The 239,086-nt window shown below is 48.4% G+C and overlaps 10 protein-coding genes across 13 annotated transcripts; 7 read left to right on the forward strand and 3 right to left on the reverse strand.

Annotated features, from left to right (window-relative positions):
* Positions 1-34,825: 34,825 nt before the first annotated feature.
* Positions 34,826-57,377, forward strand: DCHS1 (dachsous cadherin-related 1). Its single transcript, XM_068988255.1, has 20 exons — positions 34,826-36,616; positions 43,177-43,365; positions 43,457-43,688; positions 43,791-44,027; positions 44,353-45,378; positions 45,600-45,793; positions 45,999-46,095; positions 46,200-46,357; positions 46,567-47,431; positions 47,520-47,759; positions 47,856-47,981; positions 48,789-48,998; positions 50,730-51,608; positions 51,733-51,846; positions 52,015-52,226; positions 52,315-52,469; positions 52,668-52,798; positions 52,912-53,195; positions 53,542-53,680; positions 54,342-57,377. Exons 1-20 carry the CDS (start codon positions 34,826-34,828, stop codon positions 56,951-56,953), a joined length of 9,891 nt encoding a protein of 3,296 aa, XP_068844356.1. The 3' UTR covers positions 56,954-57,377.
* An 886-nt stretch (positions 57,378-58,263) lies between these two features.
* TPP1 (tripeptidyl peptidase 1) lies at positions 58,264-65,943 on the forward strand. The gene is made up of 13 exons (XM_068988407.1): positions 58,264-58,283; positions 58,395-58,466; positions 58,713-58,852; positions 60,118-60,268; positions 60,478-60,605; positions 60,763-60,941; positions 61,108-61,306; positions 61,454-61,642; positions 61,877-61,946; positions 62,410-62,530; positions 62,615-62,773; positions 62,942-63,067; positions 63,266-65,943. Exons 1-13 carry the CDS (start codon positions 58,267-58,269, stop codon positions 63,404-63,406), a joined length of 1,692 nt encoding a protein of 563 aa, XP_068844508.1. The 5' UTR covers positions 58,264-58,266; the 3' UTR covers positions 63,407-65,943.
* Positions 65,944-66,885: 942 nt separating this feature from the next.
* On the forward strand, positions 66,886-68,247 carry TAF10 (TATA-box binding protein associated factor 10). The gene is made up of 5 exons (XM_068988158.1): positions 66,886-67,117; positions 67,256-67,410; positions 67,647-67,711; positions 67,800-67,914; positions 68,098-68,247. The coding sequence occupies exons 1-5, from the start codon at positions 66,886-66,888 to the stop codon at positions 68,185-68,187; spliced, it is 657 nt and encodes a 218-aa protein (XP_068844259.1). The 3' UTR covers positions 68,188-68,247.
* A 27-nt stretch (positions 68,248-68,274) lies between these two features.
* Positions 68,275-75,441, reverse strand: ILK (integrin linked kinase). 4 transcript variants are annotated; one of them, XM_068988154.1, is made up of 13 exons: positions 75,388-75,441; positions 74,811-74,926; positions 70,837-71,002; positions 70,575-70,670; positions 70,295-70,391; positions 70,118-70,201; positions 69,933-70,018; positions 69,705-69,814; positions 69,468-69,595; positions 69,251-69,372; positions 69,056-69,155; positions 68,818-68,948; positions 68,275-68,648 (listed from the first exon to the last, which is right to left on the reverse strand). In XM_068988154.1, exons 2-13 carry the CDS (start codon positions 74,897-74,899, stop codon positions 68,499-68,501), a joined length of 1,359 nt encoding a protein of 452 aa, XP_068844255.1. In that variant the 5' UTR covers positions 74,900-74,926; positions 75,388-75,441; the 3' UTR covers positions 68,275-68,498. The 4 variants fall into 4 exon arrangements, with proteins under 4 accessions (XP_068844255.1, XP_068844257.1, XP_068844258.1 ...); XM_068988156.1 differs by having other exon boundaries at positions 74,811-74,921; positions 75,388-75,434; XM_068988157.1 differs by lacking the exon at positions 75,388-75,441 and adding an exon at positions 75,253-75,374 and having other exon boundaries at positions 74,811-74,921.
* A 266-nt stretch (positions 75,442-75,707) lies between these two features.
* Positions 75,708-79,083, forward strand: RRP8 (ribosomal RNA processing 8). The gene is made up of 7 exons (XM_068989327.1): positions 75,708-75,806; positions 76,962-77,331; positions 77,558-78,011; positions 78,098-78,227; positions 78,354-78,460; positions 78,545-78,641; positions 78,869-79,083. Exons 1-7 carry the CDS (start codon positions 75,708-75,710, stop codon positions 78,986-78,988), a joined length of 1,377 nt encoding a protein of 458 aa, XP_068845428.1. The 3' UTR covers positions 78,989-79,083.
* Positions 79,084-102,552: 23,469 nt separating this feature from the next.
* DNHD1 (dynein heavy chain domain 1) lies at positions 102,553-171,292 on the reverse strand. The gene is given in 43 exon segments (XM_068987996.1): positions 102,553-102,903; positions 103,097-103,884; positions 104,108-104,257; positions 104,419-104,510; positions 105,228-105,429; positions 105,518-105,640; positions 105,806-105,992; positions 106,179-107,141; positions 107,262-107,440; positions 107,618-107,770; positions 107,981-108,253; positions 113,106-113,577; positions 113,793-114,224; positions 114,356-114,538; positions 114,782-114,931; positions 118,736-118,838; positions 118,915-119,119; positions 119,319-119,527; positions 119,721-121,317; positions 125,196-125,484; positions 125,726-125,918; positions 126,092-126,278; positions 126,479-129,374; positions 129,478-129,575; positions 129,879-130,004; positions 131,785-131,992; positions 132,534-132,628; positions 132,997-133,195; positions 133,294-133,421; positions 135,362-135,711; positions 135,713-135,849; positions 136,339-136,496; positions 141,065-141,308; positions 141,393-141,658; positions 143,119-143,170; positions 143,316-143,453; positions 143,563-143,817; positions 151,399-151,555; positions 154,483-154,593; positions 154,674-154,877; positions 159,050-159,223; positions 165,452-166,265; positions 171,262-171,292. Coding segments are annotated over 43 exon segments (14,322 nt in total).
* A 5,854-nt stretch (positions 171,293-177,146) lies between these two features.
* On the reverse strand, positions 177,147-179,437 carry TIMM10B (translocase of inner mitochondrial membrane 10B). Its single transcript, XM_068988842.1, has 3 exons — positions 179,359-179,437; positions 179,064-179,159; positions 177,147-178,877 (listed from the first exon to the last, which is right to left on the reverse strand). The coding sequence occupies exons 1-3, from the start codon at positions 179,398-179,400 to the stop codon at positions 178,665-178,667; spliced, it is 351 nt and encodes a 116-aa protein (XP_068844943.1). The 5' UTR covers positions 179,401-179,437; the 3' UTR covers positions 177,147-178,664.
* Positions 179,438-179,605: 168 nt separating this feature from the next.
* ARFIP2 (ARF interacting protein 2) lies at positions 179,606-184,595 on the forward strand. The gene is made up of 8 exons (XM_068988303.1): positions 179,606-179,697; positions 180,500-180,640; positions 180,896-180,992; positions 181,964-182,082; positions 182,244-182,465; positions 182,992-183,149; positions 183,297-183,471; positions 183,918-184,595. Exons 2-8 carry the CDS (start codon positions 180,542-180,544, stop codon positions 184,071-184,073), a joined length of 1,026 nt encoding a protein of 341 aa, XP_068844404.1. The 5' UTR covers positions 179,606-179,697; positions 180,500-180,541; the 3' UTR covers positions 184,074-184,595.
* A 2,303-nt stretch (positions 184,596-186,898) lies between these two features.
* Positions 186,899-213,119, forward strand: TRIM3 (tripartite motif containing 3). The gene is made up of 12 exons (XM_068989409.1): positions 186,899-186,999; positions 196,407-196,572; positions 203,089-203,320; positions 203,548-203,699; positions 203,903-204,083; positions 204,355-205,087; positions 205,227-205,330; positions 210,476-210,643; positions 210,828-210,996; positions 211,249-211,319; positions 212,326-212,466; positions 212,590-213,119. The coding sequence occupies exons 2-12, from the start codon at positions 196,442-196,444 to the stop codon at positions 212,740-212,742; spliced, it is 2,235 nt and encodes a 744-aa protein (XP_068845510.1). The 5' UTR covers positions 186,899-186,999; positions 196,407-196,441; the 3' UTR covers positions 212,743-213,119.
* A 6,920-nt stretch (positions 213,120-220,039) lies between these two features.
* HPX (hemopexin) lies at positions 220,040-229,423 on the forward strand. The gene is made up of 10 exons (XM_068988128.1): positions 220,040-220,186; positions 220,584-220,654; positions 220,747-220,818; positions 220,988-221,109; positions 222,750-222,900; positions 223,600-223,812; positions 224,075-224,182; positions 228,591-228,721; positions 228,803-228,965; positions 229,086-229,423. The coding sequence occupies exons 1-10, from the start codon at positions 220,110-220,112 to the stop codon at positions 229,355-229,357; spliced, it is 1,380 nt and encodes a 459-aa protein (XP_068844229.1). The 5' UTR covers positions 220,040-220,109; the 3' UTR covers positions 229,358-229,423.
* The last annotated feature ends 9,663 nt before the right edge of the window (positions 229,424-239,086 follow it).

Genomic DNA, 239,086 nt, shown 5'->3' on the forward strand with positions numbered 1-239,086 from the left:
CTCCAGTATTCTTGCCTGGAGAATCCCCATGGACAGAGGAGCCTGGCAGGCTTCTGTCCATAGGATCACAAAGAGTCGGACACACTTAGCACTTCCCTGTGCATGGCTTTCCTTAATACATTTTGTTCATCTGCCACCCGGAGAACTCTCTGCCTTTTACCTACCTGACTTGTACACACACTTTTGGCATCTCTTGGGTGACTGCTCTAACCATCTCCAAACTTAAGTTTATTACTTAGTGACCTTAGGTGCCACTACAGTATTTCCATAATGCACTGAATTTACCACATTGCGTTAACAGTTCCTTGCAGTGGGTTGATTCCAAAACAAACGCCCCAGATTAGTCTAAAGTCAGTCATGGTACTTCCACCCCCTGGCTATTGATGGGTTCAAAGATAGACAAGTCTTAAATAATTTGAGGCAGTGAGAATCCAGGCTCTGTAACAGTAAGAATACATACTATTCTGATAAACAGGGAACTGGCTCAAGGCTAAAGATGATACTGAGAATGGTAGGTTAGAAAAGCTAAAAGATACTATATAATAAGAATCTTTAGTGATTATTCCCATTTGTGCCTGAGTTTTTTCTATGAATTGCTACCAAAAGTAATCCGATCTGTTGTTTTGTAGTATTGAATTTTTAGTGTTTCTCCAAATTTTTTTTTACCACAGATCAAAATACGTGTATATTAAACAATATTGATGTGTATATTTATATTGTTGAAACAAAAGCATCACAAAACATTATTTGTAAATGTCATGTGCACTGATATTGTCTAGTCTCTTCTAGTTTACTTTTTTAAAATGAGGGTCCCAACTCACCAAGTTGACTTTACAACTCAGTAATGTTTTACAACCTAGCTCTGAAAAACCTGATTTAAGCCAGCATTACAGTGATTCAGCATTAGCTTTGCTGGTTAAAATCCAAGCTTGTATTCTGGCACAAAGGCCTTCTATGACCTGGCCTCAGTCACCTCTCAGACGTGTCTCCTACCTTAATCCTATAGTTAACTTGTTATTCTCCAAATATATCATGCCTTTCTGCATGATGGTGCCTCTAGTGTAGTGCTTGCCCTCTTGCAGGCTACCTCCTACATGTCATTCAAATCTCTACTCAAAGTCAGTTTTTTGAGACCAACTTCACATCACCTTCCATATGGGAACAGGTCCATTCTTGGGTGCAGTAAGAGCCCTGAGGTATGGCTGTCAAAGCGTTCTCACGCTGTACTATAGTTGCCTGCTTGGCTGACTCCTTCACTCAGCTGAGCACCCAAAGCCAGGAGCTGGGATTCACCCTTCTGGATAACTCTGTTCCTACAATTGATCCTGAATTCAGTGTATGTTTTTTACATGAGGAGGCGTCAGCTACATGTTGTCGTAGTCATGATCAGCTCTCTGGCTCAGCTTTACAAAACCATAAATGTACTGTATGCAGGGACAGTGCTGAGCTACACTGCTGAAGATACCAAAGCTGAAGAAACGGGCTCCTTCCTCTCCAGGGACTTAGGTGTTCATAATGACAATCAAGAATGTAAACTTGTGTCTAACTCTGATTTCCCACACATTTCATATTTCAATTTCCTGAAATATTTCTAACCTACCTACAGACAGAAAATGCCTATACATTTTCCTAGATGTGGCCAGAAGCTGATCTGTTGCCTCCTCTAAGAAGTATTCACTGAATTCTGCAAGCTAAGTTAGGGGCTTTTCCAGTGGTCCAGTTTCTCATGGTACACCCTTCGTTGTAGCAAATTGTTCAACACCCATCACTAGCTGATGAATTCCTAGAGGGTAGGGGAGATGCCTGATCAACTCTTGGGCCACCCAATAGAGAACCTGGGAAAAATAGGCACCTATAAATGTCTCAACTGAGTCAACATATTGTACTAAGTTCTTCAGCCAAGTTCTGCATTTTAAGTTTCCTAACTCCTCCCTTCCCCAGTTTCCTCTTACTTCATCTGAAAATGAACTTCCTGCGATGCTGATTCCCCATTGTTCACTACTGGATAATGTCCGTACCCATGAAGTTTTCCTCTGTGCCCTTAAATGTGGGGGCATATTGTAGCTCTGACTCAGGAACATGAATTCAGTAGTTAAATTTTAGCTGTCCTAATAATAAAAAGGATTTCCCTGGTGGCTCAGATGGTAAAGAATCTGCCTGCAGTGTGGGAGATCTAGGTTTGATTCCTAAGTGGTCTGTGTATTTATTTTGAGGCAAGGAGTTTCAACTTTTGTGACATTTTGCATTCTGTTCCACAATATATATGTTTAATTTTAAAAAATGGTTTTAGTTCTTACAAGTAATATTGTACATTGCACACACATATACTAATTCTATCAAAATTGATGCTATAGGAAGATGAACTTTGTTTACACTGTGGCTTCACGTCTACTTTGGCACACCACTGTGTGGCCCAGCATGAAAAGCCAAAGCATTAAAGTTTTACTGCCCTTCACTTCAAGAAGATGAAAACACGAAAGCTGTACCTAGAGATGTAACTGAAAACTCAATCCCATTGCCCTGACTTAACTTCTAACTGCTCTTTCTTAAAACTGGTCTCAGAAGGTTTCCTACAATTAACCTTTCCTTTTATCTCACATGGAACAAAGGAAAAGAAAAATAGTTCAGTTTTGTATGTGCTGAGTTTGAGATGCCTGAGAGCGTGTGGAGTTTAGGAAAGAGTTCTTCCCTGGGAAAGAAGATTTCTTGGCAGTTAAAGCTAAGGAAATGGATGGGATGACTCAGGGTGTATATGTAGAGGGAAAGGAGACTGAGGTCAGACATTAGGGGACAGACAGGATACAGAATATGAAGGAGACTGAGAAATTGCCTTTCAGAGAGGAAAGAGAACCTGCAAAATTCATCACAGTACCCAGTACACTGTCTTCCTTGTGCATAGGAGAGACTCAAAAATTAATTACCAAATGAATTTAGCAAACATAGTCCTCCTTCATTCAAAGCACGGTGCTAGTATAGAGAATACAGGGATGACTCCTCCAGGGCCCAACAAGCCATTTGGAGGGACAAATCATGAATAAGCACAAGATAGTAAGATGGGTAGCTAATAACGTGGTGTGCACGAGGCATACTGGAGTACTGAGAAAGGAGGAGATCAGTAAGGAACTTTTCAGAGGAAACAGTGCTAGGGCTGAATGTTGAAGAACGAGTAGGCACTCATTAAGTGTTGGGTAGCAAAGTCCCCTGGGAGGGCACTCCAGGCAGCAAGATCTGCAGGTAGAAGTGTGTTGAATTATGAAACAGAATGGAGTGGTTGAGAAATTCCAAGTGAGTAATTTGGTACATCTGGGATTTAGTTTTAAGGATGAAGTGGAGGAAATGAAGCGAGAAAGCCAGGCAAGATCAGGTTACAAAGGGCCCTGTAAGACATGATAAAGTGCTTGGATTTTATCCTGAAGACAAGGGGAAGCCACTGAAGGATTTTTAAATGAAGAGAAAAGGGATCAGATTTAAAATTCAGAACGATCATTCTTGCATCAGACCGGAAGATGGGCTAGGGGACATGACTTGAAGCAAGGAAATTGAATAAGAGGCTAGTTAAGGAATCCAAGGGGAGTTGAGGGAAGACTAGACTAGGACAGAAGCAGAGGGAATGGAGAGAAGCCCCCAGATCAAACAGGTATAGAGGAGATACAATAGACTAGATATCACGTGTGTTTCATGAGGTAGAGGAAGAAGTTAAGGGTCAAGCACAATACCACATTACTGCTTGGACAGCCGGGTGAAATAATTCCATTGACAGAGAATGAAGACGGCAGAGGAGAAGCAGATCTGAGATGAGCTTCGTTGTAAACATACTCATGTTAAGAGCTATCTCATGAAGGGTTGTTCTGGAGTTCAGAGAATATATAAGATAGCAATACACATGTGAGAATCACACACATATGTAGAAACTGAAGCAACTGGACTGGATGAGATTCCCCTCAAAAAATATAGAGTAAAAGGAAAAGGACAGAGTCAACATTCAAAGGCCACACAGAAAAAGAAGCCCTCTGAGGAGGGTGAAAAGAACTGCAGCTAGAACACTGGTGTCTCAAAATCCAGGGGATGTGGGGTCAGAAATATCTTCAGATTCTGAGCTTCTGGGGACAGACACTAGATAATTTTTGTATTCTCAGAACCTAATGTTGGCCAGGCTCCAAATCATAGTTATTATAATGAGTATCTTTGGCCATCTGGCTTGAAAATTAGGATATTCGCTGTTGACCGCTAATGGACCAGTTTCTTGAGAGGGGCAAAAGCAGAAACCATAAAAACAGCTAGAAAAGTATAGTGACAGTGAAAAGGGAGGACAGGGACTTCCCTGGCAGTTCCATGGTTAAGACTTTGCCTTTCAATGCTGGGGGCAGGTGGGAGGGGAGTGCAGTTTCAATCCCTGGTCCTAGAGCTAAGATCCCATATGCCTTACAGTCAAAAACCAAAACATAAAACAAGCAGTATTGTAACAAATTCAGTAAAGATTTAAGAAAAGGAGTTGGGGAAGATAGAACAGAGATACAGCAGCAACTTGAGAGGAAAGGAGATTTAAAAAGTAAAATTTGAAGATCAGTGAATTGATCTTTTGCTGTGGTCTGAATGTGTCCGTGCCCCCCCACCTCACCCCAAATTCCTATGTTGAAATCCTAATGCCCAGGGACTTCCCTGGTGTCCAGGGACTAAGATTCCACACTCCCAGTGTAGGGGGCTCAGGTTTGATCAGGGAACTAGATCTCATATGCTGCAACTAAGAGCTCTCATGGCACAACTAAAAAAGATGCCCCAGCTAAAGATCCTGCATGACACAATGAAGATTTAAGACCCTCAATGTTGCAAAGACCAATGCAAATAAATAAGTAAAACAAGTTTCAGAAAGAACTCCTAAGCCCAATTGGATGGTATTGGGAGGTGGGGCCTTTGGAAGGTGCTTAAGTTTTGAGGGTGGAAGCCTCACAAATGGGAATATTGTTCTTACAAAGAGGGCACAGTGAGAAGATGTCAGCTATGAAACTGGATGAGGGTCCTTACTAGAATTCAGCCATGCCAGTACCTTGATCTTGGATTTCCCATCTTTCAAAATGATGAGAAATAAATTTCTATTGTTTATAAATAACCCAGTTTGTGGTATTTTTGTAATAATAGCCCAAATAGACTAAGACAATTTTATAATGAGTACTTTTGCCAGGCCTTAGTTATGGAGATAGATAGACACTTAAGGATTTAGACAAATTTAAGGGAAAAGTGCAAAATCTTGTGTTGAGGGCAAAGGGGCTGGAGGAGATCTTTCTCATTCCCTACTGCGGCTTCCACCACCTTTATGTAATGCCTCTTTTCTTAGAACTCAATACATTGGTTGTACCACCTCCTCCTGATGTTCTTGGCTTTAACTGCTAGCGGATGCCTAAAGCACCTGCTGGCCCACTTCCTGTGCACAGGGAGTCAATTGGCAAGGCTGCATGTTGAACATGTCTGCCTTTGAGGAGAAAACATGCAGTGTGTAGCCCAGAGCTAGTCACAAAATGAACCAAACTTAGCAGGATGGGCTAGAGCAGATAGACAGACTATCAGGAATTCCAAACATGACTGAGAAATCAACATGGAGCTAGCAGAGATAAGAGCAAGTACAGGACAGTCCAAACTCTGAAAGGGTTTTATAATACTAAGAAACATTTGCCCACATCCATCTTTTTTTATAACTGACTGGGCCATTCATTGCACAAGCCAACTGAGGGTGAAGGTGGGAGAAGATAGCTTCTGATCATTCACACATTGATTCAAGTCTTAGGCATAGAGTCTTACCATCCCAACCTGGGATGCTTCATTCAAGGTGCTGGCCCCATAGTTCTTTATTGTTCTCTCCTCCTGAAGCCCATCTCTCCAGCCCATTCTGTTTACCAGGCCTTTGACCCTTTTGTGACCAGATCTACTTTACCCCTAAAGCTTTGCGCTCCAGAATCTCATTCTCTAAACCCAGCTTCTGGCCTCTGGGTCTCTCACTCCCTTTGCACATATATCAAATTTTCAAACTCTAGAAACTCTGTAGTCTCCTGAACACTTTTCTGCCCATGTGTATGTACCAGGGCTTTCTTTCTTTAGTCTGGATATCATGATCCAACACCATCTGCTCTCATGGTAGCTCCTACTCAACCCCATGTCTTTCTTTCCCACCCACTTACGAATTACCAGGTTACTCCTGTGCAGTCATCACTAAGCTTCTAGGAACAAAAATGTATTACACAACCACTGACAATGGGATCAACAAAATTCTGTCCTGAACACAACTATGCAGTCGTAAATTGCTCAATCCTACCATCTCTTGACCCCTCCAAATGTTCTACACTTCTCTTAAACTGTTTTGTATCATCTTCATCTCTTGCTATAAGCACTTAACCTCACCTCCTACTTCTAAAAAAAAAAAAAAAAAAAAGAGGCTATAAGCATGGTCTTCTCAATTCTCTACCCTCCTGATCTTTATCTACATCCAGGAATTAGGCAATTAGCTGAAAATCTATTTACTGAAGACAGGTCACCCATTGACCAAGCTCCCAAAGGCTCAATTCATCAAGTTTTCCAAAGTTATCAAGTTTAAAAATTGTTGGTTTTGAGCACAAAAATCTAATCTGGTAAAGTGATCAATTCACCAAAAATTTGTTCCTGTCAGTAGTCTATAAAATTTATGGAAATTGTGTTGCATGGAAAGGTTTAATAACTTTGTAGGTTCACTTTTTTTTTAATTTTAGTTTTCAATTAATTTCAGGTTGACTTAGTTGAGTTTTACCAAAGTCTTCTCTTTAGGTCTATTGTGTACCACATTTCAATCAAATTGTATTGAATGTCACTATTATTAGTAATCCTAACATCAGAAACTTAGGATTCAGATGCCCCAAACAAATAGATAATACTCATTTGGTCAAGCTGATTTAAAAAAAACATAGGAATTTTCAAAAAGTTAAAAACGGCACTTTCTAACTCATTCTGTGAAGCCATTATTACCATGAACTAAATCCAGAAAAAGACATCACAAGAAAATATCAATACCCCTTATGAACATAGATGCAAACTTTTCAACAGAATACCAGCAAACTGTATCCAACAACACAAAGAATTATAAACCAGAACCAAGTCAGTTTTACCCTAGAAATACAAGGTCAGTTACCATTCTGAACTCAATCAGTAAATAAAAACCAATTTTATTTCTACACACTGCTGCTGCTGCTGCTAAGTCACTTCAGTCATGTCGGAGTCTGTGTGACCCCATAGATGGCAGCCCACCAGGCTCCCCCGGTCCCTGGGATTCTCCAGGCAAGAACACTGGAGTGGGTTGCCATTTCCTTCTCCAATGCGTGAAAGTGAAGTCACTCAGTCGTGTCCGACTCTTAGCAACCCCATGGACTGCAGCCCACCAGGCTCCTCTGTCCATGGGATTTTCCAGGCAAGAGTACTGGAGTGGGGTGCCATTGCCTTCTCTGACACACTAGCAAGGAGCAATCCAAAAAATAAATTTCATTTACAATAATATCAAAAAGAATAAAATGCTTAGGGATAAATTTAACAAAAGAACTTAACAAGTTTACACACTATAAACTATGAAAGATTATTGAGATAAAATGTAAAACGCCTAAATAATGTAAAGATAACACATGTTCATGGATGCAAAGACTTAATATTGTTAAGATACAAATACTCCCCAAATTGATTTAGAGATTCAACACCATCCCTATGAAAGTTATGCTGCCTTTTTTATTTGCAGAAATACTGAAATTCATATGGAAATTCAAGGGAGTCAGAATAGCCACACAAAATATTCTTGAAAAGAACAAAACGGGAGGACTCATACTTCCTCATTTTAAAACTTATACAAAGTAAGCAAGACTATATGGTACTGGCATAAGGATAGACATGTAGATGAGAATAGAATTAAGAGGTCAGAAATAAACCCTCACATTTATAGTCAATTTTTTTCTAACAAGGATGACAAAAAAAATCAAGTTTTTTCCACAAATAATGATAGGACTAGCTATCTACATGTAAAATAGTTGCCGCTCCCTCACCCACATACAAAAATTAATTCAAATGGATCGTAGACCTAAATGTAAAAGCTAAAATTATAAAGCTTTTTTAAAATAATAAATCTTGACCTTGGATTAGATGATGATGTCTTAGCTAGGATGCCAAAAACACAAGCAACAAAAGGAAAATAAGAGGGAGAAGAGGCAACAGAGGGGTGGAGAACAAAAGGGTTATATAATGTGATTATATGAAATCGTGTGTGAGACTGAAAACTGTAAAGCACTACAGAATTTAAAGACTCACTCGAAGTTTTTTAAAAAGGAAAGTTAGATAATTATTTAAGGAACAGAATATCCAAGAACTGTGGACTGTGGAAGACAAGAACTCTGGGACAGTAACAATATATGTAATGGGAATATGAAGGGGGAAAAAGAAAAACGAAGTATTTGAAGTAATAATCACTGAGAATTCTCTGAAATTAATGGAGGACACCAAACCACATAACCAGAAAGTTCAGAAGACATCAAAATGGACACTGAAAAAATCTACACCTAGGTGTACAAGACTGCAGAATATTTAAACTACAGAATATTCAAACCACAGGAAATCAAAGACAGAAAAAAATCCTGAAAGAAATCAGAGAAGAAAATATACAATGGCCAATAAGCATATAAAAAGAGGCTGAACATCATTAGTCATTCACTTCAGTTCAGTTACTCAGTGGTGTCCAACTCTTTGTGACCCCATGGACTGCAGCACACCAGGCTTCCCTGACACATCACCAACTCCTGGAGCTTGCTCAAACTAATGTCCATGAGTCAGTGATGACATCCAACCATCTCATCCTCTGTCGTCCCCTCCTCCTCCTGCTTCAATCTTTCCTAGCATCGGGGTCTTTTCAGATGAGTTAGCTCTTTGCATCAGGTGGACAAAGTATTGGAGTTTCAGCTTCAGCATCAGTCCTTCCAATGAGTATTCAGGATTGATTTCCTTCAGGATTAACTGGTTTGATCTCCTTGCAGTCCAAGGGACTCTCAAGAGTCTTCTCCAACACCACATTCAAAAGCATCAATTCTTTGGCACTCAGCTTTCTTTATAGTCCAACTCTCACATCCATACATGACTACTGGAAAAACCATAGCTTTGACTAGACAGACCTTTGTTGGCAAAGTAATGTCTCTGCTCTTTAATATGCTGACTAGGTTGATCTACTACTCTGTCCAGCTCCATTCTGCTCCATCCATCCCACCCTCTCCAGCTGAGAAAGCATTCCAGCCCTTTCTAAGCCTTTTCCCTCCTGGATAAGCCCAGAGGATGGATACCTAGGATGGAGCCAGAACAGCCACAGAGTTAACATCAGGATCACCCTGTGTGTCAGCCCTGCACTCAGGCCCCATCCCAGGGGCCTCTACTCCCTAGTGAGAGGAAGTGCGGGCATCTAGTCGAGGTCACGTGAGGAATCTCACCCAAGGTGTCTGAAGACACTTGTGGCCTGGAAACGCTGCTCTGGCTTGCCAGCCAGCAGGGTTTCCCTGAACCCATGCGGGCAGCAAGGGAACCCCTTCTTCTCTGGCAGGGGAGCCAGGCCGGTGGGAGATTTGGGACATCCAGACAGCATGGTGCAGGGTCCCCTGCTCCTGTCCTACCCCCAGCATCTTGGCCAGACAAAGTGTGTTGGCAAGGATGCAGATATCTTGGAACCAGCATACATTCCTGGAATAAAGGTAAAATGGCAGAGTTGCTATAGAAAAACTTGGCCCATTTCCTCCAATATTTCCTCAAAATGGTAAGCATAGTTTACAATATGCAGTTAACTACATATCATACCAGCAATTCCACTCCTAGGTATATACCCAAGGGAACTGAAAGGGTGTGTCTGCACAAAAACTTGTATGCAGATGTTCACAACAGCATTACTCATAACAGCCAAAAAGAACAAAAAATCCAAATGTCCATCAGCTAATGAATGAATAATCAGAATGTGATATATTCATAGGATGGAATATTACTCTGCCATAAAAGGGAATGAAATACTGATGCATGCTACAAAACATATGAAACTCAAAAATAAGCTAAGTGAAAGAAGCCAGACACAAAAGGCTACTTACTATATGTTTCCATTTAAATGAAATATCCAAAACAAGCAAATCTCCAGCAACAGAAAGAAATTATTCATTGTCAGGGGTTGAAGGGAGAAGGAAATGGGAAGTAATTGCTAGTGGATATAGGGTTTCTTTTGGAACAAAGAAAACATTCTGGAATTTGATTGTGGTTGATGGATATACAACTCTGAATATAATAAAAGCGACTGTACACTTTAAAAGGATGAACTTTATGAAATTGTATCCCAAAAACTGTTACTTTAAATTAAAAAATCTGAGTAAAAACTTTATTTATAAGAAGTAACTACATAATCAAGGATAGGGATAAGCAGAGATATTCCTAAAGTACAGTCTTCCTATAGTGACATGAATGGGACCAGCAGAAACTCTACAAATGTTTCTTCAGTGTCACTATGGCAGGAGGCCCATTTATTCATGGTCATCATGAGATCCTAGAATAATTATCTTGAACTAATAAATTTATATAATTAATTTTATCACTTACTGTAGTAACTATTAATACCATTTACCAATAAGTAAGGAAATATTATATGGCCATATTTCAGCCCATATCTACATACCTATTAAAATTATAAATGTACAAAAAAGTATTTTAAAAAAACAAATTATTAGTTTGAAAATGTTGAAAGACAGAAACCCCCCAAGATTGTTTATATTTGACATTTAAGTCATTTTACAATAGTTACAGAACAAAATACACAAGAAATTCTCACTCTCAAAAGTGGTAGATTCGAAGTAAGTAAAAATTTAGACTACACTGAACTTTGGCCAGGCCAGCCCTGGCAAAAATGACTTCAGGGAAACAGCTGCAAATGAAACTAAAACTGAGCTAAACTACACTTCAAATTACACTTTGTAATCTTCAAAACTAGTTAAAATCCATACAGCCATGCAAATGGTTGTAAACTTTACACATAATTAAACAAAATTTTGGTAAATTGGAAAAATTGGTGAATTTCAGCAAATCGATCGCTCTGTGAACTGAAATTTAGAGAACTGGCTCTCCTCACTTCCTATCCCAGAGGACAGGCGTCCTTCTTCTTCTCCACGTTTAATCCCTCCACCTGTGTTCTAGATTCCATCTGGTTCTGCCTTCTCTGGCTCCTGCTCTGTGGGAGAGAATCAAGAGTCTCCTTTTTTCTTCCCTAGAGTCTCTACAGGGAATTGAAATCCTTCAGAGCCTGAAAAACATATTCATTCTTGGAAGAGCCCAACTCAAGCAGTGCTGGACTCTGGCCATTTTTTAATACTCTTGCTCACTTTCTCCAGGGCTGGGCTCTACTGAAGAGCGCTAATAATTGTGGCTTTCTCATGAGCATTTGAGCGGGGGCTTAGTCTCAGAGCAGTCTAACAACTAAGCACTGATGCTACCCAGTGCCTCCTCCCTCACTAAGAAGGAACAAATGATTAATAGAGCCAGCAAGAATTGATAGCCTCCCATCCTGTCTTTCAGGATCATCATTTACAAGGCAGGCCTTTGGGGTCATCTTTCCTTCCCCATGTGGTCTTCCACACACTAATCTGTCCTTCCTTGCCCCTGGTTAATTTACCCTTTCACTGCTTCCCAGAGTTAGCCCTTTCTATCTTAGACTCTTCTCCCAATCTTTTCTGTTCTGAAATCCCAAAATTCTCAGCCCCATTATAAACCTCTGAGCATCCACTTCCTCTAAGAGAGAGCTGGCTTTGTTTAAGTACATCATTTCTTCACATTCTTCCACATGTCTATGGAGAGGGAAGTTGTCTCCATTCTCCAGGCTTCCAAAGGCCCAAACACGCACAAGCACTTCTCCATACCTCCTCCCAGTCTTTGAGAATCATATCATCTTGTTATTCAAACCTCTACCCTACTCAGTGTTGTCATGAAATGACCTCTCTTCTTCATCAGAGGCTTAAGTGTATCTGTCCTTGTATCTTGTGTTCTCTTGCTAGCATCCTCAACTCCTTGGTCCTTTGAGCCTATAAGGCCAACAGCCATCATTCCTCTTAACAGTGTCTCGCCTCCTTTAACGCTTTCCTCAAAATCCCTGACATTCTGCCTCCCTCGTGTTCCATTTTTCACAAACACCAACTCCTCTGCAGAGAGAATGGGATCACCAGGTACAATGGCCTGAAATTCCCATGTCAACCCTCCATCCCTACTGCCATCATAACCTTATACATGCACTTATCTGGGTCCTCACCCATCTTCCCTTTTAGTCTTGAAGGAAGAAGTACCTCTCAAGGTTAAAAACCAGTTCCTTCCAGTAACCATGGTTAATTCCTCACACCTGCCTCTCTTCTTTGGGACCTTTCTCCACTAGCCATTGCCCCTCCATTAGCTTCTTACCTGTGGTGTTAAATGTGATCCTGCTGCTTACTTCCCAGCAACTGTTCCTCAGTCCTTCTTTTCCCCATGCCTCCTCTCAGCCTCATGTTACTATCCCTTCTCGTTCGTTCCCTGCTGCACTCACTGAGCAGTAGTAGTTCTTCATCCTGCTGTCTCACTAGCATTCCTTCTTTATTCTGGAAGGAATCTTTATATTCTTCTAATAGTCAGCATATACTGTGCTTAGTTGCTCAGTCCTGTCCGACTCTTTGTGACCTCATAGGCTGTTGCATGCCAGGCAACATGGCGATTCTCCATGGGGATTCTCCAGGCAAGAATACTGGATGGGTTCCCATGCCCTCCTCCAGGAGATCTTTCCAACCCAAGGATCAAACCCGGGTCTTCTGCATTACAGTCAGATTCTTTACCATCTGAGCCACCAGGGAAACCCAAGAATACTGGAGTGGTAGCCTATCTCTTCTCCGGGGGATCTTTCCTACCCAAGAATTGAACCGGCGTCTCCTACATTGCAGGCAGATTCTTTACCAGCTGAGCTACCAAAGAAGCCCATATTCAGCATGAATGAATATTATTTATTAATTTGCCCATCAATGGAAACTTAGGTTGTTTCCACATGAAATTAATTAAATGTATGAGTTTACTTCTGGGTTGTCTATTCTGTTCCATTGATCTGTATGTCTGCTTTTATGCAGAAATACTGTTTTGATTACAGCTTTGTAATACAGTTTGATAAGGAGGTGTGATGCCTCTGGCTTCGTTCTTCCTCTGTCTTTGAATCATTAAGATCATCAGGTACATCTTAATTTCAAAATCTAACAGAGACCTATGAGACCTCATCTAAGTGTGGTAATTTTTCTCTGATGACAACTCTCAAAGCTGTTTCCTTCCTTGGCTTTTATGATAGCACATTGGACACTATTCTCTTGCTCAATTCTTATCCTGTTGGCCAGTTCTTCCCAATCCCCTTCATGGCTCTTCTTTTGTTATCCACCCTAATACTGCCCAAGCACTCTTTTCACTATATATTCTCTGCAGGTGACCACATCCATTCTCATGATTCCACTTAACCACTATATACTGACAGACTGGTGTCTCCAAAATATCTTTCCTCAACTTACCTGAATTCCAAATTTTATACTCAACCACCTCCTACATATCTTCACTGGGAAATCTCACATACATATTAAAGTCATCATGTCCAAAACCAAATTCATTACCATATCTCTCTCCTCTCAAACATGCTCATCCTTTTCTTCCCAAACATAGTGAGTAACATCACTAAGGTACAGACCAGGAAGATGTAAGTCATCTTACACTCTTCCTACACCAGCACTCCTCACTTCTGGTCAGCCATCAAGAATGTAGTCCCAGGGGACTTCACTAGTGGTCAAGTGGCTGAGACTCCGAGCTCCCAATGCAGGGTGCCTGGGTTTGACCCCTAGTCAGAGAACTACATCCCACATGCTGCAACAAAGATCCTGGGTGCCGCGACTAAGACTGGGTACAGCCAAATAAGTAAATAAAGATTTTCTCACAGACTTAAAAAGCTAATTTATGGTTGACAGGGAGAAGGAATAGTTAGGGAGTCTGAGATAGTCATGTACACACTACTATATTTAAAATGAATAACCAACAAGGACCTATTGTATAGCACATGGAATTCTGCTCAATGTTATGTGGCAGCTTGGATGGGAAGAGGGTTTGGGGGAGAATGTATACACATATATGTATAGCTGAGTCCCTTCATTGCTTACCTGAACTATCACAACATTGTTAATCGACTATACTGATTTTATATATGTATATATTTTATATATATGTATATCTTATATATATGTATATGTATATAATATATATGTATATTTTATATATGTGTATCTTTATACAAAATAAAAGATTTTAAAAAGTAAAAAGGAATTGTAGTCTCTAAAACTTCTCTCATTTCTCACTCTTCTTTTCTAATCCTACTACTAACTTAGTTTAGATCCTCACTACAAGCCAGGCTTTGCCAACAAAGGTCCATCTAGTCAAGGCTATGGTTTTTCCAGTAGTCATGTATGGATGTGAGAGTTGGACTATAAAGAAAGCTGAGCACCAAAGAATTGATGCTTTTGAACTGTGGTGTTGGAGAAGACTCTTGAGAGTCCCTTGGACTGCAACGAGACCAAACCAGTCAATCCTAAAGGAAATCAGTCCTGAATATTTATTGGAAGGACTGATGTTGAAGCCAAAACTCCAATACTTTGGCCACCTGATGCAAAGAACTGACTCATTGGAAAAGACCCTGATGCTGGGAAAGATTGAAGGTGGGAGGAGAAGGGGATGACAGAGGATGAGATGGTTGGATGGCATCACCGACTCAATGGACATTAGTTTGAGTAGACTCCAGGAGTTGGTGATGGACAGGGAGGCCTGGTGTCCATGGGGTCATAAAGAGTCGGACACAACTGAGTGACTGAACTAAACTGACAAGCCAGGCAATTGAAACTGACTCTTGTCCATTCTCTTTTGATCCTCAGTAGTGCAGCCAAAATGATGCTGATGTCTCATCACCTGATCATTTTTATTTTCCTTATTAAATAAACTTTATAATGGCTCAGAGCCTGTACTATATACATAAAATGTAGTATCCTCCATGATTTGGCTCCATTTACCTTTCTTGTTTTCTCCTTTCAAACTAGCCCATATGCCTTACACTCCAGCCAAGTCAATGTACTCAGGAACCATCAACACTTACCACCTGTATACCAACATCCTTAGCCAAAGGCCATTTTTGTTCATACCCTTCTGATTTGAACATGGTGCTATTTATTCTGCCTGAAAGTCCTTTCTCCAACTTCTCCCTCTGCTATGCTCCTATTCATCTTTCAAAATCCAGTTCCAGTGTCATCTTTGTGACACTATTTGCTGACATCCCAACCCTGGACTGGATTTAGAATCCCCTCTATGCCCACATTTTCCCCTCTATGTGGAAAATTCTGAAAGAGATGGGAATACCAGACCACCTGACCCATCTCTTGAGAAATCTGTATGCAGGTTAAGAAGCAACAGTTAGAACTGGACATGGAACAACAGACTGGTTCCAAATTGGGAAAGGAGTATGTCAAGGCTGTATATTGTTACCTTGCTTATTTAACTTATATGCAGAGTACATCATGAGAAATGCTGGGCTGGAGGAAGCACAAAGTGGAATCAAGATTGCTGGGAGAAATATCAATAACTTCAGATATGCAGATAACACCACCCTTATGGCAGAAAGTGAAGAAGAACTAAAGAGCCTCTTGATGAAAGTGAAGGAGGAGAGTGAAAAAGTTGGCTTAAAGCTCATCATTCAGAAAACTAAGATCATGGCAACTGGTCCCATTACTTCATTGCAAATAGATGGGGAAACAATGGAAACAGTGACAGACTTTATTTTTCTGGGCTCCAAAATGACTGCAGATGGTGACTGCAGCCATGAAATTAAAAGGCACTTACTCCTTGGAAGAAAAGTTATGACCAACCTAGACACCATATTAAAAAGTAGAGACATTACTTTGCCAACAAAGGTCCATCTAGTCAAGGCTATGGTTTTTCCAGTAGTCATGTACGGATGTGAGAGTTGGACTATAAAGAAAGCTAAGCACCAAAGAATTGATGCTTTTGAACTGTGGTGTTGGAGAAAACTCTTGAGAGTCCCTTGGACTGCAAGGAGATCCAACCAGTCCATCCCAAAGGAGATCAGTCCTGAATATTCATTGGAAGGACTGATGCTGAAGCTGAAACTCCAATACTTTGGCCACCTGATGCAAAGAGCTGACTTATTTGAAAAGATCCTGATGCTGGGAAAGATTGAAGGTGGGAGGAGAAGGGGATGACAGAGGATGAGATGGTTGGATGGCATCACCGACTCAATGAACATGAGTTTGAGTAATCTCCAGGAGTTGGTGATAGACAGGGAGGCCTGGCGTGTTGCAGTCCATGGGGTCGCAAAGAATTGGTCACAACAGAGCTACTGAACTGTGCTGAACTATGCCTGAAATCCCATGCTTTCCTCTGTCATTACACTATACAGTGCCAATGTACAGATCTGTCTTCACAGCTTCTGAATGCTCCTTATCATATCCTAACAATGTATCCTAAGCATGAAGCTGGCACATAGTGGCCATTAATATGTATCTTCAATAAAGAGAGGTAAGAAAATTTAGGTTCTCTTATTTGAAAAACTCTCTGGCCCCCTAAAACACCTGTCCCTTGCCCCTGCAATAGACTCCCTCCTCCCTGTAGTCTAGCGTTTTGAAAGAACAGGCTGCACGGCGCTTCTGCAGTTCCTCTTCCCTTACCCAGCTCCTTTCCTGAGTGCTGACTAGTTTCCACCCCTACTACTCCCCTACCCTGTTGTCCCCAAGGTCACCAGTGCTGTCCCTCTGGCAAATCCAATGGATGCTTTTCAGTCCTTGCCTCCCTGGCCTCCTCTGTGTCATCCAACCCTGATCAGCACTCCTTGCCTCGTGACTTCTTTCATAGCCTTTCACTTGGCCTCATTGGCACTGCCTCTTCCCTTTCTTCTCCCTCTCTGGCCACTTCTTCTCACTCTCCTTTGAAGACTGTGATTCTTCTCCTCAACCTTTAAGTGCTAGAACTTCCTAGGGTCTGTCTCAGGCCCCCTTCTCTTCGCAATATACATTCTGTCCCTGGGAAATCTTATTCACTCGCTTAGCTTCATTTACCACATTTCCCCTATAAGTCAACCCAAACCTAAGATGATTTCTCATTTTCCCAGTGAGAAAACCCAGAAAGCTTTTTGACCGAACTGAAAACGTGTACCTTCAGGGATGAGGCTGAAACAGCCAAAATTCTACTTCTATCAGTTAATGGACTTTATTATACATATGTTTAAATTCATATATCATCACAAAGGGCTTCCCAGGTGATGCTAAAGGTACAGAATACTGCCAGTGCAGGAGACACAAGAGATACAGGTTCAATCCTTGGGTAAGGAAGGTCTGCTGCAGTAAGAAATGGCACCCCACTCCAGTATTCTTGCCTGGAAAATTGCATGGGCAGAGGAGCCTGGCAGGCTACAGTCCATGGAGTCACAAAGAGTCAGACACAACTGAGCAACTGAGCACAGCACAGGATCATCATGAAATATAAATATTTATAATTAATACATTGATTTATAAGTATGCCTTTCTTTCCATATTCCTAGTTCAATAAACAATTTAATGCATCTTTTAACATGAATTAGCCAAAGCAGTATCTTCCTTATTATTAGGGTCACTTTTGCAGCCATTTTATCTATTTTCCAAAACAGATGACCTTCTCTTCAGTCTAAGTGCAGAATTTGGGCGAGGACACAGCACAATTTGAATCCACATGTAATGCAGTCATTGGAAACTTTATCCCAAGTTACAGGTCCCATCTGCATCACGCTAAGGCAGTTAGTGTTTGGCTTGCATCCTGCAAGAGTATATTCATGACCTCTAAAAATCATTTAATTTTTTGGCCTTTTAAAAATAACCTTTTAGATTTATTTTTTTACTGAAGTATAATATTCATACAGAAAATGGTCTAATCCATAAGTGTTTGTCTTAATGAATAGTCACAGAGTAAAACATCCATATAGCATCAATGAGGCCAAGAAAGAGAACATTTCCAGCAGCCTAGAACCCCTCCCAAATACTACAGTATTGCTTTTTAAAACACTGTTTATAAAACATCCTTAGAAACACCCAACACGTGCAGTTGTGAGGCTGTATTACCAGGAATAGTTATTAAAGCTGGGACTATCGATTCTGTGGCAAGTGACCTATACAGGCAACCATTATTGAGGACATTTCAGGTTAATGGGTCTTGGCCAAACAGTAAAAATAGATAGCATTTATGGACCACTTACTATGTGCCAAGTATATTTACATATATTAAATAATTTAACCCTAAGTCCTGCTTTGTAGATGAGAAAACTGAGTCAAAGACAGGTTAAGTGAATTTCTAAAAGCCACACAGCTTGTAAATGGCAGGGTCTGGACCCCAAGTCAGGCAGTCTGGCTCCAGAGTCCACAAGCTTAGTCACCATACCATACTGCCCTATCCAGTGGTTTGTTGTTCAAAATAAAGTAAATGAGAGCAAACCCTGTAATATGAGAGACTTTGTAAGGACTCAAGTATAAGGTTACTCCCTCTTTCCTTTGGTATGATTTTGGAAAAACAAAACAGCAAAAACCTCACCCTATATTCAAGCTTATATGGTATTTGCAGATGATTCCCAAATATTTATGTCCATCCCAGACCGCTCTTCTAAGCTGCAGACCTACCTAGCCAACAGGCACTTCAAAGTCAGCAGCCCAGATCAAAAGTCATCATCTTCCTAAATCAGCCTTCTGCAAGCTCCTCCTCCTCCTTTTGTCCAACGCAGTGAATGTCACCACCAAACCCAGCTGCCCAAACCAGAAACCTGGATGCTATCAAGGATTCCAGCGTCTTCTTCACTCCTCTTGAAAAAAATCACACTCCCTTCTGCTTTCATTGAAACTTATCTCTCTCCCCAGAAGCTCCTGATTTCTTCATACCACTTGCACAAGTCTCAAGTCCAGAATACCTTTAGACTAACAGCCTACACTCAGTCATAAGGAAAGACAGAGAAGAGGGATCAAAACTCTTCCACGCCTCCATCTGATGGACTTATTTTCATTTTCTCTCCCAGTTGGCCCCTCAAGACCCTTCCCACCTCCCTGCCCAGTTTCCATCTCGCTTTCCTTTTCTGAGAAGTATATACCCTGAGTGAGAACACCCATCCTAAATCCCCTCGTTCCAGTCCCTTCCATCTGGAGCCTCAACTTTGGGATAAAAGAGGAAGCGAGGAAGGGAGAAGTAGGCGACGAAAATGGGGAAAAGAATAAAGAGCATGGGATAAACAGAAGTGATCGGAGAGAATGGAGAGATTCACAAGGAAGAAGAGGATGGGGAAAGAGAGATGACAGAGGGATTGGGAGGTAAGGGGATGTGGGGAGGAAACACGGAGAAAGGGACAAGGAGAAGCGGTTGGGGAAAAAGAGGTGGGGAGACGGGAAAGGAGAAGGGCAGGCAGAGGACACGGGGAGAACTGGTGCGGTGAAGAGGTGAGGAGAGCGGATCCAGGAGAAGGGATGGAGGATAAGGGTCTGGAGAGGAAAGAACGGAGAGATGGGACGAGGAAGACGATGGAAGAAGGCAGAGGGGAACGGGGAGAAAAGGGTTCGGAGGGGAGGAGAATAGAACAGTGAGGGAGAAGAGGGGACGGTGGGGGAATAGGGGGCGGGAAAGAAGATGGAAGAGCAGGACGAGAAGGAGACGGGGACGCGGAGAGGGGAGGCGGAGAACCGGACGGGGAAGGGGGACCGGGCGCTTGGACCGGGAGAAGGGAAGGGAGCGGGGACGCGGGGACGGCGCGGCGCCGGGGCCGGATCCGGCCGGGGATGGGGCCGGGAAGTCGAGAGGCGGAGGGAGGACGGGCCGGGGGGGCCGCGGCGCGGAGCGCGGGTGGGGGCGGAGGCGGGGGCTCGCGGGCGGAGGGGCGGGGGTTCGGGTTACCGCGCGGAGGGCGGGGGAGGGGAGGGGAGGGGGCGCGGGGCCGCGGCGGCGAATCTCGCATCCTCCGCGGGGCGGCTGTGGAGGAGGCGGCGCCCCGGCGGCGGCGGCGGCGGACGGACCGATCGACGGGCGGGGGCGCGCGGACCGACGGCCGGTCGCCCGGAGCTGCTCGCGGACTGAGAGACAGCGGCGGCGGACGATGCGCAGCCCCAGGCCCCGCGCGGGCAGGCGCTGCCCCGGGGGCTGACCGCGCCGGACGGCGCCCCAGGACCGGGCGAGGGAGCCCGCGCCGCGCGGAGGTTAGTGCCCGCGGCTGCCCGGCCCGTCCGGGCGCGCCCGCCGGCCTCTCCCGGGCGGCGGTGGCGGCCACGGCGCCGGGGGCTTTGTTCTGAGCCGGAGACAATGGGGGAGGGGGGGGCCTGGGCCTGCGGGACGAGGGCTAGCGTGAACGTGGGGGCAGGGCTGGGGGTCTTTGTGCTGCGTGTGTTATTGCGTCGGGTGTGTGGCGGCGTGAGTGTGCTGGGGGTGTGGGCAGGGTGTGTGTGTGCTCCTCCGAGTGTGAGTGTGAGCGCGAGTGCATCGCCTAGTGTGAGTCAGTGCGTGTCACTGGGAAGTTGTGTGTCTGCGTGTATGTGTCTGGCCGTGTGTACGTGCGTGTCACTATGATGGGGTGTGGGTCAGAGTGAGTGTGTGTCTGGTGAGCGAGTCCTTGTGAGGGAGTGTGTGTGTGGGTGTGTGTAGTGTGTGTGTGTGTGTGTTGCCCGCCTCTGTGGGAGCCATGTGTCAGAAAGTGGAGGATGGGTGTGTGACAGACAAACTGAGACAAAGAAACTGAGGGGGGAGAAGTAAAGAGAAACAGAGGAGAGACAGGCCAAGCCCAGGCTGGAGGCCTGTCACCCAGACTGTGTTCAGTTTGGGTCCAGGCTGCCTAGATCAGAATCCCGCACAGGGGACAGAGGGAGGTCACCACCAGCCTCGGCCCACGTGGAGGGGGTGGGGAAGGGGAGGTCCAGAAGCACAATGAACTCAGTGTGGCGTGGGCTGGGCCTGCAGCCACGGGGTCACAGGCCAGAAAAATATTGTTGCTAATGTCAACTCCTCAAATACCCACAGGGGACACAGTCACAGGCAGCACACGTCCACAAGAGATGCCTTCACAGCCATCACATGCCCCCCCTCCCCCGAAGCACTGTCAGAGCCAACATACGTTTACAGAAGGTGCTCTGAGAATAGTGCACACACACAGCAGAAATGGTGCAGCCAACACATTCCCACAGGACCTCTGTCAAAGCCAGCGCACAGCATGGGAGACACGGTTGCTGCCAGCACCTTTCCTGAGACACTGCCGGAGCAACATGCATCCACTGGGAACCTGTCACAGCCCACCAACATCTAGGTTGTACTTCAGGGCTGTCTGTACATAGCAGGTGTCTCAGAGACCTGACACTAACAGGATGCTGTGTTGCAGTCACTCTTACCAACACCTTGTACATCCCATAAGAAACACTTTCAGGTGTCACGCACATGCCACAGACTGAGCGGTCCCAACTGCTGAATAAACTCCCATTAACTTATGATGCTCACACCAAGGGTTCTTCTCACCCATAGACCTCCCAGGGTTACCCTCTGGTTCCTTGAAAACTTGGGGACTTAGATCAGTTTTTCCCTCACCCTGTACCCTGCTGTGGTTCTAAGTGTCCCTCCAAGTGCAGCCTCACAGTCTTGAGTTCTTCAGCTCCTACTGCCGTCCCCTCTCCCAGGACCACTCAGGGCAACTGGTCTGTCTCTGAAATTCTGTACCCACATTCCACTCTGCCCACAGCCTCCTGAGTCCTTTGAGCTCCCTGATGCCCTCAATCCCATTCTACTTACCCTTCAGCCTCACAGTGATCCCTTGCCCTTGACCTTTTTGCTTTTTCCTAATCTTCTCTTTCTGGCTTTATACTCCTTCCAGTTTATATGTCCAAGACCATCACTTCACCCACTCTTTGACCACTCGGTTCCATTGTTATTGTCTTTAGCCCACCCATCCCACAAAGTCTCAACCCAGCTGGAATCATTTCCCAACCACACCAAGTGACGCTTCTATAAATTCACGCTTCTATAAATTGCACCCTCAACTGGGCCCTCCATAAATAAACAAATAGATGAAATATTTTCTAGCTTTTTACATCCCTTCACCTTACATCCCTCATTGTCTTCAGCAGATTAATTAGTCAACCCACTGGATCATTTATTCTGCGAACACCTATTAAGCACCTACTGTGTGCCAAGCAGTGTGCTAGGCACTAGCATTACAAGGGTGAACAAAATAGACATGGTCCTTGCCCTTACGGAGCTTACAGGCCATGAGGTGAGCACGCTGGCATGGCAGCACGTAGCAGGCCAACCCGAGCCCTTGAAGGGGAACTGGAAGAGGGTTTGGGGAGGAAGTGGCATTGAAGCTTATGCTTGATAGGTAAGTAGGAGGCTACCAAACAAAAGAGAGGTGGCAGTGAGATGGAGTGTGTGGAGAGTATGCCAAACCAAGGGGGCAGCCCTGGAAAACCCACATTAAGAAAGTATTGTATGTCTGAGGGGGAAAGCAATCCAATGAGCCTGGCACTGATAGCACGACGTGAGGGTAGGTCAGAGAGTCTGGGAGAGGTGAAGAAGGGTTAGTTAGGTCGTGTGCTTCTTGTAGGTCACATGAGTGCTTACTAAACCCAGGGATAATGGAAAGTCACTGAATCATTTGAAGCTGTGGTGTGATATGATCAGGTCCGTCTTACAGAGACCACTCTGACAGCAGTGTGGAGACTAGAGGGAGGCATCTGAAAGGAAGGGGATAGTTGGCTGTTGTAGGAACCCAGGAGGGGATAATGCTGGGCTGAACTGGAAGAATGGCAGTAGAGTTCGAGATAGTAGGTAGCTTCAAGAATTCTTTAAGCAGTGGGGTCAGAAGGACTCAGTGACAGAATGGATGTAGGGGCTGAAGGAGAGGGAGGAAGGAAGGAAGACCTGGTCTGCCGGCCACTCGGAAAGTTGAGGCCATCCAGTTTGAATTCCCTCGGCTGTTGCAGATCCCATCCACTTCGGCCTCAGGGGACACCTCACGCGACGAAGTACTCTTGAATGTTATCCATGTGTCTGGTTTCTCCCTGTGCACTTGTTCCTCCTGTGAGCACATGAAGAGCCTCCGGGCTCTCCTACTTTCCTACACTCTGAAATACCTGACTAGCTAAGACGCTCTCTCGCTTTGCTTCCCTGCCATGTTTTGTGAAAAGCTCTTCTGCACCGAACTGTTCGCACCTCCTGACCTCCCATGTATTCCTGCCCCATCTATGTAACTGTTCTCCCTAAGAGAACATGATTTCTCGTTTGCCAGATTTAGGGGCTTTTTTCAAAAGTCCTCAGCTGCTTGACCTCTTAGCAGGGTCCAACATTGTTGACTGTTATTTCCTCTTTGACTCATTCATGTCTTATGCCTTTTTAACCACTATTTTATTCTGTCAACATTTGATGAGCTCTCATGTCCCAACCACACTGCTAGGTGGTGGGAATATGAAGATGGAAGACACTGTTCCTGCCCTCGGCAAAGGAGACAGGCAAATAAACAGATGATGGTACAGTAGGGTGGGATCTGTGCATCCCTCTCTCAAAACACCTCCTGACTGTTCCTTCTCTGTCTACTTTGGGGGTTCCTTTCGGTGGCACCTAGGGCTTCCCAGGTGGCGCTAGTGGTAAAGAACTCACCTGCCAATACAGGAGACACAGAAGATACAGGTTTGATCCCTTAGTCAGGAAGATCCCCTGGAGGAGAAAATGGCAAACCGCTTCAGTATTCTTGGCTGGACGATCCCATGGACAGAGGAGCCTGGCAGGTGACAGTCCATGGGGTCGCAAATAGTTGGACACGACTGAGGGCCTGAGCATGCATGCACGCTATGTGTGATTGAGTGACCCCTAAGTGTTACGATTTATTAAAGTTCTGACTTGGACCTTCTTATCATCTCACTGTATACACCCCTCTGGGTGATCTATCGCATTCATTTCCAGGGCTTTAATTATCATCTGAATAAGCTGATGACTCCCAAATAACTCTTTCTTCCAGATGTCTCTTCAGACCCCCAGACCTGCAGACTTGCTTCCTTTTGGATTTTTACTATTGAGCCCATACTATAGAGTCCCCTAACATGTCCCAGACCTGATCTCATCATTCCTTCTTCCCCCAAACCACCGTCTGCACTCAGGTAACAAGCTACAAAGCCAGAAATTAACTGTAGCCACTCCCTTCTCTACATATCCTATAACCTAGAACCTGTTGGTTCTCCTTCCTTCCCAGCTTTCTCTGATGTGCCATCCCCTTTTATCCATGGGCTCAGCTACTGCCTTCATCTCACCATCTTTTCACATGAATTACAGCAAGAGCCTCCTAACTTGTCTCCCTAGACAAGTCTACTCCTAGTCTACTCTTCCCTCTTCCAATCCAATCTTTTCCTTAAAATGCAGATCCGGCCATAGCATTCCCTGCTTGCGGTTTTCAGTATCCTTACACTGTCTTGGGTGAGATTTCCACATTAAGGAGGCTTCAGAGATCTGTCACGATCTGACTCCCCCCTTCCTCCCCAGCCTCATAGCCTGTCCCGTTTCCATAGTTCCCTCACATTACAAGTCCCAGCCATACTGAATTCCTTGTCTTTCTCCAAAGACGCCGCATTCTTCCATGCTGCTGGCCCTTTAGACATACTGCTCTCTGCCGGAAAAGCCCTTTACTCCCTTGTCTCCTGGCTGACCCCTTCCCATCCTCAGCTCTCTTCTCAGACTCTCCCTCTCCTGACCACCAGACCAGCTTGGAATCCTCTTGTCTCACTGTTGTCGTTGCCTCTTTACTTTTTCTCTCTCTGCCTGGGCTGGGGCGTCCTTAATGGCAAGATTGCATGTTATTCATCTTCACATCCCCAGGTGCCTCTAGAGACGCTTGGCAATGAACAAATGAAGGAATGAGGCACCTCACAGCACCTCCCTCACGCTCATTCACTCTTCAGAAGGCTGACTGCTGGTCTCAGCTGCCCGCACAATAGAGTCACTTCCACACATGCCCACTTACCCAGGAGAGACGTTTCCAGTCCCCTCCCCGACAAGCTGTCCTGCCTGCCCCTATGCGCTCCTCTTCTCTCTTTCACCTGGGCTTCTCTTTTCCTGGACCCTCTTCCTCTCCCCTAGTCTGTACTTTATTTCTCTTTCATTCAGCTGCCAAATATCTAATAAACACCAGAAATTTGCAGATCCAAACCTACTGGACCATGTGGTTGTTGGGGTTCTTGGAGGGAGTGGAAGCCGAGGAGGCTGTGACATGCTCTCAGGCCACAGGACTACGGTGCTGCTCCATCTTTTCTCCTCCACCAGGCCCCCTTCCTAGGAGGTGTCACAGGCTGCCCCTTCTGCTAACAGCCGCCTCACACATACCACGCTGTGCCTTCCTGTTCCTGGCACCCAGACCCTTCCCCATATCAGGTTCCCAGATACTTGTGCCATCTTCCTCTTTTTTTCTGCCTGTCAGTAGTAACAGAAGTAAGATCAGACTTTCTGATGCCCTGGCACCTGCAAGCAAAAGCCCCCCTGATGGGTTCAAGCTATTGGATCCCCTCGCCTTCCTGGGTTCCTGCTGCCTGCCCCTCCCGTCAGCTCCGGTGTCTGTGTTTCCAAGTGATCCTCTTCCTTCTGGGCATTTCAGCCTCTGCCACTAAGGAGGGGCTTCTCAGTTCCTCTGTCCCCTGTTGAGAGGGCATCTCTTCCTGGCAGTCCACCTAGAACCCCCTGTTGTTTATGTTTTTCTGTCTAAGTTGCTCAATGGAGGGAGCTATTTCTTCTCAGAGCCTGGAACACACTCTCATATTCTGGGTGAGAAAGGAGGAAAGGGAGGAAAGGAAGCAGGAAAGGAGGGCTGTACTTCACACCTTCCAGTCACACCATTTATCACCTGGATCACCTTAGCTTCTCTGAGCTTCCCTTTCCTCAGTTGAATACGGAGGTAACAGTAGAGTTGTTGAGAATTGAGAAAGAAAATGGCTGTTAAATGTTCAACTCTTAATTTAGTTCATTTTACTTCCACAATCTCAGTCCCTCTGCTACTCTTCTTCTCAACGTCTCATTTCCCCAAACTCGTTCTTCCCTCTACATCTCCAACTTCTCTGCCTTCTCACTGGCCTCCTGTGTAGCCTGGACTCTCCTTGTGAGAGTTAGACCTTAAGACCAGGCTCTTGCTGCTCATCCCACCACCCCTAGCTCCCTCACCCTGCCCTGCCCATCCCTGCCCAAGCCTCCCAACCTGTGAACACTACGAAGGCAGGGATGTGATCTGTCCAGGTACTGCTGTCTCTACTGCTTGGTATGGTGTTTGGCACATTGTAGGTCTTCAATAGATACTAATTGAATAAATGTATCAATGAATTATTCCACATGCATGCCCTGGACCCATCCCTTCTATTTTTCCCTTTGTCTTCTAGAAACATCAAGCCTCCTCTGGTCATTTCCCCTCTCATCACCCCTCCCCTCTGAACTCACGCCTACCTGACCCTCAACCTGGTCTCGTAACTGCCTTGTCATTGATCACCTCTGATCCACCGTGTGCACACACTGGAATTACTCTCCTACCCAGAGTTCTCCTCAGGCACCTTCCCTGTTCGGTTGCCTGGCCACTTCCATGACCCTTTATCAGGCTGTTGCAGGTCCTCCAGCAGAGAAGCAATGTTGTAGATGAAAAAGCGCTAACTTCGGAGTCTGTCGGAGCTGTGTTCCAGATATTTCCCTGCTACCTGCTCTGAGTTTTTGTCTCCTCACCTGTAGAATAACGCTTATCCCAGGGCTATTGTGAATGTCTGGCACACAGTAGCAGCCAACGTTTATTGAGCCTTCACTGTGTGCCAGCCACCATGCTAAAGTTTTTGTGGCATTTTTTCATTTAACTCCCCTATCAACTATATACAGCAGGAACTTTGATCCCCATTTTACAAGAGAAAACTCAGGCCTAGAAAGATTAAACAATTTTCCCAGGATTGCACCATAGGCAGCAGAGTCTGAATCTGACTCAGCAGAGCCCATCTTCCTAACCACTGTAGTAATAGCTCATGCTTGTGGGGACGGGGGAGCCTGGTGGGCTGCCGTCTATGGGGTCACACAGAGTCGGACACGACTGAAGCGACTTAGCAGCAGCAGCAGTGCGCTTATAAAATGCCTACTTTATGCCACATACTATTCTAATGCAAATACACTGTAGTGTTATTATTGTTCTTATTTTATAAACGAGCAAACGGAAGCACTGAACATTTAAATGGTTCACCAAAGGTTACATAACTAGCAAGTGAGAAGCTGGGGAGAAATCCCAGAGTGGTTTGGCCCAAGTCCAGTCTTCGGCACTGTCCTCTCCTTCCTCACCATGACACATTGCCTCTTTTCTAGGTGTGCAGTAAGCACGTGTTGAAGGATGAATCTATGCTGACATCTTGTCTAGGGCTAGTTCATTCATTCCCTGTCGTTTCCCGTTGCAGGAGGCTTGCTCCCTTAGGAGTCTCCTGAAATGATTCTCCCCAAGGTCACTGTGACCTTGTTAGTGCTAAAACCAATGGTCATTTCTCAGTATTCATCTTACTTGGCCTCTCAGCAGCACTGGACACTTCCGACCCCTCCATCCTTGTTGAAATGCTGTCTCCTTAACGTCTGAGGTACGGCCTCCTCTTTCTTCTCCAAGAAGAATCAAGCTCTCTTTGGCTGCCCCTTGAACGTACTCTTCCCGAGGGTTCTGTGCTAGTCTCTTTTTTCTCTCCACACATCCTAGCTGATGGGTCTCTGCACCCATGGCTCTCAGTTACTCCTTGGTTGGTCCAAATCCATATCTCCAAACAGACCTCTCTCCTCAGCTCCAGACCTGCAAATCTAACTGTGTGAGGGACATCCCCATGACAAGACCCCAACAGGCACCCCCAAAATGGCTCTCCTCTGTGGTATCCTAATGGCCCCACATTAGTCATCAGACCAGCACTAACTGGAGTCAGTCTAGAGCTCTTCTATTCCCTCACCCTTCCTGAAGGGTCCGTGGCCAAGTCTTGTCAACCTCACCTCCTCACATTTTTCTTCTGTGTCTACTCTGTCCCAGGTCCTGCTGACCTGGGCTACAAACACCTTGTCCTTGGCGCCCCTCCTCCTGTGGGTCCTCTTCTCCAGGTCTCCATTGTCTTGCTAAGTCTCTCCCTTCAGTTCCCCTGTAATTTCTGCCTCACTCCATCTTTCTCTTCTCCGTGAATCTCAGGCAATGTGGAGTGCATACTCCTGGGATAAGAGCAAGGCTATGTCAGAAGGAGGACAAAAATAATCAATTCAGGTTTTGGTAAGCTAAGTCTAAATGCTAAAACTTTAAAGATAACCACAAGAAATAGAGAAATAAAATGGATAACTTTAAAGCCAGTGAAGTGATAAAGACATACTAGAAATGATAAAAACCTGATTCTGAAGAGTAACTTTTCAGGGGGAGGGGGAAGCCATGCAGCTGGAGTGGGTACAATCCGCAACTAGATTCGTAATCGTTAAATAAATAAATGTTTTATTTTAAAAAAAAGAAAAGGCTGTGTTAACTCAGGACAGTTCTTTCACTCCCAGCCCCAGTTTCCTCACTGAAAGGTGGGACGCCTCCCTGACCCGGGCTGTTAGGATGATTAAGATGATTAAATAAGGCACCATCTATGAATTGCCAGCACACTAACAGCTCAGAAAAGAAATTTTCCTTCTGCCTTCTCTGCTCACATCCGTCCCGGCCTCTCCCTGAGGTGCCTAATGGGAACCAGTCCTCGGGAGGGACAGAGCCAGGCCCGGGCACTGCCCAGCTGCCCATCCATGAGGTTGTCCAGGGGACATCCAGGGCAGCCAGCTTGTCAGCCTTCTCCTCTTCCTCCTGTCCTCACTCCTCCTTTCCTCTTTTCTGCTCCCCACACCCGCTCCCCAGCCCTAACTCCTTCCTTTATTTATGCCCCGCCTCACTCCAGCCCAGCTGTTCCCGTCTCTGACTTGCCTCTCCTTTCTGTGTGAACTCCTCACTCTTTCCTTTGCCGACACACACTCACTCTCCCCGAGTCTTGCTCCCAGTCATCCCCTGTGAGAACTCTCGCCTCTCTTCCTTTCTCCTTTTTGCCTGGCCCTATACCTCCACCTCCTTTTGCCAAGGCTGCCCTCTTCTTCCTCCACTTCTGGGCCAATCTGCCTTTTGCAGCCCCCTCCTCACCCTGTTGTCTTTCTGGTCCCTGCCCCTTCCTGGCCCTGGGACAGGAAGTTGAGGGAGGAGGCCTGCGAGGTGCCAGCTCCCCCAGCCTGCTTCCCCTCTGCACCTCGGGCCACTCCTCTTCCTCCTCCTGGAGCACCCTTCCCTTATGGTCCCCCTGCGACTCCCCCACAGCCCACCTCTTTCCTCTCCCATGTTCCCCCTGCTCCCAGGTCCTGTAGACACACAGGCTGTGTGTGTGTGTTGGGGAGGTGGGGTATGGATTGACATCACATTGCAGGCCCCAATGAACAGTCTTGCCCCTCCCCCTCCTAATGAGAACCAGCTGTGGTTCCAGAGGCCCAGATGTGGGGCTAGAGGGGGAGAGCAGGATGGAGCCAGAGGACAGAGTAACAGGCCCAGGACGGGGCGAGGGCATGTAGCAAGGAGATCTGGGCGGGGGAAGCACTGTGACCAGTTTAGGGGGAGAAAGAAGACAGATCTGGGTAGGAGGCAGGACAGACTGGGAAAACAGACAAGATGGATGGTTTAGACCAGATCTGGGGGAAGGGGTGGGACAGACCTGGAGAGGGAAAGAAACAGGAACAGGGAGGAGGAGCAAGTCTTGGGGAAGAAGCAGTGAAAAACCCTGGACAGATGGGGAGATGGTGCTGAGAAGAGAGTTGGAGAGAGGATGAGACAGTCTCGGGAGAGAGTCTGGAGTTCGAGTTTGGAGCTGGAAGCCCTGGAGCAGGAAGTGATGAGGCACAGTCCAGACAGGCCCCAGGGACCTCAAGGTCACAGCTGCAGCCGCAGAGCTGACCACGAGTGCCCCGGCAGCGTGTGTGAGAGCGTGCCGGCGTGTGGGTCGGTCTGCCAGCGGGAGTCTGCGAAGGGGTGAATGTGATCTGCCTGTGTCCATGAGAGGAAGGGTGTGTGTGTGTGTGCGCGCGTGTGCTTGTCTACATGAGGCCTGTGGGAAGGTGTCTTTCTGTGTGTATGTGTCTAGGTGGACAAAAGCATGCCTGTGTGTGCCTGCATGTGTGGATAGTGGAGGAAGGTTCCAGGTGAATGAACGCGTGTGTGTGTGATAACCTGCTTCTCTGTATGTGTGAGGAAGGGTATCTCTGTATATGTTAGAGTAGCCTGTCTATGTGAGTGTGAGTGTGTATGGAGTGTGCCGGTCTGCCCATACTCAAGTCTGTGCATCTGTGTGCCTGGCTATGTGTGGGGCTGTGACTTCATGAGGAGGCACCTTTGTGCGTCCACTGTGAGGGTGTATGCGGGAGTTTGCATTGGACAGGGACCCAGGAGGGCACCTGGAGGGCACCAAGGTCTGCACGACTTGGGAGAAGGGACATCTGCCTGGGGCTGGATGCCTCCTCACGCTGATCACTCACCTGAGAGTTACCTCACACCACTCATGCATCTTTTCATTCAGACAACGTGCTGATCATGTGCCATGTCCTGTGCTACACAAAACAGTGATTAAGATACAATCCTGGCCCTCAAACAGCTGACATTCTGTCTCTGGGTGCAGAGAACCCTAATGCAGAATGTAAGAAGTACATTGACCTCACTGTCTGTTATCATCTCTGCCCACCCTGCTTTCTCTGCACTGACTGATTAAATGAATAGGACCTGTTCCTAACCCTTGACCCTTACCCCAGTCTCGAGGCCTAGATCCCCGACCCTGGCCGCTGCACCACCTCTGTACACTGAGCCTCTCCCCTCTCTGGTCACTGTGATCATTCCGCCCTTCTTGTTCTCAGTTCCTCTGATCTGTTATTCCATGTGGCAGCTCCTTAGGCTTTGCAGACTTGAGCTCTGGGAAGTGGGGTCTTAGTGAACCCTCCAACTCTGAAGCCAGGATGAGGAGCCTCATCAGGGATGGTGCTGGGAACCCAGGCGAGAGCACCTACAAAGTGCCCAACTCTGGGCTCCCATTTCCATCACCTGTGATTTTCACAAAACTGCAGATACTAGGCATTACCATGGCGGTTATATGGATTAGGAAAATAACATTCAGACTGGACTCAAACTTCAGGGTCCCAGCTCTTTTCATTGCCTCACACAGATGGAAGAGATGGGGTTGGAAGTATAAGTAGAGGGTCAGAAGTTCTTATCCCTGGGGATGACAGGAAGTCCTAGAGCAGAGCAAATCTCGAAAGACCAAAGGACACACTTCAGTAGCCACTTCTGTGGCCACACTTCTGACCGTGGTGCCTCAGGGGCACAGGCTCACGCGCATCTGTGTGTGACAGAGTTGGCATGTCCAGGGACATTTCCCCTTCTGTCAGTAGGTGAAGGTGGTGGTGTACAGTTATGAGATTCTGGCCATTCATTCTGCACTGATTGTCTGCTCTCACGATACCTCTACCAAAGGCTGGAGAACCTGAGACTAAGACCCTCAAGCTGCTACCCTTAGGGATCTTCTGATTCAGCATGGAAGGAGAGGAGAATTGGGCAGACACATGAGCAAAACAGGGCTGCTATGCAGTTTGTTGTCAGTGTGCACCCAAAGCAGTGAGAGCCCAGAAGGCTACTCAGTAGGCACTGCAAGGAGGTCAAAGAGATAGCATAGAAACATCCACAGAAGACAGCATCTTGAAGTTCGAGCAGGAGATGGCCAGTTGGACAGGATCTTTAAAGGATATCTCAGGACGAGAGCATAGTTCATACAAGGCAAGAAGTTGTGGGGGGAACAGGTGAGGGGTTTAGTGTAGGAGCGCAGGCTGCAGTGGGGGAAAGTGAATGTGAGGCATAGTGGAGAGATGGCGGGGCTCAGGTCAGGAAGGTATATTAAGGGGGTTGGGCTTTGTCTTGTGAATAGACATTCTATACTTAGTGTCCATGAACCCTTAAAACTGCAGACACAATTTGGGTGTATGCATCTGCTTTCTTTTTATCCAGAGTGGGCAGCAGTTTTCTGCCATCAGTAATGGCAAACCAGTGGAAACCTTTTGTCAGGGGTGGTTTGGTGAGAGTTGTGAGGATAGCTCCAGTCAGGAGGACGCGGATTAAGGGGTCCAATCCAGGAGGCACAGGGAGGATAAAGGACCGTGGAAGGAATCAAAAGGAGGGATGACAGTGCTTGGACCTGGACAGCAGCAGTGTGAAAACGGGAAAGTGCAGGCTTGAGACGTGTCTCACTGAGATAGTCAGGTTTTGACTGAAGAAGAGCAAGGAAAGCAAGGAGAGTTTCTGAGTGATGATGCTGTTCGCAGGAAAGGGAAGGGAGGAAGAAAATCAGGTTGAGGTGAAGGTTAGGGATACCTTGTAAGGGAGTCTGTCTTCTGGGAGGTTATGTGTCTCCAGCACTCTCCAGGGCTGGAGATTGCAAAGTCATTAGCAAACAGATATAAAATGATCAATACTAAAGCTGAAGCTCCAATACTTTGACCATTTGATGCAAAGAACCAACTCATTGGAAAAGACCCTGATGCTGGGAAAGAATGAGGGCAGGAGGATAAGATGGTTAGATAGCATCACCAACTCAATGGACATGAGTTTGAGCAAACTCCAGGAGATAGTGAAGGACAGGGAAGCCTGAAGTGCTGCAGTCCATGGGGTCACAAAGAGTCAGACACAGCTGAGCAACTGAATAACAAAGAAAACAAAATGGCTGATAACATTTTTAACTGAAGGCGTGGGAGGGGATAAGACCACCAAGGCAGTGTGAAAAGTGGGAAAGCGTGTGGCCCTGGACTGAGTCCTGAGGGGCACCAGTTTTTAGGGCAGAGGAAGAACTTGCCCGGGAGACTGAAGAGTGGGCATAGAAGCACAATGGAAGCAAGAGGTGGGGTGTCACCGTGTGAAGCCAAGAGGGCTAGGCTTCAAGAAGCCAGTGATCAGTGACTCAGTATTTCAGGATGATGCAACAAGATGAAAAAGTGTCCACTGGATGCAGAGGGTAGCGATGGCTGGAACCTTAGTGAAAGCAGTGTCACGGGAGAGGAAGCCTCTCTGCGTAGATGGAGGAGGATGTGAGAAGTGAGAAACTGCGGGAAGTGAACAAACCTTTCTCCACTGATTCTGCTCTCAGTCACTAAAGGCCTTCCTGGGACGTTAGGCCTCCTTTTCCTTGAATATCAGCAGTATTTGAAACGCTGTCTCCTTTAGCATTGTTGGCACCACCCTTCCCTGGATTTCTTTCTCTCTCTTTGGCCAGTTAAGGATGCCTTTGTTCAGCTAATGGTTCGGGCCAGAAATTTGCCCATCATCCTTGACTCTTCCCACTCCCTCATCCTCTGCCTTCAAGCCGTCATCAAGCCCTGGCCATTCTACCTGCTAAACCTCCCACAGAGCTATCCACTTCTCCCCATGTTCATTGCTGACACTCATCCAAGTCTCCATCAGAGACATACCCTGGCCTGCTGTGTCCTGAGGCCTGTCCTAAGATAACTTCCCCATCTGTGTGATCCTGTGTTTACAAAGGGGCAGCAGTGGTGATTTTCACAAGATGTAAGTCATGTTGCAGTACCCTCTCTTAGAATCTTTCATGGCTTCCATTTGTCCTCAGCATAAAGTTCAAATCATCAGTATGGCCTCTGAGCCCCTGCCCCATTTCATCCCCTCTGCCTCAGCACTCTACACCTCACACACACGCCCTACCTACCCCCAGACACTGTCAGCCCTTTCTTGACAGTAGACCCTAAGCCTCCCTCTCTGTTCCTTCTTCTGAGTCTTCTCTCATTTCTCTGTTCCCCTTCTCTGCCCACCGTTGTCTAGCTAACACCTATATTAAGTAGATCCTGACTTGAATGCTGTTTCCTCGGAGAAGCACTCGCTGACTCCTGACTGTGATCAGCCCCTCCTTGCTCTCACAGCTCCCTGCACCTCAGGCGCACATCACACTGCTAATTACTTGTCCAGTTCCTGGACTGTTTTCTTTATTCACTGGTATGTCCTCAGTTTCTCTACATAGCAGGTACTCAATCTCTTGTTGAATAGAGTAGAGAGGGAAGTAGAGCCAAAGGGGTGTGTGTGTGTGTGTGTGTGTGTGTGTGTGTATGGGAGAGAGGGAAAAGGAGACAGAGAGAGAGACTTCAACATATTTAAATGTTAATAGAAGACTGGCAGAGAGGAAAAGGTTGAGGTTCAGATGACATTGCCAAGCACATGGTTATTGAGGTATTAGTCCTGAATGAGAAGAAAAATGAGAAAGAACTGGCCACATGTTTAAGTCTAGAGATGGAAAGAAGGGAATCTGAAGGCATTCAGACCTGAACAATAGGAATAAAACAATCTTCTGGGGGATGGTGGGGGGCAGGAATCAGGATGGATAGGACCTGTCAGCTAAAGGCTGTGGTGGATCCTGAGGAGTTTCCTGGGCCCAAGATGGTACGAGGTAGCATGAGGGCCCTACGGGGAGCTGAACACACTTCAGTCCTGGTGTGGCCTGGACCCCAGCCTCCCTGGACTGTTGATTCCTCCCCCATCATGACTTTTTTCCTTCTGATTTTCTCCCAGGTCAGAGAGTGTGAGCTGGAGCCAGGGTCCAAGTTGGGCCTGATCCAAAAGCTGAGATCAAGCTGCTCCTGGAGCCTGGCCTGGAGCTGGATCCCAAGGCACAGCTGGACTGGCCCTGCCATGCGGAAGGAGCGGGGCACTGCACCTTCGTGCCCGGGCATGCAGATCCCCAGGCCCCTCCCCCTGCTATCATTGCTGATGCTGCTGCTCCTGGGGGCGGGGGCGCCAGGTGCCTGGGGTCAGGCTGGGAGCTTGGACCTGCAGATTGATGAGGAGCAGCCAGCGGGCACGCTGATCGGGGACATCAGTGCAGGGCTTCCAGCGGGCACAGCAGCACCTCCCATGTACTTCATCTCTGCCCAGGAGGGCAGCGGGGTGGGCACGGACCTGGCCATCGATGAACACAGCGGGGTGGTCCGTACAGCCCGTGTCTTGGACCGCGAGCGGCGGGATCGCTACCGCTTCACTGCAGTCACTCCCGACGGCGCCACTGTGGAAGTTACTGTGCGAGTGGCTGACATCAATGACCATGCTCCGGCTTTCCCACAGGCTCGGGCTGTCCTGCAGATACCTGAGCATACAGCACTTGGCACCCGCTACCCACTGGAGCCTGCTCGTGATGCCGACGCTGGCCACCTGGGAACCCAGGGCTATGCCCTGTCTGGTGATGGCGCTGGAGAGACCTTCCGGCTGGAGACACGCCCTGGTCCGGATGGGGCCCCAGTGCCTGAGCTGGTAGTTACCGGAGAGCTGGACCGAGAGAACCGCTCACACTACATGCTGCAACTGGAGGCCTACGACGGTGGTTCACCCCCTCGGAGGGCCCAGGCCCTGCTGGACGTGACACTGCTAGACATCAATGACCACGCCCCAGCTTTCAATCAGAGCCGCTACCATGCTGCAGTGTCCGAGAGCCTGGCCCCCGGCAGTCCGGTCTTGCAGGTGTATGCCTCTGATGCCGATGCAGGTGCCAATGGGGCTGTAACTTATGAGATCAACCGGAGGCAGAGCGAGGGTGATGGACCCTTCTCCATTGATGCGCACACGGGGCTGCTGCGGCTGGAGCGGCCGCTGGACTTTGAGCAACGTCGGGTCCACGAACTGGTGGTGCAGGCTCGGGATGGAGGGGCTCACCCTGAGCTGGGCTCGGCCTTTGTGACCGTGCATGTGCGAGACGCCAATGACAATCAGCCCTCCATGACTGTCATCTTCCTGAGTGCAGATGGCTCCCCCCGTGTATCTGAGGCTGCCCCCCCAGGCCAGCTTGTTGCTCGAATCTCTGTGTCAGACCCAGATGACGGTGACTTTGCGCATGTCAATGTGTCCCTGGAGGGTGGAGAGGGCCACTTTGCTCTCAGCACCCAGGACAGCGTCATCTACCTGGTGTGTGTGGCTCGGCGGCTGGATCGGGAGGAGCGCGACGCCTACAACTTGCGAGTTACCGCCACGGACTCAGGCTCACCCCCACTGCGGGCCGAGGCTGCCTTTGTGCTACATGTCACTGATGTCAACGACAACGCGCCTGCCTTTGACCGCCAGCTCTACCGACCGGAGCCTCTGCCTGAAGTTGCCCTGCCTGGCAGCTTCGTGGTGCGGGTGACGGCCCGGGATCCTGACCAGGGCACCAACGGTCAGGTCACCTACAGCCTGGCCCCAGGCGCCCACACCCGCTGGTTCTCCATAGACCCCACCTCAGGCATTGTCACTACAGCTGCTTTGTTGGACTATGAGTTGGAACCTCAGCCACAGCTAATCGTGGTGGCCACGGATGGGGGCTTGCCCCCTCTCTCCTCCTCCGCCACAGTGAGCGTGGTCTTGCAAGATGTGAATGATAACGAGCCGCAGTTCCAGAGGACTTTCTACAACGCCTCGCTGCCTGAGGGCACTCAGCCGGGAACCTGCTTCCTGCAGGTGGGTAAGCCCCCCAACACACAGCGGAGTGGTGCTGTGGGCAGGAATGGATCAGAGGGTCGCAGGGGACCTCAGAGCAGGAACCAAGCTTTGGAGGTGCTAGCTGTTGATGGTGACATTTGCCAGAGGGTTCAGTCTTATTCAGTGAGCTGCACAGTCTGTGCAGAGGGTGAGGGTTACTGAGAAGATGAGAAAGCAGGGTGCAGGAGCTGGGCCAGGCAATCTTGGGGTTGAGAGAATTAAGATTGGATACAGAGAAATGTGTCTTGTGGTGTGAGGAAGTGAGAGGGGACTCTTTAAAGTTTCAGAGCTGTTCTGCAAGGGCAGAGATGGAGATTCTGCACACCCATGTGGCTCCTGTTCCCCAGGGCAGATGCCAGCATTTACAGAGCCCTCCAATCCTAGTCCAGTGCTTGACTGTCCTGGCAGATACACCCGTCCATGCCCTTGGAGCGAGCTCTAATGCGACTTGGGATCAGGCACAGGGATGAGAGATAACAGGAAGTATTCAGTGAGATCCCAATGTCCAGGAAGACCTCTCAGAGGACAAGGCAGGAACCCTGGACAGGCTGAGGGAGCCACAGACTTCCTGCAAGTCAGGCCTGGAAGAGATGGGTGGGGAGGCATGCAACTGGAAAGGCAGGCCAAAGCCAGATTGCAGAAGTCTTTGGACACCAAGCTGTGAGGAGTTAGGACTTTACTTGGAAGGCAGAGAGGGTCACTGAACTTCTTTGGTCCAGAAAAGGCAAGATCAGATGGTTTTTTCTTTGTTTAAGACTTTATGTTTGGGAGGCAGTTTTTGATTCATAGCACTATTAAGTGGAAGGTGTAGATTTTCCATATGCCCCTGCCCCGACTCACACTGTCAGCATCCCCCGCCAGAGTGATACATTTGCTGCAACAGGTGAATCTACATAACCATCATTATCACTCAAGTCCATAGCGTCCATTAGAGTTCACTCTCGGTGTTGTACTTTCTATGGGTTTGGATAAAAGTATATTGTATGTGTATAATGGACATATATAATGACATACAGTATAACACATAGAGAGTGGTTTCACTGCCCTAAAAATCCTGTTCCCCTCATCCTTCCCTCCTCACTACAGATTGTTTTGTTTTTATTTTTTTTTACTTTACAATATTATATTGGTTTTGCCATACATCAACATGAATCCACCACAGGCATACACGTGTTCCCAATCCTGAACCCCCCTCCTACTTCCCTCCCCAAACCATCCCTCTGGGTCATCCCAGTGCACCAGCCCCAAGCATCCTGTATCCTGCATCGAACCTAGACTGGCATTTCATTTCTTATATGATATTACACATGTTTCAGTGCCATTCTCCCAAATCATTCCACCCTCTCCCTCTCCCACAGAGTCCAAAAGACTGTTCTATACATCTGTGTCTCTTTTGCTGTCTCACATACAGGGTTATCATTACTATCTTTCTAAATTCCATATATATGTATAGTATACTGTATTGGTGTTTTTCTTTCTGGCTTACTTCACTCTGTATAATCAGCTCCAGTTTCGTCTACCTCATTCGAACTGATTCAAATGTATTCTTTTTAATGGCTGAGTAATACTCCATTGTGTATATGTACCACAGCTTTCTTATCCATTCATCTGCTGATGGACATCTAGGTTGCTTCCATGTCCTGGCTATTATAAACAGTGCTGCGATGAACACTGGGGTACACGTGTCTCTTTCTATTCTGGTTTCCTCAGTGTGTAAGCCCAGCAGTGGGATTGCTGGGTCATAAGGCAGTTCTATTTCCAGTTTTTTAAGGAATCTCCACACTGTTCTCCGTAGTGGCTGTACTAGTTTGCATGCCCACCAACAGTGTAAGAGGGTTCCCTTTTCTCCACACCCTCTCCAGCTTGTGTTTTTGTTTGGTTTTTTGTTTGTTTGTTTTTGTTGTTGTTATTGGGTTTTATTTGGCTGTACCACGTGGCATGTGGGCTCTTCGTTCCCCAACCAGGGATTGAACCCATGTCCCATGCAGTGGGAGCATGGAATCTTAACCACTGACCTGCCAGGGAAATCCCATGTAACTTGCTTTAAGGGTGAAAATAGATTAGATCAATGGTAAGTAATACACTGAAAACTTAACTTAGCACTGTAGGCCTGGCACTGTGCTGGGTCCTGAGAACAAAGAAAGGAGACAGTCTTGTTCCCAGGCAGGTCACAGTCTAGGCAAGGAGATACACCAGTAGCTAGTGATGTATCAGGTGGCATATGAAGCGCTATGAAAGCCTAGAGGCAGACCTTTGCAAAAGTGGTGATACTTTGCCAAGGGGATAATATGGGGTGTATGGACGGAAACTCCAAGCCCACAGAAAAAGCTGCAGGGCACCATGATATGTGTTCAAGGGCAGCGTTGTTCAGGTTGGCCTCAACTGTGCTGATGAGTTATGGGGAGACGAGAGTAGACAGGAGCCGGATCAGCAGCTTTGACTTTATTTTAAAAATCACAGGGAACCAACGAGAAGTTCTAGGTGGATCTGATATGTCTTCTGGAAAGATTGCTTTGGCTCTCCCACAGAATTATGGATGCAGGAGAGGAGACTGGAGGCAGGGAGATCTCTTAGGAGGAAATGTTTGTGTCTCAGAAGACCCCTGATCATCTTCTAGGAGCTGCTGTTTGCCTAGACTTTCAGGCCAGTGCCTGGACCTGGCTGACCTCCCGTTTGGCCAGACTCTGGGTGCTTGCCTGCCTACTGCTCTCCAGCTTCCACCCACTCTCCCATGTGTTTACTCTCCCTCTTGGCCCAAGACCAGTGGGCTGTGGCTTCTAACTTCCCTCCTCACTAGTGCCTGAAGCAAGAGGGCATCTCTCCAGGTGGTTTCCTGGAGTTTTTACTAGTAGTAATCATAGGGAAGCAGGGGTGAAAATGGCCACTGGGTGTTCATAACCTTTATAAGAAGGCTTAATATTTGACTCATTCAATATTCATTTGAATATCTGTCATTAGGGACACAGAATACAGTAATGATTGAGTAACTGCTACCTAATTCATGGAGTTTACAGTTTAGAGGGGAGATTCGTATGCAAAGAAACAGTTTTACTGCGATAAAAGAAACTTCCATATGGAGATATATACGAGTTACAGATGGGCAGTGTGAATGCTTTCCCAAAGAAAAGGACCTTTGAGCTGAGACAAAGGATAAGCAGGAGCTGACGAGGGAACCAGATAAGGGCAGGGTTCCATACAGAAGTGACATGCTTGTTCAAGGGCCTACAAGAGGCTCAGTGTCTCTGGAGTTTAAGGTGTGAGATGGAAGAGTGGGAGATGAGACTGCAGGAGGCCAGACAGTAAGGAATGAAGCCAAGACAAGGAGGGTGAGCATTTTTCTTTAAAGGACATTGAAGCTTTTTGAGTAGAGGAATAATTTGATCATATTTGTTCTCTCGAAAGATGCTTTTGTTAGTGCAGAGCAGTGGTTTACAACAGCTGGTGATTTTGCCCTCTGGAGGGGACATTTGTCAACATCTAAAGACATTTTTGGTCATCACAACTGGCGGGATCGATCAGTACCTAGTGGATTGCGTGCGTGCGAGCTCAGTCGCTCCGTTGTGTCTGACTTTTTGCGACCGCATGGACTGCAACTTGCCAGGCTCCTCTGTCCATGGGATTTTCTAGGCAAGATTACTGGAGTGGGTTGCATTTCCTCCTCCAAGGGATCTTCCTGACTCAGGGATCGAACCCACGTCTCCTGCATCTCCTGCATTAACAGGCAGATTCTTTACCACTGAGCCAACTGGGAAGCCCATTTAGTAGATAGAGATGCTGCCAAGCATCCTAAAATGCACATGACAGCACCACAACAAAGAAATGTTTGGTCCAAAATGTCAGTCATGCAGAGGTTGAGAAGTCCTGGTGCAGAGGACAAGACTGGAGGGTTAGACACCTATCAAAACGGAACTATAGTAGCCCAGGGGAGAGACGACTCAGGCCTGAGTCAGAACAGCGATAATGATAATGGAGAGGAATAGATAAATAAGAAGGATAATGAGGATTTACTTGGTCCCCCGTTGATTGATATGTCGGCAGAGGAAAAGGGAAGAACAGATTTCTGGCTCGAGCAGCTGCGTAGATGGAAGAATCATTAGAGAAAGGTTGGAATGATCATGAGTTTAGTTTAGGACGGGTTGGATTTAAGGTGCCTGTGGGACATCCAAGTGGAGATGTTGAGCAGGCATCTGGATGTACAGGTTGGGAGCACAGAGGAGTGGTCTGGGTCAAAGTACAGATCATCATCAGAGCCACAGCAGTGGAAGAGAAGGCACTCAGAGAATGTGTGGAAGAAGATGCCAAGGAAAGGTTCCAGGGAACAACAATGTATAACAGACAGAGTAAGGCAAGGTGGAGGAAGGCGGGCAGTGGGGAAGCAGTGGCAGGAGAAGCAGGAGAGACTCCTGGGAAGTCAGCATGGAGCAGAAGCAGTAAGTTTGTGGTCTAGAAGGAATTTTAGAGAGTTCACACATGAAGGTCTTTGTTTCCTCCTTGCGTTATTGCATTTGATGAGAGCTGGGGGTGGGGGAGGGGGCCGTGGAAACAAGAGGAGAGAGGTGAGGTTAGTTACAGCTTTCAGGCAGAGCTGGAGAGGGAGCTGACCAAGGTTGGACTGTGAAGAGGGGCTGAGAGCCTGCTGACAATGAAGGCTGTGCCTTTGTAGTGAAACCTCTGAGCAGAGGCTGCACAGGCCAGAAAACTCACTTCTGCCTTGGTCATTTCCAGTCACTGGCCCCTGTGCCTTTTGGGGTCACTTCCTGACAACCTCCTTGACCACTATTTATTGCTTTCTTCCTGCAGCGAGTCAGAGGGCAGAGGTCTTTAACAGCTTCTGGAGATGGTGCCGCAGCTGTGCTGCTGCCTACCAGATGGATGTCGGGGGAAGTTTGTCTCCTGGGATATCCGGGCCCATGGCCACAGTAAAGCGTTAGAGCAGGAGGTGTTTCCAGGGCTCAGCATGGCAAGGTCTTAGTGTCTCTCAGGAGGGTAAACAATGGCACAAATCACTTCTGTCAAAGGCCTGGGCAACAATCAGAAGTCCTTGGCTCGGCTTCTCTCTGAGCAACATTTTCTGGCTAAGAAAGGGGAACTCTCCAGCTTCCTTTCCATAGCATATCATGACCCTGAGGCCCTCATAGCCACAAAGAGTACTTTGTCACAGCTACAGCAGTCTGCACCAGCTAACCCACTGCTGAGGGCCTAATGTGCACCCAATTTATAAAACTTGCTTTGAAAGAAGTTTTTGTTGTAAGGCAGGGCAATCCAAATGTCTGTTTACTCAATGAACAAATTTACATAGAGTACCTACTGCGCACCTGGCCCTGTCTTAAGCTCTGAAGCTTTTGGAATGGCGTTTCCCGCTGATTTGACTCTGAAATGTTCAGAGGCTCCTGACTTTGGTGTCCAATCATAAACCTTACCTGAGCCAAACTGGGAGATGTCTGAGAAGACACCAAGAAAGGCTTTCCCTATTTCTTAGTTTGGGGGAGTCCCTGGAACTTAATGACCTGAATATTGTCCTATAGACCTGCAGTTCTCTGTCTCTCATTTCCAATGAGATTGGCTCGAGAGGTGAAGGGATGTGAAGGGTGCATAAGCCACATCCATAAATGCATAGAGCAGACCCTCATCAGTCCAGCGATCAATCAGATCCCACTTAATGACCAAACTCAATAAAGAGAAGGCCTATGACAGCAGTCTGAATAAGTCTGTAGGTCAGCCAGTTCTCTGCTTGGAGTGATTCTGAGACTTGGTGATGTTTATTAACTTGTTGTGACCCACCTGGAACTTGCTGTCACAGCCCTTAGCACTTTGCTTTCCTCATCCATTTGCAGATTCTGTATTTGTGAATTCGCCAACTGTCTAAAATTTCTCTGTAACCTCTGAATCCACACTCATGGAGTTTTCACTGTCATTCCCGGACATGTGCAGAAGGATGGAAAATTCAAGTCTCTTGATGAGCACATTCCGGCTGAGGTCGAACAAGGCAATGCCCTGCCTTCGTGTTTCAGCTCTTATGTTGTAAACAAGGGTCCTTTTCGTGGTCTATTTGGTGCCACATTTTTCACATTTTTGTGCTTTCTGTTTGGTGATTTTGCTGTTTAAAATGGTCCCCAACTGTAGTGCTGAAGTGCTGTCTGTGTTCTTAAAAGCAAGAGGGCTGTGCTGTGCCTTATAGAGAAAATACATGTCAGTTTCACTTAGATATGAATTGTGCCATTAGCCCTGAGTTCAGTGTTAGTCAGCCAACAATATATATTAAATAAGGTGCCTTTAAACAGAAACACACATAAAACAAAGTTATATATCGATCAGTTGACAAAAATGTTGTGATCAGAGGCTCATAGGAAGCTAACGCAAGTGGTGAGGTCTGAGCTGGGTTTAGAGTTTAGCCTGTAACCTACTAGTCCCTTCTGTGTATCCACCATCCAAAGACTCTGGGCACCAACTGGCCAAGGGTCTGCTCCTTCTAATTGCTACTTAACTATGGCTTTTCTGGCCAAAAAGATGGGGCAGCACTCACCCCAGCCTCTCCCCAGGTGACAGCCACAGATGCAGACAGTGGCCCATTTGGCCTCCTCTCCTATTCCTTGGGTGCCGGACTTGGGACCTCAGGGTCTCCCCCGTTCCGCATCGATGCCCACAGTGGCGACGTGTGCACGACCCGGACCCTGGACCGTGATCAGGGGCCCTCAAGCTTTGACTTCACAGTGACAGCTGTGGATGGGGTGAGTGGGCACACTGTGGGCAGGTTGCGGGGAGGGTACTCAGCAGGGCCAATCAAGACCCACCTGACTTAATGGCTGCGTGTCTCACTAGGGAGGCCTCAAGTCTATGGTATATGTGAAGGTGTTTGTGTCAGACGAGAATGACAACCCACCTCAGTTTTATCCACGGGAGTATGCTGCCAGTCTGAGCGCCCAGAGTGCACCAGGCACAGCTGTGCTGAGGGTACGTGCCCATGACCCTGATCAGGGACCCCATGGGCGACTCTCCTACCACATCCTGGCTGGCAACAGCCCCCCGCTCTTTGCCTTGGACGAGCACTCAGGTAAGGATCCTCCCATTCCCAGGGCCCCGCCTGCCCCCCACCCCAACCCTTCCAGTGATATTCTGTTTCCTTATGCATCTCCACTTCTGTCCCTCCTCCCAGGGCTATTGACGGTAGCCTGGCCCTTGGCCAGACGGGCCAGTTCCATGGTGCAGCTGGAGATCGGGGCTCGGGATGGAGGTGGCCTGCAGGCAGAGCCCAGTGCCCGAGTCAACATCAGCATTGTGCCTGGAACTCCTGTACCACCAGTATTTGAGCAGCTTCAGTATGTCTTTTCTGTGCCAGAGGATGTGGCACCAGGCACCAGTGTGGGCATAGTCCAGGCACACAATCCACCAGGTATCCCTTATCATTATATCCACGTGGTGCCATACCCAGACACCCCAATGTAACCCTCGGGTATCACACCACTGACAGTCCCAATACAAAACACTCTGGTTCTAGTCCCCGCCACCTCCTTGGGCATGGTACAGGCGCTCTGCTTCATCCCCAGGTACACGAATATCACCCTAGTGCCACCCAGCTTCTCTGCCAACACCTGCCTTTCCTCTAATACTTTGAAAGGCCCAGATATGGACACTACCTAGCCCTTTTGGGGATCAGAGTCTGGGCTCCAACTTAGAAGGTGTCCCCATCTCTTTTCTGACTGCTCTCTTTTCCCTAGGTCGCTTGGGACCTGTGACCCTCGCCCTATCGGGGGGCGATCCCCGAGGACTCTTCTCCCTAGATGGAGCCACTGGGCTGTTACAGACACTTCGCCCTCTGGACCGGGAGCTGCTGGGACCAGTGCTGGAGCTGGAGGTGCGGGCAGGCAGTGGAGTGCCGCCAGCGTTCGCTGTAGCTCGAGTGCGCGTGCTGCTGGACGATGTGAACGACAACTCCCCTGCCTTCCCTGCGCCTGAAGACACAGTGCTGCTTCCATCAAGCACTGCCCCAGGGACCCTCATCTATACACTGCGGGCTCTGGACCCCGACTCAGGAGTTAACAGTCGAGTCACCTTTACCCTGCTTTCTGGTGGTGGTGGGGCCTTCACTGTGGACCCCACCACAGGCCACATACGGCTTATGGGACCTCTGGGTCCTCCAGGGGGGCCAGCCCATGAACTGGAGCTGGAAGCCCGGGATGGAGGCTCCCCACCTCGCACCAGCCACTTTCGACTACGGGTGGTGGTACAGGACTTGGGGACCCGTGGGCTGGCTCCCCACTTCGACAGCCCTACCTACCGTGTAGACCTGCCCTCAGGCACCACCCCTGGAACTCAAGTCCTACAAGTGCAGGCTCGAGCACCAGATGGGGGCCCTGTCACCTACCACCTTGCAGCAGATGGGCCAGGCAGCCCCTTTGGCCTGGAACCACAGAGTGGATGGCTGTGGGTGCGGGCAGCACTGGACCATGAGGCCCAGGAGTTGTACACACTGAAAGTAATGGCAGTGTCTGGATCCAAAGCTGAGTTGGGGCAGCAGACAGCCACGGCCACCGTGAGGGTCAGCATCCTCAACCAGAACGACCACAGTCCCCGCTTGTCTGAGGAGCCCACCTTCCTGGCTGTGGCTGAGAACCAGCCCCCAGGGACAAGCGTGGGTCGGGTCTTTGCCACTGACCGAGATTCAGGACTCAATGGACGTCTGACCTACAGCCTGCGACAGCTGTCAGAAGACAGCAAGGCCTTCCGCATCCACCCTCAGACTGGTGAGCACTGGGACCCAAAATCTGAGATCCCATAGCCTCATCCTCAGAATGGTGAACACCCGGACACAATCCCCGGAGCCTGGTCGTGGGGACCAGGACTGAGCCCGGAGTTTTCCCCAGGCATTCTTTTCCACACTCCCCCAACCCCAGCCTCTCACAGACCCCAGGCTCTTCATCTCTGGCTACCCCATACATGCTCTCTGTCTATCCTGCATTTGCAGGAGAGGTGACCACACTACAAACTCTGGACCGTGAGCGGCAAAGCAGCTACCAGCTTCTGGTGCAGGTTCAGGATGCAGGGAGCCCACCCCGCAGCACCACAGGCACCGTGCATATCGCAGTGCTTGACCTCAATGACAACAGCCCCACCTTTCTGCAGGCCTCAGGGGCTGCTGGTGGAGGCCTCCCCATACAGGTATGGAAGCTGCAGGGCCCTGCCTCAAAGAAATAAGAGAGAATGTGGGTGTCTGCTTAGAACTGTAGATAGAGGTAAAAGAAACTGCATCTTGGAACAGGTGTGAGAGTAGAAAGGGGGCTTTGCACAGAGGTTAGCGGAATGTATCCTGGGTTGTCTCAAGAACGGAGGGAGACAACTGTATATGAGTTGTGTGTTCCCACAGGTACCAGATGGTGTGCCTCCAGGAACATTGGTGACAACTCTGCAGGCCAAGGATCCAGATGAGGGGGAGAATGGAACCATCCTGTACATACTAACTGGTATATGGGGAGTGGAAAGAAGGGAGTTGGTGGTGGATAGCCCGTCCTCATAATATGCCCAGCTCTGGAATGGAAGCCCTCATCCTTGCTCCGCCTGTCCCCAGGTCCTGGCTCAGAGCTCTTCTCTCTGCACCCTCACTCGGGAGAGCTGCTCACGGCAGCACCCCTGATCCGAGCAGAGCGGCCACACTACGTGCTGACATTGAGCGCTCATGACCAAGGCAGCCCCCCTCGGAGCTCCAGCCTCCAGCTGCTAGTGCAGGTATGACTGCCCTTCCTCCAATCTATCCAGGTCTCCTTGCCACCAACATGGGCACCCCCCCCGCCCCAGAGCGCCATCTTCCTAAGCCCTTGTGCCCTCTTCTGTAGACAGGCTACTCTGACCGCCCCTCCTGCTACTCAGTAGGCCAGCCCAGATTCCGTTTTACTTGGGTCCCCCTGATTCCGTCCTCCTTCCCGGGTTCACAACAGGTGCTTCCTTCCAGTCGCTCGGCTGAGCCTCCACCGGAACCCTCAGAGCCAGACCCGGTGGCGCCTGTGCCTGTCGTGCTGACCGTGACAGCAGCCGAGGGGCTCCGGCCCGGCTCCCTGTTGGGCTCTGTGGCGCCGCCGGAGCAGGCAGGGGTGGGCGCCCTTACCTACACACTGGTGGGCGGCGCCGACCCAGAGGGCACCTTTGCCCTGGACGCGGCCACTGGGCGCTTGTACCTGGCGCGGCCCCTGGACTTTGAGGCGGGTCCGGCTTGGCGCGCGCTCACGGTGCGCGCCGAGGGGCCGGGAGGCGCGGGCGCGCGGCTGCTGCGAGTGCAGGTGCGCGTCCAGGACGAGAACGAGCACGCGCCGGCCTTCGCGCGCGACCCGCTGGCGCTGGCGCTCCCAGAGAACCCCGAGCCGGGCGCGACCTTGTACACTTTCCGCGCGTCCGACGCCGATGGCCCTGGCCCCAACAGCGATGTGCGCTACCGCCTGCTGCGCCAGGAGCCGCCTGTGCCCGCGCTTCGCCTGGACGCGCGCACCGGGGCTCTCAGCGCCCCGCGAGGCCTGGATCGGGAGACCACTCCCGCTCTGCTGCTGCTCGTGGAAGCCACTGACCGGCCCGCCAACGCCAGCCGCCGCCGCACAGCACGCGTTTCCGCGCGCGTCTTTGTCACGGATGAGAATGACAACGCTCCAGTCTTTGCCTCGCCCTCACGTGTGCGCCTCCCTGAGGATCAGCCGCCCGGGCCCACGGCGCTGCACGTGGTAGCCCGGGACCCCGACCTGGGCGAGGCCGCACGGGTGTCCTATCGCCTGGCAGCTGGCGCGGACGGCTGTTTCCGGCTACACCCCAGCACCGGTGAGTTGGATCGCTAGGAGGGATGGGGACGAGGAGGATGCTAATACAGAGCGAGTGTTTCCTTCCAACCTGCCCACCGCTCACCTAGGAGCGCTGTCCGTGGTGCGGTCTCTGGACCGCGAACAGCGAGCTGAGTACGTGCTGACTGTGGTGGCCTCTGACCACGGCTCCCCACCGCGCTCGGCCACGCAGCTTCTGACTGTCAGTGTCGCCGACGTCAACGACGAGGCACCCGCTTTCCAACAGCTGGAGTACAGCGTCCTCTTGCGGGAGAACAGCCCGCCTGGAACATCTCTGCTCACTCTGCAGGCAACCGACCCCGATCTGGGTAAGCGTGAGGAGGGGATGAGTTGGAAGAGGGAGGGACTGGGTCAAGAAAGGATATATTCACCCTGTGATCTTACCCCACGCTGGCTCTCCTCAGGGACCAACGGGCAAGTGACTTATGGAGGCATCTCTGGCGAAAATTTCTCCCTGGACCCAGACACTGGGGTCCTTACCACTCTTCGGGCCCTGGATCGGGAGGAGCAGGAGGAGATCAACCTGACAGGTATACACTGACAGGCTCCCCAAAGCCTGAGGTGGCATAAACACCAGTGTTACATGGGCAAGACCCCCAAAGTACCTTCAAGAAACTTCTACCTCTTACAGCACAGCTTGTATTTTTAATCCTTTGGGGGAGTTTGTCAGAGTACAAGGTGAACTGACTTCTAGGCTGTCACCACTGTGATTATACTAACTCTCAAATACATAATGTCACAGCTGTGCCTTCTAGGATTCCCTCAGATTACACTGTAGCCATTTAACAGAGGCTCATATGGAGAAGGCAATGGCAACCCACTTCAGAACTCTTGCCTGGAAAATCCCATGGGCAGAGGAGCCTGGTAGGCTGCAGTCCATGGGGTCTCCAAGAGTCGGATACGGCTGAGCGACTTCACTTTCACTTTTCACTTTCATGCATTGGAGAAGGAAATGACAACCCACTTCAGTGTTCTTGCCTGGGAAACCCCAGGGACGGGGGAGCCTGGTGGGGTGCCGTCTGTGGGGTTGCACAGAGTCGAACATGACTGAAGCGACTTAGCAGCAGCAGCAGCAGCATATGGATACTGAGTACCAAAGAGGTTAGCTCAGGCTAACACATCTTGGAAGTGGCAGAGCTGGGACTTGAACACAGATCTCTTGTTATCTCATTTAGTGCCTTTCCTGTTATACCACCACATATATGTATGCGTGCCTGTGTGCTTGTGGGTGTGAAAAGGTGGACATATTCTGATTTTTGTGTGTACCTGGTGAACACATGTGGTGTGGATTCCTCCATGGGAGTGGGATAAATCTCATTGACTTTGCTTCCCAACAGTATATGCCCGGGACGGGGGCTCGCCTCCACTGTTGACCCATGTCACAGTGCGAGTGGCTGTGGAGGATGAGAATGACCATGCCCCAACATTTGGGAGTGCCCATCTCTCCCTGGAGGTGCCCGAGGGCCAGGACCCCCAGACCCTTACCACGCTGCGGGCCTCTGACCCGGATGTGGGAGCCAACGGGCAGCTGCAGTACCGCATCCTGGGTGAGAACCTTCCTGTACCTACTTGCCCAGGGCTACTACTTGTTGGCCTGTGTCCCAGACCCAGTGTGCCTGGGTCCTTCTCTTTATGTTTCTGGGTCTCCAAGCATCTCTTTCTATGCCCCTCCAGTACTTAATCTCCCTCTTTGTCTCTTTTTATCTTCCTGTATCTTTTCTTTCTTGATTGTCTCTCCCTGTAGAATAGTTGTTCTCAAACCTTTTCATCTCAGGAACCTTAACATTATTTTTTAAAACTTTTTATTTTATATTGGAGTACAGTTGAGTAACTATAACAGTTGTGATAGTTTCAGGTGTACAGCAAAGTGATTCAGTTATCATATACATGTAAGCTATTCTTTTTCAAATTCTTTTCCCATTTAGGTTATTACATAATGTTGAGTAGAGCTCCTTGTGCTATACAATTGGTCCTTGTTGGTTATCCATTTTAAATGCAGTAGCATGTACATGTCAATTGCAAACTCCCTACCTATCCCTTCTCCCCACCCTTCCCCTTTAAGGTCTCTAAGTCTGTGAGTCTGTTTCTGTTTTGTAAATAAATTTGTATCATTTCTTTTTAGATTCCACATATAAGTGATATATATTTCTCTTCCCTGTCTGACTTTCTTCACTCAGTATGACAACCTCTGGATCCATCCATGTTGCTGCAAATGGCGTTATTTCATTTTTAATGGCTGAATAATATCCTATTGTATATATGCACCACATGTTCTTACCCATTCATCTGTGGATGGAAATTTAGGTTGCTTCCATGTCTTGGCTACTGTAAACAGTGCTTCAGTGAACATTGAGGGATGCGTGTATCCTTTTGGACTATATTTTTCTCCAGATATGTTCCCAGGAATAGGATTGAAGGACCATATGGTATCTCTAGTTTTTAAAGGAACCTCGATACTGTTCTCCATAGTGGCTATACCAGTTTATATTCCCACCAACAGTGTAGGATGGAGGAACCCTTATATCTTAATTTTTAAGAACTGTAAAGAACTTTGGCTTATATGATATCAGCATTTATTGATGTAATAAAATATAATATAATAATTGAACATATAAAATATATAATAAACACATACCATTATTTACCACATTTGGTATTAAAACTGAGAACATTTTTAAATATCACTGCAAAACAAGCCGATGAAGCATACCACTTGCTGTATTTCTGCACAGGCCCAAGGAGATTTACTGTCCATTTTGTTGGACAATAATGAGGTTGCAAAGGTTAAAGCAAGTATGATTGAACACAAGGTAACAAAAGCTGAGTGAATCTATGAAAGCACATTTATGCTTTAAACTTTCTACCTAGAATATTCTGGAAATCACACCATTACATAAGCACACATTCCATTAACCATCCAAGTTATGACATCATCATATGTCATGTAGCATCTGGACTCCACTCTGCATTTGTGAGTTGATGAGAATGGAAAAGTCATATAATGTCTTAATATTGCTACGAAAATAGTTCTGATCTTATGTACTCCCAAAAGGGTCTCAGGGGGATTCTTGGGGCCCCCAGGCCACACTTTAAGAAAAACTACTTTGTAGTTTCTTCCTTTACCTTCTGTGTTTCTCTGCCTTTATTCCACTTTCCCTCTCCTGCCCTTCTCCCTCTCTCTCTCTCCCTCTCTCCCTTTCTTCTCCGTTGCCTGTAAATCACCCTCTCTCCCATGGGCTGCCACATGTATGTTTCTGTGTGCATGCCCTTCTCTGCAGATGGGGACCCCTCAGGAGCCTTTGTCCTGGACCTGGCTTCTGGGGAGTTTGGCACCATGAGGCCACTAGACCGGGAGGTGGAGCCAGCATTCCAGCTGCAGATAGAAGCCCGGGATGGAGGCCAGCCAGCTCTCAGCGCTACGCTGCTTGTGACGGTGACAGTGCTGGATGCCAATGACCATGCCCCAGCCTTCCCTGTGCCCTCCTACTCTGTGGAGGTGCCTGAGGACGCACCTGCAGGGACCCTGCTGCTGCAGCTGCAGGCTCATGATCCTGATGCTGGGGCCAATGGTCGTGTGACCTACTACCTGGGTACAGGTGCAGCAGGAGCCTTCCTGCTAGAGCCCAGCTCTGGGGAATTGCGCACAGCCACCACCCTCGACAGAGAGCAGTGTCCCAGCTATGCCTTTACAGTGAATGCAGTGGACAGTGCAGCTGCTGGGCCCCTAAGCACCACAGTGCCCGTCACCATCACAGTGCGTGATGTCAATGACCATGCACCCACCTTCCCCACCAGTCCCCTGAGGCTGCGCCTGCCCCGCCCAGGCCCTGTCCTCAGCACTCCAACTCTGCCTCTGGCCACTCTGCGAGCTGAAGACCGTGATGCTGGTGCCAATGCCTCCATCCTGTACCGGCTAGCAGGCACGCCACCTCCTGGCACCACCGTGGACTCTTACACTGGTGAAATCCGTGTGTCCCGCTCCCCTGTATCTCTGAGCCCCCGAGATCGTGTCCTCTTCATTGTGGCAACTGACCTTGGCCGTCCAGCTCGCTCTGCCACTGGTGTGGTCATTGTTGGGCTGCAAGGGGAGTCTGAGCATGGACCCCGCTTTCCCCGGACCAGTAGTGAAGCCATGCTCCGTGAGAATGCACCCCCAGGTAAGCCCCTAACCATGTCTCCCAGCTTTGTATCCCTGGATGGGCTGGGGTTGCTCACTGAAAATGCTCCCCAAACTCCCTCAGTGTAGTGCTCACACTTCAACCAAGGCCCTCCTCTCTTTAGGGACTCCCGTTGTCTCCCCCAAGGCTATCCATGCAGGGGGCTCAAGTGGACCCATCACATACAGCATTCTCAGTGGGAATGAGAAAGGGACATTCTCCATCCAGCCTAGTACAGGTAAGGGGCAGGAGCAGGGGGCTCTGGAGGACAGGTTCCTGGGGGCGCTCCTCTTTGGGCCCCAGGAGATTCGGTTGAGGAGGGGCTGCCCTGCAGTGGTAAGCCTCAGAGACAGAGGCGCTAGGGCAAGCAAGAGGTCTGTCAGTGATCCATTCTGTCTTCCCCCAGGAGCCATCACAGTCCGCTCAGCAGAGGGGCTGGATTTTGAGGCAAACCCACGGCTGCGACTGGTGCTGCAGGCGGAGAGTGGAGGAGCCTATGCCTTCTCTGTGCTTACCCTAACCCTGCAAGATGCCAATGACAATGCGCCCCGCTTCCTGCAGCCCCACTACGTGGCCTTCCTGCCAGAGTCTAGGCCCTTGGAGGGACCCCTGCTGCAGGTGTGGGGTGTGATAGGAAGATGGGGGCAGGGCTGGGCAGACTTTGTCTGCCACCAGGCCAGTGCCAGCAGCCTCCTACTCCCACCAGGTGGAAGCAGATGACCTGGACCAAGGCCCCAGTGGACAGATCTCCTACAGTCTGGCCGCATCCCAGCCAGCCCGGGGATTGTTCCATGTAGACCCAGCCACGGGCACTATCACCACCACAGCTATCCTGGACCGCGAGATATGGGCCGAAACACGGTGAAGCTTGGCTCTGTAGACCCTGAGACTCTTTCCTGGGTCCATGCAATTTCGAGTCCTGCATTAAATCCCTTTCAATCCCTAGGCCACATCCTGAGTTCCCCCCTTCCCCTCTGCTACCTGTCCTGAGCCCTCCTGTCCCTGCCCAGGGTTCTTGCTTATCCCAGGCCCCACCCCCTGATTGTGCTCTGTGTTCAGGCTGGTGCTGATGGCCACAGACAGAGGAAGCCCAGCCCTGGTGGGCTCAGCTACCCTGACGGTGATGGTCATCGACACCAATGACAATCGCCCCACCATCCCCCAGCCCTGGGAGCTCCGAGTGTCAGAAGGTGAGGACTGGGTCAAGTGAGGGGTATAATGGGTGGTAGGGAAGCATTATTGCCCACCATGGGGCTCCAGGACTCTGCAACTGTAACAAACACACTTGTGCCATGCATTGCAGATGCACTGTTGGGCTCGGAGATCGCACAGGTAACGGGGAATGATGTGGACTCAGGACCAGTGCTGTGGTATGTTCTGAGCCCTTCTGGGCCCCAGGATCCCTTCAGTGTCGGCCGCTATGGAGGCCGCCTCTCCCTCACGGGCCCCTTGGATTTTGAGCAGCGTGACCGCTACCACCTACAGCTCCTGGCACACGACGGGCCTCACGAGGGCCGGGCCAACCTCACGGTGCTCGTGGAGGATGTCAATGACAACGCCCCTGCCTTCTCACAGACTCTCTACCAGGTGCCCACCCCCGCCCCGGGCCCAGGGCTGCTCATGATGGAGGGAAGTGACAATGCTAGAAGGAGCTGCGGTGGGCTGTGTGTTGGAACTGACTTGGGGACAGAACTTGGGGGATATAAAGGTCCCATCTCAAACCAGCCTTCTCAGTCCTAAGAAGTGTGTCCAGGTTCTGCATTCAGGGCCCAGAAATGGGGGAAGGGGGGCAATTTGAATATTAAGGGGTGTAAGGGCTCCAAGCTGGAACGGGTGCCGTGCAGAGCTCATGGGACCAAGCTGCAGAACAGAGGCTGAGTGAGCAGCAAGGCAGCTGAGAGGCTCAGCCGTAAACTTCTGTCTTACACCTCAGGTGATGCTGCTTGAGCACACACCCCCGGGCAGTGCCATTCTCTCCGTCTCGGCCACTGACCGGGACTCGGGCGCCAACGGTCACGTCACCTACCACCTGGCTTCCCCTGCTGAGGGCTTCAGCATTGACCCTAACAACGGTGTGTCCTTCCTGGCATCTACCCCTTATCTTTGACTGTGCTGGGGCATATTTTGACCTCATCCCTAGAATTTCTTGCCTGAACTCCTGACGCCTAGATCTCTGACCTAGGGAGGACATTTCCCCGCTTTTGTATCTTTTTTTTTTTTTTATTTTTTTTTATTTTTGGCCGTGCTGCATCTTCACTGTTGCTCGCAGGCTTTGTGTAGTGGCAGTGGGCAGGGGCTACTTTTCATTGCAGTGCATGGGCTTCTCATTGTGGTGGCTTCCTTCATTGTGGAGCATGGGCTCCAGGCACTCAGGCTTCAGTAGTTGCATCATGCAGGATCAGTAGCTGTGGCGCACAGGCTTTGGTTGCCCGCGGCATGTGGGATCTTCTTGGACCAAGGATCAAACCCTTCTGTGTCCCCTGCATTGGCAGGTGGATTCGTATCCACTGGGCCACCAGGGAAGTCCCCCTTTGTCTCTGTTTTAAGCACTGTCCTGACTGCATGTCTGGAAGCCATTCTGTGAATCCTGGAGCCGCTTCCATAATCTCCCAGCACACAGGCCACTCCCTGGAATCTGACTTCCAAGGCTAATTCCCCATCCCCGGAGGGTCATTCTGCTCACCCATGGTCTCTGCTGATGGCATATTTCTCTTCATTCTGTTTTCATCTCAGGGACCCTGTTCACAACAGTGGGAACAGTGGCCTTGGGCCATGAAGGGCCAGCCATGGTGGACGTGGTGCTGGAAGCCCGAGACCACGGAGTGCCAGGTCGGGCCGCCCGCGCCACAGTGCACGTGCAGCTGCAGGATCAGAACGACCATGCCCCGAGCTTCACGCTGCCACACTACCGCGTGGCTGTGACTGAGGATCTTCCGCCTGGCTCCACCCTGCTCACCCTGGAGGCCACAGACGCCGACGGGAGCCGCAGCCACGCCGCCGTGGACTACAGCATTGTCAGTGGCAACCGGGGCCGAGTCTTCCAGCTGGAACCCCGGCTGGCGGAGGTTGGGGAGAGTGATGGACTAGGCCCCCGGGCCCTGGGCTGCCTGGTGTTGCTTGAGCCTCTAGACTTTGAAAGCCTAACCCAGTACAACCTAACTGTGGCAGCAACTGACCGGGGGCAGCCACCTCGAAGTTCAGCTGTGCCAGTCACCGTCAGCGTGCTGGATGTCAACGACAACCCACCTGTCTTCACCCGAGCGGCCTACCGTGTGGCGGTGCCTGAGGACACGCCTGTGGGAGCCGAGCTGCTGCACGTGGAGGCCTCCGACGCTGATCCGGGCCCCCATGGCCTTGTGCGCTTCACCCTCAGCTCAGGCGACCCCCTGGGGCTCTTTGAGCTGGATGAGAGCTCCGGGGACTTGCGACTGGCCCGCCCCTTGGACTGTGAGACCCAGGCTCGACATCAGCTTGTAGTGCAGGCTGCCGACCCCGCCGGGGCACACTTTGCCCTGGCACCAGTGACCATTGAGGTCCAGGACGTGAATGACCACGGCCCCGCCTTCCCTCTGAGCTTGCTCAGCACCAGCCTGGCTGAGAACCAGCCTCCAGGCACTCTCGTTACCACCCTGCACGCAATTGATGGGGATGCCGGGGCTTTCGGAAGGCTCCACTACAGCCTACTGGAGGCTGGGCCGGGGCCTGAGGGCCGTGAGGCCTTTGCGCTGAATAGCTCAACTGGGGAGTTGCGGGCACGAGTGGCCTTTGACTACGAGCACACTGGCAGCTTCCAGCTGCTGGTGGGAGCTACAGATGCCGGGAACCTGTCCGCCTCAGTCACCGTGTCAGTGCTGGTGACCGGTGAGGATGAGTATGACCCAGTGTTCCTGGCTCCAGCTTTCCACTTTCAGGTGCCAGAAGGTGCACGGCGTGGCCACAGCCTGGGTCACGTGCAGGCCACAGACGAGGATGGAGGTGCCGATGGCCTGGTGCTGTACTCGCTGGCTGCCTCATCCCCCTATTTTGGTATCAACCAGACTACAGGTGCCCTGTACCTGCGGGTGGACAGCCGGGCACCAGGCAGCGGAACAGGCACCTCCGGGGGTGGGGGCCGGACCCGACGTGAGGCGCCACGGGAGCTGAGGCTGGAGGTGGTGGCAAGGGGGCCTCTGCCCGGTTCTCGGAGTGCTACAGTGCCCGTGACTGTGGACATCACCCACACTGCGCTGGGCCTGGCACCTGACCTCAACCTGCTCTTGGTGGGAGCTGTGGCGGCCTCTCTGGGAGTCGTGGTGGTGCTTGCCCTGGCAGCCCTTGTCCTGGGACTGGTGCGGGCCCGGAGCCGCAAAGCTGAGGCGGCGCCTGGCCCAATGTCCCAGGCGGCACCCCTGGCTAGCGGCTCGCTGCAGAAACTGGGCCGAGAGCCACCCAGCCCACCACCCTCAGAGCACCTGTATCACCAGACTCTTCCCAGCTATGGTGGGCCAGGAGCTGGAGGACCCTACCCCCGCGGTGGCTCCCTGGACCCTTCACACTCAAGCGGCCGAGGCTCAGCAGAGGCTGCGGAAGATGACGAGATCCGCATGATCAACGAGTTCCCCCGAGTGGCCAGTGTGGCCTCCTCCCTGGCTGCCCGTGGCCCTGACTCCGGCATCCAGCAGGATGCAGACGGACTGAGTGACACCTCCTGTGAGCCACCTGCCCCCGACACCTGGTATAAGGGCCGTAAGGCAGGGCTGCTGCTGCCGGGTGCAGGAGCCACTCTGTACCGAGAAGATGGCCCCCCAGCCACCGCCACCACCTTCCTGGGGGGCTGTGGCCTAAGCCCCGCACCCACCGGGGACTACGGCTTTCCAGCAGATGGCAAGCCCTGTGTGGCGGGAGCGCTGACGGCCATCGTGGCCGGTGAGGAGGAGCTCCGTGGCAGCTACAACTGGGACTACCTGCTGAGCTGGTGCCCTCAGTTCCAGCCGCTGGCCAGTGTCTTCACAGAGATTGCCCGGCTCAAGGATGAAGCTCGGCCGTGTCCCCCGGCGCCCCGTATTGACCCACCGCCCCTCATCACTGCCGTGGCCCACCCAGGAGCCAAGTCTGTGCCCCCCAAACCAGCCAGCACGGCCGCAACCCGGGCCGTCTTCCCACCAGCCTCTCACCGCTCCCCCATCAGCCACGAAGGCTCTCTGTCCTCGGCGGCCATGTCCCCCAGCTTTTCACCTTCACTGTCTCCTCTGGCCGCTCGCTCACCTGTCGTCTCACCGTTCGGGGTGGCCCAGGGCCCCTCAGCCTCAGCTCTGAGCGCAGAGTCTGGCCTGGAGCCACCAGACGACACCGAGCTCCATATCTAGGTGTGGCCCGGGCCGGGCCCCGACCTGGGATGCGCACAGTGTCCCCAATGCAGGCCCCATCTGAGCCTGCCCGGGCAGCCTCGGACCGTGATTGGCCACTGGGGAGGCCAGCTCCCCACCCCAGAGTCCTCCAGTAGGGGCAGGTCTCATGTCTTGCCCCAGCCCTGGCAGAGCCCCACTACCACGAGGCCCAGTTGGGCACTGACCTATGGCCAGGTCCGATGCAGGGAGAGAGATGAGGAAGGAGGCAGCAGCCCCAGGGTTCCCCTCAGTGAGGGCCTCTTGCCCTGTGCCAGCACCCTGAGATGGAGCTGAGACTTTATTTATTGGGGGGTAGGGGAGTGGGGGCAGCCCCTGCAACTTTGTTTGGGCCCGGCTCCTTTGGGTTCCACTGACACCCCTGCCCCTGCCCAGAATCAAGTGCCAATTCTCACTCTGGAGCCTTAATAAACTGCAGTTTGTATCCAGTGTCCGGATCTGTTCTCTGGGCCCATAGGGACGGGGCAGTGATGGAAAGGCTCCTGACACCTTGTAGACACCTCAGGAGGCACTGAGTGGGATGGACATAGGGGTGTCCTAGGGTGGGGGAGTGGGGATGGCACTAGGAACCCAAGCCTAGCCTGAGGCTGTCACATCACTCTGCAGTTGACCTTTCCCTCTAACATGGGCAGGAGGCCAGATGAAGGCAGACAGCAGGAGCTTGCTTGTGGCAGCAATCCAGAGAGGAATTGGCTGGCTGGGGAGACCTTGGAGATGACCAGCTCTAGGCGTGAGGATCTTCAAAGAGGTGGGGGTGGATACAAGAGCAACCAAGTGGTTTATTTGTTTTTCTGTGGGGTCATTATATATACTATAATATATTCATATATAATAACAGCTCACATTTGTTGAGCTTCTGCCATGTGAGGCTCTCTGAGGGGTTTGTTTGTCTCTGTAAATTTTCAGTGCAATCCGCTGAGGCAGGGCACTTTTAACCTAACAGTCTCCATATTCTCCATGAAGAAACCAAGGCTCCGAGAAGCTGTGACTTTCCTGATATCATGTATCTTGTAAGGACCTGGATCTCTGGGTCTACGGGCCTCCAGAGCCCCTTTCTTAAGCACCGCCTACACTGTGCTGAGCCTGGGCTCACCCAGGGTTTCACAGTCCACAGAGGGAGCATCTGAGTGGCCGCCGCACCCCTTCTTCAGCATTCAGGACCACCCATTTGAGGGCGGGGCCAGCACGTCACTAGTTCCTAGGCAGAGGTGGTGGTGGAGGACTGCAGGGCTCATGTGATCTGTCACATGACAGCAGACGAGAGGAAAGGCAGAATGGGACCTCGATCCTGGTGAGAAATGGGGGCTCCGGGCGAAGGGAATCACGCTGGAGGGAGTTTATGTTGGAGGGTGGGAACAGCAACAGTCCAGCTCCTGCTGAAACCCATGTGCTGTCCCTGCAGCCTCCTAGGGCTCTTTGCCCTCTTTGTCACTGGCAAATGCAGTTACAGCCCGGAGCCTGACCAGCAGAGGAGGTGAGTTGACTTAGCACTGACCGCCCCTTCCCCATGGCTTGTCCTGCACCTATTAGCCTGGTTCCAGCCTCCCTCACTGGCTTACCAGCTCCTGGTAGCCCCCTCCATAGTTCCCAGGCTCAGTCTGATCATCCATCTCCTGTGATTCAAATCTGCTTCTGAATCTTCCTCCAAATCTAGGTCTAATACTGAACCTTCCCATCCCCAACTTTAATAATGAAGGCTGTGTGACCCTTGACCCTGCAGGCTGCCCCCTGGCTGGGTGTCCCTGGGCCGTGCGGACCCTGAGGAAGAGCTGAGTCTTACATTTGCCCTGAGACAGCAGAACGTGAAGAGACTGTCCGAGCTGGTGCAGGCTGTGTCGGATCCTGGCTCTCCTCACTACGGTGCTTGGCGGGACCGCGGGGCAGGATGTGGGATGCAGTGAGGGACACGGGGCTGGGCTGAGCATGGGACAGTGCAGGTCATGTCAAGTGCATGCTCTTAGGGCCTGTGGAGGGGGTGATATAGGACAGATGAATGGCAGTGACCTTCACTGAAGAGTTTCTGAATAAAAAAGTGAATGGGAAGTACTGTCCAAAACTAATTCACATTCTTCCCTCCAAAACTTTCCACCTGTGTTCATCAGGCTAAAAAACTGAAAGTGGGTATGGTTAAGAGCACAGGCTTGGTGATCATACCTGAATTTAAATTATGACTCTACTGCTTGCCAGCTGCCAAACAAGTGGGGAAGTGGCATCCAGTACATGTAAATTTAGCTCACTACCTCAGATTTCACCTCCAACCCCTGCTAAATTCACTCTCATTTTCTCCTCCACTCAAACCCTAAAGCTGTCAGTTCCAGCTCTGAAACAGTCCACTCTCTCATCGTTCCTTGTTGCCACCAACTCAGCTGATTACTCTCTCACCTGGACTGCTGCCCACCCCACCTCGCTGGTCTGCCATCTCTTCCCCTCCAATCCACTCCCTTTCAACTTCACAGTCTCCTCCAAGAGTCGGTGTTTTGCTCCAACGGTCAAGCTGGACCGTGTGCTTCCTCCGAGGAAGCCCCTTGTGGTGGGGAAGGAGTGGGAGTGGTAAGCGTGTGAGGGGGCAATCTAAGGTTCACCCAGGAGGTGTGTGCATGATCCATGCAGAACAGTGACTCACCATGTTCAGCTTAAAATCAGTAAGTATGAAGATCTGAGCTAAATTAGATAATCATCTTATAACTGGTCCTGAAAGTTTTAAAAACTTTTATTGGAAATAAACTTAAAATGAACATTTTTTTTTAAAATTCCACTGGCAGTCCAGGGGTTAGGACTCAGTGCTTTCACTGCTGTGGCCTGGATTCTATCACTGGTAGGGGAACTAAGATCCCACAAGCTGTGTGGCATGCCCCCCGACCCCCAAAAGAACATTTTAATCTATTAATCTCATTTGTTTTTCATGATCATGCGGTATTTGCAACCTACTCTCCTTTAGGATAAATCCATATTCCCCCAAGTTGAGCCTACACCTGTATGGCCTGGCTTTTTACTAGAAGCTTCCCACCCATCCCTCAAGCCCCTACTCCAGTTTCCCTAGGATGTCCCAGTGCCTCCTGGTTGGAGTCCAAAACGAGCAATTTGGAAAAGCAATGAATGAAGGCAATTCTACTGAACCCCTGCAGGCAAGTACCTGACCCTAGAGGATGTGGCTGAACTGGTCCGGCCATCACCACTGACCCTCCACACGGTCCAGAAATGGCTTTTGGCAGCTGGGGCCCGGAACTGCCACTCAGTGACCACACAGGACTTTCTGACTTGCTGGCTGAGTGTCCGGTGAGAGGAGATAATTGCCTCACAGAGGGTATTGATCACCCCATCAGGGAGATTTGTCTCCCTACCAGGGGGAGGGAGCTGAGAGTTTGCAGGTGCTGCGGGTGAAAATGCGTGGGAAGATAACGACTAACTACCCGGTGATGCTCAGGCAGCCACTTCTGCTCTGCTTCATGCTTTCTGACCTGTGTTTTCTGAACTCTTACCTCCAGACAGGCAGAGCTGCTGCTCCCTGGAGCTGAGTTTCATCACTATGTGGGAGGACCTGCGGAGACCCATGCTGTGAGGTCGCCACATCCCTACCGGCTCCCAAAGGCCTTGGCCCCACATGTGGACTTTGGTAACATCCCGTGGGGCTGGTGGAGGTTGGAAGGGCAGAGCCAGGGATGGGAGAAGTTTAGGTGCCACAGGGGGTGTGAGTGTGGGTGGGATCACAGTGGCAAAATGAGGGTTGCAGTCTAAAAGATCTCTTCCTCAAGCCTGACTCCTCCCCACAGTTGGGGGGCTGCATCGTTTTCCCCCTACGTCAACTCTGAGGCAACGCCCTGAGCCACAGGTGCCGGGGACTGTTGGCCTGCACCTGGGAGTGACCCCATCCGTGATCCGTAAGCGTTACAACTTGACGGCACAAGATGTGGGCTCTGGCGCAACCAACAACAGTCAAGCCTGTGCTCAGGTAAGCCATGCAGGGAGCCTCAGCATCCTCGCAGCCTCTTCAAGGTGCCTGACCAGCCTGGGGCTGACTTTCCGACTCTAATCCTGTGATCTGGAACAGCATCCCCCGACCTGACCCCTGGGGCTGTGTTTTCTGACCCATGAATCTCCTCTGACTCCCCCTGTAGTTCCTGGAGCAGTATTTCCACGATTCAGACCTGGCTGAGTTCATGCGCCTCTTCGGTGGGGACTTTGCACACCAGGCATCGGTAGCCCGTGTGGTCGGACAACAGGGCCGAGGCCGGGCCGGGATTGAGGCCAGCCTAGATGTGGAGTACCTCATGAGTGCTGGTGCCAACATCTCTACCTGGGTCTACAGTAGCCCTGGTACTGCCTAGGGGATTGACTGGTGGGGACAGAATTGCGGGGGAGTAGTGATCTTTGCACCTTCAAGGGAATTCCATGAGATAGAAGGAGATCCTGATAACTTCCCAAATGATTGCCCTTTTGCCCTCTTCTCCAAAAAATATCCAGGCCGGCATGAGTCACAGGAGCCTTTCCTGCAGTGGCTTCTGCTGCTCAGTAACGAGTCAGCTCTGCCGTACGTGCACACCGTGAGCTACGGCGATGACGAGGACTCCCTCAGCAGCACCTACATCCAGCGGGTCAACACTGAGCTCATGAAGGCGGCGGCTCGGGGTCTTACCCTGCTCTTTGCCTCAGGTGACCTCCTACTCTAAACTTGGACCCCATGCCCACTCAAGATGAGAACTTTGACCCCACAGTAACTCCTGGACCTGATCTCTAACTCATAATCTGAACTCAACCTAGACCACTGACCTGACCTCAACTCTGACCTCTTGCAGTAATAACATGTGAATTTCCTCTCTGACATCTGAACCTACATTCCAAGCTCTGACCAATGAAACTGAATGCTAAACCTGGTCTCTCTCCCAGGTGACAGTGGGGCCGGGTGTTGGTCTGTCTCTGGCAGACACCAGTTCCGTCCCAGCTTCCCTGCCTCCAGGTAAACACCCAAGCCCACCACTTACTTGTGATTTCATGGTCTAGAACCTTTGCCTTGACCCCACCAGGTGCTCCTGTGGGTCAGCACTCAGTCGTACCTGCTCTGATTGTGATCATGCAGTATTTTCAGTCTCTCCTCTGGTTCCTGCACCCCCCCCCCCCTGCTTCTTCCCAAAGGTCCCAGGCCCCGAATCTCCTGAGGACAGAGATCCCAGTATTCTGCTTCCTCGGTCCCCAGGCATTTTAGTGGGAGATTTGGTGGATGTTTTGTAGGGAGAAGTGTGCACAGTCACCTCAGACCATGCCTTGAGGGCCACAAACCTCTCAGTCTTCCCCGTGTACATACTTCACCAGAGTGCTTTCCCAGTCCCTCCAGCAAGACCCAGGCCACACTCACCCAGCCCTATGCATTTTGGAGGTGTCTTAGAACTGCTACATTTCTGAGTGCTGTCTTCTTCCCTCAGTCCCTATGTCACCACGGTGGGAGGAACATCCTTCCAAAACCCTTTCCGAATCACAGATGAGGTTGTTGACTACATCAGTGGTGGCGGCTTCAGCAATGTGTTCCCACGGCCTTCGTACCAGGTATGTGTGTGTTTGTGTTGGTGGAGGAGAGATGGGTGGAATCCTCAGTACAGCAGATGGTACTTACTCAAGAGTGTCTTTCAGGAGGAAGCTGTAACCCGGTACCTGAGCTCCAGTCCCCACTTGCCACCATCCAGTTACTTCAATGCCAGTGGCCGCGCCTACCCAGACGTGGCTGCACTCTCTGATGGCTATTGGGTGGTCAGCAATCATGTGCCCATTCCATGGGTGTCTGGTACCTCGGTGAGAATCAGTCTGGCTCCAAACCTCCACCCAGCGAATACCCCTACCTTCCAACCCCAAGACCTTGCACCCAGAACCCCTGACTCCTCAGAGACCTCCTACCCATCCCTCCCAAAAAATCCAACCACTATGAATCCCTAACCTCTACTTGCACGCTCACCCTTGCAGGCCTCTACTCCAGTGTTTGGGGGACTCCTATCCCTGATAAATGAACACAGAATCCTCAGAGGGCTACCCCCTCTAGGTTTTCTCAACCCAAGGCTCTACCAGCAGCGTGGGGCAGGACTCTTTGATGTGAGTATGGAAGGAAGGGTTGTGGCCATTTTCATATGAAATAACAACATTCATACTCGTAAGAATATGTTGAGTGCTGAGATGAACTTGAGGGCAATTCTGATGGGGTGGGATAGCCTCTGGAATGTGAATACAGGGTAAGGGGCTATAGTCTGTTAATATCAGCAGGTCCAGATCTGATGCCCACCCTCTCCCTAGGTAACCCGTGGCTGCCATGAGTCCTGTCTGAATGAAGAGGTGGAGGGTCAAGGTTTCTGCTCTGGCCCTGGCTGGGATCCTGTGACAGGCTGGGGAACACCCAACTTCCCAGCTCTGCTGAAGACACTAATGAACCCTTGACCCTCTCCTGCTAGAAGTGTGGCCCTGTCCTCTGCCCCACAGCAGGTGGCTGGGTCCCTTATTCTGCAGTGTTGGAGGCCCTGCTGAACCCTTAACCGTTGACTGCCACAGACAGCTTATCTCCCTAACCCAGAAATGCTGTGAGCTTGACTTGACTCCCAACCCTACCTGTTCCATCATACTCAGGTCCCCCTGCCCCAGGTTCCTCAACAGGTGCCATAACCAGCACTATTTGGGAAGATCCCCTGCATACAACCACTCTCACCCCCACCCCCCAGGGCCCCCTGCTCCATTTCTTTTCTTTTCAACCAGGCTTTTCCAACGTGTTTGCTACACTGTCTGTGTACACTATTTCACTGCATCCTCATTCCTCAATTCATTGCCATGAGACCTCTACTCTTACTGTTTTACTCTTTCCTTCTCCCTAAGAAATACTCCCAACCTTTGCTTTGTGAGCTCTCTGTCATAGGAGCCTACTGCCTCTTCTTTCTTAGCTTCCAGGGCTTAACTTCTCTGACCACTCCCTCTTCCTCCTTCATTCCCTTTTCCCTCCTTCTCTTTCTCTGCTTCCTCATTAAACATTGTTGTATTTTGTTGCTCTATCCTTTTGTAAAATTTTATAACTCTTGGTTTTTATTTTATCAAAGTATATGGGCACATTGTCAAATACTTCTTTAAGTCTTACTGCAAAAAAATAGCCACGCCTTGTATATCTACCCCCATTCCCTGCTACTTGAGGCAATCATTTCAACTGTTTCTGATGATTCTTTAGTGTGTGCTAAGTCGCTTCAGTCGTGTCCAACTCTTTGTGACCCCATGGACTGTAGCCTGCCGGGCTCCTTTGTCTTTGGGGTTCTCCAGGCAAGAATTCTGGAGTGGGTTGCCAGGCCCTCCTCCAGGGGATCTCCCTGACCCAGGGATGGAACCTGCATCTCTTAAATCTCCTCCATTGGCAGGCATGTTCTCCACCACTAGTTTATCTCTAAATAACATGCTTATATTGCTGTTTATTGATTTCCCCCTGCCCAGTTATAGCCATTACTGACTTCCTATTAGCTTGTGATCATTCTTCTGCCTTGTCCCAATCACTCAAAATCCGCACCACCCATTCTTTTGTCCTCTCGATACAATCCTATTTTTGTCTGAGCTGCATACAGGATTTGCATTGGTACAACTGTGTAAATGCTAATCATACCTAATCCATGTAGTGTCATTACTCTATCCTTTGTCTTTTGCTCTTCTCACTTGACTCATTGTCCACTGGAACAAATCTATGACTGGCATCCACAGCCATCACCATCTCACTAAATCGGACTTTCCATCCTACAGGGATTGATACCTCAAAAGCAAGATGTGTAATTCTCAATAGTTCATCTCCGTTCTTCCCAATCCCAAACTGTTCTCTTTTGTTTCTTATTTATAAATGACACTATGCTTGACACTTCCAACTGAGCCAGAAACCTAAAGTATAATCCAAGTTTCCCATTTCCTTCACCTCCTCCCATCATCTTCTTGTCAACAAGTCCTACTGACTCTATCTCTTAAATACATCTTTATCAACCCAAAAGTTCTTCCAATTATATTTCCAAAGTGTATCTTGAATTCATCTACTTCTCTCCAGCTCCACTGCTACTACATGAGCTGTGAGCCATATTCCTGCTCCTCTGAATTGAGGCCCTTGCAAGAAGTGTCCTTACATCCTGCCTTTCCCTAAACCATCTACCAGTTGTTTATTCACTAAGTTGTGTCTGACTCTTTTGCAACCCCATGGACTATAACCCACCAGGCTCCTCTGTCCATGGGACTTCCCAGGCAAGAATACAGAGTGGATTGCCACTTCCTTCTCCAGGGTTCTTCCTGACCCAGGGATGGAACATGGATATCTTGCATTGGCAGACATGTTCTTTACCACTGAGCCACAAGGGAAGCCCCAAAACCAACTATCAGAGCCATGATTTACAAACCTATCTCACTTGCTATCTGTTTCCAAGTAACAAATTGTTTACCCTTCCCTGTCTCCCCACACTCCCCTCCATGCACTTTCATTCACTGTTGCTCAAGATATTCTTTGCCCTAACATTACCCCTGGCTTCCTGTGCCTGGCTGAGGTCCAGAATTCTCTCAAGACTCAGCTCACCTTCTCTTGTGAATCTTTTGGCTCCCTGAAGCTAGTTGATGTGGGTATGACAGAAGAATCCTAGATTCTTGGTTCTGATATAGACTAGAGAGAGCCTGGGGGAAGTAAGTTCAACTCTCGGAGACTTTTCCCTCATCTGTTAAGTGAGGATATTGATACCTGCCTCTAATATTCAGGAAATCATTAAGTGGAATAAACTTAATGGAATGCGTAACACACAGATGTAGGCAGCAACTATTAGTTCCCTTCCTCCCTTGCACTGCACACCCTGTGTCTACCTCCAGTATTTTAACTCCCATATATTGGTGAAATGGCAAGTTTAACTGTTAATGCCTCCCTTTGCAAGACCACTGGTGCCCGGAGGAGTAGAACCTTCTCCTACTTAACTCTGTATTTGCAGACCCTAGCTCAGGACTGACAAAAATAAATTTTTGCTGTGTTGAAAACGCCACTCTTTCACTAGCCGTGATTTTACATAAATTGTTTATTAAGACTGAAAGACAGCCATCCCTCTGTATCCTCGGGTTCTCCATCCACAGATTCACCCAACCGTGAACTGAAGATATATATATTTTTAAATTCCAATTATAAAAGACGAAACTTGAATTTACCATGCACCACTAAACTATTTACATCGCATTGGATATTATAAGCAATCTAGAGATTATATAGAGTATACAGTGCAAATACTATGCCATTTCATATAACGGACTTGAGCATCCACGGATTTTGGTATACATGGGTTGGGGACGGGAGTGGGGGGAGTCCCGGAACCAATCCTACCAACCCTTCACCACCTATACGGACGGTGGACTGTACCTCTCTCCCCATCTGCAGCAGCACTGTGTCAGCTGTCCGGTTACCTTCACTTTGGGCAGCTGGCGGGGAAAGAGGCTATTCAACTCCACTACAAACCCTTAAAAGGCTGGATAAAGGAACTTGGAAAAGATGCAGACAGGCAGGCGACCAACAGTAGAGAGGTGTCGGGGCGATGAGCCTCAAAGCAAGGATTTTAGGCGTCAGGCTGGGTGAGGGGGCCTCAAGCCCACAGAAGAGAATCCTCGACTTTGAGGGGTTCCCATCCCAGCGGATCCACACTGGAGAACCGCGGGTCCGGACGCGAAATGTCCGCGCCAGCGCAGTTCCGCAACACTTGGTCTCCGCCCTCCGGCCTTTGTCATGTAGCGGCTGGATGGGCGGGGAATAAAGGAAGGAGGCCTAAGGGAGGAGCGAACGTGGCGTGGGAGGAACGAGTCGTGGGGCGCGTGACGTCACCCCTGGTGTGTGCGTAAGGTGAACGGAAGCGGAAGCGGCTCTGTTCGCCGCCTCTCCCACCGGCCCGATGAGCTGCAGCGGCTCCGGCGCGGACCCCGAGGCGGCGCCGGCCTCCGCCGCCTCGGCCCCGGGCCCGGCGCCCGCGGTCTCGGCCCCCGCCGCGCTGCCCGCCGGCACCGCCGCGGAGAACAAGGCCAGCCCCGCGGGGACGTCAGGGGGGCCTGGGGCTGGAGCCGCGGCAGGGGGCACTGGAGCCGTGGCGGCGCGGGCCGGGGAGCCTGCCGAGCGGCGCGGGGCGGGTGAGGGCCGGGACGGGTGAGGGCGAGGGCCGCGCTTTGGGCTGGGCCCAGCGGCGGGTGAGGGCAGAGGGTAAGACACACCTAGCGGAACCCTCGAGCCTCCCACCTCCGTGTCTCAGTTTGCTGGTTTTCCTCCAGCTCCAGTGACGACCGGCGGCGCGGCGCCCCCGGAGGGGGCCATGTCTAACGGGGTTTACGTGCTGCCAAGTGCGGCCAACGGAGAGGTGAAGCCAGTGGTGTCCAGCACGCCTCTAGTGGACTTCCTGATGCAGCTGGAGGATTACACGCCTACGGTGGGCTTCCCGCCTGAACAAGGCTAATGACTTGCTGTCATGCCAACTTCTGCCACACCGTCTGGATTTGCAGCATCCTCTTGTGTTTCTCTTCCTAGCTTTTGTGATTTTTCCCTTCTGCCCACCCAAACTGGGAGCTTCCTGATAGCCAGGCCTGCCCTCCATTTCCCTTACCCCAACTCTCAGCCCCGCTGTACACAGGGCTAACGCTTACAGTCGTCTAATTGATTTCTCAGATCCCTGATGCAGTGACTGGTTACTACCTGAACCGTGCTGGCTTTGAGGCCTCCGACCCACGCATGTGAGTAAACTCAGGGCAGGTTAGAGTGTTGGGTGTTTGTGTGGAGTTTGTTGTCTATGCTCTTCTCATACCATTTTTTTCTCTCCAGAATTCGGCTCATCTCCCTAGCTGCCCAGAAATTCATCTCAGATATTGCCAACGATGCCCTACAGCACTGCAAAATGAAGGGCACAGCCTCTGGCAGCTCCCGAAGCAAGAGCAAGGTGTGAGGGGAGGCTCATTGATTCAGTAATTACCTCCTACAGCAGCAGAGGCTTAAATTATCCTGAAACCCCTTTGAGGGAAATTAAGCCTTAGGGGAGGTGAAAGACCTACTCAGGGTCACCTGCCTGGGATTGAAATCTGGAATTCCTGTGTTCAGCTGGTGCTCTTCCCTCTTCCCTCAGGACCGCAAGTACACTCTAACCATGGAGGACTTGACCCCTGCCCTCAGCGAGTATGGCATCAATGTGAAGAAGCCGCACTACTTCACCTGAGCCACCCAGTCTAAATGTACTTGTCTGTTCTCTTGTCCCCACACCAGCCTGTTTTCATAATAAACTTTATTGTGACAGGCAGGGCTGATCCCTCCCATGCTGGGAGACACCGTGTGGCAAGTGACAAAGCTTTGAGCCCATTCCCTTTTGGGGCCACAATGGTAGGGATGGGGGCAGGGGATGGGCCCCATGGCTGGGGTAGTACCATGACTAGTGGCAGGGGAGGCAACCAGAGGCCTGCTGCTTTGGGGAGGTGCACTCCCCTAACCGTGTCCTGACACCTCTGGAGTTCAGATAAGGACTTTCCAGCTCTACTTGTCCTGCATCTTCTCCAGGATAGGCACGATCATGTCAAACTTGGGCCGCTTAGCAGGGTCTTCATTCATGCAGATCTTCATGAGTTTACAAACGTGGGGGGAAATGCCTGGTGGGATGGTAGGCCGAAGGCCTTCCAATGCCACCTGCAAACACAAGGAAAAACAAGGTGAGTCTCAGAACTTGAGTCTCATGTCAGGAGAGACGTCTAGCCCTCAGGACAGGATTCTGTATATTTGAATCAATGTGGCAGGAGCCCAGCCCCACTACAGTTATTGTCACTACCACCACAAGTATATCCAGTTATGCTCTCACCTTCATTCCAATTTCCATGTTGGAGAGATCAGCAAAGGGTACCTCCCGTGTCACCAGTTCCCAGAGAAGCACTGCAAAACTCCACATATCTGCTGAGCGTCTGTTTGTGTCTTCAGGCTTCTTTTGCAGAGCTGGAGGGATAGGACTTATCTGTTCCAGCTGCTTGTCCTGTCTGTGTTCCCTTCCATTACTACTGAGCTGCCCCTTCTCTGCCTCACATCATAATACCATCACTCACCTTCAGGAGCCACCCAGGCAGGTGCATACATGCGCCCGGGGCACTGGAAGGAGAACTTGACGTCGGCCATACTGATTCGAGCAGTCATGTCCTCATCAATCTGAGGAAGAGAAGATAGTTGTGTGGAAGGAGGTAAGTCCTATTCTAGGGAGAGGACCTCTGGGGCTTGGGCCGGGAGTGAAGTTGTGATCTCACCATTACACTACGGCTGTTGAGTGCATGTCGTGGGATGAGGGGTTCTAGTGTGTGTAGGAAGGCCATGCCCCTTGCCATGTCCAATGCAAACTTCACAGCCTGGCTCTGGTCCACAACGAAATCTAAGTGAGAAGGCAAGAGTTAAATCATTTGGAGAGGCTCACAGACTTTCCTTCCCCACACCCTGCTGTAGTGAGATTTGGCACTCCCTACTCACTGGTGCCTTCATGTAGCACATTGTACAGGGATCCGTATGGCATCCAGTGTGTGATGAGGGTCGGGTGAGGAGCAGGTGGAGACTGACAGGCACCAAGCACTGGGAGCACATTGGGATGTGAGAAAATCCTGGAAGAGGGAGAGAATGCCCCTGGCTGAGATCCAGCATAAAAGATCTCCCTCTGGGTGCTGACAGGGCTCCTTGAAATCAAGGCTTCCAGTTTAGGCATTGCCCCACCTGAGCCGGGGACACTCCTCATTGAAGTCCCTGCTCTTCCTCGTACTCCAGTCTCGAACCTTTAGCATCTTCACGACAATGTCATTGCCCTGCCAGCGGCCCTTCCATAGCTGAGGGACAGATAAGGGTTAGAAGGCTTTAACTAAGGCCACTGTTTTCTTGCCCACTAACTGGAGGAGAAACTTAAAACAGGTGCACAACAGGTAATATGGTGGGGTGGGGAGTTACCTCTCCAGAGTGATTCTCGTTGAGCTTCGCCAGGAAGTTGAGCTGTTTGAAGTCAATGCCGGAGTGTTTGTTCAGAGTCCCATTTCCTGAGAGTGTGGGCAGGTCAGGTACCCAGCTTCCCTCTTTCCCAGCCCCAGGAGTCCAGGACTATTCTCTCACCACCCCTCCCCTCACAGCTGACTCACGGGGCCGAGTGCGGGTAGTCCCCTTCCAGAATGTGTCCTTGTATGGAATACGGTTCAGATTCTGGCCCATCTTCTCTGCCCGCTCTGGGGAAGAAAGACAAAGTCTTGACCTCAGCTGTTGTGTGGAAAGAGACAGGCTAGGACAAGACAAGGACACAGCGGTGGGTGGGGACAGACCTCGGAGCAGCTCTCTCAGGGGTGCCTTGGCTTTGTCCACAGGCATCTCTCCATACTTGTTACAGATGCTGACAAGGGCCCCATTCGCCACAAGGTCCTGGAATTAAGAGATGGCTGTGATGAGGGCATTCCCAACTAAGCATGAGTGCAGATGCAGTACAAACCTTGTGAATGTTGTACACAGGACAGTACTCACAGGATGGGTGGAGGGTTCCAGAGTCTCCCACTCAAGCTCAAACTTCTTCCCACCCATCCCAGAGTTCAGGGCCTGAGTACTCACCTCTGCCACCTGATCTTGGCCCCAGAAACAGGCATAGTGCAGGGGCACATTCCCATGCTCATTCACCGCATTGATGTCAGCTTTGTACTGTAGCAGCTGGTGCCCATAGCCAAATAGAAAGAGGTAGAAGGTACAGTCAGTCCCAAATGAGAGAAGTGTACTAAGGCATGCAAGGAAGGAGGGAGATGAGTACACATACTTTGTACGTTATGTTATAATGCCTGTGTCTTCCAGGCATGTGCATCAAGGGGTTCATACATACCTTCTGTACAATATCACGGTGCCCATGACTGGCTGCCAGGTGCAGAGGGGTATCATCCCCACGGTTCATCACATTGATTCGTGCCCCCCGCATGATCAGCATCTCAACCACAGCAGATCGGCCTTCTCGGCAGGCCCAGTGCAAGGGGGAGAAACCATGATCGTCCCTATGAGGAAGGCGCAAGGGTCATTGATTTGGAAATGGGATGGGGGCAAAGGCTTTGACACAGGAAAAACTTTAATATTCTCTCTGCATACTCTCCCTGGGAAGCCTTACCTCTAGAACTTTGATTCTCATTCATGCCAGCAACTCCAAAAGCTGTCCAGTCCAGACTTTCCCCTGAGTTTCAAACCCAACCAACCGCTACCTGAAATCCCAACAATTCCATATGATTCACTGTTTTCATCTCCCTCTAGCCTTTCTTCCCAGGCACCTTCTATCATTAAATGGTAACATTCTTCATCTGGTTTCCTCTGCACCCCTTTGGCAACATCTGTTGGTTCTTTCTGTTTTCACCATATCTTGTACACTGCCTTACTACATAGGTACTTGTCACACTGGATTGTAAAAATCTGTTAAATGGACTGTCTTGTCTATTAGACTAAGCTTTTTGAGAATTGACAGCAGCTGTTCAGTGCATGTTAATAGGAAGGAAGGGAAGCTTTGAGAAGAAAAGCCATAGTTTATGGAAGAGGAAGCAAGTTTACTGACTGGTTTTGGTTCTGATACTGAAATTAGAATCTAAAAAGGGAATGGAATTAAAATGATGGTTTGGAGGGGTTTATAATGAAAAGGAGAAATGCTTTGGGTAAGTCATTCATGAGGCAGATACCGCCACATAAGACAGGATTCTTCTCAAGCAATCCTAGGTACAGAAAACAACAAAATGAGAATGACTTAATTAGAAAGCTGTACCTAACTTTTTTCTTTTCCGAAGAACTTCTCTATTTTATAAAGTTAAATGTATAAAAAAACAACAACAACAAAACCACAATTGGGTGGAAACTAGGCCTGCCTGACAGCCTGGGGCCATAAAAGGAAATTCCCTCCAGTCCTGGGCTGCAGATCCAAGGGGCGGAGCTAAGGGGGCGGTCCGTGGTCTGGGCCGTCAGCCTCCGGATGCCTTAGTGCTGCGGTCACTTCCCGTGTGGGGGCTCTAGGCGGGGCCTGGAGCTGATCAGGGGTATGGTCACCCCAGGCAATCCAGATGTCCTCAAAGCCAAAATGGGTGGTGGGTGTGACCTTTAACTTACTGATTTCCCTCTACAGCTGCCCTCATCTGTTCACAAAGATAGCCAAAAGCTTTTCTGGGAGGTATTCCCTCCCTCTTCCTAAAGCAATCACCACCCCTTACTTATCAGTCAGTTTTGCATCCCAGCTGTTTAATTTGTGCCCCAGTTTATCACCCTCTGGCGGTCTGTGGCCCCAGAGAAGGCCAGAGCCTGAGAGCAAAAGTATGGGCACAAGGGTTCTGCCCACTGCCATGCTCCGGTCACCTCAGAGCCTGAAGTTTAATCCCAAAGAGACCAGCAGGAAATTGACCCTTACTTCATATCCACCATATACCCAGTTGGGGCCCCGAAGCCTATCCACTCATACCTGCACCACTTTCACTAATACCACTCTTTGATGCCAGCTTCATTGGAAAAAGTTACCTACCCTTTATGATGCCACCAACAAAATAGTAGCTGTGTTCTCTGTCTTTATCAGAGCACCGTTTGAAGAATTACATGAAAAATGGAACGAGTGTGAATTACAGAGAAATAGTGTAGAGTCTAATGGGGACCCATAAAGCCTGGATGAAAGTGACAGGTGATCCTTAACTCTCAAACCTAAAATCTATTTTCTCCTCACTTTAAAAAAATTCCACGATCCTGAATCAGCATCACTACTGCTTTTCTTGCCTTCCTGTCTCAGCCAACCTTAAAGAGCTTGTCTACATTCACTTTCTCTACTTCACATTCAACCTGCCCGGGAGACCAGTGCCTTGAGGACAAGCATTATGCCTGATTCTGGACTCCTAGCACCCAGTGCGTGTTCAGTATAGTTCCTTAAATGAAGGAACCAAGTATAGTCTGGTTTTTTCCACTTGTTTTCCTCTGAAACAGCTCTCACAGAGATCATTAAATACATAAATAATTGTAAATTCAATGGTTACACTTTAGTGCTCAAGTTCTTTGACCTCTTAGCAATCTAGAGTACCACTGACCACTCCTTTCATTGAAACATTCACTTCTTTAAGCCTACTCCAATATTCTTACCTGGAAAGTCCCATGGATGGAGGAGCCTGGTGGGCTGCAGTCCATGGGGTCGCTAAGAGTCGGACACGACTGAGCGACTTCACTTTCACTTTTCACTTTCCACTTTCATGCATTGGAAAAGGAAATGGCAACCCACTCCAGTGTTCTTGCCTGGAGAATCCCAGGGACGGGGGAGCCTGGTGAGCTGGTGTCTATGGGGTCGCACAGAGGCGGACACGACTGAAGCGACTCAGCAGCAGCAGCAGCATATTTTCCTGTTTGGTCTTCTAGGTTTCTCATCCCCTGTTTCATATCCACCTCTTCAGGTGCCATCTACATGCTGTGTGTGTGTGTCTGTGTGCGTGCATGTACATGCTTAGTCGTGTCTGACTTTGCAACCCCATGGACCAGCCTTCCAGGCTCCTCTGTCCATGGGATTTCTCAGGCAAGAATACTGGAGTGGATTGCCATTTCCTGCTCCAGAGGATCTTCCAGACCCAGGGGTTGAACCCGCATCTCCTGCCGGCTCCTGCCCTGGCAAGTAGATTCTTTACTGCTGAGCCACCTGGGAAGCCCATCTTCATGCTGCTGCTGCTGCTGCTGCTAAGTCGCTTCAGTCATGTCCGACTCTGTGCGACCCCATAGACAACAGCTCACCAGGCTCCCCCGTCCCTGGGATTCTCCAGGCAAGAACACTGGAGTGGGTTGCCATTTCCTTCTCCAGTGCATGAAAGTGAAAAGTGAAAGTGAAGTCGCTCAGTCGTGTCCGACTCTTAGCGACCCCATGGACTGCAGCCCACCAGGCTCCTCCGTCCATGGGATTTTCCAAGCGAGAGTACTGGAGTGGGGTGCCATTGCCTTCTCCAGGCATGCTAATATCGCCCAAATCTTTGTCTCCAAATCAGATCTCTCCTGAAATCCAGCAGCCTACCCCACATCCACTTTATTGTCACTTAAATGTGTGCAGAGTGGAACTCACCACCCTTCAGCCGTGTCCTTCTCAATAAAAGGAACCACTATTTACCCAAGCCAGAACCCTGATCATCATCTTTGACCTCACTTTCCACACCAAGTCTCACCAATTCTTTATCCGAAAGATTTCAGGAATTTGATCACTTTTTTCTTTTTTGCCTGTCCCAATTCTAGTCTAAGCCATCACCACTTGAGATGGACTAGGCAGTTAGTTGCCTCTCTTCAAATCACCACTTGCTCTTCATAAAGCATCCAAGATGACACTTAACAAATGGACAATCTCATCGTACCATTACATGGCTCTAAACCCTTGCCCTTGCAATAAAAAATTATTATAGCCTAAATACTCTTGCATGATCTGACTGACCCTTGCAGACCTTTCCAGTCTTCTGTCATTCTACACTTGTGCTTAGAGCTTTAGCCCACAGAAGCCCAGCGGTTTTCTCTCCTCTAGCCATATGGAGCTCCGGACAGTTTCTGGCACTCTCTGCTCCGTGTCTTGCCCCCTAGCTTTTGCCCATGAGGTTCACTGAAGTTAGAATACTCTGCAGACTCTGCCTGTAAATTCTTATTCAGTCAAGATTCAGCTCAAACAACAGCTTCCGGTGTGGAGACCCTCTGCCCCGCTGACAGGCTGTGCTTAACCCTCATCACACTGAATAGGAAAGTAAGCCGCCCGCACCAGAAGTGAGTGAGCACCCCACAGAGCGGAGAGGAGCATGTCTTTGCCCTTCCTCTCGCCCCCCAGCCACCCCAGCTCACCCCTGGTTGAGGTCGTTCTCCGTGTTGTCCAGCCACAGGCGGACCGCAACCGCGTTGCCCTCCCGGCACTGAGTGAAAATGTCGTCCATAGCAGCGTCCCGGCAGAGTCCCCTAGACTGGGAAAGTGTGGGAACTGTAGAAGGATCTTGGGGGGGGTGAGCCCCAGGCTTTGTCCCCTACAGGAGAGAAGTCTGGTGTTGGGCTGTGGGTCTGGGCTCTGCGTCCCCAGCTACTGGATGTCTGAAAGGAGTTAGGGAGGCAGCGGAATGGTCCTGGACTGTGTCCCTTGAGCGCGAGGGAAAGGCGGATCGGGCGAAGTAGGCGTTGATTAAGAGGTAGTGTCTTCCGAAGGGATGTCACGAGAGCAAGCACAGAGACCCTACTCGCGAACAGAACTGGGGGGGGTGGGGGGTGGGGGGTGGGGAGTTTAGGCGCCGTATACCCTGGAGGAGGCGATCGGAGGTCCTTGCCGGGGATGGCCCTCGTTCCCCACTCGGAACCGAGTAGGTGGAGGGAGGGGTGACCGCTTGGTAGAGCTCGAGCCTTGGGGAGGGGGCACGGGTGCCCCCACACTCACCGGGACTCGGGCTAGAGGAGCCTTCTCCGGGGAACTCCCGTCCGGCCGCGCCCGCCGCCCGGCCCCGCCCCGCCCCTGGCCCTCTCAGGCCAGCGCGGGCCTCCTTCTCCCAGCCCCTCCCTCCCGCCTTCCTTGCCCTTCTAGCCCACCAGTGTCTAAACTCGATGGTTTTCGGCACTGCGCTGGCTGCTCTAGCCACTTCAGCGCTCACTCTTTGGTTTCCTGCCCTGTTCCGGCGTCTCTGAGCGGTCTGATTCTTAGAGACGTGGTCTGCACGTGGAGAAGCGCGTGGATCCCGCAACCTTGCGCTCCCCAGCCCCATGTTCGAGGAACCGGAGTGGGCCGAGGAGGCCCCTGTAGTCGCGGACCTCGGGTCTGTAGCCTTAGGGCTTCGGCCCACGGCAACCTCTCAAATCAAGGTGAGTGGCCCTGCAGGAGTACTCAGAACAGACTCTGCTGGATTCCGGAGCTGGGGCGCGCCGCGTGTGTAATTAGGGGGAGGGGGGCCGCTTGCAGCCTCCCCAAATCCGGAACTTCCAAACGAAAGTGACGTTGGAACTGAGAGAGAATTGGTGAGTAGAAGTTAGTGAAGCAAAGAGGGTTTCTTGGAAGGAAAGTCATGTGGAGAGACCCGGGTCAAGGGAGCATGACACAGAATGAGAGGCAGTGTGGTAGAAATTGGAGGGCTACGTTAGAATATTTGCACGTTAAAGATAGAAGCCAATGGAGTGTTTTAGCAGGGGGATGATTTCTTCAGATTTGCGTTTTGAAAATGTAACTGGTTGCCGTGTGGAGATTGAAAAGGGCAAAACTGAATGGCAGTGAGGCCTGTCAGTGCCACTGTTCAAAGGGAGCTGGTGCTGAGGGAGTACTGAGAGTCTCCAGGATGAGTGACCCGTTCAGTAGGACTTCAGTCCAGAACGGTCTCCCAGACAGTAGTCCTCCTTTAAGCCTCTCCCGATGTGAGGGCTGCTGCACTTGCTCAGGCTCTTTCTGTCCTTCAGTCAGCCTGTGACATGAAATCTGCCTGCTTTATTCCCTCCTCTTCAACCCCTCGACCCACTGCTGTAATCCCCGCCACTGGCCTCTGTCTGCAGCTTGTCTCTTTCAGTGTTTTTTTTTTTTTCTTTCGGTTCTTTACACTACAACTGGAGGCATCTTTAATACACACATGTGTGATCATCTCACTCTTATTTTCAAAAATCTTCCTACTTTTTATAAAGTGGTATTAGCTAGAGGTAGAAACCTGAGATTGAGGGTTGGAACTCCCGGTCACTAGCCTCGGTCCTGTAGCTCGTGGCCTTACAGTGTTTCTCTGGGAACCCCATCACCTCATCTATACAATGAAGAAAGTGAGGTGGGTGATTTCTCTGCTCTCCAGCCTCCCAAAGGTTGGGATGGCAGTTTTGAAAGTTCTTCAGACCCTGACAGTCTTCGTGATAAGCTAGATAAGTTGATTGAGAATAATCCAGATGCCTCGTTACAGCATCTGAGTGAGGTCCCCATCTCTCTTCTTATTCCCTAGGCCCCATCCATTCTCCCCACCCCTGCATTCATCCCTTGTTTTCCCCCAGGGCGCCAACCGCCGCCAGCTCTTGGCCACATTACGGGCCCTGGAGGTAGCATCTGTTCCCCAGCAGCCCCCTAGCCTGCCTGGCAGTGACTCTGAGGAGGAGGAGGAGGTAGTGGAAACAAAGAAGAAACGCACGAAAAAGGGCTTGTTTGCTGGTGCGTCTAGTGAAGTAGAGGAGAAAAGGAAGAAGAAACGTCACAAACAGGGCCCACCTAGCAGTGACTCCAAGGAAGAGGAGGTGGAAAGGAAGAAGTGCCACAGAGGCGTTCTTCTTGGCAGTGACCTGGCTGAAGAAGAGAGAAAAAAGAGGAAATGCCAGAAACAGATCCCTTCAAATCTTGCCCAGCCCCTGGACAGTGTTGACCAAACAGGTAGTATTTGTGGGACGATGAGGGCTGGGGGTGTGGGATTCAGCTGACCTTACATATAACAGAGTTCGTCTGCCACCAGTAGGTATGGAGTTAGGGAATAAGAAGTACTTTCCCATAGACCACAGTTTCTGTCTTAGGGACAGGGGTATGGCCAGGGTGACGTGCTAAGCCTCTGAATTCAGGGTATCTTGCTCCCCAGTATGCCTTTCTATCTCTCTTTCTTCAGATTCTAAAGCTTGGAATTCTAGTGCTGCAAGTGATCTCACCAAGCCAACCTGTGAGACCCCTTCCTCTAATCCTCCCCATACGTTGAGTCGCAAGCAATGGCGGAACCGGCAGAAGAACAAGCGTAGACAGAAGAACAAGTTTCGGCCACCTCAGCCACCAGAGCAGGCCCCAGCCCCAGCCTCTGCAGAGGAGGCAGAGGTGCCTTCTGCCCCCAGTCCAGACAGCCATGGAGCCCGGGCAGAGGCTCTTCGAGCCCGCATGGCCCAGCGTCTGGATGGTGCCCGGTTCCGCTACCTCAATGAACAGCTGTACTCAGGGCCCAGCAGTGCTGCGCAGCGCCTCTTCCAGGAAGACCCTGAGGCCTTTCTCCTCTACCACCGTGGCTTCCAGAACCAAGTCAAGAAGTGGCCACTGCAGCCGGTAGACCGCATCGCCAGGGATCTTCGCCAGCGGTTAGTGAAAATCAGGCGCTGTGAAAAGCTAGGCGTGTCAGTCCCAGGCTCAGACCAGACCAGTGAGCTCTTCCTTCCATTCCCAGGCCTGCGTCCCTGGTGGTAGCTGACTTTGGCTGTGGGGACTGCCGCCTGGCTTCAAGTATCCGAAACCGTGTACACTGCTTTGACTTGGCCTCTCTGGACCCCCGGGTCACTGTGTGTGACATGGCCCAGGTAAGCCCCTCTCTTCTTCCATGAAATGCGCTCTGCCCACCCTGCATCCTTGTGTCTACTAGCGTTCAGTGCTGGCTTTCTCCTTCCTATAATGTGTGCTTAGTACAACCTTCTCACTCTCCGCAGGTGCCTCTGGAGGATGAATCTATAGATGTGGCTGTGTTCTGCCTTTCACTGATGGGAACCAACATCAGAGACTTCCTGGAGGAGGCAAATCGAGTGCTGAAGCCAGGGTAGGTGCTCCCAAGACACAGCTGCATGACTGTGTGCACATGTGCGTGTCAGTGTACTTACCCAGAACTTTCCGTCCTTCTCAGGGGTCTCCTGAAAGTGGCTGAGGTCAGCAGCCGCTTTGAAGATGTTCGGACTTTTCTGGGGGCTGTCACCAAACTGGGCTTCAAGGTCATCTCCAAGGTGAGGGCCCCAGGAAGTCTGTCCTATTTTTGTCATATGTGTGGCCCTTCAGGCTAATAATGGTGTTCAGGAAGGAGGTCATTGTCAGACACAGATGTTTGCTCCTTGAAGGCTTGAGTAGTGGGAGAGAGCTGGGAAGCTTTCTGAGCAGGGGTGGGGCCTGGACGGAGGTGATTTGAAGAGCTGGGATGAGGACTTAGAGCTCATTGGGTCTTTTCTGTCCCTAGGATCTGACCAACAGCCACTTCTTCTTGTTTGACTTTGAAAAGACCGGGCCCCCTCGGGTAGGGCCCAAGACTCAGCTCTCAGGCCTGAAGCTTCAGCCTTGTCTCTACAAGCGCAGGTGACCTTTGGAGCCCCCCTTGAACGGGGAGCCAAATCTTAAACTCCAGACTCAGTACTCTGAAGACTGTATCCAGCCAGACTGTGACCCAGGGCCTGGTACCACGCTTACTCCATCTCAAGAACAAAATGTAATGAAACTCGGCTCAACCCTGCTGTGATGAAGGCTTCTTGGTTCTAGAAAGCATAAAGTCGTTAGGGCTAGCTAAAGAGTAAGGAGTTCATTGTGAGAACACAGGAGTATGTGGGAATTACGGATACCCTCAGTGTCATGGAAACTACATGGTTTGGAATTCAAGGCATCTCTGGGTTTGGTGTCTGTTTTCATCTCAAGAGCCATATAAGCTTTCTGTCCTAGCAGCTCCACTCTCTGTTCTGATTTTCCTGTCTGCACACCAGATCCCTCTGCTCACTCAAAGCTTTTACAGCTTTGGTCTGCCCGGGTCTTTAAGGCCACAGATCCTTAAGGCCCAAAGCCTTCTTGGCTCTAGGGCAGCTTGGCTCTAGAGCAAGTGCAGCAGCCCTTGCATCAGCAGAGGCACCTTGGCTGCAGTCCACCAACATCATCTGGACGTCTCGGTCAAGATGGTTTGATTGTCCCTGTACTGAGTACTTTTTTCCCCTGATTGTCACCTCCATCTTTGGAGCTGAATGGCCCTAACCCTCCTAGCATCTGTTGTTCTGTCGTGCCCTGGTGTTTGGCTGGCTGAGAGCACAGATATTGGAATCAGGTAGGCCTGCCATTGACTGCCAAGAGCCTTTTACTCTTTGAATGTCTTGCTACTTGTTTGGTAAATGATAGAATTACTGACTCATAGGATTGTTGTATGGGTTAATGAGGAAATCGGTAGCCAAGGCTGGGCACGTGGGAGGTGCTCAGTAATGTTGCTGTGGCTGTTGTGTGTTGCAAGCCTTTACTGTTTCTAAAGACCTTCCCTAAGCAGGATTAGGGGTTGAAGAGTAAAGGATGAATTTGTTGATTGAGGAAGACTCTGGGAGAGCTCAAGATAGGCCTTTCAGCAGCCTTATTTTATAGGATTTTTAGAGATTCTTAATAGATTTTGAGCAGTTCTTTGAGTGAGGTGATGTGGGAGCTGGGTCTCCATAAATCACAACTGATTGATGCCATTTGGAGTGGGGATTGGCAGAAGACTGTGTCTTGTTGTTTCTGCCTTGCAGTGGGCCCAGATCAGCACATACTAGGCCAAACTATGGGCAGAGAAGACTAGTTCTGGGAGAAGATGACGGGGATGACAAGTCCTTGGCCTCTTCCAAAAGGCATCTGCCATGGGCCCAGGTATAAAGATACAGTCTGTTCTGCCTATTTCTAAGGGCCTCCCCTGCTGGCTCAGACGGTAAAGACTTATTTCCAAGAACAAGACCTTAGAGGAACCACTGGCACACAGGTTCCAGGACTCTGCACCAGTTGAGTACCTCCAGTAAGGGGGTGTTTTGAGACAGGTTGTACAAGCCAGAGGGCATGTTTGGAGGCTGGGCTGTGAACCATCCAGCAGACACTGTTCAGTACCTCTGCACACGCTTCTTGCTGCCGAATACTCATCTGACTAGCAGAGTCTTACTCATCCTTCCAGACAGCCTAGTTGTTTCCTACTCCATTACTCCCAAAGCAGAACTACTTTCTTCGTCTGCATTCTCAAAGCACTACAGGAAGAGATCAACTGCCACATTTAAATACTGTGTGACGATTGTTTTGTGCATTAGGCTGCAGTCTTCTCAGCTCATATTTATCTTTGTGTTTCCAGAGCTGGTCACTTGAGATCCATCCAAGGAGGTGATAAAGATGACAGGGTTTGTGGACCAGTGAGAAGCAGGGGTGTTGCAGGAACCCAGGTTTGGCCAGATGATGAGGTCACTAGTCACAGTGCAAGGAGTGGGCAGGTGGGAGAACTTCGGCTGGGAGGACTGGTGGGACATTGAGGCTTGGTGAGAGAAAGGAATTCTGAAGCAGATGTTGGGTTTCTGGCTTAAGCAACTAGTTGCACTGGTGACGCCATTCAAAATGTTGGGATTTTGGTACCTAGATGATCATTTGGAAGCGGGACATAAACTCAGCAGCCAGGGGAGGTAATTCAAATCATCGTAATAGATAAGATAACCAGAGTAAGATAACGAGAAGAGAAAATGGCTTGGAAGAGAACTCTGAGGAGCATTTAATGGATAAGTAAAGGAAAATGAACCAGTAAAGGTGACAAGAGAAGGTGGGGCCAGAGATGGAGTAAAACCAGGAGAGTGGATTTCTTAATGTGGAAGGAATGGGAAGGTTTTAGGCTGTTGGATGCTTTGAAAGGTCTGTTCAAATGAGAGAAAGGTCAGATTTTGGCAGGGAGAGGATTTCTGCTTAATGTTGAGGGGTTTGAATTTATAGTGGTATTGTTCGTGAATGTATAGTTACACCAGTCGGCCCAGTGGTGTGGTTATCTCTGCCTGCTCAGGAATCTAGGTGTAACTGTAGGAAAGATGAGTACTAAGGGATCATGCAGAGTTGAAACCTTACCACACAATTGAAATGAAATCAAGCAAAGGAGTTTCAGACCATTCACAAGTTAGTGATGTCTATGCTGGGCCATGGAACTTTGTAGAACAACTGAGTGGAGTGAAGACAGGAGTAGGTAGTTTCACTGGGGGTAATTAAAAAGTAGCCTGGGAAGATGGGAGGCTGTGGTCAGAAACTGGAATGTCTGAATAGTTCATACTGGAAGCACAGCAGACCAGGCAGTGGCCAAGTTTAAGAGTTATAGGAGTGAGTAGTAGTTATAGGAGTGAGTAGTTATAGTAGTTACAGGAGTGAGTGCCTGAGAGGAGTGCATGGGAGGTTGCGTGGAGATTGATTATTGCATGGAGGGCTCAGGTATTGGGAGTGGGTCTGCATGGACTTTGAAGTTCTCCAAGAAGATGATAGAAGTTAGCATGGAACAGTGCCAATGTCTTGAAGAAGGGGCAGATTCAGGAGATCTGCAGACAGAGTAGGAGAGCCCAGATAGCACAAATTCAGAAGGACAGAGGGTCACACAGCCGACTAGAGAGACTTCCATTAATGATGTGAGGCTGGTGAGTGCCAGGCAGCCAAGACAATACCCTGACAGTCGTCTCCAACTTACCAGGATTCTCTGGGGATTACAGAGGAAACAACTGTTGCAGCAGCTTCATGGGGTGGGAACCTCTTGGGATCATGGGGAGGCAAGCTGTAAAGTCTAAGGACATCTGCCTCATTATAGAACATACATCAACTTTTTACAGTGTCATATCCCTGTTTCCTCCCAGGTGTTATGTATATTCCTAGATCTTGATTAGTTTTTCCTGTTTGTTATCATGCTCAACAGGACAGCTGGGGTCTGCCTTCCTCCCTCTTTTGCTTTCCTTCCCTTACTTAAAATTTGGATTCTTTCTTTGCCTGTTCTGGCTCCAGCCACCTGAATAAACATCTTTCTGGGTCTGACTCAGGCCCCCAACTCCCCCTATCTCAGGCCAGCCTCCACCTGCTTTTCCATCAATTCTGAAAGCAGGACTTCTGAGTGTGGGTCGTCACTGCTCCATTATCAGCTTCAGGACCATCTCTCGTTCAAGCCTGGGCTTCAGTGTCTGATATTGAGAGCCTAGACTGAAGAAAGAACAGTGTATACTCCCTTAAGAAAAAGCAGCATACCAGCTGTTTAAGGAACAATGAGATCAGTTTAAGGTACAATTTGAGAATAGGATGAAGGAGTGGCAGTTATAGTAAGAGGTAAATGGGAGTGGGAAAGAGTCTAACTGGAGACTCCACTGGGAGCATTCAGGAAGCTTGAGGTGTTTATTCCTAAAGCCAAGAAATGATACACCTGGAGTCTGACTCCTGCCCTGGAAATGCAGAGGGCGAGCAGAGGCTCACTTTCAGTGGTGGAGCCCGGGGTGTGCTGCTGCTTTTGCATTGGTCTGTGTTCTAGAACTTGCTGAAGTGAACCATGCAGGAGGGTATCCTGTGCACCTTGTAGCAGGGAAAGCATCAGGTGGTCTAGAGTGCTGTCCAGCAGGACCATTGAAGAGGTAAGGAAGCACAGAGAGGTTAGGAGTGTGCCATCTGGACTAAGGAGGGAACTGTAGGATACTACCCAGAATAAAGCTGCACCCACCAGGGTAAAGGGGACTGCAGAAAAAGGACAGCAAGATGCCCCCTTTCAATCTGTGAGGCCCATGGGACCCAGAAATATCCAGCTGGGCAAAAGCTGTCTTATCCCCTTCCTTCTCTGCAGTTGGGCCCAGAGCAGTCAGCAGCTATTAGGTGCAGAGGAGGTGAAAAGAGCAGAGAGCCTAGAGATCATCCCCCGTCTTCTCCAGTGCAGGCTTCTTGACTTTAGTGGGATAGAGCTGAGGGGTGAAAACAGCTAAAGCCAGAAGAGGTGCAGATTATTTATTGTTACATAGGATTAGATGTTGTAATCACTTGAGATTGGGTTTGTATCTTATACTGATCCTAAGAATCAGTGAACTGAGAATGAGCCGTAAGTCACAGGCTTGCCACAGCTTTTCTCTGAATGAAAAAGGGTCGGAGGGATGGTGAGAGACAAGAATAAAGTTGGATTTGGATAGCAGTCTGTGCTCATGCTTCCTCAGCATCCGTTTTAGTGGTTGACTACCCCTGCAGTCACTGGTGTGCTCCAGCTTTTGTTCTTGTAACACAGTCCTAAGGGAACACAGTCCCCAAAGAAACAACATGATCTTGGCGGAGATACAGCTCAGCTCTAGTCACTCAACCACTTACATAATTGCACAAAGCCCTTCACAGATTTTCACAGAGACCTCTAGGTTGTCCTCCATCCCCGGTGACTTCCCAGGCTGGCCACCTGGTTCTGACTAGTATAGTCACCACATTACCAGTCCAGCTGCTTCCACTCCTGTTCCCAGAGCAATTCAATTGCTGCACAGCCAAGTTGAGCCTTTTTAGAATGTAAGTCAGATATGTCACTTCTCTGCTTACTCTGAGAACGAAAGGCAGACTCCTTTCCAGGGCCTAAGTGATCTTGCCCAGGCCTCCCTCTCCAACTGCATCTTAATCCACTCCTTCCACATGAAAAACTCTAGCTGCACGGGCTTTCTTTTTATTCGTCAAGCGTTCCAAGCCATTTCTACTTCTGGGTCTTTATAATTGCCACTTCGTCTTCCCAGGGCACTTTTCCCTGGTGAGTTCATTTTCATCTTCCAGATCTTCACACTAGCATCATGTATTCTGTAAAAAACAGGCTAGATCTCACCAGGATGTCCTTTTCCTGGACACATAGTTAAATTACATTTCCCAGCTCCTTGCCACAAGGTGAGGCTGTGTGCATAGTCCTTCCCAGTGGAAAGTAAGCGGAAGTGATGTTTCGCTACCAGACAGGGCAGTTAAAGAGTGGATGAACCTTCTCTGTATTCTCTACCCCTTAATCTGCCTTTCAAGGTAACCTTGAAGCAGGTGTTTTGAAGATGGAGTCAGAGAATAGACCTCTGGATGATTGGGCCCCGGCTTAGAGGAAAATTGCTTAACCAAGAACATCCACATTGGTTTTTACAAAGAATAACCTCTTTTGCATTAATTTAGTGAGTTTGGGGACTGTTACAGTCATTAGCATTATATACCCTGGCTAATATATCTTCTCTGGACATCCTGTCCACCTTAGTCTTGATCACAAAACAAGGAAACCTGTGTTTCCTTCAGGGTACTTCAGACATTTAATTATTTTACCAGATGCCAGTTTATACTATCCCTTGTCCTATCAGTTGAACTCCTAATTGGGGAAAAAATGCTCACATGAGGAAATGGAGAGAATGATTTTATCAGTTACATTTTGATTGTGAGCCACAGCCCCCCCACCCCCCCGCCAAAAAAAAAATCCTCCTAAAGAATATCTCAAGTTAGGTTTTTCATCTCATAAAACTAGAAACCTGATGGTTGTTGGCACTGGCTCAGGAATTCAAGGATCTTAGCAGTTAGGTCTGTGTGGTTCTCTTGGTCTCTTGATTCTCATGGTCACAAAGGGACACCTTGTGCTTAATCAGAAACACCCTACTTAGCCTTCTCAGGAGCCTCACAGATTGCCACAGCCCCTGTCTTTTTGGTCTTACTTCAAGGGTCCTTCTACATTGTTAATACTCTGGTGTAAATATGTTCCATTATTCCCTAGAACATGACTGAGATCAGTCTGAAATACTAACATTTTAAATACATTTGTCTTCCCCACCCCTTCCCACATCTCAGTGACTTGTCAGCAACTCCTCCAGTTCAAAGCTGTTCTCCCTCCAGCTCAGTTGGGGTGGGGAAACTGTCAGGGTTCTGTGTATTTCACTCATTCTTTACCTCCTCTGTCACTTCTAGAATTGGGATGGGGAAGGGTATAATAGAGGCAGAAAGGCTAAACTTTTGGTTTAGTTTGGCTTCATCAGTGCATTCTACTAAGACAGGCATTTAAATGTTGGTTCAGTGTGTGAGGTGTTGGGGTTCTTTGGAGCCACCCCCTGCCCCTTGGGGACTTTTGCACTAACTGACTCTGGTTCCCTCCTCAAGATACTCATCCCACACCCCTCAGCTTCTGACCCTGGCAGTGTATCCATAGCCTCCTAGTGCTAAAGATCCTCACCCTGGCCGGCAGCCCTCCTGAGAGAGGTCTCAGCCAACATCTTAAGAGTGGTTACCTTTCTGGGAGCCCCAGGAAGCTCCCACTTGTTTGTCCTGCCAAAGGACAGAAGTGCAGCCCGACTAGCAGCTGACTCCTCTCCCCTCGCCCTGCCCCAGCTAGCCTGACTCTGACCTCTCCATTCCCTCTGGCTCCAGACCCCTACAAGTGTCTTGGGTTACTTTCTCCCAACAAGCCTCCACCCCAGTGGCCTTGTTGAACTGAGGCTGTAAGTTTCTGAGTGCAGCAAGCCTCGCACTAGAGAATGTAATGCTGAATGAATATAAGGTCTCTGCCTGCCATGAGAATACAAAATGACTGCAAGTGGTCCTCTGAGAGCCCTCCTCACGTGACTGAGGAGGGAGGGAACAGCACTGCTGCTTTGCCTCTCAGGGGGACGTTCGCTCTGTTCCTCCAAATTCCCGCCAGTGAAGCTGGTGTTTCTAACTCCATGTGCAGTAGGAGAGTTAGTGAGCTCTGGATCAGCTTTAGTATCTAAGAGTAAATCCTAGGTTGGGCTTCCCCAGTGGCCCTTCGTTAAAGGGTCCACCTGCAATGCAGGAGATGTGGCAGGAGCTGCGGGTTTGATTCCTGGGTCAGGATCCCCTGGAGAAGGAAATGGCAACCCACTCCAGTATTCTTGCTTGGAAAATCTCATGGACAGGAACCGGGCGGGCTACAGTCCATGGGGTCGCAGAGTCGGACATGACTTAGTGACTGAACAACATATCCTATATAGATATATCTAGGGCCTTTATTTAATATCCTCTTATTGTGCAAGTATTTTTTAAAAATATTTATTTATTTGGTTGCCTCGGGTCTTAGTTGTGGTGTAGGGATCTTTCGTTCCAGCTTTTCTCTAGTTGTGGCTTGCGAGCTTAGTTGCCCTGCAGCATGTGGGATCTTAGTTCCCCCACCAGCACTGAACCTGTGTTCCTTGCATTGGAAGGCAGATTCTTAACCACTGGACCACCAGGGAAGCCCTTGCACAAGCATTTTTATAAAATGTGAATTGTTCTTGTGTGTGTGCTTAACGTACAGAGTACTGTCAACAAATTTTGTCTTATTTCTTACTTTTTTCCTTCACTCAACTATATTTTTAATATCCATCTGTGTATCTCAGTCAGGAAAATAGAAACCACACTAAATTTTTCAAATAGAGGACATTTAATGCAGAGAATTGACTCCTAGTGACAAAAGCCAGTCAAAAGAAAATGCTTGATGTAATTAAAAATTGAGAACTGGAGAAATCAGATACTGTCCAAAGGCCTGGGAAAACCAAGCGGAAGAAGCGATGTGATTATCAGAAACCAGGAGCTCAGAGAAGTGGCCCCTTTCGACTGGTCAATACTCAGACTTTTGTGGGGGAGGCTCCCTCCACATAACCTGGCCTTGAGGGTGGGGCGCACAGTCTGACTCTTCCCTGGCTGTCACGCCAGAAACTGATCTGCTGCTGGTATCTCAGAAGTGTAGCGAAGCTGCTGTGGAGTGCAGAAGAAGCCAGTAGCCAGAGCCAACTGTCTGCAGCTGCAGTACTGTAACAGCAGCTGGAAACCAGGAATGAAGACCCTCCCCACTGTGTTTCACTTTCAGTTTCCCTTTATGGCCTCTCTTTGGCAGAACCTAATGGAACCACCTGGCAGTGGATTCTGGGAAATACAGTTTGCAGAGTCACAGCTGTAGCAACACAACTCCAGAGTGTGTATGTGGGGGTTGAGAGGGAGGTGTGTTGCAGAGGGAGATACAGAGAGTGCAGGAGCCAAAAGAAAACAGATAAATAACCAGAGCATTCCGTGTATTAATAGCTGCTCATACATCTAGATGTTGTTTCTGTCAGGCTGAAGTATTTCCTGATAAGCATCCACCATAGTGAGCTTATCCATCCTCCTGGTTGCCTCAAACTCTTTGCCATCTGGATAAATTAAAACCCTTGCCGTTTAGGGTTCTGAGTACAAAGTAAGTTCCCCCAGTTATATGCACTCTGAGACTTGGGAGGTCAGTGTCATGTTCCTGCTGCTTGGCTGTTGCCAGAGGCAGGTTTACAAGTTGGAGCTTTCTGCAGCAGCATTTGCATCGAAGCCAAGGACAAAAGGATGTGTACTGTAGTGGCTAAAGTTCAACATAGAACTGGAGGTTCAATAGGTAAAATAAATCTACTTTGTACAAGTTTGGCTTTGATGGTTAAGAGGAAAAATTATTGGAAGGATATCAATACGTTACTCAGAGAACTAATGGAAAGTCCAGGGAGTGAGGCTTAGAGAACAGACAGGAGCCAGGGGAGGATGAACAGCTGCAAAAACTAAGGTCAACTTTAGAGGCATCGTGGTTAGGATGGCACTGCTGGCACCATTGCTACTTGACTTTTATCCTCACTCTTGTGGGTACATAGAGAGATGCTGAGAATTGAGTTTCCCTCTAAGTTCATGGCACTGTTAGGATTGGTTCATGAAAGGCCCCTCTCCTATTCTTTGTTATTTTGTTTGTTCCCTTTATTCCCGATTCATACTTCAGTTTCTCTTATAGTTTCACAACATATTTGTTGTGTTTGCCTGGACACCTGTGTATCCTTGGCAAAATAGATGGTGGTTTTGATATATGCGTGTTTTGGCAGAGACTGCCAGCTGATCCTCACACCCATTTTTTCTTTGTGGGAAATCAGCTGGACTCTTTCCCAGCTTCGCTTATTCTTAAGTGTGATCAAATGGATGATAGTAGAACTAAGGTGTGCTACTCCTACGACCTCGCTCCTTAAACTTTCCTATGCACGGTCCCCCATGCTCTTTCCAATTTGGCCTTGGAGCATACGACCTTGAAAGCTACACCTTGAAAGAACCAGAAGATGGAAGGAGCCTGAACACCACTTAGAGGAGAGCCACCCACCAGTTAGGAGCATCTGTTTTGGATGTCTCGTGAGTGAGAAATAAATTTCCATCTTTTACAGCCAGTGACTAGTGATCTTTCTTTAAAATCCCTTTTACTCAAACACATCAGAAAAGTAAACAAAACAGGGCCCTAAAGAAAAGTAAACAAAAATGTTAAGCCTAACAATTTATCACAAGGCCAGTGCCCAGGTAGGCACCACTGGACTGAGAAACGAAGTGCTGACGACACCCAGAAGCCTCTTTTATGTCACCTCCCAAACGGGAGCAGCTTTCTTCTCTCAACATTACAGAATTGCCACCATCCTGACTTGCATAACATTGATTTCCTTGCTTTTGTTTATAGTCTTATAGTTGAGCTGTTTACTTGCTCAGTCATGTCCAACTCTTTGTATCCCCATGGACTGTGCACCAGGCTCCTCTGTCCACGGGATTCTTCAGGCAAGAATACTGGAGTGGGTTGCTGTTTCCTTCTCCAGGGGATCTTCCTGACCCAAGGATCAAACCCACATCTCATACATCTCCTGCACTGGCAGGAGTGCTCTTTACCACTAGTGCCACCTGGCTGAAATACAACCAATGTTTGTATGTTGACCATGGAGCAGCACCCTTGCAAAGTAACCTCGCTTACTCTAGTAATTTATCTGTGTTCTTTTATTTTCTACACATATTATCCTCATAATATGTGATTATCATATTGGTTTCTTTCATGCTTTCTAATTCTGTATCATTTATTCTTATTTATGATGTACTCCAGGAGGTCCATCACTATGTTCAAGTGATGTTGGTAGAAATCTTTGAATCATTCTCAGACTTGAAGGAAGAACTTTCAGTGTTTCATCACTGGGTGTGATATTTGAACTGAGGTTCTGATTAATGGTTGTTGGATTGATAATATGCTCTTGATATTATTTGTGTTATGAATCGAATTTAGAATTTTGTCAAATGCTGCTTCTGAATTGAGATGATCATATATTTTTTAAAAATTCTGTCAGTGTAGCAAGTAAAAGATTTATTCATTTATTTTATATGTGAAATCAACCTTAAGTTTTTGGAATAAAATCAGCTTAGTTGATTACACCCGTTTTACATATTGATGAAATCAGTTTGATAATATTTTGTATAGGACTTTTTAGTCTGTGCTCATGAGTGAACATACATGATACCTTCCTATAAATCTTCCTTTTCCCACACAATGCAGTGTTTTTAAGTTCTTTTCATGTTGCTCTCCGTACTATAACTCACTTTTAACACCGTCTTCAAATGTTCTAATGACTTCCCATCTTATAGCTCAGAGTTCTTACTATAGCTAAAACGGCCCTGTCTTGTTTGGATTCCAAATATCTCTTGAACACTCACCCCCTTTACACACACCCTTCCAGCCATACTGTCCATTTTGCTACTTTTTGAATATTCTGGGTATGCCCCTGCTGTTCCACTATTTCATCTATCTGGAATATTATTTCCACAGATACCTTTATGGCCCACTTCCACACTGTATTCAGGTCTCTGTTCAAATGTCAGTCTATCAGATTATCCCTGTAGCCAATACTTCTTATTTTTCCTCCCAGAACTTTCTACTGCCTTAACCCTGCTTAGTGTTTCTTCACATTTTAGATTACATATTTATTTGTTTATATAGTTACTGTGTATTTCCCTGCACTACCAAGAAAGCAGGGACTTCTCTTATTTAATACTGTATCCCTGATAGTACATACTTGCATCCAACATCTGTTTAGTGTTCCAGTGTGTATCTGTTTAGAACATTTAGCATAGCCATTCCTCTAAAGACCTTTAGATTATCCAAGTCCTTGTGACTACAAACATTTTGGGGAAGGATTTTCTTATAAATGTTCTCTTAAATGTAATATGAGTCTTTGTTCCAGATTTCAAGTTAATTGGTCAGGCCAGTTATCCCACAATTAACAACTCTAAAATCTGAACAAAATACAAACAAAAACCAACTATTTGAAGGCCCTGGAAAGTGAACAAAAGCAGGCAGAAAGCAGAGGAGAATTTACTCACGAAAGACTTCAGCTGCAATGGGTAAGAATTGTGATCTTTGTGGTCTTTCTGTCTGAAGGTTTTCCTTCCCCACCCCATTTTCCAGCCCCACCCTATCCCCCAGTTCCAAAAGCAGAAAACCACAGCCTTACTTGCTCAGAATAGCAGAGGACCGAGTTCAGGGCTGGTAAAACGGCTGGAAACATAAGAGCAGAAATCTGGAAGAGAGAGTGGTATAAGGGGTGAAACCAAAATGTGGACATAAACTCAGCCCAAATCCTTGGATGACCACTAAATTACACATACACAGCGGAGTCTCAAAGGGACCTAGCAAAAATAGCTGGCAGAATCCAGTGAGGAGTCTACCTTTGAATGATAGAAATGTACTGGGGAAAAGTTTGCAAATTTGCTGCTTTTTTGCCTGAGTGCATTCCTCAATCCATGTCCAACTTGGGATGGCAGCTAACATGTCAGAAGACAGGCTTTGGCAATGGAGAAAAGCTGGAAATTTAAAAGGAAAGTCCCAAAAGCAAAAGAACTATAGAGGAGATGTGCCCTTAAATCTGTCCAAATCTTTGACAAATGACTAAATTGTGTAAATGCAGGTGAGATGCTCTGAGGCTAGGCTGAAAAAGCAGCTGCTGGAAGCCCAAAAAAGTAAGCAGGTGTATCAACTATTGTATACATATTACAGGAAATATGAAATTTTCATTTTGAGCCCACCCCCCCAACTCAAAAGTTCTATAACAACACCAACAACAAATTGTCAGAACATAACAGAATGTGAAGTTCCATTTGGTTCTTGTAGTTTCTATGTTTCTACAGCATATTATCTATATATAATATCCAGTTTTCTCCCCAAATTACAAGATACGCAAATAAATAGGAAATTATAGCCCAATTATAATTATAAAAATATGAAATTATAAGCAGCAACTTACACTCCAGGTAAAAGAAACTCAATAGAAACTGACTCTAGTGGGCTCTCATACTGGATTTAGCTGTCACAGAGTTCAAAGTAGCTGTTACTAATGTGTCCAAATAATGAAATGAAAATATGTCTAAGAAATTTAAGGAAATTAAGTCCTCAGTGAATGCACAGATGGGGAACCTTACCAGAAACATAGAAACTACAAGAAAGAACCAAATGAAAAATATCAGTAAAATTACAAACTTCTAGAAGACTCTTGAGAGTCCCTAGGACTGCAAGGAGATCCAACCAGTCCATTCTGAAGGAGATCAGCCCTGGGATTTCTTTGGAGGGAATGATTCTGAAACTCCAGTACTTTGGCCACCTCATGTGAAGAACTGACTCATTGGAAAAGACTCTGATGCTGGGAGGGATTGGGGGCAGGAGGAGAAGGGGACTACAGAGGATGAGATGGCTGGATGGCATCACTGACTCAATGGATGTGAGTTTGAGTGAACTCTGGGAGTTGGTGATGGACAGGGAGGCCTGGCGTGCTGCAATTCATGGGGTCGCAAAGAGTCAGACACGACTGAGTGACAACTGAGCAGGACTAACAGAGAAAAGACACAAATTATCAATATCAGGAATGAGGCAACAAATACCACTACAGACTGTGTAGACAGATACATAAAGATAAAGGAATGCTGCACACAACTCTCGGGAGGTTTATTTAACAACTTAGTTGAAATGGAACAATTCTCCTCCCCCTAAGGACACCAGAATACAATTCATACAGTATAAAATAAATAGCCCTGTAACGATTAATGAAATTAAGTTTGTAATTCTAAAACTCCCACGAAAAAAATCTCCAGGCCTTGATGGTCTCACTGGGGAATTCAACCAAATGTTTCAAGAGGAAATAACGCTGATTCTTCATAATCTTTTTTAGAAAATAGAAGGGAACACTTCCCAATTCATTTTAAGAAGCTATTGCTCTGATACAAAAACCAGAAAGAATGTAAACACAGACCAAAATCCTGATTAATATAAATGTAAAAATTCTTAACAAAATGTTAGCAAATAGAATCCAGCAATATATAAAAATATATACACCAATATATAAAAATCCAGCAGAGTTTGTTTCAGGAATGCAAGGGCTGGTTCAATAGTAGAAACTCAGTCAATGTAACCCACCATATTTAAAGGCTAAAGAAAAATTACAAGATTATATCAATTGATGATAAGCAAGGATTTGACAAAATTCAACAACCATTCATAATCTCAGAAAGCTACAAATAGAAGGAAACTTGTTCAACTTCATAAAGAGCATCTGAAAAATCTGCTAACATACTTAATGGGTTAAAAAAAAAAAAACTTAATGTTTCTCCCCTAAAACGAAAAAATCCAAGGATCTCCACTTTTACCGTTCTTATTCATAGACAATCCCAAGGACTCTATAAAAAATTCCTAGAATAAGTGAGTTGAGCATCATAACAAAAGGTAGACCACAAAAGGGAACTGCATATCTATGCCATTTCCTGGTGGCTTAGACAATAAAGAATCTACCTGCAATGCAGGAGACTGGAGTTTGATCCCTGGGTGGGGAAGATCCCCTGGAGCAGGAAATGGCAACCTACTTCAGTATTCTTGCCTGGAGAATTCCATGGACAGAAGAGCCTGGCAGGCTGTAGTCCATGGGGTCACAGACTCGGACATAACTGAGTGATTAACACACAAAAATTAATTGCATTTCTATACACTAGAAACACACATGTAGACACTAAAATTTAAAATACCATTTACATTTGCTTGAAAAGAAATTAAATACTTAACTATAAATAATACATTTGTAGGATTTCTATGCTAAAAACTGTACCGTGTTGATGAAAGAAATCAAAGATCTAAAAAAATGGGCTTTCAGGTGGCACTAGTGGTAAAGAACCTGCCTGCCAGTGCAAGAGACATAAGAGATGCTGGCTTGATCCTTGAGTGGAGAAAATCCCCAGAAGGAGGGCATGCCAACCCACTTCAGTATTCTTGCCTGGGAAATCCCATGGACAGAGGACAATCCATGGTGCTGCAACGTGTTGGACACGACCAAAGCGACTTTATGCACGCAAGCAAATAAACAGAAAGACATACCATGTTCTTGGACTGCAAAAGCAGTAAAGACGTCAGTTGTGTACCCACATGGGTATAGAGGTTTAACACAGTTCAGTTCAGTCACTCAGTCGTGTCCGACTCTTTGCGACCCCATGAATTGCAGCACGCCAGACCTCCCTGTCCATCACCAACTCCCAGAGTTCACCCAAACTCATGTCCATCGAGTCAGTGATGCCATCCAGCCATCTCATCCTCTGTCATCCCCTTCTCCTGCCCCCAATCCCTCCCAGCATCAGGGTCTTTTCCAATGAGTCAGCTCTTCGCATGAGGTGGCCAAAGTATTGGAGTTTGATCTTTAGCATCAGTCCTTCCAGTGAACACCTGGGACTGATCTCCTTTAGAATGGACTGGTTGGTGTCCTTGCAGTCCAAGGGACTCTCAAGAGTCTTCTCCAACACCACAGTTCAAAAACATCAATTCTTTAGCACTCAGCTTTCTTGACAGTCCAACTCTCACATCCATACATGACCACAGGAAAAACCATAGCCTTGACTCAACGGACCTTTGTTGGCAAAGTAATGTCTCTGTTTTTGAATATGATATCTGGGTTGGTCATAGTAAGCGTCTTTTAGTTTCATGGCTGCAGTCACCATCTGCAGTGATTTTGGAGCCCCAAAAAATAAAAGTCTGACATTGTTTCCACTGTTTCCCCATCTATTTCCCATGAAGTGATGGGACCGGAAGCCATGATCTTAGTTTTCTGAATGTTGAGCTTTAAGCCAACTTTTTCACTCTCCTCTTTCACTTTCATCAAGAGGCTTCTTAGTTCCTCTTCACTTTCTGCCATAAAGGTGGTGTCATCTGCATATCTGTTATTGAGATTTCTCCTGGCAATCTTGATTCCAACTTGTGGTTCTTCCAGGCCAGCGTTTTTCGTGATGTATTCTGCATATAAGTTAAATAAGCAAGGTGACAATATACAGCCTTGACATACTCTTTTCCTGACTTGGAACCAGTCTGTTGTTCCATGTCCAGTTCTAACTGTTGCTTCCTGACCTACATATAGGTTTCTCAAGACGCAGGTCAGGTGGTCTGGTATTCCCATCTCTTTCAGAATTTCTCACAGTTTATTGTGATCCACACAGTCAAGGACTTTGGCATAGTCAATCAAGCAGAAGTAGATGTTTTTCTGGAACTCTCTTTCTTTTTCAATGATCCAGCTGATGTTGGGAATTTGATCTCTGGTTCCTCTGCCTTTTTTAAAACCAGCTGAACATCAGGAAGTTCACAGTTCACATATTGCTGAAGCCTGGCTTGGAGAATTTTGAGCATTACTAGCGTATGAGATGAGTGCAATTGTGCAGTAATTTGAGCATTCTTTGGCATTGCCTTTCTTTGGGATTGGAATGAAAATGGACCTTTTCCAGTCCTGTGGCCACTGCTGAGTTTTCCGAATTTGCTGGCATATTGAGTGCAGCACTTTCACAGCATCATCTTCCAGGATTTGAAATAGCTCAACTGGAATTCCATCACCTCCACTAGCTTTGTTTGTAGTGATGCTTTCTAAGGCCCACTTGACTTCACATTCCAGGATTTCTGGCTCTAGGTGAGTGATCACACCATTGTAATTATTTTGGTCATGAAGTTCTTTTTTGCACAGTTCTTCTGTGTATTCTTGCCACCTCTTCTTAATATCTTCTGCTTCTGTTAGGTCCATACCATTTCTGTTCTTTATCGAGCCCATCTTTGCATGAAATGTTCCCTTGGTATCTCTGATTTTCTTGAAGAGATCTCTAGTCTTTCCCATTCTGTTCTTTTCCTCTATTTCTTTGCATTGCTCTCTGAGGAAGACTTTCTTATCTATCCTCGCTATTCTTTGGAACTCTGCATTGAGATGCTTATATCTTTCCTTTTCTCCTTTGCTTTTCGCTTTTCTTCTTTTCACAGCTATTTGGAAGGCCTCCCCAGACCCCATTTTGCTTTTTTGGATTTCTTTTCTACGGGGATGGTCTTGATCCCTGTCTCCTGTACAATGTCATGAACCTCCGGCCATAGTTCATCAGGCACGCTATCTATCAGATCTAGTCCCTTAAATATAGTTCTCACTTCCACTGTATAATCATAAGGGATTTGATTTAGGTCATACCTGAATGGTCTAGTGGTTTTCCCTACTTTATTCAATTTAAGTCTGAATTTGGCAATAAGGAGCTCATGATCTAAGCCACAGTCAGCTCCCAGTCTTGTTTTTGCTGACTGTATAGAGCTTCTCCATCTTTGGCTACAAAGAATATAATCAATCTGATTTCGGTGTTGACCGTCTAGTGATGTCCATGTGTAGAGTCTTCTCTTATGTTATTGGAAGAGGGTGTTTGCTATGACCAGTGCGTTCTCTTGGCAAAACTCTATTAGCCTTTGCCCTGCTTCATTCCGCATTCCAAGGCCAAATTTGCCTGTTACCCCAGGTGTTTCTTGACTTCCTACTTTTGCATTCCAGTCCCCTATAATGAAAAGGACATCTTTTTTGGGTGTTCTAAAAGGTCTTGTAGGTCTTCGTAGAACCGTTCAACTTCAGCTTCTTCAGCGTTACTGGTTGGGGCATAGACTTGGATTACCGTGATATTGAATGGTTTGCCTTGGAAACGAACAGAGATCATTCTGTCATTTTTGAGATTGCATCCGAGTACTGCATTTTGGACTCTTCTGTTGACCATGATGGCTACTCCATTTCTTCTGAGGCATTCCTGCCCACAGTAGTAGATATAATTGTCATCTGAGTTAAATTCACCCATTCCAGTCCATTTTAGTTCACTGATTCCTAGAATGTCTACGTTCACTCTTGCCATCTCCTGTTTGACCACTTCCAATTTGCCTTGATTCATGGACCTAACATTCCAGGTTCCTATGCAATATTTCTCTTTACAGCATCAGACCTTGCTTCTATCACCAGTCACATCCACAGCTGGGTATTGTTTTTGCTTTGGCTTCATCCCTTCATTCTTTCTGGAGTTATTTCTCCACTGATCTCCAGTAGCAATTTGGGCACCTACCGACCTAGGGAGTTCCCATTTCAGTATCCTATCATTTTGCCTTTTCATCCTGTTCATTGTTTAAACAAAATTCCTATCAAAATCCCAGCATGACTCTTTTGTAGTCGATAAGATGATTCTAAAGTTTGTATGGAAAGGCAAAGGAACTAGAATAGGTACAGTTTTGAAAAAGAAGAACAAAGTAGGAGGAATCAGTTTACCCAATTTCAAGACTTACTCCATAAGTACAGTAATCAAGACTGTGTGGTATTGGTGGAGGGGAGTATAGATACAAAATCAATAGAACAGAGAACCCAGAAACAAACCGATACAACCATGCCCAGCTGATTTTGACATAAGTGCAAACACAGGTCAATGGGGGAAGGATAGTCTTTTCAACAAGTGGAGCTGGAGAACTTGAACATCCACAGGCAAAAATAAATATATACATAGATACATAAATCGTAATCTGTCTTGACCTAGTCTCACACCTTGTACAAAAATTATCTCAAAATGGATCACGGACTTAAGTGTAAAATGATGTATAGTATAAAACTCTTAGAAAGGAAACACAGAAGAAAGTCTCTGATATCTAAGGTGAGGCAAAGAGTTTTACACTTGGTATCAAAAGCATAATTCAGGAAAGAAAAAACTGATAGACTGAGATTTCACCAAAATTTAAAATCTTCACTCTGTGGAAGACCGTATTAAGATAGGAAGTTATAGACTGAGAGAAAATATTTGTAAACCACATATCTGACAAAGAAGTATCTAAGAATATGTAAATAACTCTGAAAACTCAGGAGTCAAAAGCCTGATAGCCTTATATTTAGTAAAGAAATTGACTTTGTTATTAAAAACTTCCTCAGCAAAACAAAACAAAATCTCCAGGCCCAGATGGCTTTAATGTTAAATTATTTCAACCACTTAAATAATATCCATCTGACACAAACTCTTTTAGTAAGCAGAGTAGGACAGAACACTTCCCAATTCCTTTTGTGTGAGCCTAAGACAAACCCAGAAGCAAAATTACTAGGACATACTATATTTAATTAATTCCACCAAGTGCTGCCAAATTGCTCCCCAGAATACACCAATATACCCATCTACCAACAATACATAAGGACTCTTAATTTTCCACTCTCAACATTTCTTACATTAAAAGCAATAAGAGTGCCACAGAGAGAATGGATTCTGGAGACAAATGCCTGGATTCCATAACTGGCTGTGAATATTTTATAATCTATAAAGGGAGTATAACCTTTAAAAACTGTGTCACTATATTATATACCTGTAATTTACATAATATTGTACATCAGCAATATTTCAGTTTATAAAAGTGCAAAAAAAGTTGTTGGTAGAGAGGTTGACTTGCAGGATTGTTAAAATGATTAAGAGATAAGCAATTTGAAAGTGACTATTCCAGTACCTCGCATAAGGCATGTAGGATCTGCTCCCCAGAATGGGTTAATCTGTTCAGTCTAAAAGGACTAAACACTCAAAAGACCCATGTCTCTACATCCAGTGCTGGCACCAACCAGTCTTCCATCAGACTCATACTGCCCAGGGATGGGCTAACCATTCATCCACGACCAAAGAGGGGCCTCCTTCACCCGATTCACATACATCTGGAGAAAGCTATATTCAGTGGGGACACTCGAATCCCCTTCTAATCAATGGCTCAGATCCTCAGGGTTGATGGTCACTTCAGTTCTGTCACTCAATCATGTCCGACTCTTTGTGACCCCGTGGACTGCAGCACACCAGGCTTCCCTGTCTGTCACCAACTCCTGGAGCCTACTCAAACTCATGTCCATTGAGTCAGTGATGCCATCCAACCATCTCATCCATCCTCTGTTGTCCCCTTCTTCTCCTGCCCTCAATCTTTTCCAGCATCAGGGTATTTTCCAGTGAGTCAGTTCTTCGTATCAGGTGGCCAGAGTATTGGACTTTGTATTCATCAGTCCTTCCAATGAATATTCAGTACTGATACTGATGGCAACTGATGGCAACTGATGGTGACTGTGCTGGATGCTTACTCTATTCTTCCATGCAGAAAAAATTTCAGTGTAAGGTAATGCTGCCTTAGGTTCCATGCAAGAGGATTTGTCATCTTGAAGTTTTTAAAAGTACTCATTCAAAATGACATTCCTTGCGTGGCTCTCAAGCACAGGCTGATAGTCATATGGTCTCAAATGGGTCCAGTTTTCTCTCACAAAGTGAGACAAGTATGTCAAGTAGAGTGAGAACTTGAAAACTAAGTAAGGGTACACTTTACCTAAAATAAGACCCAGATATTATTTGGTTGTAATACTACAGACTAAATCTTCTTAAAGAAAGAAATATATATAAACAATAAAGGTAAAAAAAGCAAACCGGCTCTGACTTTGTGACGTTGAATAACTGGCTGAATCTGTATCTCAGTTTCCTGACCTGTGGTATGGAATAATAATATTATAGTACCTAACGTAAAGCTACCAGGGCTTCTTAGGCATCAGTGGAGGAACTGGCACTTTCTTTTTTTCTGTTTCAAACATTTCCCATATATATGCTATTTCTGAATAAGGATTTTAAAATTGAAAAGCTGAAAAAATTATGTTTCAGGTGAGCTGCAGAGCACTAGTCAAGGAAATTTTTGGCCTTTGGATTATTAATGCATGTAGAGTACAGAGCCAGATCACAAATTTCCTCACAAATTTGGATACACAGATAAAATTTAGCTCCTTTCTCAATTACTGATCTGATTTTCCTCACAAGTCTCACTCCCATCCTCCCAGAAGATGGCTAGAAATAAATTTTGTTCTGTCTCTTAAAGTTTCATTTGTTTGCTTTGAAATACATTCTAAAATTCTGAGCATTCTACCTTTGTTCCTCTCCAAAGTGGCAGCTGGGTGTTGCGAGGAGGGCTTGTGTGGCATTTTGATGTTGGAAGAAATGGGTCCCTGGCCTAATACTGGCTCTTGGGCATGTACACGCTGGAATCCTCTGGGTAGGGTTGGCCTAGTTCCACACCTGGGCGTCCTGCCAGCATTTGCTTCTAAAGCTCATGAATTCGTGGTCTTGTCTTTTTCAGCTGTCGGAGCCTTTTGCCCCTCCCTGCCAACTTGGCCTCCTCTCAACAATTCTTGTTTGCTGCTGCAGACCCCAGTGATTCTCTGCCTCATATTCCTTCGAGCTTAACAGATCTCTATTCAGTTTCTGCACTACTCAGGGATCAAGGGACACTTCTTCCTGTCCGTGCCACTCTGCGTTCTTATTGCTCTTGTGGCCACAGTAAGTCAGTGTTGCAGAGCAGTTCCTTTCTAAAATCACAGGTAGGGAAAGGAGGAAAAGCCTCTTTGCCCTCAATACCTCAGTTTACTTCTAAAGTCCCAGATCATGTTTATTTTATCATATTCCTCCCTGCCTTGACTCCACTTCTTCATCCTCCACCCCTCACCCCGCCACCTGATCTTTCAGGACAGGATGGGACATATCTCTTCCCTTTGTCACATGTCTTACTTCTTCCTTCCTTTCATTGTTTGAGACTTTACTTCTCTAATGAGATTTTTTTTTTTTTAATGTTTAAATTTGGGTGTTTTTTTTTTTTTTTTTTTTTTTTTGCCACACCACAGGACATGTGGGATCTTAGTTCCCTGACCAGGGATCAAACCTGGGCCCCATCAGTGAAAACACAGTCCTATTCACTGGACCACCAGGGAATTCCCCCTGAGATTTTAATTTATCTGATAGACAATTTCAGCTGTGAAATTGTTGAATCTGGAATATTTTTACACTCAGTCATTGTATTTGGGCTACACTGTCACTTGCTACTTATAACCTCTACTTGTCTAAGTTGGTACTTATAACCTCTGATTGTCAAAGTTTAATAACAATTTGCTGTGCATAATTCAAGAATGAATTTCAGTCAATTATGCATCAGTAAAGATTAATTTAAAAAAAAGAAATTCTAGGTTTAAAAAATACATTTTGGTCTAGAGAATGATGTGGATTTATAGAAAATATTCTGGTCTTACTTGTGTATCACTATTGTTCCCTGTTCCCAATGGGGAAAATAGTATTGAAGGTACATATGGACAGAGGGTTCATTTATCCAAAAGGACTTCTTTAATACTCTGCTAGTCTCCTCACCTGAAGGAATAGCCACGCCCCTGGTTATAGAAAAGAAAAGGGAAGAGTTTCTGAAGAAAGAGGGAGCTTTTGCCTCTTTGCTCAGCCTTTGTTAGGACATCAGTTGCACTGCAGTCACTAGCAAGTGGGGTAACTGAAGGGCTTGTGCACTGATGCTCAGCATACATCTCTGTTTGCATTTCCTTCCACCACGTAGCTCGTACCTAATCATACAGCAAGGGAATTAATTTGTACCTAGTAAACTCTGGAGCCTGGGGGCAGGGAGAGGAGCTGGTGTTAGCTTTTAACTGGTATTGTCTGCTACATTCTAACCCAACTTTTATCCAGGAGGTTTGCGCTGGTGTAGGAAGCAATCGCGAAACTAATAATAACTGAACATATCAAAGCAGAATACCTGATTCCCTACCTCCAACCTGTCTCTCTCTCTCTCAAATTTCTCATCTCACTTAATGACACCATGATCCACCCAGTTGCTCAAGTCATCCTAGATTTGCCCTTTTACCTCACATTCAATCCGTCGGTAGGTTCTGCTGGCTTTGCCTCCAGAATATTTCCTAAAATTCTCCATCTCCATGGTTATGATCTTAGTCCAAACTCCATCATCTCGCACTTGATTTACTTCAATAACCTCCAAACAAATCTTCCCCCTTGTTACTCTGGATTTCCTTCCATCCATCCATCCATCCACCCACCATGGGTTTCCCAGGTGGCACAATGGTAAAGAATCCACCTGCCACTGCAGGAGACACAAGAGACACAGGATTTGGTCCCTGGGTCAGGAAGATCCCCTGGAGTAGAAAAGGGCAACCCACTCCAGTATTCTTGCCTGGAAAATTCCATGGACAGAGGCGCCTTGTGGGCTATAGTCCATGGGTCGCAAAGAGTCAGACACAACTGGGCACACATACACATCCACCCGCCACAGAACAGCCAGAATGATCTTTGAAAAAGATAATTTCCCATCTAGTACTCTCCAGTAGATTCCTTCTTACACTTTTAAAAAGACAAGCTCATCATCACGATCTGCTCCGGTTCATACCTTTCCATACTTTCGGCTCACTTTGCCCCTCACTCACAGTGTTACCGCTGCATGTTCTGTCCCTTGAACACCCCAGGTTGTTCCTGCCTCAAGCTCTTTGCATCTCCTGAAGGCTCTATCTGAAAGATCGGTACTCCTAGATTTTCTCCTCCTAGACCTAGCAGATCTACTCCGAGATCTTCAAATAGCTCCCTTTCAAATATTCAGCAAGCCTTCCTTGACCACCCAAACTAGATTAACTGCTCCCCTCCAGTCACACTCCAACACATCAGCCTGTTTTGTTTTCTTTATAGCACTTAAAAATCATCAAATTTAACTCATTTATATGACCATTGAATGAACATAGGACCTTGTCTCTTATTTCGCTTTTGTTTCTTCGTATGTGTGCTGAGAGTACATCTTGTGGGGATGACTAGCTGGGCAGAATTGGGGCATTCCCAATAGTACTACTAAGTGCCTGAAAAAATGATCTTGAGTTCTAATGTTCTCCCTTTAAAAATATCCCTTGTGGGTTTAGCACAGAGCTGAGAGCACAGTTGTGAGCTGGGCAGGGATTCAAAGTGCTATGCGTTAGCCATCCTGAGATCTGCCTAGCCCCTTGGAGACAGGACTAACCCCAGGTCCATCTCCCCACAGTGTCCCCACACTTGCCTCTCCCCAAGTGCCAGGCACACATCCTCTTCTACCTTCAATGTGAATAGACCTCCTCTTTCTCAGATGTACACACTGTTTTCCCCTCGGTGTGTCACTTTGTCTGTGTGCACACATCTACCTCCCTTATAAGTCTCAGAAACATTTCATCAGTTCAGTCCAACTTTATTTTGGCTGAGGGCTCAGGACAACGGAGGGCTGCACACGTGGACTCTCCTTTGGATGCAGGTGGCGGGGCTGAGCTTGGTGGGCAGGGGCAGGTGCATCAGGACCTTCCTCCTGTGTAGCCTAGTGGTGCCCAGGGGCCCTTCCAAGTACACAGGGCAGGAATACACTGCCAGGCCGCCTCGGGGTGGCAGGTCATTAGCCGCTGGGGCCTGGGCACTGACGCTGACGGGAGGCAGAGGGCTGGGTTGACTGGAGGAGCTGTCTTGCAAGGCCCCTGCTACCGGGTCCCACTTGGCATTGTGAAGCTGCAGTCCAATCAGCAGCAGCCCCATCTCTGGAACCGTGGGATGTGGGCTGTTCGCCACCTGGGGGCGCCAGAAACTGGTCAGGCAAGGCTAAGAAACTAAGGGGTCCCGGTGGAGTCGGATCAGAGAAGCAGGTGAGCTACTGAGGAAGTAGAACCAAGAGGAGCTAAGGCGAGGGGCCTAGCTACACTGCGAGGTGTAACCAGGGATATGAAGGGGCGGAACTGGAAACGAAGGGGTAGCACGAAGATACCTGGAAGTGCAGAGGACTGATCAGCTCCTGTCGTTTGTGGGGGAGTTGACAGGAGCTGGAGGTTTGGCAAGCTAGGAAATTGGTCGGGGCGACCACAGCAAAGGTAGCTTCCCAACGCAGGGACAGCAGCAGGCGGCGCGGGTGGCAAAAGGCTGACAGGTGAAAGATGCGCTCTGGTACTTGGGTCCCCACACCCAGGTAGCGAAGCAACAGCTGCCCACGGCGCGACAGCTGTCGCAGCCAGTGCCAGGGCGGCTGCGGCCCGGCAGGCGCGTGGGGTCGCCAAGGCGCGGGTAGGCGGCCAGTCCAGAGAGCCTGAGCCACCGCGGCACAGCGCCGGGCGGCACACGGGGGCGCGCCCTTCAGCTGCTGCAGCAGGCAATCCAGGTCCCTCTGCAGCGCGCCCACCAGCTGGCTCAGTTCCAGCACCTCCGTCTTGAGGAAGCCCTCCAGCGGCAGCGGCGCACTCAGCCCCAGCTCCCCGAACCCCACGCCAGACTCCTCTTGGCGCGTGGTCTCGGTCAGCTGAGCCTGCAGTGACTCCAGTCTCCGCTTGGCTTGAGCTAGGCGTTGCCGCAGCCGCCTTTCGGCACGCCGCGAGGTCCCACGGGCCGCGGGCACCCAAGTAGGTGAACACCGCTGCAGCGCACTCAGGATGGCGCGGCTCTGGCGTCGCAACAGCCAGGTCTGGGAGCCAGCACTCAGTCCGCAGATCCGGGGTTCAGGCGGTGTGGGCAGTAGGTGCATCTGAGCCTTGCACTCCTCCAGAGCATCCAGCTCCTTTAGTTCTTAGGGGTTGGAGAGGATGGGTGAGAGATAAGACCATCTCTTTCCACCCCAGACCCAAGGAGTAGTTGGCCTTCCTCTGAAACTTGAACCCATCATTATCCCATAACTATGTCAATATCCTCCTTTCTATACCTTTATTGGTACCTTTGTTATATTCCCTTGAGCAAGGTGGCATTACTGTGCTGCTTCCCGCCCCAACACAGATACCTGACCGCAGCTCACCTGGGCTGGGCATCAGAGTGGCCAGCAGATACTGAGGTGTGTGTGGCTGGGCTCCATTCCCGCTGCTGGAGCTCAGGCAGGCTCGCGTGAGGCTGATCAGGACCTCCCTGTCCTTGTCATCTCCCACAGGACCCCCATAGAAAACCGAAGCTGAGGGTGAGGTCAGAGCCCCTCAGCTTCAGTCCCTCCCATTTCCACCACCTCCCAAACCGAAGTAGTAGATGATGTCCCATCTCAGTGCTCCCCCAGCCCACTCCCTTCTGGGTTCTCCTGGGGGCTGGTGACTACATGGGGGACAGGAGGAGTCTCACCGGCCAGCTCCCTCATGGCAACACTAGGATTGCTAAGGCTGGCCCACAGCTGGTCTTGGATCTGCAGGACGTGGGTCAGGGTTGCTTGACTCCTGAGGATGGAGAGCAGGAAGTTGGGTTTCAAAACTGTTTATATGCTGAGGATTTTCACATCTTTCTCTCCAACCCAAACTTCTCTCCTGAGCTCCAGACCCATGAGGCTTACTAGTCATTGCCACTTGGCACCTCAAATTTCCTTTCAACTGAAATCATCATTTTCCCCCACACCAGCCACCCAGTTGTCCAGCGCTGAAATCTGAGACTCATCCTTGACTCTTCCTTCTTCCTCACCCCATGATCTCATTTCTCGATACTGCAAGAGCCTCCCAAAACTATTCTGCTTGCCTTCAGCCCACCCCATCTGGTCCGTTCTCCACACTGCTGCCAGACTGACCTTTCCAACAAACGAATGGGATCATGTTTCTTCTATCTAAAGCCCTTTAGTGGCTTCCCACTGTCCTCAGGATCCGATCAGTCCCACAAGCCTTTCCTCTCCCCGCTGCCCCCCAGCATGTCTGCCTCAGCCACACTGAAGCCTTCTCTCTCCTGCTAAGCTTAGTTCCCTCTGCTCAGAAAGGCCTCATCTCCTCCTGATCTGCTCTGCTGTCAGGACTCAACTCAAAGCAAGATTCCAAAGTCCTTGGAGAAGCCTTCCTTGACTTCTCCTTGCCCTCATATTTTGGAGCTCCCCAGAGATGAATCCCAGCATGGGGAAAATATTCAGTGTTTGCTGAGCGACTGACAGAGCAGGATGGGTGGGGGTCCCTCACCAGTGCCCCCTGTGAGCCTGCAGCTTCATTCCGTAGAGCTGCCGGTGTAGCAGGAGGCCATGTAGGAGAAGCAGAGGCAGCACCCTGCTTGGGGGTTGCACAGAGAGTCCTTGCTGGACTAGCTCCACGCTGTCGACCAGGACATGGCCCAGCTCCAGGGACTGGTCCCAAAAAACAGGCATGGAGTGCTGAGTGAGCACGGCTGGGGAGGAAGGAAAGTGCTGAGTCAGCACAGTGCAGTTGCCCTCTGGGCTCCAATCCAAGAGCCTATGGGGAAGCTCCTTCCTCACCTGGTAAGGAAGCAGTCGCTTCTGCAGACACAGTAAGCCAAAGACGGAAATCCCTGTGGACAGCAGCCACATTCCCGTTTGCTTGTTGAGCAAAAAGCAGTTCTAAGTCCAGGTCCGAGACCTCTAGGGGTCAGACATAGGGCTGAGATCAATTGCTGGATAGGGATCAGACTTGAGGCTAAGGGGTCATACAAAGAGGATGAGGGGATAGACCATGAGACCCAAGTTCAAGCTCAGGCCCAAGTGCAGGATAAAGTCCTAGAAGCCATCTCTAAATAGCAAACCCACCCTTGGCTCCATCCAACAGTCCCAGCAAGGGCTGCAGCAGCTCTTTTGGCCAGTGAGGCATAAGATGACAGTTCTCCAGCACCAGCCATTCCCCCCTGAGCATAGCCTTGTGGAGAGAGCTGATCACGATGGAGACTGGGTCCCAGGTTTCAGAGCCCAGAGCTATCACCTTCAGATGCTTCTTCCCCTGGAAACAAACAACAAAATGGCAGAGTAACTCAAAGAGATCCTAGGATGACCCAAAGGACCCAGAGTAATGCTACAGATGACCCAGAAAGTCCCTGAGTAATCCAGAAAGATCCATAAGAATGTTGGGGGTGGGGTGGGCCTACCACCCACCCCAGCCCTACTGGCCCAGAGGCTAGGCTCAAACCTGCTTATGTCTGGCAGCCAACTTCCGGATAATGGTCAGGTGATGCAGGGTGGCAGTGGGATGACCGGGTGGTGGCAACAAGATCAGTATGGGCTGAGTAGCCTGAGTGTGTTGAAAGGGGATGGTGTGGGCACTCAGGTTTTCATCCAGGGGCCGGCCCAGGAGGCTGGTGGTGAAGGTTGCCAGGGTGCTGACCAGGCACTCAGGTCGCAGCACACGCCACAGGATCAGCTTCTGGAGCAGGCTCAGTGGGTGAGCCCCCGGCCCTGGTGCAGGGCCCAGCACACTGGATGATAGAGAGAGGTAAGCCTGCCAAACACTGGCATGGCCCGCCAGGGATGCACACAGCCCAGCAAATGGGGGCAGCACCTCTAACATCTCACATTCGTGCCAGGTTCTCAGCCCTAGCCAGGCTGGTCGAGCCACACCTGGGACTGGTTTTTCACAGCCTGTGCTGGGAGAGACTGCCAGTCCAGGCCAGAGGGCCAGCCTCTCCAGCTCCGGCGCCTTCCTTGCCACCCGCAACAGAGCCAAAGCACCCAAGACACCCACCAAGGGTACTCGGGTCAGGCCCAGTGTAGCCACAGTGCTGCCTAGTAGCTGGTGGGTCAGCTGTCTCTTCAGCTGCAGCAGACGGCAGGTTACTTCCTCCCGCCGGTGAATCTCACCCTTTATGCTGTTCAGAGCCCGCTTGGTGGCAGCCAGACAATCCTCTGGACTCATATGGAAAAGTGGTAGTAGGTTCTGCAGTGAGCTAAGAGCCTTTATGATGGTCATGCCATGCCAGACCACACGCCGATAGGGTGCCCACACTGCCACCTCCTTCAGCCTCAGCTCTTCTAGGTCCTCTAAATGGGCATGCAGCCGACACAGCTCCCCCTGGGCCCTCACCACGTCTCGCAGGAACTTGGCTGGTCTCTGACGCCGTGGGCCCTGGAGCAGTAGCATCATCAGCAGCCGCTCCTACAAACAGTCACTTATTGCATAATCTGGTCCTTCTCCATGTAGTTCCCCGCTCGGTGACATTCACCTCCACCCCCATACCGGAGCCCATCCCAACCCACAGACTGAATCTCCAGGCACCTCAACAACCACTGCAGCTTCCCAGGAGTCCAGGAATCTGACAGTCAGGTCCCACCAGTGGGTCTCGAGCTCAGGACGCTCTGTGCACAAGATTTCCCGCAGCATCCGTTCTTCTAGGATTTCCGTGTTCACACCCAGGTCCAGCACATTCAGCCCCTTCAGCAATTCACAGCCTAGCACTTGGAGTCACACAGGAGAAATGCTTAACCCCTTCCCTTTGGCAGAGCCAGGGGTGAGGGGCCCAGGGAGCGTGGCTACTGGCTATGGTCCTGAGCCCGCTCTAGGTCAGAATGAGTGAAGCTCAGGCCCTGCTGTGTCCACAAAGCTGTGCTGGCAACTCACCCACTGGGCCTCACCTTTTTCCAAGGCATTGAGGGGGATAGTAGTACTCAGATAGAGGCAGAAGCCAGGCTGCACCTGGGGTGGGCTCAGCTGTTCCCGCTGAAGTAGCCATTGCAGTTCCGGGCAGTCTAGGCCCAGCTCCATGTTGGTCAGTAGCACGGGCAGGCCTGTGCAGGGGAGACAAGGACACCTTACCCGCCATGTCAGCACCTGGGTGCCCCCATGCACTAAGTCTGGCTCCAACCCAGGGTTCTTCCAGAGGATTAGTGCCTGGGATGAAGGTAAGGGTGGAGGTCAGACTAGGGGTTGAGAGGCCTGGGGGGCCACTGAGTAGGGGAGGACACAGGAGACCTTGGGCGGAGAGCATGCATTCTCACCATGGGCAGCTGCCTCCTGGAGCTGAGGCCCCAGCTCTGGGCTGGCGCCTGAGAAGACTTGGAGGTCCGGAGGGGGTGGGGACTGAGTTCCCTCCTCATCCTGCCGTTCTTTCTCCTCTTGCTCCTGCTGCCCTTCCTTTTTCTCCTTCGTCTCCTTGATTCTCTTTTCTTCTGCCTTCTGCTCCTTTGTTTTATCACACTCATCACTATCATCATCTTCATCTTCCATGTTCTCCTCTTTAGACTCTTTTTTATTTCTCTTAAAGCCCTTCCCTGTGGCAGGAAGATGAAGAAGTGCTCTTCTCAGGGAGGGAATCGGGCTCCTGGGGAGCCCTATTCACCCAAGGACTCCAGCTCATGAAGGAAGGTCTGGTCTGCAGGAAGACACCTTAGGAAAGTCACTTAAGCTCTCTAAGACTCAGTTTCCTCATCTGCAAAATGGGTTGATATTAGTGCATTACTAACACCACATAGCGTTCCTGTGAAGATGACGTGAAACAATGCACAGAAAGCACTCCGCTGGCACCTGGCAAGCACCCGGTAGAGGGCAGCTCCCGGTAACTATAAAATTCCAGGGAGGGGTTCTCGTCACCCCTGAAACTAGCTCCATCTCTGCCTTTCTGTAGGTTGGCTAGAACAGTCAGTGCATTTCCCTTTTTGCCTGAGCTAATTCTGTCACTAACAACTATACGAGTCACCACTAGCATAGAGATCAGTGCCTGGAAGTATCGATTTGTGAAAGAAAGCCCATAAACCATGGCCTTGGCCACCGCATGGGCAGTGCTGTGGACCCGGGTTGTTGGTTAACCAACAGCTATCTGCAATCCCCTTCTCTTTGCCTCCTCTACTGCAGGAGCTGGAAAAGATAAATAGTGTTTTGTTTTATGTTGGGAAATTTAAGCATAACTTTTTCAAAAAATTAAGTGTTTAAGAGATGGGCAAATAGAGGTTGCCAGACCCACAATTTGATGTGTTTGTTTCCTATTGCTTAACAAATTATCACAAACTTAACAGCTAAAAACAACACACATTTATTATCTCTCAGTTTAGTAGGTTAGAAATCTGACCAGACGCTCTGCTCAGAGTTATACCAGGCTAAAATTGAGACTAAAATCATGGGTTGCACTGCTCAACTGGGACTTGGGTGTTCTTCCAGGCTTACCATTTTATGGGTTTTGTTTGTTTGTTTGTTTGTTTGTTTGTTTTATTGAAGTACAGTTGGTTTATAGTGCCGTTAGTTTCAGGTATACAGTAAAATGATTCAAATATATATGTGTGTATTCTTTTTCAGATTTTCTCCATTATGGGTCTTTACAAAATATTGAATATAGTTCCCTGTGCTATAAGTAGTCCTTGTTGTTTATCTATTGTATCTGTAGTAGCATACTTTAATATCTGCTAATTCCAAACTCCTAATTTATCCTACCTCTCCTTTCCCTTTAGTAACCATAACTTTATTTTCTATAAGTATGTCTATTTTATAAATAAATTCATTTGTTTCACTTTTTTTTTAGATTCCACATATAAGTGATATGTGCTATTTGTGCATCTGGCTATCCAGATTTCTGGAAGATTTTTTATTTTTCTGATGAAAGGGACACATACTGGCTAGGAGCACCTCTGACATGATGCTTGGAGGGATAGTAGCATTTGATAGCAAATATGGTGGCTTTAAAACAATAGAAATTTATTCTCTTAGTGGCCTTGAGACCAGAAATCCAAAATCAAGGTGTTGGCAAGAATGCACTCCTTCTGAAGGCTTTAAGGAAGATTTCTTTCTTGCCTCTTCCAGCTTCTGGTGGTTCTAGGAGTTCCTTGGCTTGTGGCTACATAACTCCACTGTCTTTCCCTTCACGTGGCCTTCCTCTGGGCTCCTATGCCTTATCTTCTATCTCTTATAAGGACACATCACTGGATTTAGGCCAACCCTCGAAATCTAGGATGGTCTCATTGCAAACCCTTAACTTAATTATATCTACAAAGACTCCTTTTCCAAAAAAGATCATATTCGTAGGTTCTGGAGGTTAGGATGAGGATATATCTTTGGGTGGACACCATCCAACCCACTACAATGTGATATATGACTATACCAAGGGTCATAGGTCAGAAAGCTGGAAGATTCTGAGTGCTTGGAGGCAACACTAAAGCCCTATACCTAATTATCCCGGTCCTTTTTATTGGATAAGAAGGACTTATCCAATAAAATAAGTCCATTTGTTTAAGCCATGGTGAGTAGGATTTTTGTTACAGGTAGTAAGCAGCAGTGAGGATTTTTCTTTTCCTTACTGGTAAGGTGGCTAGGCTATGTGTAGCTAAAAAGCTGGCTCATCTCATGGGACTTGGCCCCTGTGCTCACTGAACTTTAGTAGACTTAGTAGTAGATGCTGGAGCAAGCTGGCTGCACCTCTTCTTAGTGAAACAATCTCCAGAAAGAACTTAAAGGGAATTCCTTCCTTCTCATATCAAGCAGTGTTAGATCACACATGATCAGGTACTCATGCACCTTGCTGACTTCTAAAAAATGATTCTGTACATCATATCACATGGAATAGGAAATCACAGGCTATTGGATAATCAGGGATGCCTCCAGGTTCATCGCAAGCACTTCTCTCCCTGCATTCCCTGCCTGTCAAGAGTAGTCTCTCTCCCCCTTTTGATCCACATACTTCCAAGTAAGGGCTGCATTGCATGACCAGTCAGCCTAAGCTCCCCCCAATACTATTTTCTTAATACAGCCCTGAGGTGAGGGCCAAGGTTTAGATGGATGACAGTTACACTAAGGCTTAGTGGAATTGGTGGAGTCCCCAGAACCAATGTTAAGAGACAGAAGCCAGAAGTTGGGGCTTAAATTCAACAACGAGAATATATCAAGAGTTCTGGCATCAGTTAATAGAGTCTTTACAAATGAAATCTGGAGGAGAAAAGCTAAGGGATTTTAGGAGATTAGCCAGAAATTCCCCCATCTGGTAATAAGTGTTTGCTTAATTTTACAATACATCCTAAGCCCCCATACCCATTCCAATAGGAAGTGGACATTTATGGTATAACGGCTACCAACAGGGTACTCTTGCCTGACCTTCCTCTCACAGATACTTCTGGGGGACAATGGGCAAGGAAAATTATACTATTTATCAGAACTTAGGGCAGCTGAACTGGTTGTCCAGGAACTCACTCCAGTGAATTCAATTAGCCAGTGAAATGATGCTAATCTTTTACCTTCTGTCTGGCATTGCACAGTATCTGCTAGAGACCAATATAATGTGTATTTCTTGCCCTTTCCAAGTTGCTAAACAGAAGTTTATTATAGTTATCTTGATTTGATTTTGCTTCTCTTTGCTTATCAGGTGTATTCTTAAGGTGAGATTCACTTAATCTAGAATAGTTTACAGAACCACCATGAAAAGCCATATCCAGATCTGATCAAGAGATTATTCAGAGTTTCAGGACTCAGCATTGGATATAGCAGCTAGGGTGTCTCTTATTAGAGAGGGGGTAAATTAATTTATAGCTACACGTGTGCTAGCTGTATAGTGGATGTTTTTGTAATGGTGTATGGGCACAACAGAAAGTCATATACTGGACAGCCAAGGGATGGACTGTAATATTGACAGCAGTAAGACACTGGTGGTAGTAATGACTACTGACTCAATGGACATGCATTTGAGCCAACTCTGGGAGATAGTGAAGAACAGGGAAGCCTGGCATGCTGTAGTCCATGGGGTCACCAAGAGTCAGACATGACTCAGCGACTAAATAGCAACAACAGCAAATAATGACTAATGTTTCTGAGAACTTATTATATAGTAGGCACTGTGTGAACTCTTTTTTCGTGAATTATCTTAATTCTTACAACACTTTATGAGATGGCTATAAGACCCTGATTTTATTGGCAAACTTAGGCTTTCAGTTCAGTTCAGTCGCTCAAGTCATGTCCGACCCTTTGCGACCCCATGGACTGCAGCATGCCAGGCCTCCCTGTCCATCACCAACTCCCAGAGTTTACCCAAACTCATCTCCATTGAGTCGGTGATGCCATCCAACCATCTCATCCTCTGTCATCCCCTTCTCCTCCTGCCTTCAACCTTTCCTAACATCAGGGGTCAGCTCTTTGCATCAGGTGGCCAAAGTACTGGAGTTTCAGCTTCAACATCAGTCCTTCCAATGAGCACTCAGGACTGATCTCCTTTAGGATGGACTGGCTGGATCTCCTTAAAGTCCAAGGGGCTCTCAAGAATCTTTTCCAACACCACAGTTCAAAAGCATCAATTCTTCGGCACTCAGCTTTCTTTATAGTCCAGCTCTCACATCCATACATGACTACTGGAAAAATCATAGCCTTGACTAGATTGACCTTTGTTGGCAAAGTAATGTCTCTGCTTTTTAATATTTTTTAAACTTAGGCTTTAGAGAGATTAAATACCTTACCTTAGGTCACACAGCTGACAAAGTGCAAATATTTGACCCAGGTAGTTTTTAGTTTCATGCATTGGAGAAGGAAATGACAACCCACTCCACTGTTCTTGCCTGGAGAATCCCAGGGATGGGGAAGCCTGGTGGGCTGCTGTCTATGGGGTCGCACAGAGTCGGACATGACTGAAGCGACTTAGCAGCAGCAACAGTAGCATCAGTCTGCTTAAAGAGCCCTGGTTACAGACCACTTTATTATATACTTTCTGTTCTAGAAATCTATTATTTTTACCAGTACAACCCTCAGCCCCTTCTTCTCGGAAATAAACACTCTTCCTTCCTTCCCCTAGAAAATGCTCCTTCTGATGCTCTATCCAGATGGGTCCCTGATCCAAGCAGAACCAATGGAAATATTTCCCAAAATTCCTGATAAATTTGAATAGGAAAGCTCTGAGTCATAGTCCAAGGTTCTAACAGTGCTGAGCAGACCAGGAAGTGGAAGATTATGGTCAGCCACATAGATTCACAATCATTGCAGTATGGGCCCAAAAATATACATGTGACCCGATTTATTAATATCATATTGGCTGAAGAAATCTGGGATACCTTGGCCATGAATATTTAGTGTCTTCATTGTGAAGGGGAAGAGTGCATGTGGCTGAGAGTGTTGAGCAGCTCAGATACCAAGAAGTGTTGTGTTTATTATCCCTGGATTTACCTGTGCCATTGGTGGGACCGGTGGCCAAGCGTCCAGCCTCTTCCAGAGGCAGCGGCTTCAGCCAGATGAGGGCCTCGTTGCCGGGGTCAAGCAGCAGGGGCCAACGGCAACTGAAGTAGTGAGTGCGGCTTCGCAAAAGCAGCGCTGCCAGGCGGGCTGACTTTGCCTGGGGCTTCATGTCTCGGTCCCACTGGAACTGTTCAGATTCGGAGCTCAGCAAGGACACAAGGCTGAAGGGAGAGCGTGTGGAGAGCAAGGGGTTCTTTGGCAACGTGGCGGCAGATTTCTGCATCTGCTTCAGGGCCTGTGCCACGTCATCTGGGCCCAGCGGCTCCTGACAGCCCCTGCAGAGAGCCAGCCACTTGTCCAACAGCTCCTGGCGTCGCACTGGTGGGAAGGGACCCAGGTAGTTGATGGCAGCTGAACACAAGAGGGCATCTCCGAGCACCGTGGAGGAGTGACCCTTCAACTTCTGGTGTGGAAGGGAAGACCAGACAGTGTGTAGGCCGGCGGGGAGGGTACAGGTGGAAGGTCTGGTGGAGAGGGAGCGAGGCAGGGTGTGGGGGAAAGCACGGCAAGGAGGGCAGAGTGGGACAGAGGGAGGCAGTGGGGGCATGGGGAGGGGCAGAGGAGTGGTCTGCAGTGCAGAAATGAGCTTTAGGGAGCAGTCTAGAAGGAGCTGGTTACCTGGAGCTCCGTAGTCCAGGAATGCATAGGCGTGAGCAGGGCAGCCTCAACCGGCCACTTGTGATATTTGCCACACTGAGCCTGTCCCAGATTCTCGACCACACGCTTGTGGGAAGTTTGGGCATTTTCCAGATTCTTGGACAGAGCCAAACTGTGCTCTAGAAGCTCCTGGGCCTGGAACTGGTACTGGCCCAGGCGGGCCTGCTCCCGAGCCAGTGTTGCCTCCACCTGCCGCAGCAGCAGGCCCGTGGGCAGTCCTCGGCGCTGTGCCAGCCCGTAGCACAGAACGGCCCAGAGCCAGGCTGCCAGGCTTGCTATAGGTATGCTCACTGCCCGCAAGTCTGCATCGCTCATGCCTGGAGCTTTCAGAGCCAGGTTTAACTTGATCATCTCTGCGTCTGTCATCTTCTCCTTGGGGAAGAACACCAGCTCCTGGGGGAGTGTGTGTTAAGAGGGGTGGGGGAAGACATGGATGCTCTGACCTTGCCCCAACAGCCTCGCTCTGCCAAGTTGCCGCTTCATGCCTGCATTTCTCCTCCTCCGTGGAGCCCCACATTTCTTACCTGATAAAAATCCTCAGAGCATAGCAGCTGCTTGGCACTGGCCCAGCCTGTTTCACGGTGGAAGAGGTCACACAGAGCATCGGTCACCTGGACCACAGACTCTGGTGGTGCTCGATAGCTTCGTATCTCCTCAAAGTCAGCCACCTGCAGCTGGCTCAGGGGCTCCAGAAATGCCTTGCCCATCTAAACAAGGAGAGACGGGCAGTTGAAGTGAGCTCCCAGAATGTCCTCTCTTCCTTCAAGGTATTTCCAGGAGGGACCATCTTCTCCTAGGGTCTCCAAGGGACCACACCCCAAGCCATCCTATTACCTTTGCCCCAGGAGACTCCATGACAAGCCAACCCATCCTCTCCTCTGGGCATCCTAGGAGAGGTTGTCCCCTTCTGAGAGGGGATCAGTGCAGGGCAGGTGGTGGGAAGAGCACACCTGCTCTAGGAAAGCCTCATACTGAGCCCGCAGGGCATCCCGCTTCTTGGTCAGGTTCTCAATGAGGTTCTCCTGCTGCCGACACTCTATCAGCTGCCGCTTGTACAGAATCTTGCTTTGGTCTATCTGGTGATTCAGTCTGCCAAGGCTCTGCGAACAGAGTTTAGGCTCTGCAGCTCCAGATCTTGGGCCAGGTGGGACTACTCCAAGGGAAGACCCCACATGGGCTTGGACTCAGGCATCCTCTTGACAGTTGTATGACCAAGTTGACTGTTAAGGTGACCAAGTTGAACTCCAAGTAGGGTACAGATACGTGCTGAGCTCTGAAACTGTCATTCCCCAGTCTGTGAGTTATACATCTAGTCAGGCAGCCTCACTGAGTGGCTGGGGTGCTTCTGACCTACCATACAGGCCTAGGCGATCTGAATCCAAAGCCTGCATGCTTAACCACTGGGTGACACTCTATCTTACTTGACCCGCTAGTGGCGTTTGTCACAGAAGCTCCTCCCTGTTGCAACGTTCTCCTCCCTTGACTTTCATGAGACCATGCTCTTCTTTGGCTTCTGTGGCTGCTCTTCCTCATTCTCTTCCTCTGCTATCCCTTAAATATGTCTCAAAAAGTTTTCAGGGCCCCCTTATCTTACCATCTTTCTGTGTACCTCCCTAAACTCATGGCTCTGATTATCACTTCTATTTTAACAACTCCAAATATCTAGCCAGATTCTTCCCCAAGACCCACACCTCCATATCCATCTGCTTAGTGGGAATTTCCTCTTCAGTGTCTCTCAGACCCCTCAGACTCCACATGTCCAGAATTGAATGTATTGAATATGGCTCCTCAGATCTCTTACAATCCTATTCATCTCTTCATGCATTCTTTTCTCAGAGATCTGTGGCAAAATACATCCAAGTTTCCCAAGGAAGAAACCTGACGGTTACCCTGACTCCACCTCTTCTAGTCCCCAAAATCAAGCCCATCTTCAAGCAAGGCTTTTCTGTTTTATCTCCAATACATCTCTCATGTCTACTTCCATCCCCAAAACCATGACTCACACCCATGCTCTCTCACTCCTGACCTTTTGCACTGGCTTCCTAACTCCTACTCCCCGTCCTCTAATCTGCTTTTCATGCTGCAAGCCTATTTGGTTCTCTCAAAGGCAAACATCAAATCATCATCTCTCTTAACACTCGCTACTGTTGCATTTGGTTTACAATACCTCCGTGACCAGGAGGCTTCTGTTCATCCTTCCAACCTCATTTGCTTTTGCTCTCCCAGCAATGTGCTCTCCAGCCATTCCTGACTTTCAGGTCCTCCAACCTGGCACACACAGTCTTGCCTCTGGGCCTTTGCACTTGCTGTTACTTCAGCCTGCGACATTCTTCCCACCCCCTCTTTCATACCAAATCTCACCTGACCTTCAGGTATCAACCTTGATGTACTTCATTCCTGTGTTTACATATTTAAGGAATGCTTTTGGTGCTTACCAATGCCTCCGTGCTACACAGTGTGATACTATGCTCTCTCTAGGAAGTTTTCTTTTTTTTTTCACTTCTTTTTTATTTTTTTAAATTATGAAAAGATGATAACACATTTACCAGAAACTTAGAAAATACAGACCAATGGTACATATAGTTCTACTATATATTTCAATTATTTTTCAAGTAGATAAATTAAGATTTTTAGTTGGAGTTCAACATCAAGCTCTCAAAAATTAATAGAATAAATATACAGAGAAGTATAAGGATACAGTATACCTGAAAAGCACTATGAACCAATTCAACATAAGACATACAATTTTAGGAAGTCTTTCGTGATACTTCAGAGCATCCTGGACTTGCTCTGTCATAATGCATTGTTTTATAATGACTTGCACAAGCCTATATCTTCCAGCAAACTAGGCACCATGAAGGACAAAGAGAGTGCCTTATCTTTATTAAGAGGCCATCTACTATCAATACATGATGACATGTATTGGGCTTTTGCTATGTGCCAGCACTCTGAAGTACTTTACATGTAAAGGCCTCATTTAATCCTTATCCTAACCTCTCTGGATCTGAGTTTTTTCATCTGTAAAATGGAAGAAAGAATGGCCTCCTTAGAAAAGTGGAGGTGAGAATTCTATCTACCTAGATGTAAACATAAACGTCTCCTGCATTGCAGGCGGATTCTTTACCAACTGAGCCACGAGGGAAGAAGCCAGCATAGATGCAGACATGCACGAAAGTATTGAGGAGTACTCACACAAAACATACGGAATTCAATTAAGCCTTGCTGAGCACAGTCATAAATCAATGAACCAACTGAACATGAAAAGGAAAAGAGATGGAGGGGTCCAAGATGACCTGGGGTTCAGCTTAAGTGACTAAGTGGAGGACGGTGCCATCTCCTGTGGTGGGCAACTCTGAAACAAGTACACACAGTTATGGCTGTTAAGTGAATGTCCCTGAGACTATGAAGATCTCTCATCCAGCTTTTGGGCTTCTTATGTTCTGATCCAAGGATCAGAGAATAATAGCTCCCCTAAATGATATCAAAAATCCCTGGTATTATAATCATTTGGGGAAAAGCAAGACCCAAGACAGAACACTGGAATTTGGGAATCATGGGAAAGAGGACTCCCGTTCATCAATGAGCTTCTTAATTTTTTGCATCTCAACCGACTCTTAATTTTTAATCTAAGCTAGTGATCCTCCATGGTGAATGGTAGGAGGGCAACAGTACTATGATGACTCCACAGGACACAGTGAAAACCACATACGTAGATACTATGTAAGCCATGCCCCTGGGGCTGTGCAACGCCAAAGGATAGCCCTAAACCATCAGAAGAGGAGGGTTAGGTATGGGGAGCTGCAAGACCTGAAACCCCAGGAGAAAGCAAGTCATAGTATCTGCTTGTGGACTGATCACTAGTAACTATCTCACTGTAGTTACTCCTGAACCTTCATCAAAGTTTTGTGTAAGCAGGAAAGGGGGAAAAAATGCAATATCAGAATTCCTCTTTTTAAAAATGAAACAACACCAAAAAAATGTCTATTTTAGGAAAGCATTTTTAACTAAAGAGTGTTTGACTACAGAACATGTAATGATGCCACTGCTACCAATTTTAGCTAGATATGAGTGGTTTGTTTATTCAAAGAAGAAAATTGCTCTGTATAACAAAGCAACGGGATTTAGAGTAAGGACTGGGAAAAAAATCTCTTGTTACATGAGCATTGCCTTTGGGAAGCTCTAAAGGAAAAATAGGGTGACTGAACAGCATTGGGAGCAGTGCTGGGGAGATGGGACAGGGAGAGAAAACTCTGCCACTAGGAAATATGCCCTGTAGAGGAAGGTGACAGGAAAACAAGACACTGAGATCCAGTGAACAATTTAAACCTATTTCTGGTTCTGTTCTAGAATGTAAATTGCCCCCACTGCCATCACCCATCTGCATTTCCCACCATACCTAACAGTGTACATTTTTGTATATAGAGTGTATAAATTTGTATATTTGGTGTATTGTGGAAGGACACACTGCAGGAACAAAGGGGTATGGGAAGAGAGGGCAGCTACAAGAGGTGTGCCAACCAGCAGTGAGCAATAGAGAATCCAGGAGAAAAGGATTAAAGTGAGAGGGGACCATGAGGATGTAATCCTGCCCCATCCCCAATGGGAATCTCTGCAGAGCTTGGGGAGCATACTGAACTTCACACAGTCAAGGTACTAGGGACGACCAGAAGCAGACACTTGGGTTTCATGCATTTAGAGGAATCAGCCTGATCTCAGATGTGCCACAGGGAACTTTGAGCCTGAGCTCTAGAGGAAGAGGCAGCAGGGATTATAGACAGCCCCTGGGGGAAGGGGAGCTCTCAGGAGACCAGAACTAAGGTTCAGTCTGGTTGGTTTCTGCAAAGTCATTATTTGGGCTCCTGCTTTGACCTACTGTTCATGCCTCAAACTCCTCTCCGCCTTACCTTGTGGGAGCCTTTCAGCTGCTCCTCCAAATTGAAGACCAGGGTGGTGTGGGCACTGTGCTTCTCAATCAGCATCTTCAGATTTTCCAGGGCATTCTGTATCCTGAAGACACCGTGTGCCAGTGAGTGGACCTGAGGGAGTGGAAGGAGATACACGGGAGGGAACGGGGGTCACTCACCGCTGGGCCCTGTTCTTAATGTGCAGGGTCATCCATTGCCGCTGCAGTACAAAGGTGTCCAGGAAGTCCAGGAAGGTCTTGGGGGTGACGAGTGGCAATTCAGGACACAGGTGCCCTTGGTAGCTGGCAGCCGAAAGGTGGATGAGAGCCATGGCTTTGGCCACGCTGGGAACTGAGGCCTGGATGTCTGGGAACCTCAAGGAGTCTGCAACAAGCATGGCTTTAGCCTGGACTTGTGAGCTTGTAGGGGAAGAAAGGAAAGGGACCCTCTCTCCTCGCTCAGGAAGGAAGGCAGAAAAGGTGAAGGGAGGCTCAACCAGGTTCTAGAGAAAGACTGACCCAAGTAACAGTCCTCTTTAGAACCTGGTCTAGAGGAGGGGTGAGGACAGGTAAGGCGGGCTCACCGTTATCAAGGGGTGGGCTCTGAGCACCCTTCAGGTGATGCTGGGCCACAGCGACCAGGGAATCTTGGTCCCAGGGTTCATAGCGGTCAGTGCAGGCAATGGCCAGTTGAAGGAGCCTCAGGAAAAGGGTGGAGGGTAGCTGTTTGTGGGCCTGGTCATCTCCGATCAGGATGAACATGTGCAGATGGCTCCGCACTTGCTGGCAGAACCTGTGGGGCCAGAGCTCTGACGCCATCCTCTCCTTCATCCCTGTCTGCCCACCCTGGTCCCCTTCCCAACCCGACCCCTCAACCCTGCTCTTCTGTGCCCCCTCAGTACCCTTAAGTTTTGTGGGGGCTTTTGGCCTTCAGCCAGGGCGGAGCCAGAGCAGATCGACCCCTGGCTTGGGGGTCTTGGCCTTACCTCTGCCACAGAATTTCCTTCTTGATGTTCTGCTTGACACTAACGCTGTCCCTGGGGAGATGTCCTGCAATGTTTTCCAGATCCGCCTCTGTGTACAGGTCAGGAAAACTGCCTGAGGTTGCCAGGGCCAGCAGGCGATGAAAGGTAGTAAGATCCACACCCTTGGGCACCAGCAGGGCCACCGGCTGGCCTAACGTGCCAGCATGCCAGCTGACCTCCCTTAGACACCGGAGAACGGCCTCCTCTGATCCACACGGCAGACGGAAGAGGCGGGTCTGACAAATGCCCGCAGCCAGAGTGATGGCAGTACAGCGCCCCGTCCCCTGAGCCCCTGCGAGCAGGAGGCCATGCTGCTGGGGCCTGGCCAACACCCGGACCAGGCGGGCCACATGCTGGGCCATCGAGTGGCACCGGGCAAGGTGGGGGCTCAGCCGCAGCTGAGCGGCTGAGGCGGCCAGCTGCTCCTCCAGGCTCACCCGCTGGCGTTCCAGGTACAAGTTGGAGCTCTCAGAGTTGGACTCTAGTATCAGTTCCTGACTGAAAACCAGGTCTGAGGGCTTCTCCTGGGGCCGGAGTAGTAGCATTGGGAGCAACAAGGGTGAGACCATGTCTTCTTGGGCTGCCTTCTGATACAAGTTCTTAGATTTATTCGGCTGGAGTTTGTAGCTGGAGGTCCTTGTGCCTTCCTCCTGGGTTGTCTTCTGACTCATGTTTCCCATGGTCATCTTCCTTACTGGTGCTGCGGGTGGTGCTGAATCATTGCTCGGTGAGCCTGTGGTGACCGGAAGGTCGTACGGGGCCTCCTCCTCCTCCGTCTCACTCCCGCTGTTGCTCAGGTCCTCCCACTGAGCCAGCTCCCCTTCGGATTCCACTTCGGGCACCTTCTCTTCCTCCTCCTCCTCCTCATAACCCTTGCCCAGGCTCTGGGGTGCCGGCCCACAGCAGAAGACATTCTGAGCTACCTCTAGGAGCAGTCTGGCACAGAAGGAGCGTTCCCTGGGGCTGTCCAGCCGATCACAAAATGTTCTCTGTGCCTCATGCAACCAGAGGCGCACGATGTTGCGCGTGGCCATCATGATCATGAGGCGCGTGCCGCGTAAGCCGGACACCCGGCGCAGGTGCTCTTGATGGTTGAGACAGTCCACAAAACCCCGGGAGCCCACCCTGACGGGCAGCAGCTGCAGGCTTCCCAGAAGCTGGCTCACAGAGTGCATGGAGAAGCGGTAGTGTGGGCGAAGGGGTGAGGGCGTAAAGCACTTACCCACTGCCTCCCAGGCCTCCAGTGAGGCCCGAACCAGGGCTCTTGCTAGAACACTCTCCCGTTCCACAGAGGGGAAGCGCTCGAGCCAGGCCTGCATGCTGGGCATGTGCCTGCTCAGCAGCGTGGCCTGGGTCACGCTGCCCAGGGCCAGCACCGTGAAGAGCCGAGAGAGGCGTGGGCACAGCGGCCGCTCGCAGAAGCCTGGCACTGTGGCAGTGGCCAGGAAGTTGACTCCAGGCTGCAGCGTCTGCAGCTCCAAGGTGCTGTGGGTATACACAGTGCCATCTATGGCCTGACGCAGAGTCTCCAACAGTGGCTGACAGCTCTTCTCTGGGTCTGGGGGCCGTGAACAGAGAAAATCTGCGTGAGGCCGAACGACAGTGTCTCCCTGCTCCTCCTCTCCCTGCCTCTATGGGGCTGCTCCTGGCACACGTGGGGTTCTGAGGAAGTTTATGCATCTGGGGTGTTGGGACTGGGTCATGTCTGAGTACATTGTTCTCTCTCCCTAGAAGCGAGTGATTTTTTTTTCCTTCTTCCCCGAATCCTACCTCTAAGACCAATTACATATTCATTAACTGAAGGTTAGTGAACAGAAAGGTTTGGAAACCTGACTGACCACAGTAGAGGGAAAAGTGCAGTCACCACAGTCAAAGATAATGGAGTTAAATCTCATGCAGGCTTTTATAAAGTCAACTTTATTGAGAAATTATTTCTATAAAATAAAATGCACACATTGTAGATGGTTCAATGAGTTCTGACAAATGTATATGTCCATGTAACTACCACCCCAGTGATATTTAGGACACTTTCATCACCCCAGAAAGTTTCCTCCTGGCCCGCTGCAGTCAATCCCCTATCACACCGTCCCAGGAATTTCTGTCTACTCTGATGTCTATCATTATGGATCAGCTTTGCCTATTCTAGAACTTCATACAAAGGGGATCATACAGTATGTGGTTTACCACGTCTGGCCTCTTTCACTCAGCGCGATTCTGAGATTCATCCATATTTTGCGTGTATGAGTAATTTGTTCTGTTTCATTGCTGAGTGATATTCCATTATGAAAATATCAGCTTGTAGATCCACTGACACCGATGGGCTTTTATGCTGTTTCGAGGTTTTGACTATTCAGAATAATGCTGCTATGAACATGCAGGTGCAAGTTTATTTGAGAACATACACGTGCTTTCATTTCACTTCGGTAAATACCTGTGAGCAGAACTGCTGGGTCATATAGCAAACATACATTTAACAGGGAAGAAACTGTCACACTTTTTTTTTTTCCCTACAGTTGTATCATTTGCTCCTACCAGCAAAGTGTGAGGGTCTCAGTTGCTCCACATTTCACAATTACTATCAGTCTTTCTACTTAGAATCTTTCTAGTAGGTGTGAAGTACTGTCTCACAGGTTTTACATTTGGAATTCACTGATGCATAACCGTATCAAACACATTTTCATGTGCTATTCGTCATTCATTATTTTTCTTTTGTAAAGTGTCTATTCAAAGTGTTTTGTCCATTTTTTAAATGGAATTTTTCTTACTGAGTTGTTAAGAGCTTTTTTATGTTTTCAAGGTACAAGAGCTTTGTTAGATATATGTATCTTGAATTTTTCTATGGATTTTTTTTTTCATTTTCATAAGTGTCTCTTGAAGGGCATAGGTTTTAAATTTTGGTGAAATATAGTTGTATCTTAAGAAATCATTGCTTCTAGCCAAGTTCACATAGATTTTTCTTCAATATTTTTTAAGATTTATAGTTTTAATTTTTATACTTGTCTATAATCTATTTATAATTGATTTTTGTGAATGTCGTGAGGTAGGATTCAAGATTCTTTTTTTTTTTCCTCACACATACATACAGCTGTTTCTACCCCAAGAATTATACTTTTCCCCAGTGAATTATCTTGGAACACTTGTTGAAAATCAAATGACCATAAATGACCATATATCAGATTCATGATTCTGTTCCATTAGGCTGTATCCATGTCCTTATACCGATATTGGTATTTATTACTTGATTACTGTAACTGTGTACAGTAAGTCTTAAAATCACTAGTTTAAGCCCTCCAACTTTCTTATTTTTCAAAGTTTTTTTGGCCCTTCTAGGTCTTTCGCATTTCCATGTAAGTCTCAGAAAGAGTCTGTCAGTTTCTAAAAGATAAAAAAAAACCAGACTTCCTAGTTTAGACTGGGACTGCACTGAATCTGTAGATCAATTTGGGCAGAATGAGCACCTTAACACTGGTGACTCATCTGATCTAAGAACATGATATATTTCTACATTTACTTAATTCTCTTTTATCTCGGCAGTATTTAGCAGTTTTCAGTGTGTATCTTTGACTAAGTTTATTCCTAAATACTTTAAGCTTTTACATGATATTTTTAAATGATACTTTTTTATTTCTGATTGTCATTAGGATATAGAAATAATAATGATTTCAATAGACTGACTTTGTATGCTGTGAGCCTGCTAAATTCACTTATTTGTTCTGATAGTTTTGTAGTTTTGTTTTTGCTTTTGGTAAATCCTTAGGACTCTCCACGCAGTAAATCATGTTATATTCTAGTAGAGATAGTATTACTTCATCTTTTCTAATTTTAAAGGCTTTTCTTTCTTTCTCTTATTGTACTGATAGCAGTCTCTGTTCACTATTGAAAAGAAGCAGTGAGCGTGGACACTCTTGCTTTGTGACTGATCTTATGGAAAAAATGTTCACTATTTCACAATTAAGTATGTAATAGTTTAGCTATAGATTCCAATAGATGCCCTTGATCAAACTGAGAAAATTCCTTTCTATTCCTAGTTTGCTGAGAGTTACCATAAATAGTGTTGAATTTTATCAAATGCTTTTTCTTTATCTATTAGGATGATCTTATACTTTTCTCTGTTATTCTAATGTCATGCATTATACCAATTGATTTTTGAATGTTGAGTCAACTTGCATTCTTAAGATATACCCCCACTTGATGATAATGTGTTGCTGAATTTTACTTAATATCTCATGAGGATTTGTTTTGCATTTACATTTATGAAAGATCATGGCCTATAATTTATTTTCTTGAAATATCTTTCAGAACTTGGCATTAGGGTTTGGTGGCCTTATCAAATGAGTTGAAAAGTATTTACTCCATTTTCTGAAAAACTGTAGGTTTCCATTTTTTCCTTAAATATTGGATATAATTGAACTGTGTAATAACCATCCAGGACTTGGAATGTTTATTATTATGAATTCAAAATTTTAATAGATCTATAGGGCTATTCTTTTTCTATTCTTTTTCTTCTTGAGTCAGATTTTGATAAGGTGTGTTTTTCAAGGCATCTATCCATTTAATCTGAATTACTAAATTTATTACTATAAGTTTTTCTACAATATTCCCTTGTTATTCTTTTTAATATCTTTAAAATAAAACCTCTTTCATTCCTGATATTGATAATTTATATTTCCTATTTTATTTCTTGATTTGTGTTACTTGGGGATTCATTTATCTTTTTAAAGTTTTGCTTTGCTGATATTTTCTATAGTTTGTGCTTTTCATTCTATTTCATTGATTGCTGGTCTGATCTTTATTATTTATCTCCTTCTATTGTTTTAACTTGCTCTTCTTAGATTCTTAAGCTGAAAATATAGATCACTGATTTCAAATTTTTCTTATTTTCTAATTAGGCATTTAAAGCTGTAAACTCTCTGAGCACTGCTTTAGCTACATTCCACAAATTTTGATGTGTTGTGTTTTCATTATTATTCAGTTCAAAATAGTTTCTAATTTCCCTTTGAGTTTCTTCTTTTATGCATGAGTTATCTAGAAGTCTGCTGTTTAATTTCAAAAATTGGGGGATTTCTAGTATCTTACTGGTTTTTATTGCTACAGTCAGAGAAAATATTCTGTAAAAGTTAATCCTTTGAAATTTGTTGAGACTAATTTTATGCATAAGGTCTATCTTGGTGGATGTTCCATGTGCACTTGAAAAAAAGTACATTTTGCAGTCAGTGGATATAATGTTCTCTAGATGTCAATATGGTCAATACTGCAAGGGATGCAAGGGACAAGGACATTCAGAGAGCAAATGTGGACTGAAGATATTAAGAGAAGACATTAAGAATGGAACACTCAAGTCTGGTCTGTAGGTATAGGTCTGAGAGTCGATAAATATAGCTAAGGATTTTACAGTCAAGAGAAAGGACGATGACTCCTTCCCTCCCGACTCCTCACCGGAAGCAGCCAGGTGCAGATCCTCCAGCAGGAAGAGGAGAAAACCTTTAGAATCCGGGTGCCGCCCAGTCCATGGGCTGGCTTGTGATTGGCCCTGGACCTCCCGGCTCAGCAGGAGGCGAAGGTGGGTGGTGCTGACAGCGGGGTGAATGGGGCTGTTTATGTAAGGGTGCTGTGGCTCCACCAGCACTTCCACAAAGGTTGTCTTCCCTGTTGCTGCCTCTCCAGCCAGCAGCACTGGGTGTCCCTCTGACAGAAGCAGGTCCACCACGTACAAGAGCCGTTCAGTCTGCAGGACAGGAGCAGGGCTTACTGTGGCAGCTCCTGGTTAGCACAGTAATCTAGCTGAAAGTAAAGGTCTTAGGAGGCTTATATTAAAGCTGTATTTGCAGAACACTTCATGTATTCTTGTGATTTTAAAAACGTTTCAAGGAATGGGAGCAGACAGCCCTCAGCTATGCCGAGGACATGTACACCCCAGAATATCTCTTTGAGCCCCAACCCCAGCTTCAGCCCCACTATCCTCACACCTGGGGAGAAGGGTAGAAGGTGCCCTGAATTCCCTTGATGCGGCTGCCCAGGTATTGGCCAGTGAAGGGGGCCAGTGTCCCATCTTCAGGGCATACATGTAGATCAAACACCGAGTCTGAGGGTGGCAGCTCAGAGTAGTTGGAGAGGCAACTAATAGAATCCCTCAGGAAGGTGTCATAGAGGGGCCAGAGCCTGCTCAAATGAACATACAGGTGAGAGTGTCATATGGTTACAACAGTTCCATTACACTCAGTTCCATACACTCACACACCCCACCCTTCTCCAACAATGGTGCCAGGGTTTGGAGACCCATGGGTCATTCCATTTCCGCCCTCTCCATCTCCCCCCTCCACCCCTGTAGATACCTGGAGGGAAGGTGGGCTCCAAAGCCCCAGATCACAGCAAAAAGAAAGCTGCTGATGGCCAGCAGGTGCTCCCTGCGCTTACTAGGCACAGCATCACTGTCAATCTGGTTCTGGTGCAGAGAGCTGGTTTTTGAGGCCTTGATGCTTCGAGCCACTATACACTTTGAATCACTATAGCTGAGGTCCTCTGTGAAGGTCACCATGGCCAGGAAAGGAGCCCCAGTAGAAAAAAAGAGGAGGGGGTGGGAAAGAGAGTAGAGGTTGGCTATTGCTTCTCATTTTCAGTCCCAAGACCCGAGTCCACCTAAGAACCTGGGCCACAAGCTCCAGCTTATATCCCCACTATCCTCAAGGCCACATAGCTCTCAAATCAGTCCTTGCCTTCACCTGGGATATGTGCCTTCTCCTCCTCATCTATGCGCAGGTATGGGTTGAGCAGACAACGCAAGATGCGGGCCAGGCTGGTGACTTCAGCCACACCTGGGCAAATGGCCCGCTGTCCGTGTACCTGCAGCAGAGAGCTAACACCCTGGCAGGTGAGAAACTGGAACGTTGCGGGCACCAGCCCTTCAGCCAGGTGGCTGAGCTCAGCGACAGTCTGGGGCTGCAGGCGGTACTCACGGGGCAAGGCTGCCATCAAGACGCTCAGTATACCCTGCCAAGTCTGCTCCCCCCGACACCACACCAGGGCACAACGGCCCACTACTGTGGGGGACATGCCTGTGGTATCTCCCACTTCCATCAAAAGAAAAGTACCTGAGGGTCGTGCTATTTGCTGACCATTGGGGAGGCTAAGCTGTGGGGGGTCACCTAGGAGGCAAGTGATAGAGTCCAGCCAGGAAGAACTGGAAGCTCCATCACATATTATCCAGTGATGAATCCCCACTGGTTCCTGTACCTGCCCCCTTGGGCCCACAGTCCTACACCGACTAGCTTCACGCAGCAGCCTGGGGAAGACACCATTGTGCCAGCAGGGGCCTTCCAGCCATCCCAGGAACTCCTGAAGGCTGAGGACGCCTGGATACAGGTGAGTAATTTCCACAGGCGGGCAGCTCTGGGTTGTGGGGTCCTCCATGGCCGCCAGCCGATTCTGGATCTTAAATAAGCTGTGCCAACATGTGGTCTTGCCACTGCCTGCCGGGCCCAGGAGCAAAATGCCTGAGGCCTGGCCCAGGGCCTGACTCAGTTGATCCAGGGACCCCAAAATATCAGGGCTGGGATGCAGGCCTCCCTGCCGTAGCTCCTCCACCAGCAGTGACTTCCTCAGCCTGGGGGTCGCAGGCTCTGCCAGCACCTGGGAGGCGGTGGGAAAGAGCCCACAGAGCAGCTTCTGGAGGTCCTGCAGGTGGGGCCCCTCCAAGAGGCTGAACAGTGGGGAGCGCAGCAGGGTGCGCAGCAGGGTGGCCTCCTCCACGGTGGCTAGGCTGCGGGGCTGCTCAGACTCGGGGTCCCCCTTGGTCAAGTTCAGAGCCTGTATCGTGTCTTCCAGCACCTTCCTGAAGAGGGGCAGGCGGCAGGGCAGGGGCCCAGACACCAGCTCACACTCTAGGGAGAAGAACTTGGATAGGCGGGTCGCGGTGCGGGAGGCATCCCGGATCCCTGCGCCCAGCAGGGTCAGCTCTGCCACTTGCTGCAGGTTGGGCAGGGTCAGCGCCACGGGCCGCAGCAGTTGGCGCAGGTTGGCGGGCATGGCAGGGCTCAGGGCCCGCAGTGTCAGGAGACAGCCATAGCCAAGGCGCATGTCCACGTGATGTCTCTCAAAGAAGCTGCTGCCGAGGAGCCAGGGGTGGGTGGGGTCGATGGTGCTGGTACTTCGGGAAGCTTCCTGGTACAGCGGGGCGTAGAGGTGGCGCAGTTTGGCCAAGCGCTGGCCCAGGGCAGAGAGCAAGCCAAGGGGCAAGTGCTGAGCTGCTTCTAACAGCAGCCAGGCACCTCCCTGCAGGGCACCGTTCAGGTAGTTGCTCAGGCTGCGGGCCTCCATCTGGGGCAAGCAGGGCATCACCACCAGCTGGCGCCCCAGGGCCTGGGCCAGGCTCTTTACTATGGCTCCCTTGCCCACACCACTGGGGCCCAGTAGGGTCCCACAGGCTACCTCTTCCAGGGCTAATAACAGCACGAGGGCTGGCCGCTCAGGCAGCAGGCTGGGTAGGGACCCCAGTCTGGGACCCAGGTACTCATAATTGTACAGGAAAGATCGACCCAGCACATCTATCCAGCATGCAGCTGGGGACAGAAAGGTCTCAGTAGACACAACAGTCTTCAGACCCTTCAGGGGGCTTTGGGGAGTGGTGTGAGGGGAACCCAGGTGATACTTGAGTTGGCGGACCCAGTGGAAGTCCGTCAGTCCACTGACCTGGTGCTTTTGCAGCAGCTGGGCTATGTCCCGGTGGGTCACCGCCATGACCAGCAGGGCACTGAGCAGGCTGGTCTGGCGGACAGAGGGCAGGGGCTGCTCACCCTGAGAGGCCCTCTGGGCCCGGAGAAAATGCACCAGTACCTCTAGCTTGCGCACATGCATGGGGACCATGGCCAGGGTCCTCCCTTCAAGCAGAGCCTCCTCCATGCCGGCCCGCCATGCCACCTCCTCCGCCACCAACACACACTGCCACGGGAAGGCCTGGACTAAGTCCAGCCAGTGCTGGACATACATCTTCGGGGGCAACTGGCTTTCCTGGGGCAAGTGGTTTTCCTGCTTGAAGGCCTTGTCTAGGAACGGGCCCAGAGCAAGACGGGCAGCCACGCAGTCCTGCAGATTGTGCACCAGTGCCAAACGGAGACTCTCCTCCAGGGAAGCCAGCCACTTGGGGAGATCGGGATGCAGAAGAAGGGACCCCCGCAGCTTCACCTCCTCCCCACCCGCCCCGAACACCGCGAGCACCTCCACCTGAGTCTGTATGCTTGGGCTTGACTCCGGGTCATCCGTGTCTTTTGCAGTTTCACTGGACTCGAAGCTCACGGCATGCACATGAGGAAAGCAGCGTCGTGCCCACAGCTGGGCCTCACAGGACTCCAGTGGGGCAGCCAGCAGGGCCACGAGCTCACTGTCGCTGAGGAAGAAGAGGCGGGGGAAGTGGGCACGCACGGCATAGAGCACGCTCTCCAGTGCCATGATGATGCCCTCCAGGTCCATGGAACCCTCCTGCAGCAGTTGTTGCAGCTGTTGGCCTTGGAAAAGAGGGTTCCGCTTGGCACTGGGCACTATGAGTGACAGAACCAGGGGGTCAGCTACAGAGATCTGCATCAGGGTCCGATACTGCGCATCCATGGCCTCGAAACGGGTGCTCTGTGGTGACAGAGAAGGCGAGGGTGAGGGCAGCGCCCCCACTCCGACCCAGAGCCCTGCTGTTCAGCAGCACTGGTCCATCCTGCCACACCCACTTCCCTACCAGCTCAGGACTGGGAAACTGGATCTTCATCTCATGCAGAACTTTATTTAGGAAGATCCACTTCTGCTGGAAAGTCACCCACACCTGCAGCAGGGCACCTGTGAGGGCAGTCAGGGGAACAACGGAGGGAGACGAGGGTTCTAGCTTCTGCAAGAGGGACCAGCCTCTTCCTGTCCTCTTGGGATGCCCTACCCCCAAAAAAACTGCTTAGTAGGACCCCGGGACCTTGCATGAAGGAGAGAAAACCTGCAACGTGAATAAAGATCTGGTCACTTTAGCCTAAGAAATGGCTCTGAAGGTGGTGCTCACTCTGTCTTCCCCACCCGCACCTCTCTCCCCAGCCTTCTGGGTCATCTCCCGTCAGGTCCCACCTATGAGCCCAGCTAGAGGCCTGCACTCACTCAGGCCATGCATGATGGTCACCCACTCCAGAGCAATTCTGTTTAAGTCTCCTGACTTCTGGATGGCCAGGATCTTGAACAACACCTGAAGGCTTTCATGGATAGAGTCCTGCAGGCTGCTGTAATCTAAGGAAGAGTGGACTTGAGCTGAGCTGAGCTGAGCTAGCAGTCAGATGGGGCAAGGGCGCAGGCGACTGATACCCAATACACGCTGAAACGCACAGATCTCAAACTATTCTCTGGAAGATACAAACATTTTTTCCTCCACTAGTTGAACCATATGCTCACAAAGAGTCAGAATGTGTTTGCAAAACTGTTTATGTGAGTTCCGTTTATTATGTGAGTTATATTTTAATTACAGAATTTAATCTAGTATTATGTTCATCTCTGAAATACAGGTGGAGAAAGAGTTGCTGGTTCAATAAAAACTATGGAAGCCTTCAGAAGTAAAGGTAAACTGTTAAAAAATAAAGGCATGATATTAAATTAGGTATGCATGCTGTTGCTTTAGTCGTGTCCAGCTCTTTGCTACCCTATAGACTGTAGCCCGCCAGGCTCCTCTGTCCAGGGGATTCTCCAGGCAAGAATACTGGAGTAGGTTGCCATGCCCTCCTCTAGAAGATCTTCCCAACTCAAGGACTGAACCCACGTCTCTTTACGTCTCCTACACTGCAGGCAGATTTTTTTTTTTTTACCACTAGCACCACCTGGGAAGCCCAAATTAGGTATAGACAAGTCAATTTTTTAAAACTGTGAAATTATAATAAAACTCTAGAAAAATTCTGGACTCAGCTTCATAAGTGTCCTCGTGTCACTTCTCAACTTTCAGAAATGGAAAGTGGAAATAGCAGACAATGTATTAATACTACAAAAGGCAGTGAGGAACCTCTATCAGTTGACTGCGAATCAAAGAAAAGCTCTTGTCCTTAGGCTGAAAGGTGAGTAAATAAATGTACATTACATGACTCAAGCTAAAATAAAAATCTTAAGCCATGTATGCCTATTTTATGACTGATTGCCCTATTTAACTAACTTTTTGAATCCGCTGGCTGGTTTTAATTAGACCAGATAAGAGGATTTCTCCTTTACTGGCAGTTCCCTAATTATACCATTTTCGGTGCCTGGACATACACTGCGCCCTCTGTCCGGCAAGCCCTTCTGCCCTTGCATGTTTAGCAAACTCATACTCCTTCAGAAGTCAGCGTGAGGCCTTTTCCTAAGGAAACGGAAGATCTCTGTCTCCTGCCCGTTTCAAGTTGCTCCTCTTTCTGATGGCTCAGTGGTAAAGACTCTGCCTGCCAAGCAGGAGACCTAGGTTCAATCCCTGGGTTGGGAAGATCCCCTGGAGAAGGGACCAGCTACCCACTCCAGAATTCTGGCCTGGAGAATTCCAGGGACTGTACACTCCACAGGGCTGCAAAGAGTCAGACACGACTGAGCAACTTTCACTTCCTCTTTTTCACTGCTCCATCGCACACCCATCTCTGTTCTCTTGTCCTTGTCTGGGAGTTCACAAGAGACAGGACTTTGGTCTGATAATCTCAAGAGTCTCCTGAATTTGGCTCAGAGGAGGCAGGTGAGTTTGATGAGGGAAGGACAAAGGAATGAGTGAGCTGGTGCAGCCTAGAGGACAGAGCATTGAACATTGGGGAGATGTGACCATAAAGGGGAGACCTTTGCTTAAGAGGCCAGACATTGGGCAGGAAAGAGGAAGTGAGGGGCTCCCAAGAAGATTAAGACTGTGTGGGAGCTGCATGGAAGATGCTGTCTCAGAAAAGACGGATGGCTCAGGCTGTCCAGGAGGGCAGGGGCCCAGACTAGAGAAGCCAGATCCGGCAGAACTTGGTGAATGAATATGCCCCTCACCCTGTCTGGCTGTCACTGGGCCCTAAGGGCGGGGCCTCACCTGAGAGGATGAAGGTACCGCTGTCCTTGCCCACTACCTGCCACTGAGGGCTGCGGGATGCTTGCCTCTTGGAGCGCTCAGAGACTGGGGACTCGTAGGGCACATGCAGGATGAAGTTGAGCAGTCGCAGCTGGCGTGCTTCCCAGGCCCGCCGCAGCCGCAGGAGCGCCTCGTGGGCATGATTCCGTATGTTTTCAGTCCTCCAGATCTGGAAGAACCGGGACTTAGGAGCCGGGACTGGGGGATGGCTCAGGGGATAGCCCTGGAGCTTGGACTCAAGGGCCAGGGCTCAGCAGAGTGCGGGTCTCAGAGAGGAAGAGTGGGGTCATTGGCTTCAAAGGCAAGCCGCCAGCATCACACTGTGACCTAGGGCTGCTGCCCTGAAACCCACTCTTTTGCAAAGCTCTGGCCGAGGAGACAATACATCAATCAACTCATGCTCTTTGGGGACAGGGTAAGTATTGGGGGACATCTGCCACCCTGTGTGCCCACCACTTTGGGGCTGCTACCCACTTCCTTCCCCTGTAGAGGAGGGACATACTCTCAGTCACAGAGAGTCTGGAACCACCCATCAGATCCCCATACTCCCCAGGGAGGCTAGCAATCTCAACCCCCTCCCCACAGACCAATATCTGCTGTTCCCCTTGTCTCAAGGGGCTGCTGGGTCTTAACTGCCTTTATTAGAGCTTAGCAAACAGGCCTTGGGTTTGAGCTACCCCTCCTCAGTGGGGTTGTTGGGGAGGGCCCACCTGATTGATTCGATCTGTAAACTCCAGCAGCGGACAAGAGAGCAGCTGGCCCACTGTTAGTAGCTCTATGCTGTAGAAACTGCTTAGTCCTAAGGCTGGAGGTGGAGGGACAGCAAGTCAGAGTGATACTCGGTCTTTGGCAGAGCCCAGCCTAGTCCAGCCCAGACAGCACGTCTCAAAGCATGACATAGAGGCAGGGGGCCCGGAACCCAAGGTCCAGAGCACAGTTCAGAGTCCAGAACTAAGACTCCAGCCTAAGTCCAGCCCTGGGCAGCAGAGAGGATCCACGTGGTAGTGTGTAAGGTCTCTATGAGGGGAAGGAGGCTGCAGCCCATGGGGAAAGGTCAGGGCAGCCCAGGGAGGAAAGATGCTTCCCAAAAAAAGCCACAGAGAAGTGAGTTGTCCCATTGTTCTAACCCTGTGTCCTTCCCTCCCCCCGCCCTCTGACTCTATCCAAACCCACCTCGCAGGAGAGCTTGGCAGTTGAGGTTCTGCACCTGGAGGCTGCCCAGCTTGGTCAGCAGGGGAAGGAGGCTGCGAAACTCCTCCAGCATGCGCATGCAGCGCTGCAGCACCGGGCTGTGCAGCCCCAGGGTCGCGCTCACCCGGGCCGCCTCTGTCAGCCAGCCGTCTGTCTTCTCCTGGGCCAGAGCCAGATTGAACTGTGGGGGAGAGGCACACCGGCAGCTGGAGACCCTCCCACCCCCACCCCCGAAAATGCTTCACACCCGGGCAGGGGTGCCAAGGAGGGCGTCGGCACCTTGGCAAAAGCCATGCACTTCCATTCACTGATGTTTTCAGAGATGACTCGGTACAGGTGCCAGATGTGCTGCTGCTGCACGATGGGGCGGGTCCCACAGACTGGCAAGGGCACAGGACTCTCGTCCCCTGTGGGACAGGCCCGGGGGTCAGGTGGGGGCATGATCAGTCAAGATCCCATAATGACAGAAGGGAGGGTCCTGAAAGTGCAGGGGATGAGGCTGGGGGTGGGGGGCAGTGTCCAAAACTGTTCAGATCAATAAACCAAGGGAGAGTTAGTCCAGGAAAAGAAACTCTAGGAAAACGTGATAGGGATGAAAGGGAAGGCATCCTCTTCTATTGATTAGAGTCCGTCTCTCTTAGGCCACTTCAGCCACACCACCCTTCACTATTGCTCAGATACATCAGCCCTGCTCCCTCTTGCTGAGGGCCTTTGACTGGCAGCTCATTCTTTCAGGAACACTCTCCTCTAGAGAACTATATGGCTCACTCCCTTACCACATTCGAGTCCTTGATCAAACGTCAGTTTTTGAATGAGACCTAGGCAGTGCCCCCCCCCCCATTAAGAACTGCTACCCACCCTCCCTGACATTCTTGACTCCTCTTAATCCCAAGGACAGAGGAGCCAATTTTTTGACTTCAGAATCCAATATTTAGCCAAGCTATGATATAAGGACATTATACAGTCATTCTTAGTCATAAATAGCTTAGAAATTCTAACACTTCCAACTCCCTTCTTCGAAAAAAAACAACTCAAAGATTTACTGCAGCCATCCAAGCAAGAAGTGAAAAAAACTAAAAAGATGTGGTATTTTTAAAACTGGAAGTGGGTAAACAAAACCATTCAACCTTAGATGTCAAAATAGTTGTTAACACAGTTATAGCACAAAGCAAATGTCAAAGATAGCAAGTAAAATAAAAGACACAGAACGGAAAATAAACAGTAGCATTAATGGTCTAGATCTAAGATCCTAGAGTGTTGTATTAATAATAAAAACTGGGAGTTTGGTGAAGAGACAGGGGTGGAAAAAGGAAATAAAATCGATGCTGTGCGGTTTTCCAGGTGAAACCCCACAAGGCCAGAGTCCGCTATTCTACTTTTCCACAAACATCCCAACCACTAGCAGGAAAGGTCAAGGTCTGTGGTCTACATCAGCTAGAGCATGGGATGCTGCTGCTGCTAAGTCGCGTCAGTCATGTCTGACTCTGTGCGACCCCATGGACTGTAGCTTACGATGCTCCTCTGTCCATGGGATTTCCCAGGCAAGAGTACTGGCGTGGAGTGCCATTGCCTTGCATGGGATGAGGGTCCCCCAGTACTTGACCAAAGGAAAAGTCCCTTGTTTTAGGATGGTCGCGGAGTGTCTCCTCCTGGGATTGGGGACCTCACAGTCAGAGATGGTAACAGTTGGCAGCTGGCTAAGAGTCAACTCAGAAGCAATATCCCTTGCAAGGGATACAAGTGAGCGACAGAAGTGGCTGCACCTGAGGAAAGAATCTGCAGCCCACAAAGTCCTTCCCGTGCAGAAGGGAACCAGCCCAACCACACACTGCACAGAAGGGCCAAGACCAGGAGTTCGGTCCGGGTCTCCCCTCGGGGCCAGGGAAGCCCTCAGCAGCCACCTCTCTCCACCACACTGGCTGGAAGCAGTGGCCACGGAGCACCCACACCTGTTTTCATCTGGGACCTGCTGCCTGCTGGAGGCCTGAGTTGAACAGGGCTACACAAAGGCTAAGGACTACGACGGGAACACATTTACATTTCTCTGCGCAGGCTTTTAGCCCTCTGATCCCATCACATTCGGATGGAACACTCACCTAGTTGCCTTCTCCTCCAGACCATGAGCTCCCGTCTAGGCACAACGCTTATCCCTACCCTAAGGACAACACTTGACATAGCCAATGGGTTTAGATTTTGTCCTGCAATCTTTGCATTGAAAGAGACTAAAATGAAGGTATGTGATTCCTAAGACTTGCTTAGGATCACCCAGGACACCACCCAGGATCACACCACCCAGGATTACGCCACCCAAGGGTGGTGGTGGCGGAGGGGGCGGGGCCCTGGGTACCAGTGAAGGCAGTGTGGGCATGGTGCAGGTCAGAGAGGCTGCTGACTGTGTTCTGGTACTGACGCTCCAGGGAGATGAGCTGGCGCTCGGTGCTCCTCTGCTCTTGGGCAGGGTCCATGAACGGACCAGACAGGGCCTTCTCAATCATGCCCTCCAGCTCCGCCAGTGCCGTGGCCATCAGCTGCTGCAGCTTGGGCACGATGGCATGCCGCTTGCTGAGCAGGAACTCTGAGGCCTGGCTTTTCTCATACTGGAATGACTCCCACGTGTCCATAAGCTGAGGGGCAGGCAGAGGGCGGTCAAGCAGAGCTGGGGGCGGGGGGGGAGGAGCAGCGGGAGGGGCAGAGGAGATGCCTTCTCACCGAGATGTCCAGTGCCTCATTCTCAGCACTGAAGAGGCCAAAGTGGTTGCGGATGAGCTCGTAGAGTGACCGCGTGTATTCCATTTGCTCCTCCAGCTCAGCGTACCGCTCGTTGGCCTCATTCAGCTGCAGGGATGACAGCATGAGACAAGCGCCCACACAGCCCTGTGCACCTCTCTGCACCCATCCTAAGGGGCACTCCCTCCTGCTAGAGGCTCCAGGTCCTAGCAGTTGCCTTTTAACCCGCCGAGATCAGAGCAGTCCAAGAGCAGATCCCCATCTGACCAAGGTCTCCCTGAAGACAGCACAGCTCCTCCTCCATCAAGTCATTGCCCTGAGGACAGGGCAATGGATCTCTACTTAAGCATACAGAGAGCAGAACTCTCTCTCTGAAAGCAGGACTGTCTCTCATCACATCAGGGCCTCCCCATTTCATGAGGATACTGAGGACCATGTGAACAGGGTGAGAACTGGCCAGGGCAGGTCACACAGGTGAATGCAGTTTAAGGGCATAGAGCCCCACTGGGAGCTCAGCAGAGACCGGAAGGGAGTGTGCTTAGCACATGAGCGGGATGGCCCTGGATAAGCTGGGGAGGAAGGATGGGGAGCGCCCACCTTCTGGGAGCACCATGCGATGGAGTGGATGTCTGAGCTGATGGTTTGGAAGGCCTTCATGAAACCTGTGAGCTCTGTTATTAGCTGCTGACTGCGGCTCTGGCATTCATTCTGTACCTGTTCAAGAATGTCCTTCCTGATGTTTACCAACTTGGATTCTGAAGACAGGAGAGAGTGAGGCGTGAGGGGCTGTAGTGCCCAGGGAGCATCCAGGGGAGGCTGGAGTGAGAGCAGGTTGAAGGGGAAGCCAGAGCATGAACTGGTTCCCTCAGTCACTGGACACATACTGGACCCCTGCCTGGTGTCGTTAGCTGCAGTTCACTGGGGCCCATGCTGGGCACCAGTAGACAAGGGTGATGAGAGAGACAGAAAGTTTCTCACCCAGAGAAGCTCACAATATGGCAGTAGAGACAAACATATAAATGGACAATCACGTATCAGTGCAATAAATGCTCTTCAGCCAGCCCTCAGCCTGGCTCAGTGAAGAGGAAGGAAGCCTGAGGAGACTGGGGAAGGCATCTCCAGTGCCCCAGCCACTAAGGAAGCTGACGGTACTAAAGTGGTTAAGGCTCCCAGGGGCACACCCAGTGGATGAAAGCATGTGCAAAGGCAAGGGAACGCCATGTCCATGATAAGCAGAATGCCCACCACAGATAAACAGTTTGCGTCTGAGGAGTCTTACTGCATCTGCTGTAGCAGAAGGACCAAGAAGAGTGTGCACTTTGCCTTTTATTTTTTAAGGATTAAAGGAAAGAAGCTGTCAGGTGGATTTGCGACCGGAAGATAATCTTGGAAGCTGGCTTTGGTAATATGAACAACTCCACTGTGGCCAAGGACAGGAATAATACCAGTATGATGGCTCATATGGTAGAGCAAGGATTCAAACTCTGGCAGCCTGTTTCCAACTTGTTATATTTTATGCTTTGAAGGGTTAAAAGTAAACTGACTCATCTTTCATGAGCATCTCTGAGATATACAAGATGCATATAATTGAGACATACAAGGAATGGATCCGATGGGGTTTTGTAGAAAGTAACCGATAGGAATTGGCACCAAGGGCTGAAACTGAGAAAACCAAGACGAGAGAACCTCCAAGGTGTACTCAAGGTTGAACAGAACACAAAGATGTGAACTTATCCTTTTCCAAACTGTCCCACTGGCCTCTGACAGTAGCTAGACCATCGCAATGGTGCTGCCTTCTGAACAGCAGCACCAGGTTGGTGAAGACCAAGAGCTCAACAGTGACACCATGTGGTAAGAGGGAGCAGTGGACTGATAAAATTCCTCCGGGTTGCAAGTTGGAGATGGATGGGAAAAGACATTTGAGAGATACTTAGGAGGCAGAAGAATGGAAAGGATTTGGTGACAGGTTGGATGTGGTGGAATTAGGGAGATGGGTGAGAAAAGTATGAACTCAAGATTCTGTTGAGGCCAACTCATTATCACTCTCTATTAAATGGAGCCCAGATAGAAGAGGAGCAAAGTCGCAGGATAAATGGATAAAACTAGAAGGATGAAAGAAGGATCAAAGTGAACAGAAGGGAACAAGGTGAAATGAAAGAAAAGTTAAGCATTTGCTACATGCCATAGTGAATGCTAGGAATATTGCAAATAGTATCTCATTTAATCCTCCTTCCCATAACCCAGTGAGTGGCTACATTATTATGTCCATGTTACAAATAAACTGAAGCTCAGTGATGTGAAGTCATGCAAACCAGTAAAAACAGAGCCACAGTTCTGAACCCAGCGCTTTTCTCTCTCCATCTGTTCCTCTTAAAGAGGTCAGCTGACCTTGGATTAAGGACAAAGAAGTCAACAAATTAGAAAGAACACCGATTTCCTGAGCAAGAGTGGAGCAAAGCCCACTACAACCAGGGTCAGAAAGAAAGCAGGCCAATCACAGGCCCTCCTGCTTCTGCCTGGCTAGCCTGAACCTTCTGTACATTTAGGAGGAAGGGCGGGGATAGGTGTAGGGAATTCTGTCACCTAGGAGATACCTAAGGAAGCCTGTGCTTTCATCTGTGGAGGGGCAAAGGCAGGGAGAGCTAGGCATGCAAGCACTTTGAGGCCCAGCTCCAAAGCCTCTCACCTTCATAAACCAAGCAGGCCTAGAGGGCATGGGTCTGAAAGTACCTAGTCTCTGCAGGAAGCAGACATTGCCATCTGGGGGTGTTAGGTCACAAAATAGAACCTCTCAATTTCCTAGAGGAACCAGCTTCCCAATCTACTGTGCTCTGTGTCTCTTCACAGCCATCTCCTGGGTGGAGGCACTTAGCCAGCAAACAGTAGTGTGAGACACGCTTCCCATAGGAAGGGAAGAAGAGGAAAGAGGAACGAGGCTACTTCTTAAACCAGACTTCTCAGAGATCCAGGGAGACCAACAACTGGGCCTTGGCCTCGTGTGGGTAGGTAGACAGCTGAAGTGGGAAACTGAGATGGGCTGAGGGGCGAATAGATAGCAAGTGAGCCTGAGCTCCACTTTCCATGTAGTCACTCTGGGGAGATGGCCCTCTTGCAGGGTGCCCTTATACGCGTGTGACATGAGACAGTCACAGCAGAGCAGAAAACAGGGCGTGAGAAAGAGGATCAAAGATACTGTTCCCAAGGCCCCACAGCTCCCAGACGGCAGCGGACACAGGAGACAGTGAAGAGTTGATAGCCAGCAGGCCCGGATGGTGTTCCTGGGTTGAGGGGCGAGGGGCCCTACAGCAGAAGCTATGGGGGTGGCCAGCCTAGGACAAAGACTGGATGAAGGGTTCACTAAAACCCCAAGGACGTGTGGTGTCAGCAGGAGACAATGCAGAGCCAGGTCAGCAAGGGCAGACACTCTGGGCTCCTACCAGCTGAGAGAACACAGGCCAGTTACTCCAGCTCAGGACACAGCTGCACCGGAAGCAGCAAGGTCAGGAGGGCAGAGACCTCAGGGAAGTCAACAGAAGCCAGCCAAGAAGAGCACATGGCCCTGAAGCCCTCTCCAATGCCAGGTGCCACCCTGGGGAGGAAAATGAGCTGAGGACGCTTGAGAAACAGAACAACCCAGAACCGTCGTATGAATTTTGAATTGACCAATTACTCCAAATAGACTGAATTAGACCAAAAGTCCTACTTTAAATGAAAAAAAAAAAAAGTGTTTACTTTCAATTGGAATACAGTTGTCCTTAGGGGAATTGGTTCTAGGACTCCTGAGGATACCAAAATCCACACATGCTCAGTTCCCTTATGAAATGGCACAGTATTTGCATATAACCTATACATGTTCCACTGTGTACTTTAAATCATCTCTGTGCTGTGTGCTAAGTTAAGTCACTTCAGTCATGTCCGACTCTGTGCGACCCTATGGACTGTAGCCCATCATGCTCCTCTGTCCTTGGGACTCTCCAGACAAGAATACTGGATTGGGTTGTCATGCCCTCCCCCAGGAGATCTTCCCAACCCAGGGACTGAGCCTGCATCTCTTATGTCTTCTGCATTGATAGGCAGATTCTTTCCCACTAGCGCTACGTGCGAAGCCCCTTAAATCATCTCTAGCTTAGTTATAACACCTAAAACGATGTAAATGCTATGTAAATAGTTGTAAATACAGTGTAAATGCTGCATAAACAGTTGTCGGTTAGAGTTTTGCTTTTTGGGGACTTTCTGGAATTTTACCCACAGACATAGAACATACAGATATGGAGGGCCAACTGTCTGTTCTTTCACCATCAGCAGAATTTAAGGCTACAGAACAAGCCAAGATCAGTTAAAGAGAGTAACTTTTTATACATACAAATCGTGGTGTCAATTTTGACTGCTACATGTGGAGAGAGGGCACCCTTGATTCCTGAGAATCTCAGTAAAGAAACTGAGTTCTCCTAGCCTAAGGAGCAAGCAAAGATTTTCCTCAGCCACATTTGGTCTGACTCCTTCCACACCATAAGAACAGAAAATGCCAGGTGACAGAGACACCTTTCCTGAGAAGTATGGGGGACGAGCTGGGCCAAAACAGATGGAGAGGCCGCCCCCTGTAGTGGACAGTTGGCAAAGGGAAGGATGGGACTGGGGCTTTGGGAGGTTCTACTAGTTCCTGCACCAAAGGTCTCTGGGGGACGCTGAAGGCCCAGGGAGGGCCGTGTGGATAAGGTACAGAAGGCGAAGGAGAGAAGGGAGGACAGGGCTTCGCTGGTGGTCCAGAGGTTAGGAAACCGCTTGCCAGGGCAGGGGACACAGGCTCCACCCCTGGACTCCACATGCCATGGGGCAACTGTACCCAGGTGCCACAACTAGTGAGGATGCAACTACCGAACTTCGCAGGTGGCTCGGTAGTTAAAGAAGCCTCCTGACAACCCAGGAGACAGGAGATGCAGGTTCGATCCCTGGCTAAGGAAGATCCCCTGGAGGAGGAAATGGCAACCCACTCCAGTATGCCTGCCTGGGAAACCCTGTGGACAGAGGAGGTTGGCAGAATACAGTTCACAAGGGTCGCAAAGAGTCAGACATGACTTAGCACCTGAGCACACACGCACGCTGCAACTACTGAAGCACGCATGGCTAGAACCTGTGCTCCACAAGAGAAACCACTGCAGTGAGAAGCCCCTACTCAAGAGGGCTACCGTAACTCGAGAGCAGCCCCCATTCGCTGCAAGCAGAGAAAGGCCGCGGCGTGCAGCAACGAAGGCCCAGTGCAGCCACAAATAAATAAATACATAAAATTTTTAAAAACCGAGAACGGAGACTAAGCGGCACTCACCCATCTCTGCCTGTATGTTGCGGCAGCTCAGCAGCAGCAGCCTGCCTCTTGTGATCAACTCCATGGGTATCCTGGAGACTTGGGCCTGCCAAGCGTTCAGGCGGGTCACCAGCATCACATAGTTCTTGATAGGATAACCTCTCATAGACTCCAGCTTTTGACACCCCCAGGCTTGCAGGAACTCATAAATGCCTGTCATCCAATGATAATCCCTGCAGAATTCCTGCACCTCCTGCAGCATGTCCTAGAGGCAGATGAGGGGCTTAGGGCAGAGGTGGGCGGCTGGAACTGGTGGCCACCATCCCATTCCTTGAGCCTCTGTCCTCACCTCCAGCAGGGCCTGTTGGACAGCCAGCGCCTGCTGGATTTGGGGGCTGTTGTCCAGGTCCTCCTGCAGCTGCTTATAATCGAGGGGTGAGTACTGGCCCCGAAGCCGGTGCCCATGGACCTCCAGGGCTTCAGTAACTGTGCGAGACTTCCAGGGCCACACCAATCCTATATTCGGGCCACAGAAGACGTCCACAGCATCGCTGGGCTGGCCCTGGAACTTGGGCATCATGAAGTCTGAGTCTGAGTAGTCCTCTTCATTTTCGTCTTGTGGGGGACATATCATGATTGCCCATGAGTGCCCTCCAGGGACCACATACAACTGCTTCCTCTACCCTGAGTGTGGACACCACATTACACACCTTACACATTCTCTGTTCATGAGTGAGTTTACACATACATCTATATCATAAGCATAGTGCCAGGGAATCTGTTAGGGTTTAGATGCAGACGGCAAAATTTACTCTAGCTAGCATATGCAGTGAAAGCGTTAGTTGCTCAGTCGTGTCCGACTCTTCCATTGACTGTAGCCTGCCAAGCACCTCTGTCCATGGATTCTCCAGGCAAGAATACTGGATTGGGTAGCCACTCCCTTCTCCAGGGGGTCTTCCCAATCCAGGGAAGCCCAGTATAAGTAGCCCAGTATAAGCAATTATTTTATAAAATCACATGAGTTGTGAGTGATTGCAAGAACTGAAAATCAAAAACACTCTAGGCCAAGTGTTTAGGGATTTGTGCTGCCTGGCAAATTGGGATGTCATCGCCATACCACCAGCTACATAAACACATGATCATAAACGATTACGAGCCCCACCAGCAGAACAGATGGCATGCGTCCTGCCTCTCTCCCCTACTTACCTCAATTCTGAACTGAAGTCACATATAGCTCTAAATAACCTATGACTCCCAGCCTCGAGGAGGTCTGAGAAACACAGTTTCAGAAATGCAGAACAGAGGAGGAGGTGCGGAAGGAAGCTGAGCAAGCCAGTCTTCAGCACCTGTCTTAAGGAATACCCTTGAACCCGGCCTTCGCCTTAATTCTTAGAAACTGGTTAATTGCCAACTTTGGTATTTGTGTTAAGATTTGCACAAAAGGGGAGAAGAGGCATCAAAATGTTTATAAATTAAATTCATACAGCAAACACATAAAGACCACGGTGCCCCCTCCCAAGGGTCCATCCTCAGATCTCTTCCCTTCCCCATCAGGACTCACTTTCTAGAACTAACCAAGTTTCATGGTTTTAAATACCATCTATTTTCTCTGGAATTTGTGTCTAATGCAGATCTCTCCCTGAATCCCAATCCCATTTAAACAACTGCCTAGTCCACATCTCTACCTAGATGCTGACCTTGAACCTCAAACTTTTAACAGCCTCAAATGGGCTCTGATCTCCACCCACTCCCCTCCAAATTGCTCCTCATGCGGTCTTCCAACCTCAGTAAACAGGAACTCCATTCTTCCAGGTTGTCCAGTCAAAAACTTTGAAGTTATCTTTGACCCTCTTCTCTCATATACAATGCACCCACCCATCACAAAATCCCATTGGCACACGCATGAGGAGCAAAACCATGCCTCTACCCTCCTACCCTCTTCAACACATGTTCAGACCCAGGTTAGAGCTGCTCCATCCATGTCCAATGCCCGACTCTATGGCCATGAGGACATTGCACGTGCCCTTCTCCCTCCTTCCACCCTTCCTCCCTACTGCCTAGGGCTCCTTAAATACCTTCAATATACAGGGACTCCCAGAAGGTCTTCAGGTCTGTAGACTGCATTACCTTCATGCCAAGGTGCAAAGAAGGGGCAGAAAGAGCAAACAATGAGGGTTCAGACCAGGCTGGGAGCTTCTGATTCTAAATGATAGGAACAGGGTATTCCCTGTAGGGAATTCCTCCAGCCAGACCCCTGCCCGAACCAAAATACCTTCAGGGCAGAGGCCTTCGTTGACCTTAGGCCCACAGTTAAAGTCTGGATCATATTTTCAATACAGGGCTCCTGAGACAGCTGACCACTACTGTCAAAGACCAGCTGTGCTGAGAGAAAGGGTTTCTGCCTTGGGGCCTGTAAAGAAAGGTCAGGAGAGGTTGTGGGGCCAGAGGTCAGTACTTGCTCCCTGCCAGTTGGCCCTTGACTGCCTGTCCACCTTCCCACATGCTACCCACCACCTCACTTGCAGGATGTTGGCCACAAAAGAGGTTATCTCCTCCTCTATGATGGACACGAGGTTCTGGCAGATCATATAGTCTACCAAGCGGGCCAGCTGTCCCATCTGCAGCAGCCACGCCTCCGCCTGCTTCAGCCTCTGCTCCAGCTGCTGGCACTGCGCCTTCTGAAGGTATACGGAGGTCTGGTCTGTCCTGATCTTCTTGCAGTTTTTCAGTCGCTGCTGCAGGCCCTGTTGCATTTGGTATGTATCCTCATGGATCTGTCAGGAGAGTGGAAAGTTCACTGGAGAAAGGGGGATGGAGACCAAACTGGCCACCAACTGGTCTGTTGCAAAGCTCTTGGGTCTCAGAGTCTAAAACCTCGACCCTAGATATGCAGATGGAGGGCTGCTTCTTAGTAGAGACTGGCCCTGGAAATCTTTAAGTGACCAGAGAAGGTGTGAAATAGAGAACATATATTGAGAGGCTACAATGAGTTGATTTGATAGGCCAGGCCTGTCTGCCAAATGCCCCCAGTGAAGTGAAAGTTGCTCAGTCTTGGAATTCTGTAAGCCAGAGTGGGTAGCTGTTCCCTTCTCCAGGGGATCTTCCCAAACCAGGGATGGAACCCAGGTCTTCTGCATTGCTGGAGGATTCTTTACCATCTGAGCCACCAGGGAGGCCCAAGAATGCTGGAGTGGGTAGCCTTTCCCTTCTCGAGCTGATCTTCCCAACTCAGGAATCAAACCAGGGTCTCCTCCAATGCCCCCAGGGGGGAACTCAAATAGAAAGTGTGTGCGTGTGTAAAGAGAGAGATTTGCCATGCATAGATTAGACAAAGGAAAAAAAAAGATATTCAACAAATAAGGCCCAGTAATTATTCCAGGTTATGGTGTCCAGTCACTAGGCCTAGGTGATATGGCATGCTGACCAGCATAACATAGCCTTTTGTGAGAGCAGAAGCTCTCTCTGGCTACTGACAAAGACTTTCCAGTGGGGGATGGGAAATGTGGGATAAAAGCCTGGGAGCCTCTTTGTGGGTTCATCTCACAGCTGGGAAGTTCCTCAGCCTACAAGAGTGCTGACAGTTGCCACCTCTCTGGCCTGTCCTGATGAGGAACAGAGGAGAGACACCAGGAAGGTATGTCTGGCCAGACGGACCCTTTGGTCCCTGCTGCTCTCCTATCCTTTCTGATGCTCAGCAGAGCTTGTGGTGAGAACTATGAGGTAGCTACGAATTGGATTCTGCTCACTCTGAGCTCAGATCCTAGTCTTCTGAGACCCAGACATAAGGCAGTTGAAACCTAAGCTAGGCATGTCATATACAAACTTGCCTTGGATACTTGGCAGGGTGTCCTCTTCCATGCTCTAGCAACGCCCTCAATATCCAGTGGTTCCTATACCATAGTCCTTAGTCCAGCGCACCATTATCAATTCGTGTGACTCGTCCACTACACTGTAAATTCTCCGAGGAATTTACTCCTTATTTGCTTCTGTCACACTTAACCCTAACTGCTTAACACAGAATCTGGCACGGTTAGTTCCATTGTAAATGTTTGCAAAAAGAAGGTATCATCTCACATTGAGAGGACTTACTGAGTGACACCTAGGATAAAACCATGAACAACAAGGACCTACTGTATAGCACAGGGAACTATATTCAATATCCTGGGATAAACTATAATGGAAAATAATATTTTAAAAAGAATGTATATATATGTTTGTGTGTGTGTAAAATAGAGTCACTTTGCTGTACAGCAGAGATTGGCACAACATTGGGAATCAGCTATACATCAATAAAAATTAAGTAAATAATAAAAATAGAGAGAAAATGGAGATTCCAAAAAAAAACAAAACACTAACAACAACAATAATTACAATAATAGAGGATAATCTGTTTAAAACCTTACCACTAGGGACAGTATATCAATGCAAAGAAATAGAAGAAAACAATAGAATGGGAAGGACTAGAGATCTCTTAAAAAAAAAATTAGAAATACCAAAGGAATATTTCATGCAAAGATGGGCACAATAAAGGACTGAAACATATGGACCTAATGCAAGCATAAGATATGAAGAAGAGGTGGCAAGAATACACAGAAGAACTATACAGCAAAGATCTTCATGACCCAGATAACCATGATGGTGTGATCACTCACCTACAGCCAGACATCCTGGAATGTGAAGTCAAGTGGGCCTTAGGAAATATCACCACGAACAAAGCTAGTGGAGGTGATGGAATTCCAGTTGAGCTATTTCATATCCTAAAAGATGATTCTGTGAAAGTGCTTCACACAATATGCCAGCAAATTTGGAAAACTCAGCAGTGGCCACAGGACTGGAAAAGGTCAGTTTTCATTCCAATCCCAAAGAAAGGCAATGCAAAAGAATGTTCAAACTACTACACAATAGGACTCATCTCACTCTAGCTAGCAAAGTAATGCTCAAAATTCTCCAAGCCAGGCTTCAATAGTATGTGAACCGTGAACATCCAGATGTTCAAGCTGGTTTTAGAAAAGGCAGAGGAACCAGAGATCAAATTGCCAACATCTGTTGTATCATCAAAAAAAGCAACAGAGTTCCAGAAAAAAATCTACTTCTGCTTTATTGACTACGCCAAAGCCTTTGACTCTGTGGATCACAACAAACTGTGGAAAATTCTTCAAGAGATGGGAATACCAGACCACCTTACTTGCCTCCTGAGAAATCTGTATGCAGGTCAAGAAGCAACAGTTAGAACTGGACATGGAACAACAGACTGGTTCCAAATCGGGAAAGAAGTACATCAAGGCTGCATATTTCCATCCTGCTTATTTAACTTATGCACAGAGTACATCATGTGAAATGCCAGGCTGGATGAAACACAAGTTGGAATCAAGATTGCCAGGAGAAATGTCAATAACCTCAAATAAGACACCACCCTTATGGCAGAAAGCGAAGAACTAAAGAGCCTCTTGATGAAAGTGAAAGAGGAGAGTGGAAAAGTTGGCTTAAAAATCAACATTTAGAAAACCAAGATCATGGCATCTGATCCAATCACTTCATGGCAAATAGATGGGGAAACAATGAAAACAGTGACAGACTTTATTTTTCGGGGCTCCAAAATCACTGCAGATGGTGACTACAGCCATGAAATTAAAAGACACTTGCTCTTTGGAAGAAAAGCTATGATCAACCCAGACAGAATATTAAAAAGCAGAGACATTACTTTGCCAATGAAGGCCTGTCTAGTCAAAGCCATGGTTTTTCCGGTAGTCATGTATGGATATGAGAGTTGGACCATTAAAGAAAGCTGAGCACCGAAGAATTGATACTTTTGAACTGTGGTGTTGGAGAAGACTCTTGAGAGTCCTTTGGACTGCAAGGAGATCAAACCAGTCAATCCTAAAGGAAATCAGTCCTGAATATTCATTGGAAGGACTGATGCTGAAACTAAAACTCTAATACTTTGACCATCTGATACGAAGAACTGATTCACTAGAAAAGACCCTGATGCAGGGAAAGATTGAAGGCAGAAAGAGAAGGGGACGACAGAGGATGAGATGGTTGGATGGCATCACTGACTTGATGGACATGTTTGTGTAAGCTCCGGGAATTGGTGATGGACAGGGAAGCCTGGAGTGCTGCAGTCCATGGGGTCACAAAGAGTCAGACACGACTGAGCGACCAAACTGAACTGAGGGGCATTATCTTTAAAGTTCTAAAGAGATTTCTCATGGGGCTTCTCTGATAGCTCAGTTGGTAAAGAAACATTGTAAATCAATATACTTCAAAAAAAATTAATAATAAAAAGAGAGAAAATGGGGATTCTTAAAAAAAACAAAGTAACAACAACAATAATAATTACAACAGAACATAATCAGTATACATTTTAAAAACCTTACCACTAGGGCCAATATCTTTCAAGTTCTAAGGAGATTTTAAAAACCTAGAATTCCATATCTAGCCACAGTATCACTGAAGTTTGAAGATGAATAAAGACATTCTTCGATATACAAAGACTCTAAAAATTTACCATCCACAGATTCTCTCTGGAAAAAAAAGGAGTATATTTCTGACAGAAGAAAATGAATACAAGAAGATAAAGTGGTCTACAAGAAGTTGTAATGAGAAAAAAAAATTGTGAAATATATTATTAATTTTAAATGAGAAGCCATAAAACAAAAATGTTTGTAACAAGATAGGACTAAAATTCCAGGAGATATCAAAAAAATCATAATGAGAAGGGTGGAAGGTAGGGAGAGGAGAAAAAGAAAATTAGAAGAATGCCAAGATTTTATTCTGCTTGGGAGAAAGATATAGATACAAACTCAACTTGGCATTCATTCAATCAACGAATATTCACTGAGCACCTACTGTATGTCATACACTACAATGAGTAATAGAAACATACTAGTTAATGAAACAGAAAAAAATTCCTACCATCTTGTTGGAGTACATACAATAAACATAATAAACAATACACAATAAATATATAAATAGTAAATTTATATTGTATGAAAAAATTATGAGAGCTGTGAAAAAAAAAAACCAGCAGGAAACAAGGAATCAGGAGTGCTGGTTAGGGGACTTCCCTGGAGATCCAGTGATTAAGAATCTGCCTTACAATTCAGGGATGCAGGTTCAGGCCCTGGTCAAGGAAGTAAGATCTCACATGCCAAGGAACAGTTGAGCCCACGCCTCAACTACTGAAGGAGGGAAAAAGGAAGGAGGAAAGGAAATGGGTTTATACCAGTAATGCAAATGTGGTTTAACACTGACAATTCACCATATTAACAGACTCAAGGAGAAAAATTACACGATCATCTAAATAGAAGAAGAAGAAGAAAAAAAATATCACTGGACAAAATTCAATACCCATTCTTGAAAAAAACCTCTTAACAAACTAGGAATTGATGGAAACTTCCTTAAAAATTGATGAGTATCTAAAACACTCACATATAGTATCATAATTTGTTTCTAATCTATCTGAGTTATTCAATAATGCTACATTTTGAGGGACAGCAGCATGTTTTTATGTAGCACAGATTATAAGCTGGGTTCTGTAACAGTTCCGTTGCCAGCTGTGCTGGCCGCTGATGCTGCCTTGCTGCCCTGCACCCCACCCCTGGGGTGACTGCCCACAGGGGCTGGCTCCATTCCACTCCACACAGCAGCACGGGAAGTGGCAAGTGCTGCATTCGCTTGTCCTGTCGTTTTCTCAGTGGTGATTTTTTAAAAGTTAATTTTAATATAGACACATTGTTTTTTATGGCTTTTAATTTTTCTGCTTTAAGAGACCCTGAGATGATAAAAATATTATCTCATGTTACCTTCAGATAGCTTTTTGAATTTTCTTTTTGTACTTACTGTCTTTTACCCACCATGAATTAATTTTTGTGTATGGTATAGCAACTATCAGAAAACACCAATATTTTAAAATACCTTTTATAATAGCAACAAAAAATGTCTAGTATCTAGCAATAAATCTAATGAATACAAATATGTTCAAGACCTCTACAGGAAACCTGCAAAATCTTGTCAAAAGTAATTAAAGAAATCAAAATAAATCAATAGATCCATGTCATAGATTAGGAAACTAAACATTGTTAGGATATTAATTCTCCCCCAAATTGATCTATAGATTTAAAGCAAGTGAATTAAAAAAAAAAATCCAGTAAGGTATTTTACGGAACTTAACAAGCTGATCTGAAAATGTATATAGAAATTAAAAGAACCTAGAATAGCAAGGGAAATCTTGAATAACAAAAGGCTGTAGGTCTTACAATACCAAATATTAAGAATTATTATGAAGCTACAATAATTAAAATTGACAAATAGATTAATGGAGCAGAAGAGAGTCCAGAAACAGGCCCACACATACACAATCATCTGATTTAAGAAAAAGACACCAATGTAATTTAGTAGGGAAAGGACAGTCTTTTCCATAAATGAGAAAATTTTTGACTCTTACCTCACACCATACAGAAAAATTAATTTGAAATGGATCATACAACTAAATGTAAATGATAAGGTAATAAAATTTCTAGAAGAAAATATAGGAGAATACGGGATAGGCAAAGATTTCTTAAGCCAGAACCCAAAGGACACTAACCAAAAAATAATCATAAAATGAACTTCAAGAAAATAAGAACTTGTGCTCATCAAAAGACACTATTAAAACAGTAAAAAGGCAAACCACAGACTAGGATAAATGTCCACAATATGTATATATTTGATACCAGACTTACATGCAGAATATATAAAAGAACTCTTACAAATTAATAGACAACCCAATCAAAACTGAACAAGAGTTAAATACGTCACGGAAGAGAGTACCAAAATGGCCAATAAACATTTGAAAGGATGCTCAACATCACTGGTCATCCTAGAAACACAAACTAAAACCGTACACTCACCAATCTGGTTAAAATTAAAAACCTCAACACTCTCAAGTGCTGATGAGATCACAGGACAACTAGAAGTCTGATGGGAATATAAACTGGTACAACTACTCTAGAAAACTGTTTGGCACTGTTAAACATACCTAAACCCTACTCTAGCAATTCCACTCCTGGAATTTATATCCCAAAGAAATGAGGGTTTATGTCGATCAAAAAACACACAAACTTCATAACATTATTCACAATAGTAAAAAACTGGAACTAACACAAATATCCATCAACAGGAGAATTAACAAATACATTGTGGCACATTTGTATAGTAAAACACTACACAGCAATACCAAAGAGTGAACTGCTACCACCTATAGTGCTAGGGATAAATCTCACTAACATAATGTGAAGTGAAAAAAAGCCAAACAAAAAAAGAGCACATGAAATTTCAAATCAGACAAAATTAATCTGTGGTGACAGAGGTCATAACGCGGTTACCTTTGTGGAAGCACTGATGAGAAAGTACCAGGGAACTTGCCGAGGTTCTATAGAAATTGTCTATCTTGATCTGCTGGTAGTTATTACATGGGTGTATACATAAGGAACGGAGAAGGCAATGGCACCCCACTCCAGTACTCTTGCCTGGTAGGCTGCAGTCCTAAGAGTCGGACACGACTGAGCGACTTCACTTTCACTTTTCACTTTCATGCACTGGAGAAGGAAATGGCACCCCACTCCAGTGTTCTTGCCTGGAGAATCCCAGGGACGGGGGAGCCCAGTGGGCTGCCGACTGTGGGGTCGCGCAGAGTCGGATACGACTGAGCAACTTAGCAGCAACAGACATAAGGAAGGGTTTCCCCAGTGGCTCAGCAGTACAGAATCCGCCTGCAAAGCAGGAGATGTGGGTTCAATCCCTAGGTCAGGAAGATCCCCTGGAGTAGGAAATGTCAGCCTCCTTCAGTATTCTTGCCTAGAAAATCCCCTGGACAGAGGAGCCTGGTGGGCTACAGCTCATAAGAGTCGCAAAGGGTCGGACACGACCGAGAGACTGAGCACGCACGCACAGGGGATGTGTACCACAGACGTAAGGTAGGCACAAGAAGGGAGGACTCCATGACTGGATGCTTCTATCAGCCACGGTGACCTGACAAAATTTCAACAGAGGTTCCAAGATAAGCCCAGAAACACATAAGATCAGGATCCCAGCTTTCAAATTCTCTACTGCTCCTGGCACGAATGACTGAAAATCAGTCATTCTTGTGTTCCTTCTCGACTCCTCTCAAGCCTTTAGGAAAAGATTGACTCTAAGCCTCTGCCTATCTGTTATTAATCCATCCACCTAGGGTACAGGCTGCTGTTGGTAAATAGGACAAAGACTCTGTGCCCACTGCAGAGTCCAGAGCACACTGGGAAGCTTGCCAAGAGATAGCTGAAACCCTGGCGTGTTCAGCTTGGAGAAAAACCTCACCATAAATGGGAGCCTCTTACCAGATGAAGGATGGATGTGCAGAGACGCAGGCAGCGATAGAGCAGCCGCAGAGCCTTGTGGTTCTCCTTGGCTAGAGCCCGCCGCAGGTCCAGCAGCTCGTAGCACTGATCTGCTTCATGGGGGAGCCAGGACACAGAGTGAAGCTCCTGCAGAAGTCTGGAATCAAGGGCTAAACTGGTCAGAGCTGGCAACTCTCCCCTCGTTCCTTGGACTCTTTTGACTTATTCCTAGACCAGCTCACCCCAGAATGAGCAAAGGTTTAGAGAGAGCATAACGTTCCCAGTGACTGACAGTGACAGCCTCCTCTTGAAGGTTCTTTGGAAGAGTTTAAGCCCAGGGTGTTCCTGACTGTGGAATTCTTTGGCAAAAGTTTGGGGTATGCACAAATGTTTACATTGGGTAACCCTTTCTGCCAGGAAAGAAGGTCAAAGAGATCCTAGAGTCTGACTTAGAAGGAGAGACTGCAGAGGCTTCTTCTTGGAATAAGGAGCTTCAGGTCTTTACAGTCTAGATGGACAGGCAGGTTTTAGAATCAAAGGTGAGGAACCTCCAACTTCTCTACAGGCTGACCATCCCTGAAGAAACCCACTTCTGTTATCTATTCCCCCTACGACCACCCTGAAAAATCTACATCTCAAAATATCCTTGAAAAAATTGACTCCCTGATAAACAGAGTATGATCATATGGGTATCATTGACTCAGTTCCTACTGAGGCACTGAACATGGTACTCTATATTCACTATCTCATTTAATTCTCACTGCTGGTTCATTGAGTAAAGAAAGTGAAAGTAAGTTAAAGTGAAAGTCACTCAGTAATGTCCTACTCTTTGCGACCCCATGGACTATACAGTCCACGGAATTCTCCAGACCAGAATACTGGAGTGGGCAGCCTTTCCCTTCTCCAGGGGATCTTCCCAACCTAGGAATTGAACCCAGGTCTGCCTTATTGCAGGCAGATTCTTTACCAGCTGAGCCACAAGGGAAGCCCAAGAATACTGGAGTGGGTAGCCTATCCCTTCTCTAGCAGATCTTCTTGACCCAGGTATAGAACCAGGGTCTCCTAGATTGCAGGCAGATTCTTTACCAACTGAGCTATCAGGGAAGCCATCAAGTAAAGAATCCGCCTGCAAAGCAGGAGACTTGGGAGATGCTGGTTCGATCCCTGGGTCAGGAAGCTCCCCTGGAGAAGGAAGTGGAAACTTAATCTAGTATTCTTACCTGGAAAATCCCATGGACAGAGGAGCCTGGCAGGCTACAGTCCAAAGGGTTGCAAAGAGTTGGTTATGACTGTGACTTTTTTTTTTTTAAACAGCTATGGAAACAATGTCAGACTTTATTTTTTGGAGCTCCAAAATCACTGCAGATGGTGACTGCAGCCATGAAATTAAAAGACGATTACTCCTTGGAAGGAAAGTTATGACCAACCTAGATAGCATATTTAAAAGCAGAGACATTGCTTTGCCAACAAAGGTCCATCTAGTCAAGGCTATGGTTTTTCCACTGGTTATGTATGGATGTGAAAGTTGGACTGGGAAGAAAGCTGAACGTCGAAGAATTGATGCTTTTGAACTGTGGTGTTGGAGAAGACTCTTGAGAGTCCCTTGGACTGCAAAGAGATCCAACCAGTCCATTCTAAAGGAGATCAGTCCTGGGTGTTCTTTGGAAGGAATGATGCTAACGCTGAAACTCCAATACTTTGGCCACCTCATGCAAAGAGTTGACTCATTGGAAAAGACTCTGATTCTGGGAGGGATTGGGGGCAGGAGGAGAAGGGGACGACAGAGGATGAGACAGCTGGATGGCATCACCAACTCGATGGACATGAGTTTGAGTGAACTCCGGGAGTTGATGATGGACAGGGAGGCCTGGCGTGCTGCAATTCATGGGGTCACAAAGAGTTGGACATGACTGAGCGACTGAACTGAACTGAACTGAGTAGAAAAAAATCTTCTTTTGTTTTCAGATCAGGAAACTGGGGCTCAAAGAGTAAGGTCTCTTGCTAGTGTTTAGGACTTAAATTCAGATCTGTGCATCCAATTATGCCATGATAATTAAGCTAGACTGGAGAAAATCTAGAGCTGAGGTTGTGAACTGGTAGCACATGGGCCAAATTCAGAATGAAAGGGTTTTTGTATGTACCACTAAGAGTTGGCCAGCACAGTGTTTTAATAAAACTTTTTGGTATTTTAATAAAAATTAAAAGATAACCAGATAAAATTAAGAGATTTTACATCCAAATGTGGATTCCTAGGTCATCCTGAAAAAATAATGTGGCTAGCATGCTGGATCCATATTCCTAACGGTAAGAATCAATCGGAACTAGGTAGTGACTGTCCTATTCAGGTGCAATCCCCAAGCTGACTTCAGTCCCATGCTTCCTAATGTCTTGAATCCAGCCCACTGTGTTTCTTTCACAGCTCTTCCTTGGGCCCTAAAGGCATCTGAGCTTGCAACTCTGATCACAGAAGATAACTGCAATGGTGAGGAGCTGTGCAGAGAAAGTAATAAAGAACTGAAAACAGGAGAAACTAAGTTTTTCTTAAAAAAAAAAAAAAGAATTCAAGTAATACCATGGTAAGAGCAGTTTCAAATACCTACATTACATCCTCAGATTTCATATTTAATAACTGGACAATCTGGAGAAAGTTGATATAGAAATTTATTAATACATAGATATGTTCAGAATATATTTTTCAGAGGGAAAAAATGGTTACAGAACAATTATGTAAAGTATGATTGCATTTGTATATATGATGGGAAAAAGACTGTAAGAATATGTGACGAAATGTCATGGTTATCTGTAGATGGCGAGACTGAAATGTTTTTCATTTGTGCTGTTTTTGTATTTTCCAAATCTTCTAAAATGATCGTGTATATTACTGCTTGTAAAATAATTTTCAGAAGTCCATTGCAGGGACTTCCCTGGTGGTCCAGCGGCTAAGAACTCTGTGTTCCTAATGCAGTGGGGTTGGATTCAATCCCTGGTCAGGTAACTAGATCCCATATGCCTCAACTAAGACCCAGTGCAGCCAAATAAATAAATATTTTTTTAAAAGTCCATAGAAGTGAATTGAAGACTCACCTGCTGATATGGAGCAGCCCAGCTCCAAAGTGGGGGACAGCCAGGAGCAGGTGTTTCTCTAGGAAAGACCGATGCTGGTGCAGCCTCTGCAACTTCACACTCTTCTTCCAGCTACAAACCAGAGGGAAGCAACGGTGTACTGTGGCTCTTTGGGATGCCTCTTCCCAAAGCCCATAGCCAACATCACCTACCTGGCTAAGGCCTTGTGTAAGAGGCAATACTTGAAGAATGGAATAAGCTGGAGCTGTTGCCAGAGGACAGAGTGGCGGTGCCAGGTACCCAGTGTCATCGCCTCACTGCCCTCCACAGGGTGTACGTGCAGGATCCCAAAGGGAGAGAAGATGTAGTGCTCGGGATTCACCTTGTTGGCTGGCACCACCATCAGGCTGTAAGGCCTTTGAACCAGAGCACGGATCAGTGAGGGCCTTGGGAACTTGTGCAGACTCCAGAGAGGGATAAAAGGATAGAAAGGGGAAACCAGGAGGCAGAAAGGAAGGCGGAAGACAGTGGGAAGAGGGGAAAGAGAGCAGAATGCTCTTCAAACCAGAAAGATGTGATATTAAGAAGAAAAAGGAAGCCAAAAACAGGTGGGAAGAAAGAAAAAGGCTACTAGCCAGTTCCAAGCAGTTCATATCTCCAGACGCAGAGAACTTACATCCCATCAAATCTAAGATGCTATCAATTGTAAGCTGCAACATTCTTTTATGAAACACTAAAAGAAAAAATGCTATCAATATGATATGCCACCAATTTGTAAGGTGCATGACAATTTCAGAAATGTTTAGATGTGAAAAAAATGTATATCTTAGAAATGATAAAATATGTATATCCTACATGCTGAAATAACATGCAGAGATAATCAGGGAAGGCTCTTTGGAGTAACTGAGGATGGGGGAAAGCAAAGGTAACTAGAACACTAGACACAGGCCAATAAAGAGGAAAACTGCCATCTAGTGAACCAGATAAATTCCTCCAGAGCCATCTTATAATCCTAGTAAGTTGTTTTATTTCAGGAAAATGCTCCCATATCTCACATTAAATACACTCTATATGTAAGTATATAACATATAAATTATGTGCTATATCTAGTTGAGGTAAACTAGTTGCCATAATGCCATGCTTGGGCACACTTAATAAAGCATTTATTAATTTTTATCCTGCAGTTTTCTTTTCATAACTTGGAGTCATAATATTTTTAAGCACTAAAAATATTTTTTAGCCTTTTAAAAACTGTGTGTCCCAAGTCTTATGCATACAATGCCTAAAAGGTAAACCGCCCTCCTCTCTCTCTCTCTCTCTCTCTCTCTCCCCCATCACTCCCCCCATATATTATTAAGCAAATGACTCAAGGGCATATACATAGATACCAAAATAAACTCAGTAAGTCAAATCATATAAAAACTTTATTTCATTTTTGACAAAGTGACTAGATCTTCTCAAGTATACTATTATCCCCAAATTACAGATGAGAAAACTGAACAAAGAGAAGTCATAAGTTTGCACAAGGCAGTTAAGGAAAGAATTTTTGTTGTTTAGCTGCTAAGTTGTGTCCAACTCTTTTGCGACACCATGGACTGTAGCCCACCAAGCTCCCCTGTCAGTGGGATTTCCCAGGCAAGACTACTGGAGTGGTTTGCTATTTCCTTCTCCAGGGGATCTTCCTCACCCAGGGACTGAACCTGCATCTCCTGCATTGACAAGCAGACTCTTTACCACTGAGCCACCGGGGAAGCCAGGATTCAAAAACCAAACCTACCTGACTGAAGTCCCTCTCTCTTAACCACTGGACTATGCAGCATCCTGCAGGATAGCTACCTATCCTAACTGAGGCCTGACTTCCCAAGGGGATGCTCCTCCCCCTGTGGCCTTCTTAATGGAGGCTATTCTTCCTGCACAGGGCAGGAGTCAGGGAGAGCTGAGCAAAGACCCTAAGGAAGTGAAGAAATGTAGTCTTCCCTAAGTATAAATCAAAATCTAGGACAGGGGGTTCCCTGGTGGCCTAGAGATTAGGATTTCTGGCTTTCACTGCTGTGGCCCAGGTTCAATCCCTGGCCTGGGGACTGAGATCCTTGCAAGTGTGGCAATCTAGGACAAATATAAGAAAATTTTGAGAACTGCAAATACACTGAAAGAAAACCTCAAAGTGAAACAAAAAATGCCAGGTTTCCACTTTTACTGAAGGTGCACTGGCAATATGGACCAACACTTCCCTTGAGAACAACTAGAAAAACTGGGCAAAGTATCTAGATAAAACATGAAAATCATTAGAGAACCCACAAATTAAATCCCCTGGGCTTCCAGATGGGACTCTGGTTACAACACAGATTGAACCAGAAAACACCTCCCTGCTTGGTGTGGGCCCCCAGCTCTTTTGTTTTAAAACCAAATCTGCTTCAAACCCACTTCTGCTCTTTAGTTTTCTGAGTCTGATGAAAGGTCACCTCCTCTTCTCTATCTTTCCGGAGCATATAGTAAAACTGACACACCATTGCCTCTCCTGGAATCTCTGTTTGGAGAAAAGCAGCAACAAGTGCAAAACTCACTTCACTGTGTTCCTTTTTGGGCAGACGTAGGCCCTGTAATTAGTCACTGCTTTTTTAGTTCTCTTGCTCATGGTTTCTTGTTTCTCTCTGTGCCTAATTATCTTTGAATATGTTGCTTCTCTGATTATGACTGAGCTGATAGTTGAAAGCCCTAAGCTTGTCACTTTCCTTCTGTAGGCTCTCCACCATTGTCAACAGGGCTCGCATCCCACATCGCTACCATTACTATCACTACGGCTGGACAGTCAAGTGTAGCAGCCACTAGGTGTCAGTAGGTAGTTCATCATCTTCAACTACAGTGACAATTCAGTCAGTTGTGACGTCACCACAAGCCATGGATTCCTAGCATGCTATTTCCCATTAGCAAGAAGCCTAGTACTGTCCAAGGCCAAGGACATTACCAAACCAATATCAGAATCCCATATTTGAGGATCTTTTCCTGAGACCGCTCATGATGCCAAGTATTATATCAGAGTCCAGTCAGGAAAACAGAAATGGTATTCAGCATTTCAATAAAGTGAATTCAATAAAGAAAATGTGTTTCAGAAAAGGTGTCAGAGGACACCTGAAAAGCAAAAAGGGAAAAACTAAGGTAGAGCAGAGACAATAACTACAGGAAATGGATGCCAGCCCTGAGACTAGAGGAACAAAGGAGAGAGGTTTGGGTTCTCAGAAGCCATGCGTCAGGAGGAGGGGCTTGTAGCACAGGAACTTGGATTTCTAAGGAATGCCGCCTGGCTGCTGCTAGTAAATAAGGAGTTCGGAGGAGGGGCCTTGTAGAGCTCTGATTCGGAACTCTGATGGGCAGGGCTACCCCTTGGTTGGCGTTGATCCCTCTTGCAGTGCCAGGATCAGGAAGAGGCTACTTCAGAAAGGGCCTGCTGCTGGCACAGTGAATGACCATTTCTGGGGCAATGATATGAAGGGAAAGCAGAGGAAGGACAAAGTCCCTTCTCCTTCTATCTTGCTATCCGGTCTCTTTCTAGCACCCCCTGTGAATCAAACCTAACAGGAAGCTAGCTGAAAAAAAGAGAAATGAAGTTTACAGAGTCCCAGCCCCAGCATTACAAAGCAGAGAGAAAAGAGCAAAACTAGAGCCAAGAGACAATTGCCTAATAACAAGCACAGTGCTCTCCGTGAGCTCTTGTTAAATGAATTGATCAGTAAATCAGTGGATGGTACAGATCATTAGTCCTACTGAAGTTCAGGAGAAAGAGGTCAGTGTTTGCAGGATATACAGATTCCTGGGAGTAGATATCAGATACTGCTCAAGAGGATGGACTTTTGAGTTAAGACAGTGCCAGCTTTCAGCCTTGTTTCTACCACTTGCTATGTGGTCTTGGACAAGTCACGTAACCTGCCTATGCATCAGTCTACTCATCTCATATATGGAATAATAATGGCACCTACCTGGCAGGTGGGGATTAAATGACACGGGTATTTTTAAAAAGGTCGATTAACGGTAATTACTACTCATATTTCTGGGAAGAGAAGAGACTTGAACAGGGCTTTTAAAAATACTAAAGATTTTGATCTAATGGAAGAAAGTGAATGAATGACTCTCGAGTCATACGGAAGAAGACTTGTTTTCATAGCACAGAGATAACACGAGGACCAAAAGGTAAAAGTTAAAGGAAAGTAGTCTAAGGAAAATGATGCCTTGTGAGACACAAAGGTTTAAATGAACACCTGATTCTTGCACTGGAGTTAGAAGAGTTCACCATCAAATTCCCTTCTGAAGTGATGACCAAATGTTTCTGTCATTCTAGGACAAAATAAAGAAGACAGAGCAAAAAGCAGAAAAGAGTGACTAACACGAAAAGCTGGGAGAGCAAAGGGGAGCAAGAGGAAGTGAAGAGCGGGGAGAAGGCGGGGAGGGAAGAAGAGGGAACCTGGGAGACAGAAGGAATGAGAGGGGAGAGAGAAGGACAGGAAAGCAGCGGGTCCGGAGGGGACGGGAAGACAGTGTGGGGGAAGTCAGGCAGCGGGAGGAGCAGCTCAGGGCTCTAGGCAGGGGCTCTCACGCAAAGTAGCGGCTGGGAGCCACGTTGAGATAAAGGAAGCGGGTCTTCTTCAGGCATCTCTCCGTCTTCATAACGGCCATTATCTGGCTACCCAGGAGGGAAATCTGTGGTAAGAAGCCAGTGCTTCTTTTTTGGAGGGTCTTCTCCTCAGGAACTTCCAAGTCCAGCTGAGACCTGTAGGATACAAAGTCAGGAGAGAAGACGCAGAGCAAAGCGGTCAGGCAGCCACTGTCTGCCAGTGAACAAAGGAGCTAGATTAGGTGCCTGAGAGGACCTGACGTGGCCTTGTTAGAGCCTGTCAACCATCTACACCCAAAGGTTTACATGCTGAGCAAATACAGTCCAAGAGGTGACACAGTCAGGCAGCTGCAGTCATTCAGATCTGTGTGTGAAGAACCCTTCCCTTTCTGATAAATGAGTAATCGTTCGGGATTGATTGTGATTACTATGACATCAGTGTTACATAATACTCAGTAAAAGTCATGGGAATACTTTGCTGTCCCAACTCATGACTTGGCAAGCCCACAGTCCTAGGTATCTCCTCTCTGGCAACGTTCCTAGCCTTCTAGATCTCCTATCTTTATCCCCATTATACCTGCTTTCCAATTCTTCATGATCTCCATGCCTGGGGGTTCTTTCTTGCTTTTTCTCCATCATCACCCAAACTCCACCTTCACATCCATCTCTTCCCAGCTGGGATCCAACTATACATCCTTCAGCCCCCACAAGCCTGCCCTTCTACCATACCAGCTGATAAAATTGGTATTAAAATTAATTATTAGAGAAGCCAAAAGTCAATTACCTGGACTAACAAATTTGGTTAGAGCAAACTCAGAGCACAAAAATAAAACAAACCAAAAACCCTCTGAATAATCCAGTTTAGACTTAATCAGTCCAACTGTATTCATGCCATTAATTAACCCAAATCTAGATCAACAGAACAAGTTAACCCAGGGCTACAATGCCATCCTAAAGTTCACATCGGGACTTCCCTGGTGGTCTAGTGGTTGAGAATCCACCTGCCAATGCAGGGGACACGGGTTCAATCCTTGGTCCTGGAAGATTCCACATGCCGCAGAGCAGCTGTGCCCTCGCACCACAACTGCTGAGCCTGTGTTCTGCAACAAAAGAACCCACCGCAACGAGAAGCCCTAGCACGAAAACCAGGGAGTGGCCCCAGGTTTCCGCAACTAGAGAGATCCCACTGGCAGCAATGAAGACCCAGAACAGCCAAAAACAAATAAATGAATTAATAAAATTAAATGAAGTTCACATCAACAACAGGGTTTGTGATTTTGACATTAGATCAGGACATCTTAATGGTGTAACTGCACTAAAGTTTCATTTCCTCAATAATTAAAGCCCTACATGTACTAACCAGGTTCAGAAGATCTCAGAACAGAAATATCATCTCCTATATAGATTCCTGGAGTCCAGTCTCATCTGTGGGCTCACTCTGCTCGATGTCTTAGTACAAGTCCTCAGGCAGCTACCCCTTGCAGTCTCCTTGACTTCTATTGCAGGCTTTCACCTCCCCACTCCCACACCCAGCCCTGCCGAGCTCCCAGTCCCCTTCTTTGTCTCTGTCCCTGCCCAGCGAAAACTGAGGCTCTCAGCCATGAAATAACTCCCTCAAGTTCTGCTGCCTTCCCACACATTTATCTGTACATATTCCCATTCTACTTTTGCTTCCAAATTTGAGTGGAAGGAGTGACCTTCTTCTCCGCAAGACTAATTCCTCCATTTGTGCTCTGGACCCCTTCTCCCCTCTTCACGATGTATTTTTAATCTCCTCTTCTTCCATTGTTAGCCTATACTTATTCATTCACTCTACAAATATTTATTGAGCACCAACTTCTCAGACTGTCTTGAGGGCTATAAATACCTCTCAATTCTTTGAAAGTCCTACTCAGACACCACTGTTTTCAATCTGCTGTCTTAATCTCTCTCTTTCAAGCTAAGCTTCGTGAAAGAATGAAACATGATTTCCACATCCTCCCCTTCCATTCACTTCTGAATGCACTACAGTATTACTATCTCATCACAAAACTACACTGAAAGTGCTCTCACCAACCTCTTCCTTGTTGCTAAATCCAATGAATATTTTTTCAGATTTTTCTTAATTGTCTTGGTAGAGTTTAGCACTGACTGCTTCCTCCTCTTTGAAACTTTCCACTTTATTTCACTTCCTGACCTACAAGGTATTTTGTTAACCCAAACTCCTCTGATGTGCTTTCTCCTAATTCTGATGTGTATGCACACACACTCACACACACACACACACCCAGAGGAAGAGCCAGGGAAAAGGCAGTGTTCTTTGATTTTGTAGCATTTAACACAAACTGTAAAGCTATTTTACTTAAATCAACTAATTTAACATCTATCTCCCTTAACTAAGCTGTAAAACCCCAGGGTGGAGAAGGAAATGGCAACCCACTCCAGTACTCTTGCCTGGAGAATCCCAGGGACAGAGGAGCCGGGTGGGCTGCCCTCTGTGGGGTCGCACAGAGTCGGACACAACCGAAGCAACTTAGCAGCAGCAGCAAAACCCAAGGGAGGAGATTGAATCTCTCTTTTCACTTCTGTATCCTCGGCATCTAGCAGTTCCTGATATATATTGTTTATCCAATAATACTTCTTGATGTATGAATGCCTGCAAGGCCAGTCCTGGGGAATATGGTGAAATTAAGCCATATTAACTAGGCCCAAAAAAGATGTCCTTTTCATTATAGGGGACTGGAATGCAAAAGTAGGAAGTCAAGAAACACCTGGAGTAACAGGCAAATTTGCCTTGGAATGTGGAATAAAGCAGGGCAAAGACTAATAGAGTTTTGCCAAGAAAATGCACTGGTCATAGCAAACACCCTCTTCCAACAACACAAGAGAAGACTCTACATATGGACATCACCAGATGGTCAACAACGAAATCAGATTGATTATATTCTTTGCAGCCAAAGATGGAGAAGCTCTACACAGTCAACAAAAACAAGACCAGGAGCTGACTGTGGCTCAGATCATGAACTCCTTATTACCAAATTCAGACTCAAATTGAAGAAAGTAGGGAAAACCGCTAGACCATTCAGGTATGACCTCAATCAAATCCCTTATGATTATACAGTGGAAATGAGAAATAGATTTAAGGGCCTAGATTTGATAGATAAAGTGCCTGATGAACTATGGAATGAGGTTCGTGACATTATACAGGAGACAGGGATCAAGACCATCCCCATGGAAAAGAAATGCAAAAAACCAAAATGGCTGTCTGGGGAGGCCTTGCAAATAGCTGTGAAAAGAAGAGAGGTGAAAAGCAAAGGAGAAAAGGAAAGATATAAGCATCTGAATGCAGAGTTCCAAAGAATAGCAAGAAGAAAGCCTTCTTCAGCGACCAATGCAAAGAAATAGAGGAAAAGAACAGAATGGGAAAGACGAGAGATCTCTTCAAGAAAGTTAGAGATACCAAGGGAACATTTCATGCAAAGATGGGCTCAATAAAGGACAGAAATGGTATGGACCTAACAGAAGCAGAACATATTAAGAAGAGGTGGCAAGAATACATGGAAGAACTATACAAAAAAGATCTTCATGACCCAGATAATCATGATGATGTGATCACTAATCTAGAGCCAGACATCTTGGAATGTGAAGTCAGGTGGGCCTTAGAAAGCATCACTACGAACAAAGCTAGTGGGGGTGATGGAATTCCAGTTGAGCTGTTTCAAATCCTGAAAGATGATGCTGTGAAAGTGCTGCACTCAATATGCCAGCAAATTTGGAAAACTCAGCAGTGGCCACAGGACTGGAAAATGTCAGTTTTCATTCCAATTCCAAAGAAAGGCAATGCAAAAGAATGCTCAAATTACCGCACAATTGCACTCATCTCACATGCTAGTAAAGTAATGCTCAAAATTCTCCAAGCCAGGCTTCAGCAACACGTGAACCGTGAACTCCCTGATGTTTAAGCTGGTTTTAGAAAAGGCAGAGGAACCAAAGATCAAATTGCCAAAATCCGCTGGATCATGGAAAAAGCAAAAGAGTTCCAGAAAAACATCTACTGGTGCTTTATTGACTATTTCAAAGCCTTTGACTGTGTGGATCACAATAAACTGTGCAAAATTCTTCAAGAGATGGGAATACCAGACCACCTAACCTGCCTCTTGAGAAATCTGTATGCAGATCAGGAAGCAACAGTTAGAACTGGGCATGGAACAACAGACTGGTTCCAAATAGGAAAAGGAGTACATCAAGACTGTATATTGCCACCCTGCTTGTTTAACTTATATGCAGGGTACATTATGAGAAACGCTGGACTGGAAGAAACACAAGCTGGAATAAAGATTGCTGGGAGAAATATCAATAACCTCAGATATGCAGATGACACCACCCTTATGACAGAAAGTGAAGAGGAGCTAAAAAGCCTCTTGATGAAAGTGAAAGAGGAGAGCGAAAAAGTTGGCTTAAAGCTCAGCATTCAGAAAACAAAGATTATGGCTTCCAGTCCCATCACTTCATGGGAAATAGATGGGGAAACAGTGGAAACAGTGTCAGACTTTATTTGGGGGGGCTCCAAAATCACTGCAGATGGTGACTGCAGCCATGAAATTAAAAGACGCTTACTCCTTGGAAGAAAAGTTATGACCAACCTAGATAGCATATTCAAAAGCAGAGACATTACTTTGCCGACTAAGGTCCGTCTAGTCAAGGCTATGGTTTTTCCTGTGGTCATGTATGGATGTGAGCGTTGGACTGTGAAGAAGGCTGAGCGCCAAAGAATTGATGCTTTTGAACTGTGGTGTTGGAGAAGACCCTTGAGAGTCCCTTGGACTGCAAGGAGATCCAACCAGTCCCTTCTGAAGGAGATCAGCCCTGGGATTTCTTTGGAAGGAATGACGCTAAAGCTGAAGCTCCAGTACTTTGGCCACCTCATGAGAAGAGTTGACTCATTGGAAAAGACCCTGATGCTGGGAGGGGTTGGGGGCAGGAGGAGAAGGGGACGACAGAGGATGAGATGGCTGGATGGCATCACGGACTCGATGGACGTGAGTCTGAGTGAACTCCGGGAGATGGTGATGGACAGGGAGGCCTGGCGTGCTGCGATTCATGGGGTCGCAAAGAGTCGGACACGACTGAGCGACTGAACTGAACTGAACTGAACTAGGCTTCAGAGGTTTACTGCCAGCTGCAAAAAGAGGACCAAGAACTTGACTTCTTCGTGCCAGCATCTCAGCCCAATCTCACTCAATCTAGATTGCTCCCCCAGGAAAGGAGACTTATACTCAGGGCACAGGGCAGATCATTGAAAAAAAAGCATCTGGTGGGGCAACTGAAGGCATACACAATGAAACCACTGGCCACCTTCCATCAGGGCCCCAAAAGCCTGCCTATCTCCCCACCATTAAGGCTCCAAGGCTTCAGGAAAAACTTGACCCAGCCACATATAGTGATATAGTGAAGTCGCTCAGTCCTGTTCGATTCTTTGCGACCCCCATGGACTGTAGCCTACCAGGCTCCTCTGTCTATGGGATTTTCCAGGCAATAGTCCTGGAGTGGATTGCCATTTCCCTCTCCAGGGGATCTTCCCAACCCAGGGATTGAACCCGGGTCTCCTGCATTGTAGACAGACATTTTACCATCTGAGCCACCAGGGATGTCTGACCCAGCCATAAACAGAGCTAAAATTGAGAACGCCAAGGTTGATTGAAGGTAAAACTAGCCTTCTTCCCAGACAGTGAATGTATGAATGCCTGCAAGCCAGTCCTAGAGAATATGAAATAGAAAACAGCTTGAGTTTCTAGAATGTGTCACAGAGAAGCTGGCCAGGGGAGAGGGAGAAATTCCAAGACTAGAGTTAGAGAACTCTGAGAAGAGGGCGTCTCTGTAGGCATTCTGAAATCCTTAGAGAGCAGTTTAAGAGCTAGACTGGGGAGAAAATCATCACTCCAAGGGCCAAGAGTCCCACACTCGTAGGGCAAGAAGACTCTGGAAGGATCAGAAAGAAAAGTTCTAGCTGGCAGTGCAGCCAACTCTAGTCTGCCTTGGAGCTGGTTTAGCTCACATAGACATGAGTGGGAGGGGGCCCCAGGCAGGCACTCACCTAGGAGCATCTGGAGGGAGAGACCCAGATTGAGTATCCTGCAGTAGGTAGGCCCAGAGGCAAGACTCAGGGATTATGGAACAAGTGAGAAAAACAACTAAGCACTACATGAGAAAGAAGTCTAGAAACTCTGGAAACTCAGGCTGTTTTCTGAAGCTTTGGCTTCCTCGAGGTTGACTTGTGATTTTCATTAATTTCTGCATTTTCCTAAGGGGATTAACACTGAGGCCACTGGGATTATTAGCAGACAGAAAGACAGAGGTTTTTTTCCTTTCCTTTGCTCAGAGCCCTGGACTAGGTTCCTCACTTACTTAGTCTCTGTTCTTCCAACAGGCTCTTCCTCTGCGTTGTCAGTGTCACTGCTTTCATACTGTACTGGGATGTCAGTCGCCAGTGCCAAGGGCACAAGCCTGAGGCCATGTAGCCACTGGGTCTCTTCCATGGCCACTTCCGCACCGACAATACCCAGGCTGTGCTGTAGCTCGGGCAGGGTCAGTGGTCGCAGCCATGTGGCCAAATCGTCCTCGACTTGCTGCCCTTCCCACTGGGCCTGCACAAAAGGGCATGCTGGGCGTGGGGTCCCATGATGGAACCTCTTCTTCTGGGGATAGCAGTCAACATGGGAGGTGCCCTCTAACAACGAGGTATCTCGGGGAAAGGCCTGGTCTATGGCATCCAGCAGATCCAGGTGGAGCTGGGCCTGAACCCAGGGTGCCCAGCGGTACAGCCGCTCTAGGAAAGGCAGCAAGTCAAGGCGACCGACCAGCAGCGCTCGATACGGGGGCAGCAGACCCAGCACGGCATGCAGGTAGTTCCACGCCGCAGGACTGCCATCCTGTAGTACTTTCGAGAACAGGGTTTGGAGCTCAGCTACCAGGAGCTCCAGCACTGTGGGCCGCTCGGACCAAGTCACTGCCTTCAGGGACTGCCTCTTTTTTCCCTGACAGGCTTGGCGCTGCTCTGCTTTGTCCAGGACACCTACGGAGTGCCAAGATTCAAGGGCTTTAAATGACGCCTCTTCATCTGAGACCAAGAGGAGCCAGGCATTCAACTGCCGTCGAACTGCTCCTGCCCACTGCTCAGGATCCAACTGCCAGTTCCAGGCTCCTGGTTGATGGATCTCACCTGCTTGGCGCAGCGCAAGACAGGGCAAGAGAAGGGGGCTTAGGCTCTGGGCAGGGTCAAGAGGATTGGGAGAACGGGGAAGGGAGGGACTTAGGACAATGAGATGGATAGAGCTGCAGTTTCCTGAGACCCTCAACCAACCCCACAGCTTCCCATTAAGACCGGTGAAAAGTAGACCCAGGATGGAGGTAGGCCCCTCCCTGCACAGGAGTCCCTTCCCACTGCCCCTAACACCATTCTCTCACCTGGACAATGGGGCACAGAAGGCAAGGGAAAGGACGAGAGCGGGACGTGCTGGTGAGGTTTCATGGGGAGGTGCCTGTAGGAGAAATGGATGAACTTAGACTTGGGTCTCGGGCACAGGCTCGCTCTATTCACAGCCACCCCCATACAGAGACTGGCACGCACACGTATGATCACTGGTAGAGGCAAAGTGGCTCACGCACCTAAAAAAGGGCTCTCTCAGAGGACCTCAGAATAGCAGGGAACTGTCACGGGGACTGGAGCCTGGAGATCGCCTGAAGGGGAACAGGTCGTTACAGACAGGCAGCAAAGTCCCGGTCCCGTTTGCCCTCGCCCGTGGACTAAGAGAACATGTTGAGGACAGAAAACAGAGGAGCGGGTCCAAAGGACTACTAGGGGGGATAGAGGCGGGGGCGGGGGCAGAGCGAGGGCTGGGCTGGGAGCGGGAGGAAGAAGAGGTGGAAGAGGAGAGGAAGGGAGGGGTGTGCGAGAAAGGAACACTGCGCGGGGCGGGGCAGTGGTGAGAATGTGTGTGTGTCTGTGTGTCTGGGAGCAGTGCTGCGAAAGGAAGGGATCCCCAGCAGCGGACTCAACCGCGGCCCCACCCGTGCCAACTGTTAGAACAGTTAGCACGTCGCCGGAGGCCCGAGCCTCGGGTGAGAGCCCCTGTGGGGACAGAAAGGGGCGGGGCCCGGGGCGGGGTCCTGGGGGAGGGGGCGGGCCCAGGCCAAATCTGCCGTCTTCCTTCTGCCCGCTGCCTTTGGAAATAGGCAGTCTGGCTGGTTGGGTCTGGAAAAGAACGACTTGTTTGGTTTGGGAAAGTAGCAATCCTGAGGGCGTCGTGAGCGGGTGTAGTCCATATTGCCTGTTTATCTATTACTGAGCCTGTAAGTTGCTATGGTCCCCCACAACAGGGGTCACTGGGACACCACAAACCACCCCACCTAGACCACCACACCTAGCAAAAAATCCAAGTAAGACAAACTCCTTGATCACAGAGGAGCTCAAAATCTGGGGGTTTTGGGGTAGTGAGGGCAGGGGAAAACGCCTGAATGATTAAAATAAATAGAAATTAAGCATGTGACAGAATCCCACCTCCACTTTGGATATCTGATAAGAATCCCAAACTTAAAAACTTAAAAGGTCCAAAACCTGAGTCCTAACTGCCTCCTCCCCCAAATAAGCCTGTTTCTTTCGTTTTCTTCCGCATCTCAGTAAATAGCAAGTCCGTTTTTCCAGTTGCTTGGGTCAAAGGTTCAGTCAGTTCAGTTGTACAGTCGTGTCTGACTTTTTTCGACCCCATGGACTGCAGCACGCCAGCCCTCTCTGTCCATCACCAACTCCCGGAGCTTGCTCAAACTCATGGCTATAGAGTTAGTGTAGTGAGCCATCCAACCATCTCATCCTCTGTCATCCCCTTCTCCTGTCTTCAATCTTTGCCAGCATCAGTCTTTTCCAATGAGTCAGTTCTTCACATCAGGTAGCCAAAGTATTGGAGTTTCAGCTTTAGCATCAGTCCTTCCAATGAACATTCAGGGCTGATTTCCCTTAGGATTGACTAGTTTGATCTTGCAGTCCAAGGGACTCCGAAGAGTCTTCTCCAACACATTTCGAAAGCATCAGTTCTTCAGCGCTCACCCTTCTTTATGGTCCAACTCTCACATCCCTTACATGACTACTGGAAAAACCATAGCTTTGACTAGATGGACCTTTGTCAGCAAAGTACTGTCTCTGCTTTTTAATATGCTGCCTAGGTTGGCCATAGCTTTTCTTCCAAGGAGCAAGCGTCTTAATTTCTTGGCTGTAGTCACCATCTGCAGTAATTTGGGAGCCCAAGAAAATAAACTCTGTCTCTGTTTCCATTGTTTCCCCATCTATTTGCCATGAAGGAATAGGACCAGATATCATGATCTTCGTTTTTTGAACATTGAGTTTAAGCCAGCTTTTTCACTCTCCTCTTTCACTTTCATCAAGAGGCTCTTCACTTCCTTTCATAAGGGTGGTATCATTTGTGTATCTGAGGTTATTGATATTTCTCCCAGCAATCTTGATTCCACTTGTGCTTCATCCAGCCCGGCATTTCTCATGATGTACTCTATGCATAAGTTAAATAAGCAGGGTGGCAATATACAGCCTTGATATACTCCTTTCCCAATTTGGAACCAGTCTGTTGTTCCATGTCCAGTTCTAACTGTTGATTCTTGACCTGAATACAGATTTCTCAGGAGGCAAGTAAGGTGGCCTGGTATTGCCATCTCTTGAAGAATTTTCCAGTTTGTTGTGATCCACACAGTCAAAGGTTTTGGCACAGTCAATAAAGCAGAATTAGATGTTTTTCTGAAACTCTCTTGCTTTTTCTATGATCCAGTAGATGCTGGCAATTTGATCTTTGTTCCTCTGTGTTTTCTAGATCCAGCTTGAACATCTGGAAGTTCTCAGGTACTGAACCTGGGAGATTTGGGAAAGTAGCAGTCCTGAGGGTATCGTGGAAAGGTGTAGTCCATATGCTTGTTTATCTAATACTGAGCCTGTAAGTTGCTATGGGCACTTACAACAGGGGTGTTTGGGACACCCCACCCCACCCAACACACACTTGCATGTATCCATCTAGACTACCACACTCTTAGCAAAAATTCCAAGTAAGACAAACTCCTTGATCCAAGTGAGGTTTAACTTGGAGAATTTTGAGCATTACTTTACTAGCGCGTGAGATGAGTGCAATTGTGCGGTAGTTTGAACATTCTTTGGCATTGCCTTTCTTTGGGATTGGAAAAACTGACCTTTTCCAGTCCTGTGGCCACTGGTGAGTTTTCCAAATTTGCTGGCATATTGAGTGCAGCACTTTAATAGCATCATCTTTTAAGACTTGAAATAGCTCAGCTGGATTCCATCACCTCCATTAGCTTTGTTTGTAGTGATGCTTCCTAAGGCTCACTTGACTTTGAATTCCAGGATTTGTGGCTCTAGGTGAGTGATCACACCATTGTGGTTATCTGGGTCATGAAGATCTTCGTTGTATAGTTCTTCTGTGTATTCTTGCCACCTCTTCTTAATATCTTAATATTTTCTGCTTCTGTTAGGTCCATACTTTCTGTCCTGTATTGTGCCCATCTTTGCATGAAATGTCTCCTTGATAGTTCCCCACCCCCACCCCTGCACACATCGCATGCCTAGTCATTCAGCAAAAATTCTGTGAAGCTGTAATTTCAAAATATATCCGAAATCCAAGTATTTCTCACCAATAAGAGCTAAACCCACTAAGTCACTAAGATGGTGAAGGAAAGGGAAGCCTGGTGTGCTGCAGTCCATGGAGTCCCAAAGAGTCAGACACAGCTGAGCGACTGAACATCACCAAAGAGCTAAACCTTGGTCTAGGCCACTATCACCTCTCACCTGGATTATTCCATCACCTTCTAACTGATCTCTTGGCTTCCACCCTTGCCCATACAATCTGCTCTTTTTAGACCAGCCTGTGGACTTTTTCAAATACAGGCAGATCGTATCACTACTCTGCTCAAACTCACTAATGTTGTATCATCTCGTTCCCTCAGGAAGTCCTACAAGGCCTACAAGTTGCTGCTGCTCAGCTGGCTACTACCACTGTGGACTCTTTCCTTCTCTCCCCATTCACAGAATCACACGCAACATGCTCCCACCCCAGAGCCTTAGTACAGTGCATCTCTGCTTACTGATCGTTTAAGAGACAGACAAGTTTTCTGTGCCACAAACTAAGCAGCTTGAAAACAACACCTATTTAGTATCTCACAGTTCTGTATGTCAGTGCCCTCATCATGGCTTGACTGGGTTCTCTGCTCAAGATATCATAAGCCTGAAATCTAGCTGTTGGTTGGACTGAGTTCTTGTCTGGAGGCTCTGGGGGAAAATCCTCCTCCAAGCACATTCTGTTTTTTCGTGCGTGTGTGTGTGTGGAAGTGCAGAGTCTTAACCATTGGATGGCCAGAAGTCCCCAAGCTCATTCTTGTTGTTGGCACTTTTCAGTTTCTTGTGGTTATGGGATGGGGTCCCTGATTCCTCGTGGGCATCAGGGGCCACTCTCCGCTCCATCCAAGAGGCCACTGATCTTTCTTGCCATATGGTATCTTCATCTTCAAATCAGGCACAGTGCCTCAAACCCCTCTCATGTTTCAAATCTCTCTGACATTCTCTTCTGCCTGTCTTTTTAATATTTATTTATCTAGCTGTGCCAGGTCTTTGTTGTAGCATGTGGGGTCTGGTTCCCTGAGCAGGGATCAAACCTGGGCCCCTTGCATTGGGAGCGTGGTCTTAGTCACTGAACCACCAGAAAAGTCCTGAAAACTCCCTGCTTTTAAATGTGGTTAGGCCTGGCCTATCCGGATAATCTCCTTTTCTTACAGTCAAGTATGTCATATACCTAATCAGAGAAGCAAAATCTGTCATATTCAGTCCTGGGGCTTATACATGGTGTGTACACCGTGGGGTGGGAAATCTTGGGCATCATGTTAACATTCTGTCTACTACACGTATGCTGTAATAATAAAAAGACCCCCCCCGCCAAATACAAGGGCTTAAACAGGATAGAAGTTTATTTTTCTCTCATAGAACTGTCCAAGTATAAGTACTCCAAGGCTTAAATGGCAGCCTTTGAGTTGTTCTGCCTTCTTCAAGGAAGTGGTCCTTGTCTTCAAAGTCCAGGAGAGTTCACCAGCATGTGTGTTGAGCCCCATCCCAAGTAGTGAGATGGGGGAAAGAGCAGGAGAAGGCATGCCCTTACCCTTAAGAGCACAATCTACCATTGCACACATCATTCGTCACACAGACACTCCTAACTGCAAGGAAAGCTACAGAATTTGATCTTTATTTTCAGCAACCATCTAATTGGGTTAAAGTCAGGGGTTCAATTAATAAAAGAAGAAGTGGACAGTGGATGCTGGGGACAACTAAAGGCTGCAGCACAGTGAACACTCCTCTTCCAGATGTCCCCAAGGCCTGCTCCCTCATTTCAAGTTTTGGCTTCAAGAGACCTCATTAGTGAGTTCTTCTCTGACAACCTAGCATAGAATAGCAACAGTATCCCCATCATCCTTGTCCTTCTTACTATGCATTAATTTTCTCCATAGTACTTATTACCATCTCATATCAGTACATACTTAGTTGCTTATTGTCTGTTTCCCCTGACTAGAAGTCTAAGCTCCATGGTGACAGATTCTGATTGCTCTCTGGTCTCTCTAGCGCTAGGCACCATGAGTAGGTGACCAGAAAATATTTGTGGAACAAATGCATAAATGTACAGCAATCTTCGTTAGTGAGAAAGAGGTCAGACTCTGGAAGTCAAACTGGACTGAAAACTTGACTCCACCAGTGACTAGTTGTGAGATATTTTTCTGCAGTTTCATTTTTCTATGTGTAAAATGAAGATAATAATAGTACTTACTTTACAGTGTTGTTGTGAGAATTAAATGAGTTGTTACATAAAATGCTTGCAGTCCATGGGGTCACTAAGAGTCGGACACGACTGAGCGACTTCACTTTCACTTTTCACTTTCATGCATTGAAGGAAATGGCAACCCACTCCAGTGTTCTTGCCTGGAGAATCCCAGGGACGGGGGAGCCTGGTGGGCTGCCGTCTATGGGGTCGCAGAGTCGGACACGACTGAAGTGACTTAGCAGCAGCAGCAGCAGAGCCCGGTAGATAATAAGCATGTGATATAACTGAGTTGTGCAAACTATGTATTTTTGTCGTTGTTTATGGCACTCTACCAACTGCTGTGGACATAATGGTGAATGAGACACAAAAAGGTTCAGTAAAGGCCATATGAGGAGAGGATGGGTTGCAATTTTAAATAGGGTAATTAGTAAAAGGTGGCATCTAGACAGGAAAGGTGGAAAACAGAGCAGCACTTGCCCCTGTCTATTGCCTGGTTAGTTCTAATTTATCTTTCAAGTCTCAACTTCAGAATCATTTTCCCAGGGAAGTTCTTCACCCCACACACAGTTAAGTTAGTACCACTGTCTGTTCTCACTGCAATGCATATTTCTTCTTCATGACATACATCACAGTTGTGATTACTTGTTCTATATTGACTTTCACCATACCCACATTAAGTCCCAAGAAAATGACTGCATCTTTCTCATTCACCTCTGTATCTTCAGGGCTTAACAATGTTGGTAAAAGCAGTCACTCAAGTATTTGTGAATTATTATAAATATATGGAAGAATGTGGGGCATACCCAGAAAAACAGAGTCCAGAGTTAGCAGGATGTGTCTGGACACTACAAGTAAATTGATTCTTTTATAACCAAGGATAAGAGAGTCAAAAGCTGGCTGAAGATGAGGCCAGAGCCCATCAGAGTAAGCTTCAGTTGTGAGGAGGAGTCTGAAGGTCATGGAAGGTGTAAGTAGATGAACCATGGTTAAATTTCTATTTTACAAGAATCACTCTTGTTTAGTATGGAAAGTGGATTGGCAGTACCTCCCAGTAGCCATTCTTTTCTTTCTTAGTAACAGAACCTCAAAGTTAAAAAAAAAAAAAACACCACCTTTATTTATTTATGTATTTTTATGGCTGCACTGGGTCTTTGTTGCTGCACTCAGGTCTTCTGTAGTTGCGGTGGGCTGGAGCTACTCTCTAGTTGCAGTACACAGGCCTCTCATTGCAGTGATTTCTCTTGTTGTGGAGCATGGGCTCCAGGTGCCCAGGTTTCAGTAGTTGTGGCATGCAGGCTTAGTTATCCTGTGGCATGTGGCATATCCCCAGACCAGGGGTCAAACTCATATCCCCTGCATTGCCAGGCAGATTCTTCATCACTGAGCCACCAGGGAAGCCCCAGAACCTCCCACTTTTAACTGGGTAAATGACTAGTAAGATTAAAGATAACATTTCCCAGCCTCCCACATAATAAGCTATGAATAATTTGCTGCAGACAGAGGTTTTTGGGTGTTGACTTATCTCATTAAGGAAGGAAGATTCAAAAAGTGAAATTTTGAATGAAAAAAACTTCAAAATCATTGGCAAAATGTCAAATGCAGATTCATTGCTGTCCCTTTTGATTAAAAGCCTTTCTCTTATTATATAAATAGTTGATTGAGCTAGGAAGAGACTGAAAGATACTCATTCAACAAATGTTTATCAAGCACTTTTATGTGCCAGGCATGGTGATAAGGATACAATGGTGAGCAATACAGACAAGGACTCTGACCTCATGGGGTTAATAATTACCAAGTGTACAAGCACTACAAGCCAAAAGCAGAAGCATTTATGGGAGCTGGAGTCTGGGATGAGTTATTTGAGGAAAGTATTTGAACCAAGTACTCAAGAATGAGTAGAAATGAGGTGGGTAAAGGGGGAAAGCACTGCAAGTCAGGAAACAACAGGTACAGAGGAATCAGGTATAACAGGTTAGAGGAATGAAAGGCCAGAGTGGTTAGGACACACAGAGAGTGAGGTGTGTGGTTCATTTCAATTCAATTCAGCGAACAGTATTAACTGCCCAGTGTTTGACAGTTACTGACAAGATTAAGCTGAGATAGGCAGGGGCTGGATCATGCAGGGCCTTGTAGGTCACGAACAGAATGTGTGTTTAGTCTAAAAATGGGGAGCTATTGCAAGGTCTTAAGCATCAGTTTGTGTCTTCTGGCTAGTGCATGGAGAATAGATTGGAGGGCTGCAAAAGTGAGTATGAGAAGCAGGAATTGCAATAATACTGGTCAGAGATTGTGATGATGAAGAGAAGCAGACAGAATCAAGGGATTTTTAGAAATTTAATCGGATAGGATTTTGGCAGTTGAGTGAAGGGATGAGTGAAGTTTCTAGTTTCTGCAACTGGTTGAGTACTAGGCCTAGGAGGAAAAATTTATCAGAAAACATGTTGAATTGGGATGTTTTTGAAACACCTAAGTGGAGATGTCAATCAAGTAGCTCAGAGGAGAGATCCGAGTCATCAGTAACTAGGGCTCTGCATGAGGATGAAACAATCCCAGAAAAACTAGAATGAGAAAGAACAGGACCTAGAGAAACTTTTAGATTTAATGGTTGGAGGCAGGTAATCCTACAAAGGAGGCTAAGAAACTGTGGCCTGAGGTAGTAGTAAAACCATGAGTGGAATCACAGACACCAGTGGAGTGTTGATGAGGAACTAGTCAATAGTACCAGATGCCACTGAGAAATGAAGTAAGCTGGGGAAATAGCCACTGGATTCAGGGATATGAACGTCACTTGGTGAGCTCCGGTGAGCTCACCAACTGTTTCAACAAAGGTTGCTATGCTGTGCTCAGTCGTGTCCTACTCTTTGCAACCCCATGGATTATAGGCCACCAGGCTCCTCTGTCTATGGGGTTTCCCAGGCAAGAATACTGGAGTGGGTTGCCATTTTCTTCTCCTCAATAAAGGTTACAGAAGTCAAAATAGAGTGGGAGGAGCAGTGGGAATGGAGGGGACCTAAGTATTAATATCCAACTGTTCTGAGAAGTTCAGCTGTAAAGTGGAAAAAAGTACATGGTACCTAGGATAGAGGGGTCTGTTTAACGGGAGCCTTCAGCATATTTAGACACTTATGATAAGAATTTAGTAAAGTGGGGAGAAGTCAGAGGTCTCCAAAGAAGGAAGGACTAGGATTCAGGGCCCAGGCATTGGCATGGGCCTTTGAGAGGGATGCCTGTCCTGTTTAGATGGGAGGGAAGGAAGAGAATGGTGCAGATGGAGATGGGTGACCAAGTTACGAGTTGCGAGTTGTTATCAGAGCTCCTAATTGATAGCTTCCATTTTTGCCTGTGAAGTAAACATATAAGGTTACTTGCAGAAAGGGAACAGAATGGTGGGGATAAGAGGCTTAAGAATATTGGTTTGAAATAGTCACTGCAGGGAACAGGAGAGATGACTAGAAAAATCTAGTGGGATTACAGGGGCAGAGGCTCCATTTGAAGTTAGCCATGGGCTTCCCTGATGGCTCAGACAGTAAAGAATCCACCTGCAATGTGGGAGACCTGGGTTCAATCCCTGGGTTGGAAAGATGCCCTGGAGGAGGGTATGGCAACCCACACCAGTATTCTTGCCTGGAGAATCCCCATGAACAGAGGAGTCTGGCGGGCCACCGTCCATGAGGTCACAAAGGGTTGGATGTGACTGAGCGACTAAGTACACGCAGCACACATGGATTCATAGTGATAAAAATTTGCTCTATAGTGATTTCCTTGGGCAGTTTTTTTTTTAAGACTCATTCTTTTGACATGAACATTATCTCTGCAGTTTGTTCCCAGTCTCTGTGTCTGCTCTTTAGTATGAAGACAGAATACCCTATAGGTGGTAGGTAGCACAGCTGGGGTTGGTGTTTATAGGCAGGGGGTGGGGAGGGGTAGCCCCTTCCCATAGCTTTTCATTTGGCTGAGCTGGGTCCCAGTTGCAGCACGCAGAATCTTGGATCTTCACTGCACTATGTGGGATTTTTCAGTTGAGGCATGCAAACTCTCAGTTGTGGCATGTGGGATCCAGCTCTCCAACCAGGGATTGAACCCGGGCTCCCTGAATCGGGAACATCAAGTCCTAGCCACCAGACCACCAGAGAAGTCCCCCTTGGTCAGTTTTTAGATGTCCAAAGGCAGGCACAAATGTTTCATTTTTACCAAAGTCCAACAAAGAGATGAAAGGAAATTCAGCCTATTCCAAAAGAATGACTAGAATGGAAAAAAGAAATGGTAAAGGAATAGTTCATTAAACAAAGTGGAAGGAATAGTCAGTGAATAAGACGCAATAGCGTTTTGAGATGGAGCAGTTTAGGGTGGTGACAATGGCCAGCATATAACTAAGGGTGGCTAAGAGCAGAAATCACTGGAGATTGGGCCAAGGAACTGAGACAGAAACACCGAATGGACTGTCTGTGTAACATTTAAAAGTATCAAGGGACAGATAGGAAACGAAGGTCTAACTAGAGGAAAGTAGGAGAGTGGCAGTTATTAAGGATAAGTTCTAATAGAGGGTGGTACAGTTGAATAGGCCCAAAGGAATCAGACTTGACAAGTGAGTGGGCAGTTAAGTTCTAAAGCCACAATGGCAAGAATAACCCTGTCTCAAGTATGTTTGTGATAAAATGATAAAGCTTGATCAATGTTTATCATTGTGTTGTGCTTGAAATGTCACATTGCTCTCATTATGCCAATGGCTAACACTTTTTATGCCAAAACCTGAGGGAGACTTCAGTGACAGCAGAAGATGGATAGTAGGAATAAGGTTCTTTTCATAAGTACTGAACATATTTATACACAGAAGAGACTGACAAGTTAAGGAACTAATTGGCGGATCAGATTGAGAAACACTTATTTTTCCATGCCTAGGGAAAGGATGACTGCAGATGAGCAAACAAATACAAACTTCGGAAGTTCGAAGAATATAGACTTCGTAATTCCTTGGTTGTCTAGTAGTTATGGTCAGGGGTTCACTGCCTGGTTAGGGAACTAAGAACCCAGGGAAGGGCAAGAAAAGAACATAGGCGTTAAGAGTCAGATCTGTGTTATTAACCCTTCTCCAGCAATTACTCAATTATGTGACATGGGAACACAGATAATTCACATCAGAAGTTTATTGCAAGGATATACATTAAATGTTGATGTGGAAGAATCTTTCGACCATTACCACAGTATTCCAGGTCCCTGTTCCCGTCTTTGGGACTTGGGAAATTCACAAGTGGTTTCTTCTGCATTTATACTTTACAAGAGACTTTACTGGGCAAACATGAGGCCACTCAATAGGAAAGTTCCCTGTCAACAACTTTTTTGTTAAGAAAGGTTCTTAATAAACCTGTACAAGATTTGTTCTGATAAAGAGAGCTACTTTTCTCCACAGGTAACTGTGTATAAGGTGGGCTTCTGGTACATACTGAATTCTTGCTTCCTCACCTGTTGAGTGAGGGTAATACCTACATCAGAACCTATACAAAATGGGTACTCAAAAGATATTCTGAAAGGCAGCCTGGTGGAGTAAAGAAAATATGGATTTTAAAGTCAGATCTGAAAAATAAATAAATAAATAAAGTCAGATCTGCATTTTTAACATCCTGATATGCACAGGGGTGAAAATATCTGCTTTGTGGGTGGTTGTACTTAAAAAAAAAAAAAAAAAAGGTTACCGTGGGAGCCAGTGTCTAAGAACTACTTCCATTTAAAAAATAAAACATGGTCACTTGATACGGAGAACAGAAGAAAAGTTAAAACAGCTAGAATGACACAAAAAGGACACAAGAATGGCAAGAAAACTCAGTGATGGAGAGATAGGCCATTCAGATTGTTGAATACAGAAGTAAATTCCACGGAGGGCAATAATAAGGAGAGAACAGAGGGGCTGGAATTAGAAATCACAGAACAGGCACAGTGGCAATACCTAGGGGTAGAGGAAGAGATAGAGTTAGGAGATTATAGGCAAGAAGTGAGACCTAAGGTAACATTTAAGAAGTCCTGAAGATTTGACTTTCTTCCCTTTTCTTTTCATAACCATCACCACCTACTTCTCCCTTAGGTTTTTATCCCTCAAGTCTGAGTGTATTGCAGAATACGGTTCCACAAGTTTTCCCCTTTCTGACTGCTCCTGAAAACAAGAACACAGATTTTCTTTATTTAAAGATTTAACTGCTCATCCTAAGAAGACAGAAAATATTAATTAAGGGAGTAACATCTTGAGGTCGATGTTCCAGAACACCCCTGAATTCTTACAAGGTTTCACCTCTGTCTGACGCTTCTGACTTCCCAGGAGGTAATGCCTAAAAGCCCTGTGGATTCTTAATCTGTTTTCCAAGATATCTCCAAGTGAGCCATTCAGTCAGACAGATTTAAGGACAGCTAGATAGTTCCCATTTTCTTTCATCGGGGCAACCAACTTGTTGCTATTACCAATCTTAAAATTTTACCCTCAGACCTTGCTTTAACCAGATGCCTGGTTATAGGCTTTCCTTCTACATACAGAAAGCAATTTCTATGCTTCCAGGGCTGAAGCACTAACTGACAGAATAATAAAGATGGTGCCAACAATGTGGGCAAAACTTCCTTGCCCAGAATATAAACCAAACAGAGGAAAAGTGGGTTTATTAGCTCCAGGAAAAGGAGCAACAGTACCCAGCTCTCGGACAACTCCTCACTTGCTATACACAGGCTGCACCCAGCCCTAGGTCCACTGGCTCCTTTAATTTGAGGGTTCATCCAGCGCCTCCTTTCCCGAGGTTTGCGGATGGCGAGCTGCCGGAGGGTGAGGTTTCCAGTTGTTCAGCAGCAGCACGTGGCACGGCTGAGGCAGCCTCGTAGTCTGCCATGCGGCGCTGTACCAGGGCAGGCATGAGCTGCACGTAAGTGGCCATGAGGCGGTGATTAGAATGGATCAGCTTCCCGGCACAGCTGTGCAGACATGCCTCCTGGAAGGAAGACAGGATGGAAGCAGAAGTCAAAGGAGTCCTGTCACGTCCTGCCGCAACTCCAGCCTAGGGGCGAGGGTCATAGAAGGCCGGGGCCAGAGGTAGGGGAAGTGGCGGAAGAGAGAAGCAGTCTACTGTTAACTCTGAGGATCGAGGGTAATTCCCCTACTCAGTTCCCCACCTAACCTCCTCAGCATCCAGAGCTCGGTGGTGCAGGCTGGGCACGCAGCGCTGGAAGCAGAGTTCCGTCATCCGATTGTAGACCAAAAGGAAGTCCCGCAGCTGAGAGGAAGGGGGACAAGGAACTCAGCGAAGAGGAGCCACATCTTAATTTAAGGCCGAGCCGCCCGAGCTTTCCCAGGATCGCGCCCCACGGCCCGACGTTCCCAGCCCTCAGATGCTTGGCTATTTGGGGTTCCCGCTATGCAGACAAGGATGCTAGTTGAACGCATGGCCCTAAAGCGACTTAGCTCCCACTCACGTTTCTCAATTGCTGCTGCTGCTGCTGCTGTTGCTGCTCCATCACGCCACCAGCGTGAGCTCTAGGTCATTTCCTTTTCAGCTTCTCGGTAACGCCCCGGAAGTGACGTCTCGTAGCTCCCCAGGGACAGAAGGGTTGGCTCCAGGATCGCCCCGCCCCAGATGTTAACATCACTTCCGCCCTCATAATCTGCGACGTGGCCGGCTTCTTCTGCCCGGGTGGGGACGTCACTTCCGCCGAATCCCTGACCGGCTGCTAGGATCGCGACGGGACCTGGAGCCGGAGGTCCCCGCGCGGCCCGGGCCTGGCGCCCTGAGGGGAAGAGCGGCCCGGCCCGAGGTGAGAGGGACATGCATGGGCGAGGGCAAGTTGAATGCACGAACCTGACCAGAGGGCAAGATGCCTCTGAGCCCTGGGGAAGGATGAGGACACACCTGATGCCCAGGTGCATGGGGGGGAGGGCGGAGACTCACACACCTGGGGAAACTAAACTGACTTTGGAAGGGATCACCTACCTATGTCCTGGGAAAAAAGAGTTTTTTTCCAGAGGTCGAGAACTTAGACCAACTGATATAACTAAGGCCTGGGGGGGCAGGGCCCGAGAAAGAGGAGGTGCATGGGATGGAGGAGGGGGAGACCACCTGCTGGAAAGGGGAAGAAACACGAAAGGAGTGTGAATAGCCAAACAGTGGTGAACATACCTGAATGGGAGTAGACACCGGAGCTCGGGGAAAGGGGTTAATCTCCTGATGGGGAGAAACACCTGCATGGGGATGAGCTTCTTGAGAACACAGACTTTATCTCTCTTGTTCGCTGCTGTATCTCCATTGTCTGAGATAGTGTGTGACACAGTAGGCACTCATTAAATGTCTGTGGAGTGATTGAGTACGTGAAAATCAGCGGAGTTATGGTAGGGTGAGGGGTTCATGGGGACATGACCTCAGGTCAGGCACACCTGAGGCCTGGGTTTGCCTGTGTACAAATATGCACCTTGGACGGGAGAAATACACAGAGTTCAGGGAAGAGTGGTGGCCAAACCCCAGAACTCTGAAGCCCTGGGACAACCTCTGAAATGGTAGGGGAGACTTTCCTCTTTGGAGTACTGGCCAGTTTCCAGAGCTGTCTGTGTTGGGCTTTGCAGGGCGCTGGGGTGAAGACCTTGACTCCAGTCCCTTCGCTCGCCATGACGGACGGGATCCTAGGGAAGGCAGCCACAATGGAGATCCCCATCCATGGGAATGGTGAAGCTGGGCAGCTTCCTGAGGATGATGGGCTGGAGCAGGTGCTTCTGTTTGATTCTTCATATTGTTTCAATTGAGGAATCCCAGCTCATAAACCCTCAACTCTCACCTCCGTTCCGGTAGCCTTCCCCTAACTTACCTAACTCCCTTCAATCTTTTTACAAATTTTTGTTCTGATTCTGTGCAGACTTCCCTTGTGTGCTCTCTCTATGATGCTTCAATCCAAGCTTGTTTTCACCCCCAAAATGCTTCAGCTGCCCCTATGTTCCTGAAGCCTCCTCTTCTCTGGCCTATAGGACCTCCAGCAGGTGATGGTGTCAGGACCCAACCTCAATGAAACCAGCATTGTGTCTGGTGGCTATGGGGGCTCTGGTGATGGACTCATCCCCACAGGTATGAATGATCAGAACAGGACAGGGTGCTTGAGTGGAGATGGGGAGACGGATGGTTCCAGGGAGCATCAAAAGTTCAAAGTTCAAAGTGAAGTCGCTAAGTCATGTCTGACTCTTTGAGACCCCATGGATTGTAGCCTGCCAGGCTCCTCTGTCCATGGGATTTTCCAAGCTTGAATACTGGAGTGGGTTGCCATTTCCTTCTCCAGGGGATCTTCCTGACCCAGGGATTGAACCCAGGTCTCCCACACTGCAGGCAGACTCTTTACCCTCTGAGCCACTAGGGAAGCCCTAGACTATGGAAGCATAGACTATGTCTAAGAAGGCTTGCATTTTGTTTGGAGATCCTTGGAACCTCTGCTAGTATGAGCCTTATGGAATCTCAGCCCAAAGCCAGCTCCCAGAGTTGTCCTTCTGCTCCCACTTGCAGGTTAGCCCCACTTGTACCTTTCCCTGCTATCACTGCCTAAGACAAGCAAAGAACTCTGTTTCACAGCTCTCCTTCCCCTAACCTGCTCTAGAGCCTGAAACTGATTTGGAACTTTGTGAGGCTTCTCAGAGTTTTAATTTGACTCTTAACGTTTAGAAGAACAAACAGTTGTGAATCTCACACTGACTAGAATCAACATGGGAATTGTCAACCAGGTTTTCTGTTTGCTGGACTCACCATCCATGATCAGTCACCCCATACTGGGCCTACTTCCTGCTGTTTCCTCTACCCCTGTACACATGCCACTCCCTCTTCCCCCCTTTTCCAACCCTCACTTTAAGAAGAGGCCACTGTGTATTGGGATTTGGGTCTCAGGGCACGATGTATAAGTTTCTCCTAGTGAGTAAGAGAATCTAATTGTCTCTAGCTTCTGCTCCTTCAGGGAAGTCATTTTCATGTGCTGGGAGGGGAGTGGTGGGGGAACCACAGAGGTGTCTGATTGTATCTGAGAGAGACTGGTGTCAGAGAACTTGGTCCTTTAGGGTCTGGCCGCCATCCATCTCACAATGCTACTCCTTCTGGCCCTGGAGATGAGGTGGCTCGGGGCATCGCTGGAGAGAAGTTCGACATCGTCAAGAAATGGGGCATCAATACATATAAGGTGGGATTCAAGCACCTCTCCCTTTCCCCAAACTGGCCTTGGTACCTTTTCCCCATCTTCCAGATCCTAATATCCCAGCTATGGCTGAGGATGCTGGGGTAGGTGCCTTTTGCGGGGGCAGGGTACTAGGGTCTCTGACCTGCTCCCCCACTTCCCATTAGTGCACAAAGCAGCTGTTATCAGAGCGATTTGGCCGAGGCTCCCGGACTGTGGACCTGGAGCTGGAGCTGCAGATTGAGCTGCTGCGTGAGACGAAGCGCAAGTATGAGAGTGTCCTGCAGCTGGGCCGGGCACTGACAGCCCACCTCTACAGCCTGCTGCAGACCCAGCATGCACTGGGGGACGCCTTTGCTGACCTCAGCCAGAAGTCCCCAGAGCTCCAGGTGCCTCGGCCAGGCCAAAGAGGGTGGGGGGTACTGGGCCCGGGCCCTCCCAGGCAGTCACCCCTCAGCCTCCCTCCCTCCCTCCCTCCTGCAGCCCAGAGGGAGAACCCCTCCAGGGTGGGCCCAGCCCCGCCCCCAGCAGCACTCACCTGTGGAGGCAGCCTAAGGGTTTGTACAGAGGCCCAGAAGTGGGAGGTGGTGGGGGAGGCGGCACACTAGGTGCCTCACAAGTAACCCTTCTCTGCATTGACGAGAATGCCTTCTGTGCTCAGCCTAATCAGAGCCCCTCCCTTGCCTGCTGCACTAGCTTTCCCTATTCCAGTCCTGTGGACAGACCCCGTACTCCCACATTCCAGCCCCAGGGTGGCCCCACTAACTTTCTGGCTAAGAGAGCCTTGCTGGAGACAGTCCTGAGTTGTTCCGGTGTCATTGGCTGTTTCCTCCTGGGAGAGGAGGGGGAGGAAGGGCCCTTTAGCTCCAGTCAGGTGGTGACTATTACTCAAGGCCTGTCCCTTCCTTCTGCCAGGAGGAATTTGGCTACAATGCAGAGACGCAGAAGCTGCTGTGCAAGAACGGAGAGACATTGCTAGGGGCTGTGAACTTCTTTGTCTCTAGCATCAACACGTTGGTAACCAAGACCATGGAAGACACTCTGATGACTGTCAAACAGTATGAGGCTGCCAGGTGTGGGCACTGGCAGGGCCTAGGGTTTTGGGAGTTGGCTGGCATGGGTGAAAGTTTGAGCTTTAGGGGCAAAAGAATTGAGAAAAGTAGGAGAGTATGTGTGGAGGGCAAAGGAGTGGAGACCAGCCCATATCACCCCCTCCCCAGGCTGGAATATGATGCCTACCGGACAGACTTAGAGGAGCTGAGCCTAGGCCCCCGGGATGCAGGGACGCGTGGTCGACTCGAGAGTGCCCAGGCCACTTTCCAGGCCCATCGGGACAAATATGAGAAGCTGCGGGGAGATGTGGCCATCAAGCTCAAGTTCCTGGAAGAAAACAAGGTGCTAACCCCACCCCTTTGACCCAGCCCACCTTTCCATCGGTACCACTGACCTTCCCCTCAAACTTCCCATCACTGAATGGGGAAATGCAACCTGGCTAAGGACTGGGAACATCCCTCAGCCCACTCAATCCCTGGACCTTTCCCTATCACCCTCCCTCTGATCCGTGGCCCTTTTCTATTAGAGGATTTGGCTGCTGATCCCAAGAACACAACTGGGAAAAAACCACCCCTTGAGCTTAGGTGCCAGAACCCCTGGCCCAGCCAGTCAAGTTAGGTTTCTTCTATTACAAGGCTTTTATCCCTTGACTCTCTTGGTGGAGTTCAGCCCCCACTCCAAAAGCACCATCAGAGCAGAGTCCATGTGCCCCTGATCTGGGTTCAGGATCATAGCCCCTCAGAAAGGGTGTCTGAGTCCAATCTCAGCTGACCCTGCTGGACCCCCAGATCAAGGTGATGCACAAGCAGCTGCTGCTCTTCCACAATGCCGTGTCCGCCTACTTTGCTGGGAACCAGAAACAACTGGAGCAGACCCTGCAGCAGTTCAACATCAAGCTGCGGCCTCCAGGAGCTGAGAAGCCCTCCTGGCTAGAGGAGCAGTGAGCCACTCCAGCCCAACCTGGCTATCAAGAAGGACATCGGGAGGGGTAGTCCCAGGGTGGGGGAGATTTGGACATGGGACATTCCTTGCCACCTGCACTCTGGCTTGGGTTCCCTTTCCCTGGCTGGGGCCTGACAGGGGGCCTGCAGGCCCAGCAGCTGCAGCCCTGTCCTTTATCTTCCTGGCCACTGGGCTTCATTCCCAGATCTTTTCCTTTCACTCCACAGCCAAAGGCTATGACAAAACCACTCCCTGGCCAATGGCATCACTCCTCAGGCCTATCCCCAGTTTCTGGGGTGTGCCCCCTGACCAATGGCAGAGCCTCAAAAGGCCCTGTCAGCCAATGGCAGCTCTACTTGGGCTCCCCTGGGCCAATGATGTTGCCTCCAGTACCCTTTGTCCCTCCTCAATGCGTGCCCATTGCAGAGAAGGGGACTGGGACCAAAAGGGTGGGGATATGGGGAGCCCCATTTTTGGCCGTGCATCTGAATGGGTCTCCCCTCACTTGCCCACCCAGTTTAATTGTGCTTAGAGCCCTGGAAGATTGGGGCCTAGCACTAGGAATAAACCTTTCATAAAAGCAGGCCCAGTGAGGTCAATTTGTGGGGGATTCTAGGAGGGTGGTCTGGGTGGATAAATGCTTAGTCTAATACATCAAAATCCTGCCATTTCAGGAGAGCTGGGGCCAGATAGCTGAAGTCACAGGCTTCTGGAGAGCCTAGTCCCCTCCCCCAGCCCCAGAAGGAGCCAAAGCTTTATTTGCCCTTTAGGCTTGTGCCAGGAGAGCAATGTATCTTAAAACACAGGGCCCAGAGGGGGTTGGGCATACCAACCTCCATCATCTGTTCATTCATACAGCAAATATTTACTGTACTGAATGCTTTTATTTGCTGCTGCTAGACCCTGGGGAGACATCAGGGAATAAAACATGGTCCCTGCCCACAGTGCTTACGGCCTAGTGGGGGACAGAGGCAAGTAACCAGGCAACTACAATACAGTGATAAATACTAGGATACAGAAGTGCGGGGAGCTATGGGAGCACCGAGGATGGGTGCGGGATGGAGCCTAGATGGATGGAGGTGGGGATGTCAACTTGAAAGCTGAGAACTGAGGGTGACTAAATGACCAGGTAAAGAGTAAAGGGAAGAGCATCTTAGGCAAAGACGTCAGTGGATGTGAAGGCCCTGAGTAGGAACTGGGAGGAATAGGCTTGGCAGAAATGAAGGGGGCATGGCTAGAGGATGACTACAGAGGCAAGCTAGCAGGTCATGCTGAGCGTTTTCAGGCTGCTTAAAGACTTGCCCTTTGTCCAAAGAGCTGTTGAAGCCTTATCAGCAGAAATTTGATGGCATGAGGGACATTTAGGGTTGAGGAAAGAAGTCTGTGAGGCTTAAAATAGTGTTCTACAGACCCAAGTCACCTCATATTGGGTAGTCTCCTAGCCCTGGCCCCAAATTACAGAGCAATCATGAACCCTGAGGCTCATTCACAGACACCAGAGCACCTGTGCCAGGACTGAGGCAGGTGAAAAGTCAAGGCACTTCCCAGGGTCCCTGCTGCACCCAGATGTTGAGCCCAAACCTGAACCTTGTGTCTTGCAAGAAAGCTCCCTAACAGCATTTTCGTTTAGTGAGGGTCCAGGTGCCATTGCCCTAGATCCCTTGGCCAAGGAATGCTCCAGAATTCAGCATTGTCCTCTACCTCGAAAGGTGCAGTTATCTGACAAGTTTGATTATTGAGGGGTGGTCCACATACAGGACCCCCAGCTTATGGGTCACTGGGATACTTCAACATGAAACGTTCTGAGGCTCCCAGTGACTGGAGCCAAGACCTACAAGCAGAACTCAAACCCTGTTTCCAGCCCTTTCTACCTGAGTGAACAGGGTTACTGTCTGGGGAGCCGAGGGCCCTCAGTTCTTTCCGTTCCAAAACACGGCTAATGAAAGAAGCTACCTGTTAAGATGATAAGTATTGAAGATCATATATTTAAGGTGATGCATTATGTGTCTGGCACATAAGCTGTCCCTGCTAACAGTTAACACTTTTTATTATTTTCCACCGGGACTGGTTTTCCACAATGTGATGATTCTGAGAATCGCTCTGGTCTTGGATGGTGGAAGGGAGTCGCTAGATGGTCTGAACCATAATTTCCTCGCGAGGGGGCTCCTGAGGGAGAGCCAGGCACCTTGGGCCAAATTAAGCCCCATCTTTCTCGACCGTCAGCCCTTTCTCCCAGAGCTCTGGGTACTGCCCTTCCACTCTGGGGCTCTTCCGTCGCCGAGAGATCTGCACCGAGGCACAGGCGATCCCTGTCTCCCCCCGCTCAGCAGAGACCACACGAGCATAGTCCGTAGGAGCCCCCCAAGACAGCCTGGAAGGGCACCTCCAGGAGGCAGCCCTTACCCGCTTTCCAGAGTCCGAAAACCCTGCTGCCCAGACGCCTTTTCGTAATGAAGCGTCCGCGCAGTCCCTGAGACCGACTACGCTGCCCTTTCCTGGAACCGTCGGGAGCCAGAGGCAGCTGGCGGGGATGGAGGATCCGGGATCCAGGATCCGGGATCTGGCTCAAGGGTTGGCCAGCCCGACCGCAGAGGCACCTCCTGCAGGAGCCTCAGGGGAGTCGGAGGATCTGAGCGGGTGGGATAGGGGCGGGCGGGGCCTCCGCGGCGGCGGGCGGGGCGTGGGTGGGTCTTCGGTCTCCCAGCCGACCCCTCCCCCGGCTGGTCCGCAGCCCCGCCCCGGCCCCTCCCTCCGGCCTGTGCGGCGGGTCCGGCGGCGGCGCCGGCGCGGGGACAGGCGGAGGCGCGGGACGTGGGGCGGCGCCTCGGGCACGGCCGGGCGGACGGGCGCTGGCACCAGGGGCAGCGCCGCGGGCCCCTCGGAGTGGCCGCAGTCCTGGTCTCGGCCCTCCCATCCTGCCTGGCCGCGGTGAGTGCGACTGGCGGCCCCCAGGGGTGCGTTTGTGTTCCTGTCTGCCTGGGTCCCGGTCTGGGTCGGAGCGGCGATGTGTCTGTCCGAGTGGCTGTGGGTGGGGGCATAGATGCTTTTCAAAAGCTGTGCTTGTCTCTGTCCACGTGAGGCGTGTCCCTGTCCGTGAGAGCCGTGGGGGGATTCTTCGGGCTGTGGCTGCTCACGTGAGGTCCATGTTTGAGGGGGGAGGCGCGGGTGGATGGGTGATGGTTCCTTGGAAGAGCGCAGGATTTGGGAGCTTGTGTATGTTGGCGGAGGGTGTCGAACAGTGCGGCCGAGGATGATGGGGGGTGGGGGCGCGGGTGGGGTTGCTGAGTGGGACTCTGGAATCTAGTGGCCCAGCTTGTCTGAGGGTTCCTTTCTCCCTGGTGCAGACACTTCCACCCCTTGCTACCCTCTCCGTCCTCAGGCACCTAGAGGCCCATCGGCGGGTATAGAGGACACCCTTTCCTCCTCTAGCCCTGGCCTCAGGACGGGCAGCCTCATCCGGAGGGTGTTTCTTGTAGGAAAGGACTCTTCTGTTTCCCATGCAGCCAGGGCCCCGCCTGGAGGACCCCAGGCTCCTCCCTGGTTCTGGCCTCCTCCCTTCTGGACTTGGCTTCAGATCATGGGCTGCAATCCTGCAGGGACAGATGGTTGCAGGTTGGAGGGGCAGGCTGCACCCCAGGGAGGTCAGTCCGCTAAAGGCCGGTCCTGGGCTTGTTGCTGTGCGAGGGTCTCTGATGTGGAAAGCATAAATGAGGACTGGCCCCTGGAGGAAGATGAGATCTGGGAGGTTGGAGCAGGTGCAGAGGTCTTTTTCACAGGTCTCTCCCTGCCTGTCTGTCCAGTTCATCAGTGCCCATTCATCCCCTAAGCAGGGCTGTGATTTGGTGCAGAATTGGAATCAGCTGCAGGCCTGACAGGTGCCCTGCCTCGCTTGGCTTGCATGCCTCCAGTGACAGAGCACTTCCTACCTTCTGCTATGGGAAGCTTCTTTATGTTGAGGGGAGGTCTTTTTCCTTGGAACTTTGTTCCCTTGTCTTGTTATTGCCTTTGATTCTGTCTGGTGAGAGGGAACTGCAGTGATTTAAACATGGCTCTCTTGTCACCAACCTATACTGAGCACCTCTGTGTGCCAGGTGCTGCCTCAGCCACTCAAGGGACAATGGCATTCTTGCTGAGAGAAGAGCCTGAGCAAAGGCCCATAGTTTGTATAGTATTTGTGTTCAGGAAAACAGAGCAAAGTCATTTTGCTAGGCTAGGGTAGAGGGTGTTCAGAAGGAGGGTCATTGGTGCTCTCAACTCAGCAAGAGAGATAGACAACTACAACCACTGTCTAACACACCTAGCCTTGCTGTGAAAACCAGAAATCAAATACTCAAGGTTGTACAAGGTTGAATTTGATCATGGACACATATTACAATCTGTAGAGACCTTTGGCTGGACAGAGAACCTTGGGAATCTCAGATCTGGGGAAGAGAAAGATATGCCACACACACACAATTTGCAAGTAAGGGGATGGAATAGGAACTTGTCCAGAGTCTTACCTTGCATTAGTGAGGTTAGTGAGAGTCAGGACTAGCTCCTGAATCTCCTGACCTTTAACCAAGACACATTTTAGGAACAGAAGCAAGGATATATATCTTGAAAATTGAAGGATGAGAAGGAATTGAGAAGACTCCCAGGATTCTGGCTGACGGAGCTAGATGGATGGTGGTGGCTTTTTTTGAGATGAGAGATGCAGCAAGATGAATAGGTTAGGGGAAAGTGAAGTCAGTTTTAGACTAGTCTCTAGGATCATCCCTGTTCAGATGTCCTAGATACAGCTAGATATTTAGCTGGGTTCAAGAAAGTTTTCTGCATAGGAGATAAGACTTTGGGAGTCACTAGCAAGTGGACGGTAACTGAAACCATGGGAGATGGTGAGATCTCCCAGAGTATGAAAGTGAGGGGAGAAAAGGCCCTAGAACAAAGCCCTGAGGAACTAGACAGATAAAGAATGGACAGTGAAGGAGCAGCCAGAGAGGCAAGTAGAGAACTGACATCAAGTGGGTCATGATAACATCAAGTACAGCCACTGCCTCTTTGAGTCTTGCTCTCTTGCCCGACTGGTCCATGTTTCTTAATTTTTCATGCTTCTGTTCCTTGACCCACTGTTTTCCCAATGCACTTACCCTATTTGTCCCCCAAGATCCAGTTCATATTATCCCTTCTTCTGCAAGTTTTCTTTATTCTCCTCCTCTACCTTCAGAGTTAGATACTTCCTCCTCTTTGCCGCCACTGTAGTTTGAATATGTTAATATCATGACACTTATCACATTGTAGGCTATATATTTACGAGTCTGATTCCCACCCTAGTCTGAGAACTTGTAAAGGACAGGGAGTGTGTCTGTTTCAGCATTGCGTCTCCAGTAACTGTTTTAAGGGCCTTGTCCAGAGTGCCCAGGAAATTTGATTGCTTGATAGGTTGATCAGGTGATTGAATGGTTCATTCACCTACTCAGTCTAGCAGTAGGGGGCGAGGAGAGTGGTACTGCAAATTTCATCACTTTCCTTCCTTGCCAATCTTACTGCAAGGGTTCCTTGGCTTTGAGGATTTTACCTCCTCTGAGGTTTCAACTGTTCCAGAGAAACCCCAGAGACAGTAACCTGCAGCATTTGTCCTTTTGCTGAGGCTTCAAATGATCGAGTACACTTGGAGGCTAGTGAACAGGAGAAAGTCATTTTCAGAAGTGAGTGAACCTAACTGGCTTCTTGCAACCACTGTTTAACAATGCCTTGGTCACCCACCTTTACTCACAGCTGTGTAAGTAATGTATACTGGGACTCCCGTGAGGTTGTAGGGGGAAGTCCTGGAGAAAATTAGATGCTGCTTGAGAATTTGGAGAAACTGAAAAGCCTTGAAATAGATCCTTTGCAGATATCAGAGATCTAGTGGAATCAGCACTGGCTGTCTTCATTTGCTCACAATCAACTTCCTCTTCAGCCCCCTGGATCTGGCTTCCTTTCCTCAGCCCGTAGAAACCACACTCCCTGGGGCTAATATCAGCTCTTTTAGAGCTTCAGATCATGGGAACTCTTTGCAGCATTTCACAGTGAAGACTGTTCTCTTATCCATGAAGCTGTCTTCTCCCTTTGCTTTCAGGATATCTTTCCTGATTCTCCTGCCTCCTTGGCTACATGTTTTCAGCTTGTTTGCAGGCTTTGCTTCCTTAAATGTTGAAGTTCCTTGGGGCACAGTCACAGGCTCTCCTTTCTCATCTTATACCCTCTCTGGATGATGTCATCCACTTCGATGGCTTCAGGCACCATATGTACACCAAGGACTCCAAATTCATTATCTCCAGACCAGACCTCTTTCCTAGGCTCCAGCTTATCTTTCCAATTGCCAGCTGGATCTCTCCACTCGAAAGTCCTGTAGGCACCTCAGATTCCTTTTACTAAACACTGAGCCTGTCACCCTCCCATTCAAACTGCTTGTCTTTCAGAGTTTTCAAGCTAGAAAACTGTGAATCATCTCTAATTCTTTATTCTCCCTCTACTCTTCATATCTAATAACTGGTCACCAAGTTTTGTGATTTCTTCCTAGGAAATCCACTTCTGTCCCCTCCCCTTTGCTACTCTACTAACCAAGGTCACTCTCATCTCTCCTCTAGAATATCACGGCAGTCTCTTAATGTTCTACTTGTGACACCCTTCATCTTTTTTCCACACTGCAGTCAAAAATTTACTCTACTCTCTCCCTCACCCTGCACTTAAACCCTCTCCACCTTCCCACCCTGCCCCTAAAAGGTTTTAGATAAAGGCTTACCCCCCTACCAGTGTAGGGTAAAGTCTAAATTCCTTAACAAGACCAACCAAACATTGTGATCTAACTGCTGCTTACCACTCCATCTCATTTCTTAGCCCTCCCCTGTCACAGTGTTCGATTCAGTCTCCTGTTGCAAAAGGCATGCTCTCTGTAACTCTTACCCATCCTGGAGCTCTTGAATGGCCTTTTCTTCTGCAGAATTCACTTGACCTCCAACCTTTAATACCCTCTTCCCCTGCCCAGGACCTAGGTTAGGTGACTCTTAGCAATCTGTCCTTCCCCATCATAGCCCCCACCATATTGCACTGCAGTAATCTATTTATTATGTTTCCCTGGAGGTTCAGACGGTAAAGAATCCACCTGCAATGCTGGAGACCTGGGTTCCATCCCTGGGTTGGGAAGATCCCCTGGGGAAAGGAACGGCTACCTACTCTTATTTATTAGATTGTGGAATCCATGAAGGCTAAGCTGTGACTATTTATCTTTGTATCCCCAGACCTAGCAGAGGTGCTGAATGAATGCTGAAAGAGGAAACCTTTAGAACCTCAATTAAAAGATGGGAAGGATAAGGGATGCAGAGATGGCAGTAGGCAGCCTGAGGAAGCAGGGTGAAATCTCAGCTCTGAGTTCAAGATCTTCCGAGTGTCTGCTGTGATAAACAGTTCATTTAAACCATGGCCTATAGGACCTTGGGGGCAGTGAGATGGGAGTGGTGGGAGCAGAAGCCCAGGAGAGGAAGGGAGCCTAGTGATTTAGGCCAGGGCGGGGGATGGAGGGGTTGGGGAGTGGGTGTGACCTAAGCGGCTGCGTGCCCAGCACGTCTGGGTGGGGAACTGAAGCAGGAAGGGGAAGGGAGGGAGGAGCTGACAGTGCCTGGATGGAGCCCAATCCCCGCCTCCGTGTGACAGGCTGGGAGAGCCCCTTGGGCTTGGAGGGAGGTGGAGCCTGACTTCCAGCTGCCCGAGAAGGGCCGGGTGGACCACTCCTACTCTTCCTCCCAGCCCTCCCCTTTGCCAAACAGAAGCATCAGCTTGGCCCTGGCCTCCTGTTCCTTCCGCCAACCCTCAATCTGTCCTCTTCCTGCTGGGTTGCTGTCTTTGTATTAAGTCTCCAGATTCAGAACCCATCATTTCTGGAGAAGGAACCTCAGAATCCCAGTGCCCACATCAGGGGAGGATGCTCACAGGGATGTCTTCCACCCTGCCCATGCCCACCCTCACATAAACTGAGACACATGCAGCCAAGCCTCTCTCCTGCCCCTCCACAAACCTGGAGAGGGCTCTGGACTGGCCCATTGCGTTCCTTCATTCTGCATCCACTCATTGTCTTGGAGAGGCCCATGCTACATTGAGCTGGGCACAGAGAGGGATGGCCTGCTCCTCGTCACTGCCTGTTTTGAAGTAGTCTGATTATCTTTCTGCCTCCTTTCATGGCCATGTTTCTCTCTTAAATGGTTTACATCCACTGTGTTACTTTCTTCATCTCCAGTCATCCTTCCATCACTCTGACTTGGCTTCTGCCCCTTCCATTCCATCATATCCAAATCTGTAAGATATCCTCAGTCTTTATCTTCTTTCACTGCTCCTTCTTTCTTGAGTCAGTCTCTTTCCTGGATTTCCTTGATCCCATACACTCTTGCCACCCACTCCAGTACTCTTGCCTGGAAAATCCCATGGATGGAAGAGCCTGGTGGGCTGCCGTCTATGGGGCTGCACAGAGTCAGACTTGACTGAAGTGACTTAGTAGCAGCAGCAGCAGCAGCATACACTCTCGGTCTTCCTCCCATCCCTCTGGGTTCTCCTTCACTCTTCACTCTCTGTCTCTAGATGGTCCCGTCCATTATCGTTGCCGTGCGTGCGTGCATGCTCAGTTGCTCAGTTGTGTCTGACTCTCTGCGACCCTGTGGACTGTAGCCCGCCAGGCTCCTCTCTCCATGGAATTCTCCAGGAAAGAATACTGGAGTGGGTTGCCATGCCCTTCCCCAGGGGATCGTCCCAACCCAGGGATCAAACCCGAGTCTCTGGCATTTCCTGAGTTGCAAGCAGATTCTATGCCCACTGAGCCAGCTGGGAAGCCCCACCATTGCCTTAAGTATCATTAATATGCGAGTGCTTCCAAGTCCAAAACCAGTGCAGACCTCTCCCTTGAGCTCCTATATTCTATTCCTTACTTGACAACTCTACCTCGGTTATCACATCTCAGACATAACGTGGCTGAAATGGAACAGCCCAAATCAGTTCCTCAGCTTCACTGTCTCTGGGCACAGTCCACCATCTGTTCAGGGGAGAAACCTGTGAGTCCTTATTGCCTTATTCCTTTCCCCTCCACATCTGGTCAGTCATGATATCCTTTTAACTCAACCTTACGGTTATTTCTCAGCTCAGTCCACCTTTTTGCTTATAGGCTGGTGGCTCAGATGGTAAAAAGTCTGCCTGCAAACTGGGAGACCTGGGTTCGATCCCTGGGTCAGGAAGATCCCCTAGAGAAGGAAATGGCAACCCACTCCAGTATTCTTGCCTGGAAAATGCTATGGATGGAGGAGCCTGGAGAGCTACAGTTCATGGGGTCACAAAGAGTCAGACATGATTGAGCAACTAACACACTGCTAATACCCAGCATCAGCCTACCTAAAGAACTGGGGTAGCCTCCCAAGGGGTCTTCCTGCTTCCACCTGGCTCTTCTTCAATCCTTGTAGCCACCAGAATAGCTTTTTAATTTATTTTTATTTTTATAAATTGCATCATTTCCCTCCCAGTTTGGGATAAAACCCAGATTCTTAACATCAAGGTCCTTTGTCATCTCATTCCCAGAGGTACCTCTAGTCTTTTATTCCTTTGTTCTAACCATGTGGTCCTTTCGGGTTCTCAATGACCTTTTTGCCTAAGAGCTTTCCTTCATGTTGTTCCTTCAGCCTGGAATAAATCCCCTCCCTCACTCCCTAATGCATCTACCCTCAGTTCAGTTCAGTTCAGTTCAGTCGCTCAGTCGTGTCCGACTCTTTGCGACCCCATGAATCGCAGCACCCCAGGCCTCGCTGTCCATCACCATCGCCCGGAGTTCACTCAGACTCACGTCCATCGAGTCAGTGATGCCATCCAGCCATCTCATCCTGTGTTGTCCCTTTCTCCTCCTGCCCCCAATCCCTCCCAGCATCAGAGTCTTTTCCAGTGAGTCAGCTCTTCTCATGAGGTGGCCAAAGTACTGGAGTTTCAGCGTTAGCATCATTCCTTCCAAAGAAATCCCAGGGTTGATCTCCTTCAGAATGGACTGGTTGGATCTCCTTGCAGTCCAAGGGACTCTCAAGAGTCTTCTCCAACACCACAGTTCAAAAGCATCAATTCTTTGGCGCTCAGCCTTCTTCACAGTCCAACTCTCACATCCATACATGACCACAGGAAAAACCATAGCCTTGACTAGACGGACCTTAGTCGGCAAAGTAATGTCTCTGCTTTTGAATATGCTATCTAGGTTGGTCATAACTTTTCTTCCAAGGAGTAAGTGTCTTTTAATTTCATGGCTGCAGTCACCATCTGCAGTGATTCTGGAGCCCCCAAAAATAAAGTCTGACACTGTTTCCACTGTTTCCCCATCTATTTCCCATGAAGTGATGGGACCGGAAGCCATGATCTTTGTTTTCTGAATGTTGAGCTTTAGGCCAACTTTTTCACTCTCCTCTTTCACTTTCATCAAGAGGCTTTTCAGCTCCTCTTCACTTTCTGCCACAAGGGTGGTGTCATCTGCATATCTGAGGTTATTGATATTTCTCCCAGCAATCTTGATTCCAGCTTGTGTTTCTTCCAGTCCAGCGTTTCTCATGATGTACTCTGCATAGAAGTTAAATAAGCAGGGTGACAATATACAGCCTTGACATACTCCTTTTCCTATTTGGAACCAGTCTGTTGTTCCATGTCCAGTTCTAACTGTTGCTTCCTGACCTGCATACAGATTTCTCAAGAGGCAGGTTAGGTGGTCTGGTAGTCCCATCTCTTTCAGAACCCTGCCATTTACCTTCTAGCCCCTCAAAGCTCTGCTTAAAAGTCACCTGCTTGGAAAGGCCTTCCTCAATCACCCAACTGAAACCTCATAACTTTCTCATAGCACCCTTTCTTCTGTACAGCACTCCCTTCCCCAAATTTGTAATTATATATATATATATATATATATTCATTTATTTACTTTTTAAATATCTGTCACCATCTCTCCACCACAAGGACAGTGACCATATCTGTTCTGTGTATCACTCTATCCCCAGTGCCTGTACAAAGTAGGCACTTAATAGTTATTGAATTACTGAATTTCTTCAATAAATACAAACCAATCCTTATATCAGACTCTGTGCTAAGTGCTAGGATTAAAAATGAATAAAATATAATATCTCTCTTCAAGAACTCTGCATAGAGTGGAGGAAACCAAGAAACAACAAGAAAATTACAGTGTAGTGTGTAAGGGCCAGGATGGAAGAAATACAGGGTGCAGAATGATGCAAAGGTGGAGCACCTCATCCAGACCTCAGGAAATCAGGGAAGGCCTTCTGGAGAAAGTGACATTTACGCGCAGACCTGAAAGATAAGCGAGAAATTAGTCAGACAAAGTAGGGGTTAGAAGAGGATCTCAGGCAGAGGGAATAGAATGTGTGACTGCCCAGAAGCAAAAGAGAACAAGGAGTTTTCCAGGAACTGAAAAGAAACCAGTGTGACTGCTCACAGAATCATGAGATGTGAGGTTGTAGAGGGAGGTATGGGCCAGACAAAGCTAAGCCTTGTTGGCCAATTTAAGGAGTTTGGACTTTGTCCTCTGGACAATGGAGAGCCATTGAAAGAATTTAAACAGGGAGTTAGTGGCTAGATGGAATCTGTGTTTAGAAGCTTCATTCTGGCTGCTAGGAGCATTGATGACAAACAGGCAAGGAGACAAGGACACTGGTTAGGTTGTTGCTGTATCGTTGGAGAGAACTGGTGGCAGCATGAATTGAGGGTGGTATCTGTGCATTTGGAGTAAAGGGGATAAGATATTTGGGAGGCAGAATCCATGAGACCTGGATACTGATTGGATGTGGAGGAGAATGCGATCCTGGGCAGTTGTGCTGGGAGGTGGGTCAGAGAACTGCTGGAAGGGCTGTAGGTGGCCAGAGGAGAGACACTGTATCAGAAAAGCCTCCTGAGGGAGGGTTTAGGGGAGGCAAAGGAGATAAAGGGTGGGTGTGTCAGTGAAAGTGGACATCTGTGCACTTGACTGCACTTGACGGACACAAGTGGGAATCCTCAAAACAACCATTTCACGTAGGGATTAATATTCCCATAACAGCAAATTATGGAAACTGAAGCACAAAGAGAATATATGAATTGTCCAAGGTCACACAGCTGGGAAGAAGCTGAGCTGGGTTTGAAGTCCAGTCTAACCTGATGCCTGTGCTTTTGTCCAGAGCAGCAGGCTCAGAGGGCCCCAGTCCACCGACTTCACCTTGCTCCATTCCTGGCAGGGGCTAGTGCTTTGCCGGGACTGTGGGTGGTGGGGATCACTTGGAGGAAGGGAGTGCTGGCTTCCCTGGTGCTGACCATCTCTCTGGGTACAGGCTGGTGTGAGTGGCAGGAGCCACCCGTGGGCACCATGGCGAAAAGGGAAGACAGCCCTGGCCCGGAGGTCCAGCCGATGGACAAGCAGTTCCTGGTGTGCAGCATCTGCCTGGATCGGTACCGGTGCCCCAAAGTCCTGCCTTGTCTGCACACCTTCTGTGAAAGGTGAGGGGGTGTGTACCAGGGAGGGATGAGGACCTTGCAGGCCCTCTGGAGAAAGGAATGGCGTGTGTAAGCCTGTAAGAGGTGAGGGAGATGTGTGCACACATGGAGGGGAGCAGATGAACCCCAACCTACAGGAGATGAAGGTTTGGGCCTGTGAGAGGACCAGTGGTTTCCTAACACTGGACTGCGCCTCCTGCCTAGAACAGGGCCTTCTGTGCCCCTGCCCAAACCCTGAGGCAGCCTTCGACATCACCAGAGAAATCAAACAGAACTGAGGCTCTCAACCAGCTCTGGCACCAGAAATTTCTGACCAGTGGGAGCATGTTCAAAGCTAGGTCTATCCTCCCTGCTCATCTTCATTGTCATCCTGAGGCACTGAGTGAAATGCAACTCCTCCCAGCCTCTGGGCGTCTATCTATTATTCATTCACTCAACAAATATTTATTTATCGAACAACTACTACGAACCAGACCTGTCCCAAGGTGCTGGGCAAGCAGTGATAAGCAAAAACAGATATGATCCTTGCTCTTGAAGGGCTGACAGTATAGTGAAGGAGGAAGATAGTAATCAAATCATCATACAGCCAGACTACAGATATAAATGTAATATTGCAGATAAATGTAATATTGATACAGATAAATGTAATATTGCACCCTGAATGAGTACTGCAGATAAAGTGCTGAGATGGCATCTGTTAGAATTCAGAGAATCAGAGAAGGCTTCCCTGAGGTCTGATCCAGAGGCTGGATGGGAGTTAACTGAGTGAAGGGAGTGGTCACAGCCTTCTGGCAGAAAGCAGAACACGAGGAGGCCACGTGGCGTGAATAACTGCATTGGGTGAGAGGCTCTAGAGGAAGCCCGGCGAGGCTGGAGCATAGCGAGTGCGGTTGCAAGTGGCCTGGGACAGAGCTGGAGCTCAGACCAAGAGGGGCTTTGCAGACCTCTTGGGGAATTTTGTTCTTAGCCTGAGAGCCACATGAAGCCTTTGAAGCGTTTCATGCATGATCACATCTGTATTTTGACAGTATTCCCTCTCCAGCCTCATCCCTTATTGCTCTGCAGTGAGTTACCAGATCCCTGGGTCTTGTCACCATTGCCTCCACCCCGCCCCACCAACCCCTTCCCTGAACCTGGCTCTGCCCCAGCAACACTTTTCCCTTCCAGCCCTGCTCTTTCAGGTTCCAGCTCTACTGCTGTCTCTCCTCTTCATCAGCTGGAAACAGTCTCAGCCTTCCTGTCTATTCTTACATCAGCCTGGCTGACTTCTCTACCTACCTGTGCCCCTTAGTTCTTGACTGTTTCTCCAGGGATGCCCTCCATACCACTTCAGTCAGACACCCTCCCAAAGACACCCTGAATCTTGCCATCTCCCAAAATAATGCCACTTCTTCTGTGGCCACAAGCTCCAGCATCCCACTCTGGGCTCCATCACGCCACTTTCAGTATACCAGCTTTGACTGGATGTAGATGTCTAATGCCCTTGACGGCTCCCTGTTCTCCCAATCACCCGCTCCTTCCTGGACTCCCTGTCTTTCCTACCCATTCTGAATCCTATGCAGATCATATACCTTTGTCCTCTTCCAAACCCATGGGGCAGAAGCCCAATCCTGGATCTGAGCTGTAATTAGATGTCTCCACACCTTCTCCTACACCCAGATCACTGAGCACTCCTGGAGAAAAATCAGTGCCTGAGAAATGATAACAATAGCTACCATGTATTGATTGCTCACTATTTGCCAGGGACTGGCTAAGTTATTTACATGTATTGATTTACTTAATCCTTCCAACAGATACTTTATTATCCCCATTTTTAGAGAAGAGGAAACTAGGGTTCAGAGTCATTAAGTAATTAAGAAATATTTCCAAGGCTCTGCAGCAAGTTAAATAGTCAAGGTCTGAATCCAGATTTGACTGCAGAGCCTTCTCTCCCAGCTGCCACTCATTCACTTATCCCTTGGTTCCTGCTCTCAAAGACTTATGCTCTAGTGAGAAGTGATGGACAGTAGGTGAGCAAATAAACAAGAGAGTCACAGTTTGGACTGTTTTCCAGAAAATAAATAGGGAGCAGGTGAGGGTGGTTGGGCTAGGGACTAGTGTACAGAGATTCATCAGGGAAGGCTTTCCCAAGGAAGTGACGTTTGATCTAAGACCTGAGGATGAGAAGGAAACAGGCATGTGCAGATTGTTCCAGGCATGGGGATCATCTTTGCACTGTTTCATGCAAAAGCCTTAAGGAAGGAGTAACTGGGGCATGTTCAGAGACCAGAGGAGAAGCCATCGTGCATGAGTAAGGAGGAAAGTAGGGTGAAGTGAGGTTAGAAAGAGTCAGAACAGTTCATGGGGGAGCTTGGCGGTTTTAGGAAAGTGTTTGAAGTTTGTTCTAAATGCAGTGGGAAACCCTGGAGGATTGTCTTTAGCGGGGAAATAATGTGACATAAATTGGGTTTTGCAAAGCTCATTCTGGCTGCTGTGGAAGAGTGGGTTCTACAGAAGCAAGAGTGGAAACCAGAAACCAGTTAGGAAGCCCTCATAAGCCAAGCATGAGCAACACATAAGATGGGGTTCTTGATGAGTTCAAAGGTATTCTGCAGGGTAAACCCCAGATTCAGCAAACTTGGAAGAGAGCTACAGGGGAAACTAAATGGAATGGTTGAAATGCAGACTTCAGAGTTGATGAGACATAGGTGGGACTAGAAACATGGGAGTAGATAGCTGAGGTTAAGTAGAGGAAAAAATCCTGGGGGTAAGGGGGTAAAGAGGCTTAGGAACTAAGAAATCTTTTTTTTTTTTTTTTTTCCCCCCTCACATCTTGCATAAATGTTTGATCTTAGTTCTCTGACCAGGGATTGAACTCATGCTCCCTACATTGGGAATGCAAAGTTATAACCGGTAGACCACCAGGGAAGTCCCTGGAACTAAGAAATCTTGATGGTGGGTGGGTTACTCTGTGGATGTCAGAGTCATTGAGAATAAGGGCAGGAGTGTGTGTTAGGGTGGGAAGGGAGTAATAGAAGAAGAGAGTGAGCCAGGAGGAAGACTTCAGCCAATGGGGAAGCATGGAGACAACAGCAGGGTGGGGTGTTGTAGACAGAAGGCCTGAGCTTCCAAGGAGCTGAAGAAGGAGAATTTAGCAATGTTCCAGTTAGGGGTGGGGAGGACTCAACCCCACCTTCTGGCCCCGAGGAATGTGGAGTATGAGACCAAAACCACCCTCAACTCGAGAAGACTGAGGGGGAAACTAGGTCACCAATAAGTTAATATTTGTGAAGCACTTAGAACTGTGCCTGGCACATAGTGTTTGTTAAATAAATAAGATCGTTAATTCAGATCAGGAGATGTAGACAACATTAAGAGGGGAGATTGAGGATATGGGAAACTTTGCACCAGTCAGATCTTCCCTCCACAAATTGGTGGTCTCCAAACACGGTGGCTCTAGTGGTAGAGACTGCCTGCCAATGTAGGAGACTTAAGAGATGCAAGTTCAATCCCTGGGTTGGGAAGATGCCCTGGAGGAGGGCACTGCAACTCACTCCAGTATTCTCGCCTGGAGAAGTCTATGGACCGAGGAGCCCAGCAGGCTATGGTCCATAGAGTCTCAAGCAGTCGGTCACAACGGAAGCGACTTAGCACGCATGCAAACGCAGCTGCTATCAGTCTGTTTCTAGTAAGACCCCTCTCCTCCTCCCTTCAGCGCTGAATCCTAGCCTCCTTGTCCTCCTGGACCTGCCTTCGCCCACTCATTTGCTCTCAGCCGCTAACCTTGCCTGGCAAGTTAGGCATCCTAATTTTGGCCCCCGGTGCTCAAGTACAGCCACCTCCATTTCCCCCTCCCTCCATCCATCCACTCCTCCTCTTCAAGCCAACCTGAGCCACTTTCCCATCCCCAGACCTTGTCCCATGTCTTCTAGTCTCTTCCCTCCCTCCTCTGCTGGCTTGTCAATTTATAAACATGCTCAAGCCTCCCATTACAGATAAGAACTCTCCTTTGTCCCTCTGTCCTTCCCAGCTGCCATCCAACCCCTCAACCTCCTTTTTACTCAAACTTCGAACCTCCCATTCACTCTTCAGTTGGCAACATTTTCCCATCCTTGCCTTGCCTGACTCAGCTGCTTTTGACACTGATGACTACTCATTCCCTGCTTCTGGAATTGCTCCACTCGGCTGCCCTGACACCATCTCTCCTTCTGTCTCTCTGCCCGTTCCTCTTTGCTCTCCTCATTCAGTATTTGCTGGGTCCTGCTCTTGGCACTGTAATCCCCTACTTGGTGATCACGTTCTCTCCCATGGCTACAGGAGCCATCTGAATGTTGGTGGCCTCCCTCCCTCTCTAACCTGTCTTCTCCCCAGCTGCCTTCTCCCCAGCTCCTCCTCTGCCTGGATGTCCCAGTGTTACTGTAAACTCAACCAGGCCAAGGCTGAACCTCCCTGTAAACTAGTCCTCTTTCTGTGTTTCTCATCATGGTGAATGGCACCACCATCCACTTAGTCGTCTAAGCTAGGATCTTGGGAGTCAACCCAGGCTCATCTTTCACTCCTGGTATCTAATCGAACAACACCTCCCACTGGCTGCACTTCTTAAACACTTCTCCAATTCGTTTCATTTTGGTCTACATTGTTATTGTTCTGTTGCTCAGTCATGTCTGACTCTTTGCAACCCCATGGACTGCAGCATACCAGGCTTTCTGTCCTTTACCATCTCCCGGAGCTTGCTCAAACTCATGTCCATTGAGTCAATGACGCCATCCAACCATCTCATCCTCTGTTGTCCTTTGGTCTACATTGCTAGTGCGTAAATCCAGGTCTTCCTCACCTCTTGCCCAGACTATTACAAGAGTATCTTGCATAAGCACATGCATTACCTTGGATCTGCATCTCGTGTTCACTAGCTTTGTTATCTTGGAGCACTTAACCTTTCTGAGTCTGTTAACAAGCATCAAGTGTACAGTGCCTGGCACATGGCGCCTAATAAATGGTAGCTGGGTGCTAAGGAGGAAGATGCTACCACCCCTTGTCTGCTGTCTCATCATATTCACAGTCACCTTCCACACAGAGAGAGTGAAGAGGAGCTTGATAAAGTGTAAACCTGGCTCTACCATGCTCCTGCAACGCCCTCCTGCTGTTGGGATAACTTCTAAGCTCCTTGGTGTGGCCCGGGAGCCCTCCCTGAGCTGGCCCCTGCCTCTCTCTCCAGACTTCCCTTACCATTCCTTGCCTTGGAGTCCTCTCCAGCCACCTCGAACTGCTTATAATGTCCTAGTCATACTGTGCTGCTTCTGGTCACCTTCTGTATCTGGACCCCCCCCCCCCTTCCTCCTCTCCCTGCTTTCTCTGGTCAAACAGTTATTTGTCCCTGAAGATTTTGCTTATGTCACCTCCTCTTCTGCCCTTCCTGGCTCCCCACTCCACCCACCCTTGGCCAGATGCCCCTTCTGTGAATTTCCTTATTACTACATCTTCCGTGCTCCTTATGTTTATTTGTTTTGACTGTGCTGGCTCTTTGGCTCATGGGCTTCTCCAGTTGTGGCATGCAGGCTTTAGAGCATGCAGGCTCAGTAGCTGTAGTGCCCCTGTTTAGTTGCAGTATATGGGGTCTTAGTTCCCTTACTCGGGATTGAACCCTGGCCCCCTAGAGTGACGGGGATTAACCACTGGACCACCAGGGAAGTCCCTGTGTTCCTTATATTAATGATCCGTAATACTAATACCTGTACATGCATTTGAGCAAACTCTGGGAGATAACGGAGGACGGAGAAGCCTGGTGTGCTGCAGTCAATGGGGACACGAAGAGTCGGGCAACAACAAACACTAATAGTCTACAATATATAGCGCTTTCTGTGAGTGAGGCGTTGTCAGCACTTTACATTTCATCCTCCATACTTTGTGAAGCCTATACTATCTCCATCTTACAAAGGAGGGATCCTTGGTACATAAACAGTTAAGTAACGTGTCAGGGGTCACATAGCATAATAGGTGACAGACCTGGGAATTGAACCCAGGCAGCCTCACCTCAGGACCCATGCTTTTAACCATCACACAGTTTACTTCTACAAACTCTAATTTTGTTACTTTTTTTCCTCCATAAACTGGAAGTATTTTAGAGGTAGGCACTGTGCGTTGTCTTTGTATTCCCAGAGCTTGGCACAAATTTGGCAAGAGTAGGCAGTCAGTAAATGTTTAATGAGTTAGTGGCAGGGCAGTGGGGACAGGCAGTGGCACACTTGCTGTGGGAAGGGTTCGTAAACACCTGTGAAAGGTGAACGTGTGTTTGTACACACTGAGGAATGCGGATACGTCTGCTCTTCTGAGAGGCGTCAGCGGTGTGTTCCCGCTCAGCTGTGAGAGAGGAGGCCTCTTACCCCTGCTGGCAGGACAGGATGCGTGTGCCAGCCAGAGCGGTTTCCAAATGACTGTAACAGCGCGCCTGAGAGGAGAGGGACTGGCACCCATGGCGGGTGAGAGGAGGCGCGTGCTGACACCACCTCACCCCTCCTCTGATGCCCCCTCCTCCCTGGCCAGATGCCTCCAGAACTACATCCCTGCCCAGAGCCTGACACTGTCCTGTCCGGTGTGCCGGCAGACGTCCATCCTCCCCGAGCAGGGCGTCTCTGCGTTGCAGAACAACTTCTTCATCAGCAGCCTCATGGAGGCCATGCAGCAGGCACCTGATGGGGCCCACGACCCCGAGGACCCCCACCCCCTCAGCGCAGTGGCTGGCCGCCCCCTCTCCTGCCCCAACCATGAAGGCAAGGTGGGCCCAAGCAGGCCCAGTGAGGCCAGGACTTGGGGTGGAGGGGCAGGAGAGGTCGGGGGAGGGGGCTGAGAGGCTGTGGGTGAGAGGGTATTTCTCTGGGGAAAGTGGTCCAGGTAAGGGGATGCACCTGGAAGGTGAGAGGCAAGGAGGGCAGGTGGGGGAGGGGAGGGGACAAAGAAGTCTGGTGTCTAGTGGATGCCTGACTGGAGTCCTTATGCCGCCAGACGATGGAGTTTTACTGTGAGGCCTGTGAGACGGCCATGTGCGGGGAGTGCCGTGCCGGCGAGCACCGGGAGCATGGCACGGTGCTGCTGCGCGACGTGGTGGAGCAGCACAAGGCGGCCCTGCAGCGCCAGCTCGAGGCGGTGCGCGGCCGGTAGGCGCCTGGCGGAGGCGGGCTGGTGGGGCCATCTGGGGTGGTGTTTTCACAGGGCCAGAAGAGAGACCCTGGGATGGAGATACAGGGAGGTGGCAGGGAGGGGAATTCGCCCAGGGCAGCGGTAAGGTCCCCAGGGAGAAGGAATGGCTTGGCGCGGGCACCCTCAAGCAGCCCCAGTATGAGATGTTTCCCCTCCCCAGACTGCCGCAGCTGTCTGCAGCTATCGCCTTAGTTGGGGGCATCAGCCAGCAGCTGCAGGAGCGCAAGGCAGAGGCCCTGGCCCAGATCAGCTCAGCCTTCGAGGACCTGGAGCAAGCGTTGCAGCAGCGCAAGCAGGCTCTGGTCAGCGACCTGGAGGCCATCTGTGGGGCCAAGCAGAAGGTGCGTCTGCTCGCCCTTTCCCATCCTGAGACGGCCTGCTGCCTTCCCTGCCTTTCCACACCTGTGCACACCTTCCCCTGGCCTCTGGTTTCCACCTCCTCAAGTGGTCAGTGGGTGCTGCGGGCATCTGTGTCCTTTGTCCATACTCACCCTCTTGTATTTCTTTCATGCCATAGTACAAGTTCATCAGGAATCACAAGAAACACCCCCTCCTTAGCCTTCCCCCACCACACCAGTCTGCTCACCCAAACCTCCCGGAACCCCTCCTCAGGTGTTGCAGACCCAGCTAGACACACTACGTCAGGGTCAGGAACATATCGGCAGTAGCTGCAGCTTCGCGGAACAGGCACTGCGCCTGGGCTCGGCCCCGGAGGTGCTGCTGGTGCGCAAGCACATGCGTGAGCGGCTGGCGGCTTTGGCGGCGCAGGCCTTCCCGGAGCGGCCCCACGAGAACGCACAGCTGGAACTAGTCCTCGAGGTCGATGGGCTGCGGAGATCGGTGCTCAATCTGGGCGCACTGCTCACTACCAGTGCCACTGCACACGAGACAGTGGCCACGGGCGAGGGCTTGCGCCAGGCGCTGGTGGGCCAGCCCGCCTCGCTCACCGTCACTACCAAAGACAAGGATGGGCGGCTGGTGCGCACAGGCAGCGCCGAGCTGCGTGCGGAGATCACGGGCCCAGATGGCACGCGCCTGCCGGTTCCCGTGGTGGACCACAAGAATGGCACGTACGAGCTGGTGTACACGGCGCGTACGGAAGGCGAGCTGCTCCTCTCGGTGCTGCTCTACGGACAGCCAGTGCGCGGTAGCCCCTTCCGCGTGCGTGCCCTGCGCCCTGGGGACCTGCCACCTTCCCCAGACGACGTCAAGCGCCGTGTCAAGTCTCCCGGCGGCCCGGGCAGCCACGTGCGCCAGAAGGCTGTGCGAAGGCCCAGCTCCATGTACAGCACGGGCGGCAAACGGAAGGACAACCCCATTGAGGATGAGCTAGTCTTCCGAGTTGGTACAGCGGGGCCAGCAGGGCCGAGGGCTGAGCCAGAAGGGGCGGGACGGGGCGGGCAAAGGGCAGGACGGGTGGGGCCAGCGGCTCAAAATGACCTCTGTGAATTTTTGTCTGTTTCCTTTGCATCTGTTCCCCACAGGGAGTCGTGGAAGGGAGAAGGGTGAATTCACCAATTTACAGGGTGTGTCCGCAGCCAGCAGCGGCCGCATTGTGGTAGCAGACAGCAACAACCAATGTATCCAGGTAAGCTCTCCCCTAACACCAAGTAGAGGTTCTTAGGCTGTAGCCTACTCAGAAACAGAGTATCTCTGGAAGGAAAGGCGAAACCCTGCAGAGTACCTTTCCTTAAAGAACAATGAATCATAGCACCACCCCTCACCCAGCCACTTGCCACCCCAAGCTCACTGGCCACAACAGTAACCAGCAACTTCACAGTTAGGCACCAGGGTTTACTGAGCTGGCAGCCTCTGCCTCCCAGGCTATAGTCAGGCTGGACCAGCTCCTGGTCCCCAAAGATCTGGCTCATTCTTCCTTACCCTCTGCCTCCAGCTGAGGCTCCACTTGGCTGGCTTACATCCTGCCCTTTTCACCACCAGGATGCAGGCTCCACACCTCCCCTGCTATCTTCCAACATGCCTGTATGTTATCTATGCTAGTCTCTGCAAATGTCCAGTTGACTAGACAGACGGTCAAACATGGGTAACTTGTGAAAGCAGTGCCTTCCAGTGGCTAGGACATAATGCATTTCATAGGTGGTTCTGCCCCTGGCCCTCCTAGTGCCTCATGCACCTGAGTGGAGCATCCACCACTCAAGAGGACGTGGTCTCTGCTGCACTCTGGGCTCCACAAAGCTAGAAAATGTGGTTTTCTCTCTCTATTCCTTGTAGTGAGCCTAGGAGTGGGCAGAGCCTATGGCAGTCACCAGGGTGCTAGATACTGCAGCGTAGTTCAAAGGTCTGAAACCAGACACCTGGGCTTGAATCCTAGTTCTGCCACTTACTGACAAGTCATGTGACCCCTCTGAGCTTTGGTTAACTCATGTGTAAAATTAGGAAAAGAATACCTCAGAGGGCTGCCTGCCATAATGTACTGTGCTCGACACTGAGTGAACCTTCTAACCTTAGCTGTTGTTGACAAGATCATTGTCCAGGTGGGGGCTGTAAACAAAAGCCAGGAGGTGGGAAGGTGCTGGAGGAGGCTGTTCGGGGAGCTGGAGAGAGGGGCTGGAGGGAGACCATATTAGGAGTGAAGTATCTGAGGTCATGCTGTAAATGGTTTGGGAGCAGAAGCTGTGGGATTTTGATTTTGATAACTGCACAGGATTGCTTCTAACTACTATAAACTTTTGGTTCCTGAAAACATTTTGTCAAACAGCAAAACTTGTCCTTGAGCCTTACTTCACACCTGTACGTTTAAACTTCCCGACCCTCTGCCTGGGTACCCCTGTCACAGATACGACTCTCCCACAGGTCTGTCACCTTAGGTTCAGCTCCACCGGGCCCTTGCTTTCCTCCTAGCAGACTGAAGGAGCCAGGGACTCTTGCATGAGTGTGTTCCCCCGCCTGTCTAGCCTGCCTTTGTTCCCACCCTGTTGCTAAGCGCAGTGGAAAGGAGAGGCTCAGGTCAGCACAGGGAGGCATTTGGGTCCATCCTGCATAGCATGGAGTGGAGCAAGGTGGATGGGTAGGGCTGATGGTGAGGCCTGCTGTCGTACCCTCCACCTTCCAACTCGGTTCCTCCTCCGTATGCCAAGGGTGCTTTTTGGCACAAAAGCTGAGGTTGGGGAAACTTCTCCTGTGGTAGACATACATGTCACTTTGTCTCCCCAACAAGGGACTGTACTTGTCCGTTGTTTCCAGGTGGGAACATAAGAGGGAGGGCCTAGTGCAGCCCCCTCCTTGCTCCAAATACTTACTTCCCCTGCAGCAATCCTCCTGGCCCCTGCCCCCACCCACACAGCCACCTCGTAGCTGCTAGGAGCCTGGCTCTCAGTTCTAAAGCTGGGTTTCAGCTGCTTTCACTCTGGGGTCCTCAGGTCTGGTATGGGCCAGGCTTCCAGATGGACAGCGACTCCCCGCTCGGTTCATGAGGACTGGAGTCCTCGTGAACTTTTCCTCCTTTGGAGCTGGCTATGGTGGCGGCAAAGACAAATCTCCTTGTGTTGAATCCGCATCAGCTGACAGGAGAGAAAAAACATTTTGTGATTTTTGAATGAAGGGTTTGATTTGGTTATATTACATCCTTGTGTAATTAATTGAGTCCAGAAATTTTATCAGCTCTTTTGTGAAAGCATCCTCATTTCTTTCAGGCAGAATGTTAATCACATTGTGAGCTCCCTCAGCCTTTTGCCATGACCCTTTTCATTCTTTACTAGAATCACTGGTTTGCTTGTTTTATTTTATTTAGTCTCTCGCCCAAGTAGACTCAGGTCCTAAAGTTGCTTACTGCTACTGTGGCATAAGAGAGAGATGTTAAGGGTCAAATTAGGGCACTGGTAGAGTCTAGAGATAAGTAAGTAAATATGACAGGTTTTGATGAGTTATCAGATCTCAAAGGAGAGGGAGGGATCAAGAATTGCTGCGCTTGGTGCCCTGGCCAGGTGGTGTTGCCTTTCAGGAACGGGCCTGGGAATAAGTTGATGAATTCACACTTTCACGTGTGGTGAGTTTGAGATAACTGTGCAGTACCTGAGGAGAGGTGTCCAGTTCTGGTCTGGGAGTCAGCTGATGGATTCATTCATTTGTTGAATGTCTGCTGTGCACCAGTTGCTATACCAGTGGTGCAGAGCAGCAGCAAACAAACCAGACACAGTCCATGCCCCATCTAGGGCTTACATCCTTAGAAGGGAACAAGGCTGCTTAGCAGTGATTTAGTTACAGAAGTGACAGTTGTTACGAAAAGAGCTAAAAAGTGTGTATTATGGAGACCTAACTTTAAATGTATATTTTGATTCAGGTAGTAGAATTGATCATTAAAAGCTTCTCTGAAGAAGTGACCTGGGAATTCTGAGAGCTGGAAGATGAATTGGAGTTGGCCAGTTGTAAGGGGTGGGATAGGATAGGATGAGAAGAGTAAGACCACCCCCCCCCCCCCCCCCCCCCCCCGCCCCGCCATAAAGCCTCAGTGTTGAGATAGGAACAAAGCTGCTTGGAGTGAAGGACGCAGATGCTTCACTGCCAATCTGGTTGCACCTTTTCGTCCCTCTCGGCCTGTAGTGCCTATCTGCTTGTGCTGGCAAGTGATGTCCAAGCACGGGACCAGGGCAGAACCCAGAGGCTGTTCTGATCAGACAGGGAGGGCATGATGGAAGGTCCATCTCAGGAAGAAGTGATGTCCATAGTTGGGACCAATTCAAGCATCCCAGCAGGCCTGAAAAATGGGGATGACGCAGGCGTGGGGACCTCAGTCCACTAAAGAGGGAAGAAGTCTGGATCAAGAGCAAGGCCAAGGCCTATAACTTGAGTTCTGCGAGGCTGCTCTTGGCTCTAATTTACCTTGTGTCCCTAGAGTTATAACAAAGACTTAGGCAGAGAGAGATGTTTTGGCTGTGAGGAATAAGCAGGAAGGCTTAGCTATAGAGAAGAGGAGCATTAAAGTAGTGTTTTAAGGATGGGGAGACCTGACCATGTTGCTAAGGTGGGGGAGGTAGAAGCAGGGGCGAGAGGTTGCAGGGTTTATTCTGTCCAGATTACTTTATCAGCCTCATCACCTGGAGGGGCTAATCCTTGTCCCTTCCCCTGACCCTCGCCTAACCCTTTCTTGTCTGCTACCAAGTCCTGTTGAGTCTTCCTCCTTATGTCTCTTGAGTCCATCTACTTCCCTCCAGTAAGTGCCCTGGTCCAAGCCAGCATTAGTTCTCCCCTGGATCACTGCAGCACCTCTGACTAGTCAGCAATTTCCAGTCTCGACTTCTCCCTGCAGCCAGAGTGCTCTTTTTTATTTTTATTTTTTTACTCCTTAAAAAAATTTTTTTTTGGCCATACCATGTGGTGTGCGAGATCTTTGTTCTTCAGTCAAGGATCAAACTCTCACCCCCTGCAGTGGAAGCGCAGCACCTTAACCACTGGACTGTCAGGGAAATCCCTAGTGTGCTCTTTCTTAAAAAGCTCCCATGGGCTTTTTTCCAGCACCACTAAGCAATTCTCCAATTCTCAGTGGACACTGACCAGCAATCCTATGAATTTAACTCAATTCTGATACTACCTGAAGGTGGCATCACACCCCACAGGTTAAAGGCTCAACCCCATAAGATGGCCCTCTTCAGAGGCTAATTGAGAGTTCAGGTTGTCACCTATACTCTGACCCACCAGCTGTAAATTGAAAGTTCCTACGTCCCACTCCTTGGGTGCAAATAATTAGCTACAGCAGCTCACAGAATTGAGAGAAACATTTAATTATGTTTATCATACCCTTTATTAGTATAAAGGGTATTATAAAAGATACAGGTGAACAGCCAGAAAAGAGGTACATAGGGTGAGGTCTCCTAGTATAGGAGCTTTGGTCCCTGAGGAACTGGGGAACACGCCTTCCTGGCACCAACCCGGAAGCTCATCGAATCTTGTTGTTCAAGCGGATTTGTAGAGCTTAATGTGTGCTCCCCACCCCTTCTCCTTCCCAGAGGTTGGTGGGCAGAGCTGAAAGTTCTGACCCTTTAATCAGATGGTCTTTCTGGTGACCAGCCTCATCCTGAAGCTATCCAGGGGTCCCACTCTAAGTCCCTCATTAGCATAGACTCACAAGGGGCTCCTTGTGAATGACAAAAGACACTGCTACTGATCAGGAAGTTCTTTCAGGGTTTGAAGAGCTCTGTGCCAGGCACTGGGGAGAAAGACCAAATATATTTCATATTATAGCACAGAGTCAGATCTTATCTTTTCATTCTCCTGCCCAGAGCTTTTCAGTGACTCCTCATCATATCCAGAATAAAGCCTTCTTCTGTCCTTTACGGAAATGCCCATTGCAGTCCAACCACACTGGACAAATAGTAGTGCCCATGCTGGACTCAAGTAGTGTAGATATTGAACTCTGTGCCTTTTGCATACTGTTGACTCTTAAACACCTTCCTCCTCTGTCTTTACTCGCCAGTGCTGGCTCATCTCTTGGCATCCTTATGAGGCTGTTAACTCAGACTGCCCTGCTCTTGGAGCCTTTCCTGACCACCTCTCGCCCCTTTCACATCCTCACGATCCCAGTCACACCCCTGCTGCATGTCCCCTACGGTCTGCCATGTCTGATTCTGCCCTGTGCCCCCAGCAGGATGTCAGGAAGTGCTGGTTGAGTGATGAATGAATGGGGGGGGGGTCTCCTCCCTCAGGGTCCCACTCCCTTCCCTCTGTGCCCACAGTCTCTCCCCTCCTGCCCTCTCCCTCCCTCGCTCCTCTGCTCCAGGTTTTCTCCAATGAAGGCCAGTTCAAGTTCCGCTTCGGGGTCCGAGGGCGCTCGCCCGGGCAGCTGCAGCGCCCCACGGGTGTGGCCGTGGACACCAACGGAGACATTATCGTGGCAGACTATGACAACCGTTGGGTCAGCATCTTCTCCCCTGAGGGCAAGTTCAAGGTGAGAGGCCTACTGTCACTCTACTCTGCAGCCTTGGTGGCCAGCCGCGGTGGCCACTCTAGTGCCTCCTGGTGGTCAAGGCCTGGACTGCCTGATCCATCCTCAGCCTAAGGTTCTGTTTTGGCGCCAGGCTGGGACTGCTCTCCCCACCAGGCAGCCCCTAACGGGTAACCCCTTCCTCCAGACCAAGATAGGAGCTGGCCGCCTCATGGGCCCCAAGGGAGTGGCTGTAGACCGGAACGGACATATCATTGTGGTCGACAACAAGTCCTGCTGCGTCTTCACCTTCCAGCCCAATGGCAAGCTGGTGGGCCGTTTTGGGGGCCGCGGGGCCACTGACCGCCACTTTGCAGGTATTGGAGGAGGATTTGGAGACCTAGTTCCCGAAACCCCAGCCCCAGAGAACTCCCCTCTATGCCCCAGTTCTAAAGACCCCTTCTCTTATATTGTGGCCCTAGGGGAGCCCGTCCCTGCACTGTACCCTAGCTCCACCATCCCAGAGACCCCGCCATCTCCTCACAGCCCAGCTTTGTCATCACAGAGGTTCTTCCCCACTCCGCTCAGTCTCCCGGCTTACTGCCAGAGAGCCCATTTTGTATTTTCAGGGCCCCATTTTGTGGCTGTGAACAACAAGAATGAGATTGTAGTGACGGATTTCCATAACCATTCAGTGAAGGTCAGTGCCCCCCCTCCCTCCATGGCCACTGTCCCAGCATCCTTTCCTCCTCCACAAGACCCCTGTCTCCCTCACCTCCCTGCTTTCTCCCCCGAGATCATTGCTTTGCTCAATAAACATTTGTGACGTGGCTGCATTGTCCCAGGAACTGTGCTCGAAGCTGGGAATTATCACTATGTTAAAGCAAATATGTTCCCTGTCTCCTTGATTTTGGTCTAGTGGGGTTGAGAAAAAGGTGCCAGGATATTGTAATTTGACGTGGCAGATGCTGTGCTGCGGGAATGCAGGCAGACTAGGTGAGGGCGTCACAGGAGCCCTTGATTTAGGTGAGACCGAAAATGACCTGAAGCACAACTGGGAATTAACCAGAAGACAGGGAGACAGGAGAAGCCAAGCAGGCGGAAACTCTTCCCATGTAGTTCAGGTAGTTCAGATGAGGTTTGAAGATGGGGGAGTAGTGCCAGGTGAGAAACGAGGCTTGCTCACTCCCTTGAAGGGGCTTGCTCCCTTCCTAAGAGTTATGGGGAGTCACTGAAGGATTGCAGGCAGGAACGTGATGCAGTCTTGTGCGTCTTAGAGCACTCTGGCTGGGGTGAGACCAGAGGCAGGAAGATCAGTCTTTTGCGGTAATCCAGCTGAGCACCATTGCAGTGGCACTGTATGCATAGGGTACAGATTTGACACAGACTCAGCGGCTTATGGTAGTTCACTGGTGGTCAAGCAGAGGAGAAGGTGGGGTTGAGAGTGACTTGTGGCCACCAGGGTGTTGCCAGTCACTGGGAAGGAGAATGAACTGCCTTCCTGGGGAAGATGAGCTGCCCAAGGGACATCAGCGGGGGTGTCCAGTAGGCAGTGGGATGCATGGACGTGAAGTCCAGGGAGAAGAAACTGGTTTACAGCTGCAGATGCGGGGGTCCTCCGCCCTAGGGCTTCACCCCATCCTCCTCCAAGGCCCTGCCTTCTGCCCGAGGCCGGGTCCCCAGCCCCCAGACCTCTCCTCCGCCAGGTGTACAGTGCCGACGGGGAGTTCCTCTTCAAGTTTGGCTCCCATGGCGAGGGCAACGGGCAGTTCAACGCTCCCACGGGGGTAGCCGTGGACTCCAATGGGAACATCATCGTGGCCGACTGGGGCAACAGCCGCATCCAGGTGAGGAAGGCCCAGGGGTGGCATGAGGCTGAGGTTTCCCGCTGGGCCCCGCGCACCCCCCTCCCCAAATGCCACTCATCTGCCTGATCTCACCTCTCCCCCTGATCTCCACTCCCTCCCCAGGTATTCGACAGCTCTGGCTCCTTCCTGTCCTATATCAACACATCTGCAGAGCCACTGTATGGCCCCCAGGGCCTGGCACTGACCTCGGATGGCCACGTGGTGGTGGCCGACGCCGGCAACCACTGCTTTAAGGCCTATCGCTACCTCCAGTAGCTGCACAGGGGCCCTGCCTGGCTCATGGAGGGACGGACATAGGGGTGATTGGACAAGATGGTCTGGCCGGGAGGTGGGCCAGACCTGGCAGCACTGAATGTGGGCTGTGGGCGTGGGTGCGCCCGGTGCCCTCCCTCCCCCCTCCCAACCCCCCACGGTTGCACTTTATTTATTCGGTTCTTGCTTTGGTGATTGGGTGGGCCTGGACCATGGTCCCAAGGATGTGTGCAGAGCTTCACCCTCCCCTCCCCACCTTACACACCTCCCCATCTCCTCAGTCTGCTCCCCACCCCCCTGCCTGGGGCCAGAACAGCTTCTTACTCCAGGGCGAGAGTCCCTCTGGTTGTCTCCCTACCACCCTATACACACTGACAGAGGCAGCAATACCCCACCCCCGATATTAAATAAATGTGTTCACCACGATGGTTTTGTTGCTTTCTTGTGGGATGGGGCTTGGAAGGGGAGATGAGGGTACAACCAGCTCTTGATGAGAAGAGGGGCAAGCAGCTGGGTTAGGGGACCCAGATTCCAAATGTGCCCTGATGTTTTGAAGCTTTAGGAGAAGAGAGCAGAGAGGCAGAGCCCCTGGAACTCAGCTAGCTCTAAATGCCTGTCCCCAGGCCCACATCTCCTGCAGAAATAGGAAGGTCTTTGGTTCTCTGCTCTAGGGCTGAGAAAGGACCCTTACCCAAACACAACCAGCAGCTGTGGGGAGAACAGTTGTAAAGAAGACAGCAATCCTTGAGGCGCAGGCCTGGGTTAGGGACCTGGGACGAGCCGAGGCTATGGGAAACTCGGGGCATTTGAAAACTCAGTCCCGAAGACTTTGAGCTCTGCTTCATCCTCCTGCTCTTGAGCCAAGACTGCTGCCCTTTCCCTACAGTGGAACAAGGGTCCTGGCACCCCCTCCTGAGCTCTATTTGTCAAGGTTTGGCTGCCAATTCCAAAGATAAATTGCCAGCAGCCCTCAGTGATTTGGGAGGTATGGTCTATGATTTCTCCCTCTCTACAAAAGGCTGAAACTACTCTTTATTGCTAAGTAAGAGCAGAGCCCAGTCCGGAATCTGGAGCTGTCATACCCCGAACTGGTAAGTTGTAGCACCTCATTCATTCTTAGGCCCCTTGCACCCAGCATGGTAACTGGCAGAGAATGCACTCAACAGTACTTGGGGAGTGATGGATCTGGGAAGGTTGAGTATAAGAGGTCATGGGGAAGCTCAAGACTTTACCCTGGTGGAGCACCACCCTCACGGCAGAAGGCGAAGAGGAACTAAAGAGCCGCTTGATGAAAGTTGAGGAGAGTGAAAAAGCTGGCTTAAAACTCAACATTCAAAAAACTAAGATCATGGCATCCGGTCCCATCACTTCATGGCAAATAGATGGGGAAACAATGGAAAACAGTGACAGACTATTTTCTTGGGCTCCAAAATTACTGCAGATGGTGACTGCTTCAGCCATGAAATTAAAAGATGCTTGCTCCTTGGAAGAAGCTATGAGAAACCTAGTGTATTAAAAAACAGACACATTACTTTGCCAACAAAGGTCCATCTAGTCAAAGCTATGGTTTTTCCAGTAGTCACATATGGATACGAGAGTTGGGCCGTAAAGAAAGCTGAGTGCTGAAGAATTGACGCTTTTGAACTGTGGTGTTAGAGAAGACTCTTGAGAGTCCTTTGGATTGCAAGGATATCAAATCATTCAATCCTAAAGGAAATCAGTACTGAATATTCATTGGAAGGACTGACGATGAAGCTGAAGCTCCAAAACTTTGGCCACCTGATGCGGAGAACTGACTCATTGGAAAAGACCCTGATACTGGGAAAGACTGAAGGCAGGAGGAGAAGGGGATGACAGAGGATATGGTTTAATGGCATCACCGACTCGATGGAGATGAGTTTGAGCAATCTCCTGGAGCTGGTGATGGACAGGGAAGCCAGGCATGCTGCTGTCCATGAGGTCGCAAAGAGTCAGATACGACTGAGTGACAGAACTGAACTGAACTGAGCACAATTCCTGGGTCAAGGGTGGGAGGGCCTGTTCATGCACCTCTGGAAGACAATAGGGGGCTTTTCAGAGATCAAAGGGACACCTTGTGGACCCTAGGGAAGTCTCAGTTATGTATGATTTGATAAAATCATCACGTTAAGTGTTAAGCACAATGCCAGGCACATACATGTGCCCAATAAATACAAGCAAATTATTATAATCATTCATAGGGAAGGACCAGAGGTGGCTCAGTGCTAAAGAACCTGCCAGCCAATGCAAGAGACTTGGGTTTGATCCCTTGGTGGGAAAGATCCCCTGGAAGAGGAAATGGCAACCCACTCCAGTATACCTGCCTGAGAAATCCCATGGACAGAGGAGCCTGGTGGGCTACAGTCCACTGTGTAGCAAAAGTTGGATGTGGCTGAGCACACATGCAGACACACATTAAGAGGGAGGTAAGAATAGACTATGCAGGAAGGCCCATTATAGACAGGGGCGATCTTGAAGGAGTTGATTGAGGGCAGCGAGCACTTTGGGTACCTGGAGCTGCATCCCAATTCTTTAAGTCCGGAAAAGAGATAATCTCATCTCTGCTGCCTGGAGTGCTCAGCACACACATCACTCATGGAAGTGAGAAGTAACTGGGATGAGAGAACTCAGTGGCAGAGCGGGCTGCACACAGCCAGTCCAAGGGACAGCAGGACAGTGTCCAGCTTAACTGCAGCTCTTGAGATGCCAGAGGAAGCTCCGTCCATGAAGATGTTTGCAGGCCCAATGCACACTCCCTTAGGGGGAAGCCAGAGAGCTGCTGGTCAGGAGGGTTGGGAAGAAAGACCACCTTGTAAAGGGGATGGTTGGATAATTCCGGGCTTGAAATCCCCAAGAAATCAAGCAAGGGACCAAGGTCCCTACACCTGCTCGGGGCAGCGGAGATTATCAGAGAGAGGGGACGTGGCACTAAGGCCCCACAGCGAGGCTGAGAGGAGTGAAAGGGAAAAACTGGGGAGCCGGTTTTAGGGAGGAAATCTCGGGCTGTGGCTTCTGGTTGCAGGGTGGGCATGCACTGATCCCCGAGGCCTCCAGGGGGCGCTCAGGCCCAAGTTTGGACACAGCCCAGGACACAACGCTGGGAATAACTCCGGACAAGCAGAAATGGCCGACATATCCACACCTGGGTTCTCAAACGGCCTCTCAGCCCCTGCTCAGGAGGTGAACTTTCATGCAAGCTGCCTGCTGTGCAGAAGACTGTTGGCCTAGTCCCTGAGCCGTTGGTGGGGCGGGGGCGCCGAGGCGATTGGGTCGCGGTTGGACGGGAGGAAAGAGGAGGGCTTCCAATAATGCTATTTAAAACACCTTAGAGTAGACAAACAAATTAGGAAACAATAGTGGGAAAGTGCCACGGATGAGTCTTCTGTGATAGGTAGATCCAGGGGTGCTGTGATGGGGACCAGAGCTGTGTGGGAAAGAAGAGGCCAAGCTGAGAAGCCACCGTCCAGTGTATGTGCTGTCCCAGCAGAGAGCCCTGAGAGGCCTCAGGAGAGGCTGCTCCTGGACCAGAAGGTCCATGCAGGGCCCTGCCGGTACTACTGAAGACCCTCATGGTGGCTTTTCCGGCCGGTGTTCCTGCTCGGTGTGAGCACTCCCCAGGCAGGCTCAGTGAAACCTGTAGGACATGTGGACACAGTTCTGGAGCTAGAGGTGGTTGTTGAGGGGTTGGTGATGAAAAGTCACTGGGTGCTCAAGGGGGGCTAATCCCAGGAAGGTTATATAATATTTTAGAGGCTGAAGACAAGGAGAAGGGGAGTCTGGGAGTAGCAGCCCCCAGTGCCCAGCAGCTAGGAGGAAGCGGGCCCAGTCAGAGATACCCTGCAGAGGGAGAAATGGGTGTCAGGTATCTGCTGAGGGAGTCGAGGTGCTACCCATGCTGCTAAGGGCCTGAGGAGTCCAGCTTTGTCCGCTAACCTCAGGGGAGAAATAGTGTTAACATGACATGTTTTCATGGTAAGTCAGGAGAGGACGCTAAACCTGATGGCAGAGGCCTGGTAACACATTCCAAGGGTCCCAGAAATCTCTGTCTTCTTGTCAGGAGGAACCTTTGCAGAGTAGACAAGGGATCTGAGGCTTTTGCTGAGGTTATTTAACGGGATGTCAAGGGCATCTGAGAGGGATCAGGGGCCCTTCAGGCTGGACTGGGGAACAGGGATCCTGGAACCTCAGCCTGGCCCGGAGCTGACTGTTCATATTTGTCTCCTGCAGCTACGTCTCAGGTAGAAACAGGCGGACCCCAGTGAGTGCTGAAGATAGCAGATACTAGGGATGGCAGAGCTGAGAGGAGGAGAGGAGTGTAGGGCTGGACACTGGAGAGTGAACCAAGACCGCAAGACGGTCAGTGTCATGGAGACCTATAACCCCTAGATCACAGTATGTCTCCAAAATAAAACACCCCCAATCCTGATATTCTCCTTACCTGGGAAGGAGAAAAACTGTCAGAAATTTAGCAACATTGGTAACACTATCAATACTTGAAATTAATGTTTTTCATTCAACAAATATTTATTTAACGTCTATTACAGGCATACCTAGTTTATTGCACTTTGCTTTATTGCACTTCACAGATAGTACTTTTTTTTTTTTTTTTTGGTAACAAATTGAAGGTTTGTTGCAACCCTGGGTTGAGCAAGTCTTTTAGCACATTTTTTCCAACAGCATTGGCTCAGTTCATGTTGCTGTGGCACATTTTGGTAATTCTTGAAATATTTCAAACTTTTTCAGTTTTATTATATTTGTTCCAGTAATCTATGATGTTACTATTGCAAAAGATGATGGTTAGCATTTTTAGCAATAAAGTGTTTTTAAATTAAGGTATAGAGGCTTCCCTGGTGGCTCAGTGGTAAAGAATCCGCCTGCCAATGCAGGAGACACCGATTCTCAGAGCCGGGTCTGAGAAAATCCCACGTGCTGTGGAGCTACTGAGCCCTGTACCACAACTACTGAGCCTGTGCCCTGGAGCCCGCAACCCGCAACTACTGAGCCTGCGCCCTGGAGCCTGCAACCCACAACTACTGAGCCTTGGAGCCACAGCTACTGAAGCCCACCTGCCCTAGAGCCCGTGCTCCACAACAAGAGAGTAGCTCCTACCCTCCGCAACTAGAGAACAACCCACAGGGAGTGGCTCCTACCCTCCGCAACTAGAGACCAACCCACAGGGAGTGGCTCCTACCCTCCGCAACTAGAGACCAACCCACACAGCAACAGAGACCCGGCGCAGCCAAAGATAAATAAATAAAATCATTAAAAAATTAAGATATGTGCTTTTTTTGATCTAATGCTATTACATACTTAATAGACTACAATATCAGAGAAGGCAATGGCACCCCACTCCAGTACTCTTGCCTGGAAAATCCCATGGACGGAGGAGCCTGGAAGGCTGCAGTCCATGGGGTCGCTGAGGGTCGGACACAACTGAGCGACTTCACTTTCACGCACTGGAGAAGGCAATGGCACCCCACTCCAGTGTTCTTGCCTGGAGAATCCCAGGGATGGGGGAGCCTGGTGGGCTGCCGTCTATGGGGCGCAGAGTTGGACACGACTGGGGCGACTCAGCAGCGGCGGCAGCAGCAGCCTACAGTATAGTAGTATATAATGGCACTTTATAGCTGAAGCCCCAGTACTGTGGCCACCTGATGCAAAGAGCTGCCTCATTGGAAAAGACTCTGATTCAGGGAAAGACTGAAGGCAGGAGAAGGGGACGACAGAGGATGAGATGGTTGGATGGCATCACCGACTCAATGGACATGAGTTTGAGCAAGCTTCAGGAGGGGGTGATGTACAGGGAAGCCTAGTGTGCTGCAGTCCATGGGGTCACAAAGAGTCGGACACGACTCAGAGACTGAACTGAACTGAACTTTAGGAAAACTAATCGCCTTGTGTCATTTCTGCTGCTCCAGGTCTTCACTGCAGCACCCTGGCTTTCCTTAGTTGTGGTGAGTGGGGGCCACTCTCCAGCGGTGATGTGCAGCCTTCTCGTTGGAGTGACTTCTCTTTTATTTGCACTGAGAAACCAAAAAATTTGTTAGTCATTTTATTGCGATATTCACTGTATTGCAAGGGTCTAGAAACAAACTCTAGCTATCTCTGAGGTACGTCTGTACATGCCCGGTACTGGTTTAGGTAGAGAAAATGTAATGGTACAGGAACTTCTCTGGTGGTCCAGTGGTTAAGACTCTACCCTTCCAATGTCTCGAGGAACTAAGATCCTACGTGGCACAGCCAAAAAATGTTTAAAAAAATTTTTAAATACATAATGGTACATAAGACAGGCAAATCAAAACTAGCAAAGAAAAAAGGCATAAACTAGCAGAAGCAAAAGCATATACAAATAAAATAACTTCAAGTTTTATTAAGTAACACAGAGGAAACTACTGAGATTCTGAAATAGCTAGATGAGGTGGACAAGAAAGGTTTCACTGAAAAGACAGCATTTAAGCAAGAATCAGCTATTAATATTGTGAAACCCCAGTACAGTTTTATTTATTCTGTGATAGGTAAACAAAGCACTTTCCCCTTAAGATAGAAACTGTGAAGAAAGTCTAATTACTAGTAGGTCTCTCTGAAAGAGACACCTCCTCCAGCCCTTCCATCCCAGGTGATTTTTGCAAAGTCTGTGGGGGTGGGAGCAAGGGCAGAACTTGGACTTTCAGCAATGGTGAAATATTATTGACCTGTCAAGGGCAAAGATAAAGAGACTTGGGAATGCCCCTAGCAGGTCCCTGATGGAGCTTGGATGAAACTGTTCTCTGAGCAGTTCTAAGTTTGTTTGTATGTGTGTGTGGTTATTAAATATATGTAAGTGTTAGACTCTAAGAGTCTCAGAGCTGGGCTTGGCACAGTTCACAAAAATGTTACTTTCCTCTTCTCTCCTCCTGCATTGTTCAGGTAAGTCCAACCACAGCCAAGTGGTCCTCAATCAATCTAACCCCTTCTTACCCTTTATGGGTACCCAGACGCATCAACAAGGTGAAGAGTCATGTTGAACATCAATGGCCTGGGCCAGTCACTGCTCAAAAGTCAATGAAGGGCTTTGCTGTCTACCTGAAACTATCACAACATTGTTAATTGGTTATACTCCAATAAAAAATAAAAAGTTTTTTAACAAAAGTCACTGAAGGGGGATGGGGCCTCCTGCCGGGAAGAGTTAGTCTTGGACTTAGATTTCTGTTCAGGCCCTGACCTTATTTGCACTGATGTAATCAGCCAATATTGGCATAGTCCTGAGAGATCTCGTCCCCAGCAGGCTTGGAGTGGGGTTGGCCCTGCTGCCTTCTCTATATAGGGGGTTCAGCCGGGCACCCAGCGCTGTCCTGGGGCCCCTCCAGCTCACCATGGCTCGGGCATTGGGAGCGCCAGTTGCACTGTGGCTGTTGGGCTTGTGCTGGTCTTTGGCCAAAGCCCACCCTCTGTGAGTGAAGCTGAGGCTGGGCAAGGAGGATCAGGGTTGGGATTAGAGTGGGATAGGGCCAGCTTTTAGGTCTGGGGTAAGTCTGGGGTAAGTCTGGGTTCTTGGGACTTCCCTGGTGGCTCAGACGGTAAAGCATCTGCCTAAAATGCAGAAGACCTGGGTTTGACCCCTGGGTTGGGAAGATCCTCTGGAGAAGGAAATGGCAACCCACGCCAGTAGCCTTGCCTGGAAAATCCCATGGACGGAGGAGCCTGGTAGGCTACAGTCCATGGGGTTGCAAAGAGTTGGACACAACTGAGTGATTTCACTTCACTTCACTTCTTCAAGTCTAGGGTCAGGAGCTAAGGGAGAGGGGTTAGCTGCTGCGGAGCCAGACAGCTCTGTGTCTTCTCTCTAGGGCTAGAGCTCCTGAGCATGGGCACGGAGTTGAAGGTGGGAATGTGACCAAGCCGGATGCAGACGTGACGGGTGAGGCCCTGACTCTCTGCGTCTCTGTCTCTGCTTCTGCACTGTATCCTCTTACTGGTCTTTCACCTGCTGCCTCCCTACCTCCTCCCCAGAACGCTGCTCGGATGGCTGGGGCTTTGATGCTACCACCCTGGATGAGCATGGGAACATGCTGTTTTTAAAAGGTAGGAGGGGCTGGGATTGGGGCATTTGGGATCTCAGACTTGGTCCCCTTCACCAGGATGTGTCCTGGTGGTCTTAGGAATTATTTAAGAGCATCACCCACGGCTTCTTTGTAACTATCTGTAGGCCAAAAGTTTGCTCTGGGTCCCTCAGTGACTGTATGTTTTGCAGGGGAGTTTGTGTGGAAGGGTCATGCCTGGGCCCGGCAGTTAATCTCAGAGAGGTGGAAGGATGCCCCCAGTCCCGTGGATGCTGCATTCCGCTATGATCATAACAGTGTCCTTCTGATCAAGGTACGACTGGACCCAGATCAGGGCCAGGCCAGAAGTGCTGGAGTCAACATGAGAAACCCTCCCCCCAGGTGGCCCTTGCCAACAGGTTCCAAGTTTCCTCCTCCTGGGCCTTCCTTTCCTGAGAAAGGTCAGGCTAGGGGTGTGTGTGTGTGTGTGTGTGTGTGTGTGTGTGTGTGTGTGTGCATGCGGTCCTGACAGGCGCCACATCCAGCGGCTCTTCGTCAGTCCTAATCTGTGTCCACACCTCTCTGGTATTCCTCAAGCTGTCGACCATCCTTTCCTTCCTAGAAATTCTTCCTTGGCTTCCATGACCCCGCATCTGGTCTTCTTCCTGTGGTTGCCAGGTTGTTCACTGTACAGCAGTACCTGGCCGAGGGGTGAGTGGAGGATGAAATCCACCCCCACTGTGCTCATCAGGTCCCATGTCCTGGCCCAGCTTGTGTCTGCTCCTTCTGGGCACCTTCTCCTGACTCACAAAGCTGCCGCGTGGCTGGGTGGCCCTCACTGCCGGGTTTGTTTTCCCTCCAGCCTTTTTTTTCTTGCTCTTCTCAGCTTCTCATCCTGGGCCACTCCCTGAATATTCCCTGGGGATCCTTCTCAGATTCTCCATTCACCCTCTCTGGGTGATCTTAACCATTGCCATGGCTCTGAGACTCTCCACGCTGTGGACACCAGATATGGATCTCTCCCCAGAGCTCCAGACATTTCTTTGCATTTTCCTAGCTGACATCTTCAACTTAGATGTTCTGTACACACCCCAAATGCAGCACCCCTCAAACGGACCACAGTATCTTCTGTACAAATCCCTCTCCTCCCGAGTCCCCTGTTTCAGCAAATGGCACCACCACGTGCTGCATCCTGTCAGCCAGGTGCACATGGGTCATGAGACCTGGGCCTTGCTTATCTCAGGTTGATCTCTTCCCCGGCCACATTCACTGTGTGCCGGCCACATGAGTATACTGTGTACACGCTACTCCCTCTGCTAGTAATGCCCTTTGCACACTTGTCTGCCTGGAAAATTCCTGCTCAGTTTTGAACACCTGGCCCAAATGTTCCCTCCTCTGTGCAGCCTTCGAGGAATTCTCTAGGTTGACTTAGGCACCTCTCCTTTATTCCCAATGCACTTCACATGCCTCCACCTTGGAGCTCACATGGCTAGGACTCACTACGGTCTCAATTTCTGCTTTTGTACAGTGAAAAAAAAAATGAAGTCCTTGAAGGCAGAGGTAGAGTCTTGTCACCCCTTTACGACCAGTGCTTCTCACAATACTTGGCATGCAGTAGTCATTCAGCAACTGTTTCTTGAGTGAATAAATGAACAAATGAATGTTTGAGTGGATGGATGATTGCAGGATGATTGTGGATGTGTTTGCCAAAACCAATGGTGTTGCAGATCATTGTACCATGGGAGTGCTAGTTGTACATAATCAGATGTGTGTGTGCAGGAACAATGATTGGATTTGCACAAACTGAAGCTATATATTTGTGCAAGGGGTCAGCACATTGTTGTCCACAGATGGATTGAGAGTATGAGGGACTGCAGAAGAATATTACGTTAACTGTGATAGATAAAAGGTGTTGTGTGAGCAGAGTGGCAGTGTCTGGTGTGCATATTAAAAAAAGCGTGCTTTTGTGTGTAGGGGGACAAATTCTGGGTATATCCTCCTGAGAAGGGGCAAGAATATCCAAAGTTGCTCCAAGAGAAGTTTCCTGGAATCCCATTCCCACTGGATGCAGCTGTGGAATGTCACCGCGGAGAATGCTCTGAGGAGGGTGTCTTCTTCTTCCAAGGTCAGTGCCGGCTGGAATAAGAGAGTGTGGGGTAGTGGTGGGATGGTGGTGAGGGAGTAGAGGGAGGGAGGGTGGTGCTGGTAGTACCATGATATGGTTTCCCAAGAAAGAGAAATAGAGAAGCTAATTAAGGTCTGCACAGTTTAAGTAGGGGAAGTAAGTGGAAGTCATTCTGGGGAAGTTAACTGGATATAATTCTGCTAAAAGTCCCTCATGTCCTCCATGACCCTTAGGACAAATCCATGTTCTTTAGTCTCACAGACAAAGTTCTTCATGACCTTACATACAAGGTTCTCCAAGTCCCCCCAGCCTATTGACCCTCCAGGGTTTAGTCTCTCAATCCCTTCCATTGAACATGAAGCCCCCCAAACTCTCTGCTATTCCCTAGACACCCAATTTGCTTCATGCTTTAGGCTTCCATCTCCCACTCTTGAATGCTTTGTAACTCCTTCAGATTTTAGTTTAAGTATCACCTTCTCTGGGAAGTTTTCCCAGACTCTTCCCACTGCCCTTGCTGAACTGATCATGTGTACTTTGCTGCTGAATTCTGTCATATGACTACTTTCCTCAACTCTTTCCCTGCTGGGCTGTGAGCTCCATGTGATGGGGGCCACATCTGGTCCATCCTGGGGCCCAGTGCAAGCACAAGAGAGGGCACAGTCTGGCCTCACCGAATGCTTGTTGGTTGATTGGACAAAGGCAGCCACACGTGGTTCTGGGACTTCTCTACAAGTACCATAAAGGAACGTTTCTGGCCGGCCGTTGGGAACTGCTCCTCGGCCATACGATGGCTCAACCGCTACTACTGCTTCCGGGGTAACAAATTCCTGCGCTTCGACCCCGTTGATGGAAAAGTGAATTCCAGTTATCCTCGGGATGTCCGAGATTACTTTATGCCCTGCCCTAACAGAGGTGAGAAAGCCCCAGCCCTGGGACCCCTGGAGGCACGTCCACCTTCCCTGAGTCTGCAAACGCCATGCACCCCAGCTCGTACCCTCACCTATGGAATGATACCTTGGCCCTTGCGCCAGCCCCACTTCCATTCTGGCTCTTCCCAACTGTCTTCATATGGGGAAGACCTGCACCCCCAATATGCCCAGCAGTTTCTTCCACCTCAGCCCTCATTCTGACCTCTTGCCTTCGTTTGTTCTCCCTTGCTTATTTCTCCCCCAAGGCCATGCACACAGGAATGCAACCCAGCATGTGGATAAGTGCTGTAGCCCACATCTAGTCTTGTCTGCATTGCTCTCTGACAACCATGGTGCCACCTATGCTTTCAGTGGTAAGAGATGCCCTCCAATCCCCCCATCTCTGTCCTCCATACCTCCCAACTCTTTTGTGTGTGCCTCTCATCTCTGAGATATTTCCTCCATTTTCATCACTGTGCCCCTTATGAAAGGCTCCCATCCTTTCACCCTGGCATGTTCCTTTTCACCTCTCATTTCCTCAGATGCATATCTAAGGAACCTATCTCATTGTCCAGGCCTCTAACTTCTTCCACCTGTCTGCCTCTCAGTACTATCCATTGCAGGTCTGTGCCTTCCCTGGGCCCCCTGAACCTATGACTCCTCATATTCCCTTTGCTCCTGCATGTCTCTGACCCTCTCCCCACCCCTCTACCTCAAGCTTATCTCCAGGAGCTCCATCTTTTTCCAGGTGCCTGGTTCCTATATCCAGGCCTCTAGGCATAGCATTACCTGGAAATAAGACGTTCCTGTTGCTGAGCATCAGCCAAGAAGTGTTCAGTTCCTTAGATCTTTAGGCAATAGCTTCACTAGCCTGATAAGATTTCTCCCCTGAGTGACCAGGGGAGACCCCTCTCCCCAGACCTGTGCCATTAATTAGTAAAAGCCATCTAATGCTACCTAAAAAGGATGTCTTGATCTATACTTGAGGACAGCTCTAAGAGAGTGACCTACCCCATTACACTCAGCCTAAGACATACGTATGACAGGATACAAGTGTGAAACAGTGGTTTAGAATACAGCAGAGTGAAAATCCTTCCTTACTCCTAACCCCTGAACAAATCCGATCAGATCTGACTACCAAGCTATAATGAAAAATACGCGGCCACAAGCAGAGCATATCCCCATGACAAGGGGGATATATGACATAACAGCATATCCCCATGCTGTAATGAGAACATACGTCCGAGATGAAACACACACCTATAGTGAACAAGTAGACCTGTACTGTGAATACATGCCAGAGTAAGAACACAGACGGATCAGGAGAATAAGCAGCTATGGTGAGAGCAAGGCACCACTGGCAGAACACACACACAAAGTGAGATAGCTATGGAAATAGAGACAGAGATCGGTAGAAAGACATGGAGATAGAAGCACTAAGAAACTAGGGCTACAGGGACCACACAGAAACAGATAGAGAACACTCACCCATGGCGAGATCGTGGAATCTCAAGGCCATGTGCGCATAAACAGAATGCAGCTGAAATCCTAAATCAAGAGCATTAGAGATGTTCCATAGCTGTTGAGAGAACACCGTTATGTTAAAAATACCCAGCCAAGGTGGGAACTCACTATGTTGGCAAAAACACCAGTACAACCCAGCTGTTCAGCAAAGGGCCAGTTCTCCCCTCTCCCTTATTGATGACTCTCTTGTCTCTAGCTCACGGTTTCTAATCCATTCTTTCTGCTTTCCCACCTTTGGCTCACACATGGACCATCATGTCCTCTCGATTTTCTCTAGTTAGGATTTTTTAGCCTCAGATACAACTCATAACTGCCTCGGTTGCTCTTTTTCCTACTGGCTTATCCAGAGAGAGAATGGGACTGGCCCAGCCGCATAGTTTTATTCCAGACCACATTAAAGTGGCTGCTGGCTGGCCTCTGCATTGGCTACTGATGGACTGGGGCTCAGCACTTATTTCTTCTGCCCAAAGAGCAGCATAGCTCTGATTCTCAAAATAGGAGCCATGAGCAGGGTAGTTTCATCAGAAGGCAAAGGTGGACATGTGGTCACTGAGACTTGCCTGGTTAATACACATAGAGAGCTTGTGGCTGCATGGTAACACCGACTATTTATCAAGCACCGGATAGGCACTGGGCATTGTTCTAGGCACTGGGATACAGTGATCAACATGGCAGACAAGACAATTACCCTCATAGAGCCTGCTGGAGAGAGAGATGATAAAAAAAGAGAAAATAAAAGAGAATACTTTCAGGCAGTGTTAGTAGCTGTGAAATGTCCTGGGAACATTAGAATATTTCTTACTCCCAAATACCATTTGAAGCTAATATAAATGGATTTGTGAGTTGTTGATATTTTAAAATATAAAATAAAAAATGTTAAGTGCCAAAAAGCTGTGAAGAAAATAGGACAGAATAATTGGATAGAGGTGAAGAGAATGATGGGCCCCTTCTCTGAGAGATGATTTTTTAAAAAATATTTATTCTACTTATTATTTATTTGTCTGCACCAACCTTTGTTGCGGCATGTTAGATCTTGCTCCCTGACCAGGGATTGATTAAACCCGGGTTCCTGCATAGGAAGCATGGAGTCTTAGCCACCAGACCACCAGAGTAATCCTGAAGAGATGACTTTTGAGCTGAGATTTCAGTGATAAAGAGAAAGTAGCCCCAAAAGCAATGGAGGAGAAGCATTTTAGGGAAGGTGAACAGCAAATAATTTGAGGAGTCAAGAGAGGAGGCCAGTGTGTTGAGTGTTGGGAGAGAGCAGATGAGCGTCTTCAAAAGAGGGAGAAAGAGCCAGATCACATGGGTCTGGGCATTCCCTGGTGGTCCAGGGATTAGGACTATGTGTCCACTGCTGAGGGCCCAGGGTTCTGTCCTTGGTCGGAGAACCAATTTCCTGCAAGCCGTGTATGGACCAACCAAAAAAGAAAAAAGCTTATATCATGGCCTGGTAAGGGTTTTCAACTGTAAAAGGAAGCCAGAAGGGGATCTTGAGCTGGGCCATGATCTGTTCTGACTTAATTTTTTAAAAGATCATCCTGGTTTCTTATGGAATGTAAGTCACAGAGCTATAATTGTATAACCAGGGAATCAGGCGAAGAGTTCTCACAGCTGTCTGGATTAAGAGGTGATGACAACTTGGACTGGGAGAACAGCACAGAGGTGGTGAGCAGTCATCATAATGTATTCTGGAAGTTGAGTCCATAGCATTATCCAATGCCTTGGATATTGGTCAGAGTGGGGAAGGGAAAAGAGCGGTTTCAAGAATGACTTAGCTTGGGGAAGTGGGCAACTAGGTGACAAATGGTTCCTTTTATTAAGATCAGAAAAGACTAGGGCAGAAGGTGTGTGTGTTTGGTGGGAGCAGAAATGAGTTTGGACACATTAGGGTATTGGTATCTAGTAGCCCCAAATGAACACATCAGGTAGGCAGCTGAGTTTGAGCCTGACACTCAAAGAAAAGGTCCATCAGAAGTGAAGAGAACAGATCAAAAGTCTTCAGTATGCAGATGGGGTTTAAAACCCTGGGCTAGGTAAAATCACCTAGAGAGTGAGGGCAGGTAGAGTGGAGGCCCAAACTAGGGGATTCTAATGTGAGATACCAGGCTGAAGAGGCATCAAAAAGGTAAGAACACTGGAAGAGTCTGGAATAACAGGAGCCAAAATTTAAAAAAAGGAAAAATTTAAAGAAGGGAGCTGTGAGCAGTCAAATGCTGCTAAGTGGTATAGGAAGGAGAAGGCATTAGATTTGGCAAGTTGGAGGATACTTAACCCTGAAGAGAGAAATTTCAATGGCAGAGGGAAACAGGAACGTAAGTGAAGTGGACTGAGGAAGAAAAGGTAAATAAAAGTTTAGACAGTTTCTTTAGGAAGTTGTTATGAAACGGGGAGAGGAAAATTAGGGGCTGGTGTGGCTACTCCCTCTGTCTCTGACCATCTCAAGGGATTAGAGAACACAGTCTGGGTGAGAACACCCAGTGGGGACTTGCTATGCTCTTCCCTTTCCTTTTGTTTGTTTTTTTTTTTTTAACTTTTAATTTTGTATTGGGGTTTAGTTGATTAACAATGTTGCGATAGACTCAGGTGAACAGCAAAGGGACTCAGCCATACACATACATGTATCCATCTCCCCCAAACCTCCCCTCCCATCCAGGCTGCCACACAACACTGAGCAGAGTTCCATGTGCTATACAATAAGTCCTTGTTGGTTTTCTACTTTAAATATAGCAGTGTTTTAGGTTATAGGTCCTTGTTGGATATCCATTTAAAATATAGCATTTCTAAGGAGAAATGATGCAAATGAACTTACTTACAAAACAGAAAGAGACTCACAGACATTGAAAGTGGACTTATGGTTGCCAGGGGGAAGGGACAGTTAGTGAGTCTGGGATGGTCACACGCTGCTTCCCTTTTAACTTCTGGCCACAGTCTCACTGTAGCACCTCCTCACATGGACATCTGAGATGCATAAGGAGCCCACAGCAAACCTCATTACATTGGCCTGAGCTAGCAACCTGGCCACTCTTCTCCAAGCGTGCCCTTCCATCAGGCCCCTACTGCCTCCAGTTCCAATCAGGTCCCCATGCCTAACTTTTCCAACCACATGCTTGCTCTACTTTCTCTCCTAGCCTCTTCCCTCCTGGCCTCTGGATGCACTCTCTCCCGCTTCTCGGGACGCACCCCTGCATCTGTCACTTGCCTCTTTACGGCCTGGCCTTTTACCACCAGCACTAAAGCTTCCTCTGCTACCCACAGAGAACCACTACTGGCGTCTGGACAGCAGCCGGGACGGATGGCACAGCTGGCTCATCGAGCATCTGTGGCCCCAAGGCCCCTCAACAGTGGATGCCGCCTTCCTCTGGGATAAAAAGCTCTATCTGATCCAGGTGTGTGAGGGGAGAGAGGCCTGAGGTGGAGACTGGGGAGAATTCCCTGCTCTGTGCTGATGAATGTCCTTTGTCCTCCAGGGTACCCAGGTATATATCTTCCTGACAAGGGCAGGCTACACTCTCGTAAAAGATTATCCAAAGCAGCTGGAGAAGGAATTCGGGAGCCCTCAAGGGGTCAGCCTTCATTCCGTGGATGCAGCCTTTACCTGTCCTGGATCTTCTCGGCTCCACATCATGGCAGGTGAGTGGCGTCGCGTGCTGAGGGGTGGTTGGTTCTGTGCTTCTCCATCAGGGAGTGAGAAAGGCCAGGTGCAGATCCCCACGATGTGGAAGCCATGTTACATCCGGTGTCTCTTCCTAGGCCAGAAGCTGTGGTGGCTGGACCTGAAGTCAGGAGCTAAAGCCACGTGGACAGAGCTTCCTTGGCCCCATACGAAGGTCGATGGGGCCCTGTGTACAGAGAAGTCTCTGGGCCCCCACTCATGTTCCGCCAATGGTCTGGGCTTGTACCTCGTCCAAGGCCCCAATCTGTACTGCTACAAAGACGTGGAGGAACTGAGCAAGACCAAGGACCTTCCCCAGGCCCAGAGGATGAACAGCCTCCTGGGCTGCGCTCCCTCCCAGCACTCCTGACGCATGTCTGGCCCGGCTCCTCCTCCCAGTTTCCTCACAATAAAGCCAGAGTGCTTCTTCACTTGAATCAAAGGGCCCTGGTTATGGAACAATCTCACTTCTTTGAGTTGAGAAGCTTGTAACGTCTCTTTTTGAGGCTCTTAAACCTACAGGAGATAAGGGAGGGGAGGGCTGAAGGACAAACTTCATTTCTTTACAGGTGATTTCTGAATCCCAGTCATCACAGACAGAGAAACAGAGGGGAGGGAGATTCCAGAGGTAGGGGATATATACATATATATATATGTATCTCATTATGACTGATTCATGTTGTTGTACGGCAGAAATCAACATTGTAAAGCAATTATCCTCCAATTGAAAAACAATATTAGAAAAAAGAGGGGAACAGAGAAAAAATGTAGAGAAAGGAACCCCTGTGTTGGCACAGGAAGTAAGAAGCAGAGCAGGGACTCTGCCCTGCTAATAACTGACCACACCTTGGCCCCAGGACATAGGGAAATAGGGCTGGAAGTGGCTACGCATACACCAAGTGGGCTGGCCCAGTGCTGCCATGAAGGGCTGTGGCAGTCTTCAAATTGTAGGTCCTGGGGGTTCAGGGAGCATCACAGCAGAAGATGAGGCTTGGTTGCTATGAGTCAGGCACAACAAGCAGAATGAAAAATGAGTGTTTCACCTGCCTGAAGCAAGCTGGGAAAATGGAAGAAGGACTGACTCGGGACCTGCACTATGAAACACATTTTCAGAATGTCACACAGCCTTGTGGGTGTCCCCTGGGTATTTGCACCATCTAGAGGTTTACAGTGGTTTGTTCTTTTCTGGTCATAAGCTGACCAAGACTTTAGGGTCCAAACTTACTGACAACCATTTGATTGGGGATTGACCTGGACTATAGGCAACTGGGTCTTAAGGTGAGACCTTTTTCTTCCTCTACCTTTCCATGTCACTTGAGGTTGAAAACTTGTTTTAGGCTCAAAAGAAAAAAAAAAAAAAGCCTCAGACTCTAGCAAGGGGCCCTCACTCTGAGCTTCCATATGCTAGCCTCAGTGACCTGTTCCATTAAATGGGCACAATACTAGACAATTCCCTGTGACAATGAGTATGGACTCAAACCTACCTCTTGGATTCACTCCAGAGCATCCTTGGAAGGATAACCACACTCTGGTCCATGGTCCCTCCTGACCTGGTGGCCCCATCCTCTGTGGGGCTTTGGAGTCTAAGTAGAAGAGAAGACAGACAAACCTGGCACGGAAGGCCAGGCCATAGCATGGTTCCCAACAGGCACCAGGCCCTTGTTATTTAGGAGAACAACAAGGTTGTTGTTGTGCCCCAGGTTCCTTTCCCAGGCTCAATGGCTGGGAAGACAAGCAGGTGATGAACCCAGGTCCCTTAGATCACAGTCCATCCAGGACTGGAGTTTGGCTGGGATTGGAAACAGAGGTAGGGGCCAGGCACCAGGGCTGTGGGATCCACTTCCAAGAAGTGTCTTGAGTTTTCCCTTCCATCCTTGAAGATGTCTGGATGGTTCTCCTCCTGGGGTTGGCTTCTTCTCCTTCAGCCTGAGGGGTGAAGACAAGGCCAGAGTCTTAGTTCTGGGTCTCGTCCAGTCCATGTGCTACCTCTGGGGCCAACACAGCATCATGTCAGGATGCCTAGAGGTGTTCTGAACAGTTATCCAGCAACTCTGCTATTGGAGGCTAACTTCCTCCTCTCTACTGAGAAAGGAGGACTAAGTCTTCTCTTTCTTCTCTTCTCCCATCTGCTCTGTTGAAGGGAAGCCTCTAAGCTTGTGTCCAAGGAACTTTCAGAAAAGGTCAACTCATGATTCTTCCATCCACCCTCTTAGTACCTCCTATGCTCAGGGCAGTGTGTCAGGCAGTAGAAAAAGAGATGGGTTGGACAGTTCCTTCCCCCAAGGTCTGCCACTCTACACAGTTGGGGCAGGGGGAGGTTAGGGGGGAATGCAGACAAGGCATCAGATAAATGCAATAGAGTGAGACAGACATTCAGATGGAAGACTACATATGAAAATGAAGTCAGAGCCAGCAATACCTGGATGGGGAGCACGTTCAGTTCAGTTCAGTTCAATTCAGTTCAGTCGCTCAGTTGTGTCCGACTCTTTGTGACCCCATGAATCACAGCATGCCAGTTCTCTCTGTCCATCACCATCTCCCAGAGTTCACTCAGACTCACGTCCATCGAGTCAGTGATGCCATCCAGCCATCTCATCCTCTGTTGTCCCCTTCTCCTCCTGCCCCCAATCCCTCCCAGCATCAGAGTCTTTTCCAATGAGTCAACTCTTCGCATGAGGTGGCCAAAGTACTGGAGCTTCAGCTTTAGCATCATACCTTCCAAAGAAATCCCAGGGTTGATCTCCTTCAGAATGGACTGGTTGAATCTCCCCACAGTCCAAGGGACTCTCAAGAGTCTTCTCCAACACCACAGTTCAAAAGCATCAATTCTGCGGCACTCAGCCTTCTTCACAGTCCAACTCTCACATCCATACATGACCACAGGAAAAACCGTAGCCTTGACTAGACAGACCTTAGCTGGCAAAGTAATGTCTCTGGTTTTGATGCTATCTAGGTTGGTCATAACTTTTCTTCCAAGGAGTAAGGGTCTTTTAATTTCATGGCTGCAGTCACCATCTGCAGTGATTTTGGAGCCCCAAAAAATAAAGTCTGACAATGTTTCTGCTGTTTCCCCATCTATTTCCCATGAAGTGATGGGACAAGATGCCATGATCTTCATTTTCTGAATGTTGAGCTTTAAGCCAACTTTTTCGCTCTCCTCTTGCACTTTCATCAAGAGGCTTTTTAGCTCCTCTTCACTTTCTGCCATAAGGGTGGTGTCATCTGCATATCTGAGGTGATTGATATTTCTCCCAACAATCTTTATTCCAGCTTGTGTTTCTTCCAGTCCAGCGTTTCTCATGATGTACTCTGCATAGAAGTTCAATAAGCAGGGTGACAATATACAGCCTTGACGTACTCCTTTTCCTATTTGGAACCAATCTGTTGTTCCATGTCCAGTTCTAACTGTTGCTTCCTGACCTGCATACAGATTTCTCAAGAGGCAGGTTAGGTGGTCTGGTATTCCCATCTCTTTCAGAATTTTCCACCGTTTATTGTGATCCACACAGTCAAAGGCTTTGGCATAGTCAATAGAGCAGAAGTAGATGTTTTTCTGGAACTCTCTTGCTTTTTCGATGATCCAGCAGATGTTGGCAATTTGATCTCTGGGTCCTCAGTTAGGAAAGCCTTTATAGCTGAATTTTAAAAGATGAGTAGAACGTATGCAGTCCTTTAGCAAATATATATTCACTGCCTGCTATGCACTACCATTCCTGGTGCATTACAGGCAGAAGAGGCAACACAAGCACAGAAGAGCCAGGAGTGGGAACCACAACTACTCAGCAGGGCTGAGTACAAGGGATGAGTGAGAGGCTGGTTGCAGGTGAGGCTGGAGAAGGAGCCAGGGGCTTCTCAGCTTATGGGGGGCTTGCCCATCAGGCTAGGAAGCTTGGATTTTGTCTATCTTTGGGGCAATGGAGACCTACTGAGGGATTTTAGACCAAGGAGTCCTCACACTTGATGAGATTTACATTTTAGAAAGATGACTCTGACTGTTGCAGAGCGGATTCTGAGTGAAAGGAGATCACTGTGGATATAAGAAAGTCACTGAGGACGTCAGTGCTGTGGTCCAGGTATAAATCATGGAGGCCCAGACACTGGTGCAATGGAGATGAAGAGAAGCAGGCAGATTAAAAATCATTTAGGGGATTTCCCTGATGGTCCACTGGCTGAGACTCCATACTCCCAACACAGGGGGACTGAGTTCGATCCCTGGTCAGGGAGGTAGATCCCACATGCTGCAACTAAGAATTCACATGCAACTAAGTCCAACTAACACCTGGTGTGGTCAAATAAATTACTTAATTAAAAAGAAGACATTCTGCAGGACTTGCTGATAGACAGGATAGGAGGGTGAGAGAGTGAGAATTTCATCACCGAACGACTCCATGGCCCCTTTTTTCCTGCTCATCATTGTGCCACTTCTTCCCAAACTTTCCGTGGTGCCTCTCAAATGCACACTGCATGGTCAATAAGCTTCTCTATATTCTTTACACACTCCGTGGTTAATATACTTCTCTCTTTCTCTCCAACGAAGAGATCGGGCTTTGCCCCAGGGACTTCTTCCTTCCCCTGGAGCTGTTCCAGTGGAAGGGAAGCAGTTCACCATTGGCAAGACTCCCATATATGCCTATGCTACTTTCTTCCTCTTTCTATGCAGGTTAAATTCTTTTCTTTGGCATCAAGCAAATGAGCCATAGTATCCTTATGGCTCCCATCTACTAACCTCCTGACTATGTCCTCACTTGCTGAAGACCCTACTTCAGTCACCAAACTCAGACCCTAGTCTCATTCACAACTGCTCCACCTGTGAAGCATTTCCTTAAATTCCAACACCCTCCTTGTGACCACAACCTCCTACCTGTATCCTTCTTCATTCTCTCTCTCACTGCTCTCTGACTTTTTTCCCATCCAAATTGAACATCAAGGTTGATCAACTGAACAATTTTCTTAACAATGGCTTTATTTCTCTGTTCCCTTTAACTTCTATTTAATCTAACCATGGAAAGGAAAAAAAAAAAAAAGCCAACTTTAGGGCAGAGAAAGAGTGTAAGCTTGAGTCAGACATGTTTGAACTTCAGTCCCAGTTGGCCCACTTACTAACTCTGTAGATTTGAGAAACTCAGCCTTTCTGAGCCTTGTGTGTGGTGTATATGTATATGCAAAAAAGGAAAATATGTATCAATCACTGTTCCATAAGGATAGAGAGGGCACTCTAGATATTCCAAGTAAAGGAGGATTTTTTTTTTTTTTGCATTTAAAAAAATTACTTATTTTTAAATTGGGGGATAATTGTTTTATAATGTTGTGCTGGTTTCTGCCATACATCAACCTTAGAGGAGGATTTGGCAGCAAGGAATTTGTTACAAATTGTGGGGGAGGTCTGAAGAAGCGTAAGAAGGAAAACAGAGTTACCCAGAGACCAGGAAACTACCACTAGTCTTGACTTAAAGGAGCAAAAGGCAGAAAAGGTATGGCCCAAAGTACAACAAGGAGGTGGAGCCCGCAAATCTGCACTGGGAGCGAATGCAGCTAGAGTTTGTATTGCTGATGCTACTGTAACAGCCTCCGTGTTTGCTAGGGGGGAGCCACTGCTCCTGAATTTGCCAGAGGCCCTGCCAAAAGCAGAGTGACTCTTTCCTTCCTCCCACTTTCCTCAAGTGAGGGTTCCCATTGGCACAATCTAACTGGAATGAAGCGACAAAGGAACCTGAGAAATGTGGTTTTCAGATCTCCAGCCTTGTTGGTACAAGGGAGATTACAGGACAATGGATGTAGGGCTGAGTACCAATAGGCAATATTGACCTCATATATGTGTCATAACTCTTGGTTGCAAGCTATAAAACCCGGCTCAAAGTGGTGTAAACAAGAAATATTGATCAACTTATGTGACTTCAGGAAAAGGTAAACAAAGGTGTTAAATGGATGTTATCCAGCATCTGTCTCTCTCCATCCTTTAGCTCTGCGTTTTTCACATTGGCTTCATTCTCAGGCAGGCTTATCCCTTCTTGTGGCAAGATAAGGACCAGGCTTATATTCTACCAGCACTGCTAGCCCAAAAGTTGAAGGAAAATTCCTGGAACTGAGTTTAACTGGCTCAGATTAGTCACGTGCCTATCTCTGATTTGATCATTTTGACTTGATCCTGGATAAGAGCCCAGCACTGAAATGGGTTGTAGAGTTCGAATGATTCTCATCTGAACCCCACAGATTTAGAGTGGGGAGGAGATGGGTCTTCAAAGAAAACTGCTGTGCTGTTACCAATCAGAGGAGGAAAAGATGCTGCACTGGTAACAACAAAGGCAACAACAACTTGTTCATGACAGGATAATACTTATAAGGTTTTCCATATTCTCCATCCAATCCTCCTTCCCTTCCTCAGCTAGAGACTTCAGAAATATTGATATCACTAGGCGTGAAATACCTTAACCTCTTGCCTGGCTCCCACCTTATTAATTATCCTATCTACCCTCTATCCTCAACCCAACCCTTCAGCCTATAAAGCTCAGGTGTCCAATTCTATCTGAGCCCTTGATCCCACCTCCTATCATCACCTCCAGGATCTCAATCTATCTTTCATTCTTCTTTCCTTTCAAATCTATCTTCTCTACTTGGTATCTTTCTGTAGTTTATACCCAGGTGGCACTAGTGGTAAAGAACGCTGCCAATGTAGGAAATATAAGAGATGCACGCTTGATCCCTGGGATGGGAAGATCCTCTGGAAAAGGGCATGGTAACCCATTCCAGCATTTTTGCCTGGAGAATCCCATGGACAGAGGAGCCTGGCAGGCTACAGTCCATAGGGTCACAAAGAGTTGGACACAACGGAAGCAACTTGTATGTATGTAGGCACACAGACCATATTCAAGTCTCTGTCATTTTTAAGAAAAGAAAAGATAAAATCAGAATCTTCAACTTTGTACCACTTTTCAGCTACTGTCTATTCTTTCTTCCAACTTTCTTAAAGAGGGATCTGCGCTTACTTATCCTACTTCCTTATTTTCATTTGCTTAAGTACTATTGCACTGTGGCTTCTGCCTCTATTTTCTGCTAATATAGATCATAGGGGGATCCATGATCTCCATATTGCCAAATTCAAAGGACACATTTTTTGACCTTGACCTGTTGGAAATCTCTGCTGCATTTGATGCTGTTGATCACGTCTTCCTCCTTGAAAATCTTTCCTCCCTTGGATTTCTTCCATGACATTAGATCTCTCCTAATCTTCTCTTATTCTCTGTTTCTTCTCCACTTTCCTCTGGGCCGCCTTTTCCTCTGCTGCTCACCAAATGCTAGCATTCCCAGAGTTCAGCCCTCCATCCTTTTCTCATTCTCTATTTGGCCTTCCGAGGAATGTACTAGAATAGTCCTGTCGAAGAATAGTATTGAGGAAGTCCTTGCTAAACCTAGCAATTGACTTTTGAGAGCCACTGCATATAATATGTGAGAAGGCAATGGCAACCCACTCCAGTGTTCTTGCCTGGAGAATCCCAGGGACGGGGGAGCCTGGTGGGCTGTGGTCTATGGGGTCGCACAGCGTCGGACACGACTGAAGTGACTTAGCAGCAGCAGCAGCATATAATATGTAGTAAGATTTTACTCATGGATTTCCCAAATGATAACAACCAATCTGAAGAAAGAGGGTTTATTGTATCAACTACAAGAAAAATTACAATATCAAAGCAATATTTACATGTAGTAGTAGAAAAGGTCATCTTTGCTCCAAAATTGTCTTTGTTGCTAATAAGGTTGCAAGCTCTATTCTTCCCTATAGGTGACTTGGTTGCCAAGTCACCTATAGGTGATACAGATGTTCACCAGGCTGATCTATTAAACCAAAGAGCATAAAGTCAGTACTCCTGGTAAATGACTCTGGATGGATTTGCTTCTAATGTTTTTCCTGGTAAGTCCAAGGTAATAATTTGAAAAATGTGCTGCCTCAGAGGGACCCACATTGGTCAAAACCACACAGACTATCTGAGATGGCTCATAAGCTACTGGTTGTTCTGGAAACCATCAGAAGGGGGATGAGATACAACATAGAAAGGCTGGATGAAGGGTACAGGTTGACACCCCACCAATCAGGAGGCTTTGCAGAACTAGGAGAGCAGGGATTCAGGAAAACTGTGTGTGGATCAAACTGAACTATATGTACATCTTTTTTTTTTTTTTTAACACCTCCGTTACAGCTCAAAGTTTTATTCAATAAACAAAAGATAGTACACCCTCCAGGCATGACGGTGGAGAGGGTGGAGATCCCAAAGGAGAGGCCCGTACGTCCATCTTAACTACACTTAACTGTGTTTGCATCTTAACTAATTAGATGCCTCTCCCCATCTTCACCATCACCTGTGATTATCATCTCTGATTACCTGAAGAGAAATCCGTGGATATTACAGCCATCCTGCTTAATGGGATTGGCAAGACACGTATTCTGGTGGGCTGTCTGTAAATGGGTGCTAGTCCTGGACTTTTTTTTTTCATTTGCTCAAGCAGAAATCTGGAAATCATCCTTTCCTTCATTCTACCTTAGCCAATCAATTAATCACTAATTGTTGAGTTCTTTCTCCTGAATATTTATTAAAGCTATGCAATCTTCTCCATCCCTAATCCCACCACTACAGTCATCTCCTAGAACTGCTTTCTAACTGGTACTTATCCTGCCAATTTTGCTCTCTTCCTATCTATTCTCTACTTAGCAGCCAGAAGTGATCTTCTAAAATGCAAGGGTGGGACTTCCCTAGCAGTCCAGTGGTTACACCTTTGCTTTCCAATGCAGGGGGGTGCAGGTTTGATCCCTGGTTGGGGAGCTAAGATCCCACATGCCCTCCAACATATATATATATATATATATATATATATATATATATATATATACACACACACACACATATACATAAAACAGAAGCACTATTGTAACAAATTGAATAAAGACTTTAAAAATGGTCCACACCAAAAAAATCTTTTAAAAAATTTACCTCTTAAAAAAAGAGGATTGATGCTGAAGCTGAAGCTCCAATACTTTTCCCACCTGATGAGAAGAGTCCACTCACTGGAAAAGACCCTGAAGCTGGGGAAGACTGAAGGCAAAAGGAGAAGCAGGCAGCAAAAGGATGAGATGGTTAGAGAGCATCACCAACTCAATGGACATGAATCTGAGCAAACTCCAGGAGACAGTGAAGGTCAGGGAAGCCTGGTGTGCTGTAGTCCACAGGGTTGCAGAAAATTGGACACAACTGAGCGACTGAACAATGACAAAGATGTAAAAAAAAAAAAAAGCAAAGGTGAACGAACATGTCCTTCCCCTGCCTCAAACCTTTTGATGATTTCCCATTGTCCTTAAATTAAAGTCCAAAACCCTAACGACATGGTTCTCCTTGATTTGGCACCTGTCTACCTTTCCAGCTCACCTTATGCCATTCTTCTACATTATCACACCCATCCTGGCCTTCTTGTACTTCTCCTTTGACTTGGAATCATTTTCTCTTCTCCTGGATGACCTTTTTCTTTTTCACCTCACCTAAGTGCCACTGCCTTGTGAAAGTCTTTCCAAATGTCCCCAGGTAAAATTTAGTCTACTCACATAGTATTCCACAGACTTCCTTCAAAACACTCATCACAATTCTAATCATATATTTAGTATCACTTTCGTTTGTTATTCAAGCTTCATGAGGGTAGGGACTGAATCCTGTCTCTTAACAAGTTCCTAGCACCAAGGACAGTGCCTCCCACACTATAATTATTTGTTGAGAATTATCAAATGAACGAGGACATCTTTCTTCTTCTGAGTAACTCTTACTCATCTTTCAAAGACAAAAGTCATATGTTATACCCTCCAAGTTGGGTGACAGTCAAATCTGATTTTTCTTTGGGACCCTAGGACCTAGCCTGAGGCTTAGTACATGGTATATAATAGAAGTTTGTCAAATCATAATAAACTCTTGGCTAGGAGTTGATAATTTCTGAAGTCGAATGATGGGTATATGAGAGTTCATTATACTGTTGTGTTATCTTTCTATATATATATTTGAAAATCTCCATAACAAAACATTAAAACATTTATATTCACCTCAAGTCAAGTGAAAGTGTAGTCAAATAT

The sequence above is a fragment of the Capricornis sumatraensis genome, chromosome 16 (assembly GCF_032405125.1).
Source record: "Capricornis sumatraensis isolate serow.1 chromosome 16, serow.2, whole genome shotgun sequence".
NCBI classification, from domain to species: Eukaryota; Metazoa; Chordata; class Mammalia; order Artiodactyla; family Bovidae; genus Capricornis; species Capricornis sumatraensis.

Excerpts from the sequence above, each read along its gene's own strand:
- TAF10 (XM_068988158.1), top strand. The coding sequence starts at position 66,886 with ATGAGCTGCAGCGGCTCCGGCGCGGACCCCGAGGCGGCGCCGGCCTCC. Across the intron at positions 67,118-67,255 it reads TGCCGAGCGGCGCGGGGCGG|CTCCAGTGACGACCGGCGGC; the intron begins GTGAGGGCCGGG and ends GTTTTCCTCCAG. Across the intron at positions 67,915-68,097 it reads GCTCCCGAAGCAAGAGCAAG|GACCGCAAGTACACTCTAAC; the intron begins GTGTGAGGGGAG and ends CTCTTCCCTCAG.
- TRIM3 (XM_068989409.1), top strand. The coding sequence starts at position 196,442 with ATGGCGAAAAGGGAAGACAGCCCTGGCCCGGAGGTCCAGCCGATGGAC. Across the intron at positions 203,321-203,547 it reads GCCCCAACCATGAAGGCAAG|ACGATGGAGTTTTACTGTGA; the intron begins GTGGGCCCAAGC and ends TTATGCCGCCAG. Across the intron at positions 211,320-212,325 it reads TCCATAACCATTCAGTGAAG|GTGTACAGTGCCGACGGGGA; the intron begins GTCAGTGCCCCC and ends CTCCTCCGCCAG.
- TIMM10B (XM_068988842.1), bottom strand. The coding sequence starts at position 179,400 with ATGGAGCAGCAACAGCAGCAGCAGCAGCAGCAATTGAGAAAC. Across the intron at positions 179,160-179,358 it reads AGCAGCAGCAATTGAGAAAC|CTGCGGGACTTCCTTTTGGT; the intron begins GTGAGTGGGAGC and ends CCTTCCTCTCAG. Across the intron at positions 178,878-179,063 it reads GAGCTCTGGATGCTGAGGAG|GAGGCATGTCTGCACAGCTG; the intron begins GTTAGGTGGGGA and ends TCTTCCTTCCAG.
- ARFIP2 (XM_068988303.1), top strand. The coding sequence starts at position 180,542 with ATGACGGACGGGATCCTAGGGAAGGCAGCCACAATGGAGATCCCCATC. Across the intron at positions 180,641-180,895 it reads AGGATGATGGGCTGGAGCAG|GACCTCCAGCAGGTGATGGT; the intron begins GTGCTTCTGTTT and ends TCTGGCCTATAG. Across the intron at positions 180,993-181,963 it reads TGATGGACTCATCCCCACAG|GGTCTGGCCGCCATCCATCT; the intron begins GTATGAATGATC and ends TTGGTCCTTTAG.
- HPX (XM_068988128.1), top strand. The coding sequence starts at position 220,110 with ATGGCTCGGGCATTGGGAGCGCCAGTTGCACTGTGGCTGTTGGGCTTG. Across the intron at positions 220,187-220,583 it reads TTGGCCAAAGCCCACCCTCT|GGCTAGAGCTCCTGAGCATG; the intron begins GTGAGTGAAGCT and ends TCTTCTCTCTAG. Across the intron at positions 222,901-223,599 it reads GGGTGTCTTCTTCTTCCAAG|GCAGCCACACGTGGTTCTGG; the intron begins GTCAGTGCCGGC and ends GATTGGACAAAG.
- DCHS1 (XM_068988255.1), top strand. The coding sequence starts at position 34,826 with ATGCGGAAGGAGCGGGGCACTGCACCTTCGTGCCCGGGCATGCAGATC. Across the intron at positions 52,227-52,314 it reads TGGAGGGACCCCTGCTGCAG|GTGGAAGCAGATGACCTGGA; the intron begins GTGTGGGGTGTG and ends TACTCCCACCAG. Across the intron at positions 53,681-54,341 it reads CAGCATTGACCCTAACAACG|GGACCCTGTTCACAACAGTG; the intron begins GTGTGTCCTTCC and ends TTTTCATCTCAG.
- ILK (XM_068988154.1), bottom strand. The coding sequence starts at position 74,899 with ATGGACGACATTTTCACTCAGTGCCGGGAGGGCAACGCGGTTGCGGTC. Across the intron at positions 69,815-69,932 it reads ACGAGAATCACTCTGGAGAG|CTATGGAAGGGCCGCTGGCA; the intron begins GTAACTCCCCAC and ends TCTGTCCCTCAG. Across the intron at positions 68,649-68,817 it reads ACATGGAAATTGGAATGAAG|GTGGCATTGGAAGGCCTTCG; the intron begins GTGAGAGCATAA and ends TTGTGTTTGCAG.
- TPP1 (XM_068988407.1), top strand. Across the intron at positions 61,947-62,409 it reads CCCAGCTTCCCTGCCTCCAG|TCCCTATGTCACCACGGTGG; the intron begins GTAAACACCCAA and ends TTCTTCCCTCAG. Across the intron at positions 63,068-63,265 it reads GTGGGGCAGGACTCTTTGAT|GTAACCCGTGGCTGCCATGA; the intron begins GTGAGTATGGAA and ends CCCTCTCCCTAG.
- RRP8 (XM_068989327.1), top strand. The coding sequence starts at position 75,708 with ATGTTCGAGGAACCGGAGTGGGCCGAGGAGGCCCCTGTAGTCGCGGAC. Across the intron at positions 75,807-76,961 it reads CGGCAACCTCTCAAATCAAG|GGCGCCAACCGCCGCCAGCT; the intron begins GTGAGTGGCCCT and ends GTTTTCCCCCAG. Across the intron at positions 77,332-77,557 it reads GGACAGTGTTGACCAAACAG|ATTCTAAAGCTTGGAATTCT; the intron begins GTAGTATTTGTG and ends CTCTTTCTTCAG.